Genomic DNA, 288,358 nt, shown 5'->3' on the forward strand with positions numbered 1-288,358 from the left:
ACCTGAAGTAATCTTAGTCATGAAAGAATGAAAATAAAGAGGCACATACACTGTTGAAACAGAACTACGGATATTTTGAGACTCTCCTTTGAAGTGGGTGGAAAACAATGCATTGCCTTGGTAACAGAAGCATACAAAACAATGTAGTGAGCCCTTGGATTCCAAAGTAGATTCAAGGCTTGTTAAATTGTCTCATTATTATCTTAAATCTCTTGTAACACATGCCTAGGGCTGGAATGATTTAACATGCCATGTTGTTGTTTTGCACAATGCTGTTTTCTACTTTTGTGCATTAAGTCCATATGACCTATAGGCGGCGCCCATCAGAAACTCTTCTGGCCATCTAACATTCTTACTATTAAATCATTCATCAGTGGCGGATTACATCATGGGATCCTTTCTGTGCTCAACCAAATTTTTCAGCGGTATACATAATCGAAATGTAAAACAACAGTGTTACAGGCATTCTTATTGTATTCTTCCCACTTACATACATTAATATACAATTTGCTCTACAATTTGCTCTTGAACTCTTGCATACTTTTAAACTGAAGGCATATTACAGAAGGGATGCAGATGTATGGGAACAGGATTCTTTTCCTATCATAGAGTATGTGAAAATGATGCAGCGATTACCAGCCTGACCTGTCAGTAGATTTAATTCTATACCCCATTTGGACTGAAACTGACAATGCCATTTCAGTAACAAAAAACATTCTATTTAGAATTGATCATTCATGTTTTTGACCCAATTAATACTTTGGTCTAGTCTAAGGGACATATTCACAAGGAGCTATAGCAGAATTAACGGCACTTTAGAGCAGCCAAAGTTGTGATACATTTACTGTGCCATTCACAAGCTGGTGCTAACAGCCACAGCACCAGTTTCCCACAATAGCAGCCACAAAAAACATAGCCACAGAGGCGTTCCCGTGCAAAAAGCCGCGAAAACACGACACCTCTACATAGACAACGACCATCCAGATCGACAATAAGAACACAAAACATGCGACAAGGCGCGTTAGCAGCAGGAAATAAACACCTGCTCTGAGCTGGTGTAAAGTCAGACCACAGCCTGCACCACAAAAGGGAGCATAGTCCAGGATGCCATCGAAAGGGCAACAGATACGATGAAACCACACATCATGCAGCCCACACACTCAAGAGGGCTACAACACCCACCCGGCACATCCACCTCCCCCCCGACCACCACAGAGACAGCACAGACAAAGACAGCGGCCCTCAGGAAACACACCTGCCTCACAGGCCCAACATCTGACAATGTCACTGTCCACCTCAGGCTGAAAGGGACAACCATCCTACACATCCTGGCCATCATCACCCAACAGGCCAACAGCACCAACACAGCGGACAACCAAAATCCCTCCCCACACCAAGCTGCTGGCTGTGCTGCACCTGTTGGCCTCTGGCACACCCCAACCAACACCTACCAGAGTCGACGGAGTCTCACAGCCATCCACAACCAAATCCCCCACACCTGTCCCGAAATCACGCTGGCACCCCAGGCCCCATACGTCCAACACAATGCGCAGGAACCGCCGGAGACCAAGCAAGGACGATACGCCAAGTGTTGGGGGCAATCCACCTCACACATGTTGCACCTGTGCCCCACGGTGACACAGCACACAACCAGCGCAACAGGAAGCACACGTCACACATCAATGTGCAGGCATCATCCGAACACCGTGGGACCTTCACCAATGTTGCCTCCAAATACACAGCCAGTGTGCATGGTCCTTATATACTCTGGGTGGCACCAAGGGAAATGCACAGCCCCTTTGCAAGTTCCCAATTAACACCCCACTCATCTCAACTCCACAACCATGCAACCCACAACTCTGGCAATGCACACAACACAAATTCACAACCAACATGCACAACAACATGCCCACCCACCAGACGCGCTAGAACAACTTACAATGGTAACCTGGGCAAGCTGTGAACATGACCAATCAATGGCATGGCACCTCAGCCACACAATATCTGAATGTGGGGAGAGGTGGCAACCAGGCATGTGTGAAGGATGCAGTAGACACATGATTGGGAAAGTACACAATGCCAAGAGTGGCAGCAATGTGCTGGACAGACCGCAGTATGCAGAACACACCCATATCCATGGCGACATACACCGATGGTGTATGGAGTGTAGTGGACAGTGTATGTAACCATGTCACCCCAACCAGTGGGGGTCCTCGGGGAAATGTTGCCTGTTACGCCCCCATATGCGTAAGCAGAGTGGGATGGCCTGGCGTACGGCAGGCCAGCGTAGGGGTGTAAATAATTAGCACGTAGGCCTGGGCCTCTTCTGGAAAGCCCAAAGTCTCTGCCAGGGCGGCAATTCCCACGCCTACCTCGTTAGTAGAGTTGCCTGAGATCCTGTGCGCCTGCCATACGCCGGGCAGTTGGCCCATGAACCCGTCAGGCCCGACCCTGCGCAGCCAGGCCACACTGATCAGCAGCCGACACCGGCGTGTCTCAAGGAGGGCCCACCATGTGCCTGTGTAGAATCACTGACAGAATATCGAAATCAAAAAAATAGACATACAAAATATCGAGTCGAAAATATCGAGGTACAAAATATCGACAGCCTATCTTCAAACAGGTAAGTACCAAAATATCGACTCCAAAATATCGACTTACAAAAATATACACTGTAAAAATATCGATTTTTTTAAATGTCTTAAAATTAAGTTAAAAATAATATATATAAATATATTTAATATAAACTTAGAAATAATTATTAAATAAATGTAATATTAATAAATATTTAATATAAATAAAAAAATTATATCACCAAAAAAATACATATAAATATATATATATATATATATATATATATATATATATATATATATATATATACATATTATTAAATAAACATATTAATATGATATCATTTAATTTAATTTAATTTCAATAAATTAATTTAATTTACATTTAATTTTACTTTATTTTTACACTGTACCCCTGTACCCCAAAAACCCAAAACTTACCCTGAACCCTAAAAATGCCCCTTTACCCAAAAACTAAAAACTGATCCTGAACCCTAAAAATACCCCTTTACCCAAAAACTAAAAACTGACCCTGAACCCTAACAATACCCCTTTACCCAAAAACTAAAAACTGACCCTGAACCCTAAAAATACCCCTTTACCCCAAAACTAAAAACTGACCCTGAACCCTAAAAATACCCCTTTACCCAAAAACCAAAAACTGACCCTGAACCCTAAAAATACCCCTTTACCCAAAAACTAAAAACTGACCCTGAACCCTAAAAATACCCCTTTACTCAAAAACTAAAAACTGACCCTGAACCCTAAAAATACCCCTTTACCCAAAAACTAAAAACTGACCCTGAACCCTAAAAATACCCCTTAACCCAAAACTGACCCTGAACCCTAAAAATACCCCTTTACCCAAAAACCCAAAACTTACCCTGATCCCTAACAATACCCCTTTACCCAAAAACCCAAAACTTAAATTTAATTTCCAAAACCAATTACTTTTATTTACAAAGTAAATTTTATTTAATGGTCAATTATTAATTAATTAACAAATGTAATTAATTAACATATTTAATTAGTTATTATTAAATTACTCCCCACCCTATCCCCCTATAAACTCACAACCCACTACAGAAATTAATTTACTAATTATTATTTATTTATTCTTTAAATATTTATAATTACCAATTATATTTTAATTATTTACCAAATAATAATTAATTAACAATTATTATTAATTTACATATTTAATTAATTAAATTTAAATTACTTCCCACCCTATTCCCCTATAAACCCACAACCCGCTAAAAAAAATAATATAGTAAAAAGTAATGATTTATCAATTATTCAATTATTATTAATTACCAATTATAATTTAATTAATTAACAATTATTAATTAATTAACAATTACTATTATATTACATATTTATATAATTATATTTAAATTACTTCCCACCCTATTCCCCTATAAACCCACAACCCGCTAAAAAAAAAAAAATAGTAAAAAGTAATGATTTATCAATTATTCAATTATTATTAATTACCAATTATAATTTAATTAATTAACAATTATTAATTAATTAACAATTACTATTATATTACATATTTATATAATTATATTTAAATTACTTCCCACCCTATTCCCCTATAAACCCACAACCCGCTACAGATTTATATTACACAATTATTACAAATTATAAAACACCTAATTTGACATATTTTTGTTGTCTATATTCTATCTACTCGATATTATGTCTAGTCTATATTTTTGATTCGATATTTTTGCTATTAATATCGATAGTAATCGATATTTTTGTAGTCGATATTATGTCTGGTCGATATTATGTCTAGTCTATATTTTTGACTCGATATTTGTGTATGTCGATATTTTTGAGGTCGAAATTATGTCTGTGTACCGCCTGGGTAAGCTCCAAGCCCGAGGCCCACGACTCTGCCAGCCTTTCAGACCATCACTGGCCCCCCGACGCTGGCCCACATTACTCCTTCTTTGTTGACATATTCTACCACGGTCCTCTGCTGCCCAGTGGGTCCCAATGTGAAACTGTGTCCTGGCTCCTGAATGGCAGTGACCCCAAATCCGGGCCAGCGGCCACAGCACCAGACTCCCTTCGATCAGTGCGGCATAGTTCCATATGGGCATCTTGCGACACGTGGTGCCACAAACCATGTTAAACACCAGCCAACGACATGTGCTGCCACAAACCCTGTTCAACGCCAGCCAGCGACACGTGCTGCCACAAACCCTGTTCCACGCCAGATGGCAACACGTGCTGCCACAAACCCTGTTCAATGCTAGCCGGCGACACATGGATGAGGGGCCAGGACTACCCTGCGGACCAGTAGGTCTCACATCCAGCACCGAGTCATGATAACGAATGGCAGAGTACACACCAGTGGTAGCTCAGAGAGGAGTAAGAAGAAGATGAGGCTCAGTCCAGACGAAAGCTGGGTCACAGTCACGGAGGTTACCGAACACGTGGTGCCACTGAACCTGATTTACGCAACCTGGTGAGGCCACCAACCTATCCCAGCGACACTCAGTGAATGGCCAGTGCTGACCGCTGCCTCCGCCCTAAACTGCTGTCGGCCTAGGTTGCGCTCGAGTAGGTCACTGATTTGAAACTGAACATCGAGTATGCAAAGGCAGATTACATATCATTGCATGCAAGGTGAGGCGTAAGAGAATGACGCCTTGCATCTTGGCGGAGAGAAAAGGATCATCGTTACGGAGGTGTTCGTACACTACCGAAAACAGCCCTGGTGTCACTAGCGCTCTGCATTGCGAGCCAACGACACGTGACTGTGAGCCACTGTTGACCGCTGCCTCCGGCCTACAGTGCGGGTCAGTAGGTCACAGAGTCATGATTTTGCAATGGCGAAGTTTGTATCAGTGTACCGGCATCATCGCAGACTACAGCCTCACTCAGCCCCGGTGCCACTAAGCCTGTTCCCTGACATTCATGGACACTCTGGTCGAACTTTGGTGGCCTCTGAATCTATGGACTAGGGGGCAATTTTCATCCTCGTGTACTTGATACCGAATTGGTGGTGGCACTGAGGCTGTCACATACCACTCCTCCATCTGCTGCTTCTGGATAAAATCAAACCTTTCGGCGTCATGCCCTGGAGGACACCTTCCACTGTTCCCCGAATCCCTCCGCAACATACACCTCGGACATTGATGGTGACCCGCTCAGGTCCCATGGCCCATCTGACTGCACCGCAAGTCACCGTCCTGTGGCTGGGTGCCTGTGCTGGCCGCAGTGCATCCGGGGCCACTAACTCTGTGCTGGTCCAGTCCAGGGCCCCTTCTCTGGAGACATTGGATGGCCCCTGAGACTTAGGTCTTGGGGTCATCAACGCCATTTCTCTATGGCCTTGCGCTGTACGCAGGTTCACACACCAAAGCAAGTCCATCTCACACCAAAGTTGGAAATCGCATCTCCACAACCGCAAGGACCTCCTCCAACCGCCATCTGCCAGAGTTGAAACGGTGGTCCTGACAGACTTACAGAGTTGCTCAGACCTGTCGTGGATGCCATCATCGGCCTGATACCCTGCTCGGCACTCCAGGTGCCAGTGACTCAGTGCACCACAGGCCAAACAGTGTGGGGGCCCTGAGATGTTGATGGGGAAGATGATGCAGGTCTAACACACCCCACTGCATCTGCATCAGGAATATGTTGAAGGGACACAAATCAAGACTTCTTCTTCACATGAGCGCGCTCATCTGTAGTGACCCCACCCCAGTGTACTGCAACCCACGGACACTTCTGTTTGCACGTTAGCTGTCCTCTGGACTTTCTCCGGCTCACTCCATGTTGCCCAGCAGTTGACTCTGTAATGCATGTGTTTTCTTTTTACATTGCACTAGTGTCCAATGTTCAAGTGGTTGCCAGCACCAGACATTCCGTGTGGAATGGCTTACACTCACCCCACACACATCCAGCACAGGCGTCACTGTACATGTGGCCCTGCCAATAAAGGGGCCGGGAACATGTGCCCGTAGCGAGTTCAACATGATATCTGCGTGTGTCCCTATGATGCTGTAATATGCATGTGGGCCCTGGGCCCTGGACCCTACGACAATATATTGTGCTGTGTACATCAGATGCAGACATGTCACCGCAGGCAGCAGGCTGGAGCTTGGACATGTAGCTTAGTCATCACCAACTCAATTCGTAAGGGGAGTGGCCAGGGCCGTCATACGCAGAGCCAACATGGGTGTGTGACTGCTATTTGAGCGCCCCTGGGCGTGGTTCTGTGCTGTGAATATGCATCTGCATGTGTCTTTATGACAGTGTGGGTCTCCTTAGTGGGGTGTGGGTGGGCCCTGAAGGGTGATAGACCCCTACGTATGTGTCCTGGTTCGCATTCCATGGGTTCGGCCCCCACACACACCTGTTGGGCCACCTCCTTTTGGCGTGCTGACACATGGCATTGGGGTGCCATGTGTGGGTGGGTGGGTGAAGTGTCGTGAGCCAGCTGTGCTTGCAGGTGCTTTCTGCTGTGTGGTCTGTTGCAGGCTCGGTGTTCCCCCCTGAGTAGCTTGGCTGGCCGGGTCCTGGTGGGGGTTTGCATGAGATATTCATGGGCTGTTGTAGGGCATCGGTGTTGATGGTGTGGTGGTCCTCTCCGGCATCACTGATGTGTTGTATTCTGTGCTCTGCTGAAGGTGTTGTGTGCCCCTCTGCGATGTGAAGGGGAGGTGCCTGTTGACTTTGTGTTGAGATATATGTTGGCGCATTGTGCTGGTTTGCATGCAGACTGTATGGCAATGTACATTGTGACTGTTTGTGGGTGCTGGATTCTCCTGCGGGACAGTGTACATTTGGACTACATGACAGATGTGAGGTTGTACGCGTACATTTCCATTTCAATTTTTCCTGCTCTGTCAGATGTAGTGGGCCTGTGCATGTTCAGAGCCAGTTGTGTCCTCTGTTTGGAAGTGTCAGCTATGCGCGTTGTTTCAACGTTGTCGTCAATGGGGGTGTGCTGTTCGTTCTATCTGTGTGTGCTGCAGTGTGCCAAGGGGATCTGGGACATGATCCTGGGTGTTTGTGGGTGTGCAGTGTGCTACGCCTCATTGTGCATGTATGCCATTGTGCCCATCTCCTCGTCCCCCCAGTCCCTGTTCATTGCACTCCCTGTTGATGTTGTGTCAGGTCCTCTCGAGCTGTGTCCGTACTCCCTACTCCTTACCCCATCTCCACACTGATGACTGTGGCCTCAGTTTCCTCAAGTTCCTCCGGTGGCGCAGACTGCCACCTCCTGTCGCCGTTCCTGCCTTCCTGTTGGCAGCAGGTTGGTGCCTGGTTTAAGTAGTCAGGTCATGCTGGTGCCTATTGGCCTCCTTGGCACTCCGACTGCAATCCAGGTGGTCTGCTAGTGGGTTAGTTGCTAGTGGTGTTCTGTCACCTCCGTGAAGCTGGTCTTGTTTTGCTGCGGTCTGCACCCCGTTTTCCTCTATCTCTTCTCCTTGGCCTTTCCCGATCCCGTTGTTCCTTGCTGGTGGTCTGTGGGGGTGGTGGGGTTTGTGTTGGCCTCTGTGCTGGGTCAAGGTGTATCCATGTTGCTTCGTGCTTGGGCTTGATTCTGGTGTATTTTCTCTGTGGCTTTTATGGTGCATTGTCCCGCCAGATGTGTGGAATTTGCAGGCCTGTGGCTGGTTTTCGCTACTTTTTGTACCGCGTTTGGTGTCATTGCATGTTTTTTGCATTAACGTATCGCAATTGTGCAGAGTGGTATTGATTTTCACGCGGACATTTGCAGCGTTGTCTGGTGTCTATCACATGCTACCGCCTTGTTGTGAATTGCACGTTGACACTGGGTTATTTTCCCGCGATAGGCTGCGTTGTTGAAAGTTGCATTACGCTACTCTTGCGGTAGTATTCACACGTTCTTGTGAATATACCCTTAAATGTTCTGTATTTACCTAACTTAATTACACTCTCAAAATGTGTGTTTCTGCTCTCAAATTTCTGAACATCTTCTTGAAGTAGATTTTGGTCCTAAAGGGCCTTACTTGAAACCTAGATGAGGATGTAAAAGCTGATGCAAGCACTGTATGCACTCTTCTTTCCGTTTGCGCATTTATTACGAGCTGGTTGGAAATAACAATATCTTAGCCACATATTGTGATTTGATTTGCCAGTAACTATTTTTGGTCCACAAAAATAGGTACAAAAGGCTAACAGCTGATTCAAAAATCCTTTACATACCCTAAACTTAATGTTCTTGATCCCAGATCAATGGCACAAACACAGTAACTACCATGCATTATTGTTAATTGTGCATAAAGTTTTACTTTTATTTTAACTTTCACTGTAAGTAACGATCTAGCAGCAATTATGGCTTGTGCACAAAAATACTCAATCACTCATAAGTTACTATGGGCCATATGTATCATCCTCACTATTTGCGATTTCTAAATAGCGAATTTTAAGGAGTCGCTATTTAGAAATCGCAAAACGGTATGTATGTAGTAAATTGCTTATTTTTAGCGATTCCTACACATTCCTAAATTGCGATTAGGAAATTGCTAATCGCAATTTTCCCATTCATTTCTATTGGCCAGGAGGCCCATCGGAATGAAGGGGATATTTGCGATTAGCAATTTGCTAATCGCAAATTGCGAATATTTTCAAGGGTGCAGGGGTGTCACAAGAACACCCTGCTGCACCCCTGAAAATGACATGTGTGGGCATATGGCGCATATACATGCCCTAAGGGCATGTATGAGCGTCATATGCCACTTTTGAATTTTAAATAAATTGCTTTTTCAAAAGAATTCGCAACTTATCACCAACTAGAAGTTGGTGGTAATTTGCGATTCCTTATGGGCATTTTTGCATTGCTTTTTCTTTGATACATTGCATTTAAGGAATCGCAAAATTTGCGATTCCTTAAGTGCAATCGCAAATTAAGGAATGGCAAATTTTGCGATTCCTTATTTTGATGCAAAAATGTTTGATACATACCATTTATCAAATTAGCATTCGCAAATTTCGGCCTTTGCGAATGCTAATTTGCTTGATACATATGGCCCTATATTCTAGATTGTGCACCTGATGTATGCATAAATTCGAAGAATAGGAAACATGGCTCACAAACAACATCTGTTCTCCATTTGTGTTATTTTCAGATTTTCAAATTTGCTAAATCGGGTGCAAATACTATTTGTTCTGACTTTAGAACAATCGTCAGAGTCTAAAGAAGGCCTTTTTATTTAATAATTAGAGCTCTGAAATCAAATAATAACAACGGGTTCAAGTGTTGTCAGATTGAAACTCCCTGGCACAGTTTGTAAGCCCTTCTGTGCATTTACCTTTATCACCAGTCCGGTGAGGATGAGCGCCAACCAAGACAGACAAAATATGCACACAAGAGTGCCAAGTAATACATAGCCACAACTAAAGTTGATGAGCCCCATTGTGTGAAATGGAGACAGCAGAACAGCGCTATACCTACTCTTTGTTTTCCTCTCTCCCTCTGCTAGTGCATTTCAGGCTGCCATGTCCCAAGGCCCACCAGACAACTCCCCTTCTACCAACTTGCCCTAGTCACCATCCCACGGGCCCGCAAGACCACTTCTGGAGGGAGATCCTTCTCCTATCTTGCTATGAAGATCTGGAACTCCTGGCCTCTACATCTCTGCTAATGACGCGCCACCTAAATTCAGGAAGGACTTCAAGACCTTGCTCTTTGACTGAACCGCAGATCCCACCTCCCCCCTCAGCGCTTTGAGACACTAACGGGTGAAGCGTCACGCTTTACAAGAAACCTGATTGATTGTGAATTCACATACCCTTGCACCATAGAGCAACGGTGAGTGCATGATGTCAAGAATAGGTTTTATTCTGAAAGAGCACCCACCTCATAAGAAATATTAAACTTAGCCATAGTTAAACACTTTTACCACTTTGTATTTGTGCTGCACAGTGCAGCTGACATACAAAATATGAAACGTTTGGAGAAATAAAAACATTTCTCCAAGTTAAGGCTAGCCTCACAGAAGCATTATTTTTGGGGCAAAGCCCTGTTCATAAATGCTCATCAAACTCCAAGGGAAAGTCCATGTACCACCCACGGTACGCCTCCTTGATGCAAAGCTGCTCCAAAAAGTAAATTCAAATCAACAGTTTGTACCAGTTTGCATCAATTTTGAGAAGCAAACCTGGTACAAACGTTAGTAAATTTGTCCCAAAATATTTATATTTTGAGTAGAAATATCCACAGGCCACACATGTGGCCTATGAGTATCGCAACAGACTTGTTTGCTATCTTTGAGATGGTATTGCGTCATATATAAATTCAAATGACACCAATAGCTTCCAGCTTCTAACTCACAAATACTTCTCGGAAGGGAGCCACTTCCTGGTAGTGCATCTACTTCCCGGAAGTGCAGCTGGGAAGTGGCCTGATCCCTGAAAGTACCTATAACAATGGCCAAGCTCCTAGAAGTGTTTACAATCATTTCACATTATTATTGCTCTACTGCCATCTAGAGATGGTTTGTAGTCACTCAGAGATTGTGTCTGGTGTGCACAGAAACATTTCTATACTCTAGGAGCATAGGGACTTGTTATGACTGAATGTCATGGGGCAAGGTTCAAGTTGTCGGTTTTTGTGATCCTCTGAACCTAGATTCCATACTACACATATTTTGGCCATGCAGGGTGGGCTTTAGTGGCAGGGGAGATGAACATTTTGTTTAGCTATGCACAGTAGGTTCTGGTCACATAAGGACTGAATAGAGAACATGACCATTGGATACTCCCTGCTAACAGTGCCTGGTGCACACATCAGAAGCTTGTTTGTATCTAGTTCAGAGGACATGCAACAGTATGGAGAACATGGCTAAATGTCAGCCCTGTGTCCAAAATTAGCAGTGGATAGCCAAAGGACATTCAGGGGCCACAGTTGTGTACTGCCCCTGATACATGGCGCATGTTGTGTAGAACATTTATGTGGCAGGTAAGATTTAACATTTGTCATGGGTATGCACAATTTGGCAACATTAACCCCACTGCCCTCTAAGTACAACAGAAAGTGGTGCATAGTATATACCTAATTTGGTCAGGCCAGGGGCGGCTTCTCCACGAAGGCAGAAGACCGTTGACCCACTAAGTATGAAAAGAAAATGATAAAAACGCAACATTAATAATGTTACGTTATTATCATTTTCTTCTTCTGTAAGGAGCGAGCCAGGATGGGGTGGGTCTGGGCTTGTCAGGGAGAGGGAGGAGGAGTGTTTGCTGCTGCACCAAGTGCGCATGATGGTTTGGACGGCCATTCTTGGACCAGCCAAACTGTCATACGCACACAGTATGTTCTCCACCGACTGTATTGTGCAGCCTGGGTGGAGAACATGCACAGCCTCACAGTCCATGTCTGAGTGCCAAACCACAATGCTCAAACAGATCACGATGTGGTCGTCATAGTGACAGCAGCGCTGTGAATGACATAGGGGAGTGTGGGAGACTTGGTGCTTCCGTAAGTTAGGAGAACAAAGAGGACAGAAAAGAGGCTGCAGCTGGTGACCGGTGACGACAAGTCTTCATTTTTTCTAAAAAAAAAAAAAACTTTAACCCAACGTTCCCTACCAACCACCACTGGGAAAGGCATAGTATATCATAGAAAAAAAAAGGACACCAATAAAACTTTGGTAAAGGGAATATATAGTTCTTTACCCAAATCTGAATATACAGTTTGTTAAATGAAACATAGAAATTCTCAGCTCCAGTGATGTCATTAATGATGTCAGAGGTAATTCAGTGTTCACCAGTTATGAAACCCCTTTGGAGTAGTACTGGGTGCAGGTGCAGCCTAACTTTTGTTATTAGTTATTTTTTTTTCCAATAGGACAGATTCTAATTCTAGGAACTTTGTATTTGCCTATAGTGTACTGAGCTGGCAAAGTTACAGTGGTATCTGAATGGGATGGCAATATTTCTCTTGTGAGCCCACCAAATGATTGAACCGAAGAAGTGGGAGAAAACGTTCATCGTTATAAATTGGCCATTTTGCACTACATGTTTAAATATGAACGGCGAAGGATAGGGATGAATCAAATCAGACTCCTTGGGCATTTACATACTCTGTTGTTGAAAGGGTTGCCCCCAGGACATGAGGCTATCTGAATGGCGTTAACAGACTGTGCTCCTTCATCTACAAATAAATGTAAATTAAGCACATACTGAATTTTCAGTGATTCCCGGTCTATTCATAACATAAGATTAATTTGAGTTCCCAGAGCCTATGTCTGCAACATTTCCTTGTGTAAAAGAAACTAGGTGGTAGTGCAGAGCCATAGACGAACTCTCACACGATGCATATGACCGAAGAAGTAGCTGCCCCTTTTGTAAAAATAATTTTGTGATCCGAGAGGGTCCATTTTATTTCTGCCAACACAGTTCATTTGTCACAGATGTTAAGGATCTTGCAGTCCTCTGTGTCACTTAGCGTCGTCGGGTCAAATAGCATCAGAGCCACTTTTCGGCCTGATTTGCTTCATAGTACAGAGAAGCTTCCGTAAATTCCACTAAGACAGCGCTGGCTACCCGCCATTATATTATAATTATTTGCCATGAAATATGTAGACTTCTATGACAATCTGAAGTTGTCGTGTAACCTCACTATCCAGAAGTTAGCTTGTTAGTGGGTAACTGGACATTAAGAGGTTCGTAGGATGGTCTTTAGGGTTAAACAATGACTATTATTAGGAAACATGTTTCAGATAATCTGTCAGTATAATCAGATTTATAGTATTTCCTAAATTAAGGAGATTTCCATGGCATTCAGTAGATGATGACCAGGCCGAAGTTCATATGCTGAGGTTCTGAGGGAATGGGGTCTGGGGGCATCTTGTGGCCACAGGCCATGGCCCACCTCCAGGGCTCTGGCACAGAACTGAAATCTAGTTTCAGTGGGCGCAGGGCCTGAGTAATGGTTGTGGTCAGAGGCCACGCAGAATAACATTGTGTAGACACACATTGTAATCAAGAGTGAAGACGACCCAAAAAAAAAACTGGGGCGCACAGAATGAAATGAAATGAAAGAGGAATCTCAATCCTTGCACTCATGCACTTAGGCAAGAACTCCTACAATAGACTTGAAGAGTTTGCTGCATTCATTAACTGGTGCGCGTTTTGCAAGTATGCCTTTGGTTCCATTTCAGAGTGGCCATGGAGAGTCTTTCCAGGTGAAATCCAAGAGTAAGGAGACTGCACCCCTCATGTTTGGTCATTGTCCCCTTCCAAAGAAAGTCTAGTGGGGCTTCTGCAGATGTGGAGAGTGTGGCAGGAATATATGATGTTACAACACAAAAAATTACAATGCATGCTTTTACAATGTGTTTTTTACATCGCAACCACCATTACATCGCATGATTTTACAACGCATACCATTACAACACATTCCATCACAATGCATACCATTACAACGCTAATACTTTTGGGGCAACAGTAGGGTAAGTGTTGGATAGTGTAGGGGTGAAAATTACAATTCTCACTCCAGTGAGTTCAACAGTAGGGTAAGTGTTTGATAGTGTATGGGTAAAAATTACTATTCCCACTCCAGTGAGTGCATTAGGGAAAGTGTTGGATAGTGTAGGGGTAAAAATTACTATTCCCATCTACTCCAAAACCCATACCCACCCTAAAACTAAAAAATCTCTATTACTTACCTTATTATGCTTTGTACTGCCATGCGTTGTAATGGTATGTGTTATAATGACATACATTGTAATGGCATGCGTCGTAATGGCATGCATTGTAATGGGAGTTGCTTTGTAACAGCTGCATTGTAAAAGCAGTGTGATGTAATGACTGCGTTGTAATGGATGTATCCCGTGTGGCAGGCACCTTTGAGGGAGGTTCGACTGATCAGCATGACGGTGGGTACAATCTAAGACTGGATCCACCTTATAGAGACAGGCCTCCTGAAGGGCTGGTAGGGCGATATACAAGCACAGCGTGTTACAGGTTAACCATCTCTTCATGTGTGTCGAAGCCTCTTTTGTGGGCAATTAACTATATAAGTTGGTGCACATGCAGAAAACTGTTTGTTGAATGCACTGAATAGCCCTGGACTTCACTCTGTACATCCTGGTTTGAGTGTATTTTTCTCAGGGTGTATTTTTCTCACCGTGAACTGAGACTATTGCAACTTCAACTATACATCCCCAAATCTTTGAAATGTGCAATCTTATCTGGTTTATTGGATTATGGCTGGCTTCTGACAGACCTTCGGAGATCAAAACTGCTTCACTACTGTACTGATCTTGCAGAACTGTGCAATGGATGTTTTGGACTCCCTAGTTCAGTTTCAATTATTTTGTTGCAAAAATGCAGTCACAGGTACCCGAATATCATCCCAATTTTTCTTTAGGGTGATCAAGACATACACAAATGACCCAAAGGAAATGTAACATGCCACTAAGTGAGACTCGGCCATCAGTGACATCTGGAATGACAGTTCAAGCCTCAACAAACATTTTGGTGGACTCATTTTTTAGTATTAGGTATTTCCTGATTGAGTCACTTTCTTCTTCTTGTTTCCTGTACCCTTGTGAGTTTGAGGTTATCGTTTAGATGTGGATGTAAGTGGCCGAGGAATACTTCATGTTATGCTGGCCTAATTTAGTGTATTCTTGGGAACTTCTCATTGTGAAAATTAAACATAATTCCAAAGATTGCACTAATATGCCAACTTGCATAAACAAGATGCCAGTCCATTAAAAAAAATTATTCTATCACAGGAGCACAGAAACAATGTGATCAATGTGTGGGTGTACATGCTAAATAACGAAGTTACAATATAGATAGTACTAAATATCGGAGATAAGATTATCAACAGTATTATTATATTGAGGTAAGTAATATCTTTGGTAAGTATATCGCTTTTCTATTTTAAACAATAGTACCAAAGGTTTAAACAGACCCCCAGGATATTGCGGCGTTGATTTGCAAATTTATCGGGCACAAAAATGGAAATTTAGCAGCACAAAAATGGAAATTTAGCGGCATTATTGCGGCACTTTATTTTACCCGTAATCATTCATTTATAGTCTTAAATCAATGTAAACTCCACTGTGAAATAGGCATGTTTAAAGTGTCCAATCTAGGCATGTTTAAAGTGTCCAATCTGTACCTGTGTCTCCCTGGGGTGTTCTAGCACTCATGTATGCACCCCTACCGGGGCACTGCTGCTTCCTGGACCCGTCCAGAATGTGCTACACCTGTGGGCCAAAAGGAGTGTTTGCCTCGGGCCAGAGTGAGTTTTCTTCTATGTCAACCTGCACATCTCTATCTGCACCTGACTTTGGTTAGGAATGAAGTCAGCAATTAAGTAACAGCAGAGGGGTCTGTGCAGAGCTGTAAGTGGGATGAAAAATCTGGGGGGTCTCTCATCGGGGTGTGGCTAATGTAATTAAGGGAGTGGCTTAAAACACTTAAGCTAAAAATCTGAACTTAGTATAGAGTGCTGCCCCAAATGGTATTTTGCTGCTTCTGTCCATTCATCCAGATATATCTGGAACACAACAAGTAACATTACCCCTACAACAAGCAGGACTATTGGCTTTGTCAATGGTTGTAAATTGCATAAGAGAAATAAGCAACAACTATGACTTCGTTGTATATCAGTTTGAAAATGTTTCAGTTCTTGTTCGCGAGGTTGCGGCGTGGTTCGAGCCTCATGTCAGCTTAATATCCTATTATGATTGAAAACATGAATATGTCCTTGTGTGGTGGAGCTCATGTAAAGAGCTCCAAAGTTGCACTGTATAAAACTGAAAAGCAAGTTTGTTTAAACTTACATCTAAAGTAGTGACAGCTGCAGGTTTTTTGTATTTTTCCACCCCAAGGGTAAAAATGAAGAGCCCAATAGGGACCCCTCTCTGCACCTGCTTTTAAGAACTACTGGTGCTGAGCACCGGCCAGATCCGGCCCAATTAAATCCCTGGAATTGAAAAATGCTAGAGGGTCTGATTATCTCAACAGGTGCCAGAGAAGGCAGTGAAGGTTTTCAGCAATTTACAGCTTTACCCTCGGTCAAAACTGTCTTTTTCATGTCTTCCCTCGATGCTCCTCTGCTTTCCAGCATCTGACTCTAGGCATCAAAGTGGCAGTTTTCCTTGTCCAATGCTTCGACACTGACAACCCAGACCTCCTGCGGCTCGCACCAGATGTGCTGCTGCAGACCCTGCACATACCTCTGCTCTCCGGTTGTAGGAAACTCTGCCCCATTCCCAGCAGCTTGTCAGATTACCACAGTGTTCTGTGGTGCAAGGGATTACATCGCATGCATTTCCTGCTGACTCATGCACATCCTCTGATGCACATGCAGTTCTTCGCAGGCAGCAGGATACCCTCACATTGGCCCCATGGCTGTTCTGGATTTGTTATCCTTAACTGGAGACGATTGGGCATTAATAAACAGCCCTCAATTAAATATATTCCGTAAACTTGTTCTGTGAAAAAAGTGACTGACCAAAGCTGTGCAGAAACGTTTCTTCTTGTCTGCCTCTCACAGATTGGCCAGGAGGAAGCAGGCATTGGACGGCGGCACGTAATGGCTGTGCGCGCACAGCCAATAAAAAAGCATTTTTTGTATTGCTGTCTTCCGGTAGAGACACGTTTTTGTAAATATCGCAGCCAAAATTGTTCATATCGCTGCCATCACAGTACTCTGCCAATTTCGCAATTTTTTCATGAATTGCGAAATCACGAATCGCTGGAGGGTCTGTTTAAATATCTAAACATTAAATATCGTTGTATAATAATATTTTTTTTAAGTGTTTTCATGTATTTAATATATGTACATTTCATATTGTTTCTTACAATGTTAAATGTGTTCACATATTTTCAAATTATGCTTGTGTTTTATATATATATATATACGAAAGCAAAGTTTTCTTCAACAGAAGACGCCGCACACCACCTCAGATATCAGATTAGATTGTTTATTTCATGTAGGTTCCCCACCTACGCGTTTCAGACAGATACACTGTCCTTGATCACGGTACAAACACGTGTCCATCATTTGTTTCTACTATTTATACTGGCTAGCTCCACCTGGCAATTATGGTGCATTGTGGGTGCAGTAGTTTTAATGCATTTTTTATATGTTACAGTGCGTTTTTACCCAGCCGGATCGCGGTAATATAATGGCAATCCATGAACGTTTAAGATGCTGTTTAGTCATTATCGTCTATGTAAGTGTCGTCACTTCATACCTGACGATTTGGGACCTATGAGGAAATCAGGGACTGAGTGTCCATGTGGGAAATAGTTATATTTGTACCCAAGTTTTCCATTATTAGTGGCTAATGTGAGGCTAAGTGCCTGCCGTTCGGTGATGTCATCATAAACCTAGATCAACAGCTGGGTTTGCGCAAAAGATTAAAAAGAAAAGACAAAGCTTATCAGGACAGAAGGACAGACCTTTCCTCAAAAGTGATTCTTCAGTAGGTGTTAATTTGTAATCGGATAGGTTTATTATCAGTTTTGGGTCTACTATCTGCCCACTCAATAATGACTAAACAGCATCTTAAACGTTCATGGATTGCCATTATATTACCGCGATCCGGCTGGGTAAAAACGCACTGTAACATATAAAAAATGCATTAAAACTACTGCACCCACAATGCACCATAATTGCCAGGTGGAGCTAGCCAGTATAAATAGTAGAAACAAATGATGGACACGTGTTTGTACCGTGATCAAGGACAGTGTATCTGTCTGAAACGCGTAGGTGGGGAACCTACATGAAATAAACAATCTAATCTGATATCTGAGGTGGTGTGCGGCGTCTTCTGTTGAAGAAAACTTTGCTTTCATATTTTTGCGAGGGTGTCCTGAACCTCGCCGCCAGCACCAGCTTTCTGCTGCTCCTCTCACATTGGGACGTTTGCTGAACAATATATATATATACATATATATATATATCTATCAAACACCAAACTCCACGACGCCGTTCAGCAACAAACCGGAGAAACGGACTCTTGTGATGACTTCAGTTGGAGGTATATTTTATTTTTTCAATTTTCAAAAGTACATTGCTGTGCCCGAAAACATCAGACGCGTTTCGGCGATCCCAGTCGCCTTGATCACTGGTCAGTTGTGCAAACTTCCCCGTTAACGTTTAAAACCATCATCCACCAATCATGAGCTGTCATCGGATTGTTACATAGATATAGAAAACAGACCTTGTTTTGGTTATTTCATTCATACGGGAAAACAGACTTTATCGTAACTGCAAAATACATTTGTTGCAAAAAGCCCTGTGTGACAACAAATAATAATGAAGAAATATTTATTTTTCCAATACAATACATGCAGTTGGTCATTATGTGTCCAAGATAAATAATACCTGTTCCAATACATAGAGGCTAGTCACCGAGTGCATATCCCCGTTCTGCCCTTGGTGTTTACATTGGTCGACCATTGCAATAGTTGTAAGGTGTCCACATTAAGACTACTTATTTCCCATTGATAGGCATAAGAACCAATTAAATATATGTTTATATGTAAAATCCTTATTGATGACGGTAAATGTGCATGTTTGTGCTTTAGTGCAGAAATAAAGTGCAAAGAAAAACTCCCAGCCGGGAGTTTACTCAAACTTAGCAATGGATATATTACTAAGGGGCAGGGTTAAGGGCAGAGTCAGCTGTCTTAATCACTACATTGTTGGCTTCCATTACTGTACAAATACTAATTATCGGGCTCGAATTCATAATTCAGATAAAGTGACAATCATGAGACTACAATTAGAGCAAACCCAACCTCAGATGTTAATCGATTCATGTGGTCAATAAATCCATGCATTGGCATCAATCAATAGTAAAAACCAAAAATCCATAAAAAATATAGATTCATGATAAAATACACATCAATCGAACACCACAGCAAAGAGCTAAAAACCTTCATACAAAGATTAAAATGCAGTAAATATACATTAATAAACAAATATATAATTAGATTGAATAAATAATTATATAGGCAAGGTCTATTTTATATAATGTAAGATATTAACAAAATTTGATATGGAAGAGGTCTAGAGATAGTGATGTAGGTTCTCACAAATGTTAAGCCCTTTGGGGGTTTTGGTATCGAGCTCTAGAATGTATTTAGTCTCTAGTTGGCGTAGTAACTTTTCGCGATTCCCACCCCTCTTACTGGCTTGTATACTGTCAATCACAAAATATTGTAACACGTTCAAATTGTTGTCATGTTCCAATTTGACGTGTCTGGCCACTGGGTAGGATGGGACAGAGTTGACCGTCGCTCTCAAGTGCTGCAGGATTCTAGCGTGCACTTGTAATTTCGTGCTGCCTACATATAGGAGTCCACATATGCATTTCAACACATACACGGCATACTCTGTTTTGCACGTGTAGTGACCTTTGATCTTAATGGGGGTTTCCGAAAATGCATTAGTATATGTTTTGGTGTTGATTGCAAATTTGCAGGCCCTGCAGGTGCTACACTTGAAGAAGCCTTCTTTAGCAGAAAGCCAACTTTCTTTGTGATAAAGCTCAGGGCTAGTTTTGACTAATTCACTTCTCATCGAATGGGCCGTGCGATAAGTAAAATTAGCTCTTGAGGTTAAAACTCCATTGAGAACAGTGTCAGTGAGCACTATGAGCCATTGTGTGTTGATGATCTTCTTTATACTTTGGGATTGTCTACTGTATGTGGAGATGAACCTACAGGGATTTTCTATTTTAGATGTCTGGCTGGTTGCCACTGACATCTGAGTAAGACAACCTAGACTTTCTGTGGATGTTAGTATTGGTTTAATGAGGGTTGATCTATCTTTTTTGTTGGCCTTTTGAATGGCTAGATCAAGCTTCTTTTCATTATATCCACGTTCCATCAATCTACATTTAGTGGATTCCTGTGCTTCCTTCAGTGCAGTTTCTGTGCTGCAGGCTCTACAAATTCGTAGGAACTCGCCATAGGGCAGACTGGCAATTGTGTGATGCGGGTGGAAACTACTGGCATGCAGCAATTTGTTGCCAGCCGTAGGTTTCTGGTAAAGACTAGTTTCTATTTTCCCTTCCTGTATGGATACTTATATCCAAAAAACTGATAGACAGGGGGTCAATGTGGGAGGTGAATCTGAGGTTAAGTTCATTAACATTGATAATGTCACCATATCTTTTTGCCTCTTCCTCAGACCCCCTCCAAATAATAAAAACATTGTCAATGTATCTCCACATTTGCATCAAATGTTTTTCAAACAATGCCCGATGTTCCCCCATGAGGACATGCTTCTCCCACCAGCCTACATGTAAACATGCATAGCTGGGGGAGAAGCATGCCCCCATAGTCACCCCCTGTTTTTGCCTATACACTTTGCCCTCAAACATAAATAGGTTGTTATGTAGACACCAATGTTTCATACTGAGTAACATCGTATTATGATGGTACAGTTCGATGTTTCTACGTTTCAAATAGTGATCAACTGCATGAAGACCATCTGTATGCTTGATGCATGTATATAGGGAAGCAATGTCCAAAGTTAAAAACATGCAATCCTCACACCATTGTATGTTGTTTAACTTAGAAAGAAAGTCTCAAGAGTCCTGTAAATAGGATGGCAATTTGGTCACGAATTCCTGCAAAAAATAATCTACGTATCTGGAGGTATTTTCGAATGTGCTGTTTATGGCTGAGATGATTGGCCTTCCTTGTAGAGGGTCTACGCCCTTGTGCACTTTTGGTATTAAGTGAAACGTGGGTAGAGTTGGATGATCTTTAAATAGGAACTTGTATTCATCTTTTGAGATGAGTCCTTCTCTTTGCCATCTTCCAAGTACATTTTTATACTCTCCATTAATTTTGCGTGCACTTGTTCCATTAGTCAGCTCATAACATTCCACATCGTTCAGATGTCTGAAGGCCTCTGTTCTGTAGATTGTTTTGTCCCAGAGAACAATATTGCCTCCTTTGTCGGCTCTGTTGATGACCACTGAATCGTTATTCTTTAGTTTGTTCATGAGTTGGAAATATTTTTTATCCTTATCTTTGATCTTTGTTTTGTTTTTGCACGTTTTTTTTGTGTAAAGACTTAAGTTTTTCCATAATTCTCTCATGGAATACATCTATGGCATCCCTGGGCATGATTGGGAGAAAAGTCGAGGATGCTTTGAATGGACTGTTGACCGGAGAACAAACATTGATATCTTCATGTTCTATGATCTCTTGTGTGTCAGTCACCTCAGATTCTGGTGCATTATGTCGTAAAGCATGGAGAGTTTTGAGAAGTGGGATCTCCCTCACCGTCAACCCCCTCTCTTCTCGTTGTTTATGCTTTAGTACAGGTGTTCTATTTTGGCCATGATTTTTAATAGTGTAGTATTTCCTGAGTTTTAATTTTCGGATGAACTTATAGACATCTACGCGAGTCTGCACGAAGTTAAAATTGCTCTCTGGACAGAAACTTAAACCTAAGGCCAATAGTTGTTTCTCAGCGTCATTACGTTGAATATTGGTCAGGTTAATTATGGTTTGGTCATTGTTTGCAGTTACTTTCGCCAATTGCGTTTCTTTGGTTGTTCCCTGCCACGCCCGCTTGGAACATTTCCTTAGTTCCCTTCTATGTTGGTTCCTCTCTGTGTTTGTGAGCCTTGTTGGTATCTCGGTCGCAGAGACTGGATTCTTTGTTCTCGGATAAAATCATCCATCTCTTCTGCGTATGATAAAGGGCCCATAGGAGCTGACATGCTTCCCGAGTCACTGCCTCGGTCAGAATCATTATCACTGGATATTACACTAGATTCGGAACCCGAAATTGCGATATGCGAGGCAGAGGCAGAGGCTTGGCTTCTGGGGTTCGCCCCGCCCGGTGCAGCGTTAAACACTTTTCCCGCTTTTTGTTTTTTGACCAAATTATACTTGCGGGCAAATGTGAACACCTGCCCTTGCTCTTAGTAATTTTTGTCCCGGGCAAATTTCCACACCTTCCTCTTTTTAATAGTTTCTTTGTGCTTCTGTTTTCTCTCGTGCATTTCCTTTAGTGTTTTGTCAATTAGATCTTTATTGCTGTCATTCGTGAGTGTATCTATTTCTCCTTGAATTCGGGTGATTTCTTTGAGGTCTGTTTCCCGATCTATTGTGGCGTATTTAATAAGGAGGCAAACTAAACGCATGGACGCCTCCAAATTACTTTCAGACCATTCTTTTAATAATAACGGGTTTGGTCTTTCAAAACTTGGCGCCAGCATGATGCGTAGTCCCCGTGGCACTCTCCCTGCCTTATGATACTTCTCCAGGGACTTGACTTCCCACCACTTCGTTAGCTCACTTTTAGGATGTTTTTCCAGCAATTTTAGTAAGCTCTTTTTTCTATTATGGGTAAATTAAGAAACAGCTCCTCTGCCGCTTTTTCCCTGTTTCTGACAGAATCTTCCATGTCGGTTTAGCAATTGATTTTCACTTTGTTATAATGTTTCCTTCGTCGCAGTGGCCAGCAAAGTACCCTTCTTACAACTGATAGTATCTTCCCTCCTGCCACTTTTGGTTGAAAGTTTCAATTTAGGCGTTCCGACTTACTATTTAGACTTCCAGCGCCGCCCGGCCTAGTCCTCCGACTCGCAAAGCCGCGCCGTTGTTCAACTACGGAACTTCTCTTCTGTTTCTTTCGTAACCATGCAGGGGGCTGACAGCCAAAAGCTCACACTAACCGAAAATCCAAATCGACTTGTCAAAAGCCACTCAGCCTCAAAATAGGAAGGGGTCCGTTGAAGAGAAGCCAAGCCGAGCTACTCCGATAAATATCAAACACCAAACTCCACGATGCCATTCAGCAACAAAAACCGGAGAAACGAACTCTTGTGATGACTTCAGTTGCAGGTATATTTTATTTTTTCAATTTTCAAAAGTGCATTGCTGTGCCCGAAAACACCAGACGCGTTTCCGCGATCCCAGTCGCCTTGATCACTGGTTAGTTGTGCAAACTTCCCCGTTAACGTTTAAAACCATCATCCACCAATCATGAGCTGTCATCGGATTGTTACATAGATATAGAAAACAGACCTTGTTTGGTTATTTCGTTCATACGGAAAAACAGACTTTATCGTAACTGCAAAATACATTTGTTGCAAAAAGCCCTGTGTGACAACAAATAATAATGAAGAAATATTTCTTTTTCCAATACAATACATGCAGTTGGTCATTATGTGTCCAAGATAAATAATACCTGTTCCAATACATAGAGGCTAGTCACCGAGTGCATATCCCCATTCTGCCCTCGGTGTTTACATTGGTCGACCATTGCAATAGTTGTAAGGTGTCCACATTAAGACTACTTATTTCCCATTGATAGGCATAAAAACCAATTAAATATATGTTTATATGTAAAATCCTTATTGATGACAGTAAAAGGGCATGTGCTTTAGTGCAGAAATAAAGTGCAAAGAAAAACTCCCAGCCGGGAGTTTACTCAAACTTAGCAATGGATATATTACTAAGGGGCAGGGTTAAGGGCAGAAGCAGCTGTCTTAATCAATAAGTTGTTGGCTATATTTACATGATCAAGGCATTCACGCCGAAACGGGATGGGTTTTTCAGTTTGGTACCATCAATAAACTTACCCCAAGCACATTTGGATTGTGCCTTAATTTTTGCGGCAAGTAGTGTGCTCTTGCAACCTGTTGCGCAGTGAGCTGGTGACTATATATATATATATATATATCAAAACCACAACCCTCGTTATGGCCGGGACTCAACCGCCATGGTGCGCGTTAAGGTAAGAGGTTACTTTCATTCCATCACCTCTCACCATGCAACAACAGCTGCAAGTTGTGCACACTCCTTCTTAAATAACGGCCAATTCAGAAAGTGCCAGGGGTGATTTATTCCATTACGATTTCACAGCTGACAACAAACCCTATGCATTTCAGTATCTACATGCCTTGATATATATATATATATATATATATATATGAAACAATCCCTGCTGCCTCTCGCCCGGAGCCCAGTGCTGGAGACCGCTGCGCAGGAAGAAGAGAGGAGACCTCAGGTGCAGTGAGCAATGTTTCTTTATTGTACCCTCGAGGAAGCGGCACACAGCATGACGTTTCGGCCTACACAGAGGCCTTGATCACATGACGCACGCTGGGAAAAAGGCAATTTTTAAAGTGCTAGTGCTAAGTGGGAATACAATCCGATTGGTAGGTTTTTGGTCACGTGTTGCACTTATCATAGACACGGACAACAGACTGTAAGTTACAGACATCACGGGATAGTCCCTGAGTTAGCGCCATGTTATAACTGTCCATACTATAACATTAAAGTGCAAATGCAATTACATCAATGTGTAAACAAACAAAAGATCACTGGATAAATCCAAATGTCAAAACCGATATTGTTGTGCAAAGTGCAATGTGCGTCATGAGGATCAATCTCAATATATACACTATATACAATATACATCATGTACAAAAGTCATGTATAACACCCAATTTATGAGCTAATATATACAAAATATATAAATAAATTCATAAAATGTATCATAAATATATAAATATATATGTTAAAACCATGACTGTACAGTATATTGCAAATAAATATACAGATAAACACAACATCATTGATACGGGATGAGATCTATAGTAAACAAGAATAATAAATGTTTTGGCCCTAATACCAAGATCGCAGCATCCCATTGTTAATACACAAATTATGTTTACATATATGTAAATACTGAGCTGGAAAGTTCACGGGCAGAGGAGATGTTGACCCCCCCCCCAAAAAGAGGAGGGGAAACCATCGCAGCCTCCGCCCTGTGACCATCCCCTGTGCTCAAGAATTGCCTGGATGGACCATACCTGAAACCAGATGTATTTATGTGACTAGTGAGAGATAAGAAGACTAACATGTGCACTTATTTTTATGTGATAATTTTCAAGTTTTTTTGTGACTCTGTGACATTGTTTTCTTCAACTCTTTCTCTGTAGAGCTCGCTGGATAGTTCATTTGAAAGTGAAGAAAGCTCTTAATACATCCATGTGCAACCTAAGCCTAGGCTACACTCCACTTAAGAACCATCCAAACCTCTAAACTGTATACTGTTAAGAACAGAAATCTCAATGACAAGACAGACAGATACACCTAAATTATCCATTCGGAAGCATCAGACTGCTCAACAGGGGAAGCAAAAGACAGTGCACGACAGTATAATATTGTCATAAACACGTGTAAAAATCTTCAGTGGAATTCAATCCCCCCGGAGCTCGGCAGTCCATTTCCACTATGTACCTGGTTTCTAACTTTCTCAGGGCCCCATCCCTATCTCCTCCTCTCCTAAGAGGGCCAACACAGTCAATAGCATAATAGCGCAACAGGGAACTGTCATTGTTATGGTGTTCCTTAAAGTGACGGGCCACCGGATATGCTGGATCACTGGTATTGATGGCCCTAATGTGCTGGAGTATCCTCTTGTGCACCTGCAATTTGGTACTGCCAACATAACGCAGGGCACACGGACACTCCAGCACATACACCACATATTCACTCTTACACGTGAGTTGTTGTTTTATTTTACGTGCCACAGAGGTGAATGGGGTAGCATATTCGGTTTTATTCAATCCATGCTGACAAGCCTTGCAGGATGAACACCTCCTAAAGCCCTTACTTTTCCCTAACCAAATTTTACCGGTCAGGACTTCTGGGCTAGATTTAACTAGGGCATTCTGCATGGAATATGCTCGCCTGTATGTGATGGATGGGGTATTGGGTATTCTATCCCCTATCACTGGGTCACATTTCACTAGATTCCAATGCTTGGAAACTATTTTCCCCAGCGCTGCATGTTGCCTATTGAAGGCCCAAATCAATCTGACTGGTTGATCATTAGTGGTGATGGACTTTTTGTGGACCTTAGGCTCGAGGGCATGATTACGTGGAATGGCATTAGCTTTGATTATGGCTTTATCCACTATTGCAGCCTGATACCCCCTAGCCAGGAATCTGGACCTACTGGCCTGCTGAGCCAGGTTACACTGGGCTTCTGTACTGCTCAAACAACGTATACGCAACATTTCTCCATACGGAATGCTGCGTATAAGGTGAGCAGGGTGATGGCTGCTGGCGTGGAGAATCGTGTTTCCAGCCGTCTCCTTACGATACAACCTTGTTTCTAGATGTGTTGCTCCTGGTGTGACTGTCATGTCAAGGAAATGCACCTGATCCCTGCTGATGGTAGAGGTAAAGTGCAGATTGTAATCATTCTTATTGATGCGGTCAACAAAGTGCTCAGCCTCCTGGCGAGTGCCCTTCCAGACTAGGAACACATCGTCTATATAACGATACCACCTAACAATAGATTGTCTGGAAATGTCTGCGTGCGTGCCATGGAGGACCTGCCTCTCCCAGTAGCCCATGTGTAGACAGGCATAACTGGGAGAGAAACAGGCCCCCATGGCCACACCCCTGACCTGCTGGTAATATCTATTGTTAAACATAAAAAAATTGTGGTGTAAACAAAATGAGATCATTGAAAGTAACATGCGGTTATGATCAGCCATGATTATAGGTCGCAATCCTAGGTAGAATTCTATGGCTCTCAGTCCGTCTTGGTGATTAATACTGGTATATAAAGACGTGACATCTAATGTAATGAGCCACAGATCCATACCCCACTCTATATCCTGTATCTTTCTTACAAAATCATTGGAATCTTGCACATATGATGGTAACTCCTGAACAAATTCCTGCAAGAAAGAGTCCACATACACTGTTGTTTTCTCTAATAAACCCCCGCACGCTGCAATTATCGGTCTTCCCGGGGGTTTACTAGGATTCTTGTGGATCTTGGGAATGAGGTATAGGACTGGCATGACTGGATGGTTATTCTTTAGATATTTCAGCTCATCCATGCTCAGTAGGCCAAAGGACCTCCACCCCATGAGCAAAGAGTGGAAGTCTTCCTGAGCTTTTTTGACCAATGAAATGTCACTATGTCTATAGCAGTTCAGATCATTCAGTTGGGAGAGGGCTTCTTCTAGATATAGTTTTCGTGGCCACAAAACTATGTTCCCTCCCTTGTCAGCCTGTCTGACGATGACATTTTCATTGGCCTGAATTTTTTGGATGAGACGCATGTATTGATCATTTTGTGTAAATTTTTTCCGTTTAGAATTGAGCACCTTGGAATGTAATGACTTGATGTCTTTGACAACTACATCGTGAAAAATGTCCAAATTATCATAAATCATCACAGGTGTGAACGTTGAGCGCGGTTTAAAAGACGTTAGTCCCCCCACCCTGCTGGGCTCACCTCCAGATGTAGTTTGTGATGATGACTGCTCCGATCTGAGAGACTCTAGGGCTTCCAAGCCAGGCAAGTCACGGGCTTGTAATCCCTCGTCTCCAGCTTCAACCCGCGTGGCACTGCTGCGGGTTTTTCCTCCAGCAAAGTGTTTCTGTAGCTTGATTTTGCGGACAAATTTGTAAAGATCAATTCTTGTGTCCGCATAATTCAGATCGCATGGAGGACAAAATGTGAGACCTTTAGATAGGATATTGAGCTCAGAATCGGACAGGACCATGTCCGTCAAGTTGATGATGGAGGGGGCAACGTCCTTAGCTCCAGATAATAGGTTCACTTCCTGTTCCATCTCTTTGCACTCTTTTTCTTCCTCTTCTGCTGATTTGGCTCTTGCTCTGGATCTGGCCTTGCGACGTTGGTAGCGTTTTGCGTTGATTTTTTTGTTCCTGAGCGCGACTGCGTTCTCGGGCGTAGGGTCCCTCGCCAGTCTTTCCTCACACAGTCCAATTCCTCTGCTGGCGTGAGCTTTGTAAACCCCAATTGCCTTCCTGATTGTGCAGAATTGGAGTCTGAGTCGCTATTCATACTTGAACTCAAGTTGGACTCCGAGGAGTCATCCTGCTGTGCTGTTCCCTGTGATTGGTTAGGGCGATCCGCGGTGCCTGCAAGTTTTTGGCCTCGTGAGGCTTTGATGGCGTCATACTTTTTCGCAAAGGTGAAAATGCGACCTTCCGCATAATCTGCCTTATCGCGTTGGAATTTCCAGGCTTTCCTTTTGCTGATGGATTCTTCTTCCTTCTGTATCCTCGCCATCATATCGCCTCTAAGTTTGATACACTCATTTGGACAGTCCACACTGGCTGCTTCGATGACCAGATTAAGCTCCTCAATCTTTGCCTGTGTTTTCAACCGGTCACTCTCCGCATAGCGGACCAGAATTTGGACTAGTTTGCGTGACGATTCTAAATTGCAGTCGGCCCATTCACGGAGCATTTCCGGATCTGGATCCTCATAACTTGGGGCCAACATGACCCGCAAACCACGCGGTATCCTATTTACTTCCAAATAGCGACTCAGTGAACGGTGCTCCCACCATTTGGAGAGTTCCCTTTTCATCAACTTTTCCAGTTTTTTAAAATGATCACGAACGCTCACAACTTCATCTGCCGGTGCATTAGAGGCGGATGGTTCAGCTGACCCCCCAGCCGGGGAGTCATCAAACGCATTTAGCGCTGCCTGTTCCCTCGCTTTTAGTGCGTCTGCCGACATGCCGCTTCCTCTCAGTCAATATTGCGCGTGATGCGCTCTCACAGCTGTTTGGGCGAACGCTGCAAATGCAAGCCGCCGTACAGTCGCGCACACTCTCCCTTTACCGGTGTTTTCTTCTCCGTGCTGCTTCGCTGGTCCCAGCCGAAGAATCTCAACCAAAGCAGAACGCTTGGCAGGCTCCACGTCGGGTTAACAAGCAGCACAGCGTTGGCAGTAACCGGGGGCTGGAACAATTACTCCCTAACGGGAGAGACAAACGACTTCCGGGTCAGCAGAGGTCTCGGCTTCCTGTTGTTCCGCCACAAGCAAGGGGAGGGGTCATCCAAATACCGGCGAAGCACACTGCCGGTCTGGCAATATGAAACAATCCCTGCTGCCTCTCGCCCGGAGCCCAGTGCTGGAGACCGCTGCGCAGGAAGAAGAGAGGAGACCTCAGGTGCAGTGAGCAATGTTTCTTTATTGTACCCTCGAGGAAGCGGCACACAGCATGACGTTTCGGCCTACACAGAGGCCTTGATCACATGACGCACGCTGGGAAAAAGGCAATTTTTAAAGTGCTAGTGCTAAGTGGGAATACAATCCGATTGGTAGGTTTTTGGTCACGTGTTGCACTTATCATAGACACGGACAACAGACTGTAAGTTACAGACATCACGGGATAGTCCCTGAATTAGCGCCATGTTATAACTGTCCATACTATACATATATATATATTGCACAAATCTCCTTGAAGAAGAATAAGTCGGCACTCACAAAATTCGTCTCAATCTTCTTTTTATTTCCTTTATAATCACTCCAGCATAGCAAAAAATAACCAACGCGTTTCGAAACTGAACGTCGCTTGTTCACGGTTAGTAAAACAAAGTGTTTGTTCCTCCTATATTGGGAGGGGCCCATCAGTGACTATCTGAATGTGATCTCACTTCCTGTAATTTAGACAGGAAGTTAGATGGGAGTTGTAGTTTTTACCATTTGGTTAAACATTTTTTATCGTTTCATTATTTTAACATTTCTCATTTTGTGTGGCAGTTGGTGGATGTAATCTATGTCACAATTTCGCATACACAAGGATTTAGGTGATTTATATATGGTCTAATCAAATTATGTTTCGCTTACATATCGAGATATATTCGGTAGTCCCAGATTACCGCCCTCTAGTGGGCATAATCAATCATTTCAACATAGTTCTTAACAAGAATACAAGAATTATAATTCAAATTAAATCATGCCCTCCTGCAATTCACCGGGGAGGTAAGCTCAGTGGCAGTGAGCTACCTCGACCTTCGGGTAGCAATTGTAAACAATCAAGTGACCACTTCCCTGTACCGAAAGCCAACCGCTGGAAACAGCATTTTGCACGCTGACAGCGGGCATCCGGCAAACCTGAAACGAAGTATTCCCTACGGGGAGCTATTGCGCCTCAAGCGCAACTGCTCACGTGAGGACTTCCAAAATGCAGTAAAAGATAGCATTGCAAGGTTCAAAGTCAGAGGCTACAGTCCAACAGTCCTGAGCCAGACACTAAATAGAGTAACCAGGATTCCAAGGAATGAGTTGTTAAAACAGAACACCAAAAAGAATGAAGTAACAACTTACTCCAAAGATGCCAATTTTCTGAAGGGAACGCTACGTAGAAATTGGCACATTCTGAAAACGGACCCCGTCATCGGGTTGGATATCCCGAGTGGTCCCCAAGTGACTTTTAAGAGAATAAAATCCCTAAAGGATCTCTTAGTACATAGCCATCTAGATGCTCCAAGAACGAGAACCAATACTGTAGCAGATATGAAAGGCTTCTTTCCTTGCGGGAAGTGCAAGGCCTGCGCATATAGCAAAAGGGTTCTAGGCTACAAAATTCCAGGCCTAAAAGATCGAAAACCCATTAGCTCATTCATTACCTGCCAAACACCATATGTAGTGTACTGTCTGATGTGCCCCTGCAAGTTAAGATATATAGGGAGCACTATCAAAAGCGTGAAACTGAGAATCCTTGAGCACATGCGTGCTATAGCAAATAAGGACATGACATCACCTGTAGCTAAACATTTTGCGATTAAACATCGTAATGATAGGGATGCTCTACAATACTTTGGGGTGGACCAGGTACCAGATCATGAAAGGGGTGGCAACAGATTAATCAAACTCAGACGCTTGGAATCCAGGTACATTATCGACCTGCAAACCAAAATTCCAAAAGGCCAAATAGCGGGGAACTGGAGGCTGTCCACCTCGGGAAATAAACCTATAGATACATTACCAGGGCCACCTGAATAATCCATGAGGGGTTTACATTGCCTTTGGCATTGTTTAGAGGTAATTTGGCGGTTTCTAGCGATAGGAGCCGCCGTAGCCGATCCACGGCAAGATTCAAGAGGAATGTGCTGCATATTAGGCGATTGTACACCATTCCCTAATGCCAACACTCTGAGAAAACTACATGTGTCATATGTGTAAGACGATATCTAAGGTTTTAAATTTGAATTATTGAAACATGAATGTCATTTATTTAACGAATGTTATTTATTTAACGCATGTAATCGCTTATTCAAAGCTTGATGACGAATGTGGCATTCTTGATGTATTTGGTTGGCCGATCCACGGCATTATGTACAATTTTCAAAAAGTTCAGAATTATGATCTGAAAGCACTTCAATCATTGAATAAGTATTAATTCCTGCTTATTTTGCACATTCCAATATGGCGCTCATGTAAATGTGAACGAGTAGTCCTACCTCACTTTCCTCATGGTATCGCACACTGCACTTTAAAAATGGCTCCTGTGCAACACTCGTGTTGACACATTGATAAAGGGCTTGCCCCGAAACGTGTCTGTGAGGAGCGCTTTAATAAAGGAAGTAACTGACGAAAAACACCCCGCGAGTGCTGTTTCTTCTTTCCCGGCCGGGGGAGGAGACTTGGAGCAATATATATATATATATATATTACACACACCCTGTTTGGCGTGCTCAAGCCTCTCGTTGCGGTAGGCGCTCGGCGGGGTCGGCGCCCCCTTAAAATGCACAACTCCTGGTATTATTGCGTGATAGTTCCACAGATAACCAGAGGTGAGGCCCAAATAGTGCTCAGTGCAGGATTTTATTGGCACACGAAAAACAAAACCCAACGCGTTTCGAAGTACACGGACTTCTTGCTCACGGGTGATTTCATAATGGCGGCCATTCTTTTTAAAGGTACATGATTGTGAATTGACAAAGTGCACGTGATCAACAACATGAAAAAAATACTTTGTTGCAATGCATTCCCAGTTTCAATAAAGTTGTGAAATATACATCGAGAGTGTTACATGCAATTGTAAAGACACCCGCATGATTCAAACTTTAACAAATTAATGTCCATTCATATAAATCATATTGGGACAAAGAAACCTGACAAGTCCAAACTGACTTCTTACACCGCCATAACTGGCTTCATGTTGCCCCAGTGGGCAATATTCATTTTATTTCAATGTTCTGTGTGATTGACTGTATTGATAAGAAAGAAAGGGGAGGTAACAGATTGTTGGAACTGCGGAAACTGGAATCTCGGTACATCATACGGTACAATACAACATACCCGGCAGGCCGCCATTATGAAATCACCCGTGAGCAAGAAGACCGTGTACTTCGAAACGTGTTGGGTTTTGTTTTTCGTGTGCCAATAAAATACTGCACTGAGCACTATTTGGGCCTCGGCTCTGGTTTTCTGTGGAAATATCACGCAATAATACCAGGAGTTGTGCATATATATATACACCACCAATCGCAACACCCAATACAGCGTTGGAAAGGGGAGGTCCAGTAGATGGACATAGGCTATATAAAAAAAAATATATACGTCATTTAAAAAATTTACAATAAAAAAAAAGTAGTCCCTTCGAAGTAGCGCTGGCCAGGTACGCTAACCACATACGTGCTGACATCATCATTGGAGGAAGGGAGTGCGAGGAGGAGCGGCGGACAACAGCGCGGGGAGGAGCGGAGAACTTAGCCACACTGGAGCGGCCTGAGGTAAGTGAACCCGGGGGGAGGAGCGGTGAAGTAAGGAGGACTGGACTGTATATATATATTTATATATATATATATATATATATATATAAATATATATATATATATATATATATATATCTATATGCAAAAAGAAGGAGAGAACTCTGGGTAGTTCTCCAGTTTAGGTGGAAAGCAGCTCCTGTTAGAGCACTCTCAACACCAGCGACACTCTAGATCTGCTCACCTCAAATGTCTGTTTTTCTATCAAAGTTTTTAAGCATAGGAGTAGCACAGTGCTATCCACACCGAGATAGAAAATGAAAAAGTCTTTTGCAATTTATACAGCAAAGTCTTTAAGCATAGGACTAGTACAGTGAGGAAATACAATCAAGAATTGGTGGTTTCCGTTGTATGTTTAATTTAGAAGTATCTCCCACTTGGGAATTATGTCTTCTCTATGCGAATTGTCTATTTTATTAGCCCACTTGGGTTTGATGTAATGACATTGCCACTTTTCTCACTTGAGCGTTTAACACTATGCGCAAAGTTTGAAAACCCTCTGAGGCTTAAGCTATATATTGTGTATATACTTTGTTTGTGTTTATACGCTTACAAAGTAATGATAGTTGAATGCTCATAGATATTCAGTAGCTGACTGTCACTTTAAGTGATAACTTTATTGTTCATATAGAGGACAGACGATAACATCAATGTGAAACACTGCAATATGAAGCATACAAAAACAATGCCTTTTGTATTGGCTCAAATACGATTCTTCATGTTTGTATTCACATACTATTTAATTTGAGTTTATTTGAAAACAAGCCGAGTCTGTCTTCACTTACTCTGGTGAAAGGGCGTCACAAGTATGTGTTTTTTTATAAAATGGACAGCAACGCGGAATCAGGCACTCGTGAACAAGGGAGTGATCCTGAAACGCGTTGAGTATTTTGCTTGCCCGACCTAGTGCTTGAATAAATATTGGTTTGCTGCACTAAATCTCGTGAGTGTCCGTGGCTGCTGTTTTTCACAAAAGGAGAACTGCCGTGGAGTATGTGTTAAGAGGCTGCCTGCCTCGTCACGGACCGCCGTCACAGAGTGGCTGGGAGAGGCGTTGCGAGCGAGCAAGCTCGCATTTTGGATTGATATATATACATATATATATATATATATATATATATATATATATATATATATATATATATATATATATATATATATATATATACTAGCAGCCCGCCCCGACGTTGTCCGGGGGCAATCAGGCTTGCTAGTATTCCACCTGCCGACATGTAAGCACTGGTCCCGTACTTTTAAGCAGAGTTTTGGGCCCTGGTACTTATTCTTAACTCTGCTTAACCCCAGGCTCACTTCCATTCCCACGTTGTCCGGGGGCAATCAGGCTTGCAGGTATTCCACCCGCCGACTTGTAATTGCACTGGTCCTGTACTTCTAAGCAGAGTTTTGAGCGCTGGTATTTATTCTTAACTCTACTTAATCCCAGGCTCACTTACATTCACACGTTGTCCGGGGCAATCAGGCTTGCTCCCAGTCACCGAAACCCAGGCCCCCAACCACCTCCTCAGCCCAAGTTCACCGCCACCTTCAGTGCCCCTAATCATCCGCACACGCCCTGCTCCCTAACACTGTGGCCACGCATCTGACGCTGCAAACGAACAAAGCCAGTATACACGCCCCGCTGCAGCGCTAAAGTTTACCTGTCATCCCGCTCCAGTTCGCCTTACTTCACCGCTCCTCCCCGCGGTTCACGTACCTCAGGCCGCTCCAGTGTGGCTAAGTTCTCCGCTCCTCCCTGCGCTGTTGTCCGCCGCCGCTGCAGTCCAGTCCTCCTTACTTTACAGCTCCTCCCCCCGGTTCATGTACCTCAGGCCGCTCCAGTGTGGCTAAGTTCTCCGCTCCTCCCCACGCTGTTGTCCGCCGCTCCTCCTCACGCTCCCTTCCTCCAATGATGATGTCAGCACGTATGTGGTTAGCGTACATGGCCGGCGCTACTTCGAAGGGACTACTTTTTTTTATTGTAAACGTATATATTTTTTTTAATATAGCCTATGTCCATCTACTGGACCTCCCCTTTCCAACGCTGTATTGGGTGTTGCGATTGGTGGTGTACTTTCCGAGTTTACCTGGCTCAAAGGACACAGTTCTCTCTTTATAACAGTAGTATATATATATATATATATATATATATATATATATATATATATATATATATATATATATTAATATTTTTAAATGTATTTAATTTACATTATAATAATGTTATATATTAAAATATTTAAGATTTACTATTTTAATCCATGTATAAGGACCATGAGGAGTTGTTAAGGTATGCAGCAAGTCCATAGGCATAGTGTGAGAATCTTAGATTCTAAATATATGAAACATCCTGAAGAAGCTTGCATATTCTTTATGAGTCTAGGTCACCAAAAATTGGGTGTTATCAATTCCTCCTTACGTTTTTTTGTCTTGTGTGACCTGCCAACTTATAGAATGTGGCACCATTTCTTATCATAAATGAGTTCATTGAATGTAATCTAACTATTTGGTGATTTTTGAACCATTCCTCTTTGTAAATGTCCAGTTGAGCTTCTTCTCCCTGACTGAGGAAAAAGTCTGTTTAAGATAAAGGACATACTATGATGGAACTGATTGATTGGTATTCTTTATTGTTTGTTAGAAGTTTGGAATGTTGGCTGTACCACAGAAAATAATGTAGTGGTTAAATGATTATCATAGGCCTTCTACTTCAACATTTCAATGTTTGTCTTTCTTTTTCTCCCTGTTTTATTTAGAGCAATCGTCCCTTAGTGCCAGAAATGTTATACTAATCTTATAGTCCTCCCTCTCCTTCATTGTATGCCCTCATCTATGGCATTGGCATATAGCACTGGTTCAGGGTCTTCAACAATTTCGCTGCTAGGCCTCCCCCATTTTTGGCTATTTGGGGTAGTTTGTGCTTAGGCCCCCATAACATTCTGTCCACATAAGGTACCCACGCTAAATTTGTGTTTTTTTCTTTCAACAGCTTGGGGATTCTAAAGATACCCAGGGTTTGTGGATTGCCCTGGAGGGTACTGAGAAATTAAGCTAAATACAGAAGAAAGCATCGGGTTTTTGTTTTTACCTGCAAATGGTATCAACAAAGTGTTTGTGTTGCTAAAATCCAGAATTTAGCGAGGGGGTAAATTGTGTAGATCCTTTAAGTTTTTCTTATAGAAAGTAACAGTTGAAATAAAAACATATTTTTACCTGTAATTTCTTCTAACTATGGTAGATTTTTTAAAGCAATATACAGTTACCTCTGGGGGACCCTTGTGATTCCGGGGATATATGAGGTACTTTGCAATGGCTTTTCATTGTGTACCAGGTATACAGCACTTAATTTGATAAAATATAAAGAGTGAACAATAGGTATCAAGGAAACCTATGTATTTCTGAAATGGGAACAAGAAATGGAGTTTAGAAGCACACAATGTGGACCCATCACATTTTGCCACTGAAATCCGACCCTTTTTGTGCAATGGGCCTAGCACTGGATTTTGGCCCCTAGCTCAGTCGGCACCTAAGGAAACCAGCAAACTTGTACATTTTTAAAGCTGATCGGCTCATTTCACATTCACTTTCACTGTAATGACGCTGGTTCACTATGCGCGCCTATCGCCCCCACACTGTAAAAAAATCACCTCATTAGTACTAGAATAGTACCAAAATAGAGCAATAAGCAACAGAAAAAAGGGACCAGTCAACTGTTTCAAAGGGCCTTCCACTGCACAGAAACATTGCATTGTAGGTAGCTTTTGAGCCAGAATCAATGTTTCTGGGTTCAAATATGCAGATTATGTAGCAGGTCGTGAATTAGGTGGCATATGTAGCAAATCCATAATTTTGCATAATTCCAGTGTCTCTGGCTAAAAGGCTATCGTATTAAAATCATCACAATTCAAAATAATTCCCAAAACAGCTGATATATCGTCTGATTAACCAGCTCATTCATGATATTGCAGCTTCAATAAAAACAATCTAAAATACTCTCTCTCAGTGCAGAAAATACAATGCTTTAGTCACAGCTGGCAAACATTTATGAATTTCATAAATAAACAAAGCTCTCTGTGTTTAATAAAAATAAGCGAACACTTTCGTAGTAGCTTATTATTAAAACATTTGTCTACGGCACCGAACTGCTGTTTCCAAGTAATACTTTATTAAAAACTGGCCCACATTTTGTAAGCCCTCCTAAAAGCTGCAGCTAACTTCAGCTGTGACAGATAAATTTCGCAGAAGAGCAGCTACATACCTATAGCAAAAGAGGGGTTGTTTGAGGGGGAAACAACCTTTACAACGCAACTTTTACAATGCACTACCATCACAACGCAACGTTTACAACGTAAAATCCATTACAACGCATGTTTTTACAACGCAGTCATTACAACGCATGACACTACATCGCACACCACTACAACGCATGTCATTACAACTCAGTTATCACAACGCATACCATTACAACGCATAAAATTACCATCCAACACTTACCCTACTGTTGCACCCCCTGGAGTTAGAATAGTAATTTTTACCCCTACACTATCCAAAACCTACCCTACTGTTGCACCCCCTGGGGTTAGAATAGTAATTTTTACCCCTACACTATCCAATACTTACCTTACATGCAATGTAATGTAATGCGTTGTAATGGTATGCGTTGTAAATGTAGTATGCGTTGTAATGGAATGCGTTGTAAAAGTAGTTTTAAAGTATTCGTTGTAATGGCATGCGTTGTAATGGTGTGCGTTGTAGTGGATGTTGCGGTGTAAAAATTGCGTTGTAAAGGTAGGCGTTGTAAAGGTATGCGTTGTAACGTCATACAACCGTTTGAGGAGGGACAGCATTGAAAACAACGGAGTGCTCTGAGCTTCAAATGGCCGGTAGAAGCCCTGGAGGATCAACATTCCAATAGCAGTGAACAATGGCCTCAAAGAGCTTGTTAGGATTTCAAACCCCTTGGCCTCTGCGAGGTCTTTGTTTTACAAATTAGAAAATTCTGTCCTCTAGGGGTGGAATTTTCTAATAGCCTTAGAGCCCTTTGTAGCGGACCTACTGGCCATTAAAGGCTGTTCACTTGTTATGAAGCGGGCCTTTAATGGCCGGTAGAGCCCACTACAGCGGGCTCTAAGGCTATATTAATTGTGGATAAGGGTTGAATGTTTTCTACTAGAGGTCAAGGTCATGCAATATAATTGGTTAATGCATTTTTATCAGTTCCATGAGTATAGAATGGGTCCCACTATTTCTCAATAGTTGACTTTTCCAATGCTTGTTTAATAAACATCTATATTTCAATCAGAAAATCAAGATGACAAAAAAGAAAAATATTTGCGACACCTTAGGCCCTTTGCAGTCTTGCTCTGCACTGCTGATGTTATGCCAGGTACGGAGCGAGTTAACATATAATGCCATAGGCTGCCATCTGAGGCAGAATAAGATTCCAAATAAGCGACTTTGTTCTAGGTCCCACCACTTTGCTGATTTGCCTCAATACAATATTAGCAGAGTGCTGACAATTAGGGGCAGATTTGTGGATATTTCATGCAAAGCGGCAAGGCAACTTGCTGCGCTGCGTGAAAGAGCAGGAATGTACCCTATCTCTCATGGTATTATGCATTCCTGCTGTCCTTGTGCTGATGCACTTGTGGCTGCCTAGTGCAGTACATCGTGCAAGGGTGCCTGCGTTGCAGGCAGTATTGTTTTTGTCCAGGAAGGGACACTTCCCTAGACAAAAACAATCCTTCAAGACTTGTTCCTATTTCTAATTATGCTGCAGAATGTCGGGAAGGTGTATAATTTTGATGCATTCCCAGGTTTACCAGTCTTACTAAATAAAGGAATGCACCAAAACCCATGGGTGGATGCATGGGAATAACCAAGTTCCACCCATTGCATGTCTCCCCAGGGCAGGTAATGCAAGGCAGCGGCTTGCGCTGCCTTGTGTTACTGCAGAATTATGTATTTATTTTTATTCGGAAAGGGTCAATATTCCATTTGGATGCCATACATATATCGTGATGTAAAATACCACTGCTTGGGTATCCAGAGCAGACTAGAAAGATGACATTGCTAATTAACTAGCCTGATGAAGAAGACTTTTTATCTAAAGAAAAAGAGACCTAGGACAGTCCGTAAACAAATCATCGCCACCCAGAAGAGCCCAGGCGAATGAATGAATCACATCTAAATATTTGTCCCCAGGTGCGAAGTAGCCTTAAGTATCCCATTTACCCTTTACCTTTCAGTAAAGCCGTTTCTGACTCGAAATAGTGGTGTACTGTAACAAACAAGGAGTCGTAGGGATGCATTGCCCCCTGTGCCCGTATGTCATGTCACAGTCATGTCGCTACCCCTGTGCCGGTGGAGAACACTGCTTTGCAAGCCTTCTCTGTAAGTTGATGTTAACTTTCTATTCCCATGATGGCAGGTATGTAGCACTGATGACATCACAACGTTGTGCTGTGGCTAATGTTTACACTTCCGTGGCACCAGTCAGGTGACGTCAATCCCAGAATTCTTTTGTGCTGTGCTGCATATCCTGGTCACGGTAGGGGTGGTTTATTGGATTTGTTAATCATTTCTCTCTTTGTAGTTTGTTGCGACCTGCTTGTCATGTTAGGCATCGTAAGGCACAGTTGGACGAGCCAATGATAAGCTCTTGCGGGGCTACCTTGTGTTTAGATAATTCCCTTCCTCATAGGTTGAGCTTCTTAGGGCTCTTGCGGATGATGTGTCATTTGCCCTCATGACCATCACTGATTCCCCGGGATGACTACAGATTGTGGGCTTTGTGTGAGTAGCACTGCCACACATTATATTCACTGTAGGTTTGAGTCTCATTCATACACTGTGAATCAATAGATGATCGCATGGATCTCATTGCATTGATGCTGTCCTGGTGAGCGTTACAACCCCTTCATTTAGGTCACAAACTCTGCTACCTTTTATGTGTCCGTGTTCAATGTCCTGATCTTGTATCATTTCCAAATATGTGATCCCAATTAGGATACAGTGGCTGTGATCATACTTCACATGTGTAAATATTACAGTATAGGTCCAGAGGTATTCTGTAAATCTGTGACAAGAAGTGTGGAATACTTATGCTTCTTTACCTTTGTTTCAGATCTCACTCCTTGATGTTCCCATCCTCCCCTTCCCTCGCCTGATCACCCTTTTGTGTCTGTCATTTATGCTCAGACCAAGGGGCTATTGGGAGATGGACCCCTTTCAGCATCGCACAACTCTGAGGCCCAAAGGTACCGACAGTCCCTGGCAGTCGTGTGGCTATTGGTTTAACAGCATTACAGGTAACATCATTGTCTGTCTGTTATCTTCATCAGAGCAATGCCACTGACCATGTACATTGTGCAAAGCAGCATGGCCTCATAGCAAACGTGATATTTTTGTGTAGTGAATGTGTTACCCACAGTATGTTGTGCATCATTACTGTAACCGCAGATCTTCAGCAAGTTTCCATGCGTCATCTATGTTTTTATTTACAATGTTTGTATATATGTGGTTATGTGTAATGTGGCAACATGCATGCTGTATTTTAAATGGATAATAGTCCATATAGTGCATGATGTACATGGTTGGGTATATCTTGTTTAGCTGGCCACCCACAACGGGAAGGCAACACCAGATGACGCTGTGTGTCCTGTGACTCCATTGTCCTTTTGGTGCCTGATCCTCTGTCCATCATAATTTGTGAGTGTTCAACACGTTTTGTGCAGTGACACATGAGTAACCACACACTCCTTCCTTTGCATAAACATGTTACAGGGTGCCTTGCAATAATCCTCTTTGTGTACTAGTTTTTAATGGTGTGTCAACACCTCTGCCGTCATGTGTTCAGTCATTCATGCTGCTGCCTCATCGGCAACACCACAACACAGAGTGCCCTGATTCTGCAACACACACGCCTCCAAGATATCCCTCCAGCCATCCATTCATAAGGCATTCCACAACTTGTCTATGCCACTGTTGCACCAACTACGTGCAAAAGGCAGGACCATCAGCGCATGCAACGTGCACAATGCAGGACCCTTTGGGCCTTCCACGACACAAGTAACACAACAGACTCATGCTCCAGCCACCCTCCACACAGTGTAGGCCACACATTCATCCACCTGTGATCAGGCAACCCCTAGGTGCACACATGACACCTTTGCAGGCTGTGTGTGCGACTCATACTGCCAACACCATGCTGCACCACATAACAGTGCATGTCCGTACAACGAGGTCCTGTGCCTCATACTGCACACACACACACTAATTCCACCACCAGCCCATTGTTATTTGTCAACTCACCAACACAACAGCCCCACATATCGCCTTCATTCAGGTGACGTATTTATCTACAACCTCAGCACACTACTTCAACATTGCCATCACAGCCAGATAGTGGATCACCCGCAGGGACCAGATCAAGATTCCAGGAGTATGATTTGCCAGACTCTACGAGGTACACCCTCTGAGTCACATACAACACCGAGGACACACTCCGCATTGTCAAACTTCTGAACTTCACCTTTCACACCAACACCTGGCCCACCCTCAGTGTAACTATCATCGACTATCAAAAATATCGGCGACAAAATATCGACAGACAGAATATCGACTTTGTATCTACAAACAGGTAAATACAAAAATATCGAGTAAAAAATATCGTTTACAAAAATATAGTTTATAAAAATATCGACTTTATTAAAAAACAATGTTAAATTAAATTAATATTACAAATTAATTACTAAAATATACTTAAAAAATACTTAAATTACCTTATAATAATTAAATAATTAATGAACGTTATAAAAAAATTTTTTACAATCATATTTGTTAAAACATATATATATAGTAACATAATATAATTAAATAATATCCAATATTATTACCGTAGGATAGCGGAAGTGTAAAAATTACTATTCCCACTACAGAGAGTGCAACAGTAGGGAAAGCGTTGTATAGCATAGGGGTAAAAATTACTATTCCCACTCCAAAGAGTGCAACAGTAGGGAAAGCGTTGGATAGCGTAGAGGTAATAATTACTATTCCCATTCCAAAGAGTGCAACAGTAGGGAAAGCGTTGGATAGCGTAGGGGTAAAAATTACTATTCCCACTCCAAAGAGTGCAACAGTAGGGAAAGCATTGGATAGCGTAGAGGTAAAAATTACTATTCCAACTCCAAATAGTGCAACAGTAGGGAAAGCGTTGGATAGCGTAGGGGTAAAAATTACTATTCCCACTCCAGTGAGTGCAACAGTAGGGAAAGCGTTGGATAGCGTAGGGGTAAAAATTACTATTCCCACTCCAGTAGGTGCAACAGTAGGGAAAGCGTTGGATAGCGTAGAGGTAAAAATTACTATTCCCACTCCAAAGAATGGAACAGTAGCGAAAGCGTTGGATAGCGTACGGGTAACAATTACTATTCCCACTCCAAAGAGTGCAACAGTAGGGAAAGCGTTGGATAGCGTAGAGGTAAAAATTACTATTCCCACTCCAAAGAGTGCAACAGTAGGGAAAGCGTTCGATAGCGTAGGGGTAAAAATTACTATTCCCACTGCAAAGAGTGCAACAGTAGGGAAAGCGTTGGATAGCGTAGGGGTGAAAATTACTATTCCCACTCCAGTGGGTGCAACAGTAGGGAAAGCGTTGGATAGCGTAGAGGTAAAATTTACTATTCCCACTCCAAAGAGTGCAACAGTAGGGAAAGCGTTGGATAGCGTAGGGGTTAAAATTACTATTCCCACTCCAAAGAGTGCAACAGTAGGGAAAGCGTTGGATAGCGTAGAGGTAAAAATTACTATTCCCACTCCAAAGAGTGCAACAGTAGGGAAAGTGTTGGATAGCGTAGGGGTAAAAATTACTATTCCCACTCCAGTGAGTGCAACAGTAGGGAAAGCGTTGGATAGCGTAGGGGTAAAAATTACTATTCCCACTCCAGTGGGTGCAACAGTAGGGAACGCGTTGGATAGCGTAGAGGTAAAAATTACTATTCCCACTCCAAAGAGTGCAACAGTAGGGAAAGCGTTCGATAGCGTAGGGGTAAAAATTACTATTCCCACTGCAAAGAGTGCAACAGTAGGGAAAGCGTTGGATAGCGTAGGGGTGAAAATTACTATTCCCACTCCAGTGGGTGCAACAGTAGGGAAAGCGTTGGATAGCGTAGAGGTAAAAATTACTATTCCCACTCCAAAGAGTGCAACAGTAGGGAAAGCGTTGGACAGCGTAGGGGTTAAAATTACTATTCCCACTCCAAAGAGTGCAACAGTAGGGAAAGCGTTGGATAGCGTAGAGGTAAAAATTACTATTCCCACTCCAAAGAGTGCAACAGTAGGGAAAGCGTTTAATAGCGTAGAGGTAAAAATTACTATTCTCACTCCAAAGTGTGCAACAGTAGGGAAAGCGTTCGATAGCGTAGGGGTAAAAATTACTATTCCCACTGCAAAGAGTGCAACAGTAGGGAAAGCGTTGGATAGCGTAGGGGTGAAAATTACTATTCCCACTCCAGTGGGTGCAACAGTAGGGAAAGCGTTGGATAGTGTAGAGGTAAAAATTACTATTCTCACTCCAAAGAGTGCAACAGTAGGGAAAGCGTTGGATAGCGTAGGGGTGAAAATTACTATTCCCACTCCAGTGGGTGCAACAGTAGGGAAAGCGTTGGATAGCGTAGAGGTAAAATTTACTATTCCCACTCCAAAGAGTGCAACAGTAGGGAAAGCGTTGGATAGCGTAGGGGTTAAAATTACTATTCCCACTCCAAAGAGTGCAACAGTAGGGAAAGTGTTGGATAGCGTAGGGGTAAAAATTACTATTCCCACTCCAGTGAGTGCAACAGTAGGGAAAGCGTTGGATAGCGTAGGGGTAAAAATTACTATTCCCACTCCAGTGGGTGCAACAGTAGGGAACGCGTTGGATAGCGTAGAGGTAAAAATTACTATTCCCACTCTAAAGAGTGCAACAGTAGGGAAAGCGTTCGATAGCGTAGGGGTAAAAATTACTATTCCCACTGCAAAGAGTGCAACAGTAGGGAAAGCGTTGGATAGCGTAGGGGTGAAAATTACTATTCCCACTCCAGTGGGTGCAACAGTAGGGAAAGCGTTGGATAGCGTAGAGGGAAAAAAAAATATTCCCACTCCAAAGAGTGCAACAGTAGGGAAAGCGTTGGATAGCGTAGGGGTTAAAATTACTATTCCCACTCCAAAGAGTGCAACAGTAGGGAAAGCGTTGGATAGCGTAGGGGTAAAAATTACTATTCCCACTCCAAAGAGTGCAACAGTAGGGAAAGCGTTTAATAGCGTAGAGGTAAAAATTACTATTCTCACTCCAAAGAGTGCAACAGTAGGGAAAGAGTTTGATAGCGTAGGGGTAAAAATTACTATTCCCACTGCAAAGAGTGCAACAGTAGGGAAAGTAAATACTTCTTATATTATTTAAAAAAAATATAAATTAATATCTATAAAAAATTAATTAAAAGTAATTACAAATTTAATATAATATAATAAATAATCAATTAAAATTACAAATTACAATTAATTTATACTATTAGTTACCTATTCAAATTAATTACAAATTAACAATTAATTAATTAACAATTAAAAATGAATTAACAATTAATTCAAATTAAATACAATTAAATAAATTGAATTATTTAATTAATTATGAATAAATTACTTCACACCCTATTCCCCTATAAACTCACAACCCGCTACAGAAAATAAATTAGTAAAATTAACATAATTAGCAATTAATCAATTAAATAAAATTATTTGGCAATTAAAATTTAATTAATTACCCATAAAAAAATAATCAACAATTAATAAAAAAAAAATACCAATAAATATTTGTACATATTTAATTAATTATAAAGAAATTACTTCCACCCAATTCCCCTATAAACCCACAACCCGCTACAGGAAATAAATTAGTAAAATTAACATAATTAGCAATTAATCAATTCATTAAAATTGATTGCCAATTAAAACTTTATTAATTACCAAATATAAATTAATTAACAATTAATTAAAAATGAATACCACTATATACATTTACATATTTAATAAATTATAATTAAATTATTTCCCACCCTATTCCCCTATAAACCCACAACCCGCTACAGGAAATAAATTAGTAAAATTAACATAATTAGCAATTAATCAATTCATTAAAATTGATTGCCAATTAAAATTTTATTAATTACCAAATATAAATTAATTAACAATTAATTAAAAATGAATACCACTATATACATTTACATATTTAATAAATTATAATTAAATTATTTCCCACCCTATTCCCCTATAAACCCACAACCCGCTACAGAAATAAATTACGCAAAAAATAAAAAATAAAAATTCATTAATTAAAATTAATTATAAAATAAATACACACTTTTCACACATATAATAACATAACAAACACTATAAAAAATTAGATATTATTAAAAATTCGATAATTTTAATAAACTATATTATATACTTCGATATTTTAACTTTCTATATTTTTAACATTCGATATTACATTACTTACCTTCAAAACGATATTTTTGATGTCTATATTCTGTCCATTCGATATTTTGTCCAGCCTTTATTTTGGACTCGATATTATGTCCATTCGATATTTTGTAGTCGATATTATGTCTGTTTACCATCATCAACAGCTCTCCAAACCTACACCCACATATCGGCTAAGCCATCTAGTATCATATTAATAGTCATTAATTGGGCGCACATTTAACCCTACGGGCTGTTCTAGCCTTTACTCAAGATGGGCAGGAGTAACGGGTGTCTGCAGGCATCCAGATTAGTGGCCAATCTGAGGTACAGGTTACAAATGGTGTTTGGAAATCTTAGCAAGGATGTTGTATTGCTTTGTGGGCATGCGGTCCATAGGGGAACTGGATTGACACATCTGCTAATCGAGCAGAGAGGCTTCACCATTAATTGTGTCAAAATCTGAGACTACTGAGCTTGGAATCGACACAACTGATTGCTCCTCAGACATTGGAGTACTACATCAGCACACTGGTCCGCACCTACACAGACTACATGGGTCAGAGGTAGAGCAAGTCCTGGCTGGATGAGATGCACACCAACATCCAGCATTGGTACGTCAACGTTTGCATCCAATTCCCCAAGACAACACCATCACTACCTCATACTGCAATTCCCTCCACAAGCAGGAAATGATCTTCAGATAGATCCACTCCTAGTCAAGACAGACAGCCACCCAGGCCCACGACACCAGGCAGCTGTACTACGGCAACAACATCTATGCAGGAACAGGAGCCATACACCAGCAGTACTTTTGCACATACATGCATGCGCACACATCATCCTCAACTTCCCCTGCCACAGCCACATGACCAGTCAACTGCAGGAACACCTTCTTACTCCTCTGCTACACTCACTAGGTACTCCACAACCCAAAACAATAGTAGCTGAAATATGTACGTCTGCCAACCTACACCCCGTTGCCCAAAGTCCGTCCAGCCACCGTAGCCCTGGGGACCATTCATCACATCCACAATACAACTGCATGTGGGTGATAGTTCTCCCACCTAAACAAACAGACCTGGTACTCCCTCCCTGGACACCTACACATTACACATGATTTCTACACATTCATGAGACTGTTCCGTTGCATTACACATGATTTCTACACATTCATGGGACTGTTCCGTAACTGTCTGTCATAGCAGTATGTCAAGCCACCTCCCCCCCTCAGCAGAAATTAACCATCGCAGGTGAATATTGCCCTCCATGTATGTAGTTGATGATACATTGTGACCTATATGTGTCCTCAACTGGACTCCACTGTATGGATGGCTGTAGTTTGTTCTACACTCTGGCATACTTTAACATATCCCCACACATAGGTTGTTGACGCTGGGAAAAATAATTAGTACATCAATACGTATAGTGGTTGTCAAATTTATTTGACCATCTTGGGCGTAAAATGTGAGTAGGTGGTAGGTGCTGTACAAAAATGTTGGGAATCCAAAATTCACAAAGGGAGATGTGATGCCTAGCAGTTTGAGTCAACAGAGTCCAGCACACATTGCTTGGCATCATTGGTCACACTGCGACCAGCAAAGCCATGTGGGAGAGTTGGAAGGTCAATAAGGTGATGTTGTTGCACAGAAAGGCAAGATGCCAGACCAGGTGACCTGGGAGATGCGCATGGCCCACTGCCTCTCAACGTCTTATCCGTGGACGACCCACCTTCCTTGGGGGACCCTCAAATGCAGGCATTGACGATGCCTGGGACGCTCCGTCGGACAATTCCACCTCCTCCTCCCTCCCTGTGCCTGTGGTCAGTCTTTGCCTTGATGTTTCTGTCCTGGTGACACAGAGAGGCTGCTGCATGTGGTCAGCAATCCGACGGATTGAGTGGCTTATGTCCCTCTGCACCGCCAAGAGCTCAGCCAGTTTTGCCTCCATCCGTCCTTGATATCGTCGTTGACTGGCATATTGTTCGGCCTGCTGGTTTTTTTAATTCGATGAGGGCTCCCACTCACTGGCTGAACTCCCTGGTGTCCCGCCGGTATACCTCCATGATGTTTCTCAGTTCAGATACACCGGGCTCTGCAGCTTGCTGTTCAGGTTCAGGCCTCCACCTTGTGCCACTCCCACCACCCCTGCCCACATGAGCCTGGCCTGCTGTAGTGGGCACATCGGGTCGCCGGGACTCCTGAGGGTTGACAGTGGTGGTGTTGTCTGCCACCTCCAGGGTGTCCGGCAAACCTTGTCCCTCATTATCAGACTGGCTCAGTTGTGGATCGTGGGCAGGGCTCCGAGCTGTCTGCTGGGATGCGACAGGAATGGGTGTGGTGGTTGGCACAGATGGCCCTGATCCAGCTGCTGCACGGGTTTGGGAACCAGAGGTGCCAGGTTGGTCTGTGTAATCCGTGGAGTGGTGAGAGGCGTTGCTGTTGGTGGGATCAGGATCCTGCGGAGCCTGGGACTGTGATCCATCACCCCCCTGGTTGGGGGTAGATACCGCACATTGCCCTGTGGGTATGAGAGGCACAAGATGTTAATGCCAAGTAAGGCAACATCAAATTTCCATATACATTGTCGTTGTCACTGTGCCACGTGCTTTGGTTTTTTCATATTGATCACTTGTGGATGTTTATTTTGTGGGGTCAGATTGTTCTGTGCTCAGGAATCATTGACATGTGAGGGTCTATTTACAATGACTGGCAGAGCCAGGCATATCAGCAGTGATTTGGCATTCATCATGCACCACAGCTATGCCAAAATGGATGCAACACATTAACACTGCGGATCACCATGGTGGAGGAACAGAACAGCTGCGTCACGCATCTGTGCCATGGAAGTGGTACATTGCTGTAGTTGTGTAGCTGGCACAAGGCAGATCCTGTTATGCTCTGTGTGGACCTATCTGCACAATGCTTTGTCAAGCCTTATGTCTGCTTCAAGCATGCACAGGGTTTTGAGGCAGCATGTGCATAGAAGTGACTGAGTGAAATCTTTAAGATTACAGTCAGCCACGTTTAGGAGGTGTTGCTGCGCCATGACAGGAAAACACTGCACACCACAACACCACCATTACACTGACCTCTGGCGCTGGGCTTTAGTACGTGGCACATCTCCAAGGTGCATCACCTTGACATTACCCAGCACCATGGCACGATTTTTTGCATCCACTGGCTCACTGAGGTGAATCTACGGTGTTGTGGTATCAGCGCAAGGGACTTGTGCATCAGCACCGTGCATGTTTTGCTTGGATGCTTTATCAGATCTGTATTTTTTGTGTTACATGACGATTGTGACAGTGGGGCACTCCATTGCCTGTCCTAGGTGGCTAAGTATATGTAAGGGGTGTGAGTGACAGGCTGTGCTGGTAGTTTGAGTCAGTTTTGCAATTGGGCGTCCCTCGTGGTGTGGCTGTTCCCCCATAGGGCATGCTGCCATAACAGTGGTTGAGAGTTCCTGTTTGAGATATCTGTCCTTGTTGTCCTGGTGTTGGTACTTGCAGTGCTCACAGGAGGGCCTTGTGCTGCCTACACCAGGGCCCAGTGTCAGCTATGTTGTCAGTACTTTCACACTCCCTGTACATTGAGCATGAGGCATTGGTGTGTATCTGGGCCATATGGGATGAGTGCAATTGTGCATGGATGTACACAGTATTTTTGATAGGGGTTAGCAACTTTTTAGATTATTCACAATCCCCCTTGCACCCTCCTACACTCCCACTTGCACCCTTATCAGTCTCCCCCTTGCAGCCTTCAGGCCCTGTCCCTTGCACCCACCCCCATACTGTTGGCCACTGCTGGGAGTCATATCCACTCACCCCCATACTGTTGGCCACTTCTGTTAGTCATATCCACCCACCCCATACTGTTGGGCACTGCTGGGAGTCATATCCACCCACCCCCATACTGTTGGCCACTGCTGGGAGTCATATCCACCCATCCCCATACTGTTGGGCACTGCTGGGAGTCATATCCACCCACCCTCATACTGTTGGCCACTGCTGTAAGTGGAGTAGTGTGGCTCACTGGTTAGAGGCGGCAGACCCGAGAGCAGTAGTCGGCCCGGGACCAGGGTTCAATTCCCGACGCGGCAGGGTCGTGGACTTGGGTCAGCGGACTCGATAATTCTCGCTTCGGTGCTTACTCTAATCAGGGGTTCCACTCGGCAACTCTGGGCATTAGCTGGCCTAATCTCCACAATGGCCCCATCAATTCCGGGGATGCCTGGCTCCACCTTCGGGACTCCCAGCAGGGACCATCCCACAGGGAAAGCCAGGACGGGTTCCCCAGAGTTATACAGCGCCGGGAAACCTACGGACGGGTAGCAGTGCGCTTTACAAGCTCAAATACATTCAAATACACATACATATCCACCCACCCCCATACTGTTGGCACTGCTGGGAGTCATATCCACCCCCCACCCCCATACTGTTGGGCACTGCTGGGAGTCATATCCACCCACCCCTCCTATGTCTGTGCACTGCTGGGAGTCATATCCACCCACCCCTCCTATGTCTGGGTAGTGATGGGAGCCATATCCACCCATCCCTCTTATGTCTGGCCTCTGCTGGGAGTCATATTCACCCACCCCTCTTATGTCTGGGCACTGCTGGGAGTCATATCCACCCACCCCCATACTGTTAGCCACTACTGGGAGTCATATCCACCCACCCCCATACTGTTGGCCACCCCTGTAAGTAATATCCACCCACCCCCATACTGTTGGGCACTGCTGGGAGTCATATCCACCCACCCCCCACACTGTTGGCCACTGCTGGGAGTCATATCCACCCACCCCTCCTATGTCTGGGCACTGCTGGGAGTCATATCCACCCACCCCCATACTGTTGGCCACTACTGGGAGTCATATCCACCCACCCCCATACTGTTGGCCACGCCTGTAAGTCATATCCACCCACCGCCATACTGTTGGGCACTGCTGGGAGTCATATCCACCCACCCCCATACTGTTGGCCACTGCTGGGAGTCATATCCACCCACCCCCATACTGTTGGGCACTGCTGGGAGTTATATCCACCCACCCCTCCTATGTCTGGGTAGTGCTGGGAGCCATATCCACCCATCCCTCTTATGTCTGGCCTCTGCTGGGAGTCATATCCACCCACCCCTCTTATGTCTGGGCACTGCTGGGAGTCATATCCACCCACCCCCATACTGTTGGCCACTACTGGGAGTCATATCCACCCACCCCCATACTGTTGGCCATGCCTGTAAGTCATATCCACCCACCCCCATACTGTTGGGCACTGCTGGGAGTCATATCCACCCACTCCCCACACTGTTGGCCACTGCTGGGAGTCATATCCACCCACTCCTCCTACGTCTGGGCAGTGCTGGGAGTCATATCCACCCACCCCTCCTATATCTGGGCACTGCTGGGAGTCCTCTGCACACACCCCTGCTATGTCTGGGCACTGCTGGGAGTCATATCCAACGACCCCCATACTGTTGGGCACTGCTGGGTGTCATATCCACTGGTCACTGCTGGGAGTCCCCCCATGTTACATGAGTTGTTGGTATACTCACCAGGCCCCACGACTCCTTCAATTCCATGTACTCCCACCGGTGGTAGCAGGACCATGACCTTCTCCTCCCAGGGATGGTACTGTACTGGTCTGCGGGGCCCACCACCTCCAGTGGACTGGCTCTGGGCGTAGTCCTCATCCATCTTTCGCTTCACCATCCTGTGCAGATCATACCACCTGGCCTGGCAAAACGACCTGGTGCGCCTGATGGGTGCAACAGCATTGACCCTATTGATGATCCTCTCCCACAGGTGTGTTTTGTCAGCTATGCTGGTCTGTCTGACCAATGCGCCAAACAGCTGTGGCTCGACTCTGATGACCTCATCTACAAGGATCTCCATCTCTTGGTTTGTGAACTTTGGATTCTTTGGTGCAGACATGTTGTGGGGTGATTGTGATTGGGGGGTGATGTTGTGTATGGATGGGGGTGTGTGGGGTGAGTGTGAAAGGGGTGTGTGGGTCTCAATATGATTGGTGGTATGTGTGAAGGTGGATGTGTGCAGTTGTTGGCGTGTTGTCAGTCTCTGTTGTGAAAAGTGTATGTTGCAAAGGATGCTGGTTTGTGTGTGGGGGCTCTTTTTATTGGTCCATTTGTGGGTGTGGCTTATTTTGAATTTTTGGTGGGTGTGTTATATGGGGTGGGTCTGAGATAGGCCCTCTGTTTGGCAGTTTTGATCTGGACAGGACATTGTTTTGCAATGGTTAATACTTGTTAGGACTCAGATCACAGTCCTCTTTCGGTGACCATGTTTTGCTATCACATGACCTACCAGTTTCAGATAAAGGGTAGTCCTACCTTACTGTCAGTGCTTGTTATTGCTAACCTGTGGGTGCTGGTATTCCTGGTTCCTGTGTTGCTTGGATCGACTTCGCTGTTTCTCACGGGCCCGTGAGAAACGCTGGTGTTATTTCCTTTTCCTTGGAGTTCTATGCTGGGGCTCTATTCGAATCCTTTCCCTTCCTTTCCTTCGTTTTCCCTTATTTAGTGAGTTAGTCAGGGAGTCCTTGTCCCCGTTTTGTCTCTTTTTTGGTGTTTGTACATGTTCATATTCCTTGTCGGAATTGGTAGGGGCTCCTGGTTCCCTCCCGACCGGTAATCGTTTCCCTTTTCTAACGTGAGGAGACGCGGTGTTGTGTTAGCGCTTTTCCTCTATTTTGCGCGTTTCAATTCAACACCGCTCCACATCTTTAGGCTCCGGAAATGATGTTTGAGGTCATTCCGCGAGCGTGTTTGCTTTCCGATTGCTAAGGCAGCCGGTACTTTAAGGTTGCTATTCCTTGCCCTTTACCAAGTCACGGGGTTTTACGTATTTATATTGAAACACAAAGGTTTTTTTTGTGCATGTCGAAAGTAAGACATGTTTTTCCCCTGAAAACTAAAGAGCATAGAGATACTCCCTATGGGATCAGTCATTTCCCTAGTATCCAAGAGACGTTATCTTGGAGGGGTTTATGCTGGTTGACTGAAGCCTCCGCGATACAGAACCTGCACTTTCCACTGGTAAGATTATGTTAATGTTATAGCAGGATATGGTCATTTGATGGTGAGACGCTGGGGACAGATTGTGATTGTGAAGTGTTTCTTCCCTGTCTATGCAGGTGCGGAAGCATGGAGGAGGGAACAGTTTATTCTTCGCTCAACAGGGGTGGAAGACTTGGTGTCTCCGCGTACTCCACCCCCTTTTCTGGGTCATTAGTGCACTCACTTTTCATATCTCGTGAGTGGCTGGTGAGTCGGGGAAGTGGATTGGAACATACCTCGTTCCCGCAGTGTGTGGGTAAAGGGGGAACCAAACAGTACTTATGAGACATGTTTTGGAGTGTTGTGCGACTACTTTGCACCTTCCTTGTGCTGTTTTAGGGGTACGCGTGTGCTTTGTTGGGGGGGTTCATTTCGTGATTTACTGTGTAGCTCTCTCAAACGCGATGTTTTTGCGGGGTACGCGTGCGCTTGGTTGGGGGGTTTGTTTCGTGATTTACTGTGTAGCTCTCTCAAACGCGACGTTTTTGCGGGGTATGCGTGCGCTTGGTTAAGGGGGTTTGTTTCGTGATTTACTGTGTAGCTCTCTCTAACGCGACGTTTTTGAAGGGTACGTGTGCGCTTGGTTGGGGGTTCGTTTCGTGATTTACTATGTAGCTCTCAAATGCGACGTTTTTGCTGGGTATGCGTGCGCTTGGTTGGGGGTTCGTTTCGTGATTTACTGTGTAGCTCTCTCTAACGAGACATTTTTGCGGGGTACGCGTGCGCTTTGTTGAGGGGTTTGTTTCGTGATTTACTGTGTAGCTCTTTCAAACGCGACGTTTTTGCGGGGTACGCGTGTGCTTGGTTGGGGGGTTTGCTTTGTGATTTACTGTGTAGCTCTCTCTAACGAGACATTTTTGCGGGGTACGCGTGCGCTTTGTTGAGGGGTTTGTTTCGTGATTTACTGTGTAGCTCTTTCAAACGCGACGTTTTTGCGGGGTACGCGTGCGCTTGGTTGGGGGGTTTGCTTTGTGATTTACTGTGTAGCTCTCTCTAACGCGATGTTTTTGCGGGGTAATAGTGCGCTTGGTTGGGGGGTTCGTTTCGTGATTTACTGTGTAGCTCTCTCTAACGCGGCGTTTTTGCAGGGTACGCGTGCGCTTGGTTGGGGGTTCGTTTCGTGATTTACTGTGTAGCTCTCTCTAACGTGATGTTTTTACGGGGTACGCGTGCGCTTCGTTATGGGGGTTTGTTTTGTATTTAATAGTGCGGCTCGCTCATACGCGAGGTTTTCCGTACAAATCTCAGTTTATACGCGACGTTGTATTCCCGTACGTATGGCGTTCTGGGTACCCGGTCCGGATCGTACTTTGCGGGTCGTACGGCATGTTTACAAATCGTACAGTTCAATTCCCGAGTCAGTATCGTACGGAGCTTCGGTTGTTTTTCGTACGGTTCGGAGACATTCGGATGTATATTTCGGAAACGGATCGTACTACGCGATTCGGACGGATTTGTACGAATCGTACGGAAACGGGTACGAATACGATTCGCCTGATGTTTTTTTTTCCCGAATCGGAATCAACCCCTAAATATGCATAGAACATACACCGTCCTGGATGCGTAACCTGGAACATTGCTTTCCTTAACTGGGAGGATGAGGTTACCTTTGGTATCTAATTTATAGAAGATTATAGGGGACATACTGCTCGAATGGACAAAAATAATACCGATTTGCAATAGCTATGAGACCTAAATATATATTGGCCTATTTGAAACATGTTGCAGCCGTGTTTGAGAAAAATTATGGTCCTGGGTGCTCGTTATTTCATTCCAGGTACTGAAACATGCATCAACCATATTCATTATTTATTTGATACCATTAACAGCAAGATTGTGTTTATGGGGTCTCATACCACCTAAAGTAATAAAATAATCAAAAATTCTATATCTGTCTATGACTAGCAGGTTTGTATTTGTATCTGTGATTGATTTGTTTGGCCAAGGCAGATTTCTTTTTGATACTAGTTTTTCCGTTGCCCCATAAACACAAAGGTTATCATTATTTTTTGGATGGGGCATCCCATATCTTTTATAGGAATTAACTCAGAATAGCAGACTTTTTTTCTCACGTGGCTGAGGAAGATATTGTGAGCTTATAGAAGAAATGCTCTCATTTTAGGCACTAAAGCACCTTCCATAACATTTATGAGAAAATCAGGAGAGCATGGTTTATCAAATCCCAGCAGAGGATTAGCATTTTTCAAAGGGTAAAATCATATTAGAAAATATCACAATCCCTAAAATGAGTATGATACCACTAACAACTCATCTATATTTTGACTAAAATCAGTTATAACTCTTTGTATGTGCTCCTTTTTAGAACGCTCAAAAACACTACAATGCAATTCAGTGGGGACAATTACCCAAACTATTGTTTTGGCTCGCACAACATGATATCCATATTATGGAACAACACCCCCCCTACATGCCCCGGAGGGTCTGGATGTACTATTAATCAACATTAATATTGAACATAAAATAATGTTTCTACAAATTGTTCTTGAGTTAAATAAACTCTTTTACTTTTCCCTATACTTAATCATTCAGGTGTAGATCGCTCTATGGCAAAGTATAAGCAAAACAAAAAATGTTTACGAAATTCATAATAATTAGTTAAAATAAATGTACATTAAATATTACCATAAAATAATTTAATATATATGTTTTAAATGTAAAACTAAATAAAATAAATGCTACAACACTATTAGCATACCTTTGAATTAAATCTTTAATTAATATAAATATATTGAATTAGATGAAAATAAAATTCGGAGGTTTAAATGAAAAAATAAACTCTGACCCAAAGTGAAAAAAATAAATATTATGCGGTAATAATTATTCAATGTGATGTATGGAATTAATAGATTTCAACAAAACATTAAAGTTACATTCATTTACAAAAGATTGCTAAATTTTATTTATAATTAAATATTAGATACGTTTTGTATTTATATTTTTTTAATCAAATTGTATTTAGTTTTACTTTTAACTATTTTAAATAATTTAATTTAACATTATTTCATATGGGAAGGTGTTACAGTTCAGTGGTTGACTACTGAACCTCAGGGCCGGACTGGCTGTAGCGGGCACCGGGGTTTTCCCCGGTGAGCTGTTAGGGTGGGGGGCGATTTTGGGCCCCTGGGGGCCGTTTTTGTTACAGGGCCTTTTTTGCAGCATAGCTGCAAAATCGGCCCCTGTAACAAAATCGGCCGCTCCCAGGGGGGTCGTCCGAGCTCTTTGGCAGGGCCAGTTTTGATTCCCAGTCCAGCCCTGCTGAACCTGCCCCTCTCTGCAAGGTCACCCCCAAATGTCCTTTTACTTTTCACTTTTTGCTGAATTTGTTTTTGTTGGCCTTGGGACTCTGCGCACTTTACCACTGCTAACCAGTGCTAAAGTGTGTGTGCTCATTCTCCTAAACATAGTTGATTGGCTTATACCTGATTGACATATTTAATTTATTTATAAGTTCCTTGTAGAGTGGTAAACCATATACTCAGAGCCTGTAAATAAATGCTACCAGTGGATGCCACCCACTTAGGTAGCACTTTAAAATATGTCCCAGGCCTTCCATTACAGCTCGAATGCAGTCTTAAACTGCATTGTTGACTTGTCACCAAAGCCCCCTTACCAAGCCTTAACCCCTTCGGCGCTAATGACAAGGTCAGCTCGTCATGGGCGTAACCTGCGCTACGCGGATGACGAGCTGACCTTGTCACGTAACGCGGGATTTTCAAAATCGCAGCGCGCAGCGGGAAAACCGCTAGCGCGCATGCAGTTAAATTCCCTTTTTATTACATATAGGACACCTCTAACGTAGGCCCTCGATAGCCCATAAGTACTGTGTAATTAAAAAGCTATACATGTACTTTAAGGTTTTGCATGTTCTGGTAGTGAAAAAGTCTTAAATTCAAGCAGATAACTTCATCATGTTTGGTGTCTTTGGGACTGTAGTGAAATAACCTTTTTAATGGTAAATTTGGAAAGGCCACTTTTAGAAAGTGTATAGTTTTATTCCCTTGGCCCTTTTGTTCCTATAGCCTGTCTTGGGTCACATGACTGGGTGTAACTGACAGGTAGCCTTTGTGAAGTCACACAATAGAGGGATTAGTTGTGCCCTACTGGGCCATCTACTGGCAGGATAAGAATAGGGAGTGCTCTGTCCTGCCCTAAGGACCTAACACCTACCCATTGCCACTGTAGCCAGGTTAGAGTCAAGGCAGGGGGGTCATGATATTCCGTGTACTTCATAGCCACAGTGTAGAAACTTCCCTCACCTTCCAGAACCATGGAATTAGGGACTAAAAAGGGGAACTCAGGCACCAGCTCTTCAGTACACTCCTGGACCAATGGATACTCTGACAGGAAGAAGGAATGCTGTGTTGCTGGAAGAAATGCAACTCTGCTGTACTGCTGTTCTGACTACTGCTCACCCACCTTCTGTTCGGGTACAGGGACTGGACCTTCAACTGTCCCAGGATCTCCAGAGTGGCTGATAATAGCTAGTTTGCTGGCCTCCTGTTCAGAGTCACAGGAACTCAAAAGGTTTCCTCTATCTTGAACCCATACCTAGACCTAGCATGAGTAAGCATTGACCCTCCAAGTTGTGGCCCTCCAGCCATGGACCATTGGAAGTTGCATTAAAGGTTCCCAAATAGCCACAATGCAAAAGAACTTGGAATGTTTTTGGCTAGAAACTGCTCTGAGGACCAGGAGGAGACCGGGACCAATTTGCTCGCCTATCCACCCAAGGTGTTTCGCCAGTCAGAGTGACTTTGCGGCTTCTCACGCTACATTCCTCTCTGTAGCAGCAAACCCTTTTCAGGGTCCTTCACCAAAGGGGTATCCAACCTCATGAAACTGTCTTTGGTCGACAGCCTTCTGCCTCATCATGGCTTGAGATTTTTGACTTCCATGTCGGCGCCTAAATCCAGATGTAGAAATCTTCTCTGTGGCTTCGAGCCAAGACCATTCAATGATGCGCCGTCCTTGTAAACCTCCTGCAGCCTTGCCCCACTGAACTTTACCCTCTCAGAAATGTTTCCAAGTTCAAAGATAAGCACTGACCGGGATCAATCCACTGTTGTTTCCAAACTGCACTCCATCAAGGTGGGCCATATTTTTAACTTTGACCGGGTCTTGCGCGAGATGTCAGCGGTTGTTGCAGTAAACTTTTAGGTGCTAGTTTTTACTAAATGCTTTAAAAAGCAATAACTCCGGTTTGACTGACTTGAATTTTTGTTGTTTTGGTGTCAAATAATTTGTTAAAATGTACTTGATTTTACTAAACAGATCTTGGATTTATCTTGTGTTGTGTTTTTACGTTATTACTGTTTGTGTGTTGCATGAATACTTTACACATTGCCTCTAAGTTAAGCCTGGCTGTTTTTTGTGCCAAGCTACCCAAGGTTAAGCACATTTTAATTTAGTGACTTTTTGTGGTTCACCCTGCAATGGATTGTGGTTGTTGATCCACCAGTGCTCACAACCCAGTCAACCAACAATCTATATTTCTAACATTGACCATATTGGGTGCTGGAACTATTACTATTTCTTTCTGAAAGTTCTAACTTGTACATTTGGCTCCACCTGCTTTAGCAGAGGGTGGTGAAGTGTATGTCTACACTTTTGAGTAACTTTACACTAGATTTTGGGCCAGATGTACAACCTTTCAGTTTTGCGAGTTGCAATTTGCATCAAATTGCAACACGCAATTTGTGACTCACAAAAGTGAATGTACATCAGTGTCTCAGACACTGTTAGCAATTCCCAATGGGTCGCACATTGCATGCCTCATTAATAATCAGAAGGCAAGCACAATTTGTGGCCCCATTGGGAATGGCTAGCACTCCCAGGGATGGTGGCCTTCCGGGGTCTGCAGACCACCATGTCCGGGACTGCTTTATAAATAAAGCAGTTTTTTTTAAAATGCATCCTGTTTTCCTTACTTGAAAACGGGATACATTTAAAAAAGAAAAATCAAACTTTTTAGTGGGACCACTGCCTGCTCTTAAAACATATTTGTGCACCCATTCACAAAGGGGAAGGGGCCCTTCATGTTTGCGAGTTGTTTACCACCTACTTGAAGTAGGTGGTAAACTGTGAGTGCGGTTGCAAAACAATAGTAAATGGCATTGAGTCTCGCTATTAGGAAGGGACGCCCCTTCCTAATAGTGAGAGTCGCATGCGCTATTCTGTGAGTCAGTGACTCGCAAAATAGTGTTTGTACGTGCCATGACCCTTTTTTGCGTTCACAAACGGGCCTATCTCCTGTTTGCAAGCACAAAAAAGGGTTGCACATCTGGCCCCAAGTGAGTAGCCAAAAGTAGTATCTAATCTTACAAATGTAAATTACTCACAGGTGTAAGTTACCTTTGTGAATAGCCATGTGTGAATTCCCGCTGTTTCTAAGAATTCAACTTGAATCTACATTGCGCCATTTCACTGTCTTTGTTTATGAGAAATTTGGTGCCTGTATCCTGGGTCATATGACAAGGTATAGCTGGCAGTTGGTTCTTCTCGTATTTCTCCCAGACATTGAGAAAAAGGGGAATAGGTGTTGGTAGGATGTGCCATCTCTGATTTTATGAAGGGGAGGAGCTGTCACCTACCACACGTATACATCATAAAAGCTCTGTCCAGCACACTCACTCAGGGTTTTGATGCTAGTTTTTTGTGACCCCAGACAAGCTGGTGCCAGGACAGGGAGGCTGGAAATTCCAAGTCCCTCTAGGGGTGGACACCTCTAGAAGCTTCTCCTACTTTAGTAGGCATCAGGGTCAAATAATGGACCCTCAGGCCCAACTCCTTAGTACACCTCTGGACATGTGGAATACTCAGAAGGACTGCTGTACTGCTCTGGAAGAGGGACTGCTACTCTGTTAACCTGCTGCCCTGCTGTTTTAAATGACTTGGCCTGCATTTGTCCCAGGACCACCAGAGTGATTCCAAGGGCTAGCTGACTCGCCTCCTGATCAGAGCTGCAGGAAAGAAAAGGCTCCAGCCACCATGAGCTTTGCACCTGGACTCTGTCTGCTGTGAGTCCTACCTCCCAAGTGTTGTCATACCAGATCTGGACCCTTGGAAGTGGGCCTGAAGGGACTCTGCCAGCTTAGTTGTGATCCTGAAAGCAGAACTGATGCATCTCCTCACAGCTGCATCAGAATCAGCGCCAAGCGATGCATTCTCAATGCCGGACCTTGGAACCACTACTACGTGATGCATCTTCGGTGCAGGATAATTACAAAAAGGGGGTGGTGATGGACAGAGTATCTGAGTTAATCAGAACACTCCTACCCAGTCAACAGATCAGGGCTTGATCCATCACCGTTTTTTAGCTCACTGCACCATCCCAGTTCAGAACCTGGCTATATGCAAATTAGTCTGTCCCTGGCCCAGTGCATCATGGGAACAGGGCAGACCAAACTACCAAGCCAATTCTTCACTGGAAAGGAAACAAGTTTCCGGGGACCGGTTTCTGGCATTACAGCCGTCTTCGGCCCGGCTTGCTTGAATCCTGATGGTGCAATGAGCAAGGGACTCATGTCTGAGCATACCCTTCCACACTCATGGTGGCCAAAATAATTACAAAAAGGGGGTGGTGATGGACAGAGTATCTGAGTTAATCAGAACACTCCTACCCAGTCTTTGGTGCAGGACTGCGCAATACAAGTTCCTCATCGAAAACATCCTTGATGATGACACAGGACTCTGCATCACAGCCCACACGTTCCTCGATGTGGGATCTTGTAATGCTCTACAAACCCGGATGTAAGGTACTGTTTTCAGAGAGCCTAACTTGGTCCCTCTATCTGGCTCACACTTCATCGTGGTCAGCCTGAACTTGTGACTTTGTCCTGGTCCAGCGAGGTCAGATAACCACAGTTGGCACTTTATGCTTCTGCACACTATATTCACTTAAATCTTTAATATTCCATATCACTGGTTCTACTATTTGGATTTTTGTTGTTTTGGTGTCAAATAATTTATTATAATTTACTCTATTTTTCTAAATTGGTGTGGAATTTTTCTTGTGTTGTGTTTTCACATTATTACAGTTTGTGTGCAGCATAAATCTAATGCTTTGGGCTACCAAAGGGTTATGCACAGGTTAATTTGAGGTTTGCAGTCTTTTTGACCCTGACAGAGATTGCGGTTGTTACTTGAGTAGAAGTTCTCCCCATTCAACCAGTAACCCAATTCCCTGCAAAAATCATATTATGTCATTAGGGACATTCATTATTGAGCTTAGACTGTTTAATGGTAGTTTGGGGTTTAATTACAGATAGCTGCTCTGTGATAATAAACTGCTTACGGCAACTGGTACTGAATTTGGCGATATTTTGTTTATGTGTCAATGAGTTTCTGCAGTAAGTTGCTTGCAGCTTTTGGAATATTTTGAAGTAGGTTGTGTGCAGAAATTGTTTTGCTATTCTTTTTAATTTATGCTTCGATAAGCCTGAGGTCCCTTCCCCCTCCCCCGGTAATATGCAAGAGATGGCCAGCATCTGCTGTTTAAATTTTAAAAAATTCAATTATAAATTTCAAGATATCACTGGTGTTGAATGCATACCTTCTTGGGCATGCAGAACATTTTAGTATTCCTGATCTTGGGTTGCTAATAAAGTTATCTGGCTCTGGGAGTAAATAAACGATATGTATAAGTGAACATTATATTACCAAGCACTTTTACATCATCTACAATTCATTATTGTGATGCAAGAAAGATAATAGGGCTTGTAAGGTCAAGGGGTTGGAATTAGGCTTTGACTGGATTCAACAAACTTGAAAACCGGATGATCCCCAGTTCAGTATTTGTGCGTATAAAAAAATGTGGTAACACGCTGTAATAAACCTGAGAACATCATTGTAAGCAATACTCAGAGTACTACTATTAAGAAATCACACTTTTTCATTTTTATATATATTTGTATTTATTAATTTTGGCAATACACACATGAATATTCATATTTTATCCTAGCCAGGAATGTATACTGAACAGCATAACCAGAGTAAAGTATACATTCCAGGCTCAAATACAATACGAATTTGGTATGAAACAGTTTCACAGCACGAGAATGCATCGGGAAGGTGAGGGGGATGGGGCGAGTGTGGATAATGGGAAAGAAGAGATTAATGGAGAGGTACAGGATGAGAGGTGAGGGGAAAACACAAACAAACTAGCCATTTAGAGCGGTCCAAGTTCTACCTAGTCAATAGTATCCGTTACTAACACATCTGATATGATGAGAGATCAGAGCATCAGCCCACATTGGAAGAGCAGTCAGGAAAGGTATCACCTGAAGGGGAACGGTCATGCACCTTAGTCGCAGGAGACATACATCTCCTAAGTCATGTCTCCATTGAGGCTGAGGAAGTTGACTAGAGGGACCCAGATATCTTTTGGACATGAGCAAAAAGAACTGAGGTTGAACGGAATGCTGAACAATGCAGAAATGTACCCCAATTCACAGATCTGAGTTTAGTCACTTGTTATTTTGCTGACCATGTCACCCCAGTTTGTACAAAGCCATATGCTCCTCATGGGAACAGTCTAACCTGAACTGACAGGCCAGGTCCTCCTTGGACCAGAAACAAGCATCCTAGAAACAGCCATGTCTGGGCATAACCATCTCACTTAGGGTGACAAAATCAAAAAGAAAAGATGATGGATAGAATACATGTGAATTCATTACCATCATCCTTCGCACTTACTTATGGGCATGCATGTCACATCACAGCGGCTGACAGGACTTCCTCAGTGATTCAGATGACAGCATCCAGGGGTTTGGGAGAAATCCTGGCAGCAGCAGTCAAACCCAGTACCATCCATCCATCAGGTTATCGTGCCACATAGAGGGCTAAACAATTGAATCGCATATCATGCACAATAACCACATCCTTGTGGAAGGACATTGGCAGATATAGCCACTTCTGCATAGTATCTGAAGTTGGTGTGTAAAAAGTTCCTAACATATTTAGTGATGTGTGTGCCAAGTGTGCAGATTCACATATAATTCATGCAGAAAATTAAGTATGGCGCCACTTCCTTTTCAATCTGCTGGATCGAGGATGACATCTTCTGCTACACACTTGAGGACCCAGGTTCAGAAGCTGATATCACGGGGATCTCAATACTAAGGGTGGGCGAAATTTGCATAGTCGGGTTACGCAAAGTTCTGCAAAACAGTAAAAAATCTCCGCCAGCTTCGCAGAATTCCGCAAGCATGCGTTATTGCTTGTTTCACCCATTCGCGAGGTGTTTTTCGTGTTCTGGGATGCAGTTTGCGTGCTCGGGGGGAAATATCTCGCAAACTTACCCATCCGGTTGCCAATTGGCGCGGCCATCTTGTTTCACTTGTCCCGCTCACTCGCGATGCGTGTTTCCTGTTCGGGAACATGGATGTTTGGTGGCACGTCCGAATGACTTGTTCGCGATTGCACACTCTCGCGGCGCACGCGAACGGATAGGAAAACTGGTCGGCAAACACAAGGATCCTAGAAAATCGCTACCACGCGAGTGAACACGCATTTTGAAAGCGTGAACAAGGAAAAACTTCCTCTACTCTGCGGATCGCGGAATTTCCAGCAATGCCACATTCTCCACGGAACGCAAAATTGACAAATTCCGCGAACGGAACAGAATTTACCGCCCAGGGCTACTCAATACCACACAGAGCTGTGGTTGGAGTAGATAAGTTTGCTTTTTCATTGCACATCTGCATTGAACACCTCAATGCTACAGTGTGAGTTATCATGTGTAGGTGTACACAAACCAGGTTACATGTAAAGTAACTGTTGATGCTAAGATCATTTGATTCAACTCAAATGTTGCACCACATGATATAGTTTGGCAAACACTTATCCTGTTGCAACCGCTGTCTTTCAGGTGCTGCAGACAATGAGTCACTTCAAGAAGGAGGACCTTCCACCAGTGACAGCAACGGGCAATACAAGGAAAGAACCCAGTCCTCTTCCATGCACCTTGTCAGCTGCCAGTAATGCACAAGAGGAGGAGGAAGAAGTAGATGAGGATGAAGTTGAGGAGGATGAAGGAGATATGGCGCTACTTGCAGCGGCTGATGAGTCTGTTTCCTGCCCTCTAATGTGGGTCCACTGGGCAAAAATGTAAGCCCACACCTGCTCCGGCCAGCATGGGGCCACCCGTTCCACCCCAAGAAATTCCCATTCCCAGCAGTGAGCTAATCAGTCACAGCAGTCACCTACCCCAGCATAACCCTCAACCCCTCACTGTCCTCGCATCCAGGTCAGATGTGTTGGTTCCCCTACACACTCATCCCATGGCAGTGCATCCCAGGCCTTCTCGCCACAATATGATGGGCCTACCACTCCTGGTGAGGATCATATATTCCCTATGTACCAATATCCTTCCCACAGTCTCCCACCTGTCCCAACCCCCGTCCTGGTGGACCTTACTGTCATATCTGCAGCCGTCCCATGCAGAGGGGATGACAGATTGTCATGGTGGCCAGTGGTAGGGGGATTGTTTCAAACTGCAGTTTGATGTGAGGCAGGGCATTCGTGCCATAGGGGCTACTCTGTTTGACATGTTAGACTCACTACAGGACATGTGCCAATTCCCACAGATGGTGGACTTTTTTTTTTTGTATGTTCTTATATAGGCAAATGGACTTACTGACCCATGTCTTAACAGGATGGATGCATTTTGGCAAGACATGTCAAAGAAGATAAATGACATCATATCCAATCATAGGGAAGAGAGTGCAAGACATTATGGGTTGGTCATGAAGATGATGGAGGGTGTGCTGAAACTGATCCAAAGTCTTCCTTCATGGTCAGCACATGGAGGGGAGCCAACACTATAAGCCTAGGCAGTGAACTCCACTCCGCTCGTGGAGTTTGCGGAGATTTTTGTGCTCCATGGAGCTTGCAGAGTTAAAAAAAACTCCACTCCACGTAGCTACGTTTTTTTTATCTTACTCGCGGTCGTCAACTTATAGCTGGCGAGCTCGAGCCAGGAAAATCCAACACAAGAGTACTGCCCAGGGAGTGTTCTCATTGCAGGCACTCACGGATGGGCGCTACCACTCACGTTGAGAAACCTTCAGTTCGCGTTCAGAGAGCTGCTTCTTGAGTAGAACTTCTACTCGAAGCGGTAGAAAGAAGCAACGCCCTCTTGCGCTGTGCGAGAAGCCATGCGCTCTGATTTTACAGCTTGGGACAAACACCCAGCACTAAAAATCAGTGAGAACAGTGCGTGGTAACCCACTCTGCTGCTCGCAGGACTTTGCACAGCTTGACGGAATTTCTGTCACTTCGCAGAAATCTGCAGAGCAGCAGTACTCCATGAACTCTGCCCAGGCTTACAACACATCTACCTCCACCACTTCACACCCAGCCACCTGCACCATATCCTCGACCGGCACCCCCGAAACTTCACAGGCACCAAACCCTTGGAGATGCCACCTACTGCACAGTCACATCCCCTTCCTTTCCAGTCATATTCCCCAACGGTACAGCCACCATCACCCCCGGTCCTGGTACCCCTATCTGTACAACCAGTCACAACCCCTGTCCAGGTACCTCTTCGAGCTCTACAGGCAGCCACACCCTCTGTCCAGGCACCTCCCCCACCCATAAACGCAGATGCACAACACCACCTGCACTGCACCACAAACACTGTAAAAACACTTAATCACCGTGATCCTCCTCACCACCACAATTGCGATGTCGCAATCAAGATCCCCCATGATCACTGTAAAATGTTACCAACAATATGTGTGAATAAAAATATGTTCCTCACAAGTCAATACTGACTTGCATATTATGTGATGATGGTCAATTGGTAACCCTGGTGGTAGGCCATAGATGACGACTGTATGTGAGTGAGAAATGTAGATTTTTAGGACTATCTTTGTAATAAGGTATCATGTGGAAAGCATAGCTAAACTGCTCCCAATGTAAACTTCCATACTTTAAATTAAGCATATATAATGAACTACACTAGACAGAGATGGTATTCGAAAAAATGCTTTAGTTCTTATTTTGGAAAAATAAATAACAGTCAATTGGAAAGAGAGGAAAATAAATAATGGTCTTCATACAGAGTGGGAAAGGGGAATTGGAGAGGGTTGGGCAAAATGAATAAAACACATCAGGAAGCGTATGGGGAACCAGTCTATGTGCAGGTGGAAAAGAAATTGTTGACAATCCAAACATAGTCCAGTCACTGGTGATCCGCATCACCCACCTTTTCCATGATGTGAAGAGCCTCTGCCTCTGTGGCCTCCTCTGGGCTGGCTGCTGCAGTACCAGACACCCACCAGGATTGTGCAACATGAGAGGTATGAAAGGTACAAGGGGTATGAGGGGAAATAGTGTGGGAAGATAAAAAGAGAGGCAAATGGACAGTGGCTTGGGAGGGACACTGGGCTAAGGCAGCCAACATGGCTGCACCCAAGGAAGTGATGTTGACATTGAGGGTGGCCATGGCTCTTTCCTGTTCCTCTCGTAACCTGTTCAGTTCATCAAAGAGACCCAGTAGAATCTGAAAGGACATACATGGCTCCCTATTAACTGTTACCATCACTTCCTGGGAGGCAGCCACAGAAGTGACAATAGAGGGAGGTGTTTGGGTCTCACATGAAGGGTGCGGGAAGAGTTTTCCTCTGTGAAACTTGGCAGCCACTTGAAGGGGGACTAGTGGCAGGGGGTGCAGATTGAGGGCCTCCATGGATAGGGCGAGGTCGGTGGCAGGCCCAGGTGGTGATAGGGCCTGCTCTGGGGACATCTCGGTTGTTTTAAGATCTTGTGTGTCAGGGGACGAGACACATTCCCCCCTGTCTGGAAATATGCAGATCAATGCACCCACCACAGTGTCTTCAGCCTCCACCAGGTCTGTTGCAGTTGTTGTATTCTCTGTCTGGGTGGGTGCACTACCCCTGCCTGTAGATGTATCAGGTTCCTTCTCCTCATCCTGTTCACTGGAGGAAAGAGAAAGTGGGCACCGATGCACTGAGGAAGTCCCACTCTGCCCCTTTAGTGCTATATGCTGGTGTTATAGACCACAAAACAAACATACATATCACACATGTGTGGTGCTTGGTACTTACCCAGAAGCCACATTTTGCCAACCTCTACTGCTGCCATCCGCCAGTTAAAAGGTGACCTGATTAATACATAGCTGTCATGGTTGCTTCCTGGGAACACTGCATGCACATCAGTAAAGCAACCACTGGCATCACAGGCACACTGCACGTTAATAGAGTGCCAACAGTATCTGTTCCAGAAGATGTGTGCGTTGCAGCGGGGTGACTGAAGAGCCACATGGGTGCAGTCAATTGCACCTAGCACATGTGGGAAGTCGGACCCTAGCTACCCTTTGCCTCTTGTCCAGTGTACAGGGCATTCATATGTGGGGGCGGGGAAACATCCTTAACAACAAAGTTTTTATAATGACTTACCTGAATAACGAATCCTAAACCACGACTTTCCTTATCCACGACGTTCCTAAACCACGAGTCCTTCTCCTCCCCTCCGCTCCTTCTGACCTGACACAATCTTCGCCCCCTTCATCCTGCCAGCTAGGGGAATAAGCTGTGCATGAATCTACTGTTCCTCTCGTAACCTGCTCAGTTCATCAAAGAGACCCAGTAGGATCTGACAGGACATACATGCCCCTCGTGCTGTTCCTGGTGTACTTAGCCGGTCAGGTCCACTGAAATAGAAGGCAAAGCATTATGTAGTTGGTGTCCAAGTCATTACAAAGCACTTAACTACATGAAACAAATGCAGGCGTTGTTCCACTTTGATCTCGCAAACCAATTAGTTGTGACTTGGACCCAAAATTATGTGTACCATCACTGTGATGTCCTAAATTCACTGACACATTGACATAGTTCACAATTTTCTGAACTATACACTTCTGTAGTGACCAACCCCCACCTTCAGCATTATTGCACTCAGTGTTTCCTAACATTGGAACATAGTCATCTTCAAATGTGAGTCTACAATTGGAGATGGGACACAGTCTGGATGGCTATATCCACACCTAAGCATCGATCAATGATTACCATTTAATGTGCTGTCTTGACACTCTTACACTTACTATCAAATGCCATCTGTTGTGTAGCATTGTCTCACACAACACAAATGCTGGTTTGGGTGTACATCTGCAAACAGGGCCTTGGATATTTGCTAAAATGTGAATCTAAGTATTTGAGTATCCCATGACAACATCAGATACTCTACATGGCAAGTGTCACATTTAGCATGTCATTACAGCTTTGTTGATGCTGTACACTGGTTAGCACATGTGCATAGTTAGTACAGCTACCTAGACATTACAAATGGCATACTGGCCACTGCTGGGAAGATGAGTGCATTTTAGCTCCCTTGGAAATTTTGGTATCATTTTAAGTGAGACAAGTATCAATCAATCAAGGGTTTGTAGAGCGCAACTACTCACCCAAAAGGATCTCAAGGTACTGAGGGGGGACACAGCTCCTGGATGTTCCTGGTGATTCGTCGAAGAGCCAGGTCTTGTGGTCCTTCAGGAACTTGGAGAGTGTAGGTGTCTGTTGAGGTGGAGAGAGAGAGTGTTCCATGTCTTCGACGCGAGGTAGGAGAAGGAGCAACATCCTGTTCTGGTCTTCCTGATGCTTGGTACTCTCGCAAGAGAGATCTGGGCTGAACGGAAGAATCTTTGGGATGAGTGGAACGAGAGGCGGTGGTTCATCTAGGCGAATCCGGTGTTGTGGAGGGCTTTGAGGACTTGGGTGAGAAACTTGACGGTGATTCTCTTCTCAACGTGGAGCCAGTGTAGCGTCCGTAGGTGTTGGCTGATGGGGCAGCGGCGTGGTAGGTTGAGGACTAGTCTGGTGGCAGCATTCTGGACGTTCTGGAGTTTGAGGGTGAGGTTCTTGGTGATCCCAGCGTAGAGTGGTTTGCTGTAGTCCAGTCTGCTGCTGATGAGGGCGTGGGTGATGGTTTTCCTGTGTTCAAGGTGAATCCAGTTTAAGGTCTTTTGGAGGAGTGTGGTAGCAGGAAGAGTTGACAGCTTTCATCTGGCGGTCCATTTTGAGTTCAGAGTCCAGGATGATTCCGAGGTTGCGTGCATGGTCTGTGGGGGGAGGAGGGTTCCCAAGGGCAGGGGTTCATGAGGTGTTGCTCCAGGCATTTCTGGAAGTGGAGGTGTTCCATCAGGTCTGTGGACCCGTCGGTGTAGGTGCTAAGACAGAGGTTGGAATTATGAGCGATGGCGATGCCTCCTCCGGGGCAGCCCTTCCAGGTGATCTGGTAGCCTTCGGGGATGGTGATCGCGATGTCGGGTCCTGAGGTGGCATTCGTCCAGGTTTTGGTAAGGAAGGCGATGTTGGGGTGGTGCTGTCGTAGAGGTCCCAGATTTCCACAGCATGTATGTGGAGGGAGCAGACATTGAGTGGGATGCATTGCAGGGTTTGTGGTGTGATGGAGTTGTTGCTGGAGGGTAGAGGTGGGTCCTGGGTCTGGGTTAAGTTCAAGGGGTGGTTGTGGAGTCGGTAGGTGAAAGGTCCGTGGAACTTGCAGTTGTTGTCCTTGCCATTGTTGAGTGCATAGAGAACCGAGGACATGTTGTGCTGGTGGGTGAGAGGACCAAGGCTCCTGGCACTGGTCTGGTTACGGACGGGCACACGCCTGCTGCGTACGTCCACTCTGCAGCCATGCGAAGTCAAAGTCAGCTTTTACTTCATGGCATCTCAAAAGATAATTTTCCCTGATAAACACACACAAAAGGCATGCATGATACAGCATCCAACATCTGAAGTTTGTGGACAAACAGGAAATGCCACCTTGTATCTCCTGTTTGTCATTTCCTGTATTGAAACATTGGATTCCTGCCCATTTTTTGGAGTCTCTAGCCTGGTTGCAGAGTTTCCACATCCAGGCGAACTCTCCGAATTTGGGCCAGAGACTGAGAAAACTGGCCGGAATGAGAGAAAATAATAGTGGGAAAGAATGGCAGCAACTGTAATTCAGGAAGGGAAGAGGGTTTGGGTACACATTGCATTATGGTACATGTGGTCTACATTTTACGCTTACAACAGAGTTGACTGCAGTGTTTCACCAAAGTTGGGGCAGATAGTGCTATTTATCCCTAAACACATAGGGCCTGATACACAAAGGGCCTCCACACGGGTCTCCTCACTAGTGGCGGGGGCCCCTCAGTCCTGAGGAGTCTTTGCACCCGGGGCAGATTATCCACAATGAGAATTACAACTGTGGGGGCCCTTTGTGAATCAGGCCAATACATGTGTTTCTGGATTTAGTCCTACATCAGTAAAGAGCAGAACTCCCAACCCACTTCAATACAGGGAGGTGCCGGGAATTATGAGTCATCCTCACCTCCTTCTCTGCTATTCTGCTGCACTGTTTAACCCACCTCCACCAACATGGCTGAGGGAGCTGTTGACAAGGCTCCCACACATTCTGTGATACTGATATGACCATGCTAACTGAGGGGGTGCTTGATAGGTATCATCTACATTATGTGAGGCCAGAGGAACAGATGAGTGCTGCGGCACACACCAAGATCTGGAGTAAAATCGCTGCATGCTGCAGGGTAGTGTGTCTTTGTACCTGCGATGGGCCTACATGTGCCATTAGGGCAGGGAGTGTGTGCTAGTACAACATTACCAGCTCAGACACTGGCAGCCACTCCATAACTCCCAATGTATCTGTTAAGTGAACAGTGAGATATCATCATAGGGGTACATTAGACCTGTGTATGCGTGGTGCATTCTGCATTACACACAGTACAAAATGGCATTCATTTTTGAATGGGGCCAGTAGGTGTTAGTCAGATTCATGAGGGAAACAGTTTCTAATTAAACAGCCCTACCAACTTCCCGAGTTCAATTTATGATGTTCTAATCTAGGGCAGATGATCACATTGAATTCTGGTACAAGTAGTCTTTTTCATTCCAGGTTCCAGTCCCAGTTTCCACAAAACTTACTAACAGGCCTGGAGTGGTACATCACACATGGAGTTGCCAAACGTGGCAGCTATGAGTAAGGACTATCCATGTCATTACATAGGTCCACTTGAACCATAGTGTATGAAAGATATACAGGCACACTGCCACATTAGCTGCAGCACACACACATACAAGGGGCCTGTTCACAAAGGGCCTTTACCCTAGTGGCGAGGTCACCCAGTTGTGTGGGAGTCTCCGCACTTTGGGTGGGATCTCAGCACCAAGAAGTCTCATGGCAGCAACTTCACTCTGAGTACGGACACTCCTCAACAACCTTGCCGCCTGAACACCAAAGACAGAGACCCTTTGTGAAACAGTCCCTATTCTCAAACTGTCTGTGGAGGTCTCACAAATAGATTCAGACCTAGCTGAGGGTCCAGAACTATGTGTAAGCCATGATTTAATGCCACGCTGTGCAAGACACAATAGGCTTCTACAATCTTGCACACAACTTCAGAGGAGTACAGCAGCACCCCGGGTATGGTTAAAACATTTAAATCACAACTTTAGGAGACCAAAAGTGCACTCTATGATGGCTTGTGCACATATGTGTGCCCTTATCTACCTCCACTAAGGTACAGTGGTTGCACTTCTGTGTGCTGTGAAAGGATGAGGGGAGAGTGCATATGCAGCATCATCTGTATAGAAAAATGAGGGAATATTTAGTATATGTCACTCTTGTATCTATACAGTACATGATGTATGGAATGGTACATGCTGTGTCTGTTGGGGCATGTATAGGGCATGGGAAATAGTGCTATATGATGGTGTTATAGATCACAAAACAAACATACATATCACACATGTGTGGTGCTTGGTACTTACCCAGAAGCCACATTTTGCCAAACTCTACTGCTGCCATCCGCCGGTTAAGAGGTGACCTGATTAATACATAGCTGTCATGGGTACTGCCTGGGAACACTGCATGCACATCAGTAAAGCAACCACTGGCATCACAGGCACACTGCACGTTAATAGAGTGCCAACGGTATCTGTTCCAGAAGATGTGTGCGTTGCAGCGAGGTGACTGAAGAGCCACATGGGTGCAGTCAATTGCACCTAGCACATGTGGGAAGTTGGACCCTAGCTACCCTTTGCCTCTTGTCCAGTGTACAGGGCATTCATATGTGGGGGCGGGGAAACATCCTTAACAACAAAGTTTTTATAATGACTTACCTGAACAACAAATCCTAAACCACGACTTTCCTTATCCACAACGTTCCTAGACGACGAGTCCCTCTCCTCCCCTCCGCTCCTTCTGACCTGACACAATCTTCGCCCCCTTCATCCTGCCAGCTAGGGGAATAAGCTGTGCATGAATCTAATGTACAGACTGACAGAAACTCCTCTTTCCATCTGAGTGCATCATATGAACAAGTGTCTCCCTTGTGTAAACACTGAAAATGGACTACAAACCACAAAATCATCTCAATACATATTACGGCCATCTTAAGATAGTGTAAATACAATTGTTCCATTCGGTTTGGGAGTAGTCAAAGGGAACAGGCTCACAGGTAAGCGGTTACCATGCATTTGGAGTGCTAGTATGCTAAGGTGTTTGACTTAGGTGACATGTAGCTGAATACATTTTGGACTTTTTCTAACAAAAACGATTATGACGAATCGCCAGGACAACTCAAACTTGAGGTATGCCATTAGTTTTCCAAAACAGTGCAATCGTTCATAATGAGTGGATAGTCCAGGATTTTTTTATGTTATTGAACAATGTGATTGATGCAGGACACGTTGTTATTGATGCAGGATACGTTTTTCCACGTTCTTACAGGCAGACGTCACAATCCTCTCTTTGTTCTCATTCTTCCATGGAAACTTGCTTGTCCCTCCCGGAAGATTATCATCTGCTGCCTTCTTCTCATTAGTTCTTCTCAGTTGGTCATTTTGCTTCACATATAGAAGTATTGTTATTACAATAGTGCCATCTATTGGCCAGTCACGAGGTGGTCTTTTTCGTGGTTTAGGAACTTTTTGTAAAAAATGTAGTGGTTTGCAAATGCTCGCTGTTCAGCCTTCCTGGTTAAGGAATTCGTCGTTTAGGCAGTAGTTGTTAAATCATATAACCCTGGGGGTGGGCTCTCCTAATGATGCATCCCAGTACCTGATGCAAGCATCGGGGCTGGCTTTCCTGAGAGATGCCCACACAGTCACTGGAGATCCCCAGGAACGACCCCCTAGCAATAAAATGGAGAGCTGCTAGGATTTTGACATAGGGATAGCATGGGGGGGGGCTAATCACAGAGTCTAGATCCTGCTCCCACTCACAAACCATCTCCGAGATGACATCGGGTAAAAACAGTATCTGGCGCTGACATCTTGGCTGGACATCCCAAAGAGGTTTATACTTTGTCTAAAAATCCTCTTGACTTTCGTCCTCCTCAAATCGTCCTGTTGTATGGCAATGGGCAAACCAATAAACAAATTCAGCGACATTTTGAAAGGTCTGAAAGGGTTTGTTTGTGGCAGCTCTGTTTTTATGTTTGCAGCACGGCTGCAGCCGGCACCAGGCACTCAGAGTTTGCAGCCACTTCCCACACTGTGCCAAGTCCAGAGGCAGAAAGAAGCACTGTGCTGCTCCCTCACCTCGCGTTCCGGGCTGCACCACTGCACAGCATCATCTGCAGGTGTTCCAAAGATAAGACTCTGTGGCAGTTTTAGATTATCCTAGTACTACTAGCTAGCAGCTACTGCTACTGCATCTGCTGCCTCATGCCCAGCAGCAGTTAGTACCAGAATCGTTATTTTGCAGTTGCACTGTTAGGATATATTAGCTCAGGCAGTTAGTTCCTGGTGACTGTTCTGCATAATCACCGCTCCTCTGTTGTGAACATTTGTGGAAAATAAACTTTTGCACCTGCCAAGTATCACTCCATGTTTCATCCCCACAAGCTCTGGCAGAGGGCACCTAGTGGCACCATTAGGCAGCCCAGACCATGGAGTAGATCGCAGCCCGAACTGCCTCCCAATCCATATACGTTGAGAACAGACGAGTCTCAGGGCCATCAAGAAAAGGCTTCGTCCATGGTTCCTGCCTCAGCTCAGAGACTAAGGGCACAAGCAGGCCCGCAGGAGCAACCACGCCCAACTCACAAGGTGGCACACCCCCATGGCCTGCTGCGCATCTCGCTGTGCAGGTCACAAGCCATGCAGCGCACCCCCGCCAATGGACTAAGCCAGGAAATTGCAGTGACCCAGTAGAGTGTACCCCGGAGGGGTGATGATCAGACAGTCAGCAGATGGTACCGGCTCCCCGTCCGAGGGCCAGCTAGCCTCAGGCCTAGCCAGCAGCACCAATACGGGAGCTGTCCAGGGACCACAGCTCCCCACGTGACACCCAGCGGGGTCCGGTGCACCCCACGGCTCCACACCCACAGGGCCATGGCTTCCTTTGCTCACCATCTCAGTCCCCCACAAGAGGCATGTACTGAAGCTGGCCACACTCAGCGCCAGTCCCCACTGGGACAGGCAACCAACCCCAACTTCTGGGACTAGGCCGCTCCTCTGCAGGGACAGTATCTCGGGTCTCACCGCACCTCTCTCCTCACGACAGTATCAGCAGGTGCAGCAAGCCGTGAGGGTTCCAATCATCTCCTTGCTCGCCCAATGCCATTCCGGTGCGTGGATAATTGCTGGATTGTCAATCCGACCAACAGAGCCCCTTCAATAGACTTCCATCTTGTGGCCGGGCTAGCTCCACCCCCAAAAATACACATTTTTAAAAAACAAATGTATCAGAATTGCAATTTAGAAATCTCAAATTCAGATATTGATTGAACTAAGAGTGCCTTATTCCTTCAGGTGTCAGACCCATCCTAACTCATGTGTAAGAAACAAGAGGTCACAGAGAAAGCTTTGTGAAACAGCCCAATAGAAGTTGAGGTAGGTTCAGAGAAAATCGAAACTAATAGAAGAAAATCAATTATAAAAGATACAAAAATAACACAAATGTGTTCATTAGAGTTCTTTAGAGTTTCTCTGAGCTTTGTAAATATGCAGAACCCAGGTCAGTAGAAGAAGCAGAACACAGACTTTAAGCCCCGAATTAAAAATGTCCCTCAGGATGAATATTGTGCATTACCAACAGAGCTGCGAGGTAATATCTACCGTTAAATGATCCCACGAGTAGCTGCTAGCAGTAGCAATAAAAAGGGAACTGAAGAGCTGCGGTTTTGTGATTTTAACAGAGCTTTATGAGGAGGAAGCATTACCAGAAAGCTTTTTGCTTTACAAAATCAAATACAGGAGAAATATGGCTGTTTTTATTGTGTTTAGTTTTTACAATTGGGCCTTGATCACGATGGAACTGTAATCCTTTTTTTAATGTAAATTGCGATTCTCCTATTAACATGACCAGAGAATCTGGATTTCATTAAAGACACGGAGGCTAACATTATGCATACAACTTTAATGCAGTCCAAGCATTGCCGCATATGTCACAAAGCAAAAGTTCCAACTTAGAATACATATGAACCAACAATAGCATGAATCACTAGGCAATCAGCCTCTTTTAAATGTGGTGACAGTGAGAAAGGAAATGTCCAAACAACTCCAATGAAACATCAAACTTGAAGAAGGATGATGGAAGAATACACCATCCACGATTGATCCACCACAAGTGGAATCAAGAAGACAAAATCAAGAGAGGTTATCTGCAAAGCAAAGAAAGATTGTTAATAAAACCCAATAAAAATATTAAGGATTTGAGTATTAAACAATCAGCTAAATAACAGTCCTGAAAAGGAAAAGAATGTAAGCAGTAGGTAAAATATTCAAATAAGCATATTATATCATAAAAAATCAACCTGTACCGTATTATATCATATAATCAACCACCCAGGGAAAGGGTGGGAGGGATAATGTTAGCCTCCATGTCTTTAATGAAATCCAGATTCTATGGTCATGTTAATAGGAGAATCACAATTTCATTACAAGACCGGAGGCTACCATTATGCATGTTGGTAGCCATGTAAAACAACATCAGACATGTGAGATACAGGTTTGCAATAATGATGAGCAAAGGTTCTAGAATTAGGCCAATCACCAGCCTTAAGAATATCATCTAACTTTCCACCTGACCAGAATGACTTACTGGCCATTGCGCCTCTAATAGAATGTGGTGTAAAAAAATTCAGATTGATTCTAGCAAGCTTCATGACTGTCTTAACCCATCTAGCAATAGAGGAAGAAGAAATCCCTTTGTGGGATTTAACAAAAGAGATGAGTAATTGAGATACATTCAAAGGACGAAGAGAGTTCATTCTAAGATCATAGTCTTTCATACATTGAACAACACAGAGTTTAGTACAACTATCAAAACGAGGATAGAAAATAGAATCTGACATAGTTTTTGTTCTTCTATGTATTTCAAAATTAACCCCAAACATATCATAAGATCTATAAGAAATATCAAGATCTTTAACATCAGAAACTCTTCTGCATGAAATTAAGCAAAGAAGAGTAGCTAATTTGATAGAAAGATTCTTCCTGCTGAGAAGAGAATTAACTGGCCAAGAACAGAAAAGGTCGAGAATTAAATTACCATCCCATAGAGATTGATATCTAGGTTGAGGAGGTCTTCTAAGTCTAATACTCTTAATTATTCTACAAATAATAGGATTTTTACCTACCGTTTTATTGTTAATTAGAGAATGTCCAGCAGAAATAGCAGACCTAAAACAATTGAGAGATCTGTAACTTAAACATCTGTCTAATTGTTCTCCAAGAAAATTAATTATATCAACAATAGGTGCCTCCACGGGATCCAAGTCAATTCCAAGCACCAACGTGACCAGACTTTCCAAATGGTGTTGTACCGGTAATGTGTCCCAGGGGCCCACGACTCTCCAAGGAGAGTTGAAGCTGTTGACGAAAGTCTTGAGAGATCGTTAGATCTCCTGACACCTTCCAAGCAAGAAGGTTCAAATTCCCTTTCTGAACAAGGGGGTGAATGTGACCGTCTGCGTCTGTGAGAAGATCTTTCAGAGGAGGAATTAGGAAGGGAAAATTGTAAGTTAGTTCCAGAGCTGTTGGGAACCATGCTTGGGATGGCCAAAACGGAGTTACTAGGACAATTGAGGAGTGTTCTTGTCTCACTTTCTGAAGGAGTCTCTGGATCATTGCGAATGGAGGAAAGGCATAAGCATTGATCCCTTCCCAAGATTGGAGAAAGGCATTCGCTAGAGCACCGGGATCGGGCATCCAGCTGAAATATGATACCAATTAGGTAGTCAATCTGCTCGCAAAAAGGTCTATTTGGAATGGGCCCCAGAAATGATTCAGGGAGTTGAAAACAGAAGAGTTGAGTTTCCAGTCGCTGTAATCCAAGATGAATCTTGAATTCCAATCTGCGCAAAGATTGGACTTCCCGGGAAGGTATTCTGCTCTCAGAGAGATTTTGTGTTCTAGGCAAAAAAAACAAAGCTTCTTTGCTAGATTGGAGAGGTCTTCTGACTTGGTCCCTCCTAGACGGTTTATGTAAGCGATGGCAGACATATTGTCCATTTTCAATATGACTGATCTTCCTTGAAGAAAGCGTTTGAAGCTCATTAGAGCATAAAGCCCTGCAGTTAATTCTAGATAATTGATGTGGTGCAGGAACTCTTGCTGCGACCAAATTCCTCCAGTGTTCTGGTTCTATAGACGAGCACCCCAGCCATGAAGGCTGGCATCCGATTCTAGAATAAAATCTGGTGCTGAACCAAAGATCGCTCTCCCATTCCATGCATCTAGATTGTCTAACCACCATGTTAGTTCTAAGATTGCATATAGGTTTAAGGAAATTCGATCTCCGTACCAAAGACCTTACCTGAGAGCTCTTGCTTTTATTCTCTGAAGGGCTCGATAATTCAGTGGTCCCGGAAAAATGGCCTGAATGGAGGAAGATAGAAGGCCTAAAAGTCTTGCTAATTCTCTTAGGGAGAGATTTTTTTGTTTCAATACATGTCTTATCTCCTTTCTTATTTTGGCAACCTTCTTGGGAGGGAGAAGGAGAAGACATTCTGTTGTGTCTACTGTGAAGCCCAGGAACTCCATCTTCTTTGAGGGGACTAGAATGGATTTTTCCCTGTTTATGATAAAACCCAGACTTTCTAAGAGGTCTATAACTGTCTTCAGATCTTTGATGATTTGAGCATAGTCTTGAGAAAGAATCAGGATGTCGTCTAAGTAAATAATGAGACAAATCCCTTTTTCTCTTAGACATGAGGCAACTGCTCTCATTACCTTGGTGAAACACCATGGGGCAGAAGAGAGGTCGAAGGGAAGAGCCTGAAATTGAAAGAGATGGTTTTTCCAAATTAACTGAAGAAAGGGTTGGTGTTCCTTTGCCATGGGAATTATAAAGTAGGCGTCCTTCAGATCTAATTTGACTGGCCAGTCTCCTTCTAGTAAGAGGTCTCTGAGAAGATGGATGCCCTCCATCTTGAAATGACGGTAGACAAGGAATTTGTTGAGTTCCCTGAGATTTATAACCGGTCTCCAACCCTTGTCTTTCTTTTCCACAAGGAAGAGAGTACTTATGAATGTCATAAATTCCATGGGAACCTCTAGAATTGCTCCTTTTTTAGCATTGAGGAAATTTCTTCCTCTATGATTTTTTCTTGATCTAGTGTAAGGGGTATTGGTCTTGGAAGAGAGTACTGTATTGGAGTCTGGATGAAATCTATAGAAAAACTTTGAATGGTGTTCAGAACCCAGGGATCTTGTGTGATAATTTTCCAATTGTGGTAAAAGAATCTTAGTCTGCCACCCACTTTTGGATTCAAAGAAAGGGAAGGGGAAGGAGTACTCACTTCGAGGGGTGGAGTCGGCAGGTGCTCCTCTCGCTCGGAATCCTCTGGAGCAGAAACCTCTTCCTCTGGGTGGATAAAACTGTGGTTGGTTGGGTGGTTGGTACCCTCTATCAAAATTGCCTCTGTTTCTTGGGAAGGGGCGTCGATTAAAGAGGCCGGAAGATTGCCCCCTTCTTCCAGCCCTTCCAAAAAGGTTGCTGTTGTAGTTAAAAACTTTTTTCATGTTTTGATGCGCTTTATCTAAAGCGGTAAAGGTTGATACGTATTTTCCCAAACTTTTTATTAAATCTTCTCCAAAAAGTAAACCTTTTGGATTAATGGAGGTTTCCTTTTCGGCCAAATTGATTAGTTTGGGACTAATTTTAGAGAGGACTACTCTTCTTCTTTCACAATTAAGTCCCGCATTTGCATTGCCTAAAAGGACAAGTGCCCTTTGGCTCCAACCTCTAATGGAGTGCGTATCAAGAGGGCAGCCATTTAGGTAACTTTCCTCTGCTGCGTCGATTATTTTTGTTAGGGGGCCTAGGATGTCGAGAACTTTGTCTTGGCAGACCTTAAGCAATCTTTCCAAGCCTTTACGTGGGTCTCTTCCTAATTTAAATAGGTAGGTAATTAGTTCTGGGTCAAGGTTCGGAGTCTGACAAACTTTATCTTCGATTGAAGGTCTGGTACACTCTGCTCTTAAAAGATTGCGAGTCTCTCTTTGTAAAGGATTTCTAATCCATTTAGATATGACTTTGGATACGTGCTCGTGTGGTATCCACTGTGAGCTCCTAGGGTGTTTAATGTTAAAAGAGGAGAACATCTCTTCCCCCAAAGGGTCCAAAATACTATCCTTGGAAGATGAAGGACCGTTACTATCATTTAAGAGAAAGGAATCGATATCTTGATCATCATCGTCTAGATCAAGAATATATTTGTCAGGAAATTCTGAGCCATCATCATTATCAATCAGATCATTGTCTAGAGCACCTTGGTGAATTGTGCCGCGAGGGACACCTATCAAATTTGTGCCGCTAAGGACACCTTTCAAGTGGGTGTCGCGAGGGACACCTGAGGCAAAAGAGGTGCGAGGACCTGTAAAACTTGAGGTGCTAGGACCTCCCGTGCTCTCTGGGGTATAATCAATATTCTTACTTCTTTTATGCCTCTTACCCCTTTCTTCCATGAGATCATTAACTTCCGTTATGTCTAGATCTGATAGATCATCATTTTCATGGATGAAGGATCTCTTAGATGACATAACTTGAGAGAGAGTAGAAAACATACATGATCTCATGTTCTTATGGATTAGTTTTTTGGTGGCATCAGTAGAAGGATCAGATTCAACTGTATTACTATGTATTCAATCCGAGTCTGAGTCAGACATATTTGATAAATAAATAATATTTATAAGTATATAAAAATGTCTGAACCCTATTTAAATCGTTTAACCTTTCTCTATGAACTTTCTATATATAAATACCCTTTTTTTAAAATAATATTACCATCAAAATAATTTGTAATATCAATTCTAACAGACTAATTGGGCGAGGGTAACGTAGATAGATAAATTATGTTGGACAAGAATATTTTAAATGGTATAAGTTGTCAATTTTGGGCAAAAAAGCGAAGCGCACTAACAAACAGCCGATTGACCGCTCGAGCAGGGTTGATAACTGTTGCTCGCATCCTAATCAGCTGTATACATGGCAAGCACTACGAGGAAGGACCCTTGGCAGGCTGCGCACGCCAAGGGTCATTGCTCTAATTTGTGCAGATCGAGCTTGCCGGAATAACGAAGTGTCGATCCTCACAAAACCTTGCCAAACTCGAAATTAAATGCAAAAGGGGGTGTAGTTATCTACGCCAGCGGCGGTCTAGTCAAACCAAAAGAAAATCGGGTCAGTGCGTGTTTTAAATATTTCACGCGCGATTTCTTTAAAAGGTTTATTATCATTTCTTTAAGATAAAAACAAATAGGGGGAAGAAAAGCGGAAGCCAACCTCCATAAATTGGAAGTTGGGAAACCGATTACAAGAAGTCAAAAGGTGTTACTGTACCTTATAAGATATATATAATAAGTATATTGTATATATATAGTACTCCTGTGGGGAAAAGGAGGGTTAATTAGTATACAGTATACAGTATTCAGTATAAGGTATTAACAAACATAAATTAATAATAAAATATTAGTCTTAAACCATAAATTTATAAGGCTTATCAGGAGCTAAGTAGAAGTTGACTTATCTTGCTTGGAGCCGCATTAAAAGAGGCTGATTGCCTAGTGATTCATGCTATTGTTGGTTCATATGTATTCTAAGTTGGAACTTTTGCTTTGTGACATATGCAGCTATGCTTGGACTGCATTAAAAGTTGTATGCATAATGGTAGCCTCCGGTCTTGTAATGAAATCTAAAGCAGGACTACAATGTGGACACAAATCGAGGGTATATGCTTGACTCCACTTTTCAGCAGGATCAATGACGCGCTGTGGTTCATTATGCCCCACTCCAATATTTCAACGTTGTAATTGGTGCTTGAGCACTAGAGCACTGGAAGGTTGAGAGCTCCGCTAAAGATAAAAGAGTCTAACATACGACAATGTCTCATAGGGTAACATTTGTCAGACAATTTCTAAGGGAGCACAAGTAGTTGCTATGAGCACAGAAGGAGAACAGGGAGACACAAATTTGCATAGTCAAAGAGAAACCTTTTTGTTTATAATACCATATAGTTAAAGGTAAAGAAAGCACTCTGTTACATTAAATGGCATGTAACCTGTGTTATACTGTGCACAAGTGCTCGTGAAATGGTGAACGGCGCAAGTGACATGTGAGAAAGTATGTACAGTATGTACAGTGGGCGCACCACTTTTGACCGCCACTTCCCCACACTTCTCTCCTCGTTAACTCAACTGAGCCATCATACCCAATGCCCCCAATCCCCCACCACCCTCACTAATAACGTGCAACTGATCCAATCTCTCTGTCCTGAAGAACGTCTCTTGGACATCGACCATCACTTACTACAATCACACTACCCCTTTCATGACTCTCCGCTGCCAAACATCCACCATTATGACATCAACTGATCACACCAGGAACAACAAACTCACAATTAACAAACATCACAAGGCCGATCTCGATCTTGACAGCTCGGATTCTATTCTCAGCCCACCCATGACTGAAATCCCCACAGGCACTCCCCTCTCAACCCCTGATAATTTGAACCCTCCCAAACTACCCCTTCCTCCAACACAGACTCTTTTCCCCTGACCCTTACTTGCCCCTTGTCCAACTTCATCTCCAATCCCGCGGTCACTCTCCCCCCTACTACCACTGCACACTCCCCTTCCGATGTCCCACATCCACAGGCATAACCTGTCTCCACCGCTTATCTCACTGACAACCCTCATGACTTCCCCATGTCCAACGTCTTCACCAATTCAGCAGACAATTTCCCCCCTATTATCACTGCCCACTCCCCTTCCGCCATTGCACACCCACATACACAACCTGCCTCCACTGCTTATCTCATTGACATTCCCCGGAACTCTGACTTCCTACTTAGAGTTTCTCTCCCTCCTCACTTGGACAGTAGACCCTCTACTCCCCCTCTGAACTCCTTGAATGGGAGCATTACTAATCTGGCTCCCCATGTCCAACCTCCCCCTCTCCAATCCCTGACCCCTGTTCACTCTCCCTCCAAGTCATTCTAAGCCCCTGCCAAAAACCTTAAACTTTTTTCAGCTCAATAACAGAATGGAGCCTTGCTGCCGATTTCCTATACTAACAACAAAACCTTCTCAACAGGACCAAGCCACCGTGCTCCCTCTCCCTGGGGTGATTTGCTCCTACCCCCCTCAATACCTCTCCCATGGCCCCACAGAGCACCCCTCAACCCTCTAGTCCGTCAGCGAGACAGGCACTTCGACCCAACCGGGATCGCCACCCCTTTTCGGTACCGAAACCTGATGAGATCAACGACTCGTACCTCGCTTTGAGTCAGAAGTCAGCCCCTTTCCCCATCCCTGTTATTGTTGGCAGTAATAGAATCCCTAAAACTGTCCACTCGCCTAGACCTCCTGCTCCATATTCCTCTATCCACTTAGCTCCCCCCACCATCGAGGCTCCCCGCCCTCTCTCTTGCATGCTCCTAAACTGCAGATTAGCAGTACAACACGCCACCGACATTGCTGAAGCTCTACTCGCTGAAGAAATTGACATCGCTTTTCTCACAGAATCCTGGCTCAGTGTCCACTCCACCCCCATTCTTGACATTCTCACCTTTCCAGGGTACAACATCATCAGACAAGGCAGGAACAGGTCGATCAAAACTTGGGGGGCCTAGCCATCATTCACAAAGGTGAAATATAGATTACCAAACTTAAACCAGCAGAATACCTATAGTTTGAATATCTGGTTGTCGAACTCACTGCCAAGGGCACCTCACCCATCAAATTTCACCCCATCTATCATCCTCCTGGAGAGCGTACCCTTTTCCCTGGAGAACTAACAGACCTAATAACACGTTTCTCCATGACAGACACAAAAGACGTGTTCCTGGGTGACCTCAATATCCACTGCAACGACCCAGAAGACTCCACTGTCCAGAACCTATCCAACCTACTTGAAATATACAACCTCAAACAACTCTGCAATAAACCAACTCACATCAAAGATACCACCATCCTATTTGTGATGACAAACCTAAGCACTGGACCAGAAACATCAAAGAAGAACCTTTACCCGAACTTCAATCCAGGATTCATGCCCATCTACTACTCCAACCCTCCTCCTGACGGCTGATGACCTCACTACACACTTTAACCATAAAATTACAGAGGTTTTAGACCAAATAGCCCCACTCAAACTCAAACAAATGAAGCAAACCAAATCTAAACACTGGTTCAACGTGGATCTTAATAACGAAAGGCGTCAACTCAGACAAACGGACAGGTCTTGGAGACTAAACCCCTCAACCTTGCAACTAGTGCAACTTAGATCTGCTCGGCTGGCATACAAAAAACACATTTTTAGTGAAAAGGCGTCTTTCTTCTGCAGCCAAGTAGATCTTGTGAAAAACAGACAGAGAGAACTCTTCAACATTGTCAAAAGCCAAACAAACTGCACTCCCTCTCACGAAATCAAAGCCACCAAAGAGCGATGTGAAGAAATTGCCACCTTCTTCACTAATAAAGTCTCAAAAATTGATCAATCCTTCATCCAAACATCAGACCCTCCTTCCCTCTTAACCTGCCCCCTCTATCCACCCTTGACCAATCAGAAAGAGTTCTTACCAAGGACAATCAGGTCCGCTTCCAGCTAAAAACAATGTGCATTGGTCAGACTTTGAGCTAATGTCGGAAAACAAAATATTCAGTATAATTTCTAACCTAAACTCTTCTTCCCACACTATGGACCCCTCCCATTCACAATTATAAAAGAACTCAACCACACCATTTCCCCTTTCTGGACAAAAATCTTCAACACCTCTCTCATCTTAGGCTGTGTCCCAGACTCCCTTCAACTAGGATAAATCACACCCATTCTCAAGAAACCAGGGGCCGACCCTAATGATTTTAAGAACCTCAGACCTATCTCCAACCTCCCGTTCCTTGCAAAAACATTGGAGAAATGCGTTCCCCTACAACTCAACAAACACATTGATGAGTTCAACCTCCTTGACACCTTTCAATCAGGATTCAGGACAGGCTGTAGCACTTAAACAGCTATGCTCAACATATCTGCCGATATTCACAAGGCTTTAGATGAAGGTGATGCCTGCCTACTCATCCTTACTGACCGATCTGCGGCATTCGACACGGTAAATCATCCAGTTCTTCTGAAGACCTTGTCGAAGCGCTCCGGCATTATTGGCACAGTACTAAAATGGTACACCTCCGTCCTTCAACACCGCTCGCAACAAATTAAAATCAACTCCTGTCTCTCGAAGCCAACAAAAACTTGGGGTCCCGCAAGGCTTGATTCCCTCCCCGTCCTTCTTCAATCTCTTCGTGGAGTCCCTCACAATGATCTTGAAAACAGCTGGAGTGAATTACCATCTTTACACTGATGACACCCAAATCTATTTCAAAATCAAGTCTCCCAGTGACATCCAACACCTCAATGTCACTCTAACCGAGATCCAAACTTAGTTCACGCTAATCACTTGAAGCTTAACCCAGATAAAACGGAACTAATCCTATTCTCTCCAAAAAGCAACCACAGACCAATCCAAGAGTGGCTCAAGAATCTGGTTGCCCTAAACTGCCCCCTCGTCCTATCAGACTCAGTTAAGTCTCTAAGCATCACCCTTGACAAGAACTTATCAATGGAGGCCCACATCAAAAACTCTGCAAAAAGTGCTCTATTCTCACTAAAACACCTTAAGAAATTGAAACCTTTTCTTCCCCGTGATGACCTCAAGACAGTAGTTCAATCCCTAGTTCTCTCTAAAATCGCGGACGGGAACGCCATCCTAACAGGGACTCCAAAAGCTCACCTAGCCCCACTAAGGGCCGTGCTGAACATTGCCGCTCCACTCATATCTGGAGTGAAAAAAATTAAACACATCACTCCAGCTCCCAACTCCCTCAACTGGCTTCTCATGGAACGGAGGTGTATTTACAAGCTGGCCTGCATCACACACAAAACCCTTCAGTCTCCGGCCTCCAACTACCTGAACAACAAACTGGTAAGAGCAGGTCAATCCAGAACTCTGAGAAGCTCCAAATCACTCTTTCTTATCCCTCCGAAACTGAAAAAGAAAACCACCCATAATCAATCGTTTTCTGGCAACGCTCCCAGGATGTGGAACACTCTCCCTAGAGTCCTCAGATGCAACCCCTCCTTCTCCTGTCTCAAAAGGGTCCTGAAATTCCATCTCCTTAACAAATACTTTCCTGACCAACGTCAACTAACCTAGACTTCAATATCCGAGCTGACTCCTCTCTCTCTCTCTCTTGACATTCAAGGATAGTTTGTGACCGGACTGTGTTAGCCAACTTCGTTTGTTTTCTCTCCCTCTCCTGCACTGTTTATCTATTTTTCATGTTATATTTTTTTAATCTCTGTTTTGCTTCCATACTGCCTTCCTACTATGTAATGCAATTTCCTTCTGTTTTTACAGTGTGTATGTAAATCGCTCTGATACCTACAGGTCAAGCTAGCGCTATATAAAACTTTTAAAATAAAATAAAATAAATCATTACCCTGGTCTCTACCGGGTTTACGGGCCTCCTCCTGTAGTTTTTTGCTGAAGATAATGGAGTGTCACTGGGCCAATATTGGCTGATACAAGCCTTCTGTTCCAACATTCCTATGTTTGTCTTCCTAATTCTCCATTTTTTATTTATAACATTTGACCTTTAGTGGGACGAATGCTCTTATAGCATTTTCGACCCTCTGGCTCGAGCTATGCTGTATGTTAAACACATTCTCCCTTGCTAAAGTCCCTCCCCTGCGGTTTAGGTTTATACGTCAGGTAGCGGGTGATCCAGCGGCCTATAGAAAATATATCATAAACAACACTACCCAACTTCATAATCTATAAACAAAATTCTATACTAAATTATGGACCCATTTATAAACCTGACATATTTTGGGCCTACTGAATCAGGTGGTCAGATTAAATCTATATACACATTATCTACAAATTATATACAATTCTATACATTTGCGGAAAGAATATTGTCATTAGAATAAATCCTAACCATTTAAACGACCACCATTGGCGACGTGATCTAGCTAATAGTAACCTGCACTTCTGAATAACCAAGACCAGCTTGTTTGTCAAAAGTAAGATTTTATTTACTAAATTATGGTATTTTAATTGATAGTTTTATAAAAGTAATTTATTAGCATTGAAGCAAGCATGATTGTAAAGAAACGTGAGAAAAACACAATTTATGCAATTGAATCAAAGTTAAAGTAAATATTTAAAGTTTAGCATTTCTAAAATCTAAGTCCCTAACTGAACTAAATAGATAGAAATTAAAGTAAAGTTCTTTGAGGATTCTTACGTGCTCCACGCAATGTCCGACAGCACTTCACCCTCATCGGAAAGTCAGAAAGCAGCAGCCAGCCCATCCCTAGGGGCTTGACTTTTTATACCTTTCTACACTAACTAAACTACGCAAAGGAAAGTTTTCAGAAATCTTCGACGTCCCATTGGCTGAGAGTGACAAGTGACATGTCACCCACATTTCAAATCTTCCATTAAGTCACTTTTCTTAAGGACCATTGTCTTTTCCGAATGCAACCAGGAGCTTCCTAGGTTTGCAACAAATGTATAATAATGTTCTCATTGCTTCCAATTGACTTCCGCGGATGCCAAGTTAAGGGCTGACAAAATGTTCTTTTTCGACCTTGGCCATGTCCGACAGAATGATGATAGCACGTCAGTTTTTGCTTTGTGAATGCAGCTTTTGACGAACACTTTATTTCAGAATGGGCGTCTCATGACTTTTGCAGAAGTAAAATTCAGCTTTTTTTGTAACTCGAGCAAACTAGGCCCAAAAGCAGGCAACTTATGCTTTCTAGTATAAAACAAACACAAGAAAAGTATTAATGTAAGAAATAATGTAGATTCTGTATCCACCCCAAGATTTACTAATTAATTAACCCACCCGATTAATCTAATGTTACCTAGCAAATGCAAACAAATAAAGCAGCGTTTATATCTACCAGTCTTCATTAATCCATGAGACTTATGTGCACCTAGAATAGTAGAAATGACATCACACAGACAAGGAAAAGCAAAACAAGCACATGCTTCTTTTAAGTTTGCAGCAGTTAGTAGTGACAAAAACGAAAACAATAAATTATTTTATTATTTTGCACGAACAAAAAGATGCAACAATTATGCACGTTTATGAGCACACATGTTAGTCCCCCCATGTGTAAAGTTTAATCTAAGTTGTATTAGCACGACATATCACAAATCATTAATATTATTATTCATGTTATGGAAATGTGACTTCACGAGTTTAAACAAAATTTTGTTTTCTATCTCGCTCCATCAACTCCCTCATCTGGTGATTAACAAATCACCACACCAGCACTCAAAATTTTGGTAATTTAAACTTCCAAGAAATCGATTCAAATTCATTTGTATTAGTAAACCTAAAAGTCAGTTTCTGCAAAATCTTTGGAATTAGCATAACGCTCTCTATGTAACTCCTGTAATTCGATTTCTCTTTCTTCTTCTTTTCTAAGTTTATAGATTCTTTTCTTCTCTTTCAACTGTTTCTTTCTTTTATGTAACAAACAACCTAATTTGGTTAAAATAAAAATGAATACTATTACTATCAAAGGTGCCAAAATCTTGCCAAGAATTGAACTTCCGATATTATGAAACCAGTTTTTAATTGCTTGAAACCTTTTTGAAAGTTTCCCTGTAAAATCTTCTTCTTCTAAAGGAATTATCTCTGAATGCATTTGTGTAATATTCTTGATGTACATTTCAATATTCTTACTTTCATCAGGTATATATGTGCAACAATGTTGTACATGTAAAATGCCACAGACTCCTCCTTCTTTTGCTAGGATTATGTCTAAAGCAAGGCGATCTTGAATTACCATGGATCTAATTGCAATAACTTCAACATTTACTAATTGAAACCCATCAGCTGTGTCAGTTGATAATCTATCAACTATAGTGGACAATTTTCTAATTCTCCCTGCATTTAAGGTTATACCAACAAAAGGTATTACTGCTTGAAAAATATCTCCCAAAACTTCAGTAAAAGTTTCTCTTTTAACTCTATTTACATAATTATGAATTTTAAACAATCCTTCTGAATCTCTGTCAACATGAAACACTTTAGGAAAAACAATTCCCACATAACAAGTTCCATACCAGTGGTCTGGAAGGTTGTAGTAGGCTTTGTCACCACAAACAAAATAAATCCCAGGAAAGATTGGATCCTTTCCACCTTTGAATCCCCAACCTCCCATAATCTGATAAGTATCTTCACAGTTACTTGCACCTACAAAGTAATTATCAAAAAGTGTGTTATCTCTTCTAATGCAAAGCTTTCCACTAACTGGTTTGTCTATATGAATTGCAATATTTTCAAGCATTTTGCCATTTAACTTCTCATCCTCTTTCTGCCAGAAATTAGACTTAGTCTGCTTGACTAATTCATTCCTCTTATAAATTGCTCTTCTCTCCTCAACCATATTCAAAAATTTCTTTCCTTCAGCACTTAATTTGCAAGTTAGATTATTTTTATAAGCATACTCATAAGTAAGTTCGTTAGTAACAAGGAAAAATTCTCTCATTTGCTTTGCTTTCTTATGCTTATTTAAAGCATTTTCAATCTTAATATTTGCAAAAATTTCGTCATAATTTGAATAGTAATATTCTAAACGTCCAGTTTGATAAAATAAGCTAGTTAACACACTACATGTTACACCATAAGTGAGAGGAAGCATATTATATGTTACTCCCTCAGAAACAGAAGCAGGTAACTTAACGCAGACGTAGCAGTCTTTTGCATCCATTACCTTAACATATTCACTCAATAGCTTTGTGAATGTATTACTTGAAAAATCACTAATTGATTTATCTTGATGAATGTTAGGCTGATGATCAATAACTTTTGCAGACGCACTATGTTTAGTTTGGCTAACCAGAGCTTTGTTTGTTATGTTAACTTTGTGTAATTCTCTATTCATCTCCAAAGGGATAATCACAGCTAAAACCAACCAGAGCAGAATTAAAATGAGCAGACACACCAGAGTCATCTTACAGCATCTCTTAAAAACAGAACACTTTGAAGTGCTCTCCTTAACATAAGGCATTTTTGGTTAGTTTAGCCTCAAAATAAAATAAAATAAAACAAAATTTTTAAAATCTAAATTTATATTTACACCCCCCTTTTAAAATATATTTTTTTTTTTTTTTTTTTAAACCCTAAACAAGATTTCTTCGACCTTATGTCATACATAAGTTTTCTTCAACTAAACAGTTTTTCTTCGACCTTGTGTCAACTAACAAATTTTCTTCAGCCTTTTGCCAATTTAATATTTCTGTGCTTCAATCATTGTCACTAATTTCTTGGATTTCGTCTTCTTCTTCACTACTATCATATATGTCAATAACAGGTGGAATTACTAAATAAGTCCACTCAGGAGACTTGTATTTTTGGTTTGGTCTTACTATTCTTTTTCCTTTTCTTGATATCACTTCAATTTTTCTTCCAACTCCAACTTCTTTTCCAGGACTCTTTTGACTACTGATTTCTTCAACTTGTTCTTTTGGTTTCTTGATCAATCTGACTCTCAATCTTCCACCAGGCCAGTAGTCTGCTTTTCTCACGTACTTCTTTTTTGGTTCAGAATTATTTGATTCTGACTTCCAAGTCCTTTTCTTTCTGTTTTCACTTTCACCATCCACGTCACTTTCTTCAGTTTCGTAGTCTGAAATTTCAATTGACTCAGGAACTTCTCTATTCGGCAATTTCACTCCTTCAGGAACTTCACTTTGTTTTCCATCACTGGTACTCGGTAATTCGTCTTCCTCCTCTTCTTCAATTACCCCCAACTTCCCAGATTTCGGATTTCTGTTCCTTACTTCAGAGTTTGTTCTCTGCCTTTCGATACTCTCCTGGTCTGAAACTTCTTTTAGTTCTGCTTCTTTGTCTTCGATAGAGACAACCGAATCCTCAGTTATCTTTCCTTTTAACAGATTCTCTTCACCTTCAGAATCTATTTCAATTATTTCCAAGTCTTTTCTTGTCAAATTTCCATTCACTGGCACAGTTTCCAGATGTCGACTTTCTTGTCGATCTTCAGAATCTGGATTTATTTCACCTTCTGTTTCGCCTTCTGCTTCAGAATCAGAATCATCTGTGGTATCACTTTCAACATCAGAACTCTCAGGAGTTGGTACTGGAATAGTATGACTAGGATGAATCCAGTGTTTCAATCCTCTGCACTTTACAGCATTAGTAGTGATCAAAATTATCTGCCTAGGCTTCTGCCATCTAGGAGCTAGACAATTCCTTCTCCGATGTACTTTCGTTCTGACCCAATCGCCAGGTCTCAGATCATGTGTCAAAACCTTTTCATTTGATTGTGCTTCAGTTCCCACCTGATTAGACACAGAAGTTACCATATCAGATAACCTTTTACAGTAATCCATAATAGCACTGTCATTTATGCTCAACAGTTTACCTACTGGTACAAAAGCTTGCCTCATAACTCTTCCCATTAAAATTTCATGAGGACTCAAACCTGTCTTTTTATCTGGTGTACTTCTTAATGACATCAAAACAAGTGGAAGAGCATCTGTCCACTTTACACCTGTTTCAAGACACATTTTTCCAATTCTGTTTTTAATTGTTCCATTAATTTGTTCAACCACTCCTGATGCCTCTGGTCTGTATGCACAGTGTATTTTCTGCTCAATGCTCAAAGCTTCGCAAATTAACTTCATCAGTTTGTTATCAAAATGGCTTCCTCCATCACTCTCAATAGTGACTGGAAAACCGTACCTTGGGATGATTTCTCTGAGCATTAGTTTTGCTACTGTAATTGAATCACAATGTCGTGTAGGGAAAGCCTCTACCCATCTTGAAAATAAGCAAACAATTACAAGCACATATTTCAAACAATTGTGTAAGGGCATTTCGATGAAATCCATTTGTAACCTGGTAAAGGGACCACCCTCTCGACCAATTATTCCTGTCCCCACCACTGATTTTCTGTTTGGATTCATTTGTTGGCATGACAAACACCTTTGACAAAAAGATTCTGCAATAGTCCTGAACTTAGTATTGAACCATGTTTCTCTGAAAAGTCTAACCATAGAATCTCTTCCTAGATGTGCTGGACCATGATATAATCTGGCCATGTCAGCAATCAAGCAATTTGGTAAGACTACTCTGCCATCTTTGTAAACCCATACTCCATCTTCTTCACGTGGTCTACAATCTGATCTTAACCACAAGTCTTTTTCTTCATCATCTGCTTCATTTTGTAAATCTCTAATCTCATGCCATGTTTCTACAACTGTTGTTAGCATTAATGAATTTGAATCAGTTTCTTTACTCCTCTCCCGATTGTAAGAATAATTTTTCCTTGCGCAGTATTTAGCTGTTTCATCTGCGAAGGCATTTCCCTTGGAAATATAATCAATTCCTCTAGTGTGCGCTGCACACTTAACAATGGCGATTTCTTTCGGCAATTGTATTGCTTCAATTAATCTCCTAATGAAAACTGCATTTTTAATTGGTGATCCTGCTGATGTCATGTATCCTCTCTGTGACCAGAGTTGTCCATAATCATGCACAACTCCATACCCATACTGACTATCAGTAATGATGGTAACTCTTATATCTTTTGATATTTCACATGCACGTATCAAAGCAATTAATTCAGCCACTTGTGCTGAACGAACTCCTTCAAGACATGATGCTTCTTCGACATCTTTGACTGTACAAACTGAATATGAAGCTTTTAAGACACCTCCTTCGGATCTTAAGCATGAGCCATCTACAAAGTAGACGAAATCCGATTCAGACAAAGGTCTGTCTTTGATGTCTTTTCTTGGTTTAGTGCAGAATTCCATGACATCTAAACATTCATGTTCTGTTTCAATGTCATCAACAATTTCAGAATCAGGCAGTAATGTAGAAGGATTCAGATTCAAACATCTTGAAATCGAAACATTATCTGCTCCTAGTATGATTTTCTCATACTTTGTCAATCTGCTACTTGTTAAGTGCTGAGTCTTACCTCTTGTCAGTAATATTTCTACTGAATGAGGCACAAAAACTTTCACAGGAAATCCCATAATGATCCCCTCACTTTGTTCGAGACTAATACTTGTAGCTGCAACTGCTTTTAAGCAACCTGGTAATGCTTTTGCAATTGGATCAAGAACTGCAGAGAAGTATGCAATAGGTTTCTTTAAATTTCCGTGTCTCTGAATCAACACAGATAATGCACATCCTTCTCTCTCACTACAATACAGTTCAAAATCTTTCTCATAATTTGGCATACCTAAAGCAGGAGCTTGACATAAGCTCTTTTTCAGGTTTTCAAAAGAATCCATCTCAGCATCATTGAGAATAATTGGGTCTTTTATATCTGACTTTGTCAGTCTTTGTAGTGGCTTTGCAATTACTGAAAATCCACTTATCCATTGACGACAGTAACCAACCATTCCCAAGAACATTCTGACCTGTCTTTGTGTTCTTGGTGGTAACATTGCTTGAATCATTTTTATTCTCTCTATTGTTACTTGTCTTTTTCCCTTTGCAATTCTGTGACCGAGATATTTTACTTCTTGTTTGCAAAACTGTAGTTTTGCTGGGGACACTTTATGTCCTTCTTCTGCAAGGCGATTTAACAGAATTATTGTGTCTGTCACACAATTTTCTCTTGTCTTTGCAGCTATCAACAGATCATCAATATACTGCACTAACGTAGACCTACCAGGTAAGTCTAGGTCTTCTAATGATCTTTTTAACAGTTCATTAAAGATTGAAGGACTTTCTGTATAGCCCTGAGGGATTCTTGACCATCCGAGGGTCTTACCTTGGAATCTGAAAGCAAAGATTTCGTAACTGTCTGGATGTAAGGGGACAGTAAAGAATGCATTGCAAAGGTCAATGACTGTATACCATTCAGCATCATGTGGAATCTGGAATAGAATTACTGCTGGATTTGGAACCACAGGACAACATGGAACGACAATTTGATTAACCTTTCTCAAATCTTGTACGATTCTAAATGTTCCGTTAGACTTTTTAACTCCCATAATTGGTGAATTACAAGGACTACTCTCCATTTCTTTTAATACACCTTGCTTGATTAAATTTTCAATTATTGGTGTAATACCTTCAATTGTTTCTGTTTTCATTTTATACTGTGGAATGTTTGGAAATTCTATTCCCTGTTTCAATGTAATTTTTACTGGATCTACATTTTTCATCAGACCCATCTCATTTCCAGTAAAATCCCATATATCAGATTTCACTGTTTCCTTGAGCTCTTCAGGTAAATCCTTTTCTTCAAATGCAGGAAACAATTTTGTTTCTTCTGCTTCCATCATCATCATTGTCATTCTGTATAAACCATCTTCCTCCATTGTTTGTAACTCAACTCCATCAGGAGAACAATATATTCTGCAATTCATTTTACATAGGATGTCTCTGCCCAATAGATTCACTGGACTACTATTACAAATCACAAATCTGTGTTTGTCTCTGTAATTTCCAATTTCAACTGGTACTGGATCAGTTAAGTCAGTTTTAATTTGCTGATTACTTACTCCGACAACTTGGATGGTATCCCCAGAGAGAGGTAGGTTTTCAATTTCCACTGATCTAACAGTAGAACGGGTAGCACCAGTGTCCACTAGAAAAGTGATGTCTACATCATTAACTTTCCCGTTTACAAAAGGACCAGACTGGTCAACCTCAAGAGTGGCTCCAACAACACACTCTTCCTCCTCTCTCGGGCACCGTCAGCAATAATCATCAGAATCGCTGTCTTGACTTTCTGCTAATAAAAACTGTTGTGAAGCATTTTGCATTTGAACTCTTTGCTGTTTTTGTTGTTTTTGTGGTTTTATTACCTGTTCACTTCCCTGAAATCCCACGTTTGGATTATATTTTTGAACTCCCCCACAATTCGGAAAAGGTGGTTGTGGCAATTGGTCTTGACGATTATTCACCTGTTGCTGTTGCTGTTGCTGCAACTGTCGCTGAATATTTAATTCGTTTAACCCCTGTTGCATCTGTAGCTGTCGCTGCAGGTCAACACCATTCTGCATCTGTGGATTCAATAAGGGATTCTTTAAGTTTTTAGGAGGATGAGGACACTCGTCTCTCCAAAGTCCAATTTCGCCACAATTAAAACAAGGTAATCTTTGTTTCAACTCCTCAATCTTTGGGCTAAATTTATTTGGGAAATTATTACTTTTAAACTTTCCTTGTATTTGGTTTGTATTTCCAGTTTGAACAAAATTAGTGTTCTTATTACCCATGCTGGCAATTTGTTGCTCAGCCACTTTTACCTGAGCCCACATGGCTTTCTCCTTGAGTTTCTTCTGTTTCACTTCTATTTCGTCACTGCAATACTTTGCCTTTCTTAGAATATCATCTACAGAAAGTGATTGCCATCCTACAATGCTATTTCTAATCATTTCTCCGATTTCAGGTTTTAGTCCATAAACAAATCTATAGACAAAATGGCTCATATCCTTTTCATCTAGTTTTTCATAACCACTGTATTGTTTAAAGATTAACAGTAGTCTTTCATAAAAAGAATGAACTGATTCTTTTGTTTCCTGTTCTGTCCTTTCTATTTTAACCCAATCGACTTCTTTGGGTGGAATTTTGTTTTTCATCCAAACAATCACTTTTTCATAAAAATCCATTACAAGTGGATTTGGAGCACCTGTTTCTTTGATTCGCTCAGGTTCTGTTTTTGGCCAACTAATCGATATTTTACATTCTGTCCAAAGATCTGATGGAACGACAATGTCAAAAAATCCATCTAAATCAATCCACAGAACTTTTGACACTTTGATAAATCTATCTACTTGTCTGTACCACTCAACTGGTTTTTCCCTTAATTTAGGAAAGTCATTTGTAAACAACAGAATGTCCTGTCTCGACCAAGGGACATGAACATATCCTCCACCTGCAATTTCTCTCATTGGAAATTGTTTTGACAATTTTTCCAATCTTTCATCTTCCTTCTTTTTCGTCCATTTTACTCTCCATTTATTCAGTTCTCCTAGCTTTTTGATATAAACAATCAAATCTTTTATATGTACTATTCTTCCCATTGAGTTCAAACTCTCAATGTCACTTTCTGAAAAGTCTAATCTGTAATGTTTCGCAAAATTCTTTTGTTTGCTCACATCGATTTCAAGTTCCGCTGCTAGATCTTCTAGTTGATCATATTTATTTTTTGTTTTCCACTGAATGCTTTTGCAAATGAACAGTAGTTCATCATCTCGATAGTAATTTAAACTATCTGGACCAATTGTTCCAATTATTAATTCTTCGATATTCGCTTTTAATTTGGCCACATCAAGTTTTGGTGTGGTTACTCTGACTTCAGGACTCCCTATATCTGATATAGCACCCATTGGTATTTTTGGAGATAAATCCTCATTAAAGGTTAAATCAGGCATTCTCGATTTAGAAGAGTTTATTTCAGATAAGTCTGAATAAAATTTTTCAGCAACCTTTTGAATTTCTGCATTTAAAGGAATAGTTAATCCTGTCTTGTTTGTTTCTTTTTGGTCAAATACAGGCTGAACAGGACCAATTGTTACTGGAACTGTCACAGCTTCTATGCCTTTTGTCATTCTTTTTATTAATTCTTCTTTAGATCTTAAATATTCATTATAATCGATATCTTCAACATTTCTTGCCTCTCTTGTATAATCTTTTGGAGCTTCTCTTGCCCTTGGAGCCATAGTAAAATGTCTACCTTCATTTCGAGCATTATCAAATTCTGGTCTTCTAGGGGTTTCAATGATTTCACAATTATTTGGATAAAGTTTAGGAGCTTCATTAATTGGAGGTGCACTCGTGAAGTTTCAGTAGAAACCACCGGAGTAGACCATGATCTAGGAGGTCTTAAAGGCTGATTCTTTCTAGCTGTTGTATATATTTCTTCCATAACTGCATCCTCAGATTCACTTTCCATAGATTTCCCTGTAGGAGTACCCATTACCATTTCCTGAATTAAATACAATCCTTCACTCATGTTTCCCTGTCTCCACATTCTCAATCTATCTTCATGAGTTTCTCTTCTCCAAGGTGGATTTTTAGAAGGTCTTTTAATTCCACTAGCTTCTCTTTGTAACTGATACATCTCATCTTCCCACTCAACTAAAGCTTCAAATTGAGTTGGTCTCTGTTTCGGAACAAGAGCATTCATTTTCTCTCGTAAATTTCTCAAGACTTTTACATTAAATGAACCATCATCAGGCCAAGTTAAAACACCGTCGTTCTTAGTATAGCGTTTCCAACTATCGAACCATAAGACAGTATGATATCCATATTCACCTTCCATATACGCTGCAGGTGTTTTATACTTATGAAGTAATTTACCACCTCGCGTTTCGATTTTCTTGTCAGGCGAAAATAAATTCTTAAACTTCTGAAATAATGTTGGCTTTTTCTCAACATGTTTAAAATGATAACTCATTTTTAAGAGTTATATCTAATTCACAAAATCGTTCGTAAATTATTTCCGGGATGTTCCGCAAAACAACCAATCCGTGCGCGAAACACACCAACAAGCCAATGACAGTTGAGCTACGTCACTTTTCAGCTCAACCAATAAAAATGGAGTTTTCCTAAAGAACCTATTAGCTTACAGATCGTCAGAGACTCTAGGGCCAATCAGAGTACAGTTGGTGACGTAGGTCACCCAATCCCAGCGCGGCTCTGTGACGTACACAGCAGCTGCGGTTTCTCGTTTCTCACTCCTGGCGCTTACCCCTCCTTCACAAAATCTTTTCACAGCGCCATTTTAAGAACACTTTTCAGTGTAAATTAATTCTTAACAATGACTATAAGGACATCATCTGTTCGTTTCACTATTTAGGATAGTTTACATACATTCAAGTATCCACACTTCGGAATAGACGGCGCTATTCACACTAAGGATAATATCCAATTGTCAGTAGAGTAACCCTTACCCCACCCTTCTAACACGTATAATTATGAACTCGCTTTGCTCTGAACGCACCGCGAAGTGACAGTTCTAAGAGTTCCACTTGAACATAAAATACAAATCAAACTCGCACTTTCACGCTGAAAATTCCCTAATTTCGAACACACATGCAAACCGTACAGGACTCTCACCTGTTTATAGAGATCATGCACCGTTAGCAAAATAACGACGTTATCCGTACAGGGCTCTCACCTGTTTATAGATATGAAACATGTACCCGTACAGGACTCTAACCTGTTTATAGATAATCATGCACCGACGCTACTTTACCCTTCACTCAAGCTCGGATATAACTAATACTCTTATCACAGTGAGTTTTATGGAAGGCGCTTTGTCCCTATTCTCATGCTGCTTTAATTTCTTAGAAAACCCTCACTATTCAAGATTCACACCTAGCCCTAAAACTGTGCTGCTCGGCGACAACACTATGGTACACGGCGATACCTCTTGTGATACTCGGCGATATCACTACAAACAGAACAGATGGCTTGCGTGACTAATTTCTCGTCACACAATCTATACCGGTATAGCTTACAGATAGCACGAAAAACGAACTCAACATGTGTTAAAACGTCGATCCTATTTTCATACCATAACACTTTAGTAACCCTTAGCAACCAACATATTACCTTGGTTACTCTTAGCAACCATCAATTTCTGCTACCAGAGAATTGATCCAGCGGCCTATAGAAAATATATCATAAACAACACTACCCAACTTCATAATCTATAAACAAAATTCTATACTAAATTATGGACCCATTTATAAACCTGACATATTTTGGGCCTACTGAATCAGGTGGTCAGATTAAATCTATATACACATTATCTACAAATTATATACAATTCTATACATTTGCGGAAAGAATATTGTCATTAGAATAAATCCTAACCATTTAAACGACCACCATTGGCGACGTGATCTAGCTAATAGTAACCTGCACTTCTGAATAACCAAGACCAGCTTGTTTGTCAAAAGTAAGATTTTATTTACTAAATTATGGTATTTTAATTGATAGTTTTATAAAAGTAATTTATTAGCATTGAAGCAAGCATGATTGTAAAGAAACGTGAGAAAAACACAATTTATGCAATTGAATCAAAGTTAAAGTAAATATTTAAAGTTTAGCATTTCTAAAATCTAAGTCCCTAACTGAACTAAATAGATAGAAATTAAAGTAAAGTTCTTTGAGGATTCTTACGTGCTCCACGCAATGTCCGACAGCACTTCACCCTCATCGGAAAGTCAGAAAGCAGCAGCCAGCCCATCCCTAGGGGCTTGACTTTTTATACCTTTCTACAATAACTAAACTACGCAAAGGAAAGTTTTCAGAAATCTTCGACGTCCCATTGGCTGAGAGTGACAAGTGACATGTCACCCACATTTCAAATCTTCCATTAAGTCACTTTTCTTAAGGACCATTGTCTTTTCCGAATGCAACCAGGAGCTTCCTAGGTTTGCAACAAATGTATAATAATGTTCTCATTGCTTCCAATTGACTTCCGCGGATGCCAAGTTAAGGGCTGACAAAATGTTCTTTTTCGACCTTGGCCATGTCCGACAGAATGATGATAGCACGTCAGTTTTTGCTTTGTGAATGCAGCTTTTGACGAACACTTTATTTCAGAATGGGCGTCTCATGACTTTTGCAGAAGTAAAATTCAGCTTTTTTTGTAACTCGAGCAAACTAGGCTCAAAAGCAGGCAACTTATGCTTTCTAGTATAAAACAAACACAAGAAAAGTATTAATGTAAGAAATAATGTAGATTCTGTATCCACCCCAAGATTTACTAATTAATTAACCCACCCGATTAATCTAATGTTACCTAGCAAATGCAAACAAATAAAGCAGCATTTATATCTACCAGTCTTCATTAATCCATGAGACTTATGTGCACCTAGAATAGTAGAAATGACATCACACAGACAAGGAAAAGCAAAACAAGCACATGCTTCTTTTAAGTTTGCAGCAGTTAGTAGTGACAAAAACGAAAACAATAAATTATTTTATTATTTTGCACGAACAAAAAGATGCAACAATTATGCACGTTTATGAGCACACATGTTAGTCCCCCCATGTGTAAAGTTTAATCTAAGTTGTATTAGCACGACATATCACAAATCATTAATATTATTATTCATGTTATGGAAATGTGACTTCACGAGTTTAAACAAAATTTTGTTTTCTATCTCGCTCCATCACGGGCCATAATATTATACTAGCACACTTCATACTAATACAAATAAGCAGATGCGCAATCTGCACCCACATTTTGTTAGTCTATCTAAAATATAGAGCCCTTAACAAGTAATAAGTGATGAATTCCGTGCAACCACCGGTGCTTATGCAGTCATACAAGATGTAAATTAAATATGGCAAAAATGTGCAAAACTAAAATCTTTAAAACATGTGTATTTGTATAGTCAACATTTTTTAAAGGATGTCTGATTTATCAATGTATCGATTAATGGGAGGTTGCAGAAGGGGAACTGAAGAGTAAAGAGCACTCTAATAAACGATAAAAACCCAGCAGTGCAACTTTACTCTGAAACATTTAATCCACTGCCTGTTTTATAACTGTAAACTACTTGTACTTTCGCGATTCCCTAACACCTGGGCGCCGAAGACACGGCCCCAAGGCTGCCTCCTTCTCTCACCAATAGCACTTTTATACATGAAAAGAAACTGTGTTTCCCATTATAACATTTTATGGAGTTTACACATAAAAACCTACAACTAACCTTGTAAAACGGTGCTGATTTCCCAAAAGTGTCTTGAATAAGCTTTTTACAGGCTAGATGTCAAACTGGTTTCTGACTTAGGAGTAAAATCGCCTTTTTTTCTGGGAAGATTCCAAGATATTTCAATGATCAGTCATAGCTGTGCATCAGAAGTTCTCTTTAAGATTTTCGGCAGTGTAGAATATGGAACAAATGCTGTCTTATCGAACAGTGCTACAACCAGCATACATTATTCTGAAATCTTGCCTATATGAAAATGTACATGCTCACTGCTAAACATTGATTGTTGTTTGCATGACATTTGGGGGATATTTACATAAAAATGTCAACGCGCGGTGTCACTCCAAAATGAATAGCAACATTTTATAAACACAGGGATGAGCTGCATTTACAAAAATACGGCGCACTCCTGTGTTTCCCCTAGCACTGGCACTAAAAAAACTGCCTAGCGCCAGTGCAGGCACCTATGCGCCAAGTTGTAAGGGTGTCTGCGCTGCAGGGTCGTTATATGCAGGACAACTTCCTGCCTATAAACAATCTTTAAAGGCATTTTGCTCTTTTTATGTGTGCTGCAGAATGCAGCACACATAGCAAAGAGCACAATTGTGGAGAAATTAATGATTTCTCCTCGTATTGCCATTCTAAACCCAGGAATTTCCTGGTCTTAGGTTTTGGCGCTGGCCCATCCTTGGAAATATGGGGCAGCGTCAATAAGCAATGGTGTTGCGGTAGAACACCCACAGCAACACCCATTGAGTGCCCCTTTGCCTCAGCAGACTGCTGCGGTAAGGGGCATATTTACAATGTGGTGTTAAGCTATGTTAAGTGGCTTAACAACACAATGTAAATATGGCGTTGAGGGCAATGCCACCGGAGCATCAGAAAAGTGGCGCTCCGGTGGCATTAGGGGCTTATAAATATGCCCCTGGGGCTCTTAGTTGGAGGGTTGGCTAATGCGACAAAAGGGGTGGATGCCCCATCAAGCCCATTTTTGCTTACATGCCCACTATGCACTCTAAATGCAGTGGACAGGAACAGCATTGCTTTTTGACAAAGGACCCATATTAGCCAAACTCTAAGTAAGCCATCTTGTGCTAAACTGAAACAAATAAATTATTGCATGACAAGAATTGAAGTTTTGGCTCGCCACCAACACGTCCTCCAGTGTTGTGCACTATTCAGCTAAGAGGGGGTCTCCCTCAAATCATATTAGTTAAGCTACAATCGGTGCTTAATTTGAGCATGTGGTAGCCACCAGTAGTCATTTTTGTGGACCGGCACCAATACATTTCCTGATCGGACATTTCCTGAGAGCAAGCGATAGAAAAACGCACATAGAGGAAAAGACGGTGGAAGAGAATGACGGAAAAACCTGTCACAAAAGGGAAAAAACAGGAACCTAAACAAGTGAAATAAAGGGGCGAGGAGTGTCTGGTAGTGGATTAAAGAAGCATGAGATGGATTGAAGACTACGCAGCCTTAGTATTCTGTGCGCTGGCATTTAATGGCGCCGGCTGCGGTCTACTCAGCAGAGCTTTGGGCAACGGCACTCATTTGTTTACAAATTAAGCACTGGCTACAATGTAGCTATTCAAAACAGATTACTCAAGTTATCGCCTCACTGACAAAAAATGAAGAACATTTCCACGGGCCGCATACTACGAAGGGCACATTCTTATTTGTATGTCCTAGACATTGGTTTAGCTCTCAGGAATGACAGGTCCTGTTCTCCCAAAGTTAGGAAGGATACTTGTACCAATCTTACAATATGCTAATGATACTATCTTTTTAGAAAAGACTGGTTTTGTTCTCCCACACCTGTTGAGGTCCCTGGAGGCTTACTGCAATCGTAACTTCCTGTCAATACACATTTCAACAAATATTGTTATCTTTGGTAAAACATTTAAAAAGACTGGCATGTGGACTTTCAGTTGGAATTAAACCCTGTGGAAGACCCTAGGCAATCAAAATGTCATGACCCCACTGCAAATGATCTCCTAGGACCCAATTTGTTTACAAACTGACAGCTGCCAGAAAATTAGCTTTTAAGAGACAAGCTGTTATGTGAATCTGATGTCTCTGTTTTATGTAGTTTAAATTGGTAATGGGTACATTACCATTACATTAATACAGTAATTAATGTAAAGTTTTCATTTCTTTGAATTGATTCATTTTTTAAATCTTTTGGAAACAATATATATGAGAAAACTTGATTGTAATTGACTTTCAAGATTAAATCAATATTATTTTGATCCGTTGTCGCAGAGCCCCTAACAGGTGTGGTGCCTAGAGGCCGTTGACGACTTTGCCTATTTGGTAATCTGGAAATGTGGACCTTTAGGGGATCTTTAATCCTAGGACTATAGGATATAAATATCTTGGAATATGGTTGCATGAGATAAGCCGTCATCATCTCTAGTTAACTACCTTAAAAACAAAATCAGTATTATTTTCAACTACACCTTGTTATCTATTAAACAAGCGTTCTGGCTCTTCTGCTGAACCCAGTTTTTGAAATGATAAAAACGTAGAGGCATATTCTCAAGAACGTGTGATAACCATCGCAAATTTAGCTTAATGCAACTTTGCATATCACAGTCTATCGCAAGAAAATAACACCGTCTTAACGTCCAATACCCAGTAAAAAAAGAAAAAATGAAATAAAATAAAATAACGCACCAAATGACCGCATACAAATCAACATGACAAACAAAAAATGCGACACACGAACGCCCAAAAAGTTTCAATGCCCCAAAGCTGATACCAAAATCAGCGAAAACCAGCGACAGGCCTGCAATTCCCACGCGTCATGCGGGAAAAGGCACTAGAAAAGCAACACAAAAAAACACACAAAACTAAATCAAACTGCGTAGCACCAAGGATGCACCCGGACCGAGTGCAGAGGACAAGCCGAACCTCACAAGCCCCATGGAGGACCAGCCTGGAACCCTGTGTTCTGGGAAGGGCAAGGGGAGGAGGAAGATGGGGTTCAGTCCGCAGGAATACCGGATCATCGTCACAGAGGTGATAGAACACTAACAACAACTGTTCGTCACCTCCACTGCGGCACTGGCAACCCAAACGGAAATATGGCAGACCATCGTCAACAACGTCAATGCAGTAGGAGTGTCGAGGAGGTCAATGGAGGAGGTGAAGAGGCGCTGGCATGATGTGCAAAGCCAGACCAAATAGAAACTTTCCGCCAACAGGAAGGCAGAAACTCCGACTGGAGGTGAGAGTCCTGCACCACAGGAGGAGCTGAATGAGCTGGAGGAAATATTGTCCACAGTCACCAGTGTGGAGACGGTGGCAGGAGTTGGGGGTTTGGAAACACCTCGATACGACCTGACCGAACAGCAACAGCGTGAGTAACGATCAGGGACCGTGGGACAGGGGATATGGGCACCATGGCACACATGTGTGTGGCACACTGCACACGCACAATGATTGTAGAACATGTCCCTGATACCCTTGGCACACTGCAGCACACATATAAACACCAAGTAGGCCCCCATCCAGCATGTGCACATATGGGCCTCCTCCAAATAACTAATGACACAACCTATCCATGCACATGTGCTGAATCCAGAAAAGCAGCGGCTGTGTGAGCGACACTGACTATGCAAGTGACACTGCATGACCGATAGCATGGCTGCAGCCAAAATACATGAAATGGTGCACAATTCGACATGGAGGTGGCCCAGTGTGGATCACATCCGTAAAGGAGCCGGTCACACTCTGACACATCCACTTGCACCCACAACCCATGCCGCCCAAAACACGCAGCAGACAAACGATGCGCAAGAACACAAAATCTGTCCAAAGCACAAATTACCCAAGTCACAAACATTTCAGTCCCCGAAAAGCACTCAATTCAAAGGCACACCACCTCAAAGGGAGAAGGGTCCAAGAAATCAGAGCTGCAGCGGCGACTCTCCTACAATGCAGAACACACACATAGCAATCACAGAACATCAACAATGACAGCAATGTGGTACAAAGTTCAACACCTACACCACAGGACAGAGGACACAACAGGTTCTGCTTGTGTGTAGTAACTGGCCACTCCCATCAGGCATTGCCTGATACTGTGTGATGATAATGTACGAGTACAACCACACATCCGTCATGTAGTCGAAAATCTTACTGTCTGCCATCATATAGCCAGCTCCAGCAAAACAGCCAGAACGTAAATTGTCATGCAGTCTGTATGTAAACATCTGCAAAGCGTCAATATACATGGGATACTCTGTTAACCAGCGTCTCCCCTTAACATTGCAGAGGGACAATCAACACCTACTGCAGAGCAGAATACACATCTCATCAGTAATGATGAAGAGGACAACCTGCACATATGTTCAGACACCCTCCAACGGATAATGGACAGCCTCCGCACCCCACCTCCAGGAGCAGGGCAGCCCAGCTGCCTCGAGGTGACCCCACCACCTGCACATACCACACAGCAGGAAACACACACCACAATGGCTGTCTCCCAGGACCCTCCCAAACAACACATGGAATTTCAACTCCGTGTGTTGGGTTGCCAGTTGGAGATGGCTGATCAGCTGTGGGTGAGTTTCTAGCAGCCAATCTCGATGCCGTACGTGGGTGTCTGAGTCCCATCAGGGACCACTTACAGTCCCTAAAGGACACCAACTGTCCGCACCATGCTCCCCGACAATCCTTGGTTGACATCCCGGGGGACATTACTCGGATACAAGAACTGTCTAGTCAGACAGGCACCAGCGATAACAGAGTTGGCACAGATGCACAGGACAATTTTAGACCATGGAGCAGATGCAGGCTGGAAGTATGGCTGCCACGGCTGACCAGCAGCGAAATGTAGATGGGTTCTTCCATGCCTTGCAGTTCCTCATCTTGCCATTGCTGCCACTGAGCCTGTCCCAGATAACTGCTGCGGGAACTTCGACACACACATCTCTGACCCCTGATGTGTCAGTAGCACACAGTGATGTAGCTCTATCACCTTCGCACCCTGATGCGTCAGTAGCACACAGTGTTGCAGCCCAATCACCTTCGCTCCCTGATGTGTCAGTGGCACACAGTGATGCAGCCATTACACCGCCACACACACCGGACACATCGGACCCAGAAGAAGTATCCGAGGAGTAAGATGTGGATGGTAATTACTGTGTGAGGAAGAAGGTAGTAGCATCCATCACTGTCATATGGCCTATCCCTGCCTGGTTCAGCCCTTTGCATAATGCCCTGGGACAACACCTCCCACTGACCCGCTGAACACTCTGCGACATTCATCTGGACCCCGACATGGATTGCCATATCTTCACTGGTTGACAATTACGCTGCAATCCTGCTGCGGACTGCACTCTTTCTCTTCCAATTCACTTTTCAATCCCCAAAGGATTCTTGGTGGCCCACCACTGGGCTACCATGTAATGTAGGCTTGGCATGGCCATGTGCAGCCCCAGCACAGGCATTCACCAGAATGTGAATAAAACATTCAAAAACACACAGATGTGTCATGACTATGTTCACTCAAGTATGAAAGAATGGATGGATGTAGGGACTATGATTGCACAAGAAGGTACACCCAGGTAAATGAATCCTCAAAAGAGGGATGCCCCTAAAGTGTGTTCCTACGGCTATCTACAGAGTTAGGGAGAGATGCGCTACCATTGGGGGCATCTCATAAAAAGTTAAGGACTGGCCTCACACCCCGCCCGGTGTCATGCTTCATCAAAGGCTGTCCTCGCCCTCTAAAAACTTGGTTTGATAGAGGGCGGGCATACACCTGGAGCCAGGGATACACTTCTAAATCTAAGTGATGGCCGTGGGGGAGTGAAAAGTGAATTACAAACCATTTCCCTTGTTCATATCCTATGTTTATTCAGGGAGCAAAAGTATGGTGATTAAAAGAAGTGATCCATGATATGGGATGTTATTCTCCCTTCACCGTATAATATAAGGTCAACATGTTTCTGCTTCTGTGTCCCCAAAGGGTGCGTAGCATTCTTCAGGACCAAATGAGGGGTAACTACCTAAAGGTCCACCTTCTGACACCTGGTGTCAGAAAGTATGAACCTGCCTCTAGTGTGCGAGAGGGCTGTGTTTTACACTTACCCCTCTCGGTGTAGTACCCTAGTAAGTGACTCTGTAAAAAAGGAAACAAAAGAACAAAACAATCATACACACCAATGTGTGAGTATGTAGAGAACTAGTACATTGTACCATCCATGAGGCGCCATACCTATTGCGCGCGTGGTGTGGTCTTTATGAGACACATGACACGTACACGTGTATCTTCGCAACCAAAAGAAAAACTGGTGTGGTACCATTCCTTACCCTATAGTCTAACCTACTTGCTCCATGAGAGGGCAGAGGTGGAAGGACCTACTTTGACTTTCTGAAAATGAGAGGTAAAAAAAATCACATGTGGTGAATGGTTCCAGATCCCAACTTTAAACTGTTTTTTAAAGATTTGGACTTCCACAAAGGCAGAGATCCAAGTACTAGGTGATCCAGCAAAGTGAGGCACCAACACACTCATTCAACACCATACACACTCTTACTGTCTTGCTTCAGTGCTTCCAGCCGCTTTCCCTGAGGCATCCTTTCAGTCTCCCCATCGATGGCAAGCGATGGGAAACCCTGGGGTATATATACCTTAGTTAAGTGGTTAATTGGTTTAGCAATGAGTGTTAAATGGAGCCATCTGGTGTGTTTCCTGTGTCCTACTTGTATGTGCCTGGCCGCCTGAGGGCGGGCGTGTCCTAATGAGCCTGCGTTCATTGGCCTGTAGCCGGAAAAACCAAAAGTGGCTTGATCCAGCGCATTTGAAAAGCTTGCGAGGCAGTGTGCCCTCGAAGCTCTGGTTAAAGTATTAAATGCGGAATTTCTAGGGGCCATGCCCGCTAGTGCGAGTTCCACTGTCAATTAAATGTGACTGCACTCGCCACACACACAAAATAGGCAGAGCGGCCCGCCCGTGTGCGAGTGGGTAGTGTCTCAACTGTGCGCCTGCGTATTTGTTTAAAAAAAGGACGCTTACTACCAAGGTTCCGATAGTGCCCCGACAATGCCGCTACACATGCGCAGTGGAATGTAAGCTGCCGTGCCACTATATTAAATGCCACATTAGAATCCATGGTCAAAGAAAAGGCACTCTCATACCTCTATTGATATAAGAGATGGTACTGCTCGATGGCAAGATCAAGTACAAGCGTGAAGCAGTTCTAGGGTATCTCTTTTGTAGGTGTGTTACACCCTGTCCTAAGAACCATTTGTTCTCAGTTTTGAACCTTACTTGGCCATACTGCTTTTGCCCATAGAACAATCAGCTGAGACAACACTTGCTGTCAGTAGTTTAAGGTATGTTCCCCCTCCAGGACTGGCAGGGTGGGGGGGAGCAGACTCTACAACTATCTTTGGTATAAAGCTGCATGGTTCATTTTGCAAGTTGCAGCCATGGGATTTCATCATTGAGGCCTTTCTCCCAACTGCGGAGTATGTACTCCCACCGTTGTTCTCAGAGATGTAGCTGTCCATTAACTGGCCCGGGCAGATGTGCTCAGTCCACGCTGTTTCACCATGCCACAACACAGCCCAATGGGGGAGGGGGGCGCCTCGATGTGGTCACTGCACACGAGTTGTGCAATCTACCATGCATAACTGCCAGCACATATGCCAAAGGTCAGGGCATCCCATGCATGGCTATCCCAGTGACACTCCTGTTCGTGGGCCAACAGGGCAGGCATTGTCAGGTTATAATCCAATTCAGCTACCGTTGCGTTGGATAGGCAGACCTCCATGGGCCACTCAAATGTGCACGATCAACAGTGGAACCATGGCTGGAAGCAGGTGATGTAGTCAAGATGGAAACTCAGATGGAACTGATTCACAACACTGCCATTGGCACAGATCCCAACAGATGCAGCATTCATGCATGGTACAGTTCCACGTGACAGGGGTTGTGCGTGTCCCCAGGAATGCCTGCCATTGCGCTTGTTGGTCTCATAGCACCACCACTCCTCAGACCGGCGGCAGTTCGGTGGACGATATGCCACAGCTCTGGGCAATGAGTTGTATGTGTGCAATGTTTGGACAAATGGGTAGTTTTTAGACAACAGCCTGCACCACAAAAGGGAGCCCAGCCTAGAGCCACACCTGAAGGGCAACAGATGCCATGGAGCCACTGAACATGTGGGCCGGACACCCAAGAGGGCCACAACACCCACCCTCCGACTTTGCACCAGGTCAGAGCAGGTGTTAATTTCCTGCTGGTAACGCGCCTTATCGCATGTTATGTGATCTTATCCCCAATCTTGCTGGTCGTTAAGAATGTTGTGGAGTGGTGTTGTTGAGGCTTTTTGCACTGGAACGCCTACTCTGCATCTCATTAGCGATAGTTGCCGGGGTAATCTGTGGCAATATTTTTTGCTGCTGCTATCGTGGGTAAACTTGTGATCTCGGCTGTTAGCACCTGCTTGTGAATGGTGTGATACATTTATCACGACTTTGGCTGTGATAAAGTTCTGTTAACTCGGCAATATGTCCTTGAGAATATACCCCTTAACTCCTTCCAGTTTTAGTTAATTAAACCTTTCAGGGCAAATTATCACCATGGTTAAATCTAGCCCAAAGAAATGTATCCAACACCCACCCACTCCGCTGGTCACACGCTTGACCCATCTTCTCCGTAAGCCCCCACGTCTCCTTCAACCACACCACCGAACTCCATTGGACCGACCATCGCTGCATCCACTTCACCTTCAAGAAACCCACCACACACCACCGCACCCAACAGATGCCTCGCCGCTGCTGGAGCAAAGTCATCGAAGACCAGCTAACCATCACCCTCGCCCAGAGCCCACCCGCCGACACCACCCGCAACCTCAACGACGGGTCAATGACTGCGCCAACACCCTCGCCCAGATCAAGAAACCCTCCAAAAGTCACACCAACAAGAAAGCCAGCTGGTTCACTGAAGACCTCTGGGCCTCCAAGCAAACCTGCCGAAAGCTGGAGATGATCTGGCTCCGTGAACGAACACCGGACAGCCATGCAGCCCATAAGAACGCAACCCGCAGACACCATCACCTCATCAGATCCGCCAAAAGGCCCTCCTTCAAAGACCACCTAGACTACAACGCGCACAACAGCAAAGAGCTCTTCAACATCGTGAAGGAACTCTCCAACCCCAGCTCCAACACCAACTAGTCCCACCCTTGCAAGACCTGTGCGACTAACTGGCCACCTTCTTCCACTGCAAGGTCACAGACATCCACGACAGCTTCAACACCACGACCGCCCCGACAACCATTGAGACCTCCGCCCCCACGACCACCATTCGCACCAACCGCCTGCTCTAATGGACCAACATCAACGACAACGTCACCATCAAGATCATGAACACCATCCACTCCGTCAGAACCATGCCCCAACAAAGCCAGCACAGCCATCGCACCCCATCTTCGGGAAGTCCTCCTTCAAGACAGCAACCTTCCAAGAGAGCTGGAAGTACGCCTAGATCAACGCCTTACTCAAGAAACCAAGGTGGACCCCAAGGACCTCAAGAACTTCCGGCCCATCTCCCTGCTCCCGTTCCCGGCAAAGGTCATCGAGAAGACCGTCAAAAACCAACTGACCCGCTACCTTGAGGAGAACAACATCCTGGACCCTTCCCAGTCCGGGTTCCGCTGCAACCACAGCACCGAGACTGCCCTCATCGCCGCCACCGATGACATCAAGTCCCTGCTGGACAACTGTGAAACCGCGGCCCTCATCCTCCTGGACGTGTCAGACGCCTTCGACACGGTCTGCCACCACACACTACGAACACGCCTCCACAACACCGGAATCCAAGAGAAGGCCCTGGACTGGACCACCTCATCCTCTCCGGCAGAACACAGAGCGTCCGCCTTCCGCTCCGAAGCCACGATGATCACCTGCGGCGTACCCCAGGGCTCATCCCACAGCCCATCTCTGTTCAACATCTACATTGCATCGCTCGCCCACGTCGCCCGTCGGCACAACCTCAACATCATCTCCTACGCCAATGACTCCCAGCTGATCATTTCCCTCACCAAGGACCCCCACACCGCCAAAACCATGCTCCCCGACAATCCTTGGTTGACATCACGGGGGACATTACTCGGATACAAGAACTGTCTAGTCAGACAGGCACCAGCGATAACAGAGTTGGCACAGATGAGGTCCTCATCCTCGGATCCACCCCTTTGGCCTGGGACGACTCCTGGTGGCCAACCGCACAGGGAACCGCCCTAACACCCACCGACCATGCACGCAACCTAGGGGTCATCCCTACTCCACCCTCTCCATGACTAAACAGGCCAACACCGTCTCCTCCTCCTGCTTCAACACCCTCAGCATGCTCTGCAGGATCTACAAGTGGATCCCCACTGAAACGAGAAGAACGGTCACCCAGGCCCTCTTTAGCAGCAGGTGGCCCTACGGAAATGCCCTCTATGCAGGAGCCTCAGCCAAACTCCTGAGACGGCTCCAACGCATCCAGAACGCCTCTGCATGCCTGATCCTCGACATCCCTCACCGCAGCCACATCACACCCCACCTGAGAGTCCTGCACTGGCTCCCGGTCAACAAGAGGATAAGCTTCAAGCTCCTCACCCACGCACACAAGGCACTCCACAACACCGGACCAACTTACCTCAACAGACGACTCAGCTTCTAAACCCCCACTCGCCAGCTCTGCTCCACCGACCTCGCCCTCGCCACAGTCCCCCGCTTCCAAAGAGCGACCTCCAGCAGCAGATCGTTCTCCCACCTCGCTGCCAAGACCTGGAACATCCTTCCTATCCACCTAAGGCAGACCCAAGACCTGCTGACTTTCAGAAAACTCCTCAAGACATGACTTTTCGAGCAGTAGCAGCATTCCCCACCCCAGCGCCTTGAGACCCTCATGGGTGAGTAGTGCGCTGTGACTGAGCAAAAGGTTCTGATCTGTTTCCATGTCATGTTCAGTGGTTGCCAGAAACTATTTTCTCACTGGTAAGGTTAGGGCGACCAATGGTTGCACTATGAGCTAGCAGGTCTCTAGGCCAACATATCCTGCATGAGGTGTCCAGATTCAGTCTAGGCACCTCACCCAAAGTCTATGTTGCCCAACAAACTCACAGCTCCCATGGATTAGTAGGAACTACACGGCATGGAAACACCAACATTGGTTAGGTTCCTATTCAATGGTCTATCTGAGTAGCTCAGTTGTGCTTTTCTCAAATATCCCTACTCAACTCCAAACTGGAGACATCCATGGTGGGAAGGGAAATCTGCCTCAGCTGTGTAGGCATAGCCTTTGTATTGGCAGTAGGTTATTAAAGCTTGTAGCATAAAAAAATCCCACATGGTGCTCACACTATCTCCATAAATAATTTTTTCTTAAATACTTCACTTTCTCACAATGTCTGAACATGGAGATAACGATGGAGAACAGGTAGTTTCTCTAAATATTACAGAAAATAGCAGACATGCAGTTACTCTGAAATTGTTATATTAGGCCCTCCCAGCAACGGGCGGAGACATGACCTTCATGTTTGAGGTACACGAAGCATTCAGAACAGAGAAATTCTATTCTTGGGTTAAATTCCCAGCTGCTAATGCAAGCACACAGTTGTTTGACACTTACAGTGAGGATGAAACACCAGAGGAATACTTTCCATATGTGGACGTAGAAATTCCGTTAACTTACCAAGAACACAAATTTTGGGTTAAAGGTGCTCTCCCCCACACTGCAAAAAACATGAGACTCGGTTCGCTCTGTAAAGAAGGAGTGACTTGGCCAGTCTTATCTGATTATAAACCGCATCCTAATTTAGATGCAGCAGAATTATCAACACTATACAAATATCTAGTAAAGATTTACAGAAATCTTACACAGCCTATAATGTGAACACTCACAATTAACCCTGCTTGGACTGCTCAGGCTGCACAACCACAATTGGCTACCCCAGATATCAGCCCACAAATGCTGAAATGCATTATAGGAAAGATTGTACCAGTCGGGAGCAAATTCCATTCTGGATCACACAAAAAACAAGCCAGCTTGAAGTATTTTTCCCCTGCAGGAAAAACACTGGATATTAACAACTTGCTTGCCAATAGTGGAAGATGGTGCCACTTGGATACAGTCTTTGATGTAGTTACACCAGAACTCATGGTACCACTTCAATGGCAGTTTTACCTGAAGTACTGAAACAAGTACAGAATGAGTAGGGGGCAGCATGTGCCCTGTACTTGGGGATGAAACTGATGACCAGTTTTGCCGCAGTATCACTAAGTATGTTAAGTAACATAAAAGGGGAAGCAGCAGCATTGGCTAAACACCTGAGGGAGTTCACTCCTGAACAGCAGGAGCCGAAATTGCCAAAATGTATTAAACAAACCTATGCAGCGCTAGGTAGAGATAATTTGGGAGCAAGACTTGGGAAACCAAAGGTAAAAGTAATTCTGAAAAGGATAACTCTAAGAACGCACCCTATTCTTCCAAGAAGAAATGGGATAATAAATGGGATATTAAACAAAAAAACAAGAAAAACATGACATAATCACGGGGTGGATCTCCTCAACAGGAAACCACTAAGAAGAAATGCAATCTGCGAAAATTTGGAAATGTTAGGAAAGTCGGATAGGTATCAGTATACTGATACACATTCGACTTGTTCCTTTCAGGATTAATCCAATGCACTTTCAGAGAGAGGTAGACGGTCAGTGTGCTGATCAGAAGAGCGCAAGAAGCCAAAAAGGCGAACACATCGCACTTCAAAATACATCCTTACAAAAGAAGGCAAAAAAAAGACTCTTAAACCTCAATTTAAAAAGAAAAAGGTAGCTGGGATTAAAATGAGAAAAGCCAGGCTACTATTGGATTATCTGGTGGTAGTAGCGCTGAGTGGGCATATCACGGTTGAAACACCTGATACAAGGTTAAGTGTCCCCCATCAGTTATATGACATAACACTCCAGTTGGAGAGGGACATACCCAGGAACATTAAGGCTCTCTTTTGAGAGAATCTGATATATAGTTTTGACATTCTTTTGGCTGAAAAGGATTGACCACCTGAGTTCGTAATGGATACCTAATTGGGGAAATATTCATTTTACCTGCTTTATCTGACCTCATTCCAGAATCCATTAAACATTCATACTCCCAGGAGTATGTGTCAGCTCTAGCTGCTGTACTATACCGCAATCATGTTGGGTGGGATGATGTCACCCCGTCATGAAATCCCATTAAAATCAACTCCTCAACCCCAGAGACAGTATCCAATAATACATGAATTTAAAAAACAAGTTAGGGAAATCCTTGAACAACCTGAATACCAAGATGTAATAGAACAATACACCTCTTTAATTAACAATGCCTTGTTTCCCGTAATGAAACCTGACAATTCATACTGTCTAGTTTTAGATTACAGACATTTAAACATGTCCACACATACATTTGCAGTGGAAAATGCTCATAGTGCTGCACTAATGAATACCATTGTGTGGAAAAAATACAAAACACATTAGATATCTCAAATGGGTTTTCCTGCCAAAATATAGTGCCTAAAAGCAGATATTTGACAGCATAATCAGTGCTAGGATCACAACAATTTTGATGTTTATCTTTGGCATGTAAGAATAGCCCTGGGCTGTTTTTAGACAGAGTCCCTTCAAAAGTTTGATGAGATGGCATTGTCCTATGTATATGATAACTATCTAATGGACAATGAATTAATGGAACGCTTGGACAGAGTATGCCGCATAATACTGGGGTTTCCTCAATTGCGATACAAATTGTATTTAAAAAAATCAAAGATTGCCCACTTAAATCTCCTGTTTCTGGGATATAAGTTGTCAAGTGAAGGCAAAAGCCTGGCTGCACATCTATACTAATATAATAAAGAGAGAGCCCAAACCTTTGAGGCGGGTAATCTCAGGAACCACAGCACCAATCACAACACCCAATACAGAGTTGGAAAGGGCAGTTGCAGCAGAAGGACATAGGCTATGCAGACGGCCACCATATACATTTAAAAGGTAAAAGAACCGTGCCAGCAAAGTAGTCCCTTGTGGGCGTGTCTGCGTTGTGCTGTGGGTGTGTGCTGGGGGCGTGAGAAACGCTGGGGGGATGTGGTACGTTCCCCCCTTCATGCCATGTCTCATATCGTGTGCTGTGGGCGTGTGCTGGGGGCGTTGGCGTGTGCGGGGCGCGGGATTACCGAAAAAAAAGCGAGCGTTGTGCCCAATATTTAATAGTTTTTTCTTCTCAGGCTCTGTACATTCCAGCTCCGGGTGTCCACCCTGCTCCCTTTAAATACCCCTGCACCCCATAATCATAACCCACCCTTACTCCTTAAAATACCCCAACACCCTTAAACACTAACCCATCTTAACCCTATAAATATACCCTGTACCCCAAAACCCAAACCTATCCCTAAACCCTAAAAATACCCCTGTACCCCAAAATCCAAACCTAGCCCTGAACGCTATAAATACCCTTGTACCTCAAAACCCAAACCTAACCCTGAACCCTAAAAATACCCCTGTACCCCAAAACCCAAATCTAGCCCTGAACCCTAAAAATACCCCCGTACCCCAAAACCCAAACCTACCCCTGAACCCTAAAATACTCCGGTACCCCAAAACCCAAACCTAGCCCTGAACCCTTAAAATACCCCTGTACCCCAAAACCCAAACCTACACCTGAACCCTAAAAATACCCCTGTACCCCAAAACCCAAACCTAGCCCTGAACCATAAAAATAACCCTGTACCCCAAAACCCAAACCTAGCCCTGAACCCTAAAATACCCCTGTACCCCAAAACCCAAACCTAGCCCATAACCCTAAAAAACCCCTGTACCCCAATACCCAAACCTAGCCCTGAACACTTAAAATACCCCTGTACCCCAAAACCCAAACCTACCCCTGAACCCTAAAAATACCCCTGTACCCCAAAACCCATACATATCCCTAAACCCTAAAACTACCCCTGTACCCCATAACCCAAAACTACATCGGAACCCTTAAAATACTCAAACACCCCAAAATATATACCTCAGTACCCCAAAACATATACCTCTATACCCATACTTACCTTATCCAAAAATTTTAAAAAAAACATGCTTTTACCATTCATGCATTTCCAACGAATTTCGTTGTAAATGTATGAGTGGTAAAAGCATATAAAATGTAATGCCATGCGTTATAATGGCATTGCGGAGTCATGGTACTTTCGTAATGAAAGTATGCGGAGTGATGGTATGCGGAAAGATAGTTGCAGAATAATGGGTGTTTACCCTCCCCCAGTAAGTACATTGGTGGCACGGCGGCCCACATCTCCAGCAACATACTCATATTTTTTCACCACCAATTTGAAAAATACACAGGTCTCTCTCATTGATGGCCAGCACCGACATACACTTTTAGACACACCTCCCGCCACAAGTTCTAGAATTGCGAACTTTAGAGCTGGGGAGCTACGTTTGAATCTCGGCATCAGCTCAACATCCTCTGATTCCAGGCAAATCGCTTTGTCTCCCCGTGCCTACCAGAAATGAATGTGTTCTTCTGTAATGTAAATTGTGCTCATGCCATGTTGTCGACTTTGCGCTATATAATATTGCAAGGAAAAATAAAGTAGGGAAACTCGAGTTCACACACTACTGAACGCACACTCTTAAGTGCATCAGTAGTGCACTGTGAATCGGAGCATTTCACAGGCCTGTCACAGATAAGAAATGCTATCAAAACGAAATCCTACAAAACAATATACTACTGGCCGGCAGCAATTCATGCCCGGACAACGTCGGGACGGGCTGCTAGTTTTTTAGATAAATGTGCATTGCTTCAACCTCAAACAACTTTGAAAAGTCTAAAATCCATTTTGGTATTTTTAAATGTTGTCAGAACATACTTTTTGGATTACGCAGAATGAGTAAACCATTCTATGATTTAATTACCTGTTTTTTCAATCAAAAATTAGACACAGGAAAATACAAACATTTTACATTTCGTGCAAGCTGACATGATAGCTTCAAAATATTTACACACATGTGTAAACACAACTAACCTGGTAGTCGCTGGACCAAACAGTTACCACCTATATCACTTTAAATGAAGGTGATATAGTACCCATTGCATAAAAATCACAATTGTACAGGAATGCTGAAATGCATTTTGTACCCATTGAGAAAATTCACTCCAAATGCCTAAGCATTACTTTCACAATGGATTCTATGGGTTAACTCTTTCTCGGCAACAGATGTATATTACAGATTCGATTCTACATTACAAGCACAATCATTCCTGTAGTACAAACAAGAATATCCTCCTCTGAATGAAATAATGCCTCTAGATTGATATAATTACATTGTTTACACCAATGGATCTCCCCAACCTGCTGTAGGGACAAGACACCAATATTCCGTGGCATCCACAATAGGAAAAGGGTGCATGCAATATGGAAAGTTTCTGTCCTGTAAATACACACACACAGTCCATAAGGGATTGTACAGGGCAGCTGGCAGAACTAAAAGCCCTGATAATGGCACTTTAAAGTACGGATCATGGATTCCACACACTTATAGTGTGTGATTAATTTGACTGTATCCAGCACTATAATGCATATCTTCACTATTGGGGCCAAAATGGATTTTGAGAGGTTGCACAATCAAGCCCCAGCTGTTTGGGAACAGGTAGCAAAGCTGAAAGAATGCTTGCCACAGGCTCATGTTATCCACAGATTGAGCCACCAACGTGTTGGCATTCACGTTGTAGTACTTCATGCCGGTGCTGCAATCACTTGCTCAAGTATGAGACTAGACAGAGACATATGGTGGCTGTCAATGCTGCTCGCAGTCGCAATGACACACATCTGCCGATAGGCTTTCAACTCAAGTACTCCTACAAGTTAGATGCACAAAACATTCCGTATACTCAGATTCTATGAGTGGGGGATAGAGTTCTACCAAACACTGATCGCAGATTGGAACTGCACATGAGGGTCTGGGCTCAGCACACACAAGCAGCGCTATTGGTGGCCAGGTTTAATTAAATAGAAAAAGAACTTTGTCCTGAAATGCGAAATCTGCCAGCACATGAAAGGCTCAACCCTAGCACGTCCATCTCAGATACCTCTATTGATCTCATTCAAGCCTCTGGCAAGTGTTTATTTGGATCACTGCAGCCCCTTACACTCAGATGGGGCTTACAATACATCTTAGTGGCAGTGGATGCATGCTCCAGATTCCTGTCAACATCACTTGACTGACGCTTGAATTGTGATAAAGGATTTGAGAGTCTTCATCAGGACATATGTTATTGACACACTACATTTCGACCAGGGCTTGGCATTTAGCTCTCAGGCTTACAAAGAAGCCATAGGAAGTTTGGGTGTGGCCTTGCAGTACCCCCCCTATCATCCCTAGGGAAATCCGATAGTTGAGAGGAAAAAACATGACTTAAAGCAGACCTTGACAGCAAGAGAATTGGCCTCGGATCGCAGATGGGGCAACCACCTATATTGGGTCCAGAGTGCACTCAATAACATGCCAAGAAAATCACTGGGGGGGGTCGTACTATGTGAAATCCTGCTTGGTGTGGGAATGTGGGTATCAGACCTCAATAATATTTGCACAGTGGCCACAGAAACACACTGAACATTTGCCTGTTTTACAGGAACTCAATAAATTCTGGGGTGCACAAAGCAACATTCAAGTGAAACGCACCGCCACTGGGGCAGTGAAGGTTGTACTGGCAAGAACCGTCTGGGTCCCGAAGATTGGGTTTCTGGTCAGAAGGAAATTTGTGGACAAGAAATAATTTGGCCCATCTTACCTGTCCAGGCTGTCGAAAGTACCAGAACTGTACTTCTTCCACCTCTTGCCGTCCGGTGAGACAAAAGGCTTGTCTCAATTGATCTGATCAAACCATACTATGTGGTCGATTCTTGACAGTAGGCCACCGGGGTTGTCACTGCACTCCTCTCACTACTGTTCAGGAAGTTTAGATGGAAGCTTTAATAACTACAGAAGATTACCCTCTCCAATGAGAAACTGCAAATAAGAATGAAGTATTACTTATTCCTGTTGAAACAACTGCAACTGTACAGTCAATGAGTACAGAAACATAAATCTCAGTTCTGAAAATTGGTGATGTCTATGTGAATATGCCATAGATTGAGTCATCTCCCGGTTCTACAAAACCTGCTGAGCTGCCAAGAATAGACCAGATGGCGTCTGGCTACTTTGTGCATTATGACAACTTATTGGATTCAAGTGAACCTGAGGTACCACCGCATCTCTCTGTCAAGCTACGAGTGTATGCTCTCTATCTTTGGCGAAAAATACATACTTTGGTACTCCTTGGTGATATCTCTGGATTACAACTGGATTACTTTTCCTGGTCCTTTGGATTGGTTTGGTAACTGTCTTTTTCCTGCTTCTGAATAGGCACTATCTCCTAGAACGCTCTGGAGTGCAGCTTGTGAACTTGGTCCTGAAACCACATGCATCATCGCACCGTGAACTAAGGGACCTGTCCCTCGTGAACATTACAGAAGGAATAGTGTGGGACATTGTAATGTATGATGTGTATGGTCCTACTGAACTTTTTTGCAAATACCATATTTGTTTATCATCACCTCTAGTGCTTTCTCTGATGGTTGTGCACAATTTGCTTGCTAATGTAGAGCAATCAGCTGCATTTTCTTCTGATGAATTGTATGATGGTACATCTAATTTTGGTGATATGTTGTGCTATCAACATTATGGTCACCACTTCTTACACAAAGCTAGTATCCTAGTGCTATTTCTAATTACACTCAATGGGAACACTGCCCAACACCACTGAAAGGTATTTCAAAAACATTTGCACAAAAGATTGCTTATTTTCAGTTTTTTAAACTTGGGACCCAGCTTCTTACTACTGTAGGCTTGCACCTACATCTGCAAAGAAAAATATGCTAACAAACACCAAGCTGATATATTCTGATTCCTTTCTTTCCCAGCAAGCCGTTCAAGCGTATGAATTTTGGAAAGACACCATAGATGCAAAATCTGTCTTGAGTGACAAAAGATTGTCAGGTTCAGGGAACTGAGTCCTTGTTCAGAGCATGCCTAATACCACATCAAATATATTTTCAGAATAAACTATACAACTGACTTCCTGTCCTGTAATAGCCAAGATGAAGGATTTGAACACACCTCGTATTCCCACAATCACACATTTTTAGAATTGCCAGCATCTCACACAATATAGTGAGGATACACTAGATGCCAAGATACGAAAAGGTTTCTACAATTCATACTCCAGACCCCAACTGAAGGGATGGTTGGTTTGGCCTGTGGGCACTATTGGGTGTCAATCTAGTTTCCTGGGCAACACCAAAGGGCTTAGGATCAATAGGCCTGATCAGCAATATGTACAAATCAGAACACCCGGGGAGGTGACATCATATAGTGTTTGAAAGCTGCGCATTGATGGGCTAAAAAACCAAATACTTTCACAGGTGAAATAACACTTGTCCCTTCTTCTTGATTACATGGATCACAGGGACTTCTTGTTAGGTCCCCAGAACCCACGTCACAAGCACATATATATGCAATATACAACGAGCTGTGGAAAGTTTCTCAGCAAGAAGCTGCTGAGAGATTTACGCAATATTGATAGCGTTAATTTAGGAAAGGCTTTGAATGGGGTTGACAATGGTATGACCACATTATAATTCAGAATTCATTCACTGGGCAACATAGTATTGTCTGCAATGTACATAATATGGTGAGACATGTCTTTGGACAATCGCAACTACTGTAGTGTAGTTCCTATTATCCCAATAGGCTCTGCGCATTGGAATAATACCTTCAATAGTATAGGCCTAGACCAGACGTTAACTAGGTCTACTACTGTCGATATTAGACTTAAAGTTTTGGGTTTGCCAGCTAGCTCAGAGTTCACTAGAAACTTTCTCGAATAGGCAAGGAGGAGTTGAACCTCCCTGGATAGACAAGAAGGGATTTAGTTTCTGACAACCATAGAACATGACAACTTTGCTCTCCCCTAATCAAGAGTGTATCTCGAGAGTCGTGTGAACAAAAGGCAATTTATTTTACTCAGTCAGTACGTGCATTCTTAGTCTTATCAGATTGTAGAGAAAAGGAAGAGACGGGCGTGTTCAATAAAAGATGTTATTTATTGATCAGTCTCTTTTCTCATACAAGAGAAATGGATCGATATTATTGCAATACTTATGGTTAAGTAAAGTGCATACATTAAAAGCAGAAGTATAAAATAATACTGTAAAAACATTGATATGGTTTCTAAGCCATATGAAGGTTTAAAATGAATAAGATATATTACATACACATATACATTTGACTAATCGTACTCAACTGGTGTTTCTAACTACGCCTACCCCGTGTATCTGACCTAAGTCAATGCGTGGGCGGGAATAGAAAGTTACAGTTTAAGTTAAGTTTGTTTTGCCAAGTGACTGACTAAAGAATTCTCTGTGAGGGGTTATTCAGTTCTGTACCTGGAATCTAGGATGGATGAGGGATGGTATCTCTCGTCTCTGGTCTCGATATTCCAGGCTGCCTGCGAGGGCTACCCGGAAGCGCCGGTGCTGGATTTCTCGGCAGGAGAAAGCAGCGTCTCGTTCTCAGCGCGTCAGAAAGGCGGGGCTGCGCCAGCGGGGTCTGCTCTGCTCTGGGCTTCGGCAAGTCTGGCTTCTCCGATCTCGTCACCACCGCGTGTGTTTGCATAGGGCAATATCGGTAATATTTATACCTTTAAGGTGCCGAGATTGACGTAAGGATGGACATAGATACGTCAATAAGGATGTCATACGACCAGGTCGTTAGCACATTCTTTTGCTGAAGTTCTCGGTGAAATCAAAACAATGGCCGCAGGGTTTTTTCCAGGTTGTCATAGGTTTGATTTGTTTTGAGAACTCCGTATGCCTTATCAGGGGCTGGAGGAATATCGCTTGTCTAATTAGATGGCAAGCGTTATGACCTAATCAGATAACACGTTCCTGTGCCGTAGTGTGGCTTTATCAGATAACGGTTCCTGCATCATGGGGGTTTTCTGCCTCATGGGATGGCTGCTAGTTAACTTGTTAACCAGAATAGGGTCAGGAATAGGGGGATCGATACAGAACCTATAGGAATACATCACACCCACTCCACGCTAACTATGGACATATTTACGAATCTATGCATAGTAAAACATACTGTAGAGTATCGTGTAGACCTTACCACCCCAAAATACATAAATGCATTTTGAAAATATCAAATATACGGAAAACAGTCACATGTAATGTATGCACACAAGCAGTAGAATAATGCTAAAGTAATCACGCATATCTATACATTATAACTAACATGTATATGAGAATTTACACATGAAATGGCTCTTAATACAGAAAAAAGGTTCGAGACCATTTCATCACAGAAGAAAAATAATTATGAACATACCAGCGGGCAGCTAATGTCTATAAGCTATCTAAAATTAGAAATTTTAGTTCTCCAAGAATAGTTCTTACTTTAAGCAGAAGATAGTGTCCCGAAAAATATGCAAAAATATTTTGGGGCTGCTGAAAAAAGTTGCTGTCCGTGAACTGGAGGGAAAATTGTTCATGGTATTTTGTTTTTCAAGTTGAAGGCCAAAATCAGGGAACGCCGTGTACGAGCTTGCTCAAAAGTCTCTATTTCTGCTCTGGTGAGAACATCATATCATTTAGACTCTCGAAAAAGTTGTCAACAGCTTCCTGGGAGAGTTCCACTAACTCGGAAATAGGTGTAACCATGCATTCGTGCGCATGATTGTCTCCATTGACATTCTGATTAATGTCGCTGACAGAAGGTCGTACCTGATCGATGCTGCTTTCATCTTGAACTTCACTACCCCTTAATCGTAGTGGTGAAGCTTCCACGAATGCCGTCATCAGGATTGGTAGCCTTTGAGGGCAGCACAAAGCATGAGCCTTTATCGGACTCAACAATGTTTCTGCATCCATTGGCGCATCCGATTGTAGCGTCAGACAGGTGTCTAACACGCATTCTTCTCCGCATAGCAGGCACCTTAATACAGGTAAAACACATCGATGCCACATGGGTCGAAATGATAGAAACCAAGTCATGTTCAGGTCTCTAAGCCGGGATAGTCCCAGGATTTTTGATATCCGGTCCCGGTATCCAATGGCTAGGATTGTTTTTTCCCTTGTCGCAGGTGTTTTGTCTGTGACATGGTTTGCCATAACGAAATATAAGGACTAAGAATAGGATTCCTGCAATTAGTCCTAAAATGAGGGGAAGTCCGCCAAAAATCGAAAGGACGAAATCTGGAAAAATACCCAGTATGGCTTTGAATGGTGTTAATGCCATCGAAAATACCGTCTTAAATACTTTTGAGACTCCACTGGTATCAGAAATATTTAAGATTTAATTCAGGATTTCTGCGAAATGTATGGGGGAATTAGTCGATAACAATGAATGTATCTCTGCAGTCGTCCTTGCGACTAGGAGATCATACGTTTCTTTTGATGACGTGAGCCTTGTCGGCGTCTGAAGAAGCACTGTTTTCATTCTGCTTAAAGTATCTATTCGAATAGAAGTAATTTTCAAGTTGGGCCATGCCCTTGCCTCCCTGTCTGGAAGGGAGCTGGGGAACAATAAGCGTCCACAGCACTTGACCTTCGCAGTCGTAGTTACGAGATAAGGAGTCCCGGGCATAAGACTACAGCATCTGCGGTCCACAATTAGAATGTAACTCCCATTATAGAGTCTTTGAAAGAATGGTTCTATCTCTGTAGCAGGTGTGCCTAGCTGGTGACATGAAAGGTTATTTGAGTTCCCTTCACAGGCTCCATGCAAACTAATTCCGTTACACAGAAGTGTACCGCTTAGTGACATCGCACAATTATTGCCACTAAGAAACACTTTCTGTCCTTTATTACTGACACATGCATGTGAATAGGGCAAGTCCCATGTTGTTTTAATGTACCCTTTTCCCAATTTTTCGTACATGCCAGCCTGTATATATTTTTGGCAGTATTGAAACCTGAAGGTTGAGATTGGAATATTAATTATCCCATGTATTATCCATTCACTGACAGGTCGTTCTGACATTGTCACTGGTAATCTTTCGAGTTTCTCAATGCTCAGGATTGTATAATCAGCACCCTTCTGGGCCATACTGATTTGTTTATCAGTAAGGTTAAAGATATTGAAAAGTGACGTTGTGTTGATTAAACGCCAAGGCACATAGCCTGAACGCAGATTTTGTAACGTCCAGCCAAGCTGTACAATAGAACGCAATTGAGACTGACCGTGTTGTAACAACAGTAAGTCTTGCGATATTATGTCGATTGCTGAAGACACAATGCTGTCCAGAGAAAAAATTCTGGAGGACAGAGTCATTAACCCATTGTCCACTACAGAAAGTGATTTTTCCAAATTAATACGGTCAATTTCCCGTATCCTTTCTGCTGTCTCAATTTGAGTAACCTTCCAGGCCTCATTGTATGCTGCATATACAGAGGCTGCTATGAAACGCTTTTGACGCTGTTTGCGTGGTCCCATAGTGAAATCACGCAAGTCAGCACCATCAGTAAGTAAAGTTAGGTGTTGCTTAATTTCTGCCAGTGTGGAAGTTTGTAGCCATTGAAGGCATAATTTGCCCACACTGTAGGTGGTTATTATCCCTGGGTGATGTCTTTGGGGATATCTAGGGTCTGGCCTGGTCATTTTGAACCCCTGTGTTTTGTTCAGGAATCTGTTTTGACAGTTATTAGTATCTGTGGGCCAGATCAACCACTGTTTCCAATCAGGATGTGTTCTGTTTTGGTTTAATACATAATTTACGTCTATCTCTTCATCTGTGGAGCTATTGCTGTTCATTGTTGGTTTTGGAATAGACGGTTTATTTAAGTCTTTGATTTTTGCTAAGCCAAGACAGGTAGTTTGTTGAACAGTGTCATTTAAAAATATAATTTGTTCTGGGATCATGCAGGCTCTAAACAAAGATTCTATACCCTGTACTTGCCATTCTTTTGTGCCCCAAACACTTTTCAATTCAACATTTTTGTCCCAATAATCAAAACCAAAAGTATTCATTTGTTCAAAGAATGAGTCTGAATATATCAATTTTGTGTTGGTTATCATGGTCTTTGTCCCTGTCTTATTTGACAATTTGAAATAAAATGTTTCAGCATTACTTATGTTAAAACCTGAAAAGTATGAATATTTGTCATAAACGGTTCTTGAGCTTCCTTTTGGAGGGGTTGCACAATGTTCCCATTGATTATAATTTAAAACATTTCTAGGTTGTGCAGATCTATGTAGAAAATGGTTACCATAGTGGTTATAACAGTACATACTATCATAATTTGTCGAACCCTGCAAATAATCATGTTTGGTAAATTTAGCAGACATCACTAAGTCAGACATCATATTATTTATACTTTCAAAGTCCCAATCATCAGCAAATGAGCTTGGTTTTACAAAGTCACTCAATGAGATTTTAATCTGGTGTGGATATTTCAGGATTTCAACCGGACCATAGATTTCATAGTCAGTGTTATCCCATGCTACCCCACCCAGTATAGGATTGGCTGTGAAGTTGACTGAAGAAAGTTCTCTTTTCTCGACGTGTGAAGATGTGTGTGGTTTGAGGATCAAGTTGATTTTCTGACTTGCTGTGTCCATTTTAGCATATTTTCCCTCAATGAAGCGTCCCAAAGTTAGTATCATGATGAGCCAAAGTATGAGGATAAATGCACCAAAACCCACCCAAAATTCAATCCATGTAGAAATTAGATATGTTTCTTTCAGTTGTTTCAAAAGTTCTTTAGCTTTATCTTTAAAGGTTTTTGATGATGGCTGTGTTTTTGATTCAGTGAAGCCTTCGGAGGAATCATCGAAGTTTGTGAAGTAGCCGGATGCAGTTCTGTCAATTGTTCCAATTGCTTCAGAATTACTGTTTCTTGCATAGTCGTTTGTTACTTCATTATAGGTTGGTGTGTCTCTGCTAAATGTTTTTATTTGGGTGTTCAGAGGTCTACGTTCCATTGCATTTTTGCATAGTCCTTGTTGTTCTTCTGTAGGCGTTTCGAATGTGATTAGCCTCTTTGTTAGGACCTCTGTACTGGTAGCAAACCTTGGTGTTCTGCTACTTATGGGGAGTCCACTTGGCCTACTATTTGTTATCGGCCACATGATTGTGGTTTTACCAGGTCGATGGATACAACTCGGTTCTCCTTTTTACCAGCAAGCGGCGGTAGTACTACTGATCTTGTCCCGTTGACAGACAAGACAGGAACTGCTTTTCTGTAAGAAGGCCCAAATTCCTTCTTTACCGCGATCTTTTCTCTGACTAGATCCCCGACTTTTGGAATCCAGACAGGTCTTGCTGGGACAGGTGGTGGTTCTTCAGTGGTTGTTGGCTGCTGTTTCAACTTTATGTTGCTCAGGTCTTTTCTTGTTTCATTTAAGTCCTGTAAAATAGCCAAACGATCTTTGATATCAAAGCTTTTTTCCTTTACCACTGAAGTCTGACTGTCAAGGTCAGAGATTAACATCCTAGTTCCAAATAATAATTCGTACGGACTGAATCCCTTCAGAGAATTTCTTGGCAGGTTATTTAGACTACGTTGGACACTTATTAGATGTTTGACCCACCCAGCTCCCCAACCTAATATCCTTTCCGTTATAGATTGCTTTATGCCTTGGTTTTTTCTTTACACCATCCCGTATCCCTCAGGAAGGAAGTGAGAAGATTCCCGCTGTGCTATGCTCATTTGGCCATGTTTCCCCTCAGGCTGGAGGGCTCGAGTGAAAACAATGGTCAAACGTAGCATGCTCTTAGCGTATATGCCATTTAGACTCGCAAATCTTTGTATAACAGTCCAGACGTCAGCCGAGTGCTGGTGATCTACATTATAAGTGGAAACTAGCCTGTATATGTTAATCGCAAGCCTTGCTTTTTACTGTTGATTTTTTCTGGAGTGAAACGACACGGTATTACACCGTTTCTCTCACCACTGCGATTCCTGTTGCAGTTTGGGCACTTTTTTACAAACATGGTGTGATGCAGGCTCATGCCTGGCCACCAGTACCTTGATTGTAATTCTTCCAGAGAATCTTTTAGTTTGAGGTGTCTGAGACCCTCGCCCATATGTGCGTCTGCGATTAACAAGTTTCTCCTGTCCATGTTTGGAATCACTCTATCCCCCACTCCAGGGATTCGAGCAAAAGGGACGGAGTTTGCATCGATTATGTATGTATAATTGAGTGGATAGTTGATCGGTAGCGCTGAGGAGTCGCCTTTTGATGACGTTTTCACTGCCAGCACTGTTTCACCGTCAATATACTTCACTGTACGCTTTTTTCGAGCTACGGAAGCCGATTTAGTTGCTACCGCTGTGGCTGTTTCAGCCAATGAATTCCCTGCAACGTGAACGCCATCACGCTGATGACTCAGTGAGTGTGTCACGTGAGTCTTTGGTAGTTCTTTTTGTAAAAGAGCTATTTGTTCCCAGAGCAGTTTCTGCTTTATTGTTGCATCTGTGTCATCTTTGTAACCGTTTTGAATCCATGTCTGCAAATCGTTGTTATATGATTTGACGCAGTAATATGAATCGGACACTATAAGTGTCGGGAATTCGCGATCCGCATTATCTAGCGCCATTTTCAATGCTATTATTTCAGTCTGTTGTTCTGAATTAGTTTCTACTGAGTGTGTTTTTGTTAATAGAGGTCTTAGTTTACCTCTGCGCCACACTTCTTTTGTAATCTCACTTGTGGGGTTGTATGCTTGTTCTCCCCAAACGGAGGGTTGAGCATGTCCGTCTGTATAGATTACACAAGCGTATTGTCGTAAGGGCAGAATGTCGATAGGCAGAGGGAATGTTCTTTCATATTCTAGATTTTTCAATTCCTTTAGTTCTGGATCAAAGTAGTAGTATACTTTGTCCGTTGTAATTGAATTCACCCATTGTATCCATTCCGGATTCAATGTTGTTGTTGGTAAATTACACGGTGTTGTTAATGCCTCGAAGGCTGATTCCGCTGTTCTGACTGTGATGTGTCTAACGTCCGCTTGATCTTTTTCTCTAGCTATTGCGGTTTGAACTGCATGAACAATGTTTTCTTTAATGCTGAATTTCTTTTCAGCTTCTGTGTACAAGTGTGATTTGAATGCAATTGGTACCTTTTCTCCCTCATTAGAGGTCAGGTATGTGAATCTGCATCTTCCTGGGATGACTCGAATCACAAGATTGCGTGTGTTATCACGTGTTTCTAATTTTGCTTTAATTAACATGTCTGTTTGTAAGGATCTCAAAATTTCTGTGTGTATTTGAGTCCAATTGGTTCTTTTAAAATCTGTTTTTATTAGATCATAAAGGGGTTTGACCCTTTCTGCGTAATTTGCAATGTATGTTCTTCCGAAATTTAGGAAGCCTAGAATTGACTGTAGGTTTTTTAGTGTTCTAGGTGCTTGGAGTACGGCACATTTCTCTAGGAAATTGTCAGCCAGGCTTTTGCCTTCACTTGATAATTCATATCCTAAGAACAGGACTGTTAGATGGGCAATTCTGGATTTTTTAAAGTTGAATTTGTAACCCTCTGCTGCGAACCCAAGTATTATGGTGTTCACTCTCTTCAAGTGAGTATCCAAGTCATCATCTGTTAAGTATATGTCGTCGACATAAGATAATGCTTCGTCATCATATGTTTGTAGTAATTCTGTTACTCTCGCTGAGAATACTCCCGGGCTGTTCTTGTACCCCTGGGCTAACCGACAGAATTGTTTTTGAGTGCCATTTATTGAGAATGCAGACAAATATCTGCTCTCTGGTGCTATGTTTTGACAAAAGAATCCATTAGAGATGTCTAATGTTGTTTTGTATTTTTTGCGCACTATGTTATTCATTAGTGCAGCACTATGCGAGTTTTGCACTGCAAAAGTTTTGCAACATGAGTTAAGATGTCGGTAATCCAAAACTAGACGATATGAATTGTCTGGTTTGGAGACCGGAAACAAAGGGTTGTTCATTTGTGAGGTGCAAGTTTCAATCACCCCCTGGTATTCTAGCTGATCTAGGATTTCTTTTACCTGCTTTTTAGCTTCTTGCTTAATTGGGTACTGCCTTTGTGCAGTAGGTTGTGATTTTAACTGGATTTTGTGAGGAGGAGAGTCCTCATCCCATCCTACATGATTTTTATATAAAGCAGGAGCTTGAGCTACTGCCCACTTTCTGGCAAGTGTGTATTTTTTATGAATTGGGATATGATTTGAGAAGGCAGGCATAATTATTTCTTCGCCATGAGGGCACTCCCTGACAAACTCTGGTGGCCAGTCTTTTTCAGCTAGAAGGATGTCATAGCCCTTGGAGAGATTATCCCAAAATAGTCCCCTTATTTTTCTAGTCTTATCCCCCTCTATACGTTAAGTTATTTCATATATTTTGTGAGGTTTGCTAACTCTGGTGTCTGCAGTTTCCACTTGAAGATATTCATTCGTGTCCACTGTCTCCAGATGATTCATAAGGACTTTGCGAGCTATGCTCACTTCTGCTGCGCTGTCTAGCATTGTCTGAGCCCATTCTCCGTTTTTCAGTTGTGTCCTCAGTATTCTCGGCATTGTTAACTACCTTGATACTGGCTACCTTCTTTTTTGGAAATTGTAATTTCTTTTTTAGCTGAGCAGGTTCCTTGTCTTTGGACTTGGCGTGCTCTTCTCTTTGTTCTGATCGTCCTCTTCTTTCCGATTTCTGCGAGGAAGTCTGAAAAGATTGAGAGGGACGTGTATCAATGTCTTGATATCTATCAGGCTTCTTTATATTATCCCTATTTCTAAGGTTATATCTTTTCCCAGAGGGGTCACTCTGGGGTGACCTGTGTCTTTGGTTCGGAGATTTTTCTCTTCGCCTAGGAGACCTTCCTCTGGACTGGAATTTCTTTTCTTTAGGATTGGATTGTTTGTTTCCATCCCAGCTCTTTTTTTGTGATGTTGAGTTATTATTAAAAAATATTTTTTCAGGACTTTCAATCAGTTGTGGTTTTACTGGTATTCCACCTAAACTATCTCTACCTAGTTCCTCATAGGATTTTTCTATGATTCTGGCAATTTCAGCTGGTTGGTCTGCTATATCTGTCTCTTTTAACCTCTGGCGGATTGCCACGTTTGCTGCTTCTCCCTTTATGTTGGCTAATAATATAGCCGAGACCTGCTTGAAGTCTTTTAGTAATTTCATACCAAGAGTTAAAGCGGGTTCTGGACCATATTCGTCTTGAATTTGTTTTAGCACATCTGGTATTACCGAAATGGATGGAACACCGTGCGTTTTTGTGTAGATGGAAGCAAAGACTGTACCCCAAGTGTCACAGTCCTCAATGTGTGGTGCGATTCCCATTGGAAGACAGATAGTCAGAATCCTGTGTTTTTCTAACGGGGTGGTGTCTGGAAACACAGCCTCTATTTGGGTGATTTTTTGTGCTAACCAGAATGGTATTTGTTCCCGTTTAGCTGGTACTTTACCTAGGCAGGATTGTATGTTCTGTGGTGTAATTTTATTTGTGTTCCCCTGGTGAGGGGTCAGCTGTGGAATTTTAATTGCTGGCTGAATTGTTGAAGTCCGCATCACATATTGGACTAATTGTCTATGTATCTTTATTAATTGTTTTAGTTGTACTAAAAGATCTGCTGCAGGCATTCTTTCGAACTCTGGATGTGGTGTGTATCCGGCTAGGACCGGCCACGTTGCTCCTGGTCTACCTAAAGGACCGAGCCTGGTGATGTGATTATTGTGTTTTAGGGCGCCATTAAATAAGAGCAGGTGCTCTTGAAATTTAAGTGGTACTTCCACCTCCTCGAAAGGAGTATACTCTTCAGGAGGTTCCTCTGTTTTGCAATAGTGGAAGTACTTTGTTACAGCATTTGCTGCTGGAAAATGTATCCATGAATAGTATACCTCTGTCTGCCGATATTCGTGTGCCTCAATTACGAATATGACTGTACCACCTCTAGGTGTCAGTCCATTTTCTATAAGTTTTAAGGTTATAGATTTCCTTTTGATGACCGGGATGAGTATTATATCCTGGTCTGCTTCTTGCAGTGCAGTATCAGCTGCTGCGAGTTCAGTTGCTAATCTAACTGCCTCTCTTTCATCATCAATGTCTACCATTTTACCGACAGGATGGTTACTTTGTTTGTTTGCAGATCAGGTTTCTTATGGAAACAAAGATTAGATGCACAATATTTTGGAACGGTTTATCCTTCAACGTTGACTAAACCAAGTACCATACATAGGAGTTTCCTCCTGCGAGGTTTGGCGGATATAACCTTTCACCCACTCCAGACGTCTTTGGAGTATTATGGGAAAAAGGGGTCTGAGTGAGAAAGCACGACTGAGTTACTCTAAATGTCTTACGTTCGTTTTATCGCCCTTCCAAACGCGTTGGGCGCCATGTAGTGTAGTTCCTATTATCCCAATAGGCTCTGCGCATTGGAATAATACCTTCAATAGTATAGGCCTAGACCAGACGTTAACTAGGTCTACTACTGTCGATATTAGACTTAAAGTTTTGGGTTTGCCAGCTAGCTCAGAGTTCACTAGAAACTTTCTCGAATAGGCAAGGAGGAGTTGAACCTCCCTGGATAGACAAGAAGGGATTTAGTTTCTGACAACCATAGAACATGACAACTTTGCTCTCCCCTAATCAAGAGTGTATCTCGAGAGTCGTGTGAACAAAAGGCAATTTATTTTACTCAGTCAGTACGTGCATTCTTAGTCTCATCAGATTGTAGAGAAAAGGAAGAGACGGGCGTGTTCAATAAAAGATGTTATTTATTGATCAGTCTCTTTTCTCATACAAGAGAAATGGATCGATCTTATTGCAATACTTATGGTTAAGTAAAGTGCATACATTAAAAGCAGAAGTATAAAATAATACTGTAAAAACATTGATATGGTTTCTAAGCCATATGAAGGTTTAAAATGAATAAGATATATTACATACACATATACATTTGACTAATCGTACTCAACTGGTGTTTCTAACTACGCCTACCCCGTGTACCTGACCTAAGTCTAATGCGTGGGCGGGAATAGAAAGTTTCAGTTTAAGTTAAGTTTGTTTTGCCAAGTGACTGACTAAAGAATTCTCTGTGAGGGGTTATTCAGTTCTGTACCTGGAATCTAGGATGGATGAGGGATGGTATCTCTCGTCTCTGGTCTCGATATTCCAGGCTGCCTGCGAGGGCTACCCGGAAGCGCCGGTGCTGGATTTCTCGGCAGGAGAAAGCAGCGTCTCGTTCTCAGCGCGTCAGAAAGGCGGGGCTGCGCCAGCGGGGTCTGCTCTGCTCTGGGCTTCGGCAAGTCTGGCTGCTCCGATCTCGTCACCACCGCGTGTGTTTGCATAGGGCAATATCGGTAATATTTATACCTTTAAGGTGCCGAGATTGACGTAAGGATGGACATAGATACGTCAATAAGGATGTCATACGACCAGGTCGTTAGCACATTATTTTGCTGAAGTTCTCGGTGAAATCAAAACAATGGCCGCAGGGTTTTTTCCAGGTTGTCATAGGTTTGATTTGTTTTGAGAACTCCGTATGCCTTATCAGGGGCTGGAGGAATATCGCTTGTCTAATTAGATGGCAAGCGTTATGACCTAATCAGATAACACGTTCTTGTGCCGTAGTGTGGCTTTATCAGATAACGGTTCCTGCATCATGGGGGTTTTCTGCCTCATGGGATGGCTGCTAGTTAACTTGTTAACCAGAATAGGGTCAGGAATAGAGGGATCGATACAGAACCTATAGGAATACATCACACTACGGTCAATTGTAAACCTAACCTGGACGTTGCAAACATTACATTCTGGCCACATGCCTTGGTGCTCAACAGCACAAGTCTGTTTTCGGCATACAATCTAACGGAAAGACACATAATAATGGCATGAATAGATGCAGAGAACACCATGTTGCACATTGAAAAGTTAGAGCAATTACCTTTCACCGTGGCAGAGACACCAACCACAGACTGGATAATCCATAGTTGCATCGCCCTACCATTCACATATTTACAATTATAATATTGTCTGCAATACCACCAAGTAGGCAGATATAAAGTGCTTGGGGAAGGTTATGTGCATGAAAACTGGAAATTACCATTCAGGTTTAGATACAGAAATGGGGACACAGAAGTTTTCCTTAGTGGTTCCGACTGTGAGGATGCTTTAAGCGGGTCCTTAGTCTGCAAGAACATTTCAGTTCATGGGGTATGCAATGCTTCAGTTGCGAACTTGTCCTGTTATCTGAAGTGTTCCACATCTGCTGTGATTCATCCGGTTTTCAAACTGCTCTTAAATGGGAGCTATTTGATGCTGAATGATCAAGGTTACTGGAGAATGGAACCGGGCATCACTTATCTGATAACGGTTAATTCCATAGTCACTTGTTGCACATAAGTACTGTTTCCACCTATACGCAGGGTAAGGGAGCCAATACTATGGCCTTCGATAAATGTTTCCAACTTACGCTTTGATTGTCTGAGCAAACTGAAAGCCATGCTTTTTCAAAAAGATGTGGCCGTTTACATCAGCCATAGAGACGTTTGATCTTCAGGTTGCAAGGTCCTTGTCTGAGATACAGATGCTACTCCAAATCAACTTCCCGCTGCATTTTTGGGAGCTGGTCCACAGTATCTTTAATATGTCTGCTACGAATAGTGCACTTTTTAAAATGCATTGGCTCTGGACTGGTTAGCACCTTTCAGATGATTTTTGGAGTCATACCATCTTTCAAACACTCCGTGTTGGGAAGCATTTTTGGAGGGGTCCCACATCTCCTGCTACTTGTGCCTGGAATATTTTTTTTTTGCTCTGCAATGATGTCCTAGGTCATCCCCCAGAATGGAGACAGCACATGTTACACTACTTGGGCACACCTCGCCTTCAAGACCTGAAAGAGCACTGGTTCATGTCCTTCAGGCCTGTGTGGCTTCACAGCATACAACCTGTATTCTGCTGCCTGCTTTGCAGCCATGAATGCATATTGAATCTATGTCTCGGTCAACAATCAGTTGCGCCACTAGACATTGAAGTACTAATAGGCCCCTTAAAGGCCCATGGGTATGATTATCCCCCAACAACACTTCTATTTTGAATTTCAGTACAGAATAATACCATAATCTAATCATGAATGAAACTGCCACTACTGTTAATTTGTCCTCTCAAACTTATTTAACTTACCTTAGTTTTCCTAAAGTTTCATGTTCCATAGCACTCACTCCTTCAGTGAGAAGTACATTAGGAATTTTGCACTAGATATAAAGTTGGTAGTTATGATAATAATCAGATTGAGGGTCATATTATGAATTGACACATGATTAGAATGAATCTTGCCATATGGTTAAAATAAAAAACACCATTGGAAAAGTAAATAATTGGCTAATTTATGTGTGTGTGGGTGCAGAGCTCTCTATGTTTTTGCACTCTGGGGCTTTGATTTCATTATAAAATGCAATTGTGAGAAAGTTATCCTTTGTGCCCTGATCACCCCCATTTTGTGACTGATACTGGTGGTTGCTGACACGAATTGTGCCCTGGGCTCTGCTAATCAGGCTCAGGACCAGTGCTCTTTTTGAAAGGTACATGGTAATTAGGTGCAATTCCAATAGGTACTGACAACCTACCTGTATGTCCCGAAAATATGGTAGGGCATTAGGTTTAGAAGGTCACTAGATGTAATGCACTTACATGTGCACTGCTGTGTTGCCTGCTGTCATTTGAAAGGCCAGCCCTGCCTTGTAGGCTGTTTTTAAATTAAAACTATATCCACATTTGACTTTGGAATTAAAGGTACTTCCAAAATCTTAAAATACCTTATTTTTACATATTCCTACGGTCTGCCCTAGATGCACCAAGTGTAGGGTGAGATGTTAAAATAAGCAGGGACTTTAATAAATATGTTTTATATGTCCTGGTGAGGGTAAAACGGCAAATTCTGTTTTTCGCTCTTGTAGTACATTAGCTCCATAGGCTAAGGTTTTATTAAACATTAATAAGGTCTATCTTTTGACAGGAGTGAGCTAAAATAATAATTCAAAGTGTCACATTAATAGTTGCAATGAATCCATCATTTGCCATGGTTGGATCTATTATAACTATTATAGGTTAGAAGTTATAGAACTGCTTTTCTAAAGTTACCCAATTCAGCCCTGTAGCAGCCTCTTTTGATTGGCCAGCCTTTGACAGGCTGAGCCAAGCTGCTTAATGAGGTGTGAAGTGGCCTGAACTGAGACAAATGAGATGTCTGGTGGGGGGGGGGAGATCTGCAGTGGCATATGCCAAGACAGGAAGGGGCTGGGAAGTCAAACTGGTCTTCAAAGGGAGAAAGAAAGTGAGGTTAGGAACCAGGACCCTCTACCCCCACTTGGTGCACCCCCAGCCAGGCCGAAGCCCCTGTAATTAAATTAGGAGAGGGTCTGGAAAAGGAGTATACGGGAAAGTAGCCACACCTCTGGGTGGGCGTAGCCAGACATGAAGCTGCCGGAGATTTTTTTTTCTATTTAGATTGTTGTGCTTTCTGGGACAAGAAAATTCCACACTTCTAAGGAAGTGATCATAACAAAGGGGGGCACCCTGCACCCCATTGATTAGAAGTATCTACCATCTTGCCAGGCCAGAAACCTGGTTAAATATGAGAGAGCTGCCTGGAACTCAGATCCCTGCCTGGAAACAGCAAGAAGAAAAAGAGCTTCTCTGATGAACCCCTGGTCTGCACCAATAAGGACTGAACTCATAAGGACTGCACCTGCTGCAAAAACTGGGCTTTACAAAAAAAGGACTTTGCCTACCTTCAAAGTTTAAGGAGTGAACACACTGAAAACCACACATGCAAAAGAGCTTCAAGGAGTCACCTGCTTCAACTCTACCAAGAAAAGCCCAGCTGACCAGCGTCTAGTGGACATTCAAGGATTTGACCAGGTGCATTTTGGGAATTGTAGTCCCAACTCTCCAAGGAGCAACTTAGAACTTCTGGAACCTTGGCTGGTGTTGTGGACCCTGAAAAGACCCTTAATGGACCTTCTGGTAGAAGATCCAGACAGATGTTTGGAACCATCTGGAAATTTTTTGATAAAAAGCTCCATAAGTTGACTGACTCATTGTCGGAAGTCAGGCCAGCGATGTCGAACCACGACTAGGCCAAAACTTCTGGTCTACCCCGCTGAAAGCTCGGGAGCTCTTCGTTGTTGATGATGAGAACCAAGACCGAAAAAAATCACAGAGGCCTCGCGCTGAAGCAAGTTGCCCTCGTCGAACCGCAACCCGACCTGAAGAGAAGACTTACTTGACCTTGAGAAAAAAAGAAGCAAAAAAGTGACTACGTTCAAAGGTAACATTTTGACTGGCCCCAACCATCCCATCATATCTGACCCATGCTCCACTGTGGTCGGCCCTAAACTTTGACTTGGTCCAGGTCAAGCATGACCAAATGTCCACAGATGGCGCTCTATGCTTTTAAACACTAGAAAGCACATTTTTACATTTAATCTTTAAAAATCCATATCTCAGGTTCCCTACATTGGATTTTTGTTGTGTTTGTGTCATTTTGAAGATATTTTCTATGTTTATAAATTGGTGTTGGATTTTTATTGTGTGTTGTGAGTTACTTATATACTGTTTTAGTGATATTAAATGCTTTACACACCTGTGTCCTAAGTTAAGCCAGCTCTTGAGCCAAGCTACCAAGGGTAGAGCAAGGATTAATTTATTAAATCCACAATGGACCTTATTTATGATTATGGTGTTCTAACTAGCTCTAGGTAGCACGGGACCGGCACCAACCTTGTGGTGGTGGTTTGGTGATGGTCGGGGACCACTGCACCATTGGTCCAATCATCGTATTGCAAGTACAGCTGTCAGACAGCCAGAGATCCGTGACCCCTGGCTGTGGTGTGGCGGTCTGAGGCCATAGTATGCTTGATGGTGCTGCAGCGGCACCACCAAGCATCTTTAAGTCTCATCTCTTCCCTCCATTTCATGGCGGTGAGCTCGAAATGTAAAGGGTGGCGGTGAGAAAACTTAGGGGCCTTACAGGGCACCCTGGTGCCTCAGTGCATGGGGGTGCATGCAGGGGGGCACATGATATGCCCCCCTGTGTGTCTGCACCCCCCAGTTCCAGCAGGGCATAGAATTTAAAGTCCATGCCCTGATGGATTGCACTGTGGCTGTCCCTCGGCGCTGCCTTTCTAAGGCTCTCCTATGAGCCTTTGAAAGACAGCGCCATGGGCCAGCCACTGGAGGACCACTCTACCGGATTGCAACTGGTAATCTGGCAGATCGTTGGCGGGGGAGTTTGGCAGTGTGGGAGGGGGGTAGTGGCCTACCGCCCTGCTCCCACACTGCCAACATTACCTAAGTATTTCATCATCATCAAATGGATCCCTGAACACTGATATCATCTTCCACACCGCACGCAGAGCTCAATGGAGAAAAGCTTTCCTTGCCTTACTCAACGTCTCCACCATCAGGAAATCCGCTCATGGACTATCACTCTCCATCGCACCATCCAAACTCTTCCCTGGCAGTACAGCCATTACTATTTACAATAACGGGATTGTTCTAATTCAATCCACAGACAGGAACCTGGAACTACTCGACAACCTGTTCCCCACTTTCAAAGAGCACCTCTCCAATAGTCGGCCCTCCACACATACCCCAATCCAACTGAACCAGAACTCCTCACTTCCAACTAACGTCCCAGAACGACCCACCACCTCGGACCCTCACAACCCGACTCTATGCCATCCCAAATACCCCCCAAATCTCTCCACCCCCGCCACTCCCTACACTCCCGCCGCACCTAGCTCCCCCTCTAGCTGTGACCTCTCCCCCCCACTCCCTGCTCCCCCCCTCCTGGCCCCCACCCCTCCCTCAACATCTCCCCCCCTACTCTCTGCACTCAAACAACGCCTGTCATACACCCCTCCCTCAACATCTCCCCCCCACTCCCTACTCTCCTAGCCTTCACTCCTCCCTCAACAGCGCCCCCCCCATTCTCGGCGTTCAACCCATTCTAGACATCTCCCCCCCACCCCCACTCAAACAACTCCTGTCATACACCCCTCCCTCAACATCCCCCCCCCACTCCCTGCACTCCCGCCACCCCTAGCCTTCACTCCTCCATCAATAGCGCCCCTCCTATTCTCAGCACTCAATCCATTCCAGACCTACACCCCACCCTCAACATTTCCCCCCCAACCCCTGCACCCCCGCCACTCCAAGCCTCCAATCTTCCCTCAACAGTTCACTCCCCACCCTTAGCTCCCCCTCCACTCCTGGTCCCCACTCCCCCCTCAACATCTCCCCCCACTCTCACTCCCCATTACTACACCTGCCCCCCCGCAATGACCAGTCTCCACAAGTCCCGCATTTGCCTCACCCCTCCTGTCACTGATTACCCTTCCAATAACTCTAACCCCATTCCCAACGGCACGCTGGACACAATCATGACCACCCTCCTCCAAGTGAAAGAAGAGCTCCACTCGCTCAAAGAGTTACTCCTCACGCACACCGACCACCCCCCCATCACCACCACTTCTCAACGAATCTTCAACCCCCCCCACATCCTAGGCACCCCTTACATGGGACTTCTATCCCCTCTCGCAATACCTCCAACAGGCCTAAGCGCACTTTCAAGACACATCCTAATCGCTTCTTACATTGGACCTCTATCCCCTCTCGCAATACCGCCAACCGCCCCCAGCGCGCAATCAAGACTCTCTCGGACCGCGACATACACACCCTACTCAGCACATATGTCCCGGCAACCCAAAACAGCTTAAACAACACGCACATGTCCATTTCTACGATTCTCTCCAACCCTAGTAGGCACCCCACGCATAGCAACAGAGGCTCTGTTCCCAACAACCTCACTAAAGTCCCTCTCACTACGGAACCCTCCACCTCCCCTTGCACCCCCAGTCTCAAATGCACACTTCTCAACTGTAGATCGGCCCGAAAACACTCGACAGAGGTCGCTGACCTCATCTTGTCTAGGAACTTTGACCTGGCCATACTAACTGAAACATGGTTAACTGAATCCTCCAACCCTATCATGGATATCCTAGTCCCCCCCAACTACTGCATCACTAGACTTGACAGGCCCAACAAGACAGGTGGCGGAATCGCCTGCATTTACAAAAGCAACCTCTCTATTAATAAAGTCACCGCCCCTTCTCTTACCTCCTGTGAATACTTCTGCCTTGATGTCACCAGTGAGAACAAACCTGTATGTTCACTACACATCATGTACCACCCCCCAGGGGACAACTTCGTCTTCTCCCAACAACTCATGGACACAATATCGAGCAACGCAGGACGGCTAAACACACAAATTCACCTTGGTGACTACAATCTCCATTGGAATGATTGCAGTGACGCAGTAGTTAATAGCCTCAAAAGTTTCCTTACCGCTTCTGACCTCACTCAAATTTGTAACACCCCGACACACGACAAAGGCTCTATCCTCGACCTGGTCATTTCCAAAGAAGGCACCACTCAACTCGACTCAATCCAACCTTGTGACTGGTCAGACCACCATATTATCACATTCCTCATCAAGGAAAAAGTAAAACTCATCCCGGTGCAATACGCCATGCCCAAAGTCTGGAAAAGAGACATGAGGAAACTCAATCCAAACTCTATACCCCCCCAACAGCTGCAATCTCCTACTCCCCCCTACCGATGCTACTGACGTTCAGTACCTAACTGACCACTATCTCAACTCCATGGCCACAATAATCAATGAGGCCGCTCCAATGCAACTGAAAAGAGTATCCACTAAGATATCCAACCCCTGGTACAACGGGAGTCTCAACGAAGAGAGACGGGCTATGCGAACGGCAGAGCGTACCTGGAGATCAGTTCCCTCGACATTGCATCTCAAAACTCTGAGGAAAAAGAGAAATGCATACTTCAGGAAAATAAAACGCTCAAAGTCAGAGTTCTTCAGAATCCAGCTAGACCAAGCAAAAAACCGTCCAAGTAAATTGTTCGAGCTAATCCGATCTCAATCTAAGGAACAACCCCCAGCTGTCGACATTATGAGCACTACTCCTTCCGGTGAAGAATTCTCAGCTTTCTTTAACAAAAAAACTGACAATATAAGGAGCGACCTCCTCAATGACGCAAGCCTTTACTCAATACCCAACTGCATAACACCCAATAAACTAAAAAACAATGCAACATGGTCATCCTTTGACACCTACTCTGAAGAAGAAATTGAAAGAATACTCAGCACCCTAAAACCATCCAATCACCTCACTGACCCTCTTCCTGCTAACGCCGTAAAAGACTTCATCCCTTTGCTACTCCCACTCTGGACTAAAATCATCAATAGCTCACTACAACAAGGAACCATCCCGGACTCCCTCAAAGTTGGACAAGTTACACCTTTACTGAAGAAACCAACAGCCGACCCCACTGATCTAAACAACTACCGTCCGATTACCAACATTCCCACTCTCGCCAAACTTTTAGAAAAATGCGTCCAACTACAAATGACAAAGCACATAGAACAGTTTGATCTCCTCAACCCACACCAATCAGGCTTCCGAGCAGGGCACAGTACTGAAACCGCTATGACTCACATAATTGACGACGCCATCCAAATCTTTGATCAAAATAATACCTGCCTCCTCATCCTTCTTGATCTCTCTTCAGCATTCGACACAGTGAAACATGAGAACTTACTCGAACTCCTAAAGACAAGAATGGGCTTCTCTGGGACTGTGCTTCGTTGGTTCACTTCCTTTCTACACAACAGGTCTCAAAAATTCAAGAGCAAAAACTTGATGTCTTCCCCAGTACCGGTATCGTTAGGTGTCCCTCAAGGATCCTGCCTATCCCCTACTTTGTTCAACCTAGTTATGGAACCTCTCACCACCCTGTTACAAGCATCCAATGTACACTTTCACATGTACGCCGATGACACTCAAATATATCTCAAGTTACAATCCCCCAAAGACATCCTGAGTCTGAATTCAACGATCAGAAGCACCCAATCTTGGCTGGCCGATAACCACCTCAAACTCAATGCTATGAAGACTGAGTTCCTCCTAATCTCACCTCCCACGAAAATATCTTCCGCACAAACATGGCTTAAGCACCTAACAGCACTCAATGTCCAACCGACCATCGTGGACTCAGCAAAATCCCTAGGCATAACACTCGACACCAACCTCAACATGCAGCAGCATATCAGCAAGGCTACTAAGGGGGCGAACTTCCAAATAAATACCTTGAGGAAACTGAAACCCTTCCTCCCAGCAAAAGACTTCCAAACAGCAGTACAAGCTCTAGTCATCCCTCGCATAGACTACAGCAGCGTGGCCCTCTGCGGCCTCCCCCTAACGTCAACTGCACCCCTCAGAGCGTCACTAAATGCGGCTGCAAGACTCATCACTGGATCAAAAAAGCATTCGCATATCTCCCCCGACTTCAAATCCTTGAACTGGCTGCCTCTTGAAGCCAGAATACAGCTGAAAATTGCCTGCATGACGCACAAGGCTATACACCTGAAATCACCCAGCTACCTCACTCATAAGTTGACAATTTCTGGTGGGTCCAGAACTACCAGGAGCACAAACAATCTTCTGCTGAAACCGCGAAGATTCCGGAAGGAAAAAACTTACAAACGCTCCTTCTCTGGAATGGCGCCCAGGATCTGGAACGCACTTCCCCCTGAAACGAGGCTCATCTCTTCCTCCCTTCTTTTTAAGAAAGAAGTCAAAAGTATCCTTATGGCTAAATACACTTGAACAATTCGTTTGATTTATATTGCGAACAGTATTACCAGTGTTTTGTTATGATATTACCTATATATTCCTATGCACGTGTGTTTTGACGTATATTAGGCTAAAGTGCATATATCATTGCTCCCTCATATCAGTTTTTTTTATTTTTTTTCTCTCTGTTTCTTTATTTTTTACAGTGTTTTGATGGCCTACGCGCCAACTATGCCTTGCTACCTCATACCTGTACTATACGTACTATTTTTTATAATAATTATATTCTGTATTATTTTCAACGTTTTAATGGCCTACGCTCCAACTATGCCTTGCTACCTCATACCTGTACTATACGTAATATGTTTGCTATGTACTTGAACTTGACGATCTACCTCCCTACTATGCCCCCTTGTTCCCCTACCCTCCACCTGCCTTTGTAAAGCGCTCTGTTATCTGCAAAGATCTTGTTCGCGCTATATAAAACTCTCAAAATAAATAAATAAAATAAATCAATGCTTGTTAAATCGTGTGCTGTGTCCTAGAACACTGCTTACACGAGGATGCTGCAACCACAGCTGTTAGACCTGCTCTGGAAGTGACTGTGATGTGAAAATCACTGGTCCATGTGTACGGTAAAAAGAGCTGTAAAGTGTATGCTTCTAAGCAATGGGGCCTAGATACCCTCACATGTGAAGTAGTTCTCTACATCTCACTGATTAATTGATTGATACAAAGGTGTCCTTCCATTACGCCGCTCTGCCTTTTCATGTTACAGGTCCACTCTCTCTGCTGCGATACGTGGGTCCTGGACAACTTAAAAGAATTGGAGCAAACATCTTCCTTTCCTTTCACACGAAAGTGTTTGAGCATTGGAGGTTCGCCATGAGATTTTCTCCTTAATAAAAAGAGCCGGATGGAGGACCGTAATGCTTGCATAGATCATTGCTGGAAATATTCTTACTTTGTATTGGCTTGTCCAATATTTAAGATGGTGGAGAATAATGTCTCGGTTACCAAGGACATTTTCAGTACTAGTATTATAAAAGTGAAGGTTTGCATTTAAATCCTTGCATTGCCTCACTCATGCCCCCCCAAAAATGAACCGCTTATTTCTATTCTATTCCGGATTCTTTACATGCATCTGCTTATTTTTTGGACACTATATTCATTGCGCTTGATCTTTATATTTTTTAATTTTATTTTTTGCTTTTTACTCTCTTAAGGTGCCGGCTCACTGTGACCATCTTGATAATCATTTTGCAAGGTGTAGTTCTCTTTGGGGTCTATTTCAAGTTTGCCTTCTTTTCATCCAGAAATTCTGGAGAACGGTAGTGTAGCATATAGATGGGGGTCGCCCTTACCACACTTCTACCACAAAGAAGGAAAAGGTAAGGAAAATGCGATCTGCAACTGACAGCTTTCGCTGCACCTGCAATAATACATTGCACATGCAAATCCCAAAATAGTCCCCTTCTCTCATTGGAGTGTGTCCAGAAGATTTCCTTGTGCCCTTTAACATACTCTTCACCTCATTTCTCACACACACTACTCAAAGGCGACATATATTACCTTGCCTGTGCCAGACTTATCTAGTGACAGCTGAAGACGAAACAAGAAACGTCCATTGCACTGCAAATCCTCAATTATCCTGTTTCTAAACATTCTGTTTAGGTACATCACTCTAAGATAAACAATTTCTGAAGTCATCCGCAATGGAACATCTATTAATGACTTCCCGAAATTAGGAGTAAAAGAATATTCATAGCATAATTTGGGTGAAGAAACATTAGACTTTCTCGACACAGCACAGGAAAAATGAAGTATATTTCAATGGTATAGTTGAAATCCTAATGTTATGCTCCACACAGGAGTTCAAAATACAATTCCCGGAAGGAACCTGAGAGATTGATTGCTTTTCATGTTAATAAAGCTGTATTAACCAATGCAGTATCATCTTTTCAGATCATTATAAGCCGCTGTCCATAAAATGTAAACTAGACCCCCACCCAAGAAATCTATTCTTAGCAGATAAGTTCCTTTTATAATATTTCCAACAGCCCTGGATAGGCTGATTCCCATTACTAAGAGCAAACAGCGGCGTACCGTTTCCAGCCCCTGGTATGATGATTCGCTTCGGCTCCTAAAAAAATCGTGCAAACTAGCCGAAAGAGCCTGGCGAAAATCATAAGAGCCTGAAAGAAAAACTCAATATCTTGCTGGTATCAAGAAGTATCATAGAGCGATCTGCAGGGCCCGTGCTGCCTACTTTGCTCGTGAATTCAGCACCAGCACCAACCCGACCAAACTTATTTTCAAGGTGCTCAAAGATCTCACGACTAGTAGAGCATCAGCTGCTGAGATTTGTTCCTCCTCCCATTGTGAGGATTTGGCTGCTTTCTTTATCGGTAAGGTGGAGGGTATTTATACCTGTTTCTAAAACTACTCTGGCTGTATCTCACCTCCCAGAGCTTTCTATGGAGGATTTTAACAAACTTGCAGCGAAAGTTAAATCCGGTTCTCCTAAGGATCCGCTTCGGCCCTCTCAATTTAGAGAATCTGCCCCCCTTTGCCTCCCTCCTCTATGTGAGCTCATCAATCTTTCTCTATCCTCTGGTTCTGTCCCTGGCACTTGGAAACAGGCCCAGGTGATCCCCATCCTGAAAAAACCCGCTTTGGACCCATTAAAATAGGAGAATTATCCTCCCATTTCCCTCCTCCCGTGAGCAGCCAAACTGACCGAGGCCCACGTTAACACCATTTTATCTAACCATCTCCATTCTGCCAATATTTTAGATCCATCGCAGAATGGGTTTCGGCCCGGTCACAGTACCGAGACTGCGCTTCTCTATATGACTGAACACCTTCGCATGTTGGTTGATTCTGATCACACCGCGGCACTGGTTCTTCTTGATCTCAGTGTCGCGTTCGACACGGTCTCCCACGATATTCTACTTCAGCGCTTGGTTGAGGCTGGTTTCGACAATATGGCACTTGAATGGTTTCGATATTTTCTATCTGGTCGTACCTTCAAGGTTGCCACTCCACCTTTTGAATCCAAACCTTATGTGATTGCCCAGGGAGTCCCGCAGGGATCGGCTCTCAGCCCCACTTTTGTCGCCAAGCGTGGGAACCTTACTATGGTGTCCTACGCTGACGACACGCAGCTGGCGGTTGCCATAAGTGGGGCTTCCGACCTTGAGGCTGCTAAGTTCCGCGAGGGGCTTATTTCTGTGGCCCGTTGGATGACTGATAATTGCCTTCAATTGAACGCTAAAAAAACCGAGGTGCTCCTTGTTGGGAAACATAGTCATCTATGGGGTGATAATTGGTGACCATCTGAGCTCGGTCCTACCCCTATCTCTGTTACTGAGGTAAAAAATCTAGGGGTTTGGTTCGACTCTAAACTTAGTTTTACCACTCATACTAAAAAGGTAGCTGCCATGTGCTTCGGGACTTTGCGTAGGCTTAGACTTATCTTTAAATTCTTTGATGCATCCACTAGACAGCTTATTGTACAAGCTACGATTCTGTCTAAGTTAGACTACGCCAGCTCTCTTCTACTGGGAGCCAATCAGGCTGAACTCTCTAGACTTCAACGCGTTCAGAACGCCGCCGCCAGAGCTCTGGTCGGCTTACCTAGATTTTGTTCAGCCAAAAAAATCATCCATAAGCTCCATTGGCTCCCGGTTGCTCAGAGAATTAAGTTCAAGTCTCTCTGTCTTTCTTTTAAAATCCTGAAACACTCTTCCCCTCAGATTCTGAAACACCTCATTTCTCTATATGTACCACCACGGTCCTTGAGGTCCTCTGGTCTTCACTTGGCTACAGTGCCACGTTTCAAGAGCTCTAGGATTGGCGGCCGCTCTTTTAGAGTGCTTGCTGCCAAGTTATGGAACTCCCTTCCTGTCCATATCCGTATGATCGACGGACTTTTGCCGTTCAGGAAGGCTGTCAAAACCTTCCTTTTTCCTTTAGACCCCTAGTGCCGTTGTGTTGTGTTCTCGTTACTGCTTTTGTCCGGTTTTTCTGTTCTGCTAGCGCCAGGACGCCCCTTTGCTGGGGCATCTGTGTGCTCTATAAATCCGGCTAACATAACATAACATAACAAATGGTCTCTCATCCACCATAAGCGTGGAAGGGTATACTCAGATGTGAGTCCCTTGCTCATTGCACCATCAGGATTCAAGCAAGCCGGGCCGACGACGCCTGAAATGGCAGAAACCGGTCCCCGGAAGCTTGTTTCCTTCCCAGTATAAGAATTGGCTTGGTAGTTTGGTTTGCCCTGTTCCCATCATGCACTGGGACAGGAACAGACTAATTTGCATATAGCCAAGTTCTGAGCTGGGATGGTGCAGTGAGCTAAAAAACGGTGATGGATCAAGCCCTGATCTTTGGACTGGGTAAGAGTGGTCTGCTTAATTCAGGCACTCTGTTCATCACCACCCCCTTTTCTGAATCATTTTGTCCACCATAAGCGTGGAAGGGTATACTCAGATGTGAGTCCCTTGCTCATTGCACCATCAGGATTCAAGCAAGCCGGGCCGACGACGCCTGAAATGGCAGAAACCGGTCCCCGGAAGCTTGTTTCCTTCCCAGTATAAGAATTGGCTTGGTAGTTTGGTTTGCCCTGTTCCCATCATGCACTGGGACAGGAACAGACTAATTTGCATATAGCCAAGTTCTGAGCTGGGATGGTGCAGTGAGCTAAAAAACGGTGATGGATCAAGCCCTGATCTTTGGACTGGGTAAGAGTGGTCTGCTTAATTCAGGCACTCTGTTCATCACCACCCCCTTTTCTGAATCTCATTGAGACAGAGCTGCACCCATAATTTGTAACCCAATGGGGAGAGGAGCAGGCCTAAGAGCTAGGGCGATCAATCTCGAGCCTAGGGAACTGGGTTCAAGTCTCAGCAATGACGCTGAACACCCTGTGATTCTTGGCAAATCACCTAATCCCCCCTTTCCTAACAAAAAATGAATGTGTCCTCATGTAATGCAACTGGTTCTGTGTAAAGCGCTTTGATACCCAATTCAGATCAAGTTCGTGCTATCATAAACTCTGTAAAATAAAATAAGAAATAAAAAGAATGCCATTTCGTTTGTTTGCTCACTCTTATCTTTTGACAAAATGTTTGAAAACCTGGCTTTTTAAACAATAGTTATCTTACATTATCTCAGGCCTAGACCTCTGCCCCCTTTTTTAGCTTGAGGGCCTAGTTTAGAGTGTGGCAGATATTCCACCAACCTTAGTGCACATGTACTAAATCCTATGGTACGGACAGAATATCTGTCATGTTTGTGACAGAGTAACACATCCACCAAACTCTAAGTTAGGCTCTAAGTTATGGAGTTTTACTCTTTAGGGCCAATACCTTTATGCATAGATATACTTGCTATTGCACATGACATAACACAACAAAACACTACACAACATCCTCTGTTTGTGTCAGACTTTTCTCATTATAATGAGGAACCAGCAGTGTGACTCAGAGCTTTTTTCGACTCCCATCTCTTTCCCTTCTATTTCAAGTTTCTTGTGAGAGGAGGGTGAGTGTATTATTCTGTTTGCACTCCCCTTTAATGTACTCTTTAGAATGAGTTCAAAGAGAAAAAATTTAGGATCTGTATGTATGTAAGGAGGATGCTTGATAGCAGCCTTTTCACATCTGTTGGTAGTAAATTCTCAGAGTTCTGAGGGCAGACTGGCAAAAAAAGGCATTAATGTCCTCTCCTGACTGCTATCATAGGCAACAAATGAGACATGTATAGAAGGCCCAGTGGGAGTCTGCTGGTTTTAAGGTGAATGTACTGACCCTAGTTTAGGACTAAAATAGAAATTTTGCAATCTACCTATGAACAGAGGCTCCACATGTGGATACCACTTCTAAAGTGAGTGGTCACAAGTTCTATAAAACATCTAGGGGCAAAGTTTTGCATCGTCCTTGCACCATGCAAGGTGTTGCAAGGGAGATGCAAAATCTAGATGAGATTTATCAAGAAATGCAAGCCAACTTTCGTGGCCCTGCGGTTTTTGGTAAATATGGAGTAAAGCAATGCAGTGCAAGTTGCTACCTAGCGTTACTCTGCCCCAAGGAGGCGGGTTACATGGGTGGAGCATGGGTGTTCCCAAGCATCCTCCTTTCTACAAGTGCTGCTTTCTGCTGCTCACGTAGAAAGAGGAAAAAGCTTCAAAGACAAGTATTTTGTGCAGGGAGCTGCCCCTTCCTGCACAGTGCCCCTCAATTTGAAGGAAAAGATGATAGGAGAGATCAAGATGCTAAAATAAAGTCAATCTATGGATGTCAACTCATCCAGCTCAACATTCATCACTGATAAATTGAGTGTTCAGGAGGTCAGAAGTTCAGAGCCTGGTATGGAAATTTAAAATCTTATTCCTTTCAAGTTGGGTACATTGAGTACCATACACTGAGTAATAGTAATATGTGCAGTATGTAGTGATATGCATAAATAAGTTATTTTTATTATTTTTGTTACACATTAGTGTGTCTAGTGCTAGGAGCTAGGAGGCAATTCCCACAAATTCTTCAGTCCAGGAAGCCAGGCTTTCGTGGCACATACAGTTATGGCATGTACATAGAGAATACATAATAGTCAACTGTAACATGGTCCAATATTGTCATTGAGGAGTTCTGGTGACATCATAAATCACAAAGCCCAAGTCCAAGTGATTTGTAAATGTCACCAGAACCCAGGACCATATTATTCATGCTTCCCATATTGTATTTTTTATAATATATGCTTATTTTCGAACAGTTATATTGGAAAAGCTGTTTTCTTGGAGGTGTAGTGAACATTAAACTCTGATTGGAATTAGAATGTTTACCCGTTGTTTACCTTTCTTGAATAAATTAATAATACAATTGGCAATGGTGAGGATTAGTGGATTTAGATAACTCTGTGGCAGCAGTGGTTATTGTGTGAATTATGGATATACTGCTTTTGCCACATAATTTGTCACATAATTTTCAAAATTTACAGATGTCATCACAAACATTGTTTCTGTCTCAAATGGATAACAAAATAATACTGCTAAATAAAGTACCACATAAGTTGCAGTTTTTGCAGCATGATTTAAACAACAACGTTAAAGATCTGCAGAGTTGTTTGGGGATTGTCATTACGATGAAGAAGTCCATATTTCACAAGCAATCAGGAAATATTTCCATATTTCCTATTTTCCATGGTTCTCCGTGAAATATGAGTTTTATAGCATTCAATGTATTCCAAATAAGCATCAAGACCTGCTGTATGCATACATACTTAAATATATACAAATTCATAAAAACAAATACAAATGAATACATACACAATTTTCATAGACATACACATTGGTGGCATATACATAATAAAAGCTTAGACTGACAAGAAAATATAAGCAAGTAAACAATGATCCTGCCCTCAAATAGACCAAATAGTATAAGGTGAAGGAGCAGCCTTTCACACTATAAGTGGAAACTAGGCATTATTATACAACAGCTGAATGCAAAAGAGGTATAATCATAGTTATACTATCAATTCTGTTATATATTCAATAAATCCCAACACAATAATTGAAAGAAACAATGATCATATCAATAATTAGAACAAGAACATTTCCATGAAGTTCAACCAAAGTTCATAGACAAATGGCATATAATCAAATTCTCAAGTGCTCAATGAGTAAAGTGAACATACGGTGCTAGTAGTAGAAATAATAGAAAAGCCCCGTCTCTCCATATGCTTCTTCTTAATGTACTATTTTAAATAATTAATTACATGAGGCGTTTATAGCCGAAATCTATCTGTAGCCAGACCTAAAAATGATGGTTGTTATTATTAGCCAACACTACTCGTCTTCAATGGTGGCCTGCAATGTGGAACAGCAGTGGGGCAGTCACACACAAACACACACTCTCGTTCATAGTTGCACACACATACTCACACCCAGCACATACACATGCACACACTCATTCACAGCATGCACACATGCACAAATTCACAAACATTTATATTAAGCGTGGGCGTAAAATCCGTTTTGTTCGCGGAATTTGTGGATTTTTGGCAAATTTGCGGTCCGCGAATCACGCAAATTTGCCCAAAAAACCCACAAATTCGCAAGCTGCGGATTTTTTTGCTTGGTCGCACTTGAAAAATACAATATCGCGCGTGTGGCGTTGACTTACCGTGATTCTGAGTCCGCCGAGTTGTTTTTCTCCTGGTTTGCGTGTGCTTCACCATTTTGGATCTTGCTGCGTGATCGCGCTAGAGTTTTTACGTCATCGCGGCTCGCCATCTTGCACAGCGAGATTTTGACAACGCGAGTACGTCATAAGGGCCCGCGATTACACATTGCGGGAGTAAACAATGCCGAACACGTAGATGCGCGCACAGCTGACTTCCGGCGGGAGATTTGAACAGCTCGCTTTCCCGAAATTGCAAAAATTGCAATTCTGCACAAGAAATCCAAAACAGGAAGCATAAACCTTCTGAAAATGGTGATTTTGATCAGAATAACTCCTCAGATTGACATTTGGCTGCACTTTTTGGTGCAACGAGTCCATTTTTGGGGGGGTGGGAGAAAGGAAGTGCCCCAGAGTCTCCAACTTCCTGTTCCTGTCCAGCAGGCTCCTCCCAGTGCTTTGTCCATGTCCTGGTCACTTTTGATTTGGATCTAGAGCTGGAAAAATTACTTTTTGTGGCTGCTGCTGGATATGTGTATTTGTCTATTTGAGGACTTTTTGGACTTTGGAGTTTGGAATACTTTTGGACTTGAGATTTTACAAGTAAGTTGGTGTTGTTTGTTTGGGACATTGCAGTTGCTGCAACTACAGTTTTAAAACTTTTTTGACAACTTAAAAAATATATATATTGTGGGTAGCCCCAGTATCCAGAAGGCCCAGGGTTAGTCATGGGTGCATGATACAACTGTTTCTGTGATTATTTTTTTTAACTTAATTCTCATTTATGTCATGGAATTTTAGCTCACTGTTATATGTTGATTTTTTTTTATTTTGGGGTGCCTGTAAAGCCTCACTAGCCAGTAGGCCCAGGGGTGTCTTGCATTTAAACATCATTGAGGGCATGGATGGCATTGAATTGTGATGATTGTTGTGTGTTTTTCGACTTTTTGTGGTGCTGTTGGGGCCTGGCCATGTGTGTGGGGGCCATTTTAAGGCCCGGTACAGGCAGGGCCTGGACATGTGGTGGGGGTCCAGGGGCCATTTTGAAGCCCGGCAGTGTGCTCAGGCCTGCACCCAGTTTGCCTTGCTTTCAACCATTATGCCCAGGGGTAGTTAGTGGTGAATGGACCTAGTCTTTCTGTGGGGTGTCTTGAATTTAAACATCATTGAGGGCATGGATGGCATTGGATTGTGGTGATTTTTGTGTGTTTTTCAACTTTTTGGGGTGTTGTTGGGGCCTGCCATGTGGGTGGGGGCCATTTTGAGGCCTGGTACAGGCAGGGCCTGGCCATGTGGTGGGGGTCAAGGGGCCATTTTGAAGCCAGGTTCAGGCCTGCACCTAGTTTGCCTTGCTTTCAACCAAAATGCCCAGGGGTAGTGAGTGGTGCATGGACCAAGTCTTTCTGTGGGGTGTCTTGAATTTAAACATCATTGAGGGCATGGATGGCATTGGATTGTGGTGATTTTTGTGTGTTTTTCGACTTTTTGGGGTGTTGTTGGGGCCAGGCCATGTGGGTGAGGGCCATTTTGAGGCCTGGTACAGGCAGGGCCTGGCCTTGTGGTGGGGGTCAAGGGGCCATTTTGAGGCCAGGCAGTGTGTTCAGGCCTGCACCTAGTTTGCCTTGCTTTCAACCAAAATGTCCAGGGGTAGTGAGTGGTGCATGGACCAAGTCTTTCTGTGGGGTGTCTTGAATTTCAACATCATTGAGGGCATGGATGGCATTGGATTGTGGTGATTTTTGTGTGTTTTTCGACTGTTTGGGTTGTTGTTGGGGCCTGGCCATGTGGATGGGGGCCATTTTGAGGCCTGGTACAGGCAGATCCTGGCCATATGGTGGGGGTCAAGGGGCCATTTTGAAGCCAGGCAGTGTGCTCAGGCCTGCACCCAATTTGCCTTGCTTTTAACCATTATGCCCAGGGGTAGTGAGTGGTACATGGATCAAGTCTTTCTGTGGAGTGTCTTGAATTTAAACATCATTGAGGGCATGGATGGCATTGGATTGTGGTGATATTTGTGTGTTTTTCGACTTTTTGGGGTGTTGTTGGGGCCTGGCCATGTGGGTGGGGGCCATTTTGAGGCCTGGTTCAGGCAGGGCCTGGCCATGTGGTGGGGGTCAAGGGGCCATTTTGAAGCCAGGTTCAGGCCTGCACCTAGTTTGCCTTGCTTTCAACCATAATGCCCAGGGGTAGTGAGTGGTGCATGGACCAAGTCTTTCTGTGGGGTGTCTTGAATTTAAACATCATTGAGGGCATGGATGGCATTGGATTGTGGTGATTTTTGTGAGTTTTCCGACTTTTTGGGGTGTTGTTGGGGCCAGGCCATGTGGGTGAGGGCCATTTTGAGGCCTGGTACAGGCAGGGCCTGGCCTTGTGGTGGGGGTCAAGGGGCCATTTTGAGGCCAGGCAGTGTGTTCAGGCCTGCACCTAGTTTGCCTTGCTTTCAACCAAAATGCCCAGGGGTAGTGAGTGGTGCGTGGACCAAGTCTTTCTGTGGGGTGTCTTGAATTTAAACATCATTGAGGGCATGGATGGCATTGGATTGTGGTGATTTCTGTGTGTTTTTCGACTTTTTGGGGTGTTGTTGGGGCCTGGCCATGTGGATGGGGGCCATTTTGAGGCCTGGTACAGGCAGGGCCTGGCCATGTGGTGGGGGTCAAGGGGCCATTTTGAAGCCAGGCAGTGTGCTCAGGCCTGCACCCAATTTGCCTTGCTTTCAACCATTATGCCCAGGGGTAGTGAGTGGTACATGGACCAAGTCTTTCTGTGGAGTGTCTTGAATTTAAACATCATTGAGGGCATGGATGGCATTGGATTGTGGTGATATTTGTGTGTTTTTCGACTTTTTGGGGTGTTGTTGGGGCCTGGCCATGTGGGTGGGGGCCATTTTGAAGCCTGGTTCAGGCAGGGTCTGGCCATGTGGTGGGGGTCAAGGGGCCATTTTGAAGCCAGGCAGTGTGCTCAGGCCTGCACCCAGTTTGCCTTGCTTTCAACCAATATGCCCAGGTGTAGTGAGTGGTGCATGGACCAAGTCTTTCTGTGGGGTGTCTTGAATTTAAACATCATTGAGGGCATGGATGGCATTGGATTGTGGTGATATTTGTGTGTTTTTCGACTTTTTGGGGTGTTGTTGGGGCCTGGCCATGTGGGTGGGGGCCATTTTGAGGCCTGGTACAGGCAGGGCCTGGCCATGTGGTGGGGGTCAAGTGGCCATTTTGAAGCCAGGCAGTGTGCTCAGGCCTGCATCCAGTTTGCCTTGCGTTCAACCATTATGCCCAGGGGTAGTGAGTGGTGCATGCACCAAGTCTTTCTGTGGGGTGTCTTGAATTAAAACATCATTGAGGGCATGGATGGCATTGGATTGTGGTGATTTTTGTGTGTTTTTCGACTTTTTGGGGTGTTGTTGGGGCCTGGCCATGTGGTGGGGGTCAAGGGGCCATTTTGAAGCCAGGCAGTGTGCTCAGGCCTGCATCCAGTTTGCCTTGCTTTCAACCATTATGCCCAGGGGTAGTGAGTGGTGCATGGACCAAGTCTTTCTGTGGGGTGTCTTGAATTAAAACATCATTGAGGGCATGGATGGCATTGGATTGTGGTGATTTTTGTGTGTTTTTCGACTTTTTGGGGTGTTGTTGGGGCCTGGCCATGTGGGTGGGGGCCATTTTGAGGCCTGGTACAGGCAGGGCCTGGCCATGTGGTGGGGGTCAAGGGGCCATTTTGAAGCCAGGCAGTGTGCTCAGGCCTGCACCCAGTTTGCCTTGCTTTCAACCATTATGCCCAGGGGTAGTGAGTGGTACATGGACCAAGTCTTTCTGTGGAGTGTCTTGAATTTAAACATCATTGAGGGCATGTATGGCATTGGATTGTGGTGATATTTGTGTGTTTTTCGACTTTTTGGGGTGTTGTTGGGGCCTGGCCTTGTGGGTGGGGGCCATTTTGAGGCCTGGTTCAGGCAGGGCCTGGCCATGTGGTGGGGGTCATGGGGCCATTTTGAAGCCAGGCAGTGTGCTCAGGCCTGCACCCAGTTTGCCTTGCTTTCAACCAATATGCCCAGGTGTAGTGAGTGGTGCATGGACCAAGTCTTTCTGTGGGGTGTCTTGAATTTAAACATCATTGAGGGCATGGATGGCATTGGATTGTGGTGATTTTTGTGTGTTTTTCGACTTTTTGCGGTGTTGTTGGGGCCTGGCCATGTGGGTGGGGGCCATTTTGAGGCCTGGTACAGGCAGGGCCTGGCCATGTGGTGGGGGTCAAGGGGCCCTTTTAAAGCCAGGAAGTGTGCTCAGGCCTGCACCCACTTTGCCTTGCTTTCAACCATTAAGCCCAGGGGTAGTCAGTGGTGCATGGACCTAGTGTTGCTGTGGGGTGTCTTGAATTTAAACATCATTGAGGGCATGGATGGCATTGGATTGTGGTGTTTTATGTGTGTTTTTCGACTTTTTGGGGTGTTTAACTGATGTTCATCTGACTTCCATTGCTTTTAGGTGCACAAGAGAACCACCAGTGCCAGGAAGAAGTCCTGCAGCGGTGTGTGCAGCACAACGTCACGTGACGTCACGTGTGGCCACAGACAAGACAACTCTGCAACTCGTGCAACTGCGGCCTGCTGTTCTGAGATCTGAAGAAGATGGGCCCAAAGAAAGGTGGCCGTAGCGCCTCAGCGAAAAAAGTTGCCAGTGCCACTGCCAGTAAGAAGGAGCAGAAGAAGCAAGTTGCACCACCTACCAAGGAGACTGGTGTGCCCCCGACACCTTTTTTGGGAAAAAAACTACGTCTGCAGCAGCAACGGTGTCCGCCGGGGACCAAGCTGGAAGCAGCACCTCCGCTTCATTGGGCCCAGTGCCACCACGCCAAGTTAGGTCCAAGACCATGAGTGCTGCTGCGGCAGCCACTTTGGTTGTTCAATCACCATCGACCAGTGATGTTGGCTCAACACAAGAAAGTACCATCCAATCAACGCCAGGTGTAACTCAGCTGATGAGTGTTCAACAACCACAGGTGCAACGACAACTACAGATGCAACTAGTACAAGCACAAGGAGAGGTGCAAGGAGAGGCGCAAGGAGAGGCGCAAGGAGAGGCTCAAGGAGAGGGGCAAGGAGAGGCGCAAGGAGAGGCTCATGGAGAGGCGCATGGAGAGGTGCATGGAGAGGTGCAACTAGAGGTTCATGGAGCGGCACAACTGTCTGCAGTGCTTGTTCCTCCAGAAGTAGGGGCACATCAGGAAATTGATATTGAAGCGGAGGTATCATCCGAGGAAGCCACTACTCCTGATGATGATCCATTGTCTTCTAGATCCCCAGCAAGAAAAAGGTCAAGGAGGGCTACTACTACTACTACAAGTTCTTCTTCAAGTCCCCTTCATTCTAATGACCTTGATCCTGATTGGAACCCACAAATGCAGTCTGAGAGTGAGGCACGCCATGAGCCGACAAAGGTAGCTAAGCCTAAAAGGAAGGTTCCCGCAAGGCTTCGACTTATGGGTGATGACGACGAATAAGAAGTGGTGTCTTCTGCTGCTGATGAACAGGCTGACGACGACCCAGTCATCACAGTCGTCACTCCAGCCCCAGCGGGCATGCAGCAGACAGACATTCTCATCCTATCCCGAATGGCTGCTGAGCGGGATGTGGGTGGTGTGGCACTGGTACCACCACCAACGCAGTTAACTACAACACCAACACGACCTACAGCTTCCATATTTTTTAGTCAGAAGGGCCGGCAGCGACCTCCATCCAGCTCGACCTCCATTACCTCAAGTAGTGGTGCTGTAAATGAACAACAGAAACAAATTCAGCCACACCCATCCTCCACTTCATCCGGCATTGAAAGTCAAAGTAGCACCTCCGCCACCAGCAGACATCTCCAGTGCCCAGTTTGGGACTTCTTTACTGTTAGCCAAAAGGCGGAAAACATGGTTGTTTGTTCGATTTGTAAAGTATTAGTTAGTTGGGGTAAGCTTGGTACCAACTATGGTACCGGAGGCCAGAGAGGTCATCTCCAAAAACACCACACTATCCGGTGGGAGGTGCACCTAAGGAAGATCCGGGAAACCCAAAGTAGAACTGATCCAAATGTATCCATTCACATTGCATCTGATGCTGATGAGGGGCTGATTCATGTGGAGGGGGGAAGTCAAGAACCGACCGACATTTTTTCTGGTACACCCAGTACCCCTGGCAGCAGCACTGCAGTGGTAGCGCCCACACCCTCTACCCCTGCAACATGTATGAGGCACACTAAGAGTCTGGGACAGACACCAATGCAAAAAAGTACATCAATGAGCCTAACTGGTTTGAAGTCTGCATCATCATCATCATCACGTAAAACGGTCCAGCCCACCATTAGAAGCATGTTTTGGTCGGATGCGCCATTTGAACGCAACCACCCAACGGTACGTCTGTATAACGCAAAGCTGGCTAAAATGCTAGCGCTGGACCTTCTCCCTTTTTCTTTCGTGGAAGGGGTGGGTTTCCTAGAATTTGTGGCAACAGTCTGCCCTAAATGGAAGGTTCCTAGCCGGTCCGATTTTGCCAGAGTTGCGGTTCCAGCACTACATCAAGATGTGCTGGAGGTGATTGGGGCAGTTTTGCAGAAGAGTGCTGTTCACACTATCCACTTGACAACAGATATGTGGACCAGTTGCCAAGCCCTTGATTACATGTGCATCACTGCACACTGGGTCTCTTTTGCAGGATTTGGAGACAAGACAAGTGCAGGTGTTGACCCGGACACAGTTTTTCAAGCTACTCGGAAACATGCAACATTAGCCATGTTTGCCATGGAGAAAACTCATGCTACACCTAACCTTTTGGACGTGTTTGATAGGAAGGTCTCTGAATGGCTGCATCCAAGAAATTGCATAGTTGGTTATGTTTCCACGGATAATGGCAGTAATATAGTTAAGGCCATGCATGATGGTGGCTATTTCAGAGTGCCGTGTTTGGCGCACAGTATTAACATCGTGGTGCAAGATTTCTTGAAAAACGAAAACACAGTCAGCAAGTTACTGACCACCTGCCGAAGAATCTGCACACATTTTAGCCATTCTTTTAAGGCCCGGAAGGAGCTGAGGAGCATTCAACATGAACGTAGACTGCCAGTCAAAGGACTCATCCAGGAGGTGGCAACACGTTGGAACTCAACCTTTTACATGCTTGAGCGTCTGTCTGAGCAGTGGGGGGTAATAAATGATTATGTCTATAAACTGGGTTCTACTATGAAAGAGTTGGAGGAATGGAAGCTAGTTGCAAGCCTGACAGACATGCTTCGTCCTTTTGAGGTCTTTACGCGTGAAGTCAGCAGGGAGTACTGTTCTTTGGGCAATGCTATCCCATTGTTGGTCATGCTAGAGAACCAACTGAAGGCGGTGTCTTCAACATTCCGAGATGATGCTGAAAAGCAAGACGCATAACATTTGACGGAGAGGTTATTAAGCCGCCTACTTGACAATCAAAGGCTTGAAAACATACATACAGAACAACATTACATTTGTGCAACTATTCTGGATCCAAGGTATAAAAAGGCAGTGGCCAGCAAAGCATTCATTCCTTTTGATGAAGCAGATGTTTCAAAGTACAAACATTGGCTAGCTGTGTCAGCCGCTCCGTTCGAAAAAGAGCGGCAGAAAATTCAAGGAGCCGGCAGAAGTATAACTGAATCAGCAGGTCATCCGGCGTCAAGTTCCACTTCTGAATCTGTGGCCGAAGGGGGTCACTTTCCCTCACAGCCGTTAACGACACCAGCAGCAACCGTATCATCACCCTCACCTGCACCAGGCCGAGCCATAATATTGTCGGAAGAGGATTGGCTAACTCATCAAGGGTTTGCTCGTTACAATGCTGCAAACTCCACAGATGGTATCCCCTGCCATCTTTGCTCTTTGTCTCGGCGCCGGGAAACCCTTCTTGGGTAGCTGTCGCGCCTTACAAGTTTAAAAAATAAAATAAAATAATAAATAAATAAAATGGTACGCAAAGTGGAGCAACCATGGAAAACCTTGAGTCGATGGTGCAGGCCTATCTGGATGACCCAACTGAGGTCTTTGTTAATAAGAACCCATTGTTGTATTGGTATAGGAAAAGGCCTCTATGGCCACTGATCACCAACCTGGCTCTAAATTATTTGTCTTGCCCACTCGCAAGCGTGTCTTCTGAACGTGTTTTCAGTGCTGCTGGTGCCATTGTAACTTCAAAAAGGACCCACCTCTCGCCCAAAAATGTGGAGAGGTTAACACTGATCTAGATGAATCAGCACTTCATACCACCAGATTACAAAATACGTGAATGCACGCAGGAAGAAGAGGACACCGACTTAGGTGATGAAAGTTCTTCTCTGTTAGCTGACCTACTCCCGTCTCAATTCATAGAGTTTGAGGATGAGCTCTACTTCCCTGACACCGAGGCCTGAAAATGACTTCCTTTTTTCGTCCTTATTCACTTTTATTCCTGTGTGTCTTTCTTTGTTTTGCAACTTTTACCACAACAAAACTCTAATCACCTAATCACAACAAGTCCATCAGCAGCACTGTCTCCATCTTATTTTCCTTATTGATTTGAAGGTGCTGCAGTCTGCATTCCTGAGGTTCACAAGTTCACAACTCAATCATGCTCCTCTATCCTCCTCCTCCAGACTCCCCCTATCCATTTCCCTCAAGGCAGATGGATGGATTACGAAGAATAAAGAAACTTTGTCTTCGTAGACGAGTCCCCTCAAGTGGGACTGAAATTACTGACTGACTACATGCTTGCTGATTGCTGACAGAGTTACTTCTGATATTGACAGGATAGGCTGCCCTGTGGGCCCTCACTTTCCGAAGAAGATGCGGACAAAAAGTAGAACAGGAAATGAATAATTGAGAAGATGGCATGCAGTGGACAAAAATGGCTGTCTGGCTCTGATGAAACCAATTGCTGTTTGTTTTTTGTGCATGAAATTAATCATATGTCTTGTCTTAGTTATTATTTAATCTTTTACACAGTAATTGTAACTCATGTGAAATACTCTGTTTTTTTTTACCTTGCTTAATTCAAATTGTACTTCAAATTCAGGGGCCACTATGTTGCATTTTACAATATGCAAAATGTCCTAGGAATGGACTCACTTGCCAATATACCATGATGGTTGATTAAATAATATATCTTTTTTCTTTACAGTCACTCACTGGGATGGATGGATCATCAGCGTCGGTTTACGGAAGAACTATGGCCAATTCGTGAGTGGCAAACAGGTAAACCCGTCTACAACAACTACTTCAGCAGAACTACATATCTGTCTATTCGTGGTATGTAGTGGTCGAGGGCGAGGCAGTGTACTGTTGTTGTTATGCCAGGCAGAGTCCACTCGAGACAGCAGTTCATGTAAAATTGGGGCTATGTGGCTTGCTGCATACAATTAGATATGCTTTGTCTGTCTGACAAAGAGCCTAGGTATGCTACATCAGGTTGCTTCACTCAGTGGTGCCTGCCTTGACCGTCTGCATCCGTTATGTTTGCGAAATTTGCTGTTTTTCGTGAATCTCGCGAAATTACCGAAAAATCGCAAATTCTTGAGCGGAACGGATTTTTGGCCCATGCTTGCGGCAGGGCCATGCAGACGGTCAAGGCAGGCACCACTGAGTGAAGCATCCTGAATGATGTAGCATACCTAGGCTCTTTGACATAGACAGACAAAGCATATCTAGGGTTTAGGGTTCAGTGCGATTTACTAGGGTTTTTGGGTTTAATTTGGTCGGGTTCCCGCTGAGTCTAGAGCTCAGAGCCCAATGCAGGCTCGTTCATAATGATGTTGGCATGGTTTTAGGGGGGTTTGGCGTTCTTTGGTCCAGAACTGGCAGAATTGTGGCCTTTTTTGGTGTTTTGCGGGCGCGTGTGTTTGGGCGAAAACAAAGTGAAAACTAGTCGTAGACCTTCTACTTCTTTTTCTTCTTCTTCTTCAAAGAGCGCAGTGGTTTGATTTTGTTCTGCCTTGCTGAGATTCTTGAGAATCGCTGGAACAAGTGTCCAGGTAAGTTTCAAGAGGATCGAAGTAGTGGAAGTGCTGAAAACAGCAATTTTTTGTGAACAGCTCAATTTGCCATGTTTTGAATATACCAGTATTGCATGTTTTTGGGGGGCTGTTTGGGGGTGTTCTAGATTTGTGGGGGTGAGTTGGGGGTCTGGGAGCACTGCTGGGATAGTCTAATTCTGAACGCGAGTGGTTTGAAGAAAATTCATGTTGGAAAAGGGGGTTTTGGGCCTAGTTGCAGACAGCATTTTGGCACAATTTAAACTGAGGCCTAACAGTATTGCGTGTTTTTGGGGGGCTGTTTGTGGGTGTTCTAGATTAGTGGGGGGTGGTCTGAGGGACTGGGAGCACGGCTGGGATAGTCTAATTTTGATTGCGAGTGGTTTGAAGAAAATCCATGGTGGAAAAGGGGGGTTTGGGCCTAGTTGCAGACAGCTTTTTGGCACAATTTAAACTGAAGCCTAGCAGTATTGCGTGTTTTTGGGGGGCTGTTTGGGGCTGTTCTAGATTTGTGGGGGGGATCTGGGGGTCTAAGAGCACTGCTGGCATAGTCTAATTTTGATTGCAAGTGGTTTGAAGAAAATCCATGGTGGGAAAGGGGAGTTAGCTGCAGAGCGCGTTTGGACCGATGTTGACTGGTAGGCCGAATATTTTATGTCTCACATTTTCCATTTTTGCTTTTGGCCTGTTTGGGGGTGTTCTACTTTTTTGCGGGTGGGTTGACGGGTCTGGGGGCATTGCTGGGAAGGTCTAATATCGGGCGCAAGTGGTTTGGAGAAAATCCATGGTGAAAACGTTTTTCCGTTTTTGCTCACTTGCCTGTTTTTGGGGGCTGGTTGGGGGGCTTCTATGTTTTTGGGGGTGGGTTTTGTGGTTTTGGAGCACTGCTGGCACAGTCTAATTTTGATTGCAAGTGGTTTGAAGAAAATCCATGGTGGGAAAGGGGAGTTAGGGCCTAGCTGCAGAATGCGTTTGGACCGATGTTGACTGGTAGGCCGAAAATGTTCTGTCTCACATTTTCCATTTTTGCTTTTGGCCTGTTTGGGGGTGTTCTACTTTTCTGCAGGTGGGTTGAATGGTCTGGGGGCATTGCTTGGAAGGTCTAATATCGGGCGCAAGTGGTTTGGAGAAAATCCATGGTGAAAAAGTTTTTGCGTTTTTGCTCACTTGCTTGTTTTTGGGGGGCTGTTTGGGTGGGTTCTAGGTTTTTTGGGGGGTATGGGAGCACTGCTGGGATAGTCTAATTTTGAATGCAAGTGGTTTGAAGAAAATGCATGGTGGGAAAGGGGAGTTAGGGCCAAGCTGCAGAGAGCGTTTGGACCGATGTTGACTGGTAGGCCGAAAATGTTCTAAGTGTCACATTTTCCATTTTTGCTTTTGGCCTGTTTGGGGGTGTTCTACTTTTTTGCGGGTGGGTTGACGGGTCTGGGGGCATTGCTGGGAAGGTATAATATCGGGCGCAAGTGGTTTGGATAAAATCCATGGTGAAAAAGTTTTTCAGTTTTTGCTCACTTGCCTGTTTTTGGGGGGCTGTTTGGGGGGCTTCTAGGTTTTTGGGGGTGGGTTTTGGGGTCTGGGAGCACTGCTGGCACAGTCTAATTTTGATTTCATTTGTTTTTAAGAAAATCCATGGTGGAAAAGGGGAGTTAGGGCCTAGCTGCAGAGCGCATGTGGACTGAATTGAAGCCAGGTAGGCCCTACATTTTCTAAGTGTGAGTTTTTGCATTTTTGCTTTTGGCCTGTTTGGGGGTGTTCTACTTTTTTGCAGGTGGGTTGACGGGTCTGGGGGCATTGCTGGGAAGGTCTAATATCGGGCGCAAGTAGTTTGGATAAAATCCATGGTGAAAAAGTTTTTCCGTTTTTGCTCCGTTGCCTGTTTTTGGGGGGCTGTCTGGGGGGCTTCTAGGTTTTTGGGGGGGGTCTGGGGGTCTGGGAGCACTGCTGGCACAGTTTAATTTTGATTGCAAGTGGTTTGAAGAAAATCCATGGTGGGAAAGGGGAGTTAGGACCTAGCTGCAGAGTGCGTTTTGGCATGATTTGGAGTTAGGGTTCAACCTGGTAGCAGTATCCCATGTGTTTTAGGGGGCTACTTGGGGGTGTTCTAGATTTCTGCAAATGGGTACAGGGGTCTGGGAGCACTACTGGTAATGTCTAATTTTGAATGCAAGTGTTTTTAAGAAAATCCATGGTGGAAAAGGGGGGTTTGGGCCTAGTTGCAGAGTGCGTTGTGTCACGATTTGGAGTTAGGGTTAGCACTTTTGCATTTTTTCTGGGGGTTACTTGGGGGTGTTCTACATTTTTGGGACTGGGTTCAGTGGTCTGGGAGCACTCCTGGGAATGTGTAATTGTGATTGCAAGTGGTTTGAAGAAAATCCGAGTTATTCTTTTTTTTTTTTACCAAAATTGCTTTTCTGCGGAGGGCTACTTGGGGGGTTCTAGATTTTTGCGACTGGGTTTAGGGGTCTGGGAGCACTCCTGGGAATGACTAATAATAATTGCAAGTGTTTTGAAGAAAATCCATGGGGGAAAAGGTTGTCTTTTGGGCCTAATTTCAAAGTGCGCTTTCTGCTTGATTTTCAACTAGGCCTCATCCCCGTCGCAGTATTGCATGTTTTTGGGGGCTACTTGGGGGGGTTCTACAGTTTTGCGCCTGGGTTACGGGGTCTAGGGGCACTCCTGGGAATGTCTAATTTTGATTGCAAGTGTTTTGAAGAAAATCCACGGTGGAAAAGGGGGGTTTGGGCCTACTTGCAGAGTGCGTTTTGGCACGTTTTGAAGTTAGGGTTCAACCTGGTAGCAGTATTGCATGTTTTTAGGGGGCTACTTGGGGGTGTTCTACATGTTGCCGACTGGGTTCAGGGGTCTGGGAGCACTCCTGGGAATGTCTAATTTTGTTTGCAATTTTTTTTAAGGAAATCCATGGTGGATCAGCAGAATTCAACCATAGTTACTTTTACTATCCTTGTAAAGGAGAACGAGGTTACGCACTTTTGAAGTGATGATTGTATATAATAATAAAGTCAGCTCTGAAAACTGAAAGTGTTATTTTTGCACTACACAGCGTACCTTAGATTTTAACTGGTTCACTTCCTGTTTTTTCCCATCAAAAATTACAGGACGGCTTTTACTATGTGCCATGGAACAAACGCTGAACTCAGACGCAATCCGCAATTACTCATCAGGCAGCCAGTGGACAGTGTGTCTGGTCACCAATATTGATCGACGGAGCGTAAGATGGAATGGAGGAGTACATCGCGAATAAGAGGAATGGCTGGATGCATGCAACTTCACCAATTCAACAGGACAACTACAACATAAAGTTACAGTATTCTCTCTTAACTTCTCCTTATCTTTTAAATGTTATTGTTGTAAACTTGAACTTCTACGAATGTGACTAGGTGCGTTTCTTTGTTCTCTGCTTCAAAGTCATCTCTCCAGCTATTTCATATGTTTCTTTGCTATTTTTATAACTAACTTATTGTACTAATAATAAGTGTTTATTCTCTATGAGGGAAGAAAGGCAAGTGAAATTGCGTAATTAATGCAGCCCTGTAATAGTGTCAATATCAAATTGTTTCCTCATACTTACTAATAAGATGTAGTAAGTACAACTTTTCAGTAACCTAACCATCCGTTTAGCAAACAACTTCATGCATGCAGTAGTGCACTACCTTTATGTCCCTTAAAAGATTTATGGATATCTTTGAATCCAAAAATGTGTTTCTCTTCATTTGTTGTTTGCCCATGCAGTGTTTTTTTTTCTTCTCTCCACAAAACTTTCCCAAAAAACCCCATTCCCATCCAATCTTCAAAAACCCTAACCCTCTTCCCCCGGGCTGTGTGGTTTTTCATTGAGGAATGACTATGACAACAAGAAAGTCCACACACTTGCAGGGGAGGATAAGGTCTAAGCACCAGAAAAATGTTGGAAAATGGAATTTCATGTGCTTCATCGTGGATTGAGCATCAAACATCATGCTCATACACATGACGAATCAAATGGTTTATTCTTATGTTTAACTATCCTTTGCCTTCATAATATTTCTTATAGTAGCCCTAGTCCACGAAACTAGTACTTATATTTAGAATACTTTAGCACTGCTTAGGCTACAATTTATGGCACTGTTCTGTAGCATACTATCTATCGTACTGTTTCTAATGCTAGGCTCAGGCCACTCAATGTTTCATTTCCTTTTTTTTCATATGCTGCTACTGCCAGTGTGTACCACTTCTACTACCAGCACAACAATGATATTTCATCTGTCGAGGATTCATGTCAACAACCAACCTTAATCACCATTTACCATGCAGGCAGCCCTGTGGCTACCCCTATTCTCAAACACGAATCACAGGTAAGATAAGCATTTTGGAGAGGTATAATAATGGGCTAGGACTGGGAGGAGAGCAGAGACTGCCAGTACTACTAGTAAAGCACTAGTAGGGCTACTGAATTCACTAAATCGGTTACTGGCACTTTGGTATATTTCAGGACTAGATGTTTCATTCATGCTGGTAAGTTGGAAGAAACCAAACGTCCAGTAACCACCGCCCACCCCCACAAAAAATAATATGAACACGTATACTATGTTTTGGTAGGAAAAATAATTATTAAGAAATATATCATGTAGTCCAAAAATAAAATAAATTTACCCAACTCACCCCCCTACCTAACCCCAACCAATGTCCAAAAGTCAAAAAGTCCCCTTTCCCTAACACCCAATTCCCACCCCCCCAACAGTCTTTAAAAAGGGACAAGGGGTAGTCACTTCCTCTGGTGGCGCAGTGTGGACAGCTGTTGCTGCATGTCCCGCAGCTATTTGTGGAGGTCCCGGAGCTGGCGCTGATGTTTTTCGGCCAACTGCTCCAGGTACTCCACTCTTTTACAGAGGCGGCGCTGACGTACCATCCAGGCTCTGGGGGGGCAGCTGATTGTGTTGCTGCTGTGCGGCGGCGGCGGGAGGCTGTTGGGCCACGGCTCCGTTTGGCTGGAGGCTTCTGGCTGGTGGACACGGGGGCACTGGAGGAGGATGCAGTGGTTGCTGTCTCCTCCTCCTGCTCTCGAGCCCACAGCCGCCGATACTCGGCACAAATAGCCTCCAGCTTACGGGCCCCGGCCCGGACAGCCATCTCCTTTCGGGTGAGCTTTTTCGGAGTAGCATCTATATGAAGAAAGAAAGAAAAATACTGTAGCCAATAGTCTTTAACATAAAGTCAAAATAATTCAACGGAAAGTTGACTCTCAGTAACACCAGCAAGTAGCAAACACAGTATAGCATTTTGGCATGTATCTTTCCGCAGTCTTTGTAGGCCTGTGACATTACTGGGAGTTTCAGGAATTCCACTAGCAGGACTAGGGATGGACTCACTAATACATACATAGTCAGAGAGTACTAACAAAAGTCTTCTGTTTTTTTCTCTTGTTTTGCAAAAGAAATTACTGGTACGTGAACTTGTGGTAGCCGGCATGGCAGCTCACTCAGCTTGCACCCAAGAAAAACAGAAACAAGCCATGATGACGCAGACTCGCAGTACTTTAAGCAGTACATGCAGGTGGGGATAGGAAGCTCTTACTTTCCTATAGGGGTGGCTCTGCCACTGGCCATACGTAGTTACATCAAGGGCTACTGCTCAATGTAATGATATCTTTCGCACTGCCACCCCGGGCCTTGACTACTACAAAAGAAGAATGAAGATTATTCAATTCTGATCATATATCGTTATCCTGCCGATCACATGATCTTTGGTTATATGATGGATGCCTTTAGGGGCTTTGTTTTGATAAATTGAGTGAACTACAGCGATAGTCCACCCATGACACAGCTGAAACAAAATTATCAACATAGGGAGTGAGTGTGGTACCCTTAATAGGCGGAGGAAGGGACTTGACTTGATATAATGTTGTCAACTATACAATCCATACACAATAGATGCTGTGCTTGCAAAGTAAAGTACTGTACTGTTAGTCAAGGCAGGAAGTATTTGTGAACAATCACAAATTCTAGTTTTTGGATTTCCTCAGCTTTGCTACTCTGGAACGGACATGCTGTTCAAAGTAACAATCTTCATCCACTCAGCGTCTGCTCTACTACAACATACACCTCTGCTATCGATGAGGAAAAAGAAGATAACATCCAGGCTTCCAAAGTACATCTATCATTCTTCTTAATGTCTCAAATGTACCAAGTTTTCTTTTTCTCAACAACCAAATAACACCCTTTTCATTATATTTTGGAAACCACCGTCTTCTTCTCTTGACTTGCATTCAAAAACACCATTCTTTACAGTCATAAATGTTAAGACTCGCTCGCCCTTCGTTTCACCCTTCTTTCACTTTTCGTTCTTCACATCCCTAAAGTACATCTGATATGACTTGGCTTCACGATAAAAGTTTGCCAGCTGAGTTGAAGTCAAATAGAGGGGGCCATTGCTTACCCGAGAAGTACCGCCGCTAATGCTATTACAAGTCAAGGTTGACTGTCTTCTCCGTGATAGCCAAAAAAGTAGTTCTAAATTAGTAACTGTTCTTAACAGTAGAGTGTACTTGTACTAGTGTAATGTGTACTGTACACTACACCATACACTCCTGTGCGAGCCTACTCAAAAATTTCAATAAGTAAGGAGTATAATAACTTACCACCGTCCGCTGCTGCTGAGCCTTCCCCCCCAGCTCGTCCTGGTGGCGTCGCCGCATCCGCCCCTAGAGTGGAGCCCTCCGCACTGCTGGCCCCGGCACTGGTGGTCATCTGTGCCGCAGCAGATGTTGTGACGTCTAGAAAAATCATGTCATATTTTCAGATGCCATACACAACCCCCTATTTCGTCTCCTAATGGAAGAAAATGTTACATAACACATTTCTTATTACTGGGATTGAAAAAAAGTAAAGGTTTTGGGGAGGGTGTTAACTTTTTATATGCTTATTCCATTAAATGCTACACTTCTTAGGACAACTGATGAATGCTTGCTTAACGTGCACCATTTTTCTAATTACAGAAAGAAGATTACATTGCCCTTCTGCCAACAGGATGATTCACCAACTACTAGTAAGTCATCCCCAGCAGTACTTTAAGTACTTTAAAGAAGGTGGTGGCTCCCGCACAGTAATTCTAATAATTTCATGTGTCTGTTAACTATTACGTTAATGTAATTTGATTCATGGGAATGTTGTTTAAACTTTAACGTCACCTATCAGCAGTGCTCGCTCCGAATACTACGCTATTAAAAATAAAGAAATTATTTTTTCATTTCTTAATTGAAAATAAAACTTTAAAACTAACAAACATTGTGTGGTTTTTGTTCATGAGTGAGTGAGTGGAAGGGTTTGAACTACTGCACTTGGCAGTCATGTTTTAGTGACTCAGATAGGCCGGGACTCGGCGGTAGTCTTCTTCTGTTATTCTGGGTCGTCAAATCATTGGTCAGACACACTAGATAGTCGGTCAGGGGATTGGGGGTTCAACTTCTGTTCGGACTGAGGTATGTGGAAAGACGAACTGCACCTATCATCAATAATGTCCTATTTCTCTTGTCCATACTTCTTTATGTGCAGAATAGTCCCTGAAACACTAGCAGTATGGTATGTGCTCCTAGCAAATCAAAAAGGCAACTGCTACCTTTTTCTTGGTGTAAACGTTGACATTTTGTTGTTGGAAATTGTCAAAGCACTTACATTAAGAAGACTGGAATTGACAGCAAGGGCAACCCAGATGACTGTACTCAGTGCCTAGAGCTATTTCTGGATCAGAGTTTTGTTTAACACCGTTTGCCGACTGGGCAAGTTTAGCTACCTACACAGACCGACTCATAATCGTAAATAGTAGTAGCACAGAGAGTGATGGTAGAGGCAGGATAAGAATGTAGAAAGTTGTCTAGATTTGAAGAAGATCAAAGACTATTTTGTAAAAATTAGAATTAGGAAACAGTTTGTAATGAATAGGAGCTGTAAAAGTTAGGGAAGTAGAAGTATTAATATACTTAATTTATATATTCAAACACACACACGCACACCCAACATTACAGTTTTTTTACTGGCCCAAAGATCTCGAGTGCTGGGAAGGCCTCTCTTGTTTCCTGGTGGAAGGAAGATTCTAGCACCTTCTCTCTTTGGCTGACTGTGTTACAGGTAATGTCAGCCAATTAAAGGGTGTCCTTCCTCATCTCGTTACAGAGTGGGATGGGGTCAGTGAGAGTTGCAGTGTACTCAGGTGCAAGTCTATCAGTAACACTACCCCTCATTATTAGGAGGAGCTTCACAGAAGACTTTGCCAGGCTGAGGAGGTCACGCAGCCAAGAGCATTTAGTGCAGCATCTGGATGCCTGACCAGACCATGAAGAGTGTCTGTCCTGCTGTCCTTCCCTCAGCCTGACAGACACACTTTCTATGCCTGAATAAGTTGAGGGATGGGTACTCTCCGCCCTTAAATGACGGTCCTCAGCTGCATGTTAATAACTTAAGAAGAATGAAAAGCTGAAGCAGCCATTTGGGATTTAGAACTGTGAATTCTGTGGAGTTCCTCAGGGCTTGGCCCTGAGATCCACACTTTTTAATGGTCTCCTATGCAGATGACACCCAGCATTTTCGGACTTATCAACAACAATGCTTTGGAAGCCAAGACTAAATTTGTAGCCTGTATGGTAGCAGTAATGGGTTGGCTGAAAGGCCATCTTTTTACAATGTAACCCAGAGAAAACTGAGGTCCAGCTGTTTGGTATCGACCCCCCTACCCGGATGGTCAGGAGCCTGGCCAGCCTACTGCACCTTACTGCCCCCTCACAGATGTGGCATAGAATCTAGGAGTACTTGTCGACACAGATCTATCCTTTCAAACCCAGATCTCAGCTGTTGTGAAGACCGCATGCTAGATACTGAGGATGTTGATGAAATTTCGTAAACTTCCAGCCTGAAAAGCCCAGAAAATAGAATTCCAGGCACTGATTCTCCCAATGCTGGACTTCGCTAACATTTTGTACATAGAAGTACCAGGTTACTTCATCCAGCGGTTACAAATGGTATCAAATATGGCAATCCACCTTCTGTTCAGTCTTCCAAACATACCTCAAACTCTCAGTACCATAACCAGTTGCACTGGCAACCAGTGAAGAAAAGGGTTATTTTTAGTACCTTGACAGTGGCACATTCGGCCTTCTATGAGACAGGTTCGAAATACCTGCACAAAAGGATGACTGACTACTGCTCTAACAGATCTTTGTGCTCACAGTCAGCCGACTGCTGATTATTCGGCACACCACACAGAAGAAGTGGGGTGGTTCTGCCTGCTCAATTTTGGCAGCCAGTTACTGGAACAAGCTCCCCCCACCCTCAGATGCATCCTGGATGAAAATGTGTTTCATAGGCAACTGAAAACCCATCTGTTTAAAAGGTAGGGTGGTTGTTGACTTCTTTGGTCCGTTTTCCTCAGCATCGCAACACTCTTGTAGTATCGGCGCGCTGTAGAAATTAGCCTACCAATGTGAACTCATAGGTAAATATTAACGTTTTCTGAGGTACACTTAGAGTTAAATTTGCATTTTCCCATGTCGTGCACTGAGGTTGCCAATGCCACATAAGAATGTCCTGCACGGTTGTGTGAGTTTAAAATGAAAATCTTCCTAGGCACAAGGACAGTATTGCGTTTTCTGAAAGGTGCACTAATTTCTTGGCAGCAAAGGAAGACATTAGAGCCCTCAGGGAAGAATTCCTGGCATTATATTCAGGCAAATACAACATTGGATTTGAAGGTAAATAACATGTTTGTCTACATTCACGTGCAGATTGTTGTGTTAGAGCCAAACTATGATGCCCAATTTCTTCTCCTGACAAGTGTGAGAACTAGGTAGAGTGCTGAAAAAATAGTGTTTGTTGTAAATATAGGATACTACTGCATATTAAATATTTTGGATTGCCCTAGTCATACAACGCAGTACAGTCAAATCTTCTTTGAGAATGTAATTTAAAACATTTGTCCTCTTTAATAATTCTAACCAGCACCTCATGTTATGAGCAATATAAAGCATGGTGCCTCGAATTAAGCTAAGAAGGTGGGTCGGAAGTCAGTAACTCTTCTACAGATAGGGCAAAAATGGACTCAAACATGGACATTGCAGACATGGACATTGATAAACGTCAGCATGGGAGTTCCACATCTTCCTTTAGCCTGACATGTGATGCTACTGGTGCTGACTGTGTTGTTATTGTTCTAGTTCAGACATGGGACCCTTGGTAAGGCACATTGCAGCAAGTCTCATACAGGGAGAGCCTTCAAAGCCAGCTCCATCATATACAAAGCCATCACCCCTGCTTATCTTGCAGAAAAGCTCATCATCTCTAGTGGTTCTCAGCACAGCAGCAGCCAGGATATCACCAGACTGAAGACTAAGAACTGAAAAAAAAAACAACAAGGCAGCATATCTTATCCATTCATGCACCCATGATCTGGAGCAACATCTCTGTATCCATCAGGGCAGTCTTAATGCTGCTTCAATTTAGGAAAGAGTTGAAGATGCACCTCTTTAAAGAACACTACATTATAATACATTAACCGCCCAGAAACCTGCTGTCTTTCCTATTTCTCAATGACTTTATGCTGGATTTTTAACACAATACATCCCTCCACTGCCTTTCAGCTAGCCATATACATGCATATTTGCTAATGTATCAAAACTTCTCCAGCTTGCTCCTACTGCTTTAATCTTTCGCCCCTGCTCCAACTGAGCTCTTTTCCTGCCAGCTCCAAATGCAACTCTCCTCCAGCTTTTCTCCTGTCTTTCCAGCTCCAGTTCCAACTCTGCACCAGCTCCATATGTGCTCAAATCCTGCAAGCTCCAGCTCTACTTCGATCCAATCCTGTCACTTCCAGCGTCGACTACGCTCCTCTCACCAACAATCACATTCACAGTCTTGCGTGAACTGGCCTATAATTGGGACTCAGCATTTTTGAGTTTTTTGTCTCTTTGGACTTTTCTCTCTTTGTGCTGTCAGGTACTACTTTCCAGAAGGAGGCCTCTCTGTAAACCCTGTCACTCTTGGGACAGAGGGTATGGCTCCCAAGGGGTTATCCTCTCCTCAGAGCCTTAAAGAAAGAGATGGAGAATTGACACCTATGCCCAATCTTTGACACATGCTATTTCTAATCTCAGGGGTCACAGTTAACTGTTATTGTCATGCTTAACGTATGCATTTTCCAATTGGTGCTCTCCCCTCAGTCAATCAGGTACAAGGAGAGGCCAGCTGAAGGGATATTTGTAAGACAAAAGGTGAACTCTGTGATGACATATGTAGTCAGGAATGTTTGAAGACATATTTGTCACCACTAGCAGAGATAGATTCAGGACTAAATGTTCATCTTCTCTACTGGAAATGTTCTCATCACAAATTACAAACCTCTGTTGCATGTACTCATTCAGTAGAAAATAAAGTGCAGGGGCTTAAAGTTTGTCTTAGGAGCCTGTAACCTGTGCTTGTAATGCACGAGTTAATAATGATAAATACCGAAACTGCGTAGTATTGATTCCACCCTGTTTTTATCACCCCTGCATTCTTTCTCTGTAACATCCTTCTCTTTCCCCACCTTTCTCCATTCTGATTAGTCCCCCGGTAATTCACATTGCTTGCTCATCTATCTTTCTTGTCTGACTGCCCTCCTTTCTCCCTTTTCAGCGCATCTGATGCAGGCCAGAGGCAGGGTGAGTCTATGAATAAATAAAGAGATAACATATCTTGGGCTACAGACATTGTTTTGGATGCTTTGTCCTTATCATGTGACTTTATTAGATAACAGGATTTGCCTGGCTGGAAGACCTACATGTAGATATGGGCCTTCATTCATACCATTTTGCTTAGACTTGTTCTTGTGTTACTACTACTAGCATACTCCTGAATTTTCAGTGAAAGTTAGTAATACTACAAGAGTAAGCCCTACCTAGTCAGAGCAAAATCTTTATGAATTAAGCCCAATGTATCTTATTCTGAGCAATTGGTTTCCTATGCCTTGGTTCAAGGGTGCCTGTTTTGCAGGGTTGATTGGTTTTTAGAAGGAATGGACACCTTCCTGCACAACAACAATCATTGATGGTGTTTTCCTCCTTACATGAGTGCTGCAGAATGCAGGACAAATAGAAAGATCAAAAACGAGGAGAAATAAAGTTCTTTCTCCTCTTTGCGCCACTGTAAGGCCTCCCCTATGGAGGCGTTACACTTGTAAATCTTTGAATGTGTCAGAGTCCATGGGTGTTGTGTGGGAACGTAGTGTGTCACAGAAAGTTAAAAACTTTCAAAGATTCCCTCTGCTTTATCCATATTCATACACAGGGGGAGCTCTAGGGTGGTGCGGCCGGTGCCACCGCACCGGGTGCTGACTTCGGTGGGGGTGCCGTGTTTGCAGGTATAGTATTGTTTTAAAAGCACCTGCTGTGGTGTTCCTAGCCTCCAGATGTTTTCAAGCAATAATAAATATGTCAAGATTTTGTTGTGCCTGGACAGACATCGGAGTTTTCTCTAGTGGAAGTTTTAAAGTAGCGCAGAGGGTTATTATTCCTGCTGCAAAGAACATGTATCAAACAGATTACAAAATGCATATAATGTAGATAAGTCAGCGGGTTACTACTTTTGTTAAGAGGTCATTTTGTTACTTGCAGTTTATAAGTTAAAATCCTAATATAGAAGAGTGAGCTATTAACTGCCATCAATGAGCTGCAAGCAAACTTCAAGTTATAGGTTAGAGCGTTATGATTTTTTCCCCGGTATTTCATGATCCTAATGTTGCGAAAAGGGTTCATTTGGGTAGAAATCAATTCTTATTAAAGAGCAACCCCAACCATGGTGTTACATTTTAAATTCTGAGTTTTTGATTCTCCAGACCAAGTACTCCTAAACTACACTGCCTACCAGTATGGATGACATGTCACTCCTACACCTTGTAGTCCCCTGTCTTATGTAACATTTCCTATAAGCTGATTTACACACTTATTATTGATTGTCTCTGTGTAACGTGTGTGCAATGTAATGTGCTCTGACACCCTACACTGGTATGAGTAGCACTATAAATCTAATTAAATGCATTTCAGAGAGAGTGGTGATGGAGACTTGAGGGGCACTGTTAAAGGATGGTAGTGAGGAAATCCGTGGAGAAGGTGGTCATTGGGGGGCGCTCACAAACATTGTCTTACAGGGCGCCACCAGAGCTAGAGCCAGGTCTTTTCATACACCCCCCCCATTGTCCATGTGTAAAGGGCAGATCACTCTGAAATAGCTGCATGGCGGCATGTTTTATGCTACCGAAAACGCCAAAATATATAAATTAGTGAACTGTAAACTACAATCTATGAGTAGATATTTTCAGTTGGAGTAAAATTTACAGTTATGGGAAAATCATCCCAGCCAGCACATAGAAATATGGGGAGAATGGAGACCAGATGGGTGCCCCCATGGAAGTTAGCAGCACAAGGGATGGGATGTCCAAGCGTGCTATAACGTCTGAGAAAATTCAGAAATAATGGCCAGGTTAGTTCAATATTTACTTAATAATGAGGGCTCCGCAAAACGCTAGCATGTTTATATTTACATGATTCATAAATTCCATTCAAATAATCTTGTAATTTACTCTTTTAACTGAATCCAATAAACATTTGCACTGGTAGCAAAAAAAATACATGTGGTCTATTGGCTGTTTTAACAAGTATATGCTATAACTTTCCTTTGCTATAAAGGGTAATATCCCTGAGAAGCAGTTCGCCCCTTAACAAGTCACAATGTAAATTCTGGCTGGTGATTACCATGGTTTTAATCCCTCATGACATAATGGTGCCAGGAAGCAAATTGCAATTTTGCAGATGTAGAGATCCTTCAAGTTTCCTTCCATGTACTTGGCCACCAGGCCAGCTGGCACGATGTGCTATTTCTAAAAATGTTGAGTGCATTTTATTAATAACAATACCCATAGCCACCAGTAATTACTTGAAGAAAGCCAGCATTGCTGGCTTTATATTTGGGAAATAAATGTGCTTTCTTTCCCTCCTGTTCTCCCACAAATCTCTAGTCGTTATTAAGTCAAGGATAACTTTCCAAACAAGAGCAGTTTCTTTGGTGGGGTTCCAGTATATGTGTTACACTCTAAAATGTATAAATTCCCATGATCCCCCACGCACCACTGCATAACCGCTTCATCATGGGACTTCATTTCACAAGAAAGGCACCAGCAGAAGCTCTGTAAATTTCAATGAGAAAAGAATTCTGTAACTTGTATGATACCAAGCAGATGCTTCTGTATAATTCATACCACACTGTAACCATCATAAGCAAAGCAGGCAAACAATATGTAGTACATATGCTTAGTGTAATATGCTATGTAATACCATTTGTTGGGTATGGAGAAGTACCATACCTCTGGAGAGGGAAAGTCATGATGCCACTCCCCCCTCAACAGTGGTAATAAAAGGCATATAATAATCTGCACATATGCATATATGTTTATGCCAGGGCATTATTTGTACGTATTTGTTTTCGCAGACCGCATTTAACCAGGACACACGGGGTTTAATTTCTACAGTAAGGAAAAGTCCAAGTAAAGAGGCCTTTGACTATAAGGAAAGTGATTTCCATCTGTAAAGCAATTGCAACACACAATCTGAGTTAGTCATCAATGATTTTCTCATGTGAATTTTATGTTTCTGTGGTCGTACACTGGAATCTGAGCTTTGCACAATAAACATAAATGTGTGAGAGGGTATGTTAATACTGTTGCTCTAAATACCATGAACTATTGGGCTTATTTATTTTCATTGCGTGGCAAAAATATTAATATTTGCAAAGTAAGCGATCTGATTAATCATTACGATAGGATAAAGGGAAGTAAGATTGTATAGGGTGGAACGGCCGAACCCAGGAGATCCCTCCGTTTGACCTTTCCGATACATGCATAGTAAGAAACAAGCAATGTCCAAGCTGATAGACTTGTCAGTTTTGTAAGTGAAAGTGCTCCTTAATTGATTGGATAGTTTGAGTTGGCTCTGTGGAGAGGGCAGAGAAATCAATTGATATTTCAATGAAAGGATGGATGACTGAGTGCTTGTATTAATAAGCGTTGAGTGCATGGGTGTTTCAATGGCCAACTGAGTGCATGAATTGATGAATGAGTGCATAGGTGGTTGGATCAATGGATGAAGGACCTGATTAAATGTGTACAAAACCTAGGATGTTACTTCAACAGAGTGAGATACAAAGAGCATTTGCTCGTCAACCCTTAAAATAGTGATAAAAGCTGCCATTTCAAGCTTTATTTACATGTTTGGAAGAGTAGGCCGATGGATGCTTATAATATGCCAGGATTTGCTGCCATGATGGCTGAGCCAGCATTGTGGCAAAGGACGCCATCCTCAGACCAAGGAAGCTGATATATTTCAACACTTACAACTATTAATTCAGGGCCAGCATTAGGCAGATGTGTATACTATCATGCCATGGATGCCCACATTATACCAAGAATTATAACAAATATTTCAGGATGAGTATTATGAATAATCTCCTGCAGCTTAAATGTCAATTGATACATCCAGTTTAATATAATCTATATATAACCATCTGCCCCATACAGCAGAGCAGCTCCCTGGAAGGTCATGTGAGATTGACTTTGCCGATGTCTGAATAGAGAATACAGACTCCTTCACTGTACTGTGCTGGTCCCATATACACTCTCATATTGTGGTTCTGAAAAATATGGATCCGTAATAGTACCGGACTCGAGAATAAAAACTTCGTCGAAATAGGACGAATTTGGTATCAAAAGACCGAGAATGACGAGTACATCAAGTACATGTATTTTTCGGCATATTCGAGTGACGATTTCACCTCGAAATCGTCATTTACCTTCTAAACCCTTAGCTGCATGTTGCCCTCTACATAGGCCTTAATCCAGTTGAATTTGATTCCACGAGGACACATACTCCTTAATCGACTTCTTCCTGACCCCAGTACAAGTTAGAACCATTGCCCCAGGCCGAGCTCGTTAGGTCAGTTCCCTCCCAGTGGCCGAGCAAGATAGCATCTAGGCCCAACCGGCCATAAAGCCATTTCAGCGCGCACACCTGCCATATCTCGCTCACATCTTTCTCCACTCCTTTTCCTCACTTATTTTATGATGGGGAGGTGACCGTTTTTATTAGGGGTCCAGCGATATCTGATGAAATGTTGGGCCTTGTCGGATGATTTGTTATGAGCAGCACGACGTGAAATATGTACATGCCATCATGACTCTGCTTTTCTTTTGTAATCAGTAACCATAAATGAAATACCGCGAATCCAAGGAATGTTTTGCCCAAGGGTGAAAATTGTGTATAAGAAGAGAAACCTAACCTTGTGAAAGTGTGCAGTCTCCTGAATATACTGGTATTGTACTTCTAGGACCCTGTCACCTTGGTTGCAGCCAATAAACGAATCTTTGACTTCACCTGGAAGACTCTGAAGTTTCTGTAGGTCTGACTCAGGAGAACCAGAGGTCTCTGGTGTGTTGATCCCCTGGCACCGCTGGGTTACCGGTTCGGTACCGGTTCTTAAAAACCCAGTACCTCATTTGGCGCCCAGCGTTTGGGGCGATTCCAGTGGTACCAATCAAGCCTGAAGATCGTGAGGAGCTTCGTGTGAAAATTCCGGAGGAGGGCCCACCACCTCATCGACCCCTGCATGTCGACGTGGTCCGAAGGTCTTTACTACGAGGTTCCCCGCTTCCCGACGGCTACAAGGACTGCTGCCCTGGCTATCGCCCTGATGTTGGACCCTTGAAATTTTCGGTAGAGCGAAACGCTGAGACGAGTCTTCTGGTGAAGCCATCGATATTTTCAGTTAAGTATAAGTGGAGCGTCTCCCCGTCCTTAGTTGGACTTACTTTGTGGTATCTTGGAGATACATAAAGGTTTTTTATTGGTTCTTGCAAGCACCATAACCGAAGGACTCGTGTATTCACGAGAAATATCGTAATCGATAAATCCTTTGAAGTTTTGGAACTAGACTAGAGAGTGAGGATGCCTAGTCTTAGACTCGGGAATTGGTTTTGTCTTGGTAGTAATAATAGGGACTCCCGATTGGAGGACTCGTGTCCGGTTCCTCCAGTTGGAACTCCGACTTACGAGCTGTACGTTAAACATGGGGTAGGCCCCATCGTTTACAACGAGGTATGGATTAAATACACTAGGAAAGATGGTGTTTTAAAATGGCCCCAATATGGTAGCTTTGATTCTGAAATTTTAGACAACCTTGAAGTTAAGCTCTTCAAAAAGAAAGCCCGGCCGGCGATGTTTGATTCTTTCCGCATATGGCGCAAAGAAGCCAAACAAAAAGAAATTAAATTAGCTAAGAAAAATAAGAAAGAAGGGGGACTTTCAGTAATGCAAGCTGCCGTGCAGTTTAAAGATAATGAGGAAGAGCAGATAAATGAGCAATTGCACAGGCAACGTAAAATGGCAATAGATAAGTGCTATCCAGTTTTGCCGTCTCTTCAGCAAGGGACAGCAAAAGAGCGTGAAAAAGACCAATTAATGTCGCAATTGTTAACTTCGCCACCCCCCTATGCGCAGAATGCTACAGCACCCCCGCAACCTTTTGTTGCACAAGCTGCGCCTCTGGCTCTTCCACAGCACCCACCAGCTGTTCTTCAGCTGGCTCCTACTTCTTCGGTGCAGCCTCCTCCAGGCCCACCGACCACTTCTGCTTCATCTATGTCTTCTACGATTTTGCCTACTGTACTTTCTACAACTCCTAATGCCCCTTCTATGATTTTGCCTAGTACCACATCTATTATTCCTCATACCTCTTCTGCCATCTCTGCACCCGCCTCATCTCACCCCGTTCTTTCATCTGTTTGTTCTTCCGTTTCACCTTCCCTCCGGCAGAAAATGGCCAGCACTGTTACTAATCTTCTTTTACCGCTTTTCGGGTCACCTGCTACGACCCCTAACATAGGAAGAAGACAGTTGCGAAGTCAACTGCCTGATTATCAAGAGAGAGATTCCCTGAATAGTTTAGCTCGGAAATGGGTCATGGACACTGCAAAATATGATTTACAGTCTGTCATGGAAGTTTTTCCTCAATGGGAAACAGCGACACAGAGATATGTGTTCGAACAGATGTGTGTTTTTCTTTGCGAGGATTTAGAAGACAATGATCAGGATTGCCTCCCACAAGAAATGTGTCGTATAAGGTTTAAGTTTAGTCTGGGTATGATTGTAGGTCCCGATGTAGAAAAAGCAGTTGAAATGCTATTATCATATCGAAGTAAGGGAAGTAGTTCTGGGTCACCATCGGAATCCAGTGCATCTAGTAGGAAAAAGGCACGACAATACCCTATGAGAGAAGTTCCCCCACAATGGAGAGAGGGTGACGCGACAGCTGTCCCACCTGTCCTGCCCCACTTTCACAGCGTATGGGTACATGTTCCATGGAAGCGAGCTGAAGTTTTAGCACTCAAACAAACACTACCAGATCCGCGTAAAAATCCTGCAGGGTACTATAAAGAATTGTCGCAAACTGCTGGATCATGTATAATGAATTTGGCCGATATCGATATGTTATTCGGGAACGTTGTTCCACAGCCTTTATGGGGAAAAATTCGTCATGTAGATCATGACCAGGAATTAGGTGACACGTGGGCTAATATTACTGCTGCAGATGCACGACAAGTTGGTGGTGCCAAGCCTGAGCCTCTGATAGCGGAACTACCTGGTAGAATAGTAGATTACATGAAAACGATAATGCCTGCAATACGCGTAAATTGGGATAAGTTATCTGCATGCAAGCAAAAGAAAGAAGAAACTGTTTCGGATTTCTTCACCAGATTTGAAGAAACATTCATTGACCACAGCGGTCAAGATATGACCACAGAAGGTGGTCAGAGATTATTTGTCGATAAATTTGTGCACAATCTACTTCCAGACTTGTGTAGAAAATTGAAAGATTCGGAAAGTTCTTGGGCAGTCTCATCTTCAGCCCAGATATTAGCTACCGCACAGTACTACGAGAATAGAGACAAGGATGAGAAAGATAAAGTAGAAAAGAAAACTAGAGAACTCAAAACGAAGGTTTTGCTACAGCAAGCCTATCCGCCACGAGGTGGTGGTAATAAAAATAATAATGGTCAGAATAACTCCAGAACACTTTTCAGCAGCCTCAGAGAAACTTGCAGAGATTCGATTACAATCAAAACCGCGTAGGTCCCAACCAGTGTTTATACTGCAAACAAGAGGGTCATTACAAATATGACTGTCCTGCCCTACCACAACGTGCGAATGGAATTTCTGGCGTAAGAGGTCGTGGTAGTCAGCAAGCGCCTAGAGGTAGAGGGCGTGGAAACGCCCCTCAGGACGCACATCCCCTTCCACCACAAAACTCTATGAACAGGTTTGACCAGCAAAATAACGTATCTGACAGGACAGCTCAATACTACGTTGACGAGTATTACACAGAAAATGAGCAGTGGGAGAGTAATGATTGCTAGGACAGCCTAAGACAAGGAGAGGGAGTTGTTTCAGTTCCAGTAGATCAGAGTGGACCTTACGTTGAGGTGATTCCATCGGGTGTGTCAGAACCTTTTCTGTTGGATACTGGTGCTACAAAGAGTTCTATTATGCACTCCAAACTCCCTGGCGCACCTTTGTCTGGCGAAATGAACGTTTCCGTAGGTTTTTCTGGCGCCCCGGTTAGAAATCCGATTTCTGACCCTTTATCTCTTTCTGTTGGTCCTTGTGAATTCGAAGCACCCCTTATTTTGACAACAGGTTGTGGTGAAAATTTGCTAGGATTAGATTTGCTAAAAAGATTGTATGCGACTTTGTACTGTTCTCCCTCAGGAGTACAACTGACTTTAGGCAAGAAAGTGGTTTCTCCCATGTATTTGTCGAGAAATACGCTTCCAGCAGAATTGGCACTCCTTCCGGATATTCTTTGGGCTACTGGTCCGAATGATGTAGGTCTTTTAGAAATTCCACCATATGTTGTAACATTAAAGTCGAATGTCAAAATGCCACGAGTTCCCCAATACAGAATATCCAATGAGGGCGAAAAAGCTTTGCTAGCGATTGTTTACGAGTTAATTGAGAAAAACGTAATTGAAGAAACACGAGGCAATGTTTGCAATAGTCCTGTTCTGCCTGTTTTAAAACGAACTGACCCTTCCCAGCCACCTGTGTATAGATTCGTGATTGATCTTAGGGAAGTAAATAAGATAGTGGTGCCACAATTCCCAGTTGTCCCCGACATTACAACATTATTGACTATGATTCCAGCCTCTGCATCCTGGTTTTCGGTGATTGACCTGAAGAATGCTTTCTTCAGTATCCCGATTGCTGAGGAAAGCAGGGATATTTTTTCCTTTAGCTTAGGTGGTCGCAGTTTCCGCTTTAAACGCGCTCCTCAAGGCTACTGTGAAAGCCCCTCAATATACAGTCAAGCTCTGAAAAGTCAGCTCGACGCAATGGTTTTGCCCAAAGTTTCCACTCTCGTACAGTACGCGGACGATTTGCTCATAGCCGCGGATACCGAGAAAATATGTAAAATGGCCACGTTGGCACTACTGCGTCATCTATGTGATCTACATCACAAGGTGCCACTTTCCAAGCTCCAATATTGCCGACAAGAAGTGACCTACTTAGGTCATCTCTTATCGAAGGAGGGAAGGAAACTGACCCCAGAAAGAATTCAGGCAATAGCAAAATTAAATGTGCCAAGAACGCAGAGAGAAGTACGCGCTTTCTTGGGCATTACATCGTACTGTAGACAGTGGATTCCAAATTTTTCGTTATTAGCCAAACCCTTATTGGCACTAACGTGTACAAATACACCCAATCCCATTCCTTGGTCTGATGAGTGTCAGAAAAGTTTTCTTGAATTACGCACAGCATTATGTTCGGCCCCTGTGTTAGGTAACCCCAACTACAGTAAACCTTTCACATTATATGTCCACGAGAAGGAGGGTTGTGCATTGTCCGTGCTGACTCAGTTATACGGAGATAGACAACGGCCATGCGCCTATTTTTCGTCAACTTTGGATCCGGTAGCATGAGCATTGCCAAGTTGTCTAAAGGCCACAGCAGCAGCAGCTGTTTCTATTCGACAGTCTGCAGGTCTAGTAATGAATAATACACTAATCGTGATGGTCCCGCATGCAGTAGACACATTGTTAAATAGGACCAAGACACAGCACTTAACTAGTGCTCGACTGTCCAGTTATGAATTGACGCTACTAGCAAGCCATGTGCACATCAAAAGATGCAGTACCCTGAACATAGCCACCTTGTTACCAATTGCTGAGGAATCGGATGCTTCAGAACAGCACGATTGTTTCCTCAGAACGGAGGAAGAGACGAAAGGGAGAGTTGACCTATTCGATACTCCTCTCGCCGAATGTGATGGTACATTATGGGTGGATGGTTCATGCTTTAAGCTCCCAAATGGTAACGTGACTACAGCATATGCCGTCACAACTTTGCACACAATCGTTGAAACTGCGCGAATACCACACGGTTCAGCTCAAGCCGCTGAACTCGTGGCATTAACGAGAGCATGTGTGTTATCCAAAGGAATGAGAGTGACTGTCTATACCGACAGTCAGTATGCTTTTGGAGTGGCTCACAGTTTTGGACGATTGTGGAGAGAACGTGGGTTCCTGACTTCGCATGGAGCTAAGATTCAGCATGGTCAGTTGGTGAATGAGCTTCTTGAATCACTGACGTTGCCCCTGAAAGTAGCGATCGTGAAGTGTAGTGCACACAAGAAAGTGATTGATGATGTTGGTCGTGGAAATGCATTTGCTGATGAAACTGCTAAGGAAACGGCAAAGAATATGATGAGCCGAATGTATGTTGCGAGCCCAGAAAGATGGACTGGTGATGTTGGAATATGTGAAGACACGATAGAAAGTGTGAAGTCCATCCAAGCTGAGGCCACGGAGAAAGAGTTAAGCATGTGGAGAGAAAGTACAGGGAGAATGGATGCAAATGGTTGTTGGATTGAATCGACAGAGCAACAGAGATGGTTGTTACCCGATGCATATGTGCCTGCAGTGGTTACAATGGCTCATGGGATGGCCCATATCAGCGCGAAAGGGATTTGCGAGTTGTTGGCCCCAGTGTGGAAGAATTCAGGGATTCCCAAGTGTGCAGAGAATGTCGTCAAGAATTGCATGGTATGCCTGAAGCACAATCCTGGTAGGGGAACCCCAACTCCAGCTGGTCATTTTGCACCTCCTACGTACCCGTTCGAGGTTTTGCAGCTAGATTTCATACACATGGAGAGGTGCAACAACTTAAAATATGTGCTCGTGGTTGTTTGTGCCTTCTCAAGGTGGGTAGAAGCCTATCCCCTAAGGGACAATACCGCCTTGTCCACAGCGAAAGCCCTTGTGAAAGAGTTCTTCCCCAGATTCGGAATGCCTAGAATGGTCTGGTCGGACAACGGAAGTGAATTTGTGGGTTGTGTGATGAAACGAGTGTGTGAAGGGCTAGGCATTAGTCAGAAGTTCCACGCTGCAAATCACCCCCAATCAGCTGGATTAGTGGAATGTTACAATGGCACGCTTAAACTTAAATTGGCCAAAATCCAAGCGAGCACAGGTCTTAAATGGCCTGACGCTCTACCCTTAGCACTCCTATCCACCAGAATGACTGTGCATTCGCGAATGAAACTCAGCCCCTATGAAATAATCTTTGGTCGGCCAGCCAACATATAGGGAGTGCCTAGGCCCACGAATTTTAGCGAGCTGCAACACCCCATTTTGCTCGACTATCTGTATGAATTGACGGCTAAATTGCGTGTTTTATATCAACAGGTCCACAACACCTTGCCTCCGATCTCTGAGACACCAGGTCACTCCATTGACCCTGGCTCCTGGGTGTTGGTCAAGAATTTCCAGAGGACAAGAAACGACCAGCCCAGATGGACCGGACCTCACCTCGTCCTCCTGTCTACAAGGTCGACCGTTAAAGTGGAGGGGAAGGCCAATTGGGTCCACGGGATCCATTGTAAGAAGATACCCTTCCCTCTGCCACATGACCAATGGGTCCGGACAGGAGGCACTGACTCAGAGCGCACAACTAATGAACGTGTAAAGGAAGCTAAACGTGATTGTGACAGTGAGAACATTTTTCAAGAAACTACGCCGCCATCAGAACAATTGAACTCTGTGGAACCTGAGCTACTATTTCCGGACCAGACAATAACCGGGAAAAGACGCTATAATTTACGACCGAGAAAAACAGACTAAAGTAAAAGTGATTTATTTTATGATCCGAGAGAAAAACCTGTGGACTAATAAAAAGTTTTTTTTCCAAAATGCTATTTTTGAAAGTACAGATTCTCCCATCTAGGTAACTTGCTTATTTTTGTTTTTTTCGAACCGCCATCCGGGTTCCGCTGCTAGGGTCGCGGTTGATTAAAGACTTTTGGGTGCAGCTGACAACAATAGGTTGCTGGTTCCAGTTGGTCGAAGGGAGCCACCCTAGACTGACGGAAGCATCCCTTAGCAGAAACAACCTACCGCCGCGGGCAGCACCTTAGAGAGGATGGAGTTTCCTGATGTGGAGAGAACTGCCAAACAAATGAACTTTAAGCAGAGACTTTTGAAAGCAATGAGAAAGAAATTTTTTATAATAATGTGTATTTTTATGCTATTTAGCGTAATGGTGTTTTTAATAAGCTATGTTCTATTCTCTTTTCATGTGACATTCACGCCCACTACATCACCCATACCTCCCCCTACTGTTTCCTCTCATTCTTTCCACTCTTTGCCTGACTACGAATCAAATAGGAGATTAGAGTTCATTAATAACTCCTTCGTTCAGCTATTACACCAACACCAACTTGTAATGAACACAACCAACTGTTGGGTGTGTGGTCTCATGCCCCACACCACGGATAGAGGTATCCCCTATTTGGTCCTGCCATTTAGTCGCAATGGGTCACTATGGGCATATAGAACAATGTTCATATATGCACGAGAAATCCAACCCCTACGTTCGGTAAAAGACAACCTCAAGACTAGCGCCCTAGTCAAGGGTATAGTTGACATGATCAAGGTAGTAACTTCTTACGAAGATACCCCGGATGATGAGATACTTGCATATGTAGGTTGGAATGTGACCGGATATGGCACTACAGTAAGTGAGAAACAGCAAGCCAAGAGATCGTCCCCTATCTGGATCGTACCCCATCAAGGTCACCTGTGTCTGCAAGGTATTGGTAGGAATCCCAGAGCTCAGCTAGGGAAGAGTGTCTGTACAGAAACGTACGTTTTTGGATCTCAGACTTCCCCTGCCTTTTTAGCCGCAAAGGGTACTTATTTTATCTGCCATGATAGAGCCTATACATGGTTGCCCCCTGACTTCTCGGGCTCATGTTTTGTTTCATTCCTGTTACCTCCCACCTACACAGCAGCGGCGGATTACCATCGGACAAGGGTAGTTCGAGGTGTTTTGAGTAAAGAAGACACTGCAGGTCAAGAATTTGGTGCCTTTGCAATGGGTGTTCTGCCGTTCTGGGGAGCCATGGTTAACAGCAGAAACATAAGGCAATTGACAAGGGTAGTTGAATCCACCGTGATTGAAACTGCTGGTGCCCTTAGTAACCTGACTGCTGAGCTCCAGTCGGATCGACTGATGACCCTTCAGAACCGGGTCGCTTTGGATGTAATACTTGCGGACCGGGGTGGGGTATGCAAATTGATCCAGTCCAGTTGTTGCATTTTCATTCCAGATAATGCTCCAACAGTGTACGGGGCCATCTCCAAACTACATAAGATTTCCGAATATATTCATGTGGATAAAGGAGATTGGTCATTAATGGGATGGTTCTGGGGACTGATATCTGCCTGGGGATGGAAAATTCTGATGGTCATTGGGATGGTCTTAGCCATTCTTTTCCTGTTCTGTCTATGTATACAGTGTGCTCCTGCAATATGTGGCCTCTGTGCTACATCATGTGTAAGGAAGCCTGTGTCAAGACATGAACTCAGCACTAGAATGATGTTGCAGCAACATCTCAATGACTTTAGGAATATAGATCTGGACTCAGATTAACATGAGGATAGATTAATTGCCTATGTAAGGGCAAAAGGAGGGTCTGTGGTTCTGAAAAATATGGATCCGTAATAGTACCGGACTCGAGAATAAAAACTTCGTCGAAATAGGACGAATTTGGTATCAAAAGACCGAGAATGACGAGTACATCAAGTACATGTATTTTTCGGCATATTCGAGTGACGATTTCACCTCGAAATCGTCATTTACCTTCTAAACCCTTAGCTGCATGTTGCCCTCTACATAGGCCTTAATCCAGTTGAATTTGATTCCACGAGGACACATACTCCTTAATCGACTTCTTCCTGACCCCAGTACAAGTTAGAACCATTGCCCCAGGCCGAGCTCGTTAGGTCAGTTCCCTCCCAGTGGCCGAGCAAGATAGCATCTAGGCCCAACCGGCCATAAAGCCATTTCAGCGCGCACACCTGCCATATCTCGCTCACATCTTTCTCCACTCCTTTTCCTCACTTATTTTATGATGGGGAGGTGACCGTTTTTATTAGGGGTCCAGCGATATCTGATGAAATGTTGGGCCTTGTCGGATGATTTGTTATGAGCAGCACGACGTGAAATATGTACATGCCATCATGACTCTGCTTTTCTTTTGTAATCAGTAACCATAAATGAAATACCGCGAATCCAAGGAATGTTTTGCCCAAGGGTGAAAATTGTGTATAAGAAGAGAAACCTAACCTTGTGAAAGTGTGCAGTCTCCTGAATATACTGGTATTGTACTTCTAGGACCCTGTCACCTTGGTTGCAGCCAATAAACGAATCTTTGACTTCACCTGGAAGACTCTGAAGTTTCTGTAGGTCTGACTCAGGAGAACCCGAGGTCTCTGGTGTGTTGATCCCCTGGCACCGCTGGGTTACCGGTTCGGTACCGGTTCTTAAAAACCCAGTACCTCAATATGACTGCACTACCAATGAGATAGCCATGTGTGAGAAAAGAGAAAAAACTGCCTTGTTATGTATTCCACGTTTTGCCTCCCATTTTGACACTCCCCATTGATTTCATTGTATTCATTTGCTCATAAATAGAGACGTTTTTAGGAATGGGCAAAGTGGGCTCTGGCCCAGGGCCCAAGCCTTTCAGGGGGTCCATTGATAGAGCCAGATGGAATCTGCAGAGAGTCTTGCCCTGATTACCTTTATTACTTCTTAACCAGGTTGCTTTAAATATTGCTTTCCTTTAGTTTATTTTTAATGTGGGTGATGTGTGAGAATATATTTCAGACAATTTGCATAAAAATGTGTTTATGTTTCATGGAACTTCCATAAAAAAGTTACTTTTAGAACAAAACAGGACCCTACATATAACAAATGGGAGGATGTCACCAAGTTTATTTGCAGTGATATTAGTGAGCTGCTGCTACGTTACAATATTGAAAACACTCATCACTGTTCCTGAATATTATATTTAAACACATTAAGAATTTGCACAATTATGCCAGTGTTCTGTCAGTGACCTGGCCAAACAGGGCATTAAGGATCTGAAATTGAATCATAAATTCAAACCTGTTCTAACAGGATCCCCCAAAAAAGTTTAGCCCTGGTCGCCCAAAATACTTAAGATGTCCCTGCTGTTTTTCTTTATTATTCATTATATAAATGGTAGATTAGATATTCATTTAGAGTGAGTTTTATTCTGATGGTACAAAATTAGTTGATGTATTATGCAGAAGTTTCAGTTATATATTTCAGGTTTGAAATAGGTGCGCAGCAGAACAAATATCCTAATAGATGCTGATGAAAGCATTACACAGCAAGTGTGCAGTATTTTGCTCCATGCATCATAACATTTGACATTTTGACATATTCAGATAGTGTCTGGAAATGTATTTGAACTGAATTCACAGTTCTTTGAGCTTCTGTGGAGAAGGAATATCTGAAACATAAGTTGCGCTCAGTCAGCCGGCACAAATCAGTGGTGGCGGGGCAGGGACAGGAATTGGCTAAGGGGATCAAAAATAAGAAAAAAAAATAAGAAAAACACCTTACCTTCCTACCACATCTCTTCTCTGTCCCTCCTCCTCGTCCCCCCGCACCACCGAAACAGAACAGGAAGCACACCCACATTGTGACTGGTCTGAGTGCCTCAGTTCGGCACTCACCCAGATAATGGGAGCCTGGGCATGTTCTCTACCCAGGCTGTATTGCAGCCTGGGTGTAGATCATGCTAAGTGTGCATAAATGTTTGGTCGGCCAGAGACAGCCAGCCTAACATTCATGTGCATTTACAAAGTGTGCTCACCACTCCCCCTGTCGTCAGGACAACCCTGCCTCGCCCTGCAAGGCTGCCCCAGCAGAACAAAATACAATAATAACCTTGAAGTTATTACCATTTAATTTTTCCGTAGCGCAGGGGATGCCACTGGTTGCGCTGCAGACCAAAAGACGGTGACTGGCAAATGTACCCTTCTCTTAGCTGAGTCTCCTGAGCACAGAATGGAAAATAAAGATGCTGGATACCTTTACTGACACACACTGCACAGTACAAGACTTTGAAAATGTCCTGTAAGGAATAAGGAGGTTATGTGGATATTTGTTTCCACAATTTGCATTTCCCAGTATCAAGCACTTCACGAAGTGACATCACTGGTTTCTTGCCAAAACCAACTTTAAAAGAAAATATGAAATCAAGTGGAAATACTACTGCTATGTTTTGAGAATAGGGAAAAAATGCAAATCGACAGATTAACAATTCACTTTGTGAACCCGGCCCTTTTTCTCCATTACAGTTGTGCTGTTTAAGAGTTTTTACATTTTCGTTTCTCTATACAGTGCATGTAGACATCAAAAGTTTGAATTTGTGATGTTACACTATTAATGTTTTGCAAAGCAGAACACACACCATAACTTGATAGTATTGATATAACCACACACCAGGCGACATCAACAAAGTTTTCATAAGGATAGCTATAGAAGAGTTAAAAAGTAGAGCTTTTAGTTGATTATGAAAAAAATATCAATCACTGGCAGCAAATGAGAAAGGTCTGTAAGCAAAAGTGACAGTCTTGTCTGTTGGTACTTGTGGAATATAGAGATGATCAAATCACAGGAACTGTCACAGTTGCAGCTGCTCCTCCCTGCTTAGGGTGCACAGCACAACCGAAACCCTGAAATGAGGAGAGGGTCCGAGGCGGAGGAAGCGGTCTAGTCGTTCCGTTGGGGAATATGGGGATCAGCAAAGACCACTAACACCGAAATAGTGTGTGAAAAAGGCTGCTTTTATTGAAACAGGTGCACATTACAATTAAAAGCCCTTGGCATGACGCCTTACAAAACTACAACTTCCCTATACAAAACTGTTACCTATTTTAATCTACCCCCAGCCCTAAGGTTCCCCCACAGAACATTTTAAACCTGCAATTCAGTACCCCTACTGTGACCTTTTAACCTTTGAACTTTAACCTTTGACCTTTCACCTTTGACCTTTACCCTTTCACCTTTCACCTTTCAACTTTAACCTTTACGACTATTAACCTGTAACTGACCTAACTTCCTAATGCACCTTAAAGATCCTACCTCGTGAACTTGTCTACCCATTCCCTTTCAGCCTGGATTGCCTCTGTCAATAACGAATAAACTTGGCTAGAACATGCCAACTTGACTGCCAACCGCCACCAAGAAAAAGGGGGAGCTACCCCTTTTTGTACCCCCCCCCCCCAAAACCTATTGTAACGAACAGGCCTATGCCAGGGAAACCTGCACATGACAAAATCCTACTCATGTAAGAACGAAAACGTCAGCCCCCTATTGGTCCCTCTGTGACCTGATTGAAGGCACGCCGCCTAAACTTCTTGAAAAGATGTCCCGTCTCCCTCCTTACCTTCTTCTTGCCTCACACTGTACATCCCCATACCACTCCCTGCAGGGGAACAAGTCGATCCACTTGGCAATCCTATTAACTGTTGGCGGACTTGCCTGCCACAACCCCCTACACTACTTCAAGTAAGGTACCCCTTTTACCCCAACCTATCTTTAACCCTCTGCTGTTATGTAACTTCTTGACCTTGACCCCCCCACAAATAACCTGTTACAAGTGTAGCCGCTAACTACCCCCCCCCCCGCCCCTTGTCACTATGCGATCCTGTGTGAAAGCGATACGAAGCAGATACCAACGTGGCCGAGAGACTGCACCATTATACCTGCGGTTCTACCCCATTTTTTTTATGACTCTTCGAACTCCGAAACAGGCACACCGATGACCTCCAAATTAGAGCTGACCCTGGAAAACAATAACAATTTAGAAAATGACATGTCTTAGCAAACTCCCTCCCTGCCTGAGCACATCGCTGGCGCGTTTGCTATCCCTAACCCCGAGCTCCTCATCTCCGCCACGCTCTGCAACATAGCACACCTCCCCAGACCTTGAGTGTCACCGCCCCCCAGCAGTACGGGGAGCCAATGTAACAGAACCACTCTAACCCAGTGCCCATGTTCACTTTTTTCTTGACCTGTCGGCGGCCTTCAACACAGTTGACCACAAGGTTCCATTGGCATTTCCAACAAAGCACCCACACTGGTTTCTTCCTTTTTGTCCAGTAGAATACAGTCAGTAGCCCTGGGCAGTTACGAGTCTTCCCCCTTTGTCCTCCCATGTGGAGTCCCACAGGGTTCATCCGTGAGCCCCACTCTTTTTAATATATTGTTTACAAGTTGGCAACACTTATTAGATCCTTTGGACTGGCATTGACATCTTATGCAGACGTTACACAAATTGTCTTGGCTGTGTCAAAAAATTCTTTACCAGCGATGCAAAATTTTAAGGACTGCATGCGGGCTGCCAGCTCCTGGATGAGCTCTCACTGCCTTAGATTGAATTCAGATAAGACTGAAGTAGTCATCTTTGGCACTTTTTTGCCAAACTGGTCACAGAGCTGGGGGCCCATTCAATTAGGGACGGCACCAGTTCCAGCCGCCAAGGCAAAGAACCTTGGCGTGATCATTGACAATAAACTGAACTTTGAGGCACAAGTTAATGCTGTTTCCTCATTAAGTTTCTTTTTGCTTAAAATAATCAAAAAAATACTACCTTTTATTCCCATAGACAGCAGGAAAACGGTGATCACCTCATTGATTCTTGCTAAATTAGACTATTGTAATGGTCTCTACCTTGAAGTGCCTGAGAAACAGCTTAATACGCTGCAAATGATCCAGAATGCGGCAGCCAGGCTTCTGCTAGGAACACCTTAGCATCATTCAGTTCGGAAATACCTGCAAAAACTGCACTGGCTTAAGGTCCTTTGCACTACCTACAATGCACTCCACGATTCTGGTCCTAAGTCCCTGAGATGCTTTTGTGTCCCCAAAAGGCACCTGTGCTCAGAAGGAGCTAAATTGCTAGCAACTCCGAGATTTTTTAAAGCCAGTTGGGGTGGAAGAAGCTTTAGGGTGGCATCCCCTAAACTTTAGAATGAACTTTCTTTCTCCATTAGAACACTTCCAACTTTGTTTCATTTTAGGAAGGCCCTGAAAACTTGGTTGGTCAATAAATAGTGACCTGGTGACCTGTGCCTTACATGAACTTGCTACTCTAGACCTCAGCGCCAAGACACCTCTGAGTGTTCGTGCACTTAATAAATATATTAACATAATATAACATAACGCAAGGGGGTGCTCACCTCCCAGGGCCAAAGTGAACTGAGTACCTATGCCGTGCAGATCTGCCAAGCCCTCTCTAATCTGACCGAGACCTGCGCACCCAGATCCGTATGTCTGCTGCCCTTGGGCGGCTACTCCCCAAATTGCCCATTAAACCCTACAACTTCATATCCTACCATTTTGCCCCTAAAACCTCCCAATTATGGGGGGGCAACACAACATATTTATTGTTTTCTCCAGCACAGCCTGGATAACTAATTGAATAACCTCTCCAATTTGAACCCATCTTCAGCATCAAAATAATGGGGGGGGGGCCCACTCCTAGATTCCCTATTTAATCCCCCCTGACCAGGACCACGCTTATCTGCCATCAGGAATATCCCTGCCCCAAGCTACCCTCGTCCGTCAAACCTTCCTGCTGTCCAGCACTATGTACTAGAGACTGTCCCCGTTCAAACAGCGGCCCATTAAACAGTACCCATTCTTCAAATATCCCTCTGGCCTTTTGACCCTTTGCTCCCTACAAAGCCGGGACTCCCTGAAGCCTTTGTAACTGTGTACCTCTATAGAAACCCACCCCACTGAGACCCTAGCAAAGCATCTGAGATATCCATTGCCCATCCCCCAACGCATGACACACTGTGAACATGCCCACAAAATTCGACATGCTCACACCAACCCCACAACAGTTCCCCCCCCCTGCACACACGTTTTATCCTGTTGGATCCAGACTGCTCCATGTCCTGTTAGTAATGTGCCAGAACAACTTTCTTGTGACATGTATAACGTCCCCAAACTGCACCTAGCGACCCACTTACCCCCTGTGTCCCCTGTCGCTGCCTAGTTAGCATTCCTTTCAACAGTAACAATGGGCCTCCGAACCACATATTCCAACTCAATGCCTGGGAATGACAGCACCTTACAGAGACCAACTGTCTTCCTTTTTTGCCACGGGGCACATATGCCAGGCCCACTCTGCCCCCACAAATTGGCCAGTACCCCCTGGCTGTCCATGGAAACAGGCTTGTTAGATTTATCCTCCTGTTAACTATGCCTCCTTGTCCCCATCATCAATCATAACGCCCCTGAGTGACAGCACCGCACTGGGTCCAGCTGCTTTTCTTGTTCACAAAGGTACTCTCAGTTTGCCCCAGAGCTCCCAGAACTGACCAGCCTCCTCTGGCAGTCCGCGGAACCGAGCTTGTCCACTCTAATCTCATAACCAGGACATTCCTGGTCACAGACTTCATGTCATCCCCAGGAATGACCGTGTCGTGCCCTTGAGACTGTCCTCTATGCTGTCAACAGCACCCCAGGTTCACCCATGACCTCCCAGAACTGTCCAGCCTCCTCTGGCAGTCTGCATAACTGGCTTGTAGTAAACTGTGCCTCCATGGGCACAGAATCAATGTTTATGCTCCTGGGCGTCAGTGCCGCTCTGTGCCACTTGCCCTCCATGTTGCCAATGGACCCCAAAGATCAACTCTGAGCTCCTCGAGCATGCCTAGCCTCCCTTGGCCACCCTCAGAAATGGAGCCAGTGCTTCTCTGAGCAACTTATGCTCTATGTTGCCAATGGTACACCAAAGGTCAACTCTGACCAGTATCAATGTTGATGCTCCTGGGTGCCAGTGCCTCTCTGGGCCACTTGTCTTCCTTATTGACAATGGTACCACAAAGGTCAACTCTGAGCTCCTCAATCATGCCTAGCCTCCTCTGGCTGCCCTCAGAAACAGTGCCAGTACCTCTCAGGGCAATGTATCCTCTAAGTTACTAATGGTACACCAAAGGTAAACTCTGAGCACCTCTAGCAGGCCCAGCATCCTGTGGCCACCCTCAGAACGGGTGCCAGTGCAGCTCTGGGCCATGTGTCTTTTATGTTGCCAATGACACCCCAAAGGTTAAGTCTGCACTCCTCATGCATGCTTAGCATCCTCCGGCTGCCCTCGGAACTAGATGTGTTTGCCACCCTGTATTGATAGCCCCTGACCTGGGTCCATCTGTCTGCTCTGGTGCCTTGTGTACACCAAATCACCCGTGATCGCCTTTGATGTTTGCGTTATCACTACTGTAACCATGCCTCAATGGCAACAGGATGAATCTCAATGGCCTAGCATGACAGCCACCAACACGGGTCCAGCTGTTTACTGTCCTGTCTCGACAGCACCCGTCTGGGTTCAGCTGCCTGCTCTGGTGCCCAATGTACAACAAGACACCCAATAATCCCCATATCGAGTTTGATTTATCACTGGAACCTGGCCACAAATGACCCCAGAATGGATCTCCATGTCCTAGAATGACAGACCTCAAAACAGGTCCAGCTGTCTGCTCTGGTGCCATATGTACCTAAACCCCCCATTGTCCCCCTCCATGTCACCTTTATCACTATGCTAGATAGGACATCACTGGCCCGAGTCACTCTTAATGTCCAAATAGACAGCTTTGCACGGGTCCTGCTGTCTGCTATTAAGCGGGCACCACCTGCTTGATACCCTTGGAGGGACCCAGTGCCTACCCTTCCTTCTTTGGGAAGCCCCGGTCTGTCCGCGAGTAAGTTCCCTTAACCACGGGTTGCTGATGTCATATTTGTCACTATACGTCCCCACATCAACTTATTTAAAGGGTGAAGTTACTAGGCATATTAACTGTTGCTCCCAGTCCACCCATTCCTCCCCTTCTAGCCCCTAAGGCTGCTTACGTCTCTGTGTCCCTGCAGACACTTGCTGCAGTTACCCACCTAGGTTAAGCCGCTGCACTTTTACCTGTTTCTAGAATCGATGTCCATTCTGGAGCCCGGCGTTTGTACCCCTTTGGTCTTCTCCTGTCGGACCCTCCATGGCTGTCCTTCTTGTCGCTGATTGCCTGATGTATTATCCTGAAAAATGTCATGCCCAAATGGTGAAACTCCACCCCGTGCCCACCCGCTCCAGTCAGTGCCTCTCGCTGATCACTTTCATCCAAACACTTCCTTCGTCGTCCGTGGCATGACATCCCAGTGTCCCTCATGTGTGGCAGCCTTTCCCGCCCCCACCCTTGAGCTTAAAATCACATCCTCAATACACCTTTAACAGCAGACCAAAAACTAAAACCTTTGACCTTTGAGCACCTGTGCTCCCAAAAGGCCCCGACTTACCGTTTGCACCATAATTCCCTCCCCCAGCTTCACTCTTATCCGTATACCCACATGCTTTCATTGAAGAACCGTACCATGTCTTCATCACCGAACCCTAGTCCAAAAGCTGCATTCAAATTTGATTTCCGCCAGGGGCAGCACTGTCCTCCCTTGGCTTGTTGCACTGCCGAAACCACTCGGGACATTCTAGGGGTGGTGATCTTGGGGTCCCCCGTCTCTCCAGCCTGCCGCACTGGACCCAGCCTTCTTTTCCCCACGGGGTAATGGGGCCACCTGGTGCTCTCCTGTGTCTGGAACGCTGCCAAAGTAATCCTGCCACAAACATATGGTACAGTGTGTTGGTCACCGCCTATATCCTGCCTGATCCTTAGACACTCCCTTTCCGATGAACGGATCCCCTTCCCCAAATACCTTAAACCCCTTACACTCTCGTCCTAATTCCTGGCCCAAAGCTATTTCCTGTGCCTTCCCAGGTTCGAGCTGCTCCTTGCCTCTTTGGTTCCGCTCTCTGAAGTCAGGAGCGGCCCGATAAAGATGAGTGTTCATAAATGATTGCTATTAAAGTGGGGGCCCAAGTGCCAGTCATACAGCAAGCGCCGCTTTAACCCAGAAAACCCTATTTTCTTTTATTCCTTCCCTAATGTTCTATTATTACAGGACACCCTTACTACGCCGCGGCAAGTTAATACATGCAGCACATTTTTTCCGCAACATCACCCCCCCCTTATATTCATTAACGGAACAGCTCCTTCCGGCTGCCCACGCGATATATCTGCAAACATCTGAGTACCGGCAGCGCGTACTTCACAAAGGGGGATACTTACGCACATGCCAAGCAATCGCCTGAATGGAAGACAAGCAAAAACCTAGCGCAGCAATTCTTCCCTGACCTGCCTTCATTAGCTAAAGAAACTTGCAGTGCAATCCTAGCGACAAAGGGCTCGATTTGTCAGCCTCAAAAGCAACAGATTGGCCGAGTAATCTATTCCTCGTACCATCGGCGGAAGATGTGACATCCGCTCGGCTAACCTGATGGCTTTGGCATTAATGACTGCCACTGCGCTGTCGGTTTCGCCCACCAAAGGCGAGAGCGGCCCGATCCTCACATGTGGAAAAAATACCTAGTATGGGGGGCCCTGAGCACCGCAAGCCCAGGCTGGCCACTGCCGCAACACCTGCCGGGACTCTCCTCATATACGTAAGTCTCCCGTCCTATCTTCCCCCAAGGCTATTCCAGGACCACCCGGCCAGCATATGAAGGAATGACCCCAGGCACGGACAACGTGTGTGTGCCGAGCCTAATAACGGGGAAAGAAACCCCTCACTATACCTCGGGAAAAAAGCTCCGGGATGCCAATGACCAGCCACCGTGAATACCACAAAATGGTGGCTGGTCGAACAAAATGGAGAGATAAATAGCCTTTGGGCTATAAAGTAGCCCAACCAGCCCAATCAACCCAACAGGGGCGGAGCAGGTGCCTGAGCCGCTTTCATTCCCCAAATACCCCCGGGGGCAGACCTCTCTACGCTCGGCTGCCCCCCAAAACCCCCTTCTCCCTAATATCAGTCCATCCTGCTGAAGCCGCGTCAGGTTGCGGTCAGGTTTCTGAGTGCAGCAGCATAAAAGCTGCACTCGGGAACCCTTTGTGCCTGTAATTGCTTACCTAATGCCATACTTACCTTGATTCCTCATTGGTCTTGCTGCGGCTGACTTTTCTGCCGCTCCTGTTACACTGCTGCCTGCCCTTCAGCCCAGGGCCGGTCCTAGGATTTGCGAGGCCCTGGGCTAAAAGGGAATGTGCGAGGCCCCCTCTAATTTAGATAAGTGGCCCCATGCAAAGAGACCATTCAGAGACACTGTGGGGGGCCCATTGTCCAGCATTTTTGTGCCCCCACAGTTTTAACTTTTACTCCACAAGCATTTCTCACACCTTCAGTCCGATAGGTGTGAGAATTGATTGTGGTCTAAAAGTTAAAACTGTGGGGGCGCCAAAATGCTGGACAATGGCCCCCCCACAGTGTCTGTGAATGGTCTCCTTGCAATTGAGGGAGCGTCTCCCTCCCCTATGCCTCCAGACAGACACCATCCCTGAGAGGCCCGGGGAGGGGGCCCCCTCCAATGGACCTTAATTGCAAGGCGACACCTTTTTTTTAAATAGATCGCAGGGAAACAACAGGACACATCACCAGTGCGTGGCCTCATGCTGGTGGGCTGAGTGCGAGGCCCTGTGCAGCCGCCCACGCTGCCCATGCCTAGCGCCGGCCCTGCTTCAGCCCTAAGAGAGGTTCTCTCAGTTCCTTTGCTACCGGCTATTGTGCTACTGTGTTGTTTGGTATTTCTCTTTTTTTAATTTTTTAGTTGTTCATTAACCTGTGGAAATAAGGGAACCAATAGCTGATTGATCTTCTAATTTGGTATGTTGCATTCATACAAATAATATTGAATATTTACTCACCGTCCTGTATTTGAATCTGAAGACTTTAAAGGATGTAGACATGGAGACTCTACAAAGAGAAAAAACTTACTGCTAATGGATATTGACATGTGTAATGACATGTGAAACTAGGGCCGGCTCGAGGGCGGTGCGATCAGTGTCCCCGCACCGGGCGCTGACTTGGGGTGGGGGCACTGTGTTTGCAAGTATATTTTCATTTTAAAAGCACCTGCTGCTGTGTTCTTTGCTTCCAGCAATTTTCAGCCATCAATAAAAACGTCAAGATCACTCCAGTGATTAATGTTCCTGCTGGCGAGAGATCTGAGGTTGGTCTAGTGGTAGTTTTGACTCGTCGTAAGGTAGTGCAGTAGGTTAATATGCCTGTTGCAAAGAATGTGTACTATGCAGATCACAAAGTGCATATAATTTAAATAGGTTATACCCCTAACAATGATGTTATGGTTTAAATCCTGAATTTGTGCTTTTTCCCGACGAAGGACCCTTAAACTATACTGCCTACCAGTATAGATGACATGTGACTCCTACCCCTTGTAGTCTCCTGTCTTACGTAACATTTCCTATACACTGATTTACACACGTATGAATGTCTCTGTGCCAATGGGTGTGTGATCTAAAGCGCTCTGAGATCCTACACTGGTATGAGTGGTGCTATAAGACTAAATTAGTCTGATAGAGAGTGGTTATAGAGACTTGAGGAGCACTGTTAAATGGTGATAATGAGGGAATCCTTAGTAGATGTGGTCATTGAGGGGTGCCAACAATGTTGCACAATCCACCACTAGTGCTAAAGCCAGCTCTGTGTGTAACGAGCAAAAGAAGGAAAAGGCTGTTAAAGAGTGAAAGATTATTAGTTGGTTTTAGGACTTTGTTTTTTTTTAACATTCTCCATCTCAGACGTTTTTATGGATTATTATGTGGGAGACTCTGAAGAAATGAAGTAATTCCGGTTTCTGTCACTCCCTTGAAGGTGCCATCTTTTATGCATCTAGTATTACTGGGCATACAGGGGGTTCAAAGAAAGGAAATATATGGCATACATATTAATGTAGTATCCTGTACTACTTTTCCTTAGGATTACACTACATTTACTAGGTTCCTGCCACTAAATACAAGTGGTCAAATAGCAGGTTTAAGGTAAGAGACATGCACTTCCAGTTGTTATTCTGAGTTACTCATGTTTTAAAGGTGAAGCTCTAAAGTCTGTTATATTTTGTTTCTGGACACATAAAGAATCTAGAACCAAGGGCAGCTCCTCCCTTAAGGTGGAGGAGTGTCGCCCCACTAAACAAATTCCCCAGGGATAGAAAAATAAAATGGTAATAAAGTTTAAAAAAAAAATCAAAACACTGCCCCAAGCCGAGTGTCAGGACGGGGGAGCGGGGCTTTCTGCAGCAGAAAGGAGTGAGATGCAGGGTTAAAGACATGCGCAGTTTAAACCTCTCTAACTCAGCTGTCCTAGCATGAGAGTAGCACCAGGATTCTCTTGAGGCCGGGTCACCCCCCTCACTCGCCTGCTGCCCTGCTAGCCAGCCTCCTTGCCAGCCTCCTGCCTGCCTGCCTGCCGCCTGCCTGCCGCCACCGCCGCCCCCCCAGCACCCCCGAGCGGCCCAGCCACAGCTGAGCCGGCCGCTCGCCACTTTTCCCGCCGCTGGCCCCTGCGGCCCCGCCCACCACCGGCCCATTGGCCCGGACGCTCGCCCAGCCCAGCAGACCCGCCCTCCCGTCCCCCTTCTTATGACGCCCCCTGAGCGACCGCGCAGCGGACGCGCGCAGCGGGAGCACCGAATGAGCGCCGAAGGTGCGCCAAAGGTAAGCCCGTCTGCGCCCGTCTGCGCCCGTCCGCGCCTGGCCCGCGCCCAGTGCCAGGACCCCTGGCCCCCACCGCCGGAAGCCGACCAGACGAACCTACGACTCCACCGAACTCAACGCTCTCAACACCGGCCAAACCCCACACTGCTACCAAGCCACACCGAGACGCACCCACGGACCCTTCAGCTGCCACTCCTGCAAGTTCACCTGCAACCGGACCCACGCTACACCAGCACCCACCAAGCCGAACTCCAGCAGCACCCACCTGAAGTGCATCCTGCTCAACACCCGCTCCGTCCACAGACACGCCGTCGAGCTTTGGAACCTGCTCGACACCACAGACCCAGACGTCGCCTTCCTCACGGAAACCTGGATGAACGCCTCCTCAGCGCCCGACATCGCCATCGCCATCCCGGACGGCTACAAGATCATCCGGAGGGACCGCGTCAACCAGACAGGAGGAGGCATCGCCATCATCCACAGGAACTCCATCCGCATCACGACCAACACCGACGACAACCTCGCACCCGCCGAACACCTGCACTTCCGGATCCACGTCAACCCCAAGACCACCCTCAGAGGCACCCTCATCTACAGACCCCCGGGACAACGCGCACAATTCAGCGAGGACATCGCCGACTTCGTCAGCCCGCTCGCCCTACCCTCAACTGACTACATCCTCCTCGGAGACCTCAACTTCCACCTGGAGAACAACAACGACCGCAACACCACCACCCTGCTGGACAACCTCGACAACCTCGGACTCAAGCAACTGGTAACCACCCCCACCCACTACGCCGGACACACTCTCGACCCGATCTTCTCTTCCAGCAAGGACATCGCCTTCAGCCACGCCACGGGACTCCAATGGACGGACCACAGCTGCGTCCACTTCAGCTACAGAAGGACCACGCTCCACCATCACCAGCAACAGGCTCCCCGCAGAAGCTGGAACAAGATCACTGCAGACCAGCTCACTACTTCCCTGAGCAAGAACCCTCCCACCAGCACAACGAACCCCAGCCAAGCGGCCACCAACCTCACGAAATGGATCAGCGACTGCGCAGACGACCTCGCCCCTCTGAAGACCCAGCCGAGCAGACCCGGCAGCAAGAAAGCCCCATGGTTTAACGACGAACTCAAGAGCTCCAAGAAGAAATGCAGAGCACTCAAGAAAACCTGGCGCAGAGACCCAACACCGGACAACATGACTGCCCTCAAGCTCGCCACCCGAAAACACCACCAGCTGATCCGCGCCACCAAGAAAACCGCATTCAAGGAACGACTGGACAACAATGCACACAACTGCAAGGAACTCTTCAACATCGTGAAAGAGCTCTCCAACCCCAACGCCGGAAACAACGACATCACCCCTTCGCAAGACCTCTGCAACTCCCTCGCCTCCTACTTCCACAACAAGATCGCGGACATACACAACAGCTTCAGCACTCAACCAACGCACGCCACGACCGAACCACCGCCCCCCACCGCCACCCTCCGCGCCTGGACCCAGATCAGCACCGAAGACACCATCCGCACGATGAACTCCATCCACTCCGGATCTCCAACAGACCCCTGCCCTCACCACGTCTTCAACAAGGCCGACGCTGTCATCGCACCCCACCTGCGGGACATCATCAACACCTCCTTCGACATCGCCACCTTCCCGGAGAGCTGGAAGCACGCCGAACTCAGCGCTCTACTCAAGAAACCATCAGCAGACCCTACCGACCTCAAGAACTACCGCCCCATCTCGCTGCTCCCGTTTCCAGCCAAAGTCATCGAGAAGACCGTCAACAAGCAACTGGCCGCCTTCCTCGAGACGAACGGCTCCCTCGACCTCGCGCAGTCTGGCTTCCGGGCCAACCACAGCACCGAGACCGCCCTGATCGCAGCTACAGATGACATCCGAGCCCTGCTCGACAACGGAGAAACAGCGGCCCTCATCCTCCTGGACCTCTCCGCGGCCTTCGACACTGTCTGCCACCGCACCCTAGTACAGCGCCTCAGCAACGTCGGAATCCAGGAGAAGGCACTGGAGTGGATCACCTCCTTCCTCGCCGGAAGGACACAGAGAGTCCGCCTCCCCCCGTTCAGATCGGAAGCCACCGAAGTCATCTGCGGCGTCCCTCAAGGCTCCTCGCTCAGCCCAACTCTCTTCAACGTCTACATGAGCCCCCTCGCAGCCATCGCACGCCAGCACAACCTGAACATCATCTCCTACGCAGACGACACCCAGCTGATCCTCTCCCTCACCAACGACCCCGCCACCGCCAGAGCCAACCTGCACGAAGGGATGACAGACGTAGCCAAATGGATGTCGAACAGCCGCCTGAAACTGAACTCGGACAAGACGGAAGTCCTCATCCTGGGATCCTCACCCTTCGCCTGGGACGACTCCTGGTGGCCCCCCGCCCTGGGCAGCGCACCCAAACCAACTGACCACGCACGCAACCTGGGCTGCATCCTGGACTCCTCCCTCTCCATGACCAGACAAGTCAACGCCGTCTCCTCGTCATGCTTCAACATCCTGCGCATGCTACGTAAGATCTTCCGATGGATCCCCACCGAAACCAGGAAGACGGTCACCCAGGCCCTCGTCACCAGCCGGCTGGACTACGGCAACTTCCTCTACGCCGGCACCACCGCCAAACTCCAGAAGAGACTCCAGCGGATCCAGAACACCTCAGCACGACTCATCCTGGACATCCCCCGCCGCAGCCACATCTCCGGACACCTGAGAGACCTGCACTGGCTCCCGGTCAACAAGAGAATCACCTTCCGGCTCCTCACCCACGCACACAAAGCCCTACACAACCAAGGACCAGGATACCTCAACAGCCGCCTCAATTCCAAGCTCCCACGCGCCAGCTTCGATCGACCAGCCACGCCCTCGCCGCCGTCCCCCGCATCCGAAGAGCCACCACAGGAGGAAGGGCCTTCTCCTACCTGGCCGCCAAGACTTGGAACTCCCTCCCGACCCACCTCCGCCTGTCCCAGGACCACCTCGCCTTCAGGAAGCAGCTCAAGACCTGGCTGTTCGAGCAGTAGCGGACCCCCCCCCCCCCCCAGCGCCTTGAGACCCTCCGGGTGAGTAGCGCGCTATACAAATGTTCTGATTGATTGATTGATTGATTGGATTGGTTACTGCAGTTTCGTGGAGCTTGCCTGCCAAAGATCGGAGCGAGGAAGATGTCGCACATAGAAGGTAAGTGGAATTATTTATTTATTTATTTTTTACTTTTATTTTTGTCCACCCTGCCCCACTACCGTCCTTAGAGGCCAGCTGCCACTGTCTAGAACACTATTGGAATCTGCAAGTGTCATGGACTGATGCAGTTACCTTGAAGGGACAATGTAATGCCATCTTTGTGTTTTCTCAACTTCCCTTTTCCCCTGAGTACTGTTGTCACTTGGAGGGCTTTTTCCGATTCTCTGGTGGTTGTAGGACTCTAGGTGCAATTCAAGTCTTGCTCCTACAAGATTGCACAGCCAGATTCTGCACTAGTTGTTCTCAGACGTTATGGAAACTGATGTGATCAATAAAGAGTGATCTTGATTGATATAAAGTCAGGGTAGGAATTATGTGTTGGCCAATGGATGATGACAAGTGCCTTAAACACAATACATTCTTAGATGGGAAGCCATTTTGAAGAGCGTAGCAATGAGGAACTATGATTTCTTTTTTTTTGTTCCTGTAATATATCTTGCTGACAATGTTTTGACCATCTGTGATGAGGTCAGACGAAGGCAAACACTATAGGATTCATTCAAAGTAATGTCACCAGCCTTTATATGGGTGATGTGGTGGAGGAAGAACCCTCGCCACTCCAGCATTCAATGGGCTACCTAATTTAAAGTTTCTCACTATGCCGATTGACATTTGTTTCCCTGACTAAGGTCCAACCATGTTTGTGGGAACCCTTTTATGGTAAAAAAAAAAAGTGCTGTGCTAGCAGGTTTGCCATACCATGCCTCCAAAGCAGAAGCTCATCTTCGGGACACAGAGATTTATGACATTTTATGTGCTAGACGTTATCTCCCAGTTTATGGGGGTATGTAGGAGGTTTTCGTTCAGGTTCCACTATGCAGGAGAAAAAGGAATGATGGAATTGGGAAGCACTTTATTATCATTTTCACTGATGTTGCCTCCATTATAAGAGTGCTTCTGGGGTGGAACCAGGAACAGCACCAGAACTAGCAAAAGTTATGTTCAGTGTAAATGAGACAGGGAAATGTACAAGTAGGGCGGATGTGACATTTGGAGCATGTCCTATTATTGGAAATTCGCTGTTTTAAAATATTGTTCGGGCAGCATTTTGAGAACATACTAACTTGGCAACATTTTGCTTTCTGATTCACATTAAAATTAACTAATTCATGTTGTTTCTTGATCATGTAAGTTAATAATGGCTGTGAAGTGAGTAAATTGTAAAGGCTGCAATTCTACTTACATTATTGTATAATGTTTCCAAAGAAAAAATGTGTTTGGACGCGTTTTCTCCCATCTTAATGCTATAAATCATTATAAAATCAAGTAACAATTTGCTGAAATGACCACTGCAGCTGCATGAAAACCAAGGGACATGAGAATAATAGCGTTCTTTTTGGGAATGGCAAGCACTAGCCAGATCATGTTTTCCATCTCTAACACTCATCAAGGAAAGAACACTTTGATTAATTCCTTTCCCCTGAGAAATGTTGCTTTTCCTTGCATTCCAAGAGTTGTTACAAAGGGTAAGGGTCTCCATCCCTTGTTTGTTTGCCTCTTGTTCTGAATTGGGACTCTTTTTTGTAATATGGCAGTAACTATATCCAATAAAGCTGCTTCTCTCATGCTCAGGGTCAGTTTTCAGTTATTTGAGCAACATGGAACATTTGGAGATTCAAAAGGCAAAGGTGTGCCATAACATTAAAATAAAACAGCTTGACTCCAGTGGCTTAGTGAGCACGGGACCCACGTCTCGGCATACCCTTCCCTCATAGGGTGAACAGCAAAACACACAAGATGATGGACGGAATGATTTTAAAGTGCAATTCTGAAAATGCCCCTCTTAGAAAGTTGGTGTTTTCCTACCATATCTATTTAGTACCTGCAGCCTGTCTCTGGGTCACATGAGTGGGTATAGCTGACAGTTGGACTTTGTATATTCCTCCTAGACATCAACACACAATGGGGAGCTTCACTGTAACTGATTGGGAAATCACTGGCAGAATGGGAGGGAGGACCTGGACCCAACCTCACTTACACTTGGATTGGTTGTGTCCTGTTTCCACACAAAGGGCTGCGCCCCCTGTAGTTAGTCTAGAGCCAGGGCCAGTAAGGCAGGGCATCTGTGCATGGTGAATAATTCCACCATGGTTGCTGGTATGTGGTGGGTTAGATAATATGAGATTCATTCACCTACGCTGTGCTTTTTTTATTGTTCCGCAGTGCCTCACGGAAAACAAGATTATTCTTTTTTATCACATCATAAAGAATAACTTGGTTGGTTTGAAAAAGTCACATTATTAAACAACTTTTTAGAACACCTAATTTACAATAATATATATTTTATTAATATTTAGGGGCCGATTATGATGGCGGACGGACCTGAGTCCGTCCGCCACCATAGAGTAGGAGGGACCGTCCGCAGGGGCCGCGGCGGTCCCTCCATGCAGATTAGGATGTGACCGCCAGCGTGGCGGTCACATCCTCTATTTTTAACATTGCGGCGGGTGAAGCTTCAAGCTGCACCCGCCGCAATGTTAAAAATGCATGCACGGCATTTGCGTGCACAAAGCGGCAGGCACCGCGTGGTGCCTGCCGCTTTGTTCACGCAAATGCAGGGGGGTACCATAGGTACCCCCCATGTGCACCCCCCACCCCCCCTTCACCCAGGGGGCCCGCAACGGGCCCCCGCAGTGAAGGTCCGTATGCTTTTCCACGGCGGAAAAGCCGCCGTGGAAGAGCATACTTTCTACTCCATCATAATATGGCTGGCGGTGTCTGATAGACACCGCCAGCCATGTTAATGCTTTTCCGCCGCGGTCGGAAGGGGACCACGGCGGAAAAGCGGCGGACAGATTCAAAGACCCACCAGCCATCCTAATTTGGCGATGGGTCTTTCAAGCATCCGCTGCGGTTTTCCCGCATCCTCCGGGCCGGCGGTGGCTTCCGCCGGCCCGGAGGATGCGGGAAATCCGCGATCCTTATGACCCCCTTAGTATCCAGTAATAATTTAAGAATACACCCTGATTATAACCTCATGCAAATAATATCCCCCATGATGGAGGTCAAAACCCCTCAATGATAATTTACCAGAAGTGTGGAGGAGAGTCCTTTATTTCAGAAACACACTTTAAATTAACATGTGTTCAGCCTCTTGTAGCTTGGCACAGAGAAGTCAGGTTCAATTAAGAGGCAATTTGTAAAGTATTTGTGCACCACTTCAAACAGTAAAAACACCACAAAAAGACCCCACACCAGATTAAAAACATAGATTATAGTTTTATAAATAAAACGAGACCAAAATGACAAAATGCAATAAGTAGAAGTTGAGATGAGAATGTTTAAAGATTAAAAGTAAAAATAACACTTAGAAGCAGTAAGCGACTTTGGGGTTATCTGGTCATGCTGGACTGGGGCAAAGTCAAGAGCTCAAGCTGACCACAAGGGAGCGTTAGTTGAATACAGGAGCCAAACAAGGCCCGCTGAACAAAATACTATGATCTTGGTTGCGAAAACTAGATGCGGGAGCAGCCAAGTCTATCCCTGCAGTCGAGGTGATAGGTTGATTTTCTCCATGCAATTATGGCGATGTGCTCATTCCGAAGATAAAGCGCCAAAGTCGAGAGCAATTGCTTCTGCAGCTAATGTGGCTGGTTTCTTCACGCAGTCAAGGGGAAGCGTTGATCATCTCTCACTGCAGCAGCGGCGGCGTTGCGGCTTTTCCGATGCATCAGTTCTGCAGGCAGTGTGATCTGCCGGTTCTGTTCCTGCAACAGTGGTGATGCGCTGATTCTACTTCATGCAGCAGAGGATGCGTTGGTTTTACTGGAGAAAGCACCTGGATCCATTTCTAATGGACCAGGCACAGGAGCAGGCAGCAAGGCTTTCGCATCCCTGATTCACAAAACATGAGGCAGGAGCCAGCAAGCCTTTTGAGCTCACTCTGAGTTCAAACAAGAGTCCAGTTCTTTCTCAGGAGGAGCATAGCATTCCTTCTTCCTTGTGAATTTCTTCAAAGGTCCAGAAGTGTCTGATTTGTTTTGGTCTTATCCCGTGTTGTACCTTTCAAGTGGAGGTGAGTTCAAAGAGGGGCTTTAAAGAGCACAGAGTCCCTCCCTTCCTAGTCCTTGCTCCACACTCACTACAGTGGGGTAATCAACCATTTGTTTAGGGACAGGACATAACCCATTCAGGTGTAAGTGGGTGCAGATGGGCACTCAGTCACACCTACCCTTCCTTTGTGTGTGGCTGTCTAGAGGGTATGCACAAAATCCAGCTGTCACCAACCACAGCCCTGTATTGGAGACAAGCTGCTGGCACACAGAGATTTAGAACAGAGAAATGTTATCTTTGTAAAAGTGGCATTTCTAAGATAGTGATGTTAAATCCAACTTTGCCAGCAAAGAGGATTTATCATTACCATTCCAATAATATAAAACATGACAGATCCACTCGTTCTCAATCAGGAATTACAACTTGAAAGTGTACTAAGGAATTCCCAATGTTAACATATGAGAAGGATAGGACTCACAGCAGTGAAAACAAATGTAGGTGTTTTTCACTACCACAACATGCAAAACAAAGGTACATGCCCTACCTTTCGCCACATATTGAGTCTCTGCTGTAGTCCCAAAGTACCAGACGTCTGAGTCTTCCAGAACTTTGGGACTACGGCAGAGACCCGGGACAAAGGGGGCTTATCATGGCTCTCCCCAACTATATTAGCTGTTAATTACTGGTGATGACAGGATGAAATTCCGCTTCCCCAGGAAACTGCACTCATTGGTTGAGAGACTATCCGGCATTCCATTTCTGGCTACTAAATCATTCACATTATTGAGAGTTGGAAGCTGTAATAAAATTAAGGGTACATTTGGACATTATCCATTACTGTTAGCTCTGAAAATTGAGTTTTTTGACCATTTAAAACCTGTTCTCCTACATCAAGGTTACTACTTTCAGGACACTGGATATTTCTTGTGACATTCAGATATCCAACCTTTCTGTGTTGAAATTTTATCGATACATCTCGATTTATACTCATTGCCCTTCAAGATCAGGACTACTTGACCGAATGATTAGCCTTGAAGAAATCACTTGTGTGATTAAACACATGTCGGCCGTGTTCCAGATTCAATACAAGCTGCATTGAAACAATTGGCTCCTGACTTTTAATTCTGATTGCTTTACAATAATATATAGGGTGGAAACACCATATGTTGATTGGGTGCTTTCGTACATTAACTTCTCAGTTATGTATGCTGAAACAATTATCAAACATTGCGAACCTGAAGATACTCCGGGCCCAAATGGGTTGCCCCAATGTCTCTTTAGATGCACCCAACTTAATGGGAGGCTGTTCTCATTACAATGTTCAATCCCATCATGACCCAATTTCCTGATTCATGGAATCTCAGCTTCAAAGGAGGTTGCAAATCTGAGCCATCAAAATATCAGCTAATTACTCTGTTGGACAACGAAGCAAAAAACCATGCCAGCGGCGGTCCTTTCTAAATTCGGTTTTGGGCCCGCCTTTATCCGTTGGGTGCAACTGCTTTATACTGATCCTTTGGCCCAGGTAGTGGTGAATGGGCGTGTTTCGGCCTCCTTTGCGCTTGGTAGGGGTACACGCCAGGGCTGTCCTCTGTCCCCACTTCTGTTTGCTCTTGCTTGAGAGCCATTGGCGGCTTGGTTGCGATGGGAGCCATCCTTGAAGGGTATCAGATGGTCACCGGGATTTGAAGACCGTATATCTCTATACGCGGATGATATACTCTTATACCTTACGTCGCCTCGAAAGTCGTTGATCGTCCTTTTCGACGTTTTGACTTCTTTCAATAAAAATTCCGGTCTAGTCATCAATTGGTCGAAATCTTGCATTTATGTTCTTTCCGGCGATGCTCCCCTCCTACCACGTGGATGTCCGATTTCGGTGGTACTCGAGGGATTCAAATATCTGGGAATCTTTGTTACCCTGGACCCCACACTCCGTTACGAGCGCAATTTGCTGCCCCCTCTCCGACGTCTTCGAGCGGATATAGAAACGTGGAACAGACTTCCTCTCTCTCCCCTGGGACGTGCGGCGTTGTTTAAGATGATGTCGCTCCCCCGCTTTCTTTATGCGCTGCAAAACACGCTTGACGTAGTACCAGCCGGTTATTTCCGGGAGATTGAAAGTCTACAGCGACAGTTGATATGGGGGGGGCCGTTCTCGTATAGCTCTTTTGAAACTCACGCTCCCTTGGTACGATGGTGGCATCGCACTCCCTGACATCCGACGCTATTACTGGGCCTCTCAACTAGGGGCCATCAACCACGGCACTTATGCTCATTCACTAAACCCGGCTTTTGCGATGGATAAATGGTTGCTGCCCGGCGGCGATTACAACAGGGCTTTATACGCGAAGTCAGCCGGTAGATCTCTGACGGGTCCCACTAAAACGGCGGTACAGGTGTGGTATCGAGCTACGGCGGCCACGGGATGGGCTGACAGGCTGACCCGGGCTACTTCACTATATGCCTCGGATAAACTTGGCTCCCTTTGGCAATCGAAGGGATTCGATCGGTGGGACATGATTGGGATCAGCAGGGTTGATGATGTGTGGATCAAGGATAGAATCAAAACGTTTGAGGAATTGAAAGTTGAGTATGGATTGAATGATAAGGAATCTTTTCGATATGCGCAAATCCGGCACGCAATCTTGTCTGTTTTTCCCCGAGGCTTGGACGTGCCGGAAGCATCCCCGCTTGAAGATCGGATACTAGATGGGCATATCCCCGATAGCACTATTTCGCTCATTTATAAAAAACTGATTAATACCAGGATTGATTTATTGGAAGACCTCCGAGGGTTGTGGACCAGTGATGGTCTGGAGCTTGATGATGAAGATTGGCAAGCCGCGATCTCTTTCCCGAAAGAGGTGGCTATCCCGGCACGCCTTCGGTTTGTCCAACTCAAAATTCTGCATAGGGTGTATGTGACTGGTCCGCGTCTGGTGCGAATGGGGTTCTCGGCGGATGGATTGTGCAGGCGTGGATGCGGCATGGTGGCTACGTTTCTTCATATGCTTTGGGAATGTCCTGCTGTGCTGAACTATTGGAATCGAGTACATGCGGTAATGAGCGAGGTTACGGGTGTGCGACTGATGCCTGAAGCGCGAAGGTGCTTGTTGAATGTCTGGGAGCTGAATGATTACGATCTGGCGCAGCTTCGATTGGCAACCTTAGGTAACATGATTGCCAAGCGTGACATTGCCCAACTATGGGGCGCCCAGAGGCCTCCGACAGTCCTGGTGTGGAAACAAAACATGGATTGGTGCATGTTTCGAGAAAAAACGGTTTATGTTTCCCGTGGCAAACCTGGCAAATGGGGGAAGATCTGGACTCAGTGGAACACATATCGTGGCGATATCTGTGCTCCCCCCATATCGGAATGTGATATTGATTTGTCTTCCTCCCAACCTGACGTTTCCTCCGCAGGAATATAACTGTTTTGTATACTTCTGGTCTCCTTCCCCCCCCCCCCTCCCCCCGATTTATTGTTTGTAATGATATCTGATTCACGTCTGTAACCCCCCCCCCCCACGGGCTAATTGGTGACACATTTCTATTGTTATGCCTTGATATGTTTTGGTTTGTTCTCATGTTTTTACTTTCAATAAAAAGTTTCAACAAAAAAAAAACCATGCCAGCCTCGTATTACAAGATCTGTGCGCTTGGGCAGACACCCGGTGTAGGCAGCTTGCTCTCTATATAGTGTACTAATAAGAAGTACAGTGTGCAGAAAGCAACTCCCAATTGGCTTACATAGGCTAAAGTAGATACTACTAACGCTCTCTTTTATGATAGTGTGGGCAAGCAGTTAGGCTTATCAGAGGGTAGTGCTAAGCACTTGTACTCACAGAGGCAATACATGAGAAACACACTCAAAGAATAAATCCAAGACCACATTATAAAAATAACACTTCTTTTCATATATGTTTCAAAACCAAGTACTTTGTTCGAAGGTAAGTACTATTTTTAATAGCAATGCATACAGGTAAGTGTAGCTGATAAAGTTGTGTGCCTTTATGCACAATGCAATCCTATGGAAGGAAAAGTCAGAGATACATAACAGTAGGTACAGTCGGTTTCAAAGGTTCACCTTCAGGGTTCGGAGTTGTAGTGGGCCAAGTTCTTCAGGAACTGCCCAGGTTCTATTGGAAGCAGGGTGCTAGTAAAGTTGGTAGCTGACGCTACAAAGAAGGGGGACCACCCAATACCATGTTGCGCAGGGGTACTTGGGGACAAGTCCAAGATCTCCCAAATGGGGGCTTGGGTCATAAGGGATCATGGAGCAAGGGTGCACAGTCGGTTCATTGGGACACAGGACAGGCGGCTCTGGTGCAGAGTGGTTAAGTCGGCAGGCGGGGTGTGCAAAGATACTCCTCGCAGTCTGTTACAAACAGCTGGCAAGGGAAAAATCAACAGAAGTGGGACTGTCTCCAGTCCCCAGAAACGCACAGCTAAACCGCCACTGTGGGCTGTACCTGTATTCGAGCCTTTTTTCCACGTTTTCAAAGTAATCCAAAATATTTATCATCAATATTCAAAAGTTCTTCAAACGAGAGCACGCATGTCGTGTGTACGTAGATTTTCAGATTTCTACTATTCACAAGGTATCACTGAGGATTTAGACCAAGAATATGAGTGAAACGTAAAATTCATTTCAGGCAGTGTTTATTCATGATGTCACATAACCCAATGCATTTCGGGCACCCGGCCCTTCTTCGGGGGTCACTGTGAATTATAAAAATACAACATGATTACTGAACTGTTTCCCCCAATTTTAACATTGTCAAATTCTATACAAAACATGTATCATTCAATGATCATAAAAACCATAAGTCAAAAAATACTCCAATTCATCTACATATGCAAACCAAAAAAGTGTTGACCCCATATTCGAACCCCCATTTCATGCACATAGATACCGGCTGTATTAACAAGTTACACCACTGCTGTTGCTGATAGCAAACGTCTCTTTACTCCTAAGGCAACCAGATACTTTTACATAACAGTGTCAAAGATTTGTATATATTTATGTTAATCGAACAATATAAACTTTCTTGTATGCCATCTAATTAAACATCAAGTCTGACGGAATTAGTGAGTTTATCATGATTCCAACCTACGGTACATGACCTGAATAGCGTATTCTACAATACCTATAAATACACCGTGCAGATTATACAACGGAGTAATCTTGTTCCCCTCGAAGACACATACCTGCCATGATCGATGGTTAAAGTTGCATTGCCTAGCTGGTAACTCCAACAATTCTTATCCCTCCCAGCTTCCCTCCCTATTTTTTAAATAACCTGTCATCCATTCCAGTTGGTTCAAACTGAAAAAAGTTCCCACCCTTTCACACCTGACGAATTGATCGCACCTGAGGTATTCGCCAAAAGACTACAATTCCCACCATTCCCTAATCCCATATGTAGCTAATGAACTTAAACCTCGTCCGAAATCAAAAAATGAACGTAGTGTAAAAAACCTGCAATGCTTTTAAAAACATGCTAGTTATGTCTCATGCTCAATCGGTAAAGTCATTTGCTTCAGTTCCGTTCCTGCCACCGTAATGAACCACGAAGTTGTTTCTTGTGCGCGGCCTCGTGTAATTATTCAACATTCCATTTGCGTTCTCATGGGTGCAATCCCGTATTTTTGGGGCTGTAGTTATGATGCTTGTTATGAAGGCAGGATGCACACCTTATCTTAAATTAATTCAACCTCTTTATCTTGATTTGTCCATAGGTGCGTGATACCTTGTGAATAGTAGAAATCTGAAAATCTACGTACACACGACGTACATTCTCTCGTTTGAAGAACTTTTGAATATTGATGATAAATATTTTGGATTACTTTGAAAACGTGGAAAAAAAGGCTCGAATACAGGTACAGCCCACAGTGGCGGTTAGCTGTGCATTTCTGGGGACTGGAGACAGTCCCACTTCTGACGATGTTAGTACCCCTGTGCTTTGGGCATAGCACTACAGAAAATTGCACGCACCTATGGACAAATCCAAGATAAAGAGGTTGAATTAATTTAAGATAAGGTGTGCATCCTGCCTTCATAAACAAGCATCATAACTACAGCCCAAAAATACGGGATTGCACCAATGAGAACGCAAATGGAATGTTGAATAATTACACGAGGCCGCGCAACTGAACGGAACTGAAGCAAATGACTTTACAGATTGAGCATGAGACATAACTAGCATGTTTTTTAAAAGCATTGCAGGTTTTTACACTACGTTCATTTTTTGATTCCGGACGAGGTTTAAGTTCATTTAGCTACATATGGGATTAGGGAATGGTGGTAATTGTAGTCCTTTTGGCGAATACCTCAGGTGCGATCAATTCGTCAGGTGTGAAAGGGTGGGAACTTTTTTCAGTTTGAACCAACCGGAATGGATGACAGGTTATTTAAAAAATAGGAGGGAAGCTGGGAGGGATAAGAATTGTTGGAGTCACCAGCTAGGCAATGCAACTTTAACCATCGATCATGGCAGGTATGTGTCTTCGAGGGTGAACAAGATTACTCCGTTGTATAATCTGCACGGTGTATTTATAGGTATTGTAGAATACGCTATTCAGGTCATGTACGTAGGTTGGAATCATGATAAACTCACTATTTCCATCAGACTTGATGTTTAATTAGATGGCATACAAGAAAGTTTATATTGTTCGATTAACATAATATATACAAATCTTTGACACTGTTATGTAAAAGTATCTGGTTTGCTTAGGAGTAAAGAGACGTTTGCTATCAGCAACAGCAGTGGTGTAACTTGTTAATACAGCCGGTATCTATGTGCATGAAATGGGGGTTCGAATATGGGGTCACACTTTTTTGGTTTGCATATGTAGATGAATTGGAGTATTTTTTGACTTAATGGTTTTTATGATCATTGAATGATACATGTTTTGTATAGAATTTGACAATGTTAAAATTGGGGGAAACAGTTCAGTAATTCATGTTGTATTTTTTATAATTCACAGTGACCCCCGAAGAAGGGCCGGGTGCCCGAAATGCATTGGGTTATGTGACATCATGAATAAACACTGCCTGAAATGAATTTTACGTTTCACTCATATTCTTGGTCTAAATCCTCAGTGATACCTTGTGAATAGTAGAAATCTGAAAATCTACGTACACACGGACGTACATTCTCTCGTTTGAAGAACTTTTGAATATTGATGATAAATATTTTGGATTACTTTGAAAACGTGGAAAAAAGGCACGAATACAGGTACAGCCACAGTGGCGGGTTTAGCCTGTGCATTTCTGGGGACTGGAGACAGTCCCACTTCTGACGATGTTAGTACCCCTGTGCTTTGGGCATAGCACTACAGAAAATTGCACGCACCTATGGACAAATCAAAGATAAAGAGGTTGAATTAATTTAAGATAAGGTGTGCATCCTGCCTTCATAAACAAGCATCATAACTACAGCCCAAAATACGGGATTGCACCAATGAGAACGCAAATGGAATGTTGAATAATTACCGAGGCCGCGCAACTGGAACGGAACTGAAGCAAATGACTTTACAGATTGAGCATGAGACATAACTAGCATGTTTTTTAAAAGCATTGCAGGTTTTTTACACTACGTTCATTTTTGATTTCGGACGAGGTTTAAGTTCATTTAGCTACATATGGGATTAGGGAATGGTGGTAATTGTAGTCCTTTTGGCGAATACTCAGGTGCGATCAATTCGTCAGGTGTGAAAGGGTGGGAACTTTTTTCAGTTTGAACCAACCGGAATGGATGACAGGTTATTTAAAAAATAGGGAGGGAAGCTGGGAGGGATAAGAATTGTTGGAGTCACCAGCTAGGCAATGCAACTTTAACCATCGATCATGGCAGGTATGTGTCTTCGAGGGGAACAAGATTACTCCGTTGTATAATCTGCACGGTGTATTTATAGGTATTGTAGAATACGCTATTCAGGTCATGTACCGTAGGTTGAAATCATGATAAACTCACTATTTCCATCAGACTTGATGTTTAATTAGATGGCATACAAGAAAGTTTATATTGTTCGATTAACATAAATATATACAAATCTTTGACACTGTTATGTAAAAGTATCTGGTTGCCTTAGGAGTAAAGAGACGTTTGCTATCAGCAACAGCAGTGGTGTAACTTGTTAATACAGCCGGTATCTATGTGCATGAAATGGGGGTTCGAATATGGGGTCAACACTTTTTTGGTTTGCATATGTAGATGAATTGGAGTATTTTTTGACTTATGGTTTTTATGATCATTGAATGATACATGTTTTGTATAGAATTTGACAATGTTAAAATTGGGGGAAACAGTTCAGTAATCATGTTGTATTTTTATAATTCACAGTGACCCCCGAAGAAGGGCCGGGTGCCCGAAATGCATTGGGTTATGTGACATCATGAATAAACACTGCCTGAAATGAATTTTACGTTTCACTCATATTCTTGGTCTAAATCCTCAGTGATACCTTGTGAATAGTAGAAATCTGAAAATCTACGTACACACAACGTTGTTGTATCCTCGTGCTGCCTGCTGAGCTCGCCTCGCCGCATGCTCTGGAATGTGGAATCCTATGCCTAGGTATTCCTGGATTCCAGTGCAGCGGTTGGCGTGGGCTCTTCATGTATCTATCTCGCTTCTCCAATAAATCTTCATTTACCACTAAATCGAGAGCAGTCTGTCTCCCTCCTTGACGGATACTTCACTGGCGACTTGGTGTGAACGAACCTACGCGATTTCTGAGCCTGCAGCCCCGGTATCCCCGGACCAAGATTACCGTTGCCATCATGAGATGCTGAATTCCCTCCTCTGTGTCTGCCGAGCCTTCGCTATCGAATCGATGTCAGTTTGGTGAAAATCCCGCTTTCTTCACATTAAGCGGTGAGATTATTTTCATTTTAATACTTTTCACTTTGTTTTCATCTGCGCGAGTTGACGCGTGCGCTCTACCACGCGCCTGGAAACTTCAGCGCGAGCTAACGCATGCGCTCAACATTCTCTGCATTCCAACCTGGCAGCGTCAGCACAAGCAAGTGCAAGCAACGTCTGTTCTATCTACTATTGTGACATCACAAAGCCTTTCTTCAAGGCAGGCAGCGTCAGCACAAGCAAGTGCAAGCAGCATCTGTTCTATCTATTATTGTGACATCACAAAGCCTCTCTTCAAGGAATATTCCTCTCAAGAACTTTTTTACCACTGGTTTATGACATCACAATGCCTAAGTAAAACATTTTCTGCAGTCTGTTAAAGTTACATTCTTCAGTTTTTTCCATTCATTCTTCTGCATCTCAATGGAAAGTTTTAATGCTCCTCCGCCATTTTTGGCCAGTCCCGGTGAACCACCATTAGAATGGAAACAATGGCGTGAAGGATTTGAAGCCTATCTCGAAGCCATAGGTGGCGAGAACTACACAGACAAACGCAAACTTGCAATACTTAAGCATTCTCTTGGCGCAGAAGGAAGACAAATTCTTTCGCATTTACCTCCAATGACATTAGATAATTCATCTGAAGAAGAAGTTGATGTCTATGAAAATGCAATTATGCAACTCGATAAACAGTTCATTAAAAAAGTCAATGAAGTAGTGGCACGCCACAAGTTTCTTAGCAGAAAACAACTTCCCGTTGAACCAATTAATTCTTTTATCAAAGATTTAAGAATCCTGGCTGCAAAATGCAACTATCAACAATTCCAAGATCAAATGCTAAGGGACCAACTTGTGCATAATGTCTCTGATGTGAAACTTCAAGAAAAATTACTTGACGCAAAAGACTTATCTCTTTCAAAAGCGCTCGACATCGCACACCGATTTGAAGATATGAAGCTAGGCATCAAAGAGTTGTCCGACAAAAAACCGAAAGAATCTTCTTCCGAAAATCCTAGTGTATCAGTGGTCCAAAATATCAAGAAGAACCCATCCACTTTTACTTCCAACAACCCTATGATGGCAGCCTCTACTTCTCATCAAAGTTTCAGAAAGGATGTTGTTTGTTTCAAATGTGGCTTTCCTGGCCATGTAGCAACGGATAAGAGGTGTCCCGCTATAGGACAATTTTGCAACTATAGTAAGTCTAGGGGTCATTTCTCCAGGATGTGTAAGAGTCGCAACAGATCGAGGTATTCTAATCCTGACCCTAGACGCCCCAGATTCTCTGAAGTTCAACCTGTGGACATCGATGACGATGAATACGACGACATCTGTAACGTCTATGAAGTAGGAGAAGAAAAAAAAGACTCACCCTTCTGTATGCTTCAAATTGGGTCCAAATCTATAAAAGTCATGGCAGACTCTGGTGCAAAATACACTCTAATAGGTGATGATGTATTGCTAAAGGAATTTCCAGATGTCATATCATTATTTCCCTCTGACATAAAATTAAGGGGGTATGGGAAAAAACCCATTGATGTATTTGGATACTTTCCTTCCACTTTATCATTTAAGGGCAAGTCAATACATGCTAAAGTTTATGTTGCTAAGGATGGATCATGCTTACTGGGTTGGCCACAACAGAGAGAATTGATGATGAAACTTGATCCCAATCACCCCAATCAGGTTTTAGGTTACTCTGACTTCATCAATTCTGTTGAGATATCCCCTGACAACAAATGGGAAACTATTTTTCCACAAGTTTTCTCCCCTACTTTGGGTCTACTCAAAAATTTTAAACACAAAATTATTCTCAAACATAACGCTGTTCCCAAAGTACATAAAGTACGCAACATACCCTTAGCCTTACGTGAATCTGTAAAAAAAGAACTTCAGAGGTTATGTGACTTAGATGTAATCGAGGAAATTGAATCCTCCGAATGGCTTTCGCCAGTGGTCGTAGCCCACAAACCTAACGGGAAAATTCGTTTATGTGTGGATATGCGCGATTTAAATTCAAATGTATGGGTGGATAGACATCCTTTACCCAATATTGGAGAAATGTTCACTAAGCTCAAGGATGCATCTATCTTCACCACATTGGATTTATCTAACGCATATCACCAGATAGCACTTCACGATGATAGTAAACATCTGACTTCGTTTATAACCACTGAAGGCGCATACAGATATAAAAGGATGCCTTTTGGGTTAGTGTCCGCATCCTCAGTATTTCAGCGTGTAATGCACAACATGTTTAAGAATGTGTCCAATGTGTTATATTTTCAGGACGACATCTTAGTTTTCGGCAAGGACGAATGTGAGCATTCTGAAGTTTTGTTTAAAGTCTTGTCTATCTTACAAGACAACGGTCTCACCCTCACCAAAGAAAAATGCAAATTTGGGAAAAGTTCAGTAGATTATTTGGGACATTCCATCAGTAAACAGGGCATCTCTCCCAAATTAAGCTTAGTTAGGGCGATTGAAAATGCACCTGAACCGGGCAACAAGGATCAACTTAGATCCTTTCTCGGTTTAGCCGAATACTATGCCAAGTTTATCCCCTCCTTTTCTGATAAAACCTCTCACTTACGTAAATTGATGAAAAACCATCAAGAATTTGTTTGGGATGATAACTGCAAATGTCAATTTAATTTCATCAAACAATGCATAATTTCTGCTCCTGCTTTGTCCCCATTTGACACTAATTGTAAATCATTCATTGTCACTGATGCAAGCAATGTTGGCATTGGTGCTGTTCTGATGCAAAAACAGCACAGCGGTTTCGTCACTATTGCTTTTGCATCAAGACCATTACGTGGTGCTGAAACAAAATATTCTACTCTTGAAAAGGAAACATTGGCTTGTTGGTGGGGAATTGAGTACTTTCGCAGGTATGTATATAGTACAGACTTTGTTGTACGATCGGACCATCGTCCCCTTGTAGACCTGTTTACGACCAAAGGGTGTGGCAAAGCCACCTCTAGAATCGCAAGATGGCAATACAAGTTACAAGATTTTCATTTCTCCGTTGAGTACATCCCCGGTGCAAAGAATGTCCTTGCTGACTTCCTTTCCAGGCTTCCCGTGGAAGACGACAATCATGTTGCTCCCGATAATGACCCTGACAAAGTGGTGTCAATTTGCGAAGTCTCCAATGGTTGCATTCGTGAAGATGATTGGGTTTTGGCTTGCAGTAGTGACCGTGATTATTTGGATGTTGTGTCTTATGTCAAAAATGGTTGGCCTTCCAAGAACAGTCTATCTTCTAGTGTTTTACCTTATTTTCAAGTAGCTCAAGAACTCTCCATCCAGGGAGAAACTCTCTTGAGAGGTTTACTGTTGGTGGTTCCGGATAGTTTAAGGAACACCGTGTTAGACATGGCTCATGAGGGCCACCCAGGCATGTCCAGCATGAAGAGAAGAATAAGAAGTGAATTTTGGTGGCCTGGTGTCGACAAATTAATCGAGAAAAAAGTAAGGTTCTGTGTCGAATGTTGTGTGAGTGATAAATCCCAAAAGCCTGTTAAATATCACCACGATTCTATCTCAAGACCATCAAAACCATGGGAGTGCGTTTCTGTAGATATTGCCGGCCCCATGTCCCTTGGTCAGAGTCCTGTGTACGCCATTGTCTTGATAGACCAGTTCTCTAGTTGGCCTGAGGTGAAATTTGTCTCTCATGTATCTTCTAGAGTGGTTATCGACTTTCTCAATTAAATTTTTGAAAAAGAAGGTTTTCCCTCTTCCATCCTTTCTGATAACGGCACACAGTTCACCTCCTCCGAGATGAAATCTTTTTGTTGCAATCATGGCATCCTACACAAACGCTCTTCTGTTTACTATCCTCAAGGCAACGGAATGGTCGAAAGATGGATTAGGGTGCTCAAGGAGGGTCTGCAACTTGCTGTGTGCAACGGTGAGAATTGTCTCGAGGCTGTTAGAAAACTTTTATGGAGTTATCGGAATACTCCTAAGGCTAATGGTGAACTGTCTCCTTTTGAAATAATGCGAGGGAGGAAAGGTATATGTAATTTAAGTCAAACCTGGATGCGAGACCTTGTAGATGGTAAACGTTCTACTTGTCGTTCTCCTGTGGTGTCTTCCAATTCCAGCAATCCATGTAAGATTGGTGATTGGGTACGTGTAAGAAAATCTGGTTTTCTTAGATCTGGTGTATCTCGCTTTTCTGACCCATTATTAGTTGTTAGAGTGGGCAGGCAGGTTGTAGAGCTGTCAGACGGAAATGTTTGGAGTCTCTCTAAGGTTGTCAAAGTTCCACTTTTTCTTAGCAGTTCCTTTACTCCCAACCATTCAGGGACCTCTCCCTCTAGTTCCAATTCTCTTCACCCTCCTGCTTTACCTCGTTCCCTTCAGCCCACTTCCGTCCGTTCCCCTCATTCAAATTTTTCCCGTCTGAGGAAACCTCCTGTGTGGCATAAAGATTACATTGTTGGTGAATAACCTTTTCTTTCCAAAATGTTCTCAATGTAATGTGACTATATTAATTACTTTGCTTGTATGTATTAACTGTTAAGATTAAATCTTTTCTTTTCTAGAAAGGAGGATGTGTTGTATCCTCGTGCTGCCTGCTGAGCTCGCCTCGCCGCATGCTCTGGAATGTGGAATCCTATGCCTAGGTATTCCTGGATTCCAGTGCAGCGGTTGGCGTGGGCTCTTCATGTATCTATCTCGCTTCTCCAATAAATCTTCATTTACCACTAAATCGAGAGCAGTCTGTCTCCCTCCTTGACGGATACTTCAAACGTGCGTGCTCTCGTTTGAAGAACTTTTGAATATTGATGATAAATATTTTGGATTACTTTGAAAACGTGGAAAAAAGGCTCGAATACAGGTACAGCCCACAGTGGCGGTTTAGCTGTGCGTTTCTGGGGACTGGAGACAGTCCAACTTCTGACGATGTTAGTACCCCTGTGCTTTGGGCATAGCACTACAGAAAATTGCACGCACCTATGGACAAATCAAGATAAAGAGGTTGAATTAATTTAAGATAAGGTGTGCATCCTGCCTTCATAAACAAGGGAAAAATCAAGGCAGCTGAGCCACTCACAGAGTGGATTTCAGTGATGCTGACATCCCTTGATGGCTGTCACAATTGAAGGTTCACTAACCTCAATGGCCGGATACAACAGGAGCGATGCTAATATACCAATGCCCCTTCCACGGTAAAACCTGTGAGTCTCTTCATAGAACTCTACAGAGAAACACCGTAGCCGGGGAAGGGGTAAAAAGGGACAAAGAAAACAAAAACGTTGGTGCAGTAAATCAATCAGGCGTGCAACACAAGGGAGATAGCAATCTTCGCTTCTCTAGGCGCCCTTGATGTCCTGCATGTAACAAGAACAAACAATTTGTAAGTGACCCTTCCCTTCCCTCATGTATGAGATATCAATTTAGCAAAAGAGGCTAACAACACACTTACATTACATACTGCCCCACTTGCTCCAAGCAAAAACAGTGCAAAATAGAAAAATAAAGAAAAGAAAAATAAAGGTTTAAAAGTTTCTTAGGTTCCTGGAATCATCCAGGAATACACAGCGTATCCTTCCAAGTTACTATCCATAACGTTTTAATGACAGTGGAAAATGTACTTAGCTGCCCTTCTCTCACGTAGCGTATGCAGGTGAAGTCTATTAATCTCAACTTGCAATCCTGCTCCACTCCTTTTCCTCAAACGGAAATATCGAGGAAACGACGGTGCATGGCTTCATTACTTCATGATATGCAACCCCTCGATTCCTTTCCGCTGTTAACCTTACGGACAAAGTTTTATGTTCTGTCCCTCGTCGGGCATCGAAACAATCCACAATCCAATGAAGTCACCTATGCGCTTTCGCGCTAATGCAAATGACCAGGCACGCAGTAACTGCTGAAAAATCCAAACGCGCTGCGGCGCTTAATTCATGAACACAACAAAGCACTTGTCGAATATGACAGAAGTCACACGCTCTGAGCGCGATTGAGAAAAAAGTCTCGAACAGCAAAACAGAATCCTGGGGAATGTCCAAACAATTCTCGGCCGAGTGAAAATCCAGGAAGTCCACAGGTAACAAGCACCGGGAAAAGGGAAGAACAGGTTTAGATAGGAAAAAAGCAGGGAAAGAAAGGTAGGACAAAACGGCAGGCATTCTGGGAGATTTAGTTACATCCTTGCCCTGGCATATTCTACCGTGTAATCGTGACAATGGCTGCTTTATCCTGGGGCAGTGGGAATCCGGACTACAAGAGTGCAGTCTGGATTCCGACTGCACTTTTGGTGTTTGGTGCAGGGCGTCTGTTATCCTAGGGAATGCTGTTGCATGGATCCGGTTGGTCCTGGTGTCTTCACACTCAGTGGGGAGACAGATCTGAAGTTCCAGAGCATGAGTACCTTCTCCTAGTCATCTGGGGCATCAGTGGGGCAAGGTAGCTGCAAGGTGGTGGACAGGACTCTGCTTGGTGGTGCCTGCGGACTGCACTGGAGTTGCTCCTGTTCTCCAAGGGAGACTGTAGGTGATTTTCAAAGGCTCTGGTAGTTCTCCGGCTCACAGAATGATGTCGTGATTGTTGAGAGAGGGCTGAGGACAGGCAGGGTTTTGCACAAAAAGTCCACAGTTCTGCTGCAGTTCTCAACAGGCAGTGACTCTTTTTCATCCCTCTTCTCTTGAATTTAGGAGCATTTAAAGGGAGTGAAAGGTAGTAGCCAATGGGCTGCCTACCTTTAGGGTGTTGACATCCTCAATATGATCACTTCCAGTGGGAAGGGAGCATAGCCTTGACCCTAAAATGCTAATTCCATCCAAAACAAGATGGAGAATCTGCAAAGAGGGGCCGCATCAGCTGGCCTCCCATAGGGGTGGTTTCCTATTCTTACTAATTTTCCCTCCAATCTTGCAGCCAAATGTGGGAGCAGGACTGGGGGTGGGCATCTTCATGATCTGGAGAGGCAAGGATCACATAACAAAGGCAACAGGACCTTTGAAGCTTCCTGCCCTGTAATACTCATCCTGCGTGGAGGAGTTATGAACATCTCCACCCAGAGCAGGCATGGTTCCTGGCATCCGAAAGCAAAGGCTTTCACCTCAGGAGGTCAGAAACCTGTCTATGGTCGCTGGCTGGTCAAGACCAGTCAGTCAACACACTAGTAGGCGGTTGGTTTTCGGGGAGCATCTCTAAGGTGCCCTCTGGGTGGATAGCTTAATATATCCGCCACTGGCATCAGTGTTGGTATATCAAGACAAGGTGTTTGATGCAAGACACCTTGGCGTACAATGAAGCCATCATGTAGCTGGCGAATTCGTAATCATGAGTGTCCAGCCCATGTACTCATGACGGCTTCCTCGTGCACTTGTAATATCTGAGATTCTGCTCATATATCACAGGGACACACCCACTCACACAGATAGTCCCACACAAGCGGTATAGTACACCCTGCCTTAGGGCTGTAAGGCCTGCTGTAAGGGTGATGTACCTATACCACATGTGCTGCTTTGCTAGTATGGCACACAGGGGTGTAGGCCATGTTGGCCCTTTGTTTGTCTCTGCACCAAGACATGCAGGCTGCAATGTCAGTTTGCATGAGCTTGGTGAAGGGCCCCTAAGGATGGCACAATTTGTGCTGCAAGGATCCACTTTAGTTCCAAGGCCCTAGGTACCAGAGGTACCATTTACTAGGGACTTGCAGGGATCCTAATGGGGTGCCAATTGACCAACAACACTGGTACTGGTGACCTGGTTAGAAGGAACCCAGTGCAATTTCAAAGTTGTACCAGATACCAGGTAAAATGTAGGTGGATACGGTAACAGAGTCCAGTTTCCTTCACCCATAAAATAATTCCATTTAATCAGACTGACTTCTACCCTGCAACGGGCACATTAACAAAACTAGCAGACCTTCTCATGATAGCTAATTAGGCTCAGGAAATAGCGTCAACTCTGCACGTGTGCTTTGTTGCCCTCAAGGCAGTCTTTGATCAGGTGAATGTGTCTCTACTCTGGCAGAAGTTAGAAAATTAGAGGATTCCACACGAACTCTTGATAGAAATCCAAATGCTCTACACCGACTCATAGATTAGGATCAAACTTGGTGATGGTAACAGCATATCCAGTAAGGGTAAAATGAAGATCGTCTTGAAACAAGGCTGCATGCTTGCCCAAACTTTGTTTAATATTATCATCTCTGATCTTGTGGTAGAATTAGATCTGGTAAAGGCTCCTGTCCTGAAACTTGGAGGGAAGTTCTTAACCAGCATGTTCTGCTCAGATGATATTATACTCCTAGGTCAGAACAAAGTCAGCTTACAAAGACTTCTGAATGCCCCTAGGTGCTTACACTGCAAAGAATTGTCTTGAAATCAACTTAAAAAAAGATAAAGGTGGTAACTTTCACAAGGCAGAAGACAAATGCAAACAACGCAGATCTCTCTCTGGGTGGAGAGTACAAATGTCTAAGCATAAACATTGCTCCTTTGCTGCCCAAAACGTGGACATGAAAACTAAGGCGGCCTCTTTACAGACATCCTTCTTTACATTAAAAAAGGGATTGTGTGACAAGTCAATGATGCCACAGTGGCAAGTGTTGAACACCAAACTGTTTCCTAATCTCTCAATCGGGTGTGAACCCATGTGTGGGCATGAGGTGAATACTTAGGAGGACCTATGGGCAGCTCTTTTTTGTTTGCCCCCAAACACCTCTCCTGCCCAAAATGGACTTGAGTTCTGACTTGCAAATTTATTGCACACTAGGCAATTGTAAAATCCAGCTTTAAATAAAAAATCGCCAGACCTTCTTCACTGAACCACCTGCCCAGACCAAAAATAAACCTTTAGAGATTTTCTTGCAAGTTGCCTGAAAGCATTACATGTACAACAGCTATTGGACCTGCCTGTCTCTTTCGCAGTGTTTAAAAACACAAATTATCAACTGCATGCATTGGTTATCTTTCTTTCGAAGGTAAAGATACATTCGCCAAGAGGCATTAGGCTGAGATTACGATAAACAGCGGCAGGCAGTTAGGTAGGCAATCCTACAGGATAGCTGCTACTCAAAATTGACCAAGACCCAGTTCTTGACCCAGCGTCCAGGGTTTAATCCAACTTTGGACTATCGGCCAAAGTGATCATCAGACTCCATTGACTTTGCACGCAGATGGAGCCATCAAGCACAAGAATCAATACGTCACATCATGTACATCTGCCTGGCACTCATTTCTGAGTGCAAACTCTTGTTGCACCCTCATTTCAATTTACTTGTATTGCACAGTTACAGACAAGCCATATAAGAGTGAATAAGGGGACTAACATCAGTCTTAATTCTCAGGTGATCACATTTCTAGATCTTGCGATTAAAAGACTGCTGCCTTCGCCAGAGTAGTCAGCAATGAACTGGCCTGTCAGCCAAATGGGGAAGTTCATTATTTATTATTATTATCCATTATTTGTTGTTATGACACTTAGGCACTTTAAGTGAATTTGCGCATGGTCCAATCAGTATCAGCACGTTGGCGCGCGCTTTGAGTACAAATTTAGGTTTTTAATTAATTTTATTTTTTAACAATTTTATCTTTTTAAAGCCTGCATTGGTTGTAGACTTTTAAACTTATAAACATTGTGTTATGGTTTCAAAGTAACTGTGTTTTCGTTTTTTCAAAGGTTTTAATTAACGGCACAATAGAACTACACTTGACATTTGACTTCAATTGCCTTAGAGAAATAGTCTCCAGCTTCCCCTTTTCTAGTTAACTCTTTGAAATGAAAAGAGGAGGCTCAGTCAAACTGCAAGGGAGAGCTTTAGGGTGCTGTGGAAGCCAATAGGAAGGTCTGATCATAATCTGATCATAATCATGCAGGAAACCATCACAGACGTTGGATCTGCCCTGAAGAAAGTAATAAATATCTCCCTGTGGCAAGCAGGACCTAAATGTACTTCTTCTTCAAAGACAATATAACAATTCAGTTTTTCCGGCAAAAAAAGTGTAGTATTTTTCCATATCTATAGGATCTTTCGTAGTCCCCTGATATGTTTCAGTTATTCATCAATTACAAGCAGGTTCGTCCAGCATAGAAATATTTGACAATGTCTAACCACTTGGAGAGTATTTTTACACTCTAAAATAATTAATATTCATCATGCTATTCTGAGATAATCACCAGCTGTAGACCTAGATATCCTGGATCCAATCAGGGATTAAGTGACTCATCCTCCCTCCACTCTCCTGAATTAATGGGACTGTGTGTCTCTTGTGAATGGTTGGAAAGCCACAGGTTTACCTAAGGACACAAACTCAGTCAATCAAAACAAGTTAATTTCGGGTCAACTCCCATTTCAAACTTAAAAACAGTGTAACAAAAAGCATACTATAAATATAAATGTAAATTATAAAAGACTCAAAACAGCAGCCATTTATCCTCTACAAATAATATTTTCCATCGTTCTAGGTAATGTAACACTCAACAAAAATGCATTAGATTTTTCATGTAGTCATTATTCATGGGCTGAGCGCTGCGTAGATTTCTCGAGGTAAATAAAATTGTGAGACAGCGAAGATCACTAGTCTCAAAATATCAGCTTTACATACGGCAATTTCGAGTTTCAACTTGTTTTTCAACAAGCAAACTCTCCAACTCTGGAAAAAAAGGAAATCGGCCCCTTTATTCTGAAAGATCTAAGAACGCTCAATCACAAGTTGTTCCAAGAGTTTAAACATGCTGTTCTTCTTTTCAAAAAGACTATCCTAGATAATTTAGATCCAGGCAACAACTAACCAGAATCTCAATTACTCTTTCAGGGGACCAGGTTAAATGAGCTGTAAATTTCCAGAATGAGCCTTCATAATATGGATCATTTCAGAGCGGATCTTCATTAGGTAAATATGGAATGTTTTCCCCATGTGGTATGTGCAATTCTCTGGAAATTATACGTTTTATGCAAATTATCTGCTTGCGTGTGTCTTTGTGAAAAATGTATGTAAGGTATGTCGCTGCATAAAAAGAGATGCTGCATACTGGCTCAATGTATTATGCATAATGTGTGTAACACTACAAAGTGAAGGTTGCTAGCACATTGCGTTAGACCTTAGCGCATATCCAGAACTTGTAAGACATTTTCTGCTCCAATGTGGCCTACCCGGTAAAAAATTATATAGTCAGTGCAAGCATAAAGAAAACAGAAAGTACATGGACCGATATATACCATGTCCTAGTCTTCATCCCAGTTGGTGGATGTCTATTTGCAAGTCTTGGCTGAAACATATGAGAGGGTGAACTTTAACAGGCAGAAATTAATCTTGAACATTAGATCTTTCATTCAGTTTACCCTTTAATCCTGGGATGGACTTGGATGCAACCTTCACCCATGCATAATTTAAAGTTAAATATCTGTTAGATACCTGAGGTACACCACAGGATACAAATGCAGATTCAAGAAGAAGAAATGTGAGATCAATTATCTCGAAAACCTCTGCCAGAACAAACAAGATCAGTTCCTCAATGCAACATCAATATGCCATCACTGTGATGTCTACTACCACTGATATATCGATTCTATTACCCACTTGCTGTATCCTGAGCTCCATTGAGCTGAAATGGGGCTGCTTTGAAAACTGCGATGTAAAAACAAATTTAATCTGGGGTTGCTGAGCAATCTGCCACAATCCTTTCAGGTCTCAGTACCTCTCACAGGCGCACAGGTGCATCTCTACTAGCTGTCAGCTCAACTACTTTAACTGTATCTCTAAACCTAGAACACAAACCCTAACCACAAACCGGCGGTAAGACCGAATCGAAACACTTGTGTTCATCCAAACCTTAAAACTAACCCGCAATTTAAGCATAATCATACATTTATCTCTAAACCTATTGTTAATCCAAGTAATGCTAATAACTCCAGTCCTCGTTCCACCCCTATCCCATTCATCTAAACATCACCCTCATCCTAGTAGTAACTTAATTCTTTCTAACTCTAATATTAACTGTCACTCCAACTCAAACACTAATACCAGCTTTAAGGCAACCCCTATCTCGTGCCCTAACTCGAGAATAGCAGATCTTGTTTCAGTGCAAGATTTGTGCATGCTGTGGTGCCTTATGTTAAAAACAAGATCTGCAAACCTTAGTCCAGTCTCTAGATGTCACCAGGTAGGTATGTGAAACTGCCCTACTCACTGGCCTATTGAGCCTGGCTTTCCTAACATTATTATTAATCTCAGGAGCAAGGCTTACTGCAAACATGGAAAGGGCAGACCACAGCTCACCAGTTCGAGAATGTCCGAGGTCGCTCCCAGTAGAGAAACACTGCATACTCAGGACGGTGTGCAAAACCCTCAAAGCCCTTCACCAACCTACCCAGCATCAGCAATTACACGTCACTGAGCAAAACAGAAACCCCAGAAACAAAGAAGCACTGGTGCTTGTAGCTCTAAAATTCAACATACAAAAATCGTATGGCCTTATTTAGAGATTGGTGAATGGAATACTCTGCCACACAGTGGCATACATCCTGTGCTCTGTATACAAAGGTTATAGGCTACAATGCACCTGTAATACATTTGTGTCTGAGTATCTTATCGGCCAAACTCCAAAGTATGCCCTTGCTCCATCTCAATAACAGCACCCAGAATATGAATTTTTATTTATCCAATAAAACTCCACATTCATGCATCATAACACCTAATACTAACATTTAAGTTTGTGACATTTAATTGCAGCTCTCTACAGCACCTGCACTGCCACATATGCAGTGTCATTCTTAAATCAAATATTGCAGCACGAAGAACAAACTGACGACTTAACGTTCACTATAAGACAACACGTCTTTGCTGACATGTATTTATATGACTTGGATGCATTTCTCAAAATATGTATCTACAAATTGCAAAATGCTGTGACATCATCCTGAACATTTCTTTGTAAATATGTACGTTTATTATTTGGAATCATTTCTCACATTTGGTTGTAAGAAAAAAATAAACTGTAGAGTGCTGCGTGTGGTATAAAATTTCAAATAAAGAAATAAAAACGTAGAAATACCAGCATTTGCAGGGTTCTATACTTTTATGGAATGTTCTCCGACACCCCACTGTACATCAGGCGGCCATGTCTACGTTTCTGCAGTTGCAGGGCAATGCCTACAATGTTTAGCTCATGGTTTGTGCACATCGAGTCAAAAAATAATTTACTGAGTCTCTGCTGAACTTATTAAAAACTTAAACTAGAAGTTCACCTAAGAAAGAATGTACATGCAGATAAACATATGCATTGGACTCCATGCTGGTTTACTGTGTCAGCAAATTTACTATTCCAAACATATTTGCAGTGCTCCCAACCTTTCTAACGAACTTTGGGTCTCATGTAAACGTTTTATGGTTGCAGAGCCTGCCTGTAATTTGAAAAAGCCATGGGTGAATGTAAAACAGGGGTGACAGACAGCAGCACGCACCCCTGGGCCTTTTGGGCAAAGCAGGCTCACAGGAACACACACTCAATGGTCACAGCACTCCGGCCTGCATCCATGCCCTGGGAACTTTATGACTGGCACTAGCTACTGGTAGGTGATTGTGCGCTGACATGCAAGGCTGGCACAGTCTCACTTACTTAGAGGCAGCCCCCATCATAACTGTACCCAGAGGGAAGCCTGGCGTTCTGCACATGCGAGATCCGGCACCACAACAGCTGAAACAAACACGACTATTATTGAAAGAAAATTGTTTCCTACCTTAGTTAGAACTCGAACCAACTGGAAACTTTGGGGAAAGGAGGCCCCCACACTTCGAGGAAAGCCAAGCCGATAGTGTGTGTGCATCAACTCTATGCTACACCATCCTGCTGCCATGGCTGCCCTGAAGGTGTCGAGGTCAGGGAGGGAGGACAATCAAACTCCCGCCTGTGGCACGGGCAGCTCCTGAAGGCCAGGCCCATTGGCAAGAAATTGAAGAAAAAAAACACATAATGGTGGTGCCTGCCTCACGCTGAGTCCGAAAGGTGCAACATTGTTGGAGACAGTCTGTTCACGTGACCTGATAGACTGGCGCCAGCGTTCGGGTCCCACTCTAGCTGAGGGCGCCAATTTGATACTAAATGCCCAGGTGTGATCCTCGGCGCATAGTGTCCCAGGCGGCCCCCAATATGTGTCGGTGGCATAATAGGGAGTGGGTGGGGTGGCAGGCCCACTGAGGGCAGCACAGCAGGAATACACAGCTTTTTGTTTAGAAATATGATATACACAAGCACTACGAGCAACACACCCGGTTTTCCTCATGTGTCAGAGGGGCTGGCGCTGTAAGAGTCGTGTTTCTATTTCCCACCCTTCTCTCCGAACCCCCGCACAAGCATTGCAAATGAATTATGATGCCGCTGCTTTGGAAAAGCCTTGTGACATGGGCAGTGGCGGCTGGTGACATTTAAAAGTAGTGAGGCGTAAAAGTTTGAAAATGGACTAATGAAAAAGGAGGCCTCTACACAGGCTCGAAGGACAGTTCGAAGGAATGGTTCGAAGGATGGTTCGAAGGAATGGGAAATCATTTCTAGCAATGTTGCAGGACCACTTGGGAGTGTCTTCGTAGGGTGGCATATTTTACAAGTATTTGAACAAACTTCTTTCTTTTACTTTACATATTTGAATTTCAAAAGGCGTATATTAAATAAATTGGCTTGTGGTTACTAGAGTTTTAAAAAATAGTAACTTGCACAGCACTTCAATATGTGCCAAACTTACCATGCAATGTCATGTCGTGCTTGATTACATCCTTTAACCCCTTCGACGCTCCTCATCATGAGGTACACCTCTCTTACGCTCATGACGAGCTGAGCTCGTCATGAACCGCGGGTTTTTAAAAACTTCAGCGCACAGCGGGAAAATGCGCCGCACGCATGGAGTTAATAAGTTAATTTCAGTTTTTTCAGTCCAGTTTTTTTTAGCATGTTGCCTTCTACTGCCACTCTAATTGTGCTGCATCGATGCTAGCTACTGCAGCATTGAAAGAATAACTGTACAGAATGATGTAGATTCGTGCCACTAAATCTGCCTTTTTCCCATTCAGTGTTTCTATTTGCTTATATATTTCAGATTAATTCCTACTTTTTTTTTTGCTTAATAATAAACATAACTTTCAAACGTGAAAAAAAAAAAAGTTTGGGGTGAGTGCACGGCAGCCTGACTGTCATAAGATCGGTTCTCCCCCCGAGAAAATGTTGAAAAAATATTGGGCAAATTGTGCATTTGCAAGCTTATTTGAGAAAACAAGAAAGTTAATAAAGCAATAATTAAAGTGTGTTATGACATCAATAAAGAGATGTTATGCGTAGGTAGTTGCCTATTCAATTTAACCACAGAACTTCATAACAAACCTTGAGATTTGTTTATCAATATACAATGAACTCTACAGAGGAAATGCAAGTTATTGTGATTTGGGAGACGGGACACAAAGTTAATTCCCTGACAAAGTCCTTGAATATTTTGTGTGCATTTTGGAGGAGTTGAAAAGGGTGCTTTCCCCAAACCACTAGACACGCATCAGGCCATAAACACTGGGCTCAGAGCATTTAATAGCATTGTTAACATATCCTGATATATGACAGTGAAAAATGCAACTAGAGAGTGAGAGTCACATGCATTGTTCTGCTCAACCCCCAACGCACATAACTGAAGTGAGGCAGCAGAAACTAAGTTAGTGACATGCCTGCTCATGATATATTTCAGGCTGGCTTAACCTCGAGTGTATCAGATACATTAGAGTGGTTTCTAGATGGGGGGTGTGGCTTGCGCCCACAGGAGATGGCGGCGTTTCTGTAGCTCTCCGGGAAGCGGTGGTGAACGGAGGCATGGCGCGGCTCCCTCCGGTGATTTGAGATGCCAGAATCACGGGACTAGCTGTCGGACCGACTGCAGTATCAGAACGAACCTTTAGCTGAGGCTCGGGATGTCGGAGAGGTCCACCTTCATACTATGAGAAGTCACAGAGCCTGGTGAGGTTGCGGCCATTTCCCGGTTCCCGCTGACGGAGCTTCGCTCCTAGCGGTATTCCGTTTTTCATACGCTTGTTGCGAAAAGCCTATCCTGCTCAAATTCACTTCTGCCCAAGTGCTTTTACTGCCCTCATCTTTGTGAAAGGCTCACTTTGAGTGTGCAGCGTTTCAACTGTCATTCCAAGCACTCAAGTTTGTCTCTGAGGAGATGCCGCCGCCATTTTGCGAGCCCCGCTGACGGAGCTTAGCTCCTAGCGGTAGCTCGGTTTCCTCGCTGAGGACTGCGCGCCCTGCCGGTTCCACCTCATTTCTGTTGATGCTTCTTACTGTGATGGTCCCTTCTGTCATCATTTGCTGCCACATATTGAATTTCCTGCATTGTGCATCGCTTCACTAACTGATGAGGACATTTCCTATTTCTTCATCACGACAACTTGTTTTACAGTAAGGCTGAAATATGCATGAGAGGATCGACTGTTTATGACTTATCATTTCCTTGACAATGATGCAGGTTTCAGCTAGTTTTATGCCACAGTTCAATATTCCTGATATAGCCTTGATGGTTCATTATGCATTAACCTGCATTTAATGCTTCACCTTCATCTTTCCACTTGAATTTTTGGCGCCTTTTATCTCATATTCATTCAAGTTGGCGCTTGGATATTTCTATATGCTTCATTTACTTTTACTACAGCAAACTTTTTTATAATGTTCATCACAGGTGCTATACATTGAGGTTTTATTTTGTGCAATGTTCTATTGAGCATTTATGTGCATGTTTCTCCTACTATCTTCTTCTACTATGTAATGGCTAGTATCTGTAGTGAATGTGTGCTATTTGCCTAATTCTTACACTTTGCTGTGTTTTGACATGTCAGTACCATGCGCATAGTAGGATTTCGAATTCACTTTCTCTGCATTAGTGGCATTTGCATATTTATTTCAATTTACTGATTTCTTATTTTATTCCTTGCACTTTTCTTTAAGCAATAACTCTGCTGTTACATATGTTTTCCTTCAGTTTTTATATATATATATATACAGTGTCCTGTGAGATGAATTACTTTGCTTCATTTAGCTTTCAACTTAAAAACATTTTTTTGAACTAGCTCTCTCCTCAATGGGCAGGTTATCCAAGGATTTGCATAAACCCTCACCTTCTTCACGTAAATTCCTAATCCATACGAGCTCCAGATTTCAGTGCCATGCAATGGAGGAATCGCTGGAGTCATCATCTAAACATACATCATCACCAACAAATTTGTCCATACCCTCGGCTACTAAAGGTCCTATGAAAAGGTTAAAATAAAATCCTCCTTCTCCTCCAAAGCAGCCCAGCTTGGCCACCATGGATCTCCTATTGGAAGAAATAAGGGCGCTGCACCCCTTCATTGATGAGACTAGAGCCACACTCCAAACGATCACGGACAAATTGTTAACAGTAGATGGTCGTGTTACCCAATTGGAGCAGGATGTTACTTCCTTGACCTCGTCTGTCTCTAAGGTGGACCCGTTGTGTGCACAGGGCTCAGCCATGCATAGACAACTCGAAAATTTAGAAAATCGTAATAGAAGGAACAACCTACGAATTTATGGTCATCCGGAGGGGACAGAGGGGTCGGACCCCCTGGTGTTTTTCAAGACTTTCCTACCAAAAGTCCTTTCATTACCTGATAGCACCACTCTCAATATACAGAGGGCGCACCGTCTGGGCCCCCCTCCAAACGCAATGTCCACCGCAGCTGTCAGGAAACCAAGGGGAGTTATCATATATTTCCTTGAATATACTGACTTGCTTAAGATTATATCAGCTGCGAGAACCATGAAGCGAATTACTTGGTCGGGCAATCCTCTCTTTTTCTCTCAGGATTATGCCAAGGCCACCGCTGACAGACGCAAGGAATTTTTGTCACTACGTCCTCAATTGCGCTCGCTTGGAGCGCGTTATGGTCTGTTCCATCCCTGTCTATTTAAGGTGACTCTTAATAACAAAACCACTACTTATGAGGACCCTTTGAAGCTGAAGAGTTTTCTCTATTCACATAGCTCTACTGCGATGGACGTTGCATCTGTGTCTCATTTTGCTTGAAGTTCACTATTGTTGATTTATGGTTTTGTCCACATGCATTTATTGCTGTTGATGGTTACTCTTAGATAATGCTTTATCTTGACTTATATTTTAATATCTCGTTGCTAATGTTTTTCATATGTTCTTTTGTCTCCATTTTATAGATCATTGTCCTGTGTGTCCCTTCTTCCCTCATTTTATTCCTGGAGTCTGCCGAGCCGTCTCTCCTTCCCGCCTTCCCTCACGAGTTACGTACCCGTCATTATCCTATGTGGCTTCCATCCTCCCCACCCGTACATGTCCTGGATGTTCTGTAAGTCATATCTTTCCCTTCTTATCTTTCTTTTATATTTTTTTCTTTTCTTGCTTTTCTCCTCTCCTTGTCCCTTGGATCCTAATCTTTTTTCGATTTTCTCCTCTTTTCTTATTTCTTCCTGGACGATTTCATGTTCTTTCTTTTTTTTTCTCTTGTTATCTTCATACTCCTGTGTCCTTCACCATTCGCTCCTTCATTTGCTCTAATTGTTTTTGAATACAGTTTTTTCTCCATAGGTTACTATATTGAATGCTATTTTTTGCTTATTCTTAATTTTTACTGCATACAAACATGTTATATTCTGTATTTTTCATGTATTCCCACTTTAAGAGTTTTCTGCCGTTTATTTATAAGACTTTGCTTTGCTTATTATGCATTCATTTTTGCTTCTCTTATATTGTTGTTCTGCTTTAACCAGCTTAATATGTACTTATTTTTACCTTGTTTCATGGAACGTTAGAGGTTGCACTCCCCCATAAAGAGGCAGAGAGTCTTAACACACTTAGCCAAGCTTAAAGCTGACATTGCATGTTTACAAGAATCACACCTTTCACCTGAAGAATCTGTCAAACTTAAAAGAGGCTGGTTTGGGGAGGTCTTCTTCTCCCCAGGTGACGGAAAGCGTAAAGGGGTTCTCATTTTATTTCATAAATCCCTCTCAGTCAAGATACTTGCTAACTCAGCGGATCAGCTTGGTAGATGGGCCTTAGTTACATTTGTTGTGGATAATACTCCAGTTTCCCTTCTAAACGTATACGCTCCAACTACAGGGGACGCCTCTTTTTGGTCTTCTTTGTCTCCTCACATTACCCACGCTACGAGGATAATTTTATCTTGGCGGGAGATTGCAATGAAGTTTTTGACCCCTTTCTAGATAGGCACTCTACCAGCACATACACTCCCCACAAGTCACATAACTCTTTTAAACAACTCATTCATCAGTTTAAACTCATTGATGCTTGGAGGTTATGTAATCCTACTCTAAGAGAGTACTCTTTCTTCTCCCCACCTCACAAGACTCAATCTCGTCTAGATTACTTTTTTTATCTAACATCATTTTTCTCAATCCTTGTTTGCCTCTGACATTGGTTTTTTTTTTATCTCGGATCACGTACCTGTTTCCATTCACCTGGACATTTTACAGAAGTCACCCCTCACTAAGAAATGGCGCTTCAATAATTCCCTGCTTCTTGATTCTGATTTTGTTTCACTCTTCACTGCCTTTTTTCACGACTTTTTCTTACGTAACGAATCCACCGAGGTGCCCTTTCCTGTTGTTTGGGATGCCTTTAAGGCATCCGCTAGAGATTTTATTATTGGTTATGTATCCAGCAAACGTAAGAAAGCAGAGCAAATCACTAATGACCTTCTCTCGAAGATTAAGGAATTGGAACATTCTTATTTTGCTTCTAAATCTAAAGACTGCCTAAATGAACTCATAGCCACTAAATTGCAATTTAATAAGGATACCACAAATCATGCTTCCAATTATTTATTGCGCTCCAGCGCTAAATTTTACGGGGGTCAAAATAAGGCCGGCAAACTATTGGCAAATTATTTGAAAGTTAAAAAAAATAGGACTAATATAGATAATATTTATGGTCAGGATTCTGTTCTAAGACACAAAGATGAAGACATCTTACAGGAATTTCTTCATTTTTACAAAACTTTATATTCTTCAGAATCAACTTCCACGACCCAGGATATCTCTCAATTCTTTTCCGACATTGAGTCACCTTTTGTTATCCCTCCTGACCTTTCTCCATTAGAAACAGATATAACTCAGAAAGAACTTCTCGGTGCTCTGCAGGCTCTCAAAAAAGATAAGGCCCCGGGTCCAGATGGATTCACAGTAAAATAAATTCTTCATTTCTCGCCATTACTTATCCCAAAACTGAACACACTTATTTCCACTTTTCTTGATTCTGGTTCTTCCTCAGGTTCCTTTTCGGACGCTCTCATTTGCATTCTTCCCAAACCAGGTAAAGACCCACAGCACTGTAAAAATTATAGACCAATTTCCCTCATAAATTTTGATTATAAATTTTTTTCTAAAACCTTGGCTCTCCGTTTAGAATCCGTCTTGCCGGATTTATTGGGGAAGGAGCAGTCCGGTTTCGTCAAAGGCAGATTGCTTTCAGATAACACTAGACTGTTCTTCGATATTCTCTCTAAGACTTCACACTCTTCTCACTCTATTGCTGCAATTGCCTTAGACGCGGAAAAGGCTTTTGATAGAGTTGAGTGGTCGTATCTTTTTCAGACGTTGAAGTGGTTCGGCCTTGGCCCTAAAATTTCTACCCTCATCTCTCTCTTATACTCACACCCCAGAGCTGCTATTGCAGCGAATGGTGGCATTTCTTCTTATTTCCCTCTCAGTAGAGGGGTTCGTCAGGGTTGTCCTCTTTCGCCCTTCCTATTCAATCTTGCCCTAGAGCCCTTCCTACTGCGAATTCGCAAAAATACTGTTATAAAGGGCTTTACGTTTCAACAGTCCACAATTAAAATGGCAGCGTACGCGGACGACGTTCTATTATTCTTGTCGGAGCCCACGACTTCGTTACCTGCTTTTTTACCTGAAGTTAATTTATTTGCCTCTGTCTCTGGCTACAAATTAAATAAAGATAAGTGTGAGATTTTACCTTTGACCAAATTCACTTATAAATCGGATTTCACCACCTCGGGTTTCACGTGGAACCCTAATTGTATCAAATATTTAGGTCTTCAGTTTACTCCTACTCTCTCAGGTACGGTTTCGCGTTGCATGGAAGAATGCCTTAACAAATTGACGGACCTTACCACAAAATGGCATCCTTTATATCTATCTTGGTGGGGGAGATTAGATACTATCAAAATGATGCTCTCCCCCTTGATTTTATTCACAATTTCCAACATCCCATTCTCTATCCCTTTATTTCATTTCAAGAAAATTAATTCCATCTTATCTTCATTCCTGTGGGGACGTAAAAAGGCTCGTATGTCTTTATCAAAGTTAACGCGCCAGAAAGCTGAGGGTGGGGTGAATTTTCCGAATTTTTCTTTGTATCACAAATCCTTTCTCTTAAACCAAGCTTCTAGATGGCTTGATGATTCTCCCACATTTTCTCCCCGGTGGACAACGCTAGAATTGGCATATATCTCTCCCTTCTCTTTTCTAGAGTACCTCTCTTTTTCTCGTCCACCGCAGTCTATTTCCACTCCGATCCTCAAATACACTTCTAAAATGTTACCGTCTCCTTTAATCTCTTCCTTTTTTGAACAACCTATTTGGCATAACTCATCGATTTTAATAAATAATAAACCATTTTTTGGAAGTCTTGGAGAAGTTGTGGTATTATATGGGTACATCAAATATTCCACCAATCACGTATTATCCCTTTTTCAGAAGCAGCGGCATCTTTCCATCTTCCTTCTTCCTTTTGTGCTAAATATCTCAAATTAACACAAGCACTTCAATCAGCATATGACTTACACATCATGCTACCCCCTACATCACCTCAGGAGTTCCCTAACGTATCTCAATTACGCACTTTACTTACCAGAGGGACTAGGGCATCCAAGATTTATTCTTTATTACACGCTCCAGCATCACCACGCACAAAGACTAAGGTAGAAGAAGCATGGGAATTGGACATGGGTCTTTCATGGTCTGTTGAATTTTGGGATAAGCTATGGGTAAAGATACGGAAATCCTTTAGGGCTGCAAATACTGTTCAGACTTTGTTTTTCATTTATAATCGACTCTTACTTTCCCCATTAACTCTTAGTAAAAGATACCTTGACTTGTCACATACGTGTTGGACTTGCTCTGCACCTCATGCAGATCTGTTACACTTGCTTTTCAATTGCACTCCGGTTCACATGTTTTGGGTTCAGGTATGGTCTCAAATTAATAAGATTTTTTCCACTACACACCCGTTTCATGTATCTCATATTTTTCTAGGTTGTATTTCCCCTATTTGGGATCATTGCACTTTCAGCATAAAAATAATTGACCTGCTTCTTGCAGTGGCTTTTCAGCAGATTACCAAGGCTTGGAAGGATCTCACTAAACTCTCGTATCAGGCTTGGTGGTACGCTGTATGTTACAACCATAGGCTAGACACAACATATGTTTATCCACTTGCTTTGGCTGTAAAACAGGGGTGACAGACAGCAGCACGCACCCCTGGTCCTTTTGGGCAAAGCAGGCTCACAGGAACACACACTCAATGGTCACAGCACTCCGGCCTGCATCCATGCCCTGGGAACTTTATGACTGGCACTAGCTACTGGTAGGTGATTGTGCGCTGACATGCAAGGCTGGCACAGTCTCACTTACTTAGAGGCAGCCCCCATCATAACTGTACCCAGAGGGAAGCCTGACGTTCTGCACATGCGAGACCCTGCACCACAACAGCTGAAACAAACACGACTATTATTGAAAGTAAATTGTTTCCTACCTTAGTTAGAACTCGAACCAACTGGAAACTTTGGGGAAAGGAGGCCCCCACACTTTGAGGAAAGCCAAGCCGATAGTGTGTGTGCATCAACTCTATGCTACACCATCCTGCTGCCATGGCTGCCCTGAAGGTGTCGAGGTCAGGGAGGGAGGACAATCAAACTCCCGCCATTGGCACGGGCAGCTCCTGAAGGCCAGGCCCATTGGCAAGAAATTGAAGAAAAAAAACACATAATGGTGGTGCCTGCCTCACGCTGAGTCCGAAAGGTGCAACATTGTTGGAGACAGTCTGTTCACGTGACCTGATAGACTGGCGCCAGCGTTCGGGTCCCACTCTAGCTGAGGGCGCCAATTTGATACTAAATGCCCAGGTGTGATCCTCGGCGCATAGTGTCCCAGGCGGCCCCCAATATGTGTCGGTGGCATAATAGGGAGTGGGTGGGGTTGCAGGCCCACTGAGGGCAGCACAGCAGGAATACACAGCTTTTTGTTTAGAAATATGATATACACAAGCACTACGAGCAACACACCCGGTTTTTCTCATGTGTCAGAGGGGCTGGCGCTGTAAGAGTCGTGTTTCTATTTCCCACCCTTCTCTCCGAACCCCCGCACAAGCATTGCAAATGAATTATGATGCCGCTGCTTTGGAAAAGCCTTGTGACATGGGCAGTGGCGGCTGGTGACATTTAAAAGTAGTGAGGCGTAAAAGTTTGAAAATGGACTAATGAAAAAGGAGGCCTCTACACAGGCTCGAAGGACAGTTCGAAGGAATGGTTCGAAGGATGGTTCGAAGGAATGGGAAATCATTTCTAGCAATGTTGCAGGACCACTTGGGAGTGTCTTCGTAGGGTGGCATATTTTACAAGTATTTGAACAAACTTCTTTCTTTTACTTTACATATTTGAATTTCAAAAGGCGTATATTAAATAAATTGGCTTGTGGTTACTAGAGTTTTAAAAAATAGTAACTTGCACAGCACTTCAATATGTGCCAAACTTACCATGCAATGTCATGTCGTGCTTGATTACATCCTTTAACCCCTTCGACGCTCCTCATCATGAGGTACACCTCTCTTACGCTCATGACGAGCTGAGCTCGTCATGAACCGCGGGTTTTTAAAAACTTCAGCGCACAGCGGGAAAATGCGCCGCACGCATGGAGTTAATAAGTTAATTTCAGTTTTTTCAGTCCAGTCTTTTTTAGCATGTTGCCTTCTACTGCCACTCTAATTGTGCTGCATCGATGCTAGCTACTGCAGCATTGAAAGAATAACTGTACAGAATGATGTAGATTCCTGCCACTAAATCTGCCTTTTTCCCATTCAGTGTTTCTATTTGCTTATATATTTCAGATTAATTCCTACTTTTTTTTTTGCTTAATAATAAACATAACTTTCAAACGTGAAAAAAAAAAAGTTTGGGGTGAGTGCACGGCAGCCTGACTGTCATAAGATCGGTTCTCCCCCCGAGAAAATGTTGAAAAAATATTGGGCAAATTGTGCATTTGCAAGCTTATTTGAGAAAACAAGAAAGTTAATAAAGCAATAATTAAAGTGTGTTATGACATCGATAAAGAGATGTTATGCATAGGTAGTTGCCTATTCAATTTAACCACAGAACTTCATAACAAACCTTGAGATTTGTTTATCAATATACAATGAACTCTACAGAGGAAATGCAAGTTATTGTGATTTGGGAGACGGGACACAAAGTTAATTCCCTGACAAAGTCCTTGAATATTTTGTGTGCATTTTGGAGGAGTTGAAAAGGGTGCTTTCCCCAAACCACTAGACACGCATCAGGCCATAAACACTGGGCTCAGAGCATTTAATAGCATTGTTAACATATCCTGATATATGACAGTGAAAAATGCAACTAGAGAGTGAGAGTCACGTGCATTGTTCTGCTCAACCCCCAACGCACATAACTGAAGTGAGGCAGCAGAAACTAAGTTAGTGACATGCCTGCTCATGATATGTTTCAGGCTGGCTTAACCTCGAGTGTATCAGATACATTAGAGTGGTTTCTAGACGGGGGGCGTGGCTTGCGCCCACAGGAGATGGCGGCGTTTCTGTAGCTCTCCGGGAAGCGGTGGTGAACGTAGGCATGGCGCGGCTCCCTCCGGTGATTTGAGATGCCAGAATCACGGGACTAGCTGTCGGACCGACTGCAGTATCAGAACGAACCTTTAGCTGAGGCTCGGGATGTCGGAGAGGTCCACCTTCATACTATGAGAAGTCAAAGAGCCTGGTGAGGTTGCGGCCATTTCCCGGTTCCCGCGGACGGAGCTTCGCTCCTAGCGGTATTCCGGTTTTCATACGCTTGTTGCGAAAAGCCTATCCTGCTCAAATTCACTTCTGCCCAAGTGCTTTTACTGCCCTCATCTTTGTGAAAGGCTCACTTTGAGTGTGCAGTGTTTCAACTGTCATTCCAAGCACTCAAGTTTGTCTCTGAGGAGATGCCGCCGCCATTTTGCGAGCCCCGCTGACGGAGCTTAGCTCCTAGCGGTAGCTCGGTTTCCTCGCTGAGGACTGCGCGCCCTGCCGGTTCCACCTCATTTCTGTTGATGCTTCTTACTGTGATGGTCCCTTCTGTCATCATTTGCTGCCACATATTGAATTTCCTGCATTGTGCATCGCTTCACTAACTGATGAGGACATTTCCTATTTCTTCATCACGACAACTTGTTTTACAGTAAGGCTGAAATATGCATGAGAGGATCGACTGTTTATGACTTATCATTTCCTTGACAATGATGCAGGTTTCAGCTAGTTTTATGCCACAGTTCAATATTCCTGATATAGCCTTGATGGTTCATTATGCATTAACCTGCATTTAATGCTTCACCTTCATCTTTCCACTTGAATTTTTGGCGCCTTTTATCTCATATTCATTCAAGTTGGCGCTTGGATATTTCTATATGCTTCATTTACTTTTACTACAGCAAACTTTTTTATAATGTTCCTCACAGGTGCTATACATTGAGGTTTTATTTTGTGCAATGTTCTATTGAGCATTTATGTGCATGTTTCTCCTACTATCTTCTTCTACTATGTAATGGCTAGTATCTGTAGTGAATGTGTGCTATTTGCCTAATTCTTACACTTTGCTGTGTTTTGACATGTCAGTACCATGCGCATAGTAGGATTTCGAATTCACTTTCTCTGCATTAGTGGCATTTGCATATTTATTTCAATTTACTGATTTCTTATTTTATTCCTTGCACTTTTCTTTAAGCAATAACTCTGCTGTTACATATGTTTTCCTTCAGTTTTTATATATATATATACAGTGTCCTGTGAGATGAATTACTTTGCTTCATTTAGCTTTCAACTTAAAAACATTTTTTTGAACTAGCTCTCTCCTCAATGGGCAGGTTATCCAAGGATTTGCATAAACCCTCACCTTCTTCACGTAAATTCCTAATCCATACGAGCTCCAGGTTTCAGTGCCATGCAATGGAGGAATCGCTGGAGTCATCATCTAAACATACATCATCACCAACAAATTTGTCCATACCCTCGGCTACTAAAGGTCCTATGAAAAGGTTAAAATAAAATCCTCCTTCTCCTCCAAAGCTGCCCATCTAGGCCACCATGGATCTCCTATTGGAAGAAATAAGGGCGCTGCACCCCTTCATTGATGAGACTAGAGCCACACTCCAAACGATCACGGACAAATTGTTAACAGTAGATGGTCGTGTTACCCAATTGGAGCAGGATGTTACTTCCTTGACCTCGTCTGTCTCTAAGGTGGGCCCGTTGTGTGCACAGGTCTCAGCCATGCATAGACAACTCGAAAATTTAGAAAATCGTAATAGAAGGAACAACCTACGAATTTATGGTCTTCCGGAGGGGACAGAGGGGTCGGACCCCCTGGTGTTTTTCAAGACTTTCCTACCAAAAGTCCTTTCATTACCTGATAGCACCACTCTCAATATACAGAGGGCGCACCGTCTGGGCTCCCCTCCAAACGCAATGTCCACCGCAGCTGTCAGGAAACCAAGGGGAGTTATCATATATTTCCTTGAATATACTGACTTGCTTAAGATTATATCAGCTGCGAGAACCATGAAGCGAATTACTTGGTCGGGCAATCCTCTCTTTTTCTCTCAGGATTATGCCAAGGCCACCGCTGACAGACGCAAGGAATTTTTGTCACTACGTCCTCAATTGCGCTCGCTTGGAGCGCGTTATGGTCTGTTCCATCCCTGTCTATTTAAGGTGACTCTTAATAACAAAACCACTACTTATGAGGACCCTTTGAAGCTGAAGAGTTTTCTCTATTCACATAGCTCTACTGCGATGGACGTTGCATCTGTGTCTCATTTTGCTTGAAGTTCACTATTGTTGATTTATGGTTTTGTCCACATGCATTTATTGCTGTTGATGGTTACTCTTAGATAATGCTTTATCTTGACTTATATTTTAATATCTCGTTGCTAATGTTTTTCATATGTTCTTTTGTCTCCATTTTATAGATCATTGTCCTGTGTGTCCCTTCTTCCCTCATTTTATTCCTGGAGTCTGCCGAGCCGTCTCTCCTTCCCGCCTTCCCTCACGAGTTATGTACCCGTCATTATCCTATGTGGCTTCCATCCTCCCCACCCGTACATGTCCTGGATGTTCTGTAAGTCATATCTCTCCCTTCTTATCTTTCTTTTATATTTTTTTCTTTTCTTGCTTTTCTCCTCTCCTTGTCCCTTGGATCCTAATCTTTTTTCGATTTTCTCCTCTTTTCTTATTTCTTCCTGGACGATTTCATGTTCTTTCTTTTTTTTCTCTTGTTATCTTCATACTCCTGTGTCCTTCACCATTCGCTCCTTCATTTGCTCTAATTGTTTTTGAATACAGTTTTTTCTCCATAGGTTACTATATTGAATGCTATTTTTTGCTTATTCTTAATTTTTACTGCATACAAACATGTTATATTCTGTATTTTTCATGTATTCCCACTTTAAGAGTTTTCTGCCGTTTATTTTTAAGACTTTGCTTTGCTTATTATGCATTCATTTTTGCTTCTCTTATATTGTTGTTCTGCTTTGACCAGCTTAATATGTACTTATTTTTACCTTGTTAAATGCCTTTAAAAATTGTTTCATGGAACGTTAGAGGTTTGCACTCCCCCATAAAGAGGCAGAGAGTCTTAACACACTTAGCCAAGCTTAAAGCCGACATTGCATGTTTACAAGAATCACACATTTCACCTGAAGAATCTGTCAAACTTAAAAGAGGCTGGTTTGGGGAGGTCTTCTTCTCCCCAGGTGACGGAAAGCGTAAAGGGGTTCTCATTTTATTTCAGAAATCCCTCTCAGTCAAGATACTTGCTAACTCAGCGGATCAGCTTGGTAGATGGGCCTTAGTTAAATTTGTTGTGGATAATACTCCAGTTTCCCTTCTAAAGGTATACGCTCCAACTACAGGGGACGCCTCTTTTTGGTCTTCTTTGTCTCCTCACATTACCCAACACTACGAGGATAATTTTATCTTGGCGGGAGATTGCAATGAAGTTTTTGACCCCTTTCTAGATAGGCACTCTACCAGCACATACACTCCCCACAAGTCACATAACTCTTTTAAACAACTCATTCATCAGTTTAAACTTATTGATGCTTGGAGGTTATGTAATCCTACTCTAAGAGAGTACTCTTTCTTCTCCCCACCTCACAAGACTCAATCTCGTCTAGATTACTTTTTTTATCTCACATCATCTTTCTCAATCCTTGTTTGCCTCTGACATTGGTTCTATTTTGATCTCGGATCACGCACCTGTTTCCATTCACCTGGACATTTTACAGAAGTCACCCCTCACTAAGAAATGGCGCTTCAATAATTCCCTGCTTCTTGATTCTGATTTTGTTTCACTCTTCAATGCCTTTTTTCACGACTTTTTCTTACGTAACGAATCCACCGAGGTGCCCTTTCCTGTTGTTTGGAATGCCTTTAAGGCATCCGCTAGAGATTTTATTATTGGTTATGTATCCAGCAAACGTAAGAAAGCAGAGCAAATCACTAATGACCTTCTCTCGAAGATTAAGGAATTGGAACATTCTTATTTTGCTTCTAAATCTAAAGACTGCCTAAATGAACTCATAGCCACTAAATTGCAATTTAATAAGGATACCACAAATCATGCTTCCAATTATTTATTGCACTCCAGCGCTAAATTTTACGGGGGTCAAAATAAGGCCGGCAAACTATTGGCAAATTATTTGAAAGTAAAAAAAAATAGGACTAATATAGATAATATTTATGGTCAGGATTCTGTTCTAAGACGCAAAGATGAAGACATCTTACAGGAATTTCTTCATTTTTACAAAACTTTATATTCTTCAGAATCAACTTCCACGACCCAGGATATCTCTCAATTCTTTTCCGACATTGAGTCACCTTTTGTTATCCCTCCTGACCTTTCTCCATTAGAAACAGATATAACTCAGAAAGAACTTCTCGGTGCTCTGCAGGCTCTCAAAAAAGATAAGGCCCCGGGTCCAGATGGATTCACAGTAAAAAAAATTCTTCATTTCTCGCCATTACTTATCCCAAAACTAAACACACTTATTTCCACTTTTCTTGATTCTGGTTCTTCCTCAGGTTCCTTTTCGGACGCTCTCATTTGCATTCTTCCCAAACCAGGTAAAGACCCACAGCACTGTAAAAATTATAGACCAATTTCCCTCGTAAATATTGATTATAAAATTTTTTCTAAAACCTTGGCTCTCCGTTTAGAATCCGTCTTGCCGGATTTATTGGGGAAGGAGCAGTCCGGTTTCGTCAAAGGCAGATTGCTTTCAGATAACACTAGACTGTTCTTCGATATTCTCTCTAAGACTTCACACTCTTCTCACTCTATTGCTGCAATTGCCTTGGACGCGGAAAAGGCTTTTGATAGAGTTGAGTGGTCGTATCTTTTTCAGACGTTGAAGTGGTTCGGCCTTGGCCCTAAAATTTCTACCCTCATCTCTCTCTTATACTCACACCCCAGAGCTGCTATTGCAGCGAATGGTGGCATTTCTTCTTATTTCCCTCTCAGTAGAGGGGTTCGTCAGGGTTGTCCTCTTTCGCCCTTCCTATTCAATCTTGCCCTAGAGCCCTTCCTACTGCGAATTCGCAAAAATACTGTTATAAAGGGCTTTACGTTTCAACAGTCCACAATTAAAATGGCAGCGTACGCGGACGACGTTCTATTATTCTTGTCGGAGCCCACGACTTCGTTACCTGCTTTTTTAACTGAAGTTAATTTATTTGCCTCTGTCTCTGGCTACAAATTAAATAAAGATAAGTGTGAGATTTTACCTTTGACCAAATTCACTTATAAATCGGATTTCACCACCTCGGGTTTCACGTGGAACCCTAATTGTATCAAATATTTAGGTCTTCAGTTTACTCCTACTCTCTCAGGTACGGTTTCGCGTTGCATGGAAGGATGCCTTAAAAAATTGACGGACCTTACCACAAAATGGCATCCTTTATATCTATCTTGGTGGGGGAGATTAGATACTATCAAAATGATGCTCTCCCCCTTGATTTTATTCACAATTTCCAACATCCCATTCTCTATCCCTTTATTTCATTTCAAGAAAATTAATTCCATCTTATCTTCATTCCTGTGGGGACGTAAAAAGGCTCGTATGTCTTTATCAAAGTTAACGCGCCCGAAAGCTGAGGGTGGGGTGAATTTTCCGAATTTTTCTTTGTATCACAAATCCTTTCTCTTAAACCAAGCTTCTAGATGGCTTGATGATTCTCCCACATTTTCTCCCCGGTGGACAACGCTAGAATTGGCATATATCTCTCCTTTCTCTTTTCTGGAGTACCTCTCTTTTTCTCGTCCACCGCAGTCTATTTCCACTCCGATCCTCAAATACACTTCTAAAATTTTACCGTCTCCTTTAATCTCTTCCTTTTTTGAACAACCTATTTGGCATAACTCATCGATTTTAATAAATAATAAACCATTTTTTTGGAAGTCTTGGAGAAGTTGTGGTATTATATGGGTACATCAAATATTCCACCAATCACGTATTATCCCTTTTTCAGAAGCAGCGGCATCTTTCCATCTTCCTTCTTCCTTTTGTGCTAAATATCTCAAATTAACACAAGCACTTCAATCAGCATATGACTTACACATCATGCTACCCCCTACATCACCTCAGGAGTTCCCTAACATATCTCAATTACGCACTTTACTTACCAGAGGGACTAGGGCGTCCAAGATTTATTCTTTATTACACGCTCCAGCATCACCACGCACAAAGACTAAGGTAGAAGAAGCATGGGAATTGGACATGGGTCTTTCATGGTCTGTTGAATTTTGGGATAAGCTATGGGTAAAGATACGGAAATACTTTAGGGCTGCAAATACTGTTCAGACTTTGTTTTTCATTTATAATCGACTCTTACTTTCCCCATTAACTCTTAGTAAAAGATACCTTGACTTGTCACATACGTGTTGGACTTGCTCTGCACCTCATGCAGATCTGTTACACTTGCTTTTCAATTGCACTCCGGTTCACATGTTTTGGGTTCAGGTATGGTCTCAAATTAATAAGATTTTTTCCACTACACACCCGTTTCATGTATCTCATATTTTTCTAGGTTGTATTTCCCCTATTTGGGATCATTGCACTTTCAGCATAAAAATAATTGACCTGCTTCTTGCAGTGGCTTTTCAGCAGATTACCAAGGCTTGGAAGGATCTCACTAAACTCTCGTATCAGGCTTGGTGGTACGCTGTATGTTACAACCATAGGCTAGACACAACATATGTTTATCCACTTGCTTTGGCTCCAAAACGAAAGCAGTTGTGGGATCCAGTTACTTCATTTTTTGATACATGTGCTCTCTGCTCTCTGCCTCTATCCCCCTTTCAACAGGAAGTCGCTAAACCTCCTTGAGTTCCCTTTAATGTTTTATCTACTTTTTATTAACACATATCTTATCATCCTTTTGTACTTTCATACATTAATACTTGTTGCATATTTCATCATAGCTGGTTTTATATGCAGTTTATCTTCTTTGAATTATTTTTTTTTTATATACTTTATTGTATACTTTCTTTTTGTACTGATCTCTTTCATTTGTATAAGTGATTTTTATGACCGTTAATAAAATATAGTTTGAACTGAAAAAAAAAAAAAAAGAGTGGTTTCTAGACATTCTTTCCGTTTCTTTTCTAGCCATGGGTGATATTGTGTGTCCATATAAGTACCACTGATTGGCCTGGTTAATGGCACGGATTGCCTGACCCACATGTGCTCCGCAATAAACATGTTAAGGATTGTAAAGTCAAAAACACAGCAGGCCAGACATAGTTTAAACACATAATATTAGCGTGACGATGGCCTGCCTGGAACATTGTCCCAGAGTGCCTCGGCCCTGAGGCCATGCCTGGACGTGAAATCCTAGAGTGAAAGGTTAGGAAGTCATAAACAAACCCCCTCTCTGACTCCCCCACCTCACTTCCTCCTCGTGTACGGCGTGCCCGCTGCAGCGCTGACACTGCCTGTGATCTGAGGCAGGCTGGGTTCATGCAGCAGGGCCGTTCAGCAGGAACACTGCAGTCCAGCTGTTTCTACACGCCTCGCTGGCCCTGGTGGGAATCTGTACACAATGCGGCCGCCGCCTCCCTAATACTGCCGCCTGGGGCGGTCCGCCCCTCTCGCCCACCCATAGTGTTGTTACCCAAAAAAATAAATAGATTTGTTCTTTAATGTTGAATGCATTGGTTTAAAATCTGTGTGTCATAAATGTTTCAGGAGTATGAATTGTCATTCAGCTTGGCCATGTGAGTTTATTCATTAAACATCTTCAGTCACCAACGAGTAATAAAGTTCATGTGAGGAGACCTAGAGTGCTGAGTTGGGCCCCGTTCCTAATGCGGTTTCTTAATTACTGTGCAGACCTTTTGCCAGAGAACATGTCCTCAGCCATCATCTTCATTAGCTCCATATTGCAAAACAGGTGAAGTTTAAAATCATTTTTGTGGAGTCTTAATCCCTACTTTCTGATGACTAAACATAGTAACGATAGGCCCACTAAGTAACTTTGTTTATGATTTCCTTTCACACTGTTGTTTTAATTTTATCTTTTATTTCCAGGAATTTTCCTTGCACTGGGGAGCCTGGGTATTGGGTTGGGGTTGCTGGACGTTAGTCTGTGCTTTTAATTTCCCCGACGGTTTTGTCATCACGAGGCCCCCGGCCAAACCCCCTGGATTGAGGGCTTTTTAAACACCACCTCATCTCTCAGCGGGCGTGCCAAAGGACATTTTTTCGCACACACTCACAGTTTGTCACACTACTCAAGGAATGAGCTTCTTGACCATAACACAACAGGTAGGAAAGGTTCCTGCACTGTGCTTGATCTCTAAAACAGTACGAACGGGGATCTTCTCTTTTGTAAGGGCTGTATTTCTTCAGTCACCACCATGGTGTGTGATAGTAACCGCACTTTACCCAAAAATGGGGATACTGTCCATCCTCCAAAAACTATCAGAGAAAGTAAAATTCTTTCAATACTTGTCAATGTGAGATCATTAGTTAAAAGTGAAATTAAATTTGCTGAGCTCTTAGATTATCATTCACCCGATATAGATTTTATGACTGAGACTTCGGCAGATTTTACCTCTGGTCCAGACTTAGTTGCTGCTATCCCAAAAGGATAATCCCATTCAAATTAGATCTTACACAGAAGAGGGGTCGGGAGTTAGCAGTTATTTACCAATGTCACATGGCAGCCACATTTTTGCAGGTATCCACAAATGAATGTGAAGCACATTCTTTCAATTTAGAGCTTTCTAAGAATCAGTCTTTCAATGGGATACTAACATGCTTCCCTCAGACCTCAAGGGCTACCTTCGCACAGTGTTCAAGCACCCTTATGGAATCTTGCTTACTCTTCTCCAATTTTACCCTACTAGGAGATTTTAACTTTTACTTAGAGATTTCAACCGATAAAGATACCGAACATTTAGTTGGCACACAATTGGGTTTTGGCTTTGCCCAAATATATAAGACATCTACACACTCAGCTGGACATACACTTGATGGGATGTTTTAAAATAACCCCTCACTGACAGACATAACCACTCTGCGCTGAGTTGGTCAGATCATTTGCCACTGGATTCAAGCTATCCTGGCTGATGAGGCGTGAAACCCTGAAACCGGTCCTGGCTTGGCAGTTCGGGCTGGACTGTTCCCATGAGGCACAGGGTCAAGACTGATTTGCATATGGCCAGGTCTAAACTGGGGTGGCATGGTGAGCAAAAGAATGGTGGATTTAACCCAGATCTCTTGACTGGGGGTGAATGTTTTGATTTGTTCCGCATTCAGTCCATCAATTGTTTGTCTTTTGCTTTCTCTCCCGTAGTGCTCTGGGTATACCCAGACGTGGGTCCCGGGTTCACTTTGCCACTGAATTCAAGCTATCTTGGCTGTTATGGGGTGAAACCCCAAAACCGCTCCTAGGATGCTTGTTTCAGGTCCAGGGAGGACCTGGCTTGGCAGTTCGGACTGGACTGTTCCCATGAGGCACAGGGTCAAGACTGATTTGCATTTGTCCAGGTGTCAATTGTGGTGGCATGGTGAGCAAAAGAATGATGGATTGAACCCAGATCTCTTGACTGGGGGTGAATGTTTTTATTTGTTCTGCATTCCATCCATCAATTGTTTGTCTTTTGCTTTCTCGCTCTAAGTGGGCTGATTATGCCCAGATGTGGGTCCCGGGCTCACTTTGCCACTAGATTCAAGCTATCCTGGCTGATGAGGGGTGAAACCCTGAATCCAGTCATAGGATGCTTGTTTGCTGTCCAGGGAGGACCTGGTTTGGCAGTTCGGGCTGGACTGTTCCTATAAGGCACAGGGTCAAGACTGATTTGCATATGGCCAGGTCTAAACTGGGGTGGCATGGTGAGCAAAAGAAGGATGGATTTAACCCAGATCTCTTGACTTGTGGTAAATGTTGATTTGTTCTGCATTCTGTCAATCAATTGTAAGTCTTTTGCTTTCTCGCCCTAAGTGCACCGGGTATGCCCAGACGTGGGTCCTGGGCTCACTTTGCCACTGGATTCAAGCTATCGTGGCGGATTTGGGGTGAAACCCAGAAACCAGTCATAGGATGCTTATTTCCGGTCCAGGTTAGGTGTGGCAGGTATGCCCAGACTTGGGTCCCGGGCTCACTTTGCCACTGGATTCAAGCTATCCTGGCTGATGAGGGTTGAAGCCCAGAAGCTGGTCGTAGGATGCTTCTTTACAGTCCAAGGAGGACCTGGCTTGGCAGTTCGGACTGGACTGTTCCCATGAGGCACAGGCTCAAGACAGATTTGCATATGGCCAGGTCTCAACTGGGGTGGCATGGTGAGCAAAAGAATGATGGATTTAACCCAGATCTCTTGACTCTAGGTGAATGTTTTGATTTGTTCTGCATTCCCTCCATCAATTGTGTGTTTTTTGTTTTCTCCCCTTAAGTGCACCAGGTATGCCAAGACATGGGTCCAGGGCTCACTTTGCCACTGGATTCAAGCTATCCTGGCTGGTGAGAGGTGTAACCCTGAATGGTCCTAGGATGCTTGTTTCCGGTCCAGGGAGGACCTGGCTTGGCAGTTCGGGCTGCACTGTTCCCATGAGGAACAGGGTCAAGACTGATTTGCATATGGCCAGGTCTCAACTAGGGTGGCATGGTGAGCAAAAGAATGATGGATTTAACCCAGATCTCTTGACTCTAGGTGAATTTTTTGATTTGTCCTGCATTCCATCCATCAATTCTGTATCTTTTGGTCAGATCATAAGGCAGTTATATTTAAGGCTCAGGATACTGAACAGTCCGTCTCCTAGTAGCACATCTCATTATACCACTAAATCTGGTGTCTGGCACAAAACTGAATCAGCCAAAATTAAACAAATTTCATTAAGAACCCAACCAGTTCCCACAAGTGATCTAGACCAACGTTATAATTAGGTTGGATCAGCAGTGGAACAATTTGCCCCTCTAACAACTCACATTCACCACAGAAGTTAATCATCAGCTCCCTGGTTTTCTGACAAATTAAGACTGCAAAAACAACTCTGTTGACGACAAGAACAAAAATGGAGAAACAACCATGATATCAATGGAAGGGACAAGTACAAATATAGCATCAGGAATTATAATGCTATGATCCCAGCTGAGAAAAAGACCTATTGTGTTGATAAAATTGAATTAGAAAAAAACTCAGTCAATACATTAGTTAATTTTAATAATAAAAACACTACAGGTGCCAATCAAGCTTTTTGTGATAAACTTGCAAATTGTTTTCAATCTAAAAGTGAAGATGTCTATAATAAATTGTCCTTAAATAAGCTAGCCATACATGATGTTACTAAGGATGCAAAACTCCCTAAAAGTGCTGAGACTCTAAATTCACTCCCCTTTCGATTAAACAAGTAACTAAGTTAATAGAATCTGTAAAATCAGGTTCTCCCCTGATCCTTGTCCTCTGGCAATAATCCATTTGATTCCAGAGACAACTGCTCCATATCTTTCAAGCATTATCAAGGAGATATTTAGAACCAAATTTCCTTCAACCAGGAAAAACCCCTGTAGTGCCCCTTATGAAGAAACCCATTCTTAATCCTCAGGAACCCAACAACTATCGTCCCATCTCCCGCCTACCAATGCCAGCAAAAATTATAGAGAAAGTGTTGAATCAGGAATTATCATCCTTTATACATTATAATCACATTCTGGATCATTCCCAGTTTGGGTTCAAAAGCAATCACAGCACTGAAATGGCACTAATTGTAGCCATGGAGGAACTCAGGGTAATCCTGGATAATGGCAGCAAAGCAGGAGGCATACTTCTTGATTTGTCAGCCGCGTTTCACATGGTAATCAACACTATGCTTAATGACCCCCTTAAAAGCATTGGAATTAAGGACACTGTATTGGAAACTTTAAAATCTTTTCTCTCTGGTAGAGAACAATCTGAAGCCCTTAACGAGTTTGTATCTACACCCTTTTCACTTCCATGTGGGGTCCCTCAGGATTCATCATTGAGCCCCACAGTTTTCAATATTTGCGTAATATCTCTGGCCAGTCTGATTAGTTACTTGTTTTTTCCTCAGTATCCTATGCAGACGATATGCAATTTGTCGTCTCTATATCAAGCGAAGTTTGTAAGGTAGCCTGCAGGTTTCATGACTGCTTGATGGAAGTAGGCAAGTGGAAGACAAAGAATTGCCTTAAGCCTAACTCTGGTAAAACAGAGGTCTTACTATTCAGCAAGGACACTTCCTTCTGGTCCCCCGTGTGGTGGCCACAAGCCCTAGGATTTCTTCCAGCACCTGTGAGGAAGGTAACGAATTTAGGCATTTTGTCTGATGACAAATGTAACTTTTCAGACAAGTCAATGCAGTTAAGTATTCTTCAACCCACACTTTAAGGACAATAAAAACGACTTTTACTTTAATTCCATTCGACCTCCAAAAGACAGTCATAGTGACCCTTGTACTATCCAAGATATGTTACTGCAATGCCCTTTATGTGAACATGAAACAGACAATCTTAAATAAACTTAAGATTCTTCAAAACACATCAGCTCATGTTCTTCTAGACATTCCTAAATTTCAGTCGGTGTCCCAGGCCTTGAATAAGTGTCACTGTTATTGTTATTGTTATTGTTATTAATGGTTTATATAGCGCCGGGTCACCTACAGGTCTCAGGGCGCTTTGACCACAGAACATAACATCCGAGATATAAAACGGTGGAGTGCCTAAGCTAGACTGAGTGCTGTTCTGAACAAGTTGGTCTTCAAGGCTTTCCTGAAGCGGAGTAGATTCCCCTCCTTTCAGAGTGTTTCAGGCAGGGCGTTCCAAAGGTTCGGTAATAAAACCGAAAAAGATCTCCCTCCCATTGTGGCCAGCTTAAAACGAGGACATACAAGGAGTTTGGCATCAGAGGACCTAAGATTTCTTTCCGGTCTATATATCTCGATCCGTTCCTTGATGTAGGTCGGGGCCTTCCCGTAGATGGCTTTGTGGGCTATGCAGAGGCCTTTAAAAACAGACCTCTGTCCAGTTGGTAGCCAGTGTAGACTTTTTAATAGTGGAGAGGCATGCGTTCTCCGCGGAAGGTTGAAGATAAGTCTAGCGGCGTCGTTTAGGACTACTTGAAGTCTGTTTGTTAGCATTTTTGGCAGGCCTAGGTAGAGCGCATTGCCATAGTCGAGCCTTGACACTATGGTGGCCGAGACCACTGTGCGTAGCATCGACTGGGAGAGAAGAGGGACTAGTTTGCGCAACTGTCTTAGAAGACCTGTACAAGTGCCAACCACGGTGGAAACCTGGTTGGTCATTGAGAGGCCACTGTCCAATTTAATACCCAGGCTTTTGACCGTGGCTGCTGGCTGTGGGGTTGGGCCCAGCTCCTGGGGCCAGTACATATCGCTCCAGGAGGAGCACTTAGATGGTATTATCAGCACCTCTGTCTTTTCTGGGTTAATTTTGAGCTGGTTGGTGGACATCCAGTGGACGTGTATCTAAGTATATCCTGCGCGTGTGCCTGGGCTTGTGCTGTGTCATCTATGCCCAGCAGCAGCTGTGTATCGTCAGCATAATTAAACACCCGGCAGCCCATCCCCGCTAGTGTGTTGATCAGGGGCTGTAGATATATGTTAAACAGGAGTGGGGATAGTGCTGAGCCCTGGGGGACGCCACAAGTCAGACTTCCCACTCCTGATACACTATCTCCCATCTGGATTCTCTGGGTTCTCCCAGATAGAAATGATTCCAGCCACCGAAGGGCTAAACCCTGAATCCCGAACCCAGCCAGCCTATTCAGCAGGATGGGATGGCTGACAGTATCGAACGCCGCTGATAGGTCTAACAAAATCAGGGCGCTCGGTCTTTTACTGTCAGCCATCCTTCTGAGCTCGTCCAGCACCGAGAGCATGACCAACTCGGTGCTGTGGTGTGCACGAAAGCCTGCCTGCCTCTCATGGAGTAGTTGGTTAGACTCCAGATATCTTGACATAGATTTTAGTACATGTTGCTCAAGTACTTTAGACAGGAAGGGCAGCTGGGATATGGGTAGATAATTTTTTAAGGCATTGGGATCTGCCCCCACTTTTTTTAGCAGCGGTCTTACACGAGCTTCTTTGAAGCTAGTGGGGAGCCTGCCAGTACTCAGGGATTTATTCAGTGTAGCTAGAATATGGTCCTCTAGACTTGGGCCTGCCAAGCAGAAAATGCTTGGGGGGCATGGATCCGCTGGGGAGCCAGATTTTGTCTTTCTCATCAGTGACTCAAGGGTTAGTGAATCCATGGGGGGAAATGATAATAAGCAGCTGACCGTTGGATTTAGATCGATATGCTGCTCAGTTAGGCTGCACCCCGTGCTTTTTATCTCGCGCCTGATAATATCAACCTTATCCAGGAAATATTTCTGGAAGGTGTCACAGTCTAAGCTACTTTCTGCATCCTGGGCTCTTTTTGTTAGTTCCTTCAGGATTTGAAACGTTTCCTTTTGAACATTATTCGCCCTATTTATACGGACCTCATAGAATGCGGCTTTAGTTGTCCGGATAGATTTTTTGTAACTACGGAACGCCGTCTTGTATTGTTCGCAAGTGGCTATATCCTTATTCCTCCTCCAGTTTCTCTCTATGTTACGCAGGGCCTTCCTTTGGTCCCTCAAGGCGGGTGTGAACCAAGGGGCTCCCTTTTTCCCACTGTTTTTTGTCTGAAGTTTCTCAGGGACTATCTGATCAATGGCCTTTACCAAATAGTCCATCATGTCTTTACAATCCTGATCTACATCTTGATTTAGCATTATCGGCTGGGCAATTCCTCTGAGTGATGTAGTCAGTTTATGTTGGTCTACGTTTTTCCACTGGCGGGTCAGTCTGGTTTTAGGTACTGGACGTGAGAGTATGGCGTCCAAGGGGATGTCACAGTAGATCAGATGGTGGTCTGACCACATACAAGGGAGTATTCCAGCTAGTACCACCCTGAGATCTGTGGTCCATATTAGATCTAGGGTGTGGCCTTTTATATGGGTGGGAGCATTTACAAGCTGCCTGAAACCTAGAGAAGACATGGTTGTCTCTAGGGTATTGGCTGCTGGCTGTTTCCTATCTTTGTCCCAGTGAAAATTGAAGTCTCCTGTGACTATGACGGTCACTGGCTGCCAATCAGAAAATGTATTGCCTTTAAGGCCCTCTGCATTGCTCATCAGGTGTTCCATGAAGTTGGTCCTGAATACCTTGAAAATAAGTGGTTGTTAGAAATGGGGGTCTCTAGTTGGCAATGGTTTCCACCATTGTCCAAGTAGGGACCCTTCTTCCTAGTCAGGGTAAGAGAGTTACACTCCTAAAATAACCCCTGCTCACCCCCTTGGTAGCTTGGCACGAGCAGTCAGGCTTATCTCAAAAGCAGTGTGTAAATCTTCTGTACATAACCAACAGTAATACAGTGAAAGCACTTCAAAAGGACACCACACCAGTTTAGAAAAATATCCAACATTTGTATATATCCAAAACAAGACCAAAACAATAAGAATCCAACATAGAGTACGTTAAAAATATATACTTTGCAAGATATCCTTTAAAATTGCAGAACTATCTCAAAAACACTTTTCTTCTGAGCCAGTAGGTCCGTCCGGTAATACTGAAAACAACAGAATCCAACAGCTCCGTCTGACCGCGTCGGTTGGGGGTGTCGGCAGACTCACAAACAGTACCTTTCTTGTTGCCGCCAACACGGTGTGAGTAGGTCATGACAACTGTTGAGGTTGTAATGTGAAGTGAAGCGGTGCAGCGTGCGGTGCCCTGAAGGTGCAGTGCAATCAGCAGCTCGGTGACAGTCGTCCAGCGGAGTCAGTGAGACCAGGCCTATGATGCGGAGTGAGGCGGTGCTCGTTCTTGTGCTGGCAGGTCACAATGCAAGTGACAGAGTCGGTTAGTGGGAGCTGGCGTCAGTCAGCCCAGACTGCCGTGTGGGACGAGGCGGGGCGTTGTGTAACTTACGAGTGGTGCCCCCAGCCACAATGTGGTCACGGGTGTCGAAGTCAGCAGGCAGTGATGGTGTTGGTGAGACCAGGGCGACAAAGTGAAGCGAGGCGGTGTGGAGTGTGGTGGCTACAGGTCACGTTGCAAGCGGCAGCTTGGTGGTGGCAGCGTTGGTCGTTGTCGTTGGGGAGACGAGGGTTGTGGTGCAAGTTGTGACGGTGTCTTCTGCGGTGCCCTCAGGACACGGAGCCAGTGATGGAGTCGGTGACGGAGTCGGTTGCTTTTCCCTTCTCTGTGGCAACTGAAACAACAGTTCCAGAAGCGTTACCCAGAGGTTGGTGAAGTCGTTGCGCTCCCTGAGACTTCAGAACAAGAGGCAATCTCTACTTCAAGCACTTGGAGATACTCAGCACAAGTAAAGAAAGTTCAGTCCATTCCTTTCACTGACCAAGGGGTGACAGTTGTGAGCTCCAAGACACCCTTTAGGCATATGCGCACTTTATAAGAATATATAACATAACTGAAGTGAGTTAATCAGAAACTTTTGACAGTAGCTAAAACTAACCATCTCTAAAATCGTGGCTAACAATGTATTTAAATGAAGTGTTGTGGAACTCATAATCATTTTGAAATTCCACAGAAAGATGAAGACATGATCTACTGTAAAGACTGCTACGCGGTCTTAATGATCTTGTTTACGAAGCTATTATTAAAGGCTTCAGTGCCAAGATATGGTTGAGTAAATGCTATACTTCAAATGAGCAACTACAAATAAAACCGATTAGTATCTTGTTTCATGCTAACGATTCAACACAATATCATTCCTTAGTCATCATTTGCAACTACATTTCTTACTCCTCTTTGCTTCACTCTGTATTGTAGAGTACCTACAGGTTTGTTGTAGCACAATCAGCATACCCGTCTGAAACGTAGGCAAACCAAAGATCTCCTCACACAGGCCCCGGGACAAACCTACCCTCTGCTACCCTCGTACAATGAACAGGGTAGACTCGTACTTGTCCACTGAGAAGCCTCGCCTGGGGTAGCAGGCACTATACAAATGCTGCATTGAAACACAGTATAATGCAATACAGCTCTGTGTTATTCGTCCTCTGTTTGTCAATGACCCCCATTTGAAGAATGCTTTACTACTGCCACTCACTGGTTCAGTAGGTGTCTATTCTGTCATGCGTGTTTCTAATAATCCTCCCTTCCCATGTATTTTATATTTGTGCAATGTTTTTAAAGTGTATCTAAAGAACAATGCTAGCTAGCCAGATAGTGTAACTACTCTTCATATGGGAGTATTATTCTGGGAAGGGACAGTTTTGAACAGCTTGTATTTCTTGCAAGAGACTGTTCCACAAGTGTGGGACAAGCACAACAAATGAGTGTCCATGCATTTGTGGATCAAGCTGATACACCTTTTATTTCTGAGGCCTGGATTTCAGTTTTACCTTCAGTAGGAAAACAAAAAGGTGATGAGTGGAATGCTTGGAACATGCTCAGGCACTGATAATTACTTGGGCGGCATTGCAGTCCATCCTTTGTTTGCTTAAGAAGCCACTCTCGACAGAGACCATCTATCTTCAAATTAGCCTTGGTCTTGCTACAATAGGAACAGTCCATCCTGAGCTGCCAAGCCAGATTCCATTCCAGTAGGAACTAAAGCAACCCCAGGCTTGTTTCAGTCTAATTAGGCCTCATCATTGATGTATACCTTGATTCCTATGGCATCATAAATGCTGGATCAACATCAAGGCATCAAAGTGAGGAAAGCAAAAAGATAATGGGTGGCAGCATGAATTGAATTAACTTTAGCAACCGGTACTTTAGTCGGGCTGTATTCTGTTGACTGGATTGAAGGGGGTAAGAGGTGGCACTCAGATTAGGGCTCCGTCTCTCTCATTTGGTCTCACTTAAACCTTTCTAATCTTTCTTTGTTCTCTCATGCCCAGGAATAAGCAAGACTGACTATATATAGCATGTGATAGGTTAGGCATCAGCTACCCTGTACTTGCACCAACTAGTGTGAGAAATTGCTTCTAACCAACAATCTAGAATCTAAGTGGGTGTACCTGTGTGCACATGCCTGCGCGCATACCCAACACACTTGTATGTGTACATACCCAGTTGCAACCCACGGACTCCATTTCATGCTTTTTATCTTTTCACTAAATCTACCAGAGTTCGTATTCATGTGATTTCATGAAGACTATTATAGTTTAAATAGAAGCAAACGAAACATTCCATAGCCCTTAGACAGTCATATGTAGGCCATTTTGCTATATCACAACCCTTCTCAGAATGGGATAGCGTCCTTTTATCAATACAATCAATGGTGTATGGCATTTTATACCCAGATGTTTGCCATACAGTTTGACACATACTGTAATCGTAGCCAGGAACCACCATAAAATAATATGATTTATAGAAATAAACTAAGGGGGAATCATTATTTTTTATTGGTGCCCTTCGATGTGCAGGAAAAAACATACTCTACTAAAATATGGAAAAAGTTTCTGCTAGCTCAATTGGGTCCAAATGTTAGGGTTTACATTATTTCACAATGCAAACTTTCTTTCATACCTTGGCAGTTGTGATTTCCATTTTTATTCCTTTGGTATCCATAATCGTACATGAATTAAAAACATATGCCTTGAGATCCCTGGGCAAATCCCTCCCTATGGTTAAAAAATGCAGGGGAAAGCTGAAGCCTTAATGCCAGCAGAAATAACAGTAATAATAACGTGGACTAGAACAGTGGGGATAATCTTTGTTGGATGGCAGCGCCGCCCATGAGCTCAATTCGGGTTTCATGCTTTTAATTTGCAAGTCATTAGGCAGAGATCGCTGGAACCTCCTGCTGACTGCTGCTAGGAATGCAGCTCTCGTTGCTATAACAAGACATCTTAAAAAGAACCACAGACTCTCAATTAAAGACAAATATTGGAGTATGTGAACTTTATCACACTTTGGGGGATTTAACGCTGGTGGCTGTCCTCGTTCCTAAATATCAAAGTGGTGGATCTGCGCGGGGGGCGGGCGCGCGCTTGTTACTGTACCAAAAGATCTGTAAATACGTAAGCGGCGCATGGTGTGCAACAACAAGTCTCCTCACATCTGGCGCGCGGACCTGAGCCTCGTGCGCATTTTTCAGGCCTACTGCAGGGTGCGTGAACCGGGAGAGACCGGCGCGTGCCTGTTTCCCCTGCCTCTCTTGTCACCTAAAAGGCATTCATATCATCAAGCGCTCATACATTCAGTGGCTCGCAGTAGCACATGAGTGGAGAAATCGGACTTTTTACAATTCTTAACTTGAGCAGTTTTTGATAGAGCACTGTCAAAACTCCTTGGGTGAATGTGAAGATTTAAAGTAAAAGAACAAGTCTTAATTGAGTGGAAACAATGGTATGTTCTGGGGTCATTGCCTGAGAAGAATGTGTGTTTTCATGGTAGAAATCGTTTTGAAACAGTCCTAGATTCACAAAGGTTTTGCGTCGGATTAGCAGCGTTACTTTTTTAAAGCCAACCCGACAACAACCTTTTGGAGATGAACAAAACAACGATTATTAGTATTAGCGTTGGTTTGCACGGGAAAGGAACGCAAAGCACTTCTTTGCATTACTTTGCGTAAAGGGGGCTTGACATGGGTGGTACTTGGACGTTCCCACGCAACCACCAAATGCTTATTGATGATAAATCCTATCTCTAACATGAGTAGACAAGGTTTAGCGCTGAATTTAACGTCGCTGGAAAGTAGGCGTTAAAAGCAGAATTGCTTTAATATCTCCTTTTTTTCTTACTTTGCATACATTCTGCACAGTGCAGCACACATAGGAAAAGCTTTAAGGTGTGTATAGCCATAGTATTTTGTACAGGAAGGGTAGCCTTCATGTACAAACACATGGTAGACTCAGGCACGCACCCTAGCACTATGACGATAAGGTGTGTGCCTGGCACACGGCAGCTGAAATCAACACTGACGCTAGAGAGAGGAGAGGAGAGAGCCATATCTCTGTGAATATGGCTATCTCTAACTCTCTCCCTATCACGCAATGGAGTGCAGTATTTTTGGCTGCTACGCTGCATTCCATAACACCGTTCAGAATCTGGGCCTCAGCTTTTTGTAAATGTGTCGTTTGCTACTGCAGGTTTAGTTTTTACCTGAAAACTTACATTTTTAAGTGAAGGGAATTTATGAGTATGGCCTTTTATGTGAGACGTGCAGTCATACAGTAAAATGCTTTGAGGGTAAGCCATTTTAGAAAGTTGATGGTGGGTATGATTCTGTTAACTTTTCTTGCTCGAGGGATCAACCAAGCTGTAAAGGAGAGGAGGGCTTTGAGGATTTAGGTAGTCCAGCTAGTACTATGTTCCTGTACTCATTGTGTGATATCACCACGCCTGTGCAACAAATTTGAAAATTTTGTGCGATCTTTGTGTGATTGCAGAGTCTAATGTTGTTGAGTAGCTTTAATTGAAATCTCTTAGTGATAGCCCAAACATAAATATCGACTATGCTGTCAAGCATAGTGATATGACTGGTGTGACAATCTAAGGGAAGATGTTTGCGGCCAGTATGTTATCAATTTAGTTTAACAGGGGGGACTTGGAGCTGTTAGGCGACAGCAGAAGAAACACTGCTTATCGTTCAATAAGTGTGAGCTTCTCCTGGGACATTCAGGAGCTCATGTTGAAAGGACTTTAGGCTAGTGCATCATATTACCTGTGTTGTCACTCTAGAGTCTTTTCTGCCTACTAGTGGACGTTAGCATTATGGAAAATGCCACCTAATGGTTCAACTTACAGTTTGAATATTAAGGGACCCGGGGTGGAACCTTGTGGTACACCAAATAGAAAAGCCATGGAAGCTGATAAGAAATAAAACGTTTCCATGCTTTGAGTTCTGCTAAAGGACCGCTTCAGTACCATTTCCTTGACGCCTATCTGTTGGAAATGGGGTCCCTAGTTGGCAGTGGTTTGCACCCTGTCCACGTAGGGACCCTCACTCTAGTCAGGGTAAGGGAGTCACTCAGCTAAGATAACCCCTGCTCCACCCCCATGGTAGCTTGGCACGAGTAGTCAGGCTGATCTCAGAGGCAATGTGTAAATTATTTGTACACCGACACACAAACACAAACACACACACACGCATGCATGCACGCACGCACGCACGCACACACACACACACACACACACACACACACACTGGAAACTCTACAAAAGGAGTCCACACCAATTTAGGAACATAGCCAATATTTATCTGAATAAAACTAAGAAACTCCAACATACACAAGTCAAAATATCACTTTTAAAAGGTTAGACAAGTTTAGTCCATAGTAATCAATAGATGCGTCTGTTTTAGCACCAAGTACCTTAGATGTGTTAAACATCAAAGACGCTGCAAGGCACAGGGGAGGTAAAGCGCTGGAAAAGCAAAGTGATGCATCGGTTCGTTACTACACAGGGTAGGTAATGCGTCGGTTCCTTACTGGCAGTGGGGTGATGAGTTGGTTCTTAGCTGCTAGGCAGGGGAGGCGATGCGTTGTTTCCTTACTGGCAGGGGAGGTGATGCATTGGTTTTCGGACACACAGTCTTGGTTCACACTGTGGTGCAGTGTCCATGAAGAATCGGCATTAAGGGATGATGCTTCAAAATTCTACATGCGCTGCACCAATGCAATAGCAATGAAGCAGGCACTGCATTAATTCCACAGCCACAAAGTAGGTGCTGCATTGGAGTCAGAGCGGGTGTTACAGACGTCGGTAACTTGATGGTTGGTGAACACCCTCGTTGCTGCTTCAAGTGGAAACCATGCTTCGGGGCAGACAGAGGCAATGCGTCAATCTTATAAAGCGGTGCATCAAGAAAACAGGTGTTGGGAGACGATGCATGGATTTTCTGCTTATGATCATCAGGTTACACTACCAAGGGCCCAGGAACTGGATTTGGCACCACTTGGCAAGTCAGGACTCTGAGCTGAAGCGCCAAGGCACTGGCAGGTGAAGTCTTTGATGACCCTGAGACTTCTTAACAGGAGGCCAGCTCAACCCAATCCCTTGGAGAACCTTAGAAGCAAGATAAAGAAAGCAAAGTCCAGTCTTTTCATCACCCCGAGAACAGTCGCAGTAAGCAGCAGGCCAGCAAAGCAAAGCAAAAGGCATAGTGGCAACCCCTCCTACAGCATCCAGCTGTTCTTCCTGGCAGAATTTCCTCAGTCGAGAAGAGTTCTGATTTTGGAATTGCAGAGGTCCAATATTTATACCCCTTTCTGCCTTTGAAGTAGGCAAACTTTTGGGTTTGAAATTAATTGGGGAAATTTTACAGTCTAAGAGATCTGTGCTGCAATCTGAGACTGTTATAAGTTCCTTTAAATCAATACTTGTTAAACCTAAAAGTGTTGTTTTTTTTTTAAACTGTACTGAAATACGCAACTGTTTTATGACTTAATGAGTCTTTACATGGGTAACAAGTGGTTTGAAACTCATGAAAAATTTCCAATCCAAGACATCTGCGCTGTAATGTGAGATTGTCATGAGGTCATTTAAACCAACTTTTGATGAACTAAAAAGTGGTTGTTTTTAAAATTGTACTTAAATTTGGTCTTTTGATGCATAATACTGATATTGATTACAGAAAAGGCATTTGGTCGTTGTAATCCACTTATACACATGAACCATTATTCTTTAATATGGTCACCGCTTTTACATGTATTTTCATCCTGGGGCATAGCCTACACAAAAGTGGGAGTTAGCATGTGCTGCACTCGAGAAAAAATTTCCCTGTAACTGTTCTTGTTGGGATTCTTAGGACTAAGAGAATGCCCGTGGATTAATAAAGGACCCTTTAGGTTCATGGTTTCTGGCAATGATTTCGTAAAGAGCCCGTATAATATCCTAGTTTTTACAAAAGAAAAAATTATGAGAGCCTTAATAAGATATCGTACCTTTTTAATACTTCCTTTTTCATAAATATACTTAGAAACACGTGTGCCCTCGATGTTTAGGCACTATAGAATTAGGTTGTCAATGCTATGGTGAATAGCTCTAAGATGGCCGCCACATTTGCCTGTGGTCTGAACCCGTATATAGTGAAAAACACAAGTCACATGGTCTTTCGCTTCCGTGCGGGGGCTTTAAAAACGTGAGCTCTTTTCGGCTCTGTTTTGCAGAAAACAATACGTTAACTATTGAAGTGGGTGGTTATCATGCTGTTTTTGGTAAGTTACAATGGGGATATACAAGTCTTTCACAGATGTAAATATAAGGAGAGAAAAAAACTTTTTTAATGATTATTAAATCTGCTTTGATTTTCGTTATATCGTTGTCGCAAAGAGAATCATATTACTAAGGGATGTGGTAGCATTTGCTGCACAGTGTAGGTTTGTGGTTGTAAAGAGGATACGTTTTGACAGATGTCCGTGTACATATGAACGCTATGTGGCAAATACGTTTAAAAGATGGCCGCTAACCGGCTTAGCGGGATCATCGAACATCTGGTCTCCCCATGGCAACATGGCTTCCTCCCCGGTAAGGGCACTACAGATCACACCCGTAGAGCCATCTCCTTTTTTGACATCATGGGAGTGACGGGGGGCCAGATGTCGATGATCCTGCTCGACGCCGAGAAGGCTTTCGATCGAGTCTCGTGGCAATTCCTATGGGGGGTCTTGGAACTAAACAACTTCGGACCGGGTGTTGTTAAATCCATCAAGGCATTATATGTCGACCCTAAGGCTAAACTCACCATTGGGGGCATCGAATCGGAGTCCATCAATATTCAAAGGGGCATGAGACAGGGGTGTCCGTGCTCCCCAATCTTATTTGCCCTCTACATCAATCCACTTATATCAAAGTTGCTTATTTCCACCTTAATAGAGCCTGTGACAGTCAGCATATTTCATACTAAAATTCTAGCCTATGCCGATGATGTGGCGGTATTAACATCTAACCCTACTGAGGCAATTTTGGAGATTGAACAAATTACCCAGATTTTTGGCTCTTATTCAGGGTATTCCCTGAATAGGGATAAGACAATGGTTTTATGTACAGAAAACATCCAATATGAATGTCCCTACAGAGTCAACCAAGCTACATATCTCGGAGTCTGTATATCTCCTAAGGTAAATTAAATTAATCAACTTAACTACGATCCACTGATCAAGAAAATAAAAAAGGATCTCATAAGAGTTAATAATCTCCACCTATCAATTCTAGGCAGGGGGAATTACCTTAAGATAAATATTTTCCCGAAAATACTTTATTTATTTCGAGCAATTCCCCTGATGGTCGAAGATAACATTATTAAGGTTTTAGATTCTTGTATGTCCAAATTTGTATGGAGCTATGGAAAAATTAGGAGGGCTATGCCATATTTGACATTATCACAGCAGAGGGGAGGGTTAGCCATTCCAAATTTGACGCTCTATTTATGGGCAACTCTGCTACAGCAAATGGCCCCTTTGTTTAACTCCAACCCAATAACCGCTACTGAATTAGATCAGAATATACCTTCGATATACGAATTGGTATTAGGGGATAAAGCAAGAGGGCTGTTACTAAGGCAAGTAGAACCGTCATATTTAAAAAAAAAAATAATTTAAGGGTATTACTGATGCATGGAAGATCTGGAAACGCACTACAAAACATCTAGCAATACCGAAATTTACCAAATATACCCCTCTCTGGTATAGCTCGATCTTACCAGCTCAGCTTAACGATAGTACCTCTAGAAAATGGGAACAATTAGGGCTTGTTACTGTCGGAGATTTTCTTGGTCGAGGTCCCACAGTGTCATTTGAGGATCTACAGCGAAAATTCACAATTTCTCCGACTGACTATCTGAAGTACATACAAGTCTATACTACCATTCGGCAATCTTCACCAAAAATTCAGCCAGAAATTATCCCCTTCTTTGAAATTATAGCCAGGCGGACCACCAGGATAGGGGCTATATATGAACTATTGACAAAGAATCAGAATGATGATATGGAGCGCGTTGAGAAAGGATGGGTAACAAAACTAGACAATCCTAATGTAGACGTTGACATGTCACTGAGTTTAGCCTCTAAATTGTTCTTAGCATCCAACTTAAAGGCCCAACATTATCGAACAATATATGACCTTTATTATACACCAGCTAAGTTATTCACCTGGGGCCAAAGGCCTAATGATCAATGTCCAAGATGCGGTCTAGGCCCTGCGAATCTCATACATATGTTTGCTGATTGCCCTAAATTAGATCTTATTAAAAGAATGATCACTGAATATTGGACAGAAATTTTTGGGCATAAATTAAGAACTTCACTTACTTTGTATGTACTAGGTCATGATGATTCTCTGGGCTAAAGTAAGGAAGAAGTAATATCTGTATTCCTAGGCATGGCTGTGTTTCGAATCATACTGGCAGCCCGTTGGAAAGAACCAGACGCACAAACCTTCCAAATGTGGTTAAGCCGATTCATGGGGACCTATAAGCAAGAAACAGCTATTTACGAAACTAGAGGGAAAAAATTAAGAATTCTTGGGGCTCAGATTTGGGCTCCTATAACCCTCTGGTATGAAAATAAAGGAGGTCCCTAAATACTTCCTATGATAGAACTATGAACTCTATAGATGAACTTTATAATTCAATGTATGATACCATCTCTGACCTTTTTCTTCTGGTGTAATGGAAGATTGTAACTCTGTATGTTTTGAGATATTTTGTGGTTACTATTTATTTATGCTATTTATTATATATGAACTGACTTTTTCTTATTGTTGTATACGTATGAACTTGCTCAAATAAAAAAAAAATTAAAAAAATTAAAATAAAATAAAAGATGGCCGCTAGAGTTATCTGACTATTTAGGGTAGCTACATTTGAGGATACTGTGTTCCGAGCAAAACCATGTAATTTGTTAACAATTTTCAAACTGTATTGGGGCAACCTTTAAAGATATGTTATTTACAATTATTTAGCGAGCAAATACACTTAGGGTCTGTGTCCTCTATTGACATTGCATCAAGAATGAAATAAACAGGCTAATCAAAATCCATTAGGATAGGTTGTAAATATTTTTGGGAAACACAGAAGACAGGGTTATGGGATTGTTTTTACTGCATAGCGATGGGCTAAAATTGGTCTTCGCTCTAGTTTGAGCATGCCAATAGACTGCATTTTTGCTTTATAACTTTATCAAGATGGCCGCCGCTTGTCCCTTGATCGTTAGTAGAATGGGGAGCAGCTTGTTGTCAACAGACAGTCTCCACGCTATAAATAGCATTTGAGTGGTGTCCCATGAAATAACATGCAGTTGAAGGAAAATATTTGAAGCATTATATTCTTATGCCTATGATAGCACTTGCAAAGTACCATATTGAATAACTGATAGCGATTAAGTCAGTGGACCCTTATGGTTTCTGACATTGCTGGGATTTATTAAATAGATGCGAGATTGAAACATGGTGTACACAGATAATTGTGAATTCTTTTAGGAACATAGCAAATACAAACACAGATATAGCAAATACATTTTCACATGAATAGGCACATTTGTTATCGAAATAAATTTGATTAGAGGCAGAACTTGATATGTATTAGCCGTTTTGACTTCCTTGGGTTTCTGCTTTTCACCATGGAAGTCATGTGCTAAACTTATGATGTTAAACAGAAGTTTTTATACATATATGATCTCTCTGATCCAGGGACATAGGATCTCATCCCTAACATGTCTATTATTTCAGAGCCTTTGACTACCATAAATATTCTATGCATACTGGATTTGAAACTCTGTGATCACCTGGGGAATACACTTTATGCCATACGTTGAAGGTATGGGCTTTTATTATCACAATATGAATGATTGTATGGGGTCTTTTTTATTGTTCTTTTTTACGTCTCACAACCATTTTACTATTGTATATTGATGTTATCAGATGTCTAGCTCAATGGGTTTGACCGTAGGAATACATCTCTAGACAAATAATTGATCTTTCCTTGGTATTAAAATCTGTTCATTTGAATGTCTAATTGGTTATCATCCATAGGCTTTTGACTATGCATAAATCACTATACATAATTTTGTAATGATGTCATTTTGTAATTATATTTGTTTTGTGTATATTTAACTGTTGTAAATGGGTTTAGGCTCCGTCTTTTTAAACACATGTATTTGTGTGTATTCTCTTAATAGCCCTGAAGAAGTCTCTTCGGAGATGAAACGCGTTGGCTATGATCAATGGAATTTTGAAGAGAAAATCTGTTTGTGAAAAATAAAGTGAACACTGCATCAAGAAACATATACCCTGGACTTGGACACTCTTTTCTTTGTGTGCTACTTTTTGTGGACTGTGATACATATGATACGTTAATATTATTGCATGTAGTGCTGAAACCTTTTTGTATTGAAACTTCAAAGGAAAGTCTTTGAAGTGCACAAGACCCTGCCTTTCCCTGTCCTGGCTCCACACACAGTACAGGGGAGTGGAGACAGCTTTGTGTGAGGACTGGCACAACCCTATTTAAGTGTCATTGACAACTCCTCCCACCACTCTAGCTCAGGAAGGCCCATCTGCATGGTGATGGGCCATTAGGATATGTAAGGCACACCTCAGGTCCCTTTGTGTGACTGTCTAGAGTGAATGCACAAGAGCCCAACTGTCATACAACCCATACATGTATTCTACAGATGGGCAGAGGCACAGAATGGTTCAGCAAGAAAATGCCTACTTTTTAAAAGTGGAGTAAAGTTGGGGGGTTGTACCCAAATGGAGTCCCGGGGACCTGGGTTAGTTACGTATTATGAGGAAGGGGTCCCAGGGGATGAGGAACACAGAATATAAATCAATACAAAAGGACAATCACGTAGACATTGAATTCAACCTCCATGTTTTAATCACAATGGGGATGTATAACAAATAATGACAAATAATCACGTAATAGAAATGAACTGGTGGAGCAAGGCCCCAAAGGGGGGGGAAAAGGGGTTGCGTGATAATGTGAGGATATAGTGATAAGGAAGGGGTAGGATGAAAGAACAATCAATACTTTGAACCACAATAGTTATGATGGTTACACATAGTGTACAGTAAAGAACAAAAGTACTTTGAATGTCAAATCAAACTGTATCATACTCCACACAGTACAACATATGAACAGTTAGGCCGTGGAGTTGACAAAGTAAGAAAAACAAATGGTTGTCGACGTTTCGACCCTCTTAAAATTGCAGGTCCTATTAAATCCTTGCAGCGGGGTCTTCTTCAGGACAGGGGAGTTAGGGCAGACCACCTAATTCAATATATATAATGTCTGGTATTATTATGCTGATAAGATAAGGAAATTAATTACAATTACTTGAGTGGAAGACAGCACACGATATTTGAAAATGGGGGGAACATGCACGAATGCAGGGAAATAAATAAATAAATAATAATGGTGACCCCTACTTATGGGGTACCAAAAAAACGGATATTTAGCATCGCCGTGAGTGGTAGCGTGAGCTAAGGGCGCGGGAACAATTTAAAGCGTCACGTGAAACAGGTGACATTAATAGAATATTGCACCGTGGATGGTGAGAACTATTTGAAAAACGGGAACGGTGGAAACAAGTGATCCGTTACCGGGTGTGATCGGCATGGCAAATCCAGACTGATTAGCGATGGGAAAAGTGGGTGCATGCCATTCAGATCATTACCAGGACCATTACCTTGCTTGGCACAGTATGGAATCTGAGAGAATAATGGGGACATCCTGGTCGATGTTCCTGTGGGAAATAAGCAAAGGGTCCGACAATTTGATATAAGCCGGGACCCTCACAACAGACAATTATGGCGGGAGACGGGTAAATCGTATGTAAGCCGGGAGGCACTTACCCCGTTTGTTCGACAAAAATATTCAAAGTCTGAAGTCTGATGCGATCGTCAAGATTATCTATGCAGGAAATAGAATTGGGAATGTAATTAAGAGGGCACTCCCTCCGATATTCTGAGCTAAACTGAAACCGTCGGCGAGCCACATAACATGCTTACCGAGGGCCGATTGAATCAGGCTGACAGTCCGCTCGAATTCGCAATGGCGATTCTGAGGATCCGAGTCATTAAGTTGCTCTAGTAACGGAATCACGTGTCCCACACTTTAGCATAGAGCTAGACGAAAGACTGAGATGCTGTTTGGCGGTTGCTAGGACACCGCTTGCAGGAATACTACAGGAAAATTACTGTGATCGGGTGCTAGTTAGAAAGTAGCGTTCATAGGGTCCGCGTGGAAAGACAGGGTCACAAATACACGCCTGATTTAATTTAAACGGACTTATTAATAGTAAGAACAAATTACACAGTATAATTTGTAACACGTTAAAAAACGATAATTCCATGTGTATCATATTCATTAATGGGAAGCCACTCGCATATAATTAAAGATGGATACTTTGACAAGAGGTCGGGCCATGTACATATTGTGGGCAATCTGTGCACAACCGGCGTACCTCACACACGCGGGTAAAAGCCAGTAAGTCCTTGGTTACTTAATATTGCAGACATCTCTAATTCACTAGTAGGGGCACTCAGTGGGTGACTGGCGTACCTCTCACATGAGGGTAAAGGCCACTCATGAAGCGATGTCGATGACCTTCAACATGTTAGAGAGAACAAGTAGAGAGAACACATAAACAAGTTTTGAAGATCCATATCAGTACAGTGCATACGATGGCGTACCTCTTACATAAGGGTAAAGGCCATAGTGTCAACCTTCAATGGATTACATGATCAAGACAAAGTGGCCAGCTGAGAGAAAGAGCTATCATGCTCGTTGAGCCCCTTATCAATGGAGTTGAAAAAGAACATCCATTTCAACTCCCGGGTATTCAGGATGCTCGAGATGTTGCCACCCCGGGGTCCCAGAATCGCTCTCTCTATTACTACCCATCTGAGACTCTCCGGTGGGTGCGAAGATATGGTGAAATGGTCAACCAGGGGAGCCCCCTGTACCTCGCACCTGATTCTACTCATGTGCTGGAGAATGCGCACTTTTATTTTCTGCTGAGTTTGACCTATGTATATCTGGTGGCATGGGCAGAGTATAGCATAAATAACGTTCGTAGAGTTACAGTTCGTCTGTGCTTTCAGCTTGATTCTCAGATGCCCATATTGGAATTCTTTTCCTTGAATTGTGGTCTCACATGCTTTACAGTTCCCACATTTCGAGTGGCCGGTCACAGGTGGCAGGTTCCACAGAGTTGTAATCGTGGGATCCTGGGGTGTCAGTAACAAAGATCTGACCACGAAATCCTTCACACTCTTGGCTTTCTTGAAGGCGTGCAGAGGTACTGCCGGTTGGTCGATATCGTCCGATATCAATTGCCAGTGATGGTTTATGATCCGTTTAATTTGGTTGCTTTTTGTGTTGAAGGTTGTAACACACACAATCCTCTTTTCTTGTGAGTTCCTGTTAGTAGTAGGAGATAGTAGTTCCTCACGGGGATAGAACCAAGCCCTCTTCTTAGATTGCTTGACTAGACGTCTCGGATACCCTCGTGCCAACAAGCGATTGCTAAGTTCATCGGATTCCATCTGGTAATGCTCGCGATCCGAGCAGTTTCTGCGGATTCGCAGAAATTGCCCGAAGGGCAAATTGTCCCGGAGGGCTCTGGGATGATGGCTGTCGTAGTACAACAGAGAATTCCTCTCTGCTGGTTTACGGTAGAGCTTCGTGAATAAGACCCCTGTATCCTCATAGATGGTAAGATCAAGGAAATTAATCCTATGCTGGTCCGATTCTATTGTGAACTTCAGGAAGTCAGATTGATAATTGAGCCAGGTGAAGAAGGACGTTAGATCATCAAGATTCCCATTCCAAATCATAAGAATGTCATCAATATAACGCATCCATAGACCAATATGGTCTCTGAATGGATTTACTGAATTCAGTATGGTGTCTTCCTCGAATGCGGCCATATAGAGTATGGCTACATCCGGAGCAAAGGGAGCCCCCATTGCTACACCCGACGTCTGAATATAGAACTTATTCTTGAAAATGAAAAAGTTTTTGGTCATTGCAATCCGAAGGAGTGATATGATGAACTCCGTGGGCACTTGGACCGGTGCCGGGCGTCAATGTAGGCATCGTGTAATTACATTCAAAGCTTCTTGTTGCGGGATTGAAGCATAAAGCAACACCACATCGCAAGTCGCCAATCTTTGGAGCACTGGGTTGAAGGGAGAGTTCTCAACAATGTTAATCGTATGTAATGTATCCCGTAGGTAAGTGGGGGTAGATTCCGCCAATGGTTTCAAAAAGAAGTCAATGTACTTGCCTAAGGGTTCGAGAATGGAACCACATCCAGATACAATCGGTCTTCCAGGGGGATTGGTCATGCTTTTATGGATCTTGGGGATCGTTTAGATGGTAGCTAGCCGGGGGTGTTTTTGGTTCAAGAAATTGAATTCTAGTTCAGAGAGAAAGCCCAAGTCCAATCCTGCTTTGGTAATTTCCAGAATTTCAAGTGCGATTGACTTTGAAGGGTCTGCTCGCAAGGGTTGGTAGCTGGCTCCGTCATTGAGTTGACGTAGGACCTCAGATTCATATGAGGCCAAGTCTTGGACTACAATGGCACCCCCTTTGTCCGCTGGTTTGATGACCATTTGGTCGTTGTGGGCAAGTGATTGTAAGGCCGCCTTCTCCTCTTTGCTTGTGTTGTACCTTACAAACGTTCTAGTACCTAAAAGTAGTTGGACATCCCGCCATACTACCTCCTCAAATGCCAAGATCTTATGTGACATGGTACTGTTGTAGGGAACAAAAGTAGAAGGAGGTCTCAGGCCGGTAACCGATGATTGCATACTCTGTTGTGAGTTTCGAAAGAAATATTTAAGCCTCACCTTGCGAAAGAACTGGTAGAGTTCTGCGCGGATGGTGAAGTCATCAGGATTATTCGTGGGAACATATGATAGTCCTTTGTTCAATACTTTGATTTCGTTATCACTTAGAGTTTGTTTAGAGATATTGACAACAGGGCTGCCTTGCGCCGGGGGGGCGCCACCCAGCAGCTTCATTCCAAAACGCCCGTCGGTGTCATTCACCATCTGTACGTTTTGTTTCGGGTAACACGTTCTCCGCGTTGATCTGCTTGGAATTGAACCTGTTTTTGTGGTTGACCACGACCTCCATCCCAGCTGCCTGTGTTTGGTTGAAATCCACGCTGGTTGCCTCTGGGCCAGTTGTTGCCCCGACCACGAGGGGGTCGCCATGACCACTGGCGCTGACCCAAAAAAGGATTGTATTGGTGATGTTGTTGCTGTTGTCCGAAGTCTGGACAATTGTATTGATTACTGGGACCCGGTTGTTCGTGTTCTCCTTCAGAGCTGTAGGAGGAATCCGAGAAAGTCTGGTAGTTGCGTCTTCCTCTGTAGGATCCTCGCCCCCGATTCGTGAACCGGCCCTGACTATCCTGGCGGAAATAATCTTCCTGGAGGTAAGGGTAAGTCTTTCTTTTGTCGTACAGTCTTATATCTCGGGCTAGTTTTTCAAGTTTGCGGTTTTGTGTCGTTAAATCGAAGTCCTCGAGAGTCGCTTCCAGGTTATTGAGGGTTTCTTTTGCGTTTGCAAAATTGGCGTTGGCTGCTATCTCCGCTTTGAGAGTCTTAATCTCAGCACTGATAACTTGAACTTGGTCAGCTGCTGTTTCCACCCCCAGGACCATCCAATGCCGAGAGCAATTGTTGGCGACGTGGCTGAACCCTTCTTTAAATTTGGGGACTTCTATGAAGATGGCAGGTTCGATCTTAATCTGGAGCCCCACCGGAATGATATTCTCTTTGAGATACCGTGTCAGAAGGTGACCATGCCATCTGGTGCGGACCAACTTCTTTTCCAGTCGTTCCAGACGGGAGATTTTGTCTTTAAGTGTGGTCTATAATTGGGATATCGTTGGAGACAAAGAAGTTGTTTGGATTTTCCAACAACTTGTCTATGTAATCTTCAGAGTATGATAAAAGTTCCCTTTCGACCATTGTGTGCTTTGTCCAACTTAATTGGACTCAAAAAGAACCTCGCAGACCAGTGTCTGCTCGAAGTAGAGTAAAGTTGGGGGGTTGTACCCAAATGGAGTCCCGGGGACCTGGGTTAGTTACGTATTATGAGGAAGGGGTCCCAGGGGATGAGGAACACAGAATATAAATCAATACAAAAGGACAATCACGTAGACATTGAATCCAACCTCCATGTTTTAATCACAATGGGGATGTATAACAAATAATGACAAATAATCACGTAATAGAAATGAACTGGTGGAACAAGGCCCCAAAGGGGGGGGGAAAGGGGTTGCGTGATAATGTGAGGATATAGTGATAAGGAAGGGGTAGGATGAAAGAACAATCAATACTTTGAACCATAATAGTTATGATGGTTACACATAGTGTACAGTAAAGAACAAAAGTACTTTGAATGTCAAATCAAACTGTATCATACTCCACACAGTACAACATATGAACAGTTAGGCCGTGGAGTTGACAAAGTAAGAAAAACAAATGGTTGTCGACGTTTCGACCCTCTTAAAATTGCAGGTCCTATTAAATCCTTGCAGCGGGGTCTTCTTCAGGACAGGGGAGTTAGGGCAGACCACCTAATTCAATATATATAATGTCTGGTATTATTATGCTGATAAGATAAGGAAATTAATTACAATTACTTGAGTGGAAGACAGCACACGATATTTGAAAATGGGGGGAACATGCACGAATGCAGGGAAATAAATAAATAAATAATAATGGTGACCCCTACTTATGGGGTACCAAAAAAACGGATATTTAGCATCGCCGTGAGTGGTAGCGTGAGCTAAGGGCGCGGGAACAATTTAAAGCGTCACGTGAAACAGGTGACATTAATAGAATATTGCACCGTGGATGGTGAGAACTATTTGAAAAACGGGAACGGTGGAAACAAGTGATCCGTTACCGGGTGTGATCGGCATGGCAAATCCAGACTGATTAGCGATGGGAAAAGTGGGTGCATGCCATTCAGATCATTACCAGGACCATTACCTTGCTTGGCACAGTATGGAATCTGAGAGAATAATGGGGACATCCTGGTCGATGTTCCTGTTGGAAATAAACAAAGGGTCCGACAATTTGATATAAGCCGGGACCCTCACAACAGACAATTATGGTGGGAGACGGGTAAATCGTATGTAAGCCGGGAGGCACTTACCCCGTTTGTTCGACAAAAATATTCAAAGTCTGAAGTCTGATGCGATCGTCAAGATTATCTATGCAGGAAATAGAATTGGGAATGTAATTAAGAGGGCGCTCCCTCCGATATTCTGAGCTAAACTGAAACCGTCGGCGAGCCACATAACATGCTTACCGAGGGCCGATTGAATCAGGCTGACAGTCCGCTTGAATTCGCAATGGCGATTCTGAGGATCCGAGTCATTAAGTTGCTCTAGTAACGGAATCACGTGTCCCACACTTTAGCATAGAGCTAGACGAAAGACTGAGATGCTGTTTGGCGGTTGCTAGGACACCGCTTGCAGGAATACTACAGGAAAATTACTGTGATCGGGTGCTAGTTAGAAAGTAGCGTTCATAGGGTCCGCGTGGAAAGACAGGGTCACAAATACACGCCTGATTTAATTTAAACGAGAGAGGAATTCTCTGTTGTACTACGACAGCCATCATCCCAGAGCCCTCCGGGACAATTTGCCCTTCGGGCAATTTCTGCGAATCCGCAGAAACTGCTCGGATCGCGAGCATTACCAGATGGAATCAGATGAACTTAGCAATCGCTTGTTGGCACGAGGGTATCCGAGACGTCTAGTCAAGCAATCTAAGAAGAGGGCTTGGTTCTATCCCCGTGAGGAACTACTATCTCCTACTACTAACAGGAACTCACAAGAAAAGAGGATTGTGTGTGTTACAACCTTCAACACAAAAAGCAACCAAATTAAACGGATCATAAACCATCACTGGCAATTGATATCGGACGATATCGACCAACCGGCAGTACCTCTGCACGCCTTCAAGAAAGCCAAGAGTGTGAAGGATTTCGTGGTCAGATCTTTGTTACTGACACCCCAGGATCCCACGATTACAACTCTGTGGAACCTGCCACCTGTGACCGGCCACTCGAAATGTGGGAACTGTAAAGCATGTGAGACCACAATTCAAGGAAAAGAATTCCAATATGGGCATCTGAGAATCAAGCTGAAAGCACAGACGAACTGTAACTCTACGAACTTTATTTATGCTATACTCTGCCCATGCCACCAGATATACATAGGTCAAACTCAGCAGAAAATAAAAGTGCGCATTCTCCAGCACATGAGTAGAATCAGGTGCGAGGTACAGGGGGCTCCCCTGGTTGACCATTTCACCGTATCTTCGCACCCACCGGAGAGTCTCAGATGGGTAGTAATAGAGAGAGCGATTCTGGGACCCCGGGGTGGCAACATCTCGAGCATCCTGAATACCCGGGAGTTGAAATGGATGTTCTTTTCAACTCCATTGATAAGGGGCTCAACGAGCATGATAGCTCTTTCTCTCAGCTGGCCACTTTTTCTTGATCATGTAATCCATTGAAGGTTGACACTATGGCCTTTACCCTTATGTAAGAGGTACGCCATCGTATGCACTGTACTGATATGGATCTTCAAAACTTGTTTATGTGTTCTCTCTACTTGTTCTCTCTAACATGTTGAAGGTCATCGACATCGCTTCATGAGTGGCCTTTACCCTCATGTGAGAGGTACGCCAGTCACCCACTGAGTGCCCCTACTAGTGAATTAGAGATGTCTGCAATATTAAGTAACCAAGGACTTACTGGCTTTTACCCGCGTGTGTGAGGTACGCCGGTTGTGCACAGATTGCCCACAATATGTACATGGCCCGACCTCTTGTCAAAGTATCCATCTTTAATTATATGCGAGTGGCTTCCCATTAATGAATATGATACACATGGAATTATCGTTTTTTAACGTGTTACAAATTATACTGTGTAATTTGTTCTTACTATTAATAAGTCCGTTTAAATTAAATCAGGCGTGTATTTGTGACCCTGTCTTTCCACGCGGACCCTATGAACGCTACTTTCTAACTAGCACCCGATCACAGTAATTTTCCTGTAGTATTCCTGCAAGCGGTGTCCTAGCAACCGCCAAACAGCATCTCAGTCTTTCGTCTAGCTCTATGCTAAAGTGTGGGACACGTGATTCCGTTACTAGAGCAACTTAATGACTCGGATCCTCAGAATCGCCATTGCGAATTCGAGCGGACTGTCAGCCTGATTCAATCGGCCCTCGGTAAGCATGTTATGTGGCTCGCCGACGGTTTCAGTTTAGCTCAGAATATCGGAGGGAGCGCCCTCTTAATTACATTCCCAATTCTATTTCCTGCATAGATAATCTTGACGATCGCATCAGACTTCAGACTTTGAATATTTTTGTCGAACAAACGGGGTAAGTGCCTCCCGGCTTACATACGATTTACCCGTCTCCCGCCATAATTGTCTGTTGTGAGGGTCCCGGCTTATATCAAATTGTCGGACCCTTTGTTTATTTCCCACAGGAACATCGACCAGGATGTCCCCATTATTCTCTCAGATTCCATACTGTGCCAAGCAAGGTAATGGTCCTGGTAATGATCTGAATGGCATGCACCCACTTTTCCCATCGCTAATCAGTCTGGATTTGCCATGCCGATCACACCCGGTAACGGATCACTTGTTTCCACCGTTCCCGTTTTTCAAATAGTTCTCACCATCCACGGTGCAATATTCTATTAATGTCACCTGTTTCACGTGACGCTTTAAATTGTTCCCGCGCCCTTAGCTCACGCTACCACTCACGGCGATGCTAAATATCCGTTTTTTTGGTACCCCATAAGTAGGGGTCACCATTATTATTTATTTATTTATTTCCCTGCATTCGTGCATGTTCCCCCCATTTTCAAATATCGTGTGCTGTCTTCCACTCAAGTAATTGTAATTAATTTCCTTATCTTATCAGCATAATAATACCAGAAATTATATATATTGAATTAGGTGGTCTGTCCTAACTCCCCTGTCCTGAAGAAGACCCCGCTGCAAGGATTTAATAGGACCTGCAATTTTAAGAGGGTCGAAACGTCGACAACCATTTGTTTTTCTTACTTTGTCAACTCCACGGCCCAACTGTTCATATGTTGTACTGTGTGGAGTATGATACAGTTTGATTTGACATTCAAAGTACTTTTGTTCTTTACTGTACACTATGTGTAACCATCATAACTATTGTGGTTCAAAGTATTGATTGTTCTTTCATCCTACCCCTTCCTTATCACTATATCCTCACATTATCACGCAACCCCTTTTCCCCCCCCTTTGGGGCCTTGCTCCACCAGTTCATTTCTATTACGTGATTATTTGTCATTATTTGTTATACATCCCCATTGTGATTAAAACATGGAGGCTGGATTCAATGTCTACGTGATTGTCCTTTTGTATTGATTTATATTCTGTGTTCCTCATCCCCTGGGACCCCTTCCTCATAATACTTTTTAAAAGTGGTTTTTTCAAACACACAATTTAAAAGCAAACTTCACCAAAAGATGTGTTTTAAAATTGTGAGTTCAGAAACCCCAAACTCTAAATCTCTATATTCTACAAATGGGAAACTACTCTTAAGCGATATTTCAAGGTAATCCCCATGTTACACTATGGGAGAATAGTCCTTGCAATAGTGAAAAATGAAATTAGCAGTACTTCAGTGTTAGGGCAAGTACAACTCATCAGTCCATGGCCTACGTTTTAAATGTGCTGCACCCTTCCCATGGGGCTGCCTTGGGCCTATCATAGAGGTGACTTACATATAGTAAAAGGGAAGGTTGGGGCCTGGCAAGTGGGTGTATTTTCCAGGTCAAAATGGCAGTTTAAAACTGCGAACACAGACAGTGCAGTGGCCGATCTGAGATATGTTTGCAGGCCTACTTATGTGGGTGGCACAATTAGTGCTGCAGACCCCCCTCACAGCTAGTAACAGCTACTAACAGTACATGAAATACAGCATATACAAATAGGACAGTTGTCTGTTGTTATCTGTGTAGCATCTAGTTGTCTTTGGCAAGTCGCATGCTTAAATAAGTCTTAATGTGTTGCGCTGCCATTTAAATAAGGACGGGTTTGTTGTATGTCACACTCTGTTTTTTTGTATTTATTTGTATGTTGATTGATTTGCCCTTTTAATGTACTTTGGTTTGAAATGTTTTGATAGTTAACTTCCATCAATCTTGTACAGTTTCTTTCTCTGTGACATGAGTTAAATGTCTAACATGTTTGCATTAAGAGCGAAATCAGAAAAGGTGTAATAAAAACACCATAACCACTTATTGATTCAAGGTGGTTATTATTGAAGAAAGTATTAGTGAGTACATGTCCAAAACACTCTTCCCATTTTTCGAGCAGACCCACTAGTAGCAATTGATGTACAGGGCCTGGGCACACCTGGTACACTTTACTAGGGACTTACTAGTAAATCAAATATGACAATCATGGATGAACCAATTACCAATACATTTTAGACAGGGAGCACATGCACTTTAGCACTGGTCAGCAGTAGTAAAGTGCCCAGAGTCCAAAAACCAGCAAAAACGATATACAACACACAGTCAACAACAGGTGGTCAGAAGTAGAAAGACAACAGATATCACCTTAAAATGCCAGGTCCAACACCATCCAATCAGATGAAGTGTGGAGGAGGATATTGCAGGTATAGAAGAAAGTGGGGAAGTAAAAAAATTCTGGCATGCCGTTTTCGCCCTCATCCAAGAGTGAGTAGCCTTTGAGTTTGATTACTGAGGTTTCAGTAGCATGGCTTCCTTTAGACTTGCATGGATGCAGACATTGTAACTGCATTTCAGATGCCAATTTCTTCAGATGAGTAGCAACACAATTCACCATGATTTTGGCAAAGAAAGATGACTCAGTAGCGAATTGTCCATTTTTAAGCTGTCTGGGTCAGCAATGGGAAATGGACCACTAGTAAAAAAAACTGTAGGAAATGAACTAATGAGTTCTAACCATAACTGCCAATTTCTACTAGCATGTTTCTTAGCAAGAGATGTGGCTTAGGGTTTGCAGAGTAGAGCAATGACTTGGTGTTAGAAATTGACAGTTTTAAGTAATGCACCTATATAGGGGTGAAAAGGGAAACCAGTGACAAAGGTTCCTGATCACACTGGGATGCTAGAACCAAGGTAATTGATTTTCATAAATGTTTAGATCATTTATGGTCTTGTATAAAATCTATATAAAAGATACTTATTTTTAATATACAACTTGTGTGGCATCCATCTGTAGTGTTGTCACTTGATTACTGTATGTGTTCACAAATGCTTTACACACTGCCTTTGAGATAGGCCTGTCTGCTCGTGCCAAGCTACCGAGGGGGTGAGCAGGGGTTATTTAGGAGTGTACCCCCTTACCCTGACTAGACGCCAGGGTCCCTATTTGTCACAGGTACCTACCTATGCCAACTAGCGACCCCCAAATCGAACAGGAACCATCTGGCCACTGATGAAAGTATATAGCGCCGAGTGTGTCCCAGGTGCCATGTATGAGATGTCGGTTTGGGGATGCCACAAGAGTGCCCTTCTCCAGCAAGGGTAAAATTGTATATGGTGGAGGCTTTTACACTTGCCACCCACAGCTTCCTGTTATATTATGTACCTGGAGCTAAACCAGCAATACATAGCGACAGTGTTCAGTTAGCCCCACTATAATTTTGGGTCAGCACGTGGGCTAATCTGCATGCTCAACTCTATAGAGACGGTACAAAAGGGGGTAGTTATGGTCTATAGAAACATCATCTTGGATTGTCTCAGTTTGAATAAATGAAGCACCATTCCTTGGTTAGATTTCGTCCAGCACACATTTCCGAAGCTGGGGTTGGCTCCTCTTTTTCCCCCGCAAAGAGTATTAAAAAAAGATAATAAATCATTGGTCTGGAGATACTTTTAAGGTTTTTGTGAAACTAGAAGGATGTAAACTGAGTTAACAAAAAAAACAGTGTTGTTTTCTACACACACTTCACTAGCGCAGAGCCCATTTTTAATTTTACATTTTGACTCACTCTATGGGAGAGGTCTCTCCTTTTCCTTTTTATGGAAACCCAACTGAGATGTTCAGGGGACATATTTTAACTTGTTCCTGCAATGGGGTCTCTTAACAATCGCTATTTCACCATCTGTTTTTCTGCAACTTTTTTAGATACCATCACAGACTTTTCCTCAAACTTCTTTTAAAATGATTGTATGACGTTACATAGCATGTTATTTCAACGCATGTCATTACAACGCGGTTCTCACGATGCATATACCATGACAATCCATTACCATTACAACGCAAACTTTTACCATGCATAGGCCTTTACAGCGCATGACTTTACAATGAATTTAATTGTAAAAGCATTGTATTAGCATGATTGGTAAAGGCATATGCGTTATCAAGGTTGCGTTTGTAAATGTAAGTATTTTCCAGGTAAGTCTAAACACTTTGTAGATAGATATTTATTTACCCATACAATACTTACATATTCGTGGGTAAAGCATGCATGGTATCGATATATGTTTTGTTTTAAAGTTACAGGTATGTAAACTCACTTTTTTTTATATGTATACCCCACAACCCCTCAACCCATACCCACCCTACACCCTATAATTACCCTTGCCACCTAAAAACCCATACCCACCCTAAACCCTAAAATACCCTTGCCACCCAAAAATGTATACCCACCCTAAACCCTAAAAACACCCTTGCCACACCCACAAACCCATACCCCCTAAACCCTAAAAAGACCCAAGCAACCCAAAAGCCCATACCCACCCTAAACCCTAAAAATACCATTGCCACCCCCACAAACTAATACCCACTAAACCCTAAAAATATCCACACTATCCAAAAAACCTTACCTACCCTAAACCCTATAAAAAAAACCTTGCCACCCAAAAACCCATACCCACCCTAAACCCTAAAATTTCCCTTGGCACCCAAAAACCCATACCCACCCTAAACCATAAAAATACCCTTGCCATCCAAAAACCCTTACCCTCCCTAAACCTTAAAAATCCCCCAGCCACTCAAAAACCCATACTCACTCTAAACCCTAAAAATACCCTTGCCACCCAAAAACCCATACCCTCTCTACACACTAAAGACACACTAAAGATACCCTTGCCACTCATAAACTCATACCCACCGAAACCCTAATATTACATTTAAAACAAATATGCCGTTACCATTCATGCATTTGCAACAAATTTGTTGTAATGGCATGCGTTGGGAAGACATTTGCGTGGTAAATGGTAATGGCATCTGCGTTGTCATAACCGGGTAATGGCATGCATTGAAAATGACTGACCGCGTTGTAATGGTTGTTTGCCTTTCAAAATCATAGGGCAAATCTAGAGAGGCGTTGTTCAATTTGCAACTAGTGAATACACCTGCTATTTGCTTCAGGATATGCTCTTTTCTAAAAGCTTTAATTAGAACTAAGAAAACCATGGAGGTCTGCTGTGTTGAAACAATATTTTTCTGTTTTGTCGCTTTTTAATTTCTGTATTTTACGCTTTTTATCTTGGTTTTAACACATTTTACACATTTTATTTGGCAACTTCCACTTTATACAAATGTTGTCTGTTACATTGCTTTGTGTCTTTTTCCGCCAAAAATTGGTCGAATAAAGATTAATTTCTGTTCCTGAATGGCTATTCAGGAAGACATCGCCTAGAAAGTAATATGATATTGGAGGCATCAGGAGGCAGTCGAGGAACAGATGATGTTCAGAATTCTATGTTATCAGTCGTTGATAAGCAAATGGAGAAGTCACTGCATTGAATTAAAAATAGTAAACTGCAGCAATTCAAGCCTTTATAAGCTACACTGTGATTGAAGTATGCATTTCAATAGGCTTGAACTCCCTGCAGTGATGAGTCCAATCTCTCGTATAAACATCTGGACTAAAGCAAACCCATGATTTTCAGGAAAATGGAAGCAGCATAGACAATTTCTAAGCCAATTGACCATGATTCACAAAGAGTTTTCTGTGTCTTCGTTTGTAAGACTCCTGGATTATTCTTCATTTTCAAGAGTGAGCCAGGAGCAAATCATAAGTACCCCCAACTTACTCCTGGAATTTCGCAGTAAGCCGGGAGCACATAGTTAAACGTTTATGAATAAGGCCCTATATTTCTAGGCAATGTAGCATTCAACATGTAGTTCAGTTAACAGTCCTCTTCTGGACATTCACTGTGACCGCTAACCGTACAGTAGGTAGCAGTCTGGTGTCATTTGCAACCCTATGGGGGAAGTAGAAGCGCTTATAAATGTGTATTCTAAACCCATTTCCAACAAGAATACAGAGAAATAATACAGAGATAGCCCTCTCCCAGTTATATTCAAACTGTGGGATGATTACTGTGGCACTGATCATATATAACCATCAATGGCCCTACTTGTCCCTAGAATGTGTAATAGAGATTCTGCATACAAAGGTTATTAGTTCAGCCCATTATCTACATTGTCAAACGTCACTACCTCGATTATAGAGAATGTCACAGAGTTTCTGTGGGTGAGAGTCCTTCTAAATGACCTAGTGTCTTTTCTGAGGTATAGAGACCTGGAAACCACAGTTCGGATTATACGAGTTGCATGAGTGAATAAATGCATGTTATAGCATCACATGAATTAACACTCATAGGGAATGACTCACAAAGATTTTGATTTTATTTCTGCTGTAGTACCCCTCATTTACTCAAGAACTTCAGATGTAAGCCTGGAGTATTCTAGCTGATGTGGTTAAGACTGAATCAGCTATCCCGCCAATGCTTATTCCATGTTAAAGTAAGTTTCATATTACTGACTGAGTGCTCGATTGACCAGGCATTACTCATGAATTTCCAGGAGAATGGCATGCTTAGTTACAGAAGTCAAGTAATGGCAATGTATTGTATTGTAATTGCATTTATATATCGCTTGCTATCCCTGACGAGGCGTTGAATTGCTTTTTCGGCAAGTAGCACTCTACTCTGGAACCCATAAAGGCTTAGTGGTCAATTAGTACAGTGTAATATGAAAGTGATTTGAGTGGTGGATATGTTAGTCAGTCAGTCGTCAAATATTGTATTTGATTAACACAAAATTAATCATGAAAGTTTAAATATACATCACAGATAAAAAAATCTAAAAAGCACTTTAAAAACAATGAATTCATATCAACAAATGTGCAATTTCCTAGTTCTCAAAGACAGACATACAAATGAGGGAACACTATAACAGGTTAGAGGGTCAGGCAACATTTGTAAAAAGTATAAGGCCGGGCGACATTGTCTAAAATTGTGCTTACGTAAAAGTGGGATGAAAAGCCTTTTCCGATGATTACAATAAAATTTACAAAAAAAGAAAAAGTGCAAATCAGTTTAACGCGAGAAATCATCACATGGGCAACAAGGGAGATCATTAGTAGAATAGGTGCCGGCAGGGAAGCCCAATATACACGGAATGTAATTAAGGCGAAACCTTAACAGAATAAATCTGTGCCAGGGGATTGTTAGAAACTCTAAATAGGAAGGTATACCCTCACCCTGCAGTGAGCCCTCAAGGTACTCCCTGATTTACTATACTGTGCATTCATTTTCGCATCATTAGCAATTGATTAAAAAGTGGGTTTTAAAACTTTTTTTGAGACAGATACACATTGTCCTGGTGATTCCAATAAGCTCCCTAGATCAAGAGTATGTAGAGTGTTTTTCACATACTTAAATCACTGGATATTATGTGTGTGTTCTTGGGATAAGCAATCCATTATAATTTGTTGGGTAAGGGTGGCAGTATCTCTACGGCATATTGAATGCCAAAGAAGAATAGGTGCTACGTTTATTTGATGTAGTTTAAAATTGGAACAACAAATAGGGAGACTCATCGTTGATTTCCAAAAGCAATCCTCTATTGTTTGTATCCCCTTTACATTAATGTGGCCCCACACTCCGGCAATATATGCAGCTACTGCATTAGATTTGGCCCCGTAAACCTTTCTTAAAATATGTGGATTTCTTACCCAACTTTTTCGAAAACTAATGAATAACATTTGTACTCTTTTCAAGCATACCATATTCATCCAGATTTCTCTATAAACAAAAGTCACCCCTAGATAAGAAAATAACTCTGTCTGCATCACTTTATGATTTGAGATAAAAAAAGGACAGGGTATTTTTCAGCTTTTGTCCTGCAATTAAAACAAATGACTTAGATTTGTTTGTTTGAAGATCCATACTTTTCCCAGATTTTACATAGGTATTTAACAGTTTCTGGAGTGACCTTCCCATGCTAGCAACTAAAACGGCATCATCTGCATACAATAAAATTGGGATGCGCATCTTATTTATTCTAGGGGCATCTATGGCTGATTCAAGAAGTTGATACTCCACCCCATTAGTATGTAAAGAGAGCAAAAAAGGGGTGAGAATGTACCCTCGGCAAAATCCTCTAGTAACTGAGAACCATCTAGTGCAATCACTCTGTTGGCCATGCCTTACATATGCTTCAGCCTTCAACTACAATTTGCTTATGAAGGTAATTATTTCCTGGTCTACCCCCATTTCCCTCATGATCCTCCATAGATGGGAATGGGTTACGCAGTCAAAGGCTGCGCTAAGATCCATGAAGGCCATATATAAGTTACCTTGTTTAGCGTGGGTGTACTTCGCTATATGCAGACTCAGGTTCAGACACTGATCTTGAGCGCCTGTAACTTTTTTTAAAGACATATTGGGCTGGGGTCAGGATGTTATTTGTAGGGTGCCCATGCCTCCAATCTATTCAATAGCACTCTGCCCATGAGTTTTGCTGTGCTATTGAGGAGTGAAATCGGCCTATAGTTTATGGGGTCTAGTTTGTCTCCTTTTTTGTAAATTGGTATTAAAACTGCTTTATGCCAAGAAGCAGGAGGACACTCTTTAACTATGGCATTAAATATGTTAGTAAGCAAGGGTCCTCAAAGATCAGCCAATCTGTAAAAAAATCTATTGGGATGCCATCTATACCAAGCGCCTTATTACTAGTGCATTGTGCCAAAGCTACACCTTTCTCCACGTTATTAAAAGTAAGAGCGGCATTAGATGAAGAAACAAGCTCTTCATCCATCGTCCTGGGGCCCTCTCCTATTCCATTAACATTTTTACAAAAATGCACCATGAATCCTCATCCACATGGGTGTCCAAATTAGGATCGGAATTTGGTTTTAAAAAGGGAGCATTAATCGTTAACCAGAAGTCCCTGGCAATATTTGTAATCAATGCTTTAAGTATTTTTTCACAAGCTTCTTCTTCCAATATCATTAATCTTTTCTTCCTAGCGATAGAATAACATAGGCAGGCCTGTTTCACAAGGGTGGGATTTTTTGGCATGCTCTTAAGAGATTGATGTAGATGGGAAAGTGCTTTTGTGCAGTTGTGGTCAAACCATTTCGGTCCCTTGTTTTTATGTGACCCACCGCTCTTTAAGAGATTCTTTTTCACCTCTGACAAAATAGTTTCAAAGGCCTCAATAGTAGACTGGGGGTCCAGATTTGGGTCTAAACATATTACTATTTCTTTCATTCTGCTAAAGACTACCTGGGGAATAAGAACTGCCTTATCAATGCCCTCCCACTTAAGTGTTATCCCATTCTTCCTTGCTACAATGGGTTTAATATGTGAGAAATTAGGGCCATGGATATCTATCCAGTTCATGTGCCCAGTTACAGCCGCATGATCACTAAAACCCAGAAATTCAATTTTCCTATTACTGAGAGCTTCTCCCAATGTAGCTGAAACTATTATAAAATCAATTGAGGAGCTATATGAGTTAGAGTGGAAGGTGTCTAGTGGGAGGCCAGTAGATTCTGACAGGGGGTTCATAATCTCTAAATCTTTTGTAATACTGAGTTTATTTAGTGCATTCCCATAGTGGTTGTGGCAGAAATGCACATTACCTCCTCCATCCTCATCTATTTGACCACAGACTGAGGTTAGTGGAAAAGGGAAGGGTTGTACATTAAAATTGCCCATCCACAACACTGTTGGATCTTTTTTACACAAACTAATTAACCTATTCATATTTTCCTCCACTATAGAAACAACTTTGTACATTTCACCCCAAATACATTATGGTAACAATTAATCAAGAATATGGTGTTGCTTTCCTTACCTTTAAGATGTAGCATATTATAATATTGACAGTTATTATAAGATGATGAAACTTCAAATCTCAAAGTGTTGTTTGAAAATGTCCGAATCCCACCCCTCGCCCTTTCAGCAGTTGAGGCAATTGCAGGGGTATAGTATGACCTATAGCCATCTATATTAACAGGAACCATTACCTAGGTCCCTTGCAGGCATACTAGGTCGAAAGTGGAGATATACTTTAACCAATCTGTTTCCAACATTTTCTGACCCAAACCTGCAATGTTCCATGTGATGGCTGTAAAAGTATCCATATCCTTTGATAGAGGGGCTTCATCAACCAAGCTCTCCGAGTCTCGTTCACTACAGCATTCTGAGATCCCTCCCTACTAAACAGTCAATCACAGTCATCCAGGTCCGTTAATGCCATAAAGCGATTTGAGGTTGGTAATAAAGGAGTAGTGTTTCCTCTATACTGCAAGTGTGATTGGGTGTCCTCTCTGGAAAGAGTGAAATTGTGAGCCTTGTTTCTGTCTGTGGCTTGCTGATGGATCAACGGTCTATAATAGAAACCAAGAGGTAGTGCAAATATTTGTGTCGATGCTGAAGGGTTATTGGGTAAGAAATGTAATAGCTTTTCAGCCATAGCCGGAGATTTCAGAGTTAGTACCACACAATCCCATGTAATAAATTTGGCTTGTTTCTCAAGCTAAGAGACTCTGCAGGCCATTAGAATGTTACAAAGTCCCTCTGCCTGTCCATTGGCGATTTTATGGATGCAGTGATCTGCGTTGTGGATTATCTGGGTAGTAGTCTCCGTTTGGTCATTTTGTAAAGCTGGGTTATTTGCCAGAATGACTACATAGGGACATGCAGCTGGGGGGAGATCTAACCTCTGCCCCTCATCCAATCTTTGTGAGAGATTAGGGCCCCCTACCTGTGTAGCTGAAATCACCTGTTCAATGCCCCTACGGTCCAAATGGAGATGGGGCACCGTCACTGTTCCTGGTCCTTGAATCACAGCTGATACCCGGGGGCGACAAGCAGCATTGCACCAAGATAGGAGCTGGATTACTAAAGCCACACCGGGAGTTTGATGGATCACTGTCGGCAGGTTTGCACTGTTATTTACCATATCACTACGGTCACCGTCTACAAGATTCTGCAACTGCTCTGGGGGGGTTCTCCCTAACCCCCACTCTCATAAGATGGGATATTTCTTGATGATGCTGTCTCCTTTATTGCCCTTTCAATGGACTCTAAATGCAGAGTTATGGGAGATAGGAGTTATTCCATTTTTCAAAAAAATCATCCACATTCAGGGCCTTAGATGGAGTGACTATTGTTGCTGCGCTTTCTCCATATTACCACCTAATATACTTTCTGGTACGATTTTCCTTTTTCTTGGTCTCTTATAATTGTTTGTGGAAAGGTTTCAGGAGCGGCCCCTCTTTCTTATTTGCACTGGTACTGCAGCTGCTGGAATTATGATAAAGGATAGAACTGCTCATCGCAGGGGTAATTGGGATAGAAGGGCCTAATTGCACCTGAGTTTGTGTATCTGACCCTCACGGATAAAACCAGGTATTTGTAAAACCAAAGGGGATGATGGACGGAGTGTTGAACATTGCAAGCACTCACCCCCAGCCAACTGATCTGGGTTTAATCCCTCATCATTCTTTAGCTCACTCCGCCACCCCAGTTCAGACATGGCCATATACAAATCAGTCTGACCCTGTGCCTCATGGGAACAGTCCAGCCCAAACTGCCAAGCCATGTCTTTGCTGGACCGGAAACAAGCATCCTGGGAACGGTTTTGGGTTCATAACCCTCGTCAGCCAAGCTATCTTGAATCCAGTGGCAAAGTGAGCAAGGGACCCACGTCTGGGCATACCCTGCCAACTTAAGACAAACAAAGCAAAACAAAGGGGATGATGGACGGATTGTTGAACATTGCAAGCACTCAACCCCAGTCAATTGATCTGGGTTTAATCCATCATCATGCTTTAGCTCACTCCGACACCCCAGTTCAGACATGGCCATGTGCAAATCAGTCTGACAATGTGCCTTATGGTGAGCAAAAAAACGATGGATTTAGGCCAAGATCTCTTTACTGGGGTGAATGTATGACATTGTTCTGCATTCTGTCCATCAATTGTTCTTTTTGCATTTGCGACCCCGAGTGGGACGGGTATGCACCGACTTCAGTCCTGTGCTCTCCATTCTACTGGAGTCAAGCTATCCTGGCTGATGAGGGCTGAAAGCCCATAACTGGTCCTAGGATGCTTGTTTCCAGTCCAGGGAGGGCCTGGCCTGCCAGTTCGGGTTGGACTGTTCCCATTGGGCCCAGGGTCAAGACCGATTTGTATATGGCTGGGTCCAAACTGGAATGGCATGGTTAGCAAAAAAACAATGGATTTTGGCCCAGATCTCTGTACTGGGGTGAATGTATGACATTGTTCTGCATTCTGTCCATCAATTGTTCCTTTGCATTTGTCACCCCGAGTGGGACGGGTATGCTCAGACATGCGTCCCATGCTCTCCATGCCACTGGAGTCAAGCTATCCTGGCTGATGAGGGCTAAAAGCCCGAAACTGGTCCTAGGATGCTTGTTTCCAGTCCAGGGAGGACCTAGCCTGGCAGTTAGGGTTGGACTGTTTCCATTGGGCGCAGGGTCAAGACTGATATGCATATGGCTGGGTCCAAACTAGAATGGCATGGTGGGCAAAAAAATGATGGATTTAGGCCCAGATCTCTGTACTGGGGTGAATGCATGCCATTGTTCTGCATTCTGTCCATCAATTGTTCTTTTTGCATTTGTCACCCCGAGTGGGACGGGTATGCTCAGACATGAGTCCCGTGCTCTCCATGCCACTGGAGTCAAGCTATCCTGGCTGATGAGGGCTAAAATCCCGAAACCGGTCCTAGGATGCTTGTTTCCAGTCCAGGGAGGACCTGGCCTGGGAGTTCGGGCTGGACTGCTCCAATTGGGAGCAGGGTCATGACTGATTTGCATATGGTTGGGTCCAAACGGGAATGGAATGGTGAGCAAAAAAACAATGGATTTAGGCCCAGATCTCTGTACTGGGGTGAATATATGACATTGTTCTGCATTCTGTCCATCAATTGCTCTTTTTGATTTGTCTCCCCGACTGGAATGGGTAGGCTCAGATGTGAGTCCCGTGCTCTCCATGCCACTGGAGTCAAGTTATCCTGGCTGAAAAGGGCTGAAACCTCGAAACCGGTTCTAGTTTGCTTGTTTCCAGTCGAGGGAGAACCTGGCCTGGCAGTTTGGGCTGGACTGTTCCCATTGGGTGCAGGGTCAAGACTGATTTGAGTATGGCTGGGTCCAAACTGGAATAGCATGGTGAGCAAAAAAACAATGGATTTAGCCCAACATCTCTGTACTGGGGTGAATGTATGACATTGTTCTGTATTCTGTCCATCAATTGTTCTTTTTGCATCAGGCCCTTATTTGTGGCATTATCCATACTCAGTGATAATCTCCTTTCTGCTCGGCCATTGTCTAGGGCTAAAGAATATGAGGCCTTTGCTAAAAAAGTATCCAAACAAGTAACAGTTACCTCCTCCGCCAGTGTGTGAGCTGCTTTCCTCCTCCTCGTATTTGCAGCATTCTTTTTAACCATCTTATGAAGCTTTCTTTTGCCAGGCGTTAGAAGCGTGGCCCGGGATTGCCCGTGTGTGGCCCACACTGCAGAAGGCCTGGTGTGAATTTAAGCACCTCCTGGCACACTCACTGCATCAGTGGCGGCTCCCAATCAGCAAGGAACTCTGGGGGATGTGATCCTGCTCCTCCTCCAGCACGGAAGTGTGGCAGCAACAAGAAAACAAGCAACCCCCACTGTGGGAGCCCTGGCAAGATTTTGAGCTCCTCCTGGCGTGCTTACTGCATTGGTGGCGTATCCCAAGCTGCAAGGAACTTTGGGGATGTTGTCCGGCTCCCCCTCCTGCACAGAAGTGTGGCGGCAACAAGAAAACAGGCTTCAGCGGGGCTGTGGTAGCTGTTGTAGTGGTGATTCCAAAGAGGAGTAGAAACTTAGTCCAAGTACTTGCTACTTGGCAGAGTGGGCTTTCTGCAGTGCAAGCCACACCAGCCTATTGATGGCCACTTCCACACTGTCAGAAAATACCCACAACACTAGCCGCTGCTAAGGGCTGGTCCACGACTGTAGCGGCTGCCACCTGACACCACCAACCTCTAACCAAAAGGCCACCAAGGTCTAACCTGCCACACTGGTAATTGGGACTGGCAGGTAGTGCTGGCTGCGGTGGGAGTCAAGCTG

Source organism: Lissotriton helveticus, chromosome 6 (assembly GCF_964261635.1).
Source record: "Lissotriton helveticus chromosome 6, aLisHel1.1, whole genome shotgun sequence".
Lineage (NCBI taxonomy): Eukaryota > Metazoa > Chordata > Amphibia > Caudata > Salamandridae > Lissotriton > Lissotriton helveticus.